This window comes from Echiichthys vipera, assembly GCF_963691815.1.
Source record: "Echiichthys vipera genome assembly, chromosome: 10".
In the NCBI taxonomy this organism is placed as follows: Eukaryota; Metazoa; Chordata; class Actinopteri; order Perciformes; family Trachinidae; genus Echiichthys; species Echiichthys vipera.
Genome location: NC_139835.1, coordinates 5034669 through 5306779, shown reverse-complemented (window position 1 = coordinate 5306779; position 272111 = coordinate 5034669). Strand labels below are relative to the sequence as shown.

The 272111-nt window shown below is 39.9% G+C and overlaps 3 protein-coding genes across 3 annotated transcripts; 1 reads left to right on the top strand and 2 right to left on the bottom strand.

Annotated features, from left to right (window-relative positions):
• Window positions 1-17373: 17373 nt before the first annotated feature.
• cops8 (COP9 signalosome subunit 8) lies at window positions 17374-39104 on the bottom strand. Its single transcript, XM_083921545.1, has 8 exons — window positions 39022-39104; window positions 28071-28223; window positions 27335-27405; window positions 27035-27083; window positions 25036-25168; window positions 19111-19218; window positions 18855-18917; window positions 17374-17991 (listed from the first exon to the last, which is right to left on the bottom strand). Exons 2-8 carry the CDS (start codon window positions 28155-28157, stop codon window positions 17912-17914), a joined length of 591 nt encoding a protein of 196 aa, XP_083777671.1. The 5' UTR covers window positions 28158-28223; window positions 39022-39104; the 3' UTR covers window positions 17374-17911.
• On the bottom strand, window positions 21635-24389 carry trim63b (tripartite motif containing 63b). Its single transcript, XM_083921544.1, has one exon. The coding sequence runs from the start codon at window positions 23311-23313 to the stop codon at window positions 22249-22251; it is 1065 nt and encodes a 354-aa protein (XP_083777670.1). The 5' UTR covers window positions 23314-24389; the 3' UTR covers window positions 21635-22248.
• Window positions 39105-89036: 49932 nt separating the features above from the next.
• Window positions 89037-267217, top strand: LOC310953262 (inactive dipeptidyl peptidase 10-like; the record flags this gene model as incomplete). Its single annotated transcript, XM_083922227.1, has 26 exons — window positions 89037-89093; window positions 207435-207546; window positions 208553-208648; window positions 223427-223521; window positions 223874-223948; window positions 241551-241603; window positions 241774-241855; window positions 244357-244477; window positions 246001-246155; window positions 249675-249772; window positions 249844-249967; window positions 250048-250086; window positions 252679-252786; window positions 253232-253323; window positions 253427-253474; window positions 257621-257742; window positions 258250-258297; window positions 258846-258944; window positions 259742-259811; window positions 260711-260905; window positions 261187-261241; window positions 261338-261437; window positions 263284-263342; window positions 264167-264239; window positions 266013-266086; window positions 267080-267217. The coding sequence occupies 26 exons, from the start codon at window positions 89037-89039 to the stop codon at window positions 267215-267217; spliced, it is 2388 nt and encodes a 795-aa protein (XP_083778353.1).
• Between the last annotated feature and the right edge of the window lie 4894 nt (window positions 267218-272111).

Genomic DNA, 272111 nt, shown 5'->3' with positions numbered 1-272111 from the left:
CCACAATAGCCGCCACTCTCTGAGCAAAGAGGGTCAGTTCCTCCCCTCATGTCCCCCCTGCCCGTTGCGGTGATACTTCGGCGGTGGGCCGAAATCCTCCGCTTCACCTCCACCTTCACGTCGGACCTTTTTTTTTTTTTAAATTCCAGTGGATGTTCGCTGCTCCGACCCCACAGCGTTCACTGCCTCACACACACTTAATTTAATAAAATTTCGAGCTCAGACTCGTTGAAGTTGCGCTTCTTACCTTTACTCATCGTTTAAATCTGATGGTGCAGAGAGGGAATCCCCGGTGCAGGCCCTATTTAAATTGATTTGCATATTTAAATGGGGGCGTGGACAGGGAGGAGATTAGCACTTCTACATGTGAGCTCAATTCCTCGTTGATTGGGATGTACAAAGGAAAAGTGCTTGGATCCATGTGTACGCATACATTGATACATCTGATTTTTTGTGTGCGTATGACAGTTTCTGGATTCTAGCGTACGCCATGTTTCAGTAAGAAATCCACGCAAGTCTTAGTACATGAGGCCCCAGCTCTTTCGTCTTGGAGGTGTTGAGCTGTAGGTGGTTAGTGTAGCACCAGAGAGCAAAGTCCCCCACCAGACTCCGATACTCCTCCTCTCTGTCACCGCTGATACATCCCAAGATGGCTAAGTCATCGGCGTACTTCTGTATGTGACACAGCTCCGAGTTGTAGCAGAAGTCCGAGGTATACATTGTGAAGAGAAGAGGGGCCAGCACTGTGCCCTGAGGGGCTCCAGTGCTGCTGACCACAGTGTCAGACTTGGTGTCCTTCAGCTTGACATACTTTGGCTTTTCAGTGAGGTAGTCTCTGACCCAGTCCACTAGATAGGGGTCCACTCCCACCCTGTTCAGTTTGTCCTGAAGTTTAGGGGGCTGAATGTTGTTAAAGGCACTGGAGAAGTCCAGGAAGAGAATCCTTGCCGTGCCGCTTCACTTATCCAGATGGCAGTAAACTCGGTGCAGCATGTAGAGGATGGCCTCCTCCACACCAACATCTGGCTGGTAAACGGCTCATTCTAAGGTAACACAAACACAATACTTATAATTTAAGGTGATTATACACTAATAAAAACACAATTACTTATAGTATATTCAATTTCTTTGGCTAGATGGCCCTGAACCCTACACACTGAACTTTGAGTATATTTAGACAATAATACTTATGAGTACAGGGTTTTTACTTGGAGTGGAGTAGCTCTACATTGATGTATTGGTACTTTAAGTAAAGGATCTGAGTACTTTCCATCTGGATCATTCTCGCACTTGTTCCTGAAGTAACATGCACAATAAAAAACTCAGTTGACACACAGGCCATCTTGCTTGAATGAGTCCATCATTGTCAGATTTATTTGAAGTGACACTGTAGGTGTAGCCTACTTTAGAGTCATAGGAGTTAAGAGTATAAAAAAACAAAAACCCTGCCAGTCCTTCAAAATTAAAACAAAAAAAGACCGCAGCAATTCTGTGTCAGAATTTCCACAATGAGCAAGTGACTAACGGCAGCTAACTGTGGTACACTGTCGAGGCATTCAGCACATGCCAAGGAAAACCACTCTCTCACTTCAAACGTACAACCACCCAGCATATGAATTAAAACAAATAACCTCAGCACCGTTAAACAGAGCAAATAATATTTTGGTTGCTTTAAGGTAATGAATGGGTCATAAAAAACATGTGAAATAAGGGCAATCATTCTCTCCTACCTTTCAATCCCAACTAATTTATGCTGCCCTTTCAGCGCTTGCTTGCTCTGTTTGACGTTATTATTTCATATAAATAGTACCACTCCTTTCTGTCTACCCCATTTTAGAACCTTTCCTTATCAACATATATGACGTCCTGTGGATAGAGGAATGTACTGCCCGGATACCCTGGACCATTATGAATTTTTTCACACAATAAGCCACCAGGGGTAGTCCAGTGATTTTGTAAGTCCACAGTAGATTTCCCAGTGGGTATTTTGATTCGGATCCTTGATAAATAAACAAAACAATCTCTATCCAAGACTTACAATATACACGTGTCTAATTAATATCCAGACTTAACACTTTTTTTTTATTTAACCATATTTGAAAGTTGCAACTGTGGCTGTAGAACTCCCCCTATAAAGCCTTTCCTTTACTTCTCTCTTACTCACAAACAGGAACAATGTCAGCTTCATGTCCGAATTTGCTACAGTTTTTTATCCTCTCTGTGACAGCGTAAAATTATCCGGAGCCGAATAGCCGAGAGGGGCTGTCATCGCTTCCAGTTAACGGAACAGGTTCCTTTGGACCCACCATTTTGGGACCTTTACCAAACCAGGGGTTGTGTGGGCAATTCCACAGACTGATGATTCATAGGGTCATGTGAGTGCCAGTGTAAACATTTTGGAGGAAAGACTGCGCTTTATGCCACAAACTTAAACTGTTCAAAGACATCATTGAAAATTGTGTGGTTTTTTTTCAGAGCAATTAGGAGAATCCTCATTGATTTCATCTGCATGCAATTTTTTGAAGATAAGTGAAATAATAATTGGGGGTTGAAACTATGTTTAATGTTAGGAAATCCAAGGAAAAGATCATTTAATGGGGCCTTAAAGTTGAAGGAATCCTCCTGGTGAGAGATTATGTAGCCGCGGTTTGGTCGGCTACTTTCCAATTGATGAACTTGGCAAGGATAAACTTTGAGCGTGGGAGCACTGCTTCATCCCTGGTGGCTTAATGCTGTTTGTGGCAAAAGAACATGGGGTGGAAGAAGCAATGAGGAGTTTTTACTGCTGTAGCAGCACACATGCGATCATCCCAACGATGACTCACACCGCTGGCTCTGCCTCTTTCCACAAGAACCATAAAAGTCAGGGGCCTGTAATGACTTTCACATTGAGCAGCAGAGCTGTAAATGCACTCCCACTTTCTGCAGCTCCTGACTAACAGCAGAAACCACCAGCAGACTCATCTCTTCCCTCTCCCCTTGTCTCATTTGGCTCCCTTAGCAGTGGCATACCCTACATGCTGGTCAGCTATTGCCCATTCATGGACAGGCTAAATACTGAGAATATGATCCCTGGACTGAATGTTGCCAAGTTAAACATCTAACATGAAAGAGATCTTAGAGAACACAAGGAGCAAAAGTTACATACTGGATTGTTTTTTTTTCATTTTATAATTCTATTACTATTTTGTGCACAACGGCCTCATCATGGTCCTCATTGTTCTAGTCACAAAATCAAAGAGATGATAAAAGTTTAAGGCCTAATTCACTTTCTCATTTGTACCCCCACCCCTACGAAATGGGACATCCCTTCAAACGCGATACATCATTATGTATGGCTTTACATTAGCAGATGCAACGTGGGCTTGTGGTGAGCTATCTGCATCCTTTTTTGCTTGTCTGCAGCAAAGTGAAGACTTGTCAGAAAAGGAAAACATCTTCAAACCTGGGAGTGGTGATGAACCAGTTTATGGTCTGTAGTACAGACTAAACAACATGCTAACTAACGCATGTGTGTCATTTGTTTCTTTGGATCTATATAATAATGAACAATTTCTCATACGGTGTGGGTCTGAAAAAACTCCATTTTGAGGGCTATCTAGCCCTCTCCCTCAGTCCTACCCCTCAATGCCAGAGGGAATTGAGACACCCTTACCCCTACGTGCAAACCCGCAAAACCAAGGGCTTTGGCTAAGGCCCCTACGCCTTAAGGTGTGAAATGGGATTGGGCCTGAATCTGTCAATTGACCTTTAAAAAATGTTTGAGAAATGAAGAAACGAGAAATAAAGCAAAACATCATACCCATTTGAAGAGATCTCAAATATTATTTCAAATAAAAATACCCTTAAAAAATAAAACAGGAATGTGCAAATGTATAATTTAAGTTGGCCTAACAAATATTCATATATGACACCTCATTTATTTTAGAATTCAAAATGGTTTGTTATCTAAAGTTTATCACACCACTGGAATTACATGGCAAAATGTTACTGCAATGTACCGTACTCTTAGGAGATCATGGTCATATCATGGTGATTACTATTGATGTCCAAATGGAGCTTCATGAACCATTAGTTGTTATTTATTGAGCCCACTAGATGGAGTTCTTGGTTTAAAGAAAAGGGCTCAATGAATGGTGATTCCGTATGTTTTCAACCCTTTGTTGAAGACTTGTAATTCAGTCACAAGCCAATGTTAACAGAACACTATTAAAAATAATTTATAGAGTATATTTTGTATTTTCTTATACATCTGAAATCTGAATATGAAAGTGTTGCAGTGCCTATCTGTTAGAGGTTAGTCAATTATGTTGGGTTATGACGTGCACCATTCCAAACTGTGTTGTGTTTATGCTCCATGAAACATACCTAAATGCATGTCAGACATTAGTTAATGAAATACCATTTTCTTTATGCAACTGAGTTCTACATTCATTTTGATTAGTAAGGTTAAATTATCTGAATGTAGTTTAATTTCCTTTGAGGTTTACAACAATAAACACAGATCTCACTGATTACATGCTGTTTTGTCTGAACTCAGCTCTGTCATTAGTGAATGGTTTTAAGGCAAATGCATACATTGACACCATAAACACACATTTAGACTAAACATATGCTTGTTACTAACAAAAATGGTCAACTGACAGTTGCTGCAAGAAACCCGCTCACAGCTAACCACCAAATCTGAAAACTGCTCAGCACTTAGGGCAAGAGATTCTAGCTTATTCGCAGTGACTGTGACTCCTCAAGGCCCCTGACCTCCAGTTAAGGTAACAGCATCAGATGGATCTCCACAGTGAGAGGACGAGATTAAAAACACATTCTGATAACAGGAGTCTGGCTGCATTCTTTAGATTCTCTCTAGGGCGACAGATGTTTCCACTCTGACTTCCTTATATGTGAGTTTGCTTTGTTTGTTTGCTATTAGAATATGAATTATTGCAACAGAATACTAGCACAGTATGCTGTATATAATAATAATTCGAAGAAATTATGTGGCAAATTCAATTTGAAAAAATCCATCTTCAAAAAAATACATCTATAACAGTCACTCCTGTCATCTCAACATACTTGAGACAACAGGAGTACCTGATTTGTTCAATAATTATATAGATAGATATAACACCTATATTAAACAACTCTTTAGTTTTTATTTTTCCACTTCATGCTGCGGCTGTGTTTAGACATCAGACATCAATAAAACTCAAGTTCAACCCACTCCTTAGTAACAGTCTGACAGGAAAACATTCTTTCCATCCTGAGTCAGCAGTGTGAAGTGTTCTCAGAGGAGAAAATATAAATTTAAAGATTAATCTGAGATTTTTCACATAAAAAAGAGGAAGGAATGTGGAGAAGTCATGTCATTGCTGTCAATATAATACTTCTAGTAGTCGTAGAGCTAAGAGGCCATCTGCTATAGAGTTACAACACAGTATTATGCTTGTGCCACAGCTATTTACTTTACAAATTACACTGCAATGACACGTTGCCTTAGTTAGCTGTTGTATTTTTCACAAATGGAAACCATTATGCAAACAAAGAGGGAGGCTGGCACAGAAAGAACAGAGAATAAACAGCTTTCTTTTGAGCAGCTCCCTTTGTCAGTTGGTTTTTGGCTTGACAATATTAATGCCAGATTGCCAACCAGTGCAGTCACATGGTCACAGACCCTCTGGAAGTGGTTGTGTTGACTTGTTTCCTAATGGGACCAGCCTACACATCAGATTTATGTCTCTTTTCAATTTCCTGAGGCAAATTAAACTGTGTGCTTAGTGTTCATTTACTTCAGGTATGCAAAGCCTTTTTGGCTCCAGAGGGAACTCAAAACACAAAATGTTATAAATGACCTCAAGTGATGACACTTAAGTCAAGACAAACCAAGCAAGGTCATTTAAGGGAAACTGCCATTTTTTAACTGTTTCCATGTCACTGCAGTATGCAGATGTAAAATGCCAGCGCTTCCTGCTCACCCTCCGTCAAAAGTGCACTGGAGGATTTGCATCAGCTGGCTGAAAATAGTTAAATGTTTCCGTATTTTGTGTTTTGTTTAGTGCAATTCCATTGAAATGTAACTTGTGCAGCAGTCAGCCCTATCGCAGCCCTTTTGTGCAAAAAAAAACAAGACTCCAAAAAAACAAGATGCTGAAGACCAAATTCCAGTCTCCTGGCTTCCAAATGGTTGTCCACAAACATTTTTTTTTTTTTACAGTCTATGACACTTAGCAGACCTTAAATACATCCTTTGACTTCTGACCTCAAGATATCTGAATGACATGAGTCTCCCCTTTACAGACGTACCCACTTTATACTAATTTTATGCAGCTTGGGGCAAAAACTTTATTGCAATGAGACCATTTCTTGAAACTTGACTTCACTGTATAAAATGACATGTGCTGTCTAGGATAATCACCGCCTCATGAAACTGCACATGATAATTCACATGAAACCAGAAACTAGAGACCTAGGGTATTCAGATTATGTACGGCTTCCCTAGGTATATTGACAATAAGAGTTTCTTAGCAGTTTCGGGAACAGAAGTGTTTGCATCCAATCGGTGGGGAAAAAAACAACTTGACATACAGTGCTGAGCTGCATCTCAGGTTCACAGATTTCAAATGATGTATACCACTTCTATGAGTAATCTACTGTTGATCTGCTACCTCCCCCAAAGACCCAGTCCCTACCTAAAAAAGACGAAAATGGGTTAATGTGTGCTTCAAGTAGTGATGTCCAAATGAAGCTTCATGAAGCATTAGTTGTATTTGTTGAATCCACTAGATGGAGCTCTTGGTTTAAAGGAAAGGGCTCAATGAAAGGTGATTCAGTGTGTTTTCAACCCCTCTGTTGAACAGAGAGCTCCATCTAGAAGAAAATAATGAAAATGCTTCATGAAGCTTCATTTGGACATCACTAGCTTCAAGTACTGTGATGGAAATTACAATTGACATGTTTTGGGCTTTAAAACAAAGGACAAGCACATTCTGTCTCTCCTGCATGCAGAAGTTCTTCATCTTTCTTTATGAAGCATGCTCAGCTCTGGAAACACAGAGATGTTGTACATCTCTGCATAAGCATGATCCAGAGTATATCTTGTGATATACACATGACACTGCTCTATTGTTATCATATTCTGTAATATAAGTGTGACTAATGTTACTGCCTTACCTTGTACATCACTCAGCTGGATTTTGACTATTTCTTTTGTCCTGTATTTAAAGCAAACTGCCCTTCGCTCTGGGTCCGTTTCTCTACCAGCCTATTTGGTGCATGACCGTGTACAACCTTTTTCTGCAGAAAAATACTTTGAAAGTAAAACCACAGAGAAAATCCAACCTTGTTTGGTGTCTAATCTTTGTTGACGGACATCTTCCATAACATTGCTTTGGATGATGCAGAGTGGCCTGGTAGCTCACTTGGTAAAGTGTGTACCTCATATACAAAGGCTGAGTCCTTACTGCAACTATCTGGGTTTGAATCTTGGCCATGGTTCATTGTGTTTTATGAAAACATATGCATCACTAAAACCAACGGGGGACACAAGCCTGAGTAGTGATGAGCTCTGTCGTGTCGGACCCTATGTAGGTCAGAATATTTGGGTACTAAGAAAACATTCCATCACAGGGCTCTATACCGACATGGACAATTGTGTGAGATTTAACTGTTCTTTGTTTTGGAGAGGAGAGGGATACACACCTGGCGAACAAACAATAAGTAATTTAGACAGAATTAAGATCAGACAACCCCTAAACATTTTATGTACATCTGACTTGCAGTTTCTTTAAAATTAGATTAACCAATACAGCAATGTGGTCCTCAAGTCCCTGTAGTGTAATTATCCTGTGATTTATCTTAAATACAGCACAGACATGTTTACCAATGAAAGTCACATTACACCACACACACACACCACAACTTAATTATAAGGGAAAGATGAAAATTACATAAAAAAATCAGTTTTGCTGTATCTTCTCTCAACTGCAGTGCTGGAGCTTTCACATTTGTACTGTTTTAAATAGAAATTTCTTCTGAAGTGCATGACCTTGTTTGTGGGAACTAACCAGTCATGTGATAGTTCAGTGTCTTCCCAGACAGTTTTGTTCAGTTTCTTTTTCATCCTGTCACATATTATGAAAATATGTTAGAACAGAATTTATGCATGCATGATTAAAACAAACGGTGACAAAAGCACAATCTCTAAGATGCAGAATTTCACAATATCATTACACATGCTCAATTCTTGACATGAACACAATGACATATTTAGTCAAGTTCATAATGCAGATTGTGAGGACAATTTTACAAAATAATAGTTTCTATTATTTAAGCTTATCAATGGAATACTCCAGGGAGTTTTTATTACCATTCCACAAAGTTAGGGGAAAATCAAAGCAGTAGAGGCTGAGATTTCCCATAATGGAACTCTGTAGCATCTCTCATTAAACGTCCCCTATAAAAATACATTTGTAGTCTCGAAACCCAGGCAGAGATGACTTGGTTCTCTCAGACTCAAGAGTCCCAAGCATAGTACTATCTATGATGAAGAAACTGAACCTTGTGTGTTTCATTTTTAACAAAAAAATTTTCTCAACGTGCCCAACAGCCAATAAAAATGATCTGATTCAAGTTGTACTCCCTAAGATTTCCATCTATTTAACTTTTACGTGTATGGATTTAAGAGGGGGACATATTGGGGATGGACTGGAAGTAGAGATGTGAATGTGTTTCAATTAAGTTTTCAAAAGAGCACAGAAAAAAATGCCAACACACACAGTGACCATGAATGTGACAAGATGGAGGCTCTGAAAGAACAGGCTCAGCTGCAGTTACAGTTACATCTTACTGCCACAGAGTACGCAAGAAACAAAGTATCTCAATTATTACGGAGGCTCTGTAAGATTGACAACCTGAACCGACACTGACCTGTGGGGAGAAGACTTTGTTATATTAAAATTAATTTCCTGCGTGACAACGATCCAAAGTGTAAGTTTGGTCGGTGTAATGTGACATTGGGTAACTCTACCTTCAAATATCCAGAGAATTCCGAGAAAGTGAAAAGTAATAATATAGGCAAGCTAGTTCTTGGCTCACTGTATACCACAATGAGATGTTTGGATTGATCATCCGGGAACAGATGCTCACAGTGCTGGATGGTGAGAACAGTGCATACATAAAGTCTGAAGAGCCTTTTTATAACTGCTTCTTCTGATAAGTAGAAAATAGTATTATTTTATATTTTTGATGTTTTTTCTTCTGTACAGCCAAACTGTAGTACTCACACTTACAATGTTAGCACATTGAAAACAACATTTTCTAATTAGCACTAAAAACAAAGTACAGTTGAGTCTGATTGGAATGTCATTAGTTTTGCAGGTTTTGGCCGTAAACCAAAGTATTGAAGAAAATAAGTAGGGGAGGCTGGGGATGGTTGTGACATGGGATAGTTATAGCACCTAACATCTCTCCAATCAGGAACAAGCTATGAATGACTCTCTGCACATGCTTAGTTAAGTACATATTCCTCATGTGAGGAACTAATAAAAGGAACTGTGAAAAACGAAATTTTGAGGTGAGAAAGTTTGTTTTTTACCTCATTTATTTTTAGGGGTAGCATTGCTTGCTTCATAGTTAAATTCATGAAATTCTTCATGGTTATGAGTCTATGTAGATATATTTCATGCAAGTTCTTATTGTTGATGTTGAGTTATCTTATTTGTTGATGTAAGGTAGTTCATGTCTACAAGAGTGCGAGTTAGTTGTAACAACAAAATGTTACAATCTACCTCTAGCAAAATTGTCTTTGTATTTATATGTTTATTTGAATTTCACTATTCCTAGATTTTGAAAGAGAAAGGGACAGGCGTGCCTCTCAACATTTCGAATAAAGCATTAAATGATGTAAGAGCAGGGGAAAGACAGACAAAGTGCAAGACAAACAAGCACAAACACATGAACAGACAGACACACATACACACCAATAAGCCTATATTAAAAAATATTTATATATCAAATAAAATAAATTAAATATCTTATGTTTCTGTCATAAGGCTTATTTCATAAGGATTAAATATAGGATTGTAACATTTCACTCCTTGTGTTTGAAACTAAACCATGCATTTGTTATGGAGATAACAGCTACACCATTTAATAACAGACACACGTAACTACTTTGTGGATCCAGATACAAAGATACAGACAGAAATGCTGAAAGTTTTACAACCATGCTGGGTCTCCCCCTACTTGATGACTTGACAGAAATTTATTAGAATTCATCCTGAACATGAATGTCTGGGACAAATGACATGGCAATACATCCAATAGTTAGGGTATTTCAGTCTGGAACAAACTGACCAACATGGCCATCACAACTAAAAGGCTTTAAAAAAAGAGCTTCATATTTTCATATTCATCCATATCAATGAATCTTGCATAAAGTAGAACCATAAACTGGGAAGGCAGATGGTGAGTAGATATTACATACCAGAGACTCTTAAAATTCTGATTTACTAATATAACAGTTAAGTAAAATGATGATTTACTAATATAACAGTTAAAATGATGATTTACTAATATAACAGTTCAGTAAAATTATGATTTACTAATATAACAGTTAAAATGATGATTTACTAATATAACAGTTCAGTAAAATTATGATTTACTAATATAACAGTTAAAATGATGATTTACTAATATAACAGTTTAGTAAGCAGAGATACGCTGTTGGCTGTTTAGGAAAAATAAACAAGAAAGGAAGGCACAGTAAATGATTCCATATTCAGTACTTTTTGAATGATATGGTGAGCCTCTACGAAGTTGTGATTTAAAGTGGTATGGTAGTTGCATACAGGCAAAAAAAAAAGGATTACTTTTATGTCCCCCCCAATCCTGACATGGGATCTGTACCCCTGGGCTCAGTAATTTCAGTTCTCAGTGCAACAGTGTGACTCACTGATGTGTTTTTAATAGTTCTTGGACAACAGAGGAGCTCTGTGGCCCAGAGGAAAAAGATAACTCAGGCTTTGGATACACGCACAATACTTGTTAGTAGGATATGTGTATAGTTGGATTTAGTATTTTATATAGACAATAAATAGAAACATAGAATATTACCGGACTCATCTTTTAATTGTGAAGTTTTTTTTCATGTGTCACTTAGGGAAGACAGGATTTATGAGAAATAAAATGAAAACTATTAAAGAATAAAAGAAAAATGTCTTTGATTTAATGAATCCTGGCTGAAAGTTTTATTTTGTAAAGTGTATATTCCAGCTGGCTGAGGCTTACATACTGCAAGAGCCATCTATGCTGTGTCCACTTGTGTCAAGCATTATGCAACACCAAAGCAGCCTTAATTTGAAAAATGTTTTTGGCAACAAGAGGAAATTTATATTTAACTTTGTGTCTTTTACAAATAAGAGCGGGCTTGGAAGCTGAATAGAATGAAAACATGCTTTGTGTGTCCCCACTGTACCCTGCCAGTGATCTGTATTCATTTTTAATTTCCTCTGCAATTTCACTTTCAAGCCTAAAAGTGACATCCCCAGGAGCGGGCATGAATGAAAGGTACATGGTGGACTCATGAAAGACCTATTCAGTTTTGGCTGGCAGCAGGCACGTTTGAGCCAAGTCCTGCTGGATATCGTGACTTTTAATAGTGGATTAGGAAATCTCCTGGATGAGACATGTGAGGGCCTGTGGACATTATCTGGGAACTCTTACTGAGGTCACATGGCTTGGAAAACAGCTGCATCGACAGACTGCATCCAATTTGTGAGAATGAGCTTTGACGTTCTGTTGGTTCTCATGAGTTTGCTTAAGGATGCAGAACTTTACTGCATGGATTAAGAGTCTGTATATAAGACATTTGTAAACACTCTTTTCTCTAGAAAACATTATTTTTCTCTTTTCATTAGACTAAATGATTTATGTATTCACAAGGCTGCAGCATCTGGATGTGGCTTGTAATGATGCACCCTTTAGTGCATGTAAAAAAGCTGCCACAAATTCAAAATTCAACGTTCAAAAGATCATTTAAATGTAATGCCGTAAATATCCCATAACCTCAAGAATATAATGCTGCAGAATTTGCTTTTACTCCAGCTATACTCCATTTCTTGCTTTGTGTCATTGCAGCAGTCCACTTGGCACTCATGCAGCAATGCCTTTGAAATGTTTCCTTCCCTTTCCTACTCCTCACTCTTCTTCCTCCCACTACTTCTCTCTTCACTTTGGCTCCTACTGACCTCTCGCAACATCTCTCTCCTCCTCCACTCTTTTTCTCATCACCGTCCTCTGTTCAGTCTCCCACATCCTCTTGGACTCTTCTCTTGGTCTCATGCTCATGACTCATTGTCCCACATGGAAACATTTTCTCAGTGGATGTGAGGGAGCTTTTACTGTCGTTAATGACCCCCCCCCCCCCAAAAAAAAAAAGTTTGAGCAAAAGGAAAATGTGAAGGGGGGGGGGGGGAGTCTGCTTTTTCTTCACAATATTTCTACTTTTGATGAACGTTTTAGATGCGTGTCTATGATGCATTTAAGTATCTGATAATAGCGAGGTGTGTGTCATGTCAGACTGTGCACTGTCTCTAGATCACACCAACTGTAAGAGAAGACTGCCCCCCACTGGTTCATCTCCTCTATTTAACCTCTTCCTTCCTACATCCAAGAACCCCAGAACTGCTGAGCTATCCCAGGAAAAGAGGGAGAGAGAGAGAATATGTATGAGTCTACAATGTTGAAAAACAAACCCTCACAGTTATCCATAATGTTTCAGGATAATACATTGTGGATATACAATGTGTATCCATACTGTAATGTGTCCATTCACTAATTTGCCATGAAACTTTCCCTAAATCTTTAGGAGCATGATGGAGCAAGTATTGCATTAACAGACCTGCTATAGCAACAAAAATTAGACACATTAAAGAACATCATATTTGGAGTCTGCTTTAGCATTGTGTGCCAATAAGAAGTTTGATTTTGTAGTTCATCTGCTGATGGCCCACCTATCAAAAGGTCAACAGCCGGAGCTACAGCAGCTGTGACACACACAGGCTGAGTGACACAGCTCATGGTCGCGATAAAGGTTCATTAACCCTTACTGCACGATTTCCGCAATTTAGATCAAAATGCTCAGAGTAATGACTGCCTCCTCCTATAAATATCTTTTCATTATGTACTGTAGGTTTCCAGATATGACTCACAAGAACTAGACTGATGACGTGATATTAACACTATTTTGATTTCAGTACCGAGAGCTGTGGTGGTGCTGCTGCTGTCTTTGCATAGTGCTTGTGTTAGCCGCAGTGTAGCCCATGGTACTCATGCCGGTATAGTATATATAGTATTTCTTCTGATGGAGCCGACATGATATCTTTTTACACTGCTTACATATTGTTCGTGTCTTATCTGTCACTCTGTTGCCGTTTATGCACTTACATGTTGAAATCACAAGACAACTTTTCACCTCATCGAGTAAATTTGTCACATTTTAATATCGCAAGATCTCATGGGAATATATCTCATCACACCCCTACCTAAAACTAAGAATTGTTGTGATTTGATTAGCTTAGAATTAAATATCATATTTATCTTCATATCTACATGAGGAGCAGGTCCTTCCACGGAGCCCGCTATGTTGCAGCGCCATGTTAACAGTAGTCCAGATCAGACAAACCAAATACTGGCTCTAGAGGGTATTTGTATGTAATTCAGTGTGCTCCGACTAGTGGACTTAATGAATGAAAATGCTTCATGAAGCTTCATTTGGAAACCACTAGCTGAAAGCCACCTCCAGTCTGCCGGCTCAAACATGTAGGCCTATGGCAGATTCTCTCCAAAGTGTTTAGTCATCTTGAGCTGTTCACATGCTTCTTTTTAAACCTCAGGTCTGCTTGCCACCTCCAGGAGATGCTAGAAAGTAGTTAACGAAGAGTCTCAAGCTACAGTGAGTATGCACAGGAGTATGGCAAGAGTAGGGGAGGGTCGGGCGAGGACGGATGCAGAATTCCTCAGTGAGGGACAAACAATGGATATGCTTCCAGCTACATTTTTTTTTACTTTTATAAATCAAAGTTAAACAAAATATAAATCATATTAGAGACATTTAAATACTTTGAACATTTTTCTGGAGTGGGACTTTAACATGTATTACAAATAGGGACTGCTAATAAAATAAAAAAATTGACAGACTCCTTTACTTCCTGCAAACAGAAAGTATAATTTTAGGTTGGTGCGAGGCAGGGCGATACGAGCTCGGGGGGAGGACTCGTGGAACACCGAGGGATTTGGATGGGGGGATGCTTTTTTCAAATCTGTCTCAGAGGCTCAACTAATTTTCAGAATGTAGACCATAGCTTTAAGACAACTGTGTTTGCATACACCCTTGCGTTTCTCTGTAACATCATGTCAGTGGCATGCTATATGATGCAAGACAGAGGTCACATTTGACCCCTGGAGAAGATGACCTCACCAGGCCTCGGCACTTTGTGAGCATCTGTGCAAAAAACTGAGTTAAGATCTCACAAGTTTTCTTTTCTTTACTCAAGCATTATTTTTAAAAGGAGAAGTAAAAAAACATCTACTACACACAACATTTTTACAATAATCTTTCCTTCTGTTTTTCTTAGGGTTTTCATATTATTGCTTCTATAGATCTGCTATCTGTATGGAGGCTCGCTGCAAATTAAAATAGCCTGATTGTAACCAACAAAACAGTGATCTCATCCACTTCAAAGGGCGTAGGTTGAACTGGAAATGTGTGAATGACAGAATGAAATGTGCAGGCCATTTGTATGGAGCTTTGGGAAACTCAGCAAAGGCAAGTCTGATTTTAAGTGATGACAACTGTATATGTTACAACAGCTGTAGTTGATTCCAGAACACTGGTTTTGAACAGCACTCTCTAGTCTCGGTGTCCAGCAGTGACCAGTGTAAATCACAACAAAGTTCATCCTGTAAGCTCAGTGAATGTTAGCTCACAACCTTTACTTTTCATTATAGCAAGTACTGCTGTTTTTAAACTGAAAAACATGTTATGCTTGCATGGAAAAAAACATCTGAAACCTCAGTGGCCTTCATTGAACCCAGCAGTAAAAATGCTATGAGCCTATTCTAGAAAAACAGGATGACCTTGTGTCCTTGCTTCAAAGCCTTCTCCCCGGATTGCCTTGACTTATTTTATGTGTTATATGAACCTGTAAAACTGTGTTCGTTATCCGCATGCATCGAGTTACTCAGTATTAATGGTCTCAAAGGGTTTTAAAGAGCACCAAACCTGCACTGTAAAGACTGATTCGCTACTCGCAGAACACAAAGTCAGGTTTTTCAAATTAGTTCCATTGACTGGTTCATGTCCTGTGTATCACGACTTCTTTAGTCTGTATGAAACATGTCAGTGTAAATACAGTAGTTTGGAGCAAACTTTTCATTCACAGTATTAAAACGGAATTGGAGGTGCTGAGGAATGTTGTTATCCAAAGCGCAATATTTACTGTGCACGCAAACATGCACATGGTAGTAGCTAACAATGGCGGCCAAAAAATGACTTATTCATCAAAAACTGTAAAACTTAATTTCTGTATTTCTACACTTTTTCATGCATTTCTTTACATCCTTGTAAGGTACTGGGTTCAACACACACCCACCCCAACTGAACAAAAGCTGATTCCTGAATGCAGGCTGTTAGCAGATATGCGACCCAAGTCATTTCCAAGTCCCAGGTAGGGCTGGACAATACGGGCAAAATGGCTATCCAGATATAGGTAATTTCATATTTCGATAATTATATATATATATATATATATATATATATATATATATATATATATATATATATATATATATATCACGATATGGCGTGTTTACTAACAAATAATCATATGGTAAAGACGGTTACAGCAAGTCCACTCCCAGGTCAAGTCGCAGTGGGGTTTTCCACAACATTGAATGGCATGTGTTTCACCATTCATCATTGCTACTGCCCAGTCTGCGACATGAGAAACAACAGTGACAGGACGGAGAGCCAGCCAAGGATATGTAAATGATGAACATTTAACATAAAGTTGGCCAGTACGGGGATCAAAGGCGCGACCTTGGCGTTATTAGCACAACGCTCTAACCAACTGAGCTAATCGGCCATGTCCCATACTGTATACAGGATCAATTTGTCTGTTTCATGAAATCAAACGAAAACTGAAATACATTGAGGTTCTCCATATCAACAGTTGCAATAACATACCTCAGGCTGTGCAACTTGAGCTCAGCATTTCATCAGTCCAGCGGATTTGTGTGGGCACATGTGCATCTGTGTACTAACTTGGTACCGTTGTGACAGAAGAGTGATCAGGGTCAGTTACCTTCTCACTCTCACATTTGTGCTGAATGACTCTGGCAGGCTGTGCTGTCATGAGGCCAATGCGGCTTCAACACATGCCACATAAGTTGGAGTCAACACGTGTTTATACAGTAAACACACACAAGGTAACATTTCTACATACAGGCGACAACCTTCTGAACCAAGCTGCTTTCTCTACATTACTTAGTGATAAAGAAAAGCCACGTTCACTGAATATTAAAGAAAGGAAAAAACAATGGGGAGATGTAGCCTTGACCGATACTAAAATAGACTTAAGCATGAACCAAAGAGCCAATTTTAAAACAAAGCAAACCATGTCATGAAATAAATGAGTTCCTCACCACCCCAAACATGTAAGGACTGGCTCTGATGTACACAATTTCTCACCGAATCACATCAAATGTCTGCCACTTCAAGCTAGCTTAACATCAAATAAGTATAAAGTGAATAAGTAGTGTTCGAAACAGGATGCAGTGGAGACTCAAAAAAATAAAAATAATAATCAGCAGACATCTATTCTGTAGCACTGATGAGCAGATGGCGGCCAGATATGCCTTTACAAAATAAATTACTTCTCCATGCTAATTCAAGCCTAATTACAGATCCAGAGAGCATTTAGTTTAAAGACAAAGGCTTGTACCAAATTTTTGACGGTGAATAAACAAGCTGAAAGTGGCAGAGAAATACAACCTAATGGGTTTGTTCATGTAATAGACATTAAAGATTTTGCACTGAAAGGATGGTGTTACTGCAAGTCATACCGCTGAGGTAAACATGTGCAAACCAAAATAGCTTTGATTCGGAGTATATGCACTCATATCAAGTTACCTTGCTTCCACATGTTTCCTCACACGCGTTCACATGTATGTGAAATGCCAGGCCACAGAAAACTGCACACGTAAGATAAATGTAACAGCTGCAGATATATTTAAATATTCAACATCCCTGATTAAGCCCAGCCTGCACTGTCAAGACCAACCCGAAACAGCACTCTTGATTAAAAGAATACTAAACTTAGAAACAGAAAACTATTTATTCGTCAGTCAAAACATAAACTTCAAAATACAAGGTCTCCGGACTGAAATCCATAAGGTGATGCATGCATGCCAAGACTTCTGTTACTTGACAAAATGAGTTTCATGGCAACCTTTAAGAGCTAAAACAGAATGGAGGAACTGCACTAGCTTGTGTCATTCTATTGTTTGTGAAGGGTCTGTTAGGTTAGCAATAAAAATATACTGAATAGATGAGAAACACATTTCTCCATTGAAATCAGTCCCATGTCTATCAGGTGGGTTGCAGAGAGCAAAAGAAAGAAGTGAATACAACAGTGTTTCTGAAGAGATTTTTCAACGTATGAATTAACAGGAAGCTACATTGGTCGAACATAAATAAGCAGGTCTTGGAGAAGCGCTTGAAGGATTTATGCAAGATGATGGGGGTGTTTTTGGTACGTCTCTATGGGGGAGTGGGACTGGAGGAAGAGTCTATCCACACAGAGTCTATCCCTCTGTACCAAGCGAGCGGAAAAGGGGTGGCAGTGGTTATGGTGGGTTATCAGTTCTCGAGGAAAGCCACGTAGTCAGTGAGTCTGGCCAACTGCTGCTCATTTGGAACCAGTGAGACAGGGGGAGGATCTGTTGAGAGAGGAGAAAGAGAAGGAGGAGAGGCTGAGTCAGAGGGGGATTCCTTGTTGTGCCAAGTACCATCGATCTTCCTCCATCGCCCCAGCTTTAACTTAGTGGCTACAGCCCAAGTGTTCTAACTCAGACGGACTCAGCAGGTCAGCAGCCTCAAGTCAACCACAGTCGACATCCAAGCTGCACAGACACTACCTACGGACCCTCCCCATGACCCTGTGAGAAATTCAGCCTGGAGATCATTACTCTTCATATTTATTCTGACCAGAAAAATGTTCTGAGTGAGATCCACTCTACATCCAAAGTTACCAAGTACTATTAAGTCTCAGTGGTGCTGTGGATGGAAAAAAAACAGACATGTGAGGATTAATGGTGAGTGGGTTAGAGTGTTGTGCTGGACATGTGTGCAGCAGATGCTTCAGCAGTTATGTCTGATGATTACAGAGAGCAAGACATACCACAACCTCCTCCTTGACTGTTTGCATAAATCAGCAAGTTTCTCTTAAAAGACAGATCAAACCATGACTCAAGTGATGATGGGATGAAAAATCTTGACAAAATAGGGGCGCACAGGAGGAGAAAAAAGAGAATGGATTATGATGAAACCTTTGGAAATAAGGACATTAGAGAAGAGAGACTTGGCAAATCAAACATCTCAAGAGATTCTATGAAAGGAAAATGTCATCTGTCATCTTTTATTGAGATAAATACCTCTTCAATCCCTGCTCTCAACAGTGTTAAATGGGTCTAATAAAATATAGGAGAAAAGCAGGAGGAAGGTGGGGAAAGGATTAATCATAAAGAGAACCTTTTGGGCAACAACTCTGATTACAGGTAAAAAGAGCAATACTGCCACCTACCTGGCTTTTTGGGCATCACCATCCTGGTAGCAGGGTCTGCCTGCCAGCCTTGGCTCACCACACCTATGGACAAAGACAGAAGTAGAAAGAGAGAAGAAAATACCCTCAGCACTGAATCTATAAATAGTTATGTGATGGAAATCAGCTGTATTACACCCAGTATAGATACTGCAATACTACAGCTTACTAAAACCTCTCTTCTGATCAGTGACGATATAACATTTCCTGTGAGGAGGTTGTGTAAATGTAATCTTACCCTTTACTGCCTCTTCCACAGAGTATCCCACGAAGGCAGCGAAATCTTCTGCTGCGATTGAAGTGTATGCCTGCGCCACTAGACTGTACGCCCTTTGCCGCGTGCTCTCTGTGAAGGTCGCAACACACACACACACACACACACACACACACACACACACACACACACACACACACACACACACACACACACACACACACACACACACACACACACACACACACACACACACACACACACACACACACACACACACACACACACACACACACACACACACACACACACACACACACACACACACACACACACAGTACACAGGTAATGGAAACTAACTGAGAACTTAGACATACATCTATGAACAGATTCTGTATGGTGATGTAGAATCGGTGGGTAACAGGACACGTTTTGGGTAGTGGAAGTGATCTGGCTTCAGTTTGTAGTTCAAGTAGAATCAACCAATCACATTTCAGCATACTTTGGTTGCATTAAGGTAAAAAGTCCATGTAAAGAGCAAACAAAGCGGAAGGCATTGGCCGTCACGCAATCATGAAACCCATTTGCTATTGTCTGATGACAATTTATCTTTTCATTAGCTTTTTGTGATTTTGATCAGATATCGGTTTATGGAAACAGCATCTCTGAACTCCAACTCCATTCTCGTGTCTATAGTTGCTACTCAGATTGTAATAAATGACTGCTGCTCTTAAGAGGAAGTCTTGGCCTGGATATCTGCTGGCTAAACCGGAAAGCCAAAAATATTAGCAGTTGCCCCCAGGGGCTAAATTGTTGTCAGACGGACAGCTGATGAGTTCCGAGATTGTATGATTTTAACATTTAAGAGTCATGCTTCTTGTGAACAAATTAGAAGCCGCAGTGGAGGTTCTGCGCTGAATAACAATCAAGAGTGACCAGGGGCTTTAAAAAAAAGAAAGAGTACTCTGCTATGATCATCAGCAATCAGATTAAATGTATGCTCAAGGTCTGCACTTTTTCCTGTTCTTGCAAATGTTCCGTCTTAAGTTTAGCTTATGGTAATTCTGTGTGTGAGTTTATGAAGTGGCTTCCTCTCACCACTCCATCTCCTGCTCACCCCAAACAAGCACAAAGTCAAAACCAACTTAACATCTGACAGAAGATGGTCTAGGATTGAAAAATCAAATGAAAGTATTCTGAACAAAAAAATATGGGGTGTCTTCCTTTAACCGCTTCAGCAACTGGGTTTGTTTTAAATGATTTAAAACGAACCCATTTGATATAAATTAAATCAAATGGTGCATTTGGTGTTAGGTCACTTTTGATTTGATGATGATGAACCTATTAGCTTAAACAAATAAGACATTAGGATTTGCAATGCCTCAAAATAGATCATGTTAAATAAAGCATGCTTTAGATGAAACACGGAGGTTATATTATGTGCTGCCACTACAAACCACTGAAGTCTTTATCAAGACGCACTGTTGCTTACCAGGCTTCCAAAACGTCAAAGCCGTCACATTTATCTAGCCTGTCTCGACATGGTGCTGCAGTTTGTGGAGATAACTTTCAGAGCGCCTGGGTCACAGCACCAATAGCACAGAACCACATACACGGCCATGTATCTGCTGCTGCTCCTGCATAAATGCCTTGGGGTTGTGGCCTTTCGTGTTTTATAGCCTAGCAACGGTTTATGTGTACCAACAGTCAGCCCCCAGCCTGTTTCTGCAGCTAGCAGCAGTAACAATAACAAGTTGGATGAGAAAAGACAGCTGAGAGGGGAAGGCCAGAGATTTGTGTTTTTCCCATTCTGCTCTTCAACGGGCTTCCTGTTCTCGTTGGACATGTAGTGTTATTCATCAGTTGTGTTTGGAGGTACTTCAGTTTTAATATTTTTATGGTTTTAATCAAAGTTATGGTTACAGAATAATATCTGCAGTCCTTATTTAGACTTTATGTGGCTTAACAGAGACTACTTGATGAATAGAGAGGTTCCAGAGAAATGTGGATGAAATACTATTGTTTTGTCATTGTGGTGTCTCAACATGATGACTACAGAGGAAACTGACTGAGCTGTTTTTAGTCAGTATAAAACTCCTGTCTGTTGAAAGTGAACCACAAATCAACCTTCATAAAACTGCTTCTTGGCTTAAAACAACTTTCTTGCACCTGACTGGCTGCGTATTAGGAGAGAAATGAGGGCTCTTAGCAAATGCTCCCAACACAGCCAAGCAGGTCACCCTCCAGGGGATTTTTGTAACCCAGTCCCCAGGCAGACATGTATTTTTACCATGGCCTCTTGACCGTTAGGAGATGACTCGTGTGGCAACTGGATTGGCCTTTCTTAGTATGCCCTTCTGACGCTCCAGAGCTGTGTTGGAGCTGCTGAGTAAGACGACCATGAGTGGGAGGATGGGAGTTTTATGGAGAAGAAACAGGACCTTGCCTGTCCGTGCCCGTGTCTATTCCAGGGCCACTATCATTTCTCACCCTCTCACCTGTTAAAAATAGACCCCACTTTTCACCAGCAAAGGCAAAGCAGACAGGACATGGCAAGGGCTTTTATTTTTAAATACAGCCAATTGCCAAGTAAGAGCAACAACAGACTGGGACACATTTTGATGGAAGCACTCCAAGGAAAATCCATATGACAAAAATAATACTGCTCCCTCTTATGATTTCCTCCTTTCTATGTTCCCTTCATTTAAACTTCAAGATTTAGTTTAACAATAAAGCAAAGAGGTGCTTAACTTCATGCAGCTTTATTCCACATTCCATGAAAGACAGATTCGGTGATTACAGGCAGGTCAGCTGATCACCAATACAACAAAAACTCAGACACAGTGAGGAAAAACACAAATAACTATTTTCATAAGCTACATATGAGGGAAATGATCTTCAGACCTCCTACGTTTACATTTATCTAGACCAATTTTTTCATTTAACTGGCATAGAAGTACAAAAGTATAAAAACAAGTTAAGAAAAGGTATGAATACGACGTTGAAATTAAATATTGCACATAAAGTAAGGGCAAGCCATTATAGCCCACATCTACCATCATTTTGTATTTCTTTCAACCTCTAATGCAATCCATAGTGCCCTAAAACCTTCAAAAGCACATATTATAGTATTTCCTCAGTCCGTAACCACTTTAGTTCTCATTATTCCTCCTCTTCTTCTTCCTCCTCCTCCTCCTCCTCCTCCTCCTCAGCATCCTCAAATTCATCCTCATCAACCACTCCAAAGTCCATTTTTGCCAGGACCGCTTCAACATGTTCTGTTGACAAAGTGAAGTGGTCCATCTTCTCAAAGCCTGGCTCTGGCCTCTCTTCCCCCAGTGAGCATTTAGCTGCATCTTTGGTCTGCGTGATGAGGCCTTTGGAGGCCAACAGAAACTCAGCAGCGCCTCCCTGCTCCAATGCCCTCACAGCTGTATCGGTAAGCTCTGAACTAGTCTGCAGTCGTTCACCGTAACGTTGAGCCAGTGCCCGCAGAGCTGCCACCTTTTCATCTTGCTCTTTACCAATCTGCTCTAGTAGAATGGTCTTGCGCTCTTCCAGGACAGCATATAGCAGGTCAAAGCGTTCAGCTAGCCCTTGCTTAGCGTGCTGAGAATTGTCCTGCACAGCACGACAGGCATCTTCCATCTGGTTGAGCAGGGCCTGCAGGCGGCTGTTGCTGGCCACCAGGGTATCAATAGCGTTACTCAGTTCACCCTTCTGGGCCTGGTAAATACTTGCTAAAGGTGCCACCTCACAGTCCTTATGCTGGCCAAACACTTTGCACATGGAGCAGGTTGGTACCTGACAGGTCACACAATATATGTTGATTTTCTCCTCCTCGTGTTCTTGGCACATCGGCTCTTTGGATTCTTTAGGCTTCAGGGTGGTTTCTGTGCTTCCAGTTCCGCTGCCTTCCTGCTGCTGCTTATAGAGGTCGATAATATTTTCTACCAACAGGTTACGTTGGAGCCCATGCACACCATGGCGGTCAAGCACAACCTCAAAACGGCAGGTAGGACAGCGAAAGACGCCACCAGAGAAGCGGTATGGGTTGCGTGAGTCGTAGAGGTCACTGGCACAGCTACGGCACAAGTTGTGCTGGCAGGGCAGGATGACCACAGGTTTGGTGAACATGTCCAGGCAGATGGGGCAGCTCAGCTGCTTCTCAAGGCTATCCATGGGGCTCGGGGGCCGAACCATAGATCCTGTCCTCTGCACGTCCATAATTAAAAAGGTCTCTGCCTACTGTTAGACTAGTAAGTTTTCTAATTTTCACTAGAGGAAACTAAACGCTTCACTCTCTCTGTTGGTTTCAAAACTGTACAACAATAAAGGTCGGACTCTGCAAACGTATCCTTAGCGTGTGCTGCAGCTAGTGAAATGTTGTTATCTATTCTGGCTCAGAGCTGTTCGGTCCTTTATACCAGCCCCTCACAGCTGGTGACACCCGATCCTTTCCACCACACATTCCTGCCTGCTTGCTGCCTTGGGATCTTTTCACAGAAATGGCCCCCTCCTACTCGGTGCTGCATGTGTCGCTTGTCCCAGTGGGTACTGTGTCGGCTGGACCAGGCTCGGTGGTCTGATTAGAGACAACTAAAGGCCGCGTGACGGGCTCAGAGGAGCCCCAGCTGAGAGACTGAGCTCAACCTTATTGGTAAACAACTCAATGTCAACATCCTGTGACTCTGGGGTTGTTTTGACACTTTTATTCTCAATTGATTTGTGATCAGTTATCTAGTTTGCCATTTGTATAAACTTTTATATTTTCTAAGGGAAACATGTATATTAAATCATCAATTAATTTAAATTTTAAGTCTATCTGCTAAGACAAAATACCAACTATATAGATGCTTTTGAAACATGAAGATTAACTTGTTTTGTTTCTTTATAAATGTATGTTGGGGTTTAGACTGTCTATCAAATTAAAAAAAATATTTTGAAGAAAAAAAGACATTACTTGACCACAAAATCTTTCTATTTTTAATGCCTAATAATAATAATAATAATAATAATACCGGTAATAGTAATAAGCTGTTGGTGCTCACCGGTTGTTTGTGATACAGTGGTTATTCTGATTGATTGCAAATTTTAATTTTTCACAAACAGTTAATAGAAAGTGAAAATATGGTAAATATTAAGCTACTTGCTAATGAGAACTCTATTATAGAGATAATGTCTTTATAGGAAGATTTGCTGCTTTTTTTAAAAACAGCTTTAACACACTCAAATGTGCATTTAGAGTCAAACACTTAATTTCCCATGGTCACCACATCCACTAAGCATTTCTAATCAATGGTTGCCCAAGTGTCTTATGACATGGTTTACGTCAACATCCATGGAAGATAAACAAGAAGTACTGTACACATGAGGGGCAAGCTATTCTTAAACTCTTGCACAAGGGAACACCACATGATACAGATGCCTTAACAATTGTGAGCATGAGGACAATAATTTCATATAGGGATGCTTCTCAAAAGTAGACATTTGATGTAAGAAGACGATGACACGTGAAGACACAAAATAAATGTTTAGATCCTCTGTTACATTGTGACTGACAGAGTGTAAGTAAGTGAAAATGTTAACTGTTATTCTATTCAAAGTTTTGTGTTGGAACCACCTGACCTTGCCTTCATGTTACAGAAAGGCTAAAAAAGGTGTTATAAACAGTCAAACCCAGTCCCTTAACTCTCCAACATGTCATTTCTCCTAGGTTGCGCAATAGCTGAAAGTGTTTTTCAGCTGGTACCCCCCCGATTGTAATTTTAAATCATGCATAGGAAATATTTGACCCACTTCAATTTCCTTACAGGGAATTTTGCTAAAATTTTCTCAGAGCCAAATGTGTAAAACACATACACATTTTCATTTAGAAGTGCTTTACTAGTCTTAAATGCCAAATGACACATTAAAGAATGAAGGATAAAGAATTGCTTTTGTTTTTACCTCGCAGGGCCTCCATGACCGGAAGGATATTCTCTGACCATTGGTAAGCTGCGATGGTTGTGTAGATCCCTGGATAGTCTCTCTGCCAAATGCGTTGGCCAACAGCCCAAATAGATGTTAATTCAGGGTTTGCCTGCATAGAACAAGTGGAAAAGCATTTCAAAAACTTTTAATATGCTACACTTGACATAGTAGTTGTTGTCATGCTACTGTAAATAGCAGTCACACCCAAATGCTTAGGATATTGAATCACAGTGGTAACATTTTTTAAGTTGTCCTGTTCATTTTAAAACACCATTTAAAACACCAAATATACGGTGTACAAGATGAGGCCTTTTTTATGTAAAGGCAATTTACACCCTGGTACAAATATCAGTGTTTGCTATTTGTACGCAGTTGTCAGTAGTAGGGGTGGGAATCTTTGGGTGTCTAGTGATTCGATGTGATTTCGATTCTTGGGGTCAAGATTTGATTCAGAATCAAAACGATTGGGAAACGATGACAAAATGTAATATATTCATGCTTAACTTGCACAATTTTTAGTATATCTCAATTCTCAGTGACTTCAAAATGTTAGTATGCCTCACTTTCTCAGAGCTGCCCCTTATTACCGCCACTTCACTGAGCGCCGCTGTTACGGTTTAGGGATGTTATGCGCTCCCTCTGCTGGTGTTAATATTGTACTAACATGTCTCTCTGCTCCCCCAGTACCTCAGGCTGCCTTGCTGTTCCTGAAACTTGATTGGCCGATTGACCAATGCTGATTGAAGACTCTTGGCCTGCACTGCATGTTGGCCTGATGAGGCTTCAGCCATAAAGAGAGCTCTCCCCCACTCAGACTGGTGGCAGCAGCAGCCTGTTGTTTTGGTTTGAGGCAGTTTCATTTAATCTTCTTTTGTTTGGAAAGGATTGGCTGGCTTTGGTGCTTCCGTGGCTTTGTTTCTAGTTTAGTTTATGATTTAGGTAGCTTAAGGCGCACTCACACTGTCCGCCCGTACCGTGACCCGGGCTTTAGGGTACTTGTCCCCCCTCCCTCTCCCCCCGCTGGCCAGCCCGTTTGTATTCACACTGCCTGGGCCTCGCGAAAATGCTTCTTGCCTGTCCATACGTCATCACGCCGTAACACGTCACACGTATTGATTGACGTCATCGTGATGCGTCGCTTTGTTAACAAATCTTTCCATAGACCTCAGAGTTTTTGTTCGTCTTGTCCGACTGTTTTTGAATATTTTCATCCGACCAAATCTGCAGTAAACACTCCACCTCCGCATCACACCAATGTGAACCTTCGCTACCATCGTTGTTGTCGTTAAATGTCCGCCCACGGTCCGTCTTTTTTTTTCTTTCTATGTCCGAACAGGCGCACATAAAATGATGTCAGAGCCGCCGTAGGCCTCGTGTTCGTGCTCGTACACCCGTGGCAATAAAACACAGACACACTGTGTAACAACAAGGGCGATCAAATAGTGAATACCTTCTGATGAGAACCTGTATTTCTCATAAAGGAGGGGCTAGGAAGCTGCGCTTAGCTTTAAGTCTTACACGAAAGTCTACGTCACTCTTGACATTAGCTCTAAGTCTGAGCTGATAACCTCCTCCCGACCAGGTGTAGTTGAAAGCATAAGTTACCATGGTGATACAGCGACACTAGAGGAGAGGTAAAAAATGCTGTGCATTACATATGGTGCGATCAACTTGATTAAAAGATTAATGTCAGACAGCCATCTTTGTTTACTTTTGGTTTTTCATTGTTATTTGCTGTTACGTCAGACTCAGAGAAAAAAAAAAGTTAAAATTCAAAATTGCTAAAGAAAAAATCCTAAAAAATAAGGATATAGAATAGAAAATAAGTTGTACCATTGGCTCTTGATGTGAACAGTATTTACAAGCAGAACATTTTTTTGTATGGTAACTATGAACCAGCACCTCACGTATCATACTGAAATATGTTTTGTGCGTAATTCCTTATCATTGACTTTATATGTTTTATCATGCTTACCGATTTTATTGGTTGGGGAATCCTTTTCCAGAGATACCTGCCATTATTCCTGTTGGAACCACATTTACATGTTAGACAATACACCAAATGAAGTTGTAGGTTTCAGGCAGCAATAGAACATGGGTCAGCACTTATCAGTGATATAACTGAACTGAACAGGTAGGCCTACCTGTTGTAGTTTGCTACAAACATATTCTTTCCAAAACCAAACCAGTTTTGATATAAATGATGCTTAGTACATTTACTTGCTTTGGATTTAAGGGCTGCAGAAGTACAAAGAATATGCCATAGTTGACTTACATATCATTATGAAGTAAATACAGCGCCAGCAACTGAGCGTATACTTGAGGTGTTGCAATTCCCCCGGGAGCCTGTTAGAAATGAATGCAGGTGTATATTAATAAAGATGGATGCTAAATATAAGCAGAAAACTCGCTTTTCTTTCCCTTTACAGTCAGTCTTGTAAAGATGATTCCATGATAGACATTAGCTGCAGACTGTACCTCCGAAAACACGCACTTATGTTATTATTGTCATTAGTTTCTGCTAACTGTATATATTTGGTCCATTACCTTACAGTGTTACTATATATTTTAGAAGCAACTCAGTCACAAGGTTAACCTGCAGTGAACAGAGTACTAACTTTTTTTAGTGTTTAATAAAACAGCACTAGCTGAACTTAGCTATGTTTACTAATAAAGAGATCTATCTAAGGTTAGCTCACTAGCTAACGTTACCTACATCAGCTAATAGCTCAAGTTGAAACAGACAGTAACGCTATATTAAGCATTTAAGTAAGGACGGATTTTATTGGCATTGTTAGCACCGCACTGGTTTAAGTTAGTTAAACAGTGCCTGGGAGTCAAATGAGCGTCGGTGTAGTGAAAACAGACTAACTTAGCGCCTTAGCCATAACGTTAGCCACATAAGCTAACTGTCAGAAACAGTACTAACATGAAAAGGCTTTCAAGCAGTCCTGCAGGACAGCATTCATATTTGGCACAAAAAATAATGAATTTTGCGATTTGGTGCTTACCTCGAGTTCTTGAGCTTCACACTGCTCTAATAATTTATCAAAATTTTCTTCCATAATCACAGCAGCAGGCATGTTGATGCCTAGCATCGGGAACTTCTTCTTCTGTGTAATTGCAGTAGATCAGCGGTACGTCAGCGGCGTTGCTGCCCTCAACTGGATGAAACACAAACAACAGTATCGATCACGTTACTGTTTTAAATCAATGCTACTTCTGAAGCTGTAGGCAATACAACACAAATATCATATGGAAATTAAATGAAATAAAACAAGCAGACGTTGATAACCACCAAATCAACCAAAAGAAGGAAAATAAAGAAATAAATCATTGAATAAATTCATGAATTAATTGATAGAAAGAAAGAAGGAAAGAAGGAAGGAATGAAAGCATTAAATAAATGAATGGATGACTTGGAAGAACGAAATTAATAAAGGAAGAAAGAAAGAAAGAAAGAAAGAAAGAAAGAAAGAAAGAAAGAAAGAAAGAAAGAAAGAAATTCATCCAACAGGAATTATTTTCTCTTGAAAAGGTTGACAAATAAAAATCTTTATTCATCACATGTCCACACACATTTACAACCAATGCCTGCCAAGCCTGCACATTGACTGAGAGTTTTGTTATTGCTATTACTGCTATTATTGCTATTATTATTATTATTATTATTATTTCATTAAATTATCTTAGGCTCAAGCCCATAGTTTAACTCTCTCCAAGATAATACATTCCAGGAGAGAAGAAAGAAAAATCCTACACTTCTCTGTGGACATCATTACCTGCCATCTTCATACTAAAAATCAGTGAAAGATTAAACATTTCAGATCTTATCTTAAAGGAGCTAACAGACTCCTGTTAACACTGTTAATGTCTGTTGGTGCTATTCCTCCAATCATTTAGATGGGTGGAAGAAAGCGTGTACTCTCAGACGCTTTGCGAGATGGATCAACGTATCTATTTCAAGCTGTGGTGTAATACTGGGCTGTATCCACGGAACTGTGTACATTAAAATACTTAAGGGAAACTGCTTATTTCCAACTGGCTCTTTGTCACTGCAGTGCATGCAAATGAACGCTGGCAGCAACAGGAGCTCCCTGCTCACCAGGGGTGCAGATCCGATGCCAGAATATGGGGGGACAAAAATTATTTTATTTTTTTTGCCCGTATGCAACTCATACCATACCACCAGAAATCACAACTTCATAGAGGCTCACCATATCATTGAAAAAATACTGCACATGGAATCATTTAATGTGCTTTCCTTTCTTGTTTATTTGTCCTAGACAGCGAACGGCGTATCTCTGCTTACTGAACTGTTATATTAGTAAATCATCATTTTAACTGTTATATTAGTAAATCATCATTTTAACTGTTATATTAGTAAATCATCATTTTACTGAACTGTTATATTAGTAAATCATCATTTTACTGAACTGTTATATTAGTAAATCATCATTTTAACTGTTATATTAGTAAATCATCATTTTACTGAACTGTTATATTAGTAAATCATCATTTTAACTGTTATATTAGTAAATCATCATTTTAACTGTTATATTAGTAAATCATCATTTTACTGAACTGTTATATTAGTAAATCATCATTTTAACTGTTATATTAGTAAATCATCATTTTACTGAACTGTTATATTAGTAAATCATCATTTTACTTAACTGTTATATTAGTAAATCATTTTAACTGTTATATTAGTAAATCACCATTTTAACTGTTATATTAGTAAATCATCATTTTACTGAACTGTTATATTAGTAAATCATCATTTTAACTGTTATATTAGTAAATCATCATTTTAACTGTTATATTAGTAAATCATCATTTTACTGAACTGTTATATTAGTAAATCATCATTTTAATGAATTTTTATATTAGTAAATCATCATTTTAACTGTTATATTAGTAAATCATCATTTTACTTCACTGTTATATTAGTAAATCATCATTTTAATGAATTTTTATATTAGTAAATCATCATTTTAACTGTTATATTAGTAAATCATCATTTTAACTGTTATATTAGTAAATCATCATTTTAACTGTTATATTAGTAAATCATCATTTTAACTGTTATATTAGTAAATCATAATTTTACTTCACTGTTATATTAGTAAATCATCATTTTAATGAATTTTTATATTAGTAAATCATCATTTTAACTGTTATATTAGTAAATCATCATTTTACTTCACTGTTATATTAGTAAATCATCATTTTAATGAATTTTTATATTAGTAAATCATCATTTTAACTGTTATATTAGTAAATCATCATTTTACTTAACTGTTATATTAGTAAATCATTTTAACTGTTATATTAGTAAATCATCATTTTACTGAACTGTTATATTAGTAAATCATCATTTTAACTGTTATAATAGTAAATCATCATTTACTGAACTGTTATATTAGTAAATCATCATTTTAACTGTTATATTAGTAAATCATCATTTTAACTGTTATATTAGTAAATCATCATTTTACTGAACTGTTATATTAGTAAATCATCATTTTAACTGTTATAATAGTAAATCATCATTTACTGAACTGTTATATTAGTAAATCATCATTTTAACTGTTATATTAGTAAATCATCATTTTAACTGTTATATTAGTAAATCATCATTTTAACTGTTATATTAGTAAATCATCATTTTAACTGTTATATTAGTAAATCATCATTTTAACTGTTATATTAGTATATCATCATTTTAACTGTTATATTAGTAAATCATCATTTTACTGAACTGTTATATTAGTAAATCATCATTTTAACTGTTATATTAGTAAATCATCATTTTAACTGTTATATTAGTAAATCATCATTTACTGAACTGTTATATTAGTAAATCATCATTTTAACTGTTATATTAGTAAATCATAATTTTACTTAACTGTTATATTAGTAAATCATCATTTTAACTGTTATATTAGTAAATCATCATTTTAACTGTTATATTAGTAAATCATCATTTTACTGAACTGTTATAATAGTAAATCATCATTTTACTTAACTGTTATATTAGTAAATCATTTTAACTGTTATATTAGTAAATCATCATCTTAACTGTTATATTAGTAAATCATCATTTTAACTGTTATATTAGTAAATCATCATTTACTGAACTGTTATATTAGTAAATCATCATTTTAACTGTTATATTAGTAAATCATAATTTTACTTAACTGTTATATTAGTAAATCATCATTTTAATGAATTTTTATATTAGTAAATCATCATTTTAACTGTTATATTAGTAAATCATCATTTTAACTGTTATATTAGTAAATCATCATTTTAACTGTTATATTAGTAAATCATCATTTTAACTGTTATATTAGTAAATCATCATTTTAACTGTTATATTAGTAAATCATCATTTTAACTGTTATATTAGTAAATCATAATTTTAACTGTTATATTAGTAAATCATCATTTTACTGAACTGTTATATTAGTAAATCATCATTTTAACTGTTATATTAGTAAATCATCATTTACTGAACTGTTATATTAGTAAATCATCATTTTAACTGTTATATTAGTAAATCATAATTTTACTTAACTGTTATATTAGTAAATCATCATTTTAACTGTTATATTAGTAAATCATCATTTTAACTGTTATATTAGTAAATCATCATTTTACTTTACTGTTATATTAGTAAATCATCATTTTAACTGTTATATTAGTAAATCATCATTTTACTTAACTGTTATATTAGTAAATCATCATTTTAACTGTTATATTAGTAAATCATCATTTTACTTAACTGTTATATTAGTAAATCATCATTTTACTTAACTGTTATATTAGTAAATCATCATTTTAACTGTTATATTAGTAAATTATCATTTTACTTAACTGTTATATTAGTAAATCAGAATTTTAAGGGTCTCAGGTATGTAATATCTGCTCACCATCTTCCTTCCCAGTGTATGGGACTACTTAATGCCAGATTCATTGATATGGATGAATATGAAAATATGAAGTTCTTTTTTTTTTAAAGCCCACTGATCATCAGCATCTGTGTAAGAAACTTCCGTTCATTTGTGTTGTAGTGGAGCAGAGCAGAGATGGATGTGGAGTCAGAAATGACTCTTTTTAGATGTGAATCTAAAATGTGAAGAATGTGAAGTCTGAAAATACATTTGTTCAATTTTGAAAATGTAGGGTATTTTTTTTGGGAGGGACAATTCATGTTTTAAGAAAAATAGGGGGGGGGGGGGGGGGGGGTTATCATTGAAACATCAACTCCTCCAGGGCTCCGCCCTCTAGTGCCAAGTGTCCAAATTAAGCTTCAGGTAGCATTTTCATTATGTTCTGAGTCCACTAGATGGAGCTCTCTGTTCAGCAAAGGGTTGAAAACTCACTGAATCACCATTCATTGAGCCCTTTTCTTTAAACCAAGAGCTCCATCTAGTGAACTCAACAAATACAAATAATGCTTCATGAAGCTGCATTTGGACATCACTACGACCCTTGGCTCCAAGAAAACAAGAAGTTTCAAAACCATAGTCCATAAATCAATAGGTTACTGTGGCTACGTCCATTTTTTTACAGATTCTGTTTGTAATGCAAGCTTCTCTGTTGTTTGTTTCGTGGCCAGGCCTTGAAAACAAATTTCTGTGTTTCCATGTACTATTTGGGAATGCTCTGTGAGAGCAGTGGGGAGGTATTATTTTTTTTCCTTCAGTATTTGAGTATAGCCCCTTTAAATAAATATTTGAACAAGGTCCTTGTTAACCTCACTTACTGTATTCAGGCTATTAGTAATCCACCACAACAGTGGGAATCATCATCTGAATGTGGACATGGAACTTTTACATCACAGCTGGATCCTACATTCAACCTCTCCAATTACTACCCATAAAGAGACTGACTGACAGCTTTATAAAGATAGTGGAAATCCTTTAAATTGATATCTATTCTTTAATTGCAATATCCAGAGAATTTCCTTAAGCTAATTGTTTTGACTTTAATAACTTACAATAGCATTTTTGAAGAATTCAGTCTGCAGTGCTGAGAAAGTCTTCCTTTCTCCTTAAATCCACTAATGATCTCTACTGTCTGCCAGTGCTGGGGATTTCCTTATTTCCATCTTTTTTATCTCTCCATTTTCTTTGATGCTGTTGACTGCATACGTATTTCATTCCACTTCAGAAAATGGCTTGATACCACATGCAGAACTATAATGTGCTTCCATTATTTTGCCATTTTTAGTTATGTTGGATACACCTGCATGCATCTGTCCTGCTGTTCTTAGCGTTAGGTTGTAACTGGTATTAGGGGAGGAATTTCTATGCAATTCTTTAATTTTAATGGCAACATTCATTTTATTTTGCATTTCAAAACATTAGTTTACTTCGTCACTTCAAATAATGTTACCACATATGGTTACATCTGCTGTTTGAAAATTTACATCTCTTTGATGAATTGTGCCATACTGCTCCCCAGGTAACAACTTATGTTTTTCTTTATCTTTTGTGGAAAAATTGCATACAGTCAGTCATTTTTAAGATTCACAATTTAATTTCAAGGACAACAGTAAAACTGTATGTTGTAATAATTCTCCAGGGAGAATGCAAGCAAACCAAATAAGAGAAATAATAAATTTCCACATTACTAATGAATGAATACAAATGATAAGATAGGTCCCAATTGCTTTACATTAAATGTATGTAACTTTATCATAGGCTAGTGCATAGTATGTCACTAGTGGAACACCTAATTTGAACAAATGTATGACTATCAAACATTTGTCTTTACAGCCAGTCACTTTAAACATGTTGGCCAAATGACCCCTGTCTCCCCCCAACATCGGATAGTGTTAGGTAATCTTTAATAAGCGACTAAGATTTCAAAAGGTCAGAAATTGTTCACAGCTACAAGAAAATGCAGACATTTTTACAGCATGCTCATGTGTGCTGAGGAGGCAAAGTGTTGCTAAATAAAAAATATCCAAACATAATGTTGAAGTAGGCCTATACCTGCTGATTTTCACGAGAAAAGCCATGTCAATATGACCTTCAATAACTGTATAGAAGAAAGTAAGGACTTAAACAGGGCACCATGAGTGTAAAGGGTGATATGAACCCAATTGCAGAACAAAAGACTCAGAGCAAATGAAGATAGTTCAACAGTTTACTCAAGTTCTGGCAAACAGTTCAAAAACGCTCGGTCAAAAATGCTCGGTCAAGGCGGAAAGGTTCAGTACCAGGGAGACGACAGCACAGGCGGCAGGCAATCCGATGAGGAGCAGGCAGCAGGACCCATATAACCAGGCGAGCAATCAGAAACAGGAACCAGGGGAGCAGAGTCTGAAATCTTGGGGACAGAAGGCTGCGACTATTACCAGGAGGCAGACTAAGCATGAGAATCAGGGGTCGGCCAGGTCAGTAGTATACTGGGCTGATTGCATGTGCAGCTGTGTGCACAGGTGAGTAGAGTACACTGATGAGGTGGGCATGGCAGGCAGGCTGAGTGGGGCAGAGGCGGGATCAATGGAAAAGTACTGGGAGCAGATGGCTGAATTGTGACGATGAGGGTATTTCATGCTCATCAAGCCCTTAACTTCTAGAGCATGTCCGGGTACCGCCACACCTCCCAACAAACATAAGGGCATGCTTAACATATATAACAGGAAGAAGCTCTGCTCAAAGCTCCTGATAATTTAAATGAAGCACATGAGCAGGGGCCAGAGGGTGCCTTATTTGGAATCCAAAGCTCGACTATGGAATTAAAAATGCAAAAAAGAAATGTCTCAGAAGAAATTGGAGAATTTAATAGTGTGTGCAAAACATTAATTTGCTATCAATGCCATTTGAGGTTGGGCAATATTTAGAGGATAAGGCACCAGCCTGCAGCTGTACATATCTGACACATTTTAGTTGACTGAAATCTAAATATACGCTATGATAAAGAGCAAGTGTTATCAACCCATTTCTCAATCAACATGAAAGAAATGAATTCCAGCTACTGTCAGCCATTTTTTTTATGACAAAAGAAACCCTGAAGCTGTGGCACAACTTTAGAACCCTTCTATAAATACTGCAATATTAAGACTTTCAGATTAATTTAAAGAGGCCATATTTAGGTTACTTAGTTTCTTTGCAAGTCAGTGTTCTTGTGATAAACCCTTTTGTGTGACCTTTGAATACTGCATGTGATCAAACAGGATTTCCATGACTTTAAAATGTGCATAAACCCTGGCACCTTTTGCACACACATGTTCTATCATAAATCCTCACAGGAGAAAGGATGGATTATAAATGAGTGCTGTAGTGCATTATTCGACAATGACTAAAGTCACATTTTACATGGCACTGGAGTTCTTAGATCCATCTGTGCATCAGAGAACTGATGGATACCACTTCTGGTTTCTGATCTTCTACTACGTCACCCAGACAATTGTTATTCAAGATACTACCTACTCTTACCACACCCTCAATGATTCAAGCATCCTGGAGACCAGAATCCCTGCTGTGTTATACCTGCTGTGATATAGGCAATTTAAATATCCCGAAACAGAATCCCTCACATGAATGAATTAAACATCACCACAAGAAAAAAAATATTAGATATCTTCTTTCTTTGAAGTGTGGGTTTTAAAACGGAAAACTTGTGACCAGCTTCTCAGACTTGTTTACAACGGAGGGTTAATCGCAATTTTATAAACAGCCTTTTCAGAAAGGCATCCTTGGATGTTCTTCACACGTGTGGTTAAAGCTTTCTTTCAAGGTAGAGATAGGGATGAGAGAATAGAGTGAGTCAGTAGTAGATAATAACAAACATTTCTAATATACAGACTTTATTTACTCATCTTCTCTGCTGTGAATGTATCTCATTGTTTAGCGTTGTGAGTAAAATAGCATTTTTGTCACACTAGTTTATTTTAACAAACAACCAAACACACAATTGACAGATATAATTCCCACCTTTGAAAACTGTTATGCTTTACATGGTATATACAGTGGCTGAGGAAGTGTTGCTTTGATCTGAATTTGAAATAGACTGACAATGAATGCATGAACGGCTGGTGTGGTGAGAGGCATTACTGGGCTGCTTTACCTTTACTTCATTGGAAAATAAAGTAAACATGGACCTTAATAATGGTATGTCAGCCTGCCTGTCTTTTAGATGCTGTACAGGCTCAGTTTTAAAGCAAAGATGTTGGTCGATCCCACAGAGCAGCTAAGTAACCTCTCACCTCACGATATCTGAATTAAAATGGCTTCTGTGGGTACCCAGGAGTCTCCCCTTTACAGTCACGCCTACTTTATATTGATCCCATGTAGTTAAGGGATTAAAACATTTTCTCATGCACAATGTGTTATTTTGAACTACTCTAAAATGGCGTATGAATAATTCTGCATACTCGGGTCCCTAAACACTTGAATTGCATAAATACAGTAGGATCTGACTGTAAAGTAAAGACTTGTGGATTCATTGAGCCCAGTTGTATTCATGAGTGATGTTAGTCGCCATAGTAACCATTTCATTGTAGTGAGAGAATCTTTTTGAAACTTGAGCTCACTGTATAAAATGAGCTGTTGTGACCTCTATGATAATCACAGCCTCATGAAACTTTACAAACAAACTGCAGACCTAGAGCATTCAGAGCATAAATGTATACTGACAATAATTGGATTTTGGAGCAATATATGCAACAGCAGTCCTTGCCTTCCATTAGCTGAAAACATGTCATTCTTACAGAAACCTATCAATAATAAAGGTTTTCGATTCCAAATCACAGCATGGATTTTTTTTTTTATGATGTTCCTCAAGGTCTTAGTGTCTTCATGTGGTATTTTGGAGGGATCTATGCCCATTTATTTTAAGTTCTTAAGTGGTAAAAAATATGGTTAATGTAGGACCAAAGCTGTGTAACAACTAGTAATCAACCCAAAAATTGCTGTAATAGCTTACGAGGCATAATAGAGCATGATAATGAGTATCATGAACCCATATCATAGTGTTCCTAGCCCTTATACACTCTAAACTTTCAACACTGAATAAGTGCCAACCAAACCAGATTTATTACATATTTATGACTAGAAGAACTTGACACAGTGCGAAGTTGCATCTAAAATGAATCTTCCGATTCCAGTTTTCAGATGATGTACATCACATCAATGGCTGAAATATCACTGATCTAATAGGTTGTCGGTGAAGTTCATCAACACACAGCCGGGACAAACACTGCTCAATCAATGATGAGAGCTAATCTGCTGATACAGGACCAGATGGTTATTTCAAACTACTACAGTAATGGTAGGACTGTACCGTAAGAAGTGATCTCTGGTCAGCAAATGTCTTAAAAAATGCATACATAGACACATACATAGGCATCTTCAAACCTGTCGCTGACATCCTCAGGACTCCGGTCATAACAGCAATGAAAAGATAACATGTATCCTTTGAGAGTTATGGTCCTTTATTGTTCAAGTTATATCGACTTCTCTGTCTACTTTTAACTGCTTCTAAGGGCTAAAAAAAAGTTTTCACACATTCATCAAACTACACATTACTAGCTTGTTAGCCTGACCAGAAACCAACCAGCAGTTAACATTAGCCATGTTGTCCTCATGAAGATACTGCCATGGATTTATTTTTCTTAATGAATGAGTGTCTGAAAGCTTTTTTTTGCGTGAAACACCATGATAATGGGGGTCATAACAATAATAATTATTACAAATTCAATATAGCTACAACAGTTGTCTGTTAAACTTGATAAGGTTTGGGTTGTTTCTGTTGATAGTGTAAGAGGGAAATTTTGAAATCTAAAGGTAATGGCACAGGTTTGGACACAGTTTATATGGTATACATTTGATAACAGTGATGTTAACTCTATGAGCTATGTTCTGTTATCACATCACTAGTTGGCGCTGTTCAGGCAGCAGGGGGTTAAATTTGGTCAAGAGAGAGAGAGGAGGAGAGGAAGAATGGGGGAGAGAGACGAGAGGGCTGATGGCTTGACTGACCTGTGTTGTGTGGAGACTCACTAAAGTAATGAGGAACACCCAGAACGTGTTGGACTGACTCATATCTTAGCATGCACCCACCTCGCTCACAATAGGTGTAACTTACTCAAAGGAAAAAACAACACAGACTTTATCCAGGATTTAACACGGTTGATGGACTCTATTGGCAGATCCAGAAGGCAACCTCAGATCACTTAACATAGAGTTAACAACTATGACATGTATTCAAATGTAGCAGTTTAGAAAATACTTTCAAGTTGAGCAGTGTCCTCACACCCTTGTCCATACCCTGCCAAGTTCTATCAGACCAAGTAAGTCTATTTCCTGATGTTGTTCAGGTCTTCATGACCCCAGAGACAGAACGCCTTGCACCTGTCAGTTTGCTATTTTGGCCAGAACTTTCCAATCTTGCCAAAATAAGAGCTTTTCATATCCACACTTGATGAACGCTAACTGGACAGTCTGTTCTCATCTATTTTCAACATTCGAAAAGAAATGCACAGAAATCTGTGCATTTTCCATTTTTGTGTGTGTGTATTTCACACTTAAAAAGCAGGGGATGTAGTATAAGATGGCAAATCTCACCAGCATGAGTGGGGTTTGTTTACCATTACAGTACTTTTCATATTCTGGATGCACTAAACAAGGGGTGTCAGTGATCCAGTAAAGGGCCGCTGTGGCTGCAGGTTTTCATCCCAACCAAGCAACACCACACCTGATCCAACAAATCACTGTGTGAAGATAATTCAGGTGATTGCATGACTCAAGTCAGGTGTGTTTTTGCTCGATTGGAATGAAAACCTGCAGCCACAGCGGCCCCTTTACTGGATCACTGACAACTCTGCACTGAACCAGACATTGGCATTTCTTTCTAATCCTAACCAAGTGGTCATGATGCTTAACCATCACCTTCTGTAGAATAAAACTGGTCAGGGAATGGTAGTTTTTGTGACTAACTTACCAGCAACCGTCATGGTCCACTTCTGGTCTGGACGAGGGGAAAACCAAACGTTGGGATCAGGAGATGAAACACGAACGGATGGTGGAAACCGGGAACTCAGGAAACTATAACAAAAGAAACAATTAACACAAGACAAAGCAACACGAAAAGGTAACACGATCATCAAGTAGGTAGCGACCCAAAGAGCGACACAAAGCACGAAATAGCAATACGGTCTGGCACCGGATGTGGGTCACATCTGGCTCTTTATCCATTTGCCTTAACGAGGAGACGAGGCACAGCTGAACCACGCCTACCACCTCCAACAGACAAACACACAGGGAAGGACACATGCAGGGAGAAACCGACAGAGGGAGACAAACTCATACAAAAGGAAGAGGGAAGAGACTGACAAGACCGGAGTCCTGGCAGTAATTACCAATGGTACTATGTTTTAATGAATAAAGAATTGCAGCTCATACAGGTTATTGTGCCTCCCCTTATTAATCTTGACCCAACAAACTCAAATGAACAGAAAACTGAGTCTAAATTAGGACAGAACCCTACAAACACACTTTTCCAGGTAATCCATATCACTGGAAACAGTCCCCCCTCTGCTCCACTCTTTCTCCCACTCGGTAGACTGTGACCACTTCTGTCCATTCATTGACTATTCGACCAAATACCCCAGGGGGTCAATATATTATTGAATCATCCAATTGCATTGAGACTACTTCTGCTCCCTTTAACTCCTTCGACTGTAACAATGCCTCAGATGTATAAATCATTCACCCTGACTGATGATCCCAGCAGAGAAGAACCCTGCTCCATGTTTTAAACAAATTGACACATTTGTTTGTGTAAATGAGGTCAAACAGTCTGGTGTCACTTTACATCCAACAGTGCGGTCATCTCAATATTGCATTATTGTATTACTGTAGCTGGTGCTCACTGTAGAAGGTTCAAGGCTTCCCCTCCATCTGTCCCTTTTTTTAGTGTTGAAGAAGTTTTCGCACATAATGCAAAGTGAAAGGATAGAAGTGAAACAACAGACAAGGGAGGGAGGGGAAGCAGATAGATACAGCCGAAAAACCTGACTTTCTTTTACATTTTTCTATTAATAGTAAGATGTGAGTAAACCGTTTTGTTCTTTCTTTGTTGCATGAATTTCTAGACCTATTACTTCACAGTCTACCCACATAAATTAACATATTTGCTAAGAATAACGACAACAAAGCTGGACAAATAAAAAAACATAAACAAGACTATTGTGTACATACTTATGTGAAAGCATACTATAATATTTGTAAAGCACCAATGAGAAAGCAACAAGAATGCAATATATATTTTTTTCTTGTAAATTGTAAACCTTAGGTTACAAGGTTACTTTCATTATTCAACAAATATTCTCCTTTGTCCTTTTCTCAGGCCGGTCACTTGACTTATGGTAAGTTCACCCACTGGCTGTCACATGGCAGAAGTGTTGGTTTTATTTGTTTCAGAGTTTTTATTTTTATGGTTTCTCTGGTTATTTTTATACTGGTCGATTTTGTAGTGTTTTAGATGTTTTTAATTGCCTTGCTTAGCTTTATTTGCATGCCTTGTTCACAAATTTATTTTAAAAGCACGTTGACTTCCTGCTGTATATTAGTAAGTCCACTAGATGGAGCTCTCTGTTCAACAAAAGGTTGAAAACACACTGAAGGTCCGTCCACACAGGGAAGCGTTTTCCTGTAACCGCACAACTTTAGTGTCGTTTTGGCTGACCCTCCACACGCAGCCGGCGTTATCGGAGCTTACAGTATCTTTTGTGGTAGTTACAGTGACAAAATCCAGGCCTGGTATGTGTACTACAACGTTTTTAGCCGGTTTCACTGGTTTTGTCCAGTGCTCCAAACATTATTTAACACAAAAATAAATAAATAAGGCTCTGAAATGCTTATTCAAATTAAACCAAATACAAAAAATTAAATCACATAATGCGACCACGCATAATATCATAAGCATGTTGAAGCCACCATCAAGTTGTATTATTAGTTATTTGTACGTTTACTTCCAATAGTTAACTACATTTAATATCAGAAAATTACTTTAAATAGCACAGTAAATAGACGATACTTTAAGACTAATTGTTATACTTCTTTATATTCTAAAAGGTGACTTTAACTTCTACCAAAGTCATTTTATGGTAAGATACTTGTATTTTTATTATTGTATTGCTTTCAAGTACTTTGGTTACATGCTTGTGTATGTATATGGTATATGTTTATGGGATGTACTGTATTAATACATGGTTGTAAACATATGTTCATGTTGCCATCATATATGCACATCCATATAACTAAACTTTTGAATAAGTATATAAGATTTCATGGACAAGCAGGTTGATTGGTCAAATCAATTCCACCTTTAGAATAAACACAGACATCTTGTGAATGGAGTATTTTTCACTAAGAGCTCAGTCTTTAGGTTATGATACATGATGTATGATTTCAAAAACTTACTGTTTATATTTCTTTAAACCAATGGTTGATCTATTCAAGATATTTGTTGAAAATAAGAAAAAATATAGAATATCAGCAGTCATCTCCTAAAGGCTTAATGTGTCAAGGTAACGATGGGCATCCTGTACACAGCAGCAGAGATAAGGATGATGAAACTTAACTCCATCCTAAACAACACCCCTTGCACTCACAGTGGGGAGGGGATGCTTCTGCACTTTCAGTCCCGCAGCTCAGCACCCTGCTGTGCTTACCGTTACAGCAGCACAGCCCTATCATCAGCTAGCAATGATGATGACACTGAAGAAATTTGTCTTGAATTTCACTTTCCTTCTAATTATTACAGAATCAGCAGAACGAGAGCATGGATGCATTCTTTATCAAGGTGACCTCCATTTGCAAATGGCTTCTGATAACATTACACATCATGTGAACAGATAACAATACACATGTTATTCATGTGGACAGATAACAATACACATACTCGTTTGCAGTGCCATCTTGCAAAAATGCCCTCCATATGTTATAATCATCTACATTTTAATTTGCAGCTGAACATTGTTTTAAGAAGAAGAAGCAGAATTACTTTTATTTATCCCTCAAGGGAAATTCAATTTTTTAACAATTGACATTTTAACAATGCATTTGCACATATTGACTTTACTTTGTTTAAATGAATAGAACACTACCACATTTTTTGTGTATATTGGGAGCTAAATGAATGGATTACTGAGTATGTTCCATTTAAATGTCATTATTGTGATACTGGTGTGCATGTAAATACACTCTAATTACTAATGACTAAATTACCAGTATACTAATGAATAGTATTTACACACATCTTTATATAGCTCTACTTTAAATACTAAAAGATGCATTGACATTCGTTCATGTATTAATAAGATACATGGGGAGAGAGAGAGAGAGAGAGAGAGAGAGAGAGAGAGAGAGAGAGAGAGAGAGAGAGAGAGAGAGAGAGAGAGAGAGAGAGGATAAACCCAGAACTCACCTTATCCCTCTCCCTGCTACCCTGACACACAAGCATGCACGCACTCACGCAGCAGGCACACAAACAATTTTGAAGCATTTAAATCTCACAGAATCAAATGTGCTAGTGACCTGAAAATGACCCAGATGAGACATGCACTGACACATGTGTGCATTCATTTATTTAAAAATAGTTTTCCAAAAATATAAGACATAGTGTGAGACTCTTGAATACTGCCTCTGGATCTGCATTAGCAAAACTGTCTAAAAATAAGTTGAGTTGTAACATATTCTTGGCAGAACGGAGATCTTAGGGCTGTAATAAAAATACTATGGCTTCATTAAAATGAATTGCAGCTTCTATCTGTTCACCACTGGATGATGAGAATTATCATGCTTTAAAGCCTCGAATATTGAAACCAATCAAGAGCATATTTCCTAAAAGAAAATATTTCATTTTGATAACCACACTTCAACTGAATCCCATTTGGTACAGTTTTTACACACATATTGTAACCAAATAAAGTATTGAACTCTTTATAAACGGTTGGTTATATACATGTGATTGACACAGACTGATTTCAGTATTTGTTTAGATTTTCAGATTAGGAACCCCCCCCTAAAATTGTATTTAGTGTAGAGTGACAATCAGAAGGTTTGCACTGGGAGTAGGTCTGATAACTAACCCCAAAATGCTAAATTGTCATTTAACAGTTTACTTAGTTTTTCAACCTGCTCTTTCAGAGGAATTTGCTATTTGATATTGGTGAAGTTTTTAGTCTTTATGCTATAACAACTCCAGTACTACCGCTGCTAATATGCAAGCATGCAGCTGCTACAGAAGACAAATCACAGTTCTGACACAGCCCATGTTTCACAAATGAATCATTACATTCTTGTTTCAGCTCCGGTGGGACCCTCTATGCAACACTACACTGCTCTGATCAATGTGATCCAAGAACACTTTGACCTGTCTCACACCGATTTCAGGGTTCAGGGTCCAAGGTTCAGCTGGTTGGCAGACAATTACAGTAATTGACAATATTTGTGATCTTTTAAGCAATTATCAGCCACAAATGTCAAACATTCACTGGTTTCAGAACCTTCAGTTTGTTTTGTTGTGATGATTTTCCCGTTATGTTTGGTTGAGGTTGATTGAGTCACCAGGATTTTGTGCAGTAAACTGTAGCTGTGTTGGGGGGACTCTGACTCATAACCTTAGTAAAATGTTCTAAGCTGTCTGCAAAAGGGACTTCCATGACACTCTCTCTCCTCCTCTCTCTCTCCATCTGCATCATTCATGTCCCATTAATGCATGTTACTAACTCTTATCAACCACAGAGTCCTTGTGCTTTCTTGTCTCGTAGGTCTCCTTGGATCGTGGATCATAAATTCTGTGGTTGCCCCCCACACCGGTCAAGGCAGATGGCCCGCCAACCAGCGTCTGTTCGATGTTCTTGTCCGTTAAAAGGCAGATTTTTGGTGCCACTGTGCCCAAGAATGCTCATGGGGGAATGTTGGGTCTCTGTAAATCATAAATAAATGATAGTGTGGTCTAGACCTCTATATGGAAAGAGTCTTGAAATAACTTTTGTTAAGATTTGGCACTCAATTAAGTTGAATTGTAAGTAAATCAGTAAAGCTGGTATTCTGTCTAAAACATTAATTTCTGATAATGTCAGGTTATGGTGCCGGTCCCGGAAAATTTCAATCTGCTAGGATGCAACATTTTGCACTGATACTGTGTAAAATAAGTTAAAGAGACAGAAAAGAAAGAACATTGTCACTTTTTCAAGGTTAATATGATGCTTCTTTGCCAAGTATGAAAGCATAACGATAAACTGATATGGTAAACAGTAGGCGATGGTAAAGGGCACCCATTACAATAACAACCACTATACTGAATACAAAGCAAGGTGCATATAGATGATGTACTGTAAGCTTAGTGGCTCAGGGAGCTACTACAAAGTGTTAAGATGCTGTTACATACAAACATTTCATGCTGTATTATTTACATTGAAAATATAGATAATATAGCATATTGTTAAATTGTAATGTACTGTACTGTATATGGAATGGGGGCTATTTCAATTATCGGCTTTATGAAATATGATGCAGTAAGGCATTTGTATCTTTTTGAGAACATTATGTCCAGGTTTTGCAGGCAGCCTGACAGGATGGGAAATATTTGTTGTGGGGATCACACTTTTGACCCTTAACTGTAGAAGATGGCAACACAGAGCTTTACCTAGCTATTAAACGGGCACTCCAGTGATTTTTTTTCATTGCACTTACATAAAAAAAGTGAAATCACAAGTGAAAGATCAGAAAAAAAAAAAATCATCAAATCAAATTTTATGCAACAGAGACCAAGATATCCTGACTTTATAGGGAAGGCTCCATATACACTGGACCTTGCATTGCCCATAATGACTAAATAGCATCTTACAGTAACTAGTGCAGTGGGCGTAGCGATCTGGATTGTGTGACTGTTCGGAATGAACCGTTTGGTAGGCTTCCAGAAATGCTGCTCACAGCACTCTTAAGAACCGCTTATCACACTGCACTCCCATAGATCCTCAGCAATACACCTGCCAAGTGTGAAGTCAATTGAATGGAGGGTCCTTGAGATATTCAGACAGTCATACAGATTCCCTCTTCAAAGTTAGAAGATGCTGCTACAGCGCCACCTATTGTCCAAATGGTACCACATTGGTCATGTTCACTGAGACGTATTAGGTGCGTTTTCCTTAGGGTCAAATACCCAGATGGAGCGGGTCCATCTCGCTAAAACGCCCCTAAGTTGCATGTGAGTCACTCGAGCGGCTGTTTAAGCGGCTGTTTGTTGGCCCTGTGGGAGAGCAGGGACTTTTCTCCCCAGAGAGAAGCCTGGTTGCTGATTGGATGTAAATCTCAGCTGGATGTGACGTGTGGTAGTACAGATGCCACAACAACACGGTGAAGTAGAGTCGACACTTTGATCCAGTGGTGTAGTAGAATGCAGCGCAGAAAATGATCTGTGCACGCACATCTTTGCATGGGCTTGTTAAAATGAGTGCTGCAACAACCGGGTTGGATTCTGATCTGCGGCCCTTAACTGCATATTCCCCACGCTCTCTCTTCCATTTTCACACACACACACACACACACACACACACACACACACACACACACACACACACACACACACACACACACACACACACACACACACACACACACACACACACACACACACACACACACACACACACACACACACACACACACACACACACACACACACACACACACTACGGGCCACCTTAAATCAAACTAAGGGCGCACTCACACTTTCCGTCCCTACCGTGCCCCGGGCTTTAGGGTACTTGTCCCCCCTACCTCTCCCCCCGCGGGCCAGGCTCATTTGTACTCACACTGCCTGGGCCTCGCGCGAATGCTTCTTGCTGCCTATGCGTCGTCACGCCGTAACACGTCACACACATTGATTGACGTCATCGCGATGTGTCGCTTCGTTTACAAATCTTTCCATAGACCCTGGAGTTTTTGTGCGTCTTGTCCGACTGTTTTTGAATATTTTCATCGACCAAATCTGCCGCAAACACTCCACCTCCGCATCACACCAACCTTTCACCGCCATTGTTGTTGTTGTTAAATGTCCGCGCATGGTCCGTCTTTTTTTTTTTTCTGTCTGAACAGGCGCACATAAAATGACGTCAGAGCCGCCGTAGGCCTCGTGCATCTGCAAACACGCTTTACAAAAGCCCACCTCTCTCAAACGGTCCGTGGACGGCCAGCTGGCTGCAGCTCACACTGGTCATACGAACTAGGTTTTATCCGTAAAGCCTGTTTGGGCCCGGTACGGCAGAACAGTGTGAGTGCGCCCTTACGGTTAAAAAGTTACAGGCCAAAATGTAAAGTTCATTGTTATAGTGCCATCATGTGGAAAGATTACATCACATTCAACACTGCACTCCCTTGGGTACAGAGCAATACACCACGCCAAGTTTGAAAGATCAGATGACAAGCTCTCGAGATATGTGTAGGACAGACAGACAGAGATTTATTGGTTCATAGTTAGATGACATTATCAAGTTTATCTTATGAACCTTTGGCAAGCTCCCTGTAGAACAAAATAAAACATTTTACATGTGTTTTATCTAGCGTAGTAGTGACAATTAAACTAAACTCCATATTATTGATGTCCAAATGAAGCCTTACAAACCATTTTCATTATCTTCTGCATTCACTAGATGGAGCTCTCCGTTCAACAAAGGGTTGAAAACACACTGAATCACCATTCATTGAGCCCCTTTCTTTAAACCAAGCGCTCCATCTAGTGGACAAATACAACTAATGCTTCATGAAGCTTCATTAGACATCAGTAGTTTCAGTCCCTTAAAACCCCTTGATATGCTGCCTGTTTTTGTGGAGGAAAATCTGTTAAACTCTTTAGCCTCATGTAATGTTGACTTATTTCGGCAGTCTTTCTACTAGCACCTCCTTATAGAATAAGGCCAAGAAGCATGGGATGTGTCTAAAACTGCACAGTGTGATCAATTAAGAGGCTAGTGCCACTGGAGGAAGGCAATGAGAGTGTCATTTCAATCAACATGAAGCCTTCACTTCTATGGCAGTATCATCAACTCCAGCATCAGGAGTCTAAAATAGATTAACAGACTAATCCTCCAACTCCATCTAGCCAACTCCTGGGTTCCACCATCACCACACCCAGGATTCCACTTCAGAGGGAGATTACCTGCAACAAGCCGGGCTGGAAGAAATCCTGCCTTGGAAGATGCTGGAAGAATGAAGAGAGCCCCATCAGGAGACATATCTGCCTCAAAATCAGCCCCTACTTCAGAGGATATCTGGAGCACCATCATTACCAATCTGTAGGGGGCTGGGATTTCAAAATAATCTCACATGATTATATTGGTTGAATTGAATTAAATCCTAATCTGATCAGATGATAAAATATTTCAAACATTTGCATTCTGGATTGGTGATTCAATCATACATTTAATCGAGACAAAATACTGCTATTGGGTATATCAAAATTCAAGGCAGCTGTCTGAATCAACTTGATGTCAAAATGTGGCAACCATTAAGCCCATTAAGCCTACAGCACATTGACTGCTTCTTGTATTTACTTTCTTGCTACCACCCCGGACACTTTTTAAACTTTTTTTTTTTTTTTTAAAGATAATTGTTTTTTGGACAATTCCTTATTTTTCAGTACAGCTGAAGACTGGCAGGAAGTGGGGGAGAAACAAGGAGGGTGACATGCAGCAAAGTGCTACTGCAAAGTGAAGTGTGTTTTCACTTCATCAAAGTTAATTTTAACATTGTGGTTGCTCTTGATCAGCATTCCATTGACCATTGCTAACAAAGCTTTGCTGTTAGCTTACAGTCCTAGCTGGTAACTTAAGGGAAACAGGCAATTTTTAACTGGCTCTGTGTCACTGCAGTGAACAACACCAGGGACCCACTTAGTAGCCAGCAGTCCGCTGGATGACTCGCATCTGTTTGACCAGCTCTGCCTTCTCGTCCATATATGGTCACATCTGGTTTTGTGTCAGATTCAGCCAAAATGCCAATTTCCTGGCTTCACAAATGCTAGTCCACAAACCAATTGGTTCTATCTATTATAACCTGGATCTGAAATGAGACCCAACAAAGGGGGGAATGCTTATGGTTTACAAACTCATCAACTTATTTAGACCAAAGCAAACAAACTATAAGTATGACACACCTTAATGTATTTAGTCTATGCTGTACTGTATTGTATTGAATTTGCAGTCCGATACTGCAGGAGCTAGCTGGCGTAATGACAATGACATGATTGCATTCTCTCAGGCTTTTTCCCGAACTACCTGTCTTCTTTGCTCCACTTCTCAGCACAGTGTTTATCATCAGGGTTATTTTTATACAGTGGTTTTGTATTTTCAGTTTGTTGCATTGCAACCGTTGAGATGCGACTTGACTATATGATACTTGGATCAAGATAACAGACCTATAATGAGGGTCTTGGAGTTACAGGGATGGCCTCTAACCTAAGTTGCAGTTAGTTTGTTTCCTTTGACAACAAAACATTGAACAAATGTAACGTACGTTTTCCCTATAAGCCACACTAACAAATTAACAATGTGAATGTACTTTACCAAAAATGTGCTGATGCTGTGAAATGTCTTTGTGGATTACAGTGTGTCATCGCTGTTTCTGCTCCAGCTATTTTATGTTGGAGACAGCTGCTCATTGGATGCTTGCCAGTGGCCACTGCAGCTCAGCATGTGTCAATTGAAATCAAAGTGTATGCATCAATTCACTACATTACAGTAAATGGGCTCTTCGGCACCGATGCATTGCATCAATAATGCAATGTCTGATCTGCACCCTTCTTGCACTGCCTGTAGATAAATAGAGCGATGTTAGTGCACTACTGGAAATATGCATTCTCCCAAAAGGTAACTGTACAGACAGATTATTGGTAGCGCAGACAGGAGTAAATAATAGTTCATAAAATATTAAAACAGGGCTGCATGTTGTTTTTTGATTAAAATATATACCGTTGGGCAATAGCAGTTTGTATTTCTCCACGTGGATTTCTCTCTACTTTCTACATTAAATTTACTGAATAGTGTTTTAAATTGCTGTGATATTCATGTTTATTTGTTTATCCCAAATCTGTGGACCCCACCACGACTTCAGTTTTTTAACAGACTGCATTGTGGATTTAATGACAGGATCTGTACAACCTCTCAGAACTGTTGGTGCCTTTGATCGATCACAATACTTGTATAACTGTTTCCTGTTTGTTGAGTATGCATACAGACAAATCATGAAAGTTATCTAAAAAAAAGACTATATTGAGTGAAATCCCTTTAGTGGAGCTAAGAATACAGCGTTGTTAATCATAACTGAATATCTCACAATGGCCTACTTGTAAAATTCTGTCTGGAGTTAATTCCCCACTAACATTAAATTGTAACACATGCCTTTCAACCATCGCAAAGGTGGGCTATTTTCATGGTACAGTGGGACACTCTTCACAGTGTCACTGTATGAAAGGCTTCCTCACACTTGAAGGAACAATGAAAGCATCTGGGACAGCTTCCTGTTAGCTCCCTGCATCCAAAAATGGGATAGAAGTATTTAACTTTCCAAATGTTATTGGACTGAATGGATCAAAACCTAATCATAAAAAGATCAATTTCGTTGGATTTGTGATGCTAAGGTATGTATTGAACCATGGGCATTGAACGGTAGTGTTGCATCCCTCGTTTGTGGACATGGATGCATGGGCTATGGGTGGCATCCTGTGATTGAAAACTGCATATTGACTGTACGCCGCCATTTGCAGCCAATAATTTGACCCCCTCTGGTTGTTAGCGATCCCTGGTAGAGGGAAAAATCAGCTCTTGTCCAACTTGCGTCTGACCCACTTTTCGACCTGGGTCATGAAACAGACTTGGTTAAGACTTTCTAACAATGTGAAAGGCTCCGTCACTTGTGTTCTTGCCGTTGGAGTTCCTGAATTCGCTCTCCATATTGTTTGTACAGGGGTGCTGTTCAGGGGAATACAGTGGTGTTGGTTGCAGACTGTCCTTCAAATAAGCATGTAAGCAAATAAGTGCCTTTGCAACAGTTTCCCTTTGCTGAAGGTATGAGCAGTGTCAAATAGAGAAAAATGGTAAGAATTTGACTAAATCAGTTAAACTGGACCTTGAGTGGAATTAACCCGATATGAACTAATCAAACTGATGTACAAATATTCATTGTTATTTCTGGGATCTCATTAAAAAAAAAATCTATTTTGAACCTGAGCTATGTCACATCTTACATCTATTTTTACAGTGCTGAGATTGTCATCAAAGGAAGAGACATACTTTCACTGATTATGAACTTGCCCAAAATAGCAATGCAGTTGAAATTTTTTCACTGAATACATTAACTCATCGCAGGTGCATATTGCTAATTTATTTACACGTCATGCCTGAGGGATGTCGAAGTAAACAGAACATGGGGAAAACAGAAATAACAGTGTCTGCAAGGAAGATTGAGAAGGCTGGGAATCTGAAGCTTTAGAAATCATTTGATCCGTCAGAAAGGTGCAGATATCCTCTGACAGGCTCTGAAAGCTGAGTCTAATTCATATCAAATGTGTTGACAAAGGAAATAGGAAGTGAAGATGTTATTACAACTTAGTTGTAAACAAGTTTGTAAATAATCCAACTAGTTCAGCTTACATGTCACACTACAGTCCAATGTAAAATATTATTATATATATATATATATATATATATGTACTCATGTTATGCAAAGCTTGTTTGTATTGTATCAAGATCATAACTATTTATGCAATGTTTTATGTGTTAATCCTTTTAGGTAATTTCCATTGACCATGCGATTTGTTATACAGACCACATGTGAAACCACTGACCTGGCCTGAAGGAGCTCAGTTGAACTTTCGTGTGTTAGAGTGTTATTTTCTGTGTCTTAACATATTATGGGAGATGTCTGATCACCTATTAATAGCTTTTAAATACACCCTTTTTCAACAGTGTCTTGGTCAGTTTTTGCTCTAATCCATACTCGAGTGTGACTCGAATTTTTTTTTAAATAACCCTTAAATACAGATCTTTGTCTACAGTTTATTTCTTGTAATCAGTTTAATGTCCACCACAATTGTTTTTTTTTCTCCATGAATGTGTCTTTGGTGAATAGAAATGATCCCAAATTCATCTCAGAGGAGTGAACAATATGCATTAACACACCTGTTTTAGTGCTCATCAAAAAATATTGCTTCTCACCCAGAGAGCAATTCAATGAATCCCAACAGGGTGGAGAAACATATGGCCTGTGCGCAAGTTTGACGGCATCAGCCCCAGTGCCAAGGTGGCTCCATGCCCACGTTTAAAACTTTATATTTTTTCTGATTTTTTTTTTAAAATAGAGCCAGGCATCGTATCACCCATGTCAGTTACCTCTAATTCAATGTTTTTTTATGGTCACAAGCTGCACAGTGAACTGCTCCTGCTCAGCTTATTGTACTGTAGAACAACTACGGAGTAATGAAGTACGTCAAACCCTGCAGCAGACAGTTTTATACATGATCCACTTGCAGACAGGGTGCTAAGCAATTAGCAGAAGACGGTCTATGTACCTAGCGTAAAATTGACCTGTTGAGTTATGTTCTCTTCATCCGGCTTAATAGACAATATATTCTAAGGGTATTTGATAAACATAAAATAAGACTCCACTTCCATTAGCGTTGATTTTATTCAAATTGATTACTCTCTCTGCATTCTGCTAACACAGCCATGTTAGGCTCCTATCCTGATTCAACACTTAATATACTGTTAGAAATGCTGCTGCTCACTGTTGCAGCATTTATTTGCACCCACTTTGAATGATATCCCTTCATTGAACGGGCATTATCAGTGGTTGCCAGCCTCATAGATATGGGTTAGAAGGGGTCTGCTATACCTACTGGTAAGTTCAGAATGACGTTTTGATCCATTCACATGGTAATAGTCACCATCAGCGCTAATCTCCACTTGAAGTAGCAGGTCGGGGGCAGTGAATGGTAGTGCTGTCCAAAAGAAGTTTCATGAACCATTATTGTATTTGTTGAGTCCACTAGATGGAGCTCTTGGTTTAAAGAAAAGGGCTCAATGAATGGTGATTCAGTGTGTATTTAACCTTTTGTTGATCAGAGAGCTCCATCTAGTGGACTCAAAATATTGAAAATGCTTCATGAAGCTTAATTTGGATATCACTAGTGAATGGGTCCCAAAACATAGGACTTTCACCCAGGGGACCGGAGTTAGTGCCCCGGCGGTGGTCGTGTTCCAGAAGTACTAAGCGAAACCATAACCTTGTTTCTAATTTTAACCAAATGGTTTTGGTGCCTGAACTTAACCGGTCATGTAACGGTACTTTTGGTGCCTAAACATGACCCCTCTGGTTTCCTAATCATAAAACTGTTCTGGTCTATGTCCGGTCACCATTTCATGGCATTAAATACAATGTCATATTTCATAGAAGATATAATAAAATATTTTGTGCTTAACTTTTCTTAAGATATCATACGAAAATGTTGATACAAGACTTGGTTAGGTTTAGGCAACAAAACTACAGGGTTAGGTTTAGGCAAATATCATGCTTTTGGTTTAAATACTAAAGACTGTTTATTTAAGGAAGTTAATTTCAAAAGTGACTGTTGACTATTGATCTCACATGGTACACAAACTCTCCACTATTCCAGGGGTCTGTTTCACAAAGCTGGTTCAACAAACTCTGAGTCTAACCCTGAACTCTGAGTTGATCTACTCTGAGATAGGAAACTCTCAGTTTTCGGTTCCAGAACAGCTGATTTGCGTTAGTGTTATCAACTCGGAGTAGTTTCACCTGGAGGAAAGCACGTGAATCACAAGTATGAAAAGACAGCATCAATAGAGCCCCGATTTGATGAGTCACCATGGCAATGGGGAAGAGGAGGGCTATGTTTTTCACAGCACTGGAATAGGAAATATTAATGCACTCATACGGTGAGTTTGAGCATGTTTTTTGACGAAAGTGTAACACCGCTGCAGCAGCAAAAGAGAGGGAGATGGCTTCGGGGAATATTGCTGCTCGGGTCATGCGTGAGTGTAAATTTAGTCTTTGCAAATACAATAATATCACAGGGGGAACTTCTTGAGTGGAAGCCTATTGATTTATATAATTTAAGTGCAGTCCCGCAAGGGAGAAGTGCATTTGGCAACAGCTTAAGATGAAACATAAAAACATTTTTCAAACAGGTAAGAACTCGGCACAATCTCATGCTCATTTTGAGCATGTTTCACATTGTAAAGTAAGTATTAAGTGGCTATTTGACTGGACAGTTGTTTTATCCCCAACACAATGCTGTTTTCACACACATAAATGTCTTCTCATCTATACCATGTTCTTTTGATTAACTTTGCCTATTTAAACTAACACAGACTTCTGCTCAGCCAACAGATAGCAAGCAGATTCCCTTACAATGGGTGGTTGCCCAGCACCGCCACCTCTAAAGAAAGCAGAGGAGCTGGCCCTAAGCCAAAATTTAGGAAGGCCAGTGGCTGAGGGAATCCCTGGAGGGAGCTCATCCTCTGAGCTCAAGTTAGGTTTATGTAACCCAGGTCCCATGTAGTTAAAATAAAGCTAGAGTGGTTAATACTATGAGACTGGGCCTGGGCTCGTTGTAGGAAAATACAACTTTTTTTATGTTACTTTTAGAATGTGTACCTTTTAATAATGTTTGCTACTTTACTAATAATGACCACCACAACTGTATTTTAAATGCAAAAATAGTCCTTTCACAGGTATTTATTTACAGAAAATGAAATAAGAGTGAATGATTTGTAGGAAAGATATATAAAATAAAAAAAACACAGAATTATCCACAACAACAACACAAAACCTCAAAAATAGTACCTGTGGGCCCACACACTCATATGACACACACTTTAAATGAGTTAAACCCGTTGCAGGCCTGTTTACTGAAGCTTGTGTGTGGTGGGGCCTAAAAACTGAAATGGCCGCTTCACTCAAAGCTGAGCACAAAAATAAAAGCATGTGCATGTGTATGTTAGTACTCACGACTCCAGAGTTTCAGTTAGTAGGGGTAGAAGGGGAATGGGGGATGAAAGTCTCACGGTGATAATGGCAATGGCGGTGGCAGTGATGATCCAAACACACACTCGCGGGCAATGGCGTAGCGAAGGAAAAACACATAGCAGCAGCAGCAGGACTCGGTACGACACAGCCGAACGCAGAACAGGGCAGAAGAACACACACACAGCACAGCAGGGCCATCGGCTGGAAACCCGTCTCTCTCTCCAACGTCCGTGTCCTTGAAGCATATTATCCGAATTGAGCCACAATATCAAAAGCTATCTCATGGCGAATTAGCATTAGCTTAGCGTCAGAAATATCACGATGCAAAAGCTACAATATGCAGGCACATTAGCCCTGAATGCTACCGCCAGCTAGCATGTCGCTAACATCGTTACACATTCAGTCTCGGTTCACTATAACAGTAAGATATAGCACAAAATACAGGCATACACATTATATTCACCTCTTGCAGGTCACACAGAAGTTTATATCAGGACCACGAGTAGTCGACCTCCACGATAAAACTTAATGCTTCCCACACAACACGATGCCTCCTCTCTTTAGCTCTCTGATCGATAGGTTCTGGTCCTTTTTTAGCGCGTGCTCATACTTCCCACACTAACCTGCGGCACTAGTCCCGCCCCTTACACGGTGACTTTACTCTGATTGTCTCGTGAGTTTTAACCACCAAAGGTAAAACAGGAATGAAATGATTGACAGGTAACAGGTTAGGTTACACATATAAACACGGCTTCTTCCTCTCTCTTTTTATCTCGAATCACAGATATTTTACAGATTTACTGAACTTAAAGACCTTTATATGAATTTATCTTTTAACTGTAAATAGTCTTATTTATTGAACTGTACATATTATATTTATGCTTTTAACCAGAACACATTTTAACAGTTTTTAACTATTATAAACTCTATTTATGAACTTTTTAATAAAGCACAATATTATACTGTTAGTTACTTTTTATGCTCTGTAACTTATATGATTTTTGTACAGGGCTACACCCTCCCTCTTCTGAATGTGTAGATGTCCTCATCACACCTTTTGTCTCTCTTCAACTTGGAAGGGTGATTCCTTTTCTCTTCTTCCATGTACATTTTGGATGTTTTGGACTTTTTCCTTGGTTCTTTGTCTTTGTCTGGAGTGTTTAACTTGAGTTGGATGACCATGCCATGGTGCATGATAGTAACTGGTTCACAAGATGGATGACCAGGTTTCTCATAAGTGAATCTCACGGATGGCTTTGGTTTTCTCAGAGATTTCCGGACTGTAGAAGACCTTTCACTTTCACTTCTCGCGCTTTTAGCAGCTTTGCCATGTCTGGTTCTGTTTGACAGAGGTGAGCTTTCTCCCTCTTCTGAATCTTGTAAATCTTCTTGTAAATTCAGTATTTGTCTCTGCGACATCAGCGTCTGACAGAGTAGGTGCAGCACCTTCAGGCGGTTCCTCATACTGTGTTTCTGTAAGTTGTTGATTCTCTGTAGCTTCACAGATTTCCTCTTCAGATTTTTCATCCTCTTCAGAGCTCTCACTTTCCTCCGAACTCTGACTCTCTTCATTCTCCACAGATCTTTGATTTATCATTTCCACTTGTCTCCTAACTTCATCCACATCAAAATCTGGAGGATTGTGGACAGTTTCAAACTCTGAGTCTGACGATCCCGTGTCACTTTCTTCAGACTTTGTTGGTTGACGTTTCCGGGTAAGTTGAGCTCGTGTTACAGGTCTCCGAACAGAGTTTGTGTCCTCTGATTGGTTTGACATCCTGACCATGTAACCGATGGGCAACAGGTGGAGAGTTTTCACAACACCTGTACCATGCTCTGGTTTGACCTTGTAAACAGGCAGGTTAGGCAACTTTTCCACAACAACATATGGTGTCGATTTCCATCGATCTTTGAGCTTATGCTTGCCTTTGAGACCCACATTCTGAATGAGAATTCTGTCTCCTTTCTCCAAAGGTAAGTCTCTCACACGGTGGTCATAGCGTGCTTTGTTTTTCAGATGATTCTTTGTAGCAGCGTCAGATGCCAACTGGTAAGCTTTTTGCAACTCTTTCCTCATCCTAGTGACATACTGTTGGTAGGAGGTTTCACTGTCACCATTTGGCGAGATTCCAAAACAGATGTCAATGGGTAACCTTGCGTCTCTTCCGAACATGAGTTGATACGGTGAGTATCCCATCGAATCGTTTTTTGTGCAATTACTGTATATGCATGTACCAGGTAGGTGATATGTTGACTCCAAGATTGTTTCTTTACAGTGTCCAGAGTACCAAGCATTGCTAAGAGTGTTCGATTGAACCTTTCTGGTTGTGCGTCCCCTTGAGGGTGGTATGGGGATGTTCTTGACTTCCGGACCCCAAGCATGGACAATAGTTCTTTGATCAGGCGACTTTCAAAATCTCGGCCTTGATCCTCGTGTATCCGTGCAGGTAGGCCGTAGTGTACAAAATACTTCTCCCACAACACTCTTGCAACGGTGATAGCTTTTTGATCTTTTGTAGCAAATGCTTGTGCGTAACGTGTATAATGGTCTGTCACTACTAACACATCAGAAACACCTTTAGAGTCAGGCTCGATCTGCAAAAAGTCAATACACACTAAATCTAAAGGGCCATTACTTGTTATGTGGTTCAAGGGCGAGTCATGCTGAGGGAGTGTCTTCCTGGAGATACATCTACCACAGGTTCGAATGTACTGCTCGACCTCAGCTGTCATCCGTGGCCAATAAAATCTGTCCTTGATCAGTTCGGTGGTGCGTTCCATTCCCATGTGTCCGCACTCATCATGTAGAGATCTCAACACCATTGGGCGGTGTCTTGCTGGTAAGACCAGTTGTTTTATCTGTTTTCCTCACATTTTTTCTTTTACTCTTTAGAGTAATCCATCTGTTAACTCCAACTTGCGGCTTTCACGTAGGAGCAACACAGTCTCAGGTGAGTCATTCTTTTGAATGAGTCAGTCCTTTATTTTTCTCCAGTGCTTTCTTTAATGGTCCAATTGTTGGGTCCATGTCTTGTGATGTCTGGATATCTTTTGGACTTAGCTGGTCCAGCACATTCATGCTGAGGTTCACAGGAAACACGTAGGCTTCTGGTACAGCGGTAGCAGGAGCTCCCAGCTGATCCACCAATCTGTCGGGCTCATCAGCCTCTTCACTGATGCAGGCTCTTTTGCAGAGGGCTTTGATGCCAGCAGGTGGAACACTAGTCCACTCTTTAGCCTCCTCTGGAGTGTATTGTCGAGACAACAAGTCAGCATCGATATTGTGCCTCCCAGGTCGGTATTGGATGGTGAAATCGTAGTTGGCAAGGGCGGCGAGCCATCGATGTCCGACTGCACTGAGTTTGGCAGAGGTCAATACATATGTTAATGGTTTGTTGTCAGTTCTTACAGTAAACTTAGCTCCATACAAGTAATCGTGAAACTTGTCCACGACAGACCATTTTAATGCCAGAAATTCCAACTGATGGACTGGATAGTTGTGTTCTGAGTCTTTAAGCTTCCGACTGGCGAAGGCTACTGGTCTGAGGCCCTCAGGATATTCCTGATTCAAGACCGCGCCTAGGCCATTCATACTGGCGTCCACATGTAAGATGTATGTCTTCGTGGGGTCAGCGAATGCTAACACTGGGGCATTGATCAAACAGTCACGGATATGCTCAAAAGCGTCCTGGCAGACTTGAGTCCACCGCTCTCCGAAGGGCTCTGATGGCTTGAAATAGACTTTGCTTGGGTCGACACTCTTTCTGAACTTGGGGCCTTTCCAAGTGGGGGCATAACCCTTGGTGAGCTCGGAGGGAGGACGGACAATAGCAGAGTAATTTGCAATGAATCTTCTATAATAACTGCAGAATCCGAGGAAGGACCTAAGCGGTTTCAGGTGAGTGGGCTCTTTCCAATGCTTGACTACTTCCACTTTGTCTGGATCATTAGCTATTCCATTAGCGGAAACAATGTGACCCACATTCTTAACCTCGGACTGGCAGAATTGACATTTGTCAATAGAAACCTTCAATCCGACCTCCTCCAGTCGATCCAGTACTTTGAAAAGACGTTGCTCATGCTCTTCAAGTGTCTTGCCGAAAATGATGATATCATCCAAGTACACGAGAGCTTCCAGGAGATGCATATCGCCAACAGCTTTTTCCATTAGGCGCTGAAACGTTGCAGGGGCTCCTGTGATTCCTTGTGGCATGCGCTCAAATTGATAGAAACCGAGAGGGCAAATAAACACTGTCTTTTCTTTGTCCTCCGGAGCCATCTCGATCTGGTAGTAGCCACTGCGCAAATCTAGGACTGAGAACCATTGGCTGCCTGATAGAGAATCCAAGGCGTCGTCGATGCGTGGCATTGTGTACTGGTCTGGTGTGGTTGTTAAGAGTTCTGTAGTCGATACAGATTCTGATACTCCCGTTCTTTTTGCGGACCACGACGATCGGTGAGGCGTAGGGGCTACGGGACTCGGTGATAATGCCAGTGGCCAGTAGTTGTTGTATGTGTCGCCGCACGTCGTCTATGTCTGCAGGGGCTAGTCTCCTTGACCTTTCCCTGAAGTGTCTGTTGTCATGCAGGCGTATGTGGTGTTCAACACCCTGGGCGCGACCAACATCCCACTCATGAAGTGAGAAAACATTCCGCCTCTCAGCCAACTTCTGCTGAAGCCGACTCTTCCACTCTTCGGGGATGGGGGAGTCTCCGAAATTGAAGAGACTTGGGTCTATGGTTTCAGCTGTGAGGTCGGAAGGCTGGAAGACTGTGTCCACAGCATACATCTCAGCAACGACGGTCCCAACTGGGATGGAAGTTGTCTTTTTGGACTCATTCTGAATGAGGACAGTGAAACTGTTGTTGTCTATGTCGGCGTCTGAGAGCACACCAGGCTGTACCAGCAGACCGGCGGGGAGTAACTGGGCAGTGGGTGCATCAATCAGTACAAGCTCTTTGGACGGGGCACTCTGTCTTTCCACTTTGCACGTTGCATAGTACTTTGCACCTGGAGCAATGGAGAGTGAACCAGGTCCTTTCCACTTTATCTGTCCCAAAACTTCATTCTTTGTTAACTGCTCTTGTGCTTTGACTGGGGCGTAAACAGACTGAATTCTCATTGAGTGCACAGTGTTCTTGTCACCTTTTGTCTTCACCAGTTCCCATAGGCGGCGGAACAGAGATGTGTTGGTTCCAACCAGCACGGGGGTTTGTTGTTGGTTTCTTGGCTCAGGACAAATCAAGGCGAGCACTTCTACTCGTCCCGACACACCAGTGATCTCCTCTGCAAACTCCATCTCAACCACAACGTATCCTTTGTAAGGATACTCGGCCTCAGCAAGGCCCCAGAGTCCAAGGCCAGAGAGGGGTTTTATCAGGACATCAGGTAAGTGTCTGTTGTACCAGCTTTCAAAGATGATAGTCACATTAGATCCACTGTCGATGAGAGCATTGCAGACCACATCATTAACTTTGATGGTGTGAATAAAAGATGGACCTACAAGACCTCAGGTAAGTCAGTGTTGTTCTCTGGGACTTCAACCTTATTGGTTCTAGCTACACACTGCTCTTCAGCTGCGGGCTTTGGGCTCTCTTTGTTGAGGGGAGGGGAAACTCGCACCAAGCATATGAGCTTTCTGATGACTTTTTGAAGATTCTCAGGGGCAGTACATCTGGTGGCTATATGGCCATTTTCTCCACACCGATAACAGAAAAACTCATCATTGTCTTGTCGGTGAGAGAAGACTCTGGACTGAGCGGGCTTGTGACCTGTAGCTGCTTTGTATCGGTGGGGCTGGAGTGCTTGTTCTCGTGGGGGGTCTGATGTGTTTATTACTGTCATTACACTCATTTTACTTTCTAGGGCTTTCACTTGTTTCCTTAGTGATTGCAGTTCACTCTGTGACTCATTTCTCTGTTTTTGTTTCTCTTTAGGACCTTTAAAGGGCTCATCAGATGGTGGCTGAGGTTGTAGGTTGCTTCTCTGCTCTAACTGCGCCCTCAATTCTTGAATCTGAGCTTGCAGTTCACTCTTAGAGACTGATTCAGGTTCTTTCTCTTTTTCAGCTTGGACGGTGCGTACACGCTGAGGACGCAGGTGTGACACTTGGCTTTGTCTAGCTGACTGGCGACCTTCCTCTTCCATCACTTCTCTTAACAGGTTCAAGAATGTAGGGGGATTACTACTCCGCTGCCTAATTTTCGACTGAAGCAACATGAGTTCAGAGGTGGACCCTCTAAGTAGCTGCTCTAAACGAGCACTGTTGGCAGCGCTAACAGGTAAACCACCTCCCTGTACTACTTTGACAAGGGATCTCTCTACTCTTTGTAGGAACTAAGACAGACGCTCACCAGGCTGTTGGTGGAGGGCTCTAAATGACAGGTATAGTTCTTCTGGGGACTCTACTGTACCAAAAATGCTCTCTATAGCCTGTATGTACTCACGTGGGCTAGCATCAGGTTGAGTCAGGCGGACAGCTTGAATGATTTCAAAGACGGGCCCTTTGAGACTTTCCAGTATCCAACGTCGTTTCTCTTTGTCTGAACACTCACCTTCCTCTACTAAGAGTGTTGCCTGCTCCGACCAGTTGTCTAGGGTCTCTTCTCCAGCGGGGATGGGACTGATCCCGGAGAATGTCCGCAGACGTCTGTATGGTTGACTGTCAGGTTGCTTGTTTGTTCTGCTTAAAACATCACAGACTGCACGGATGATGTCTTCAGGGTTGCTGTTACTCTCTTTGGTCTCTGTAGAATGGGGACATAGACCTTGGATGTCCTCTAAGGTTCTCCCTTCACTCTGCAAAAAGGTAAGTAGCTTCTCTTCAAAGTTATCAGACTGAGGCTCTGTGTAATAGACAGTTTTCCAACCACTTCCTTCACTTACAGGCATTATCTCAGGTGGGATTTTAGAGGGGTCGATCTCTTCACAACACTCACATAACACCATCAGCGATTGTTGTTGAGGGTGAAACATTTTGTCTCTGTCACTTTTCCCAAGGCTTTGATGGTCCCTGCTGTATCTTCCATGTCTCCTCTCGAAGCACTTTCAGGCACTCCATATAACAGGAGGGCATGCTTTAAGTCTACTGATTCTCCTATGCACCGGTTAATTAGCTCACGTTGTGATGGACTGCTTGTTTGGACTGCCATTATTGTACTTTACGTTAATTACTTTTAGTTACTGTTTAGCACGTTACTTTTATACTAATGCACTAAAGTTATGGGGTCAAGTTACTTTTACTTGTCTAATTTATTTTACCTTAATAAATCTAAATTTGTGTTAAATAATCCCAGCGGTGACTCCATTTTATGTAACCCAGGTCCCATGTAGTTAAAATAAAGCTAGAGTGGTTAATACTATGAAACTGGGCCTGGGCTCGTTGTAGGAAAATACAACTTTTTTTATGTTACTTTTAGAATGTGTACCTTTTAATAATGTTTGCTACTTTACTAATAATGACCACCACAACTGTATTTTATATGCAAAAATAGTCCTTTCACAGGTATTTATTTACAGAAAATGAAATAAGAGTGAATGATTTTTAGGAAAGATATATAAAATAAAAAAACACAGAATTATCCACAACAACAACACAAAACCTCAAAAATAGTACCTGTGGGCCCACACACTCATATGACACACACTTTAAATGAGTTAAACCCGTTGCAGGCCTGTTTGCTGAAGCTTGTGTGTGGTGGGGCCTAAAAACTGAAATGGCCGCTTCACTCAAAGCTGAGCACAAAAATAAAAGCACGTGCATGTGTATGTTACTACTCACGATTTCAGAGTTTCAGTTAGTAGGGGTAGAAGGGGAATGGGGGATGAAAGTCTCACGGTGATAATGGCAATGGCGGTGGCAGTGATGATTCAAACACATACTCGCGGGCAATGGCGTAGCGAAGGAAAAACACACAGCAGCAGCAGCAGGACTCGGTACGACACAGCCGAACGCAGAACAGGGCAGAAGAACACACACACAGCACAGCAGGGCCATCGGCTGGAAACCCGTCTCTCTCTCCAACGTCCGTGTCCTTGAAGCATATTATCCGAATTGAGCCACAATATCAAAAGCTATCTCATGGCGAATTAGCATTAGCTTAGCGTCAGAAATATCACGATGCAAAAGCTACGATATGCAGGCACATTAGCCCTGAATGCTACCGCTAGCTAGCATGTCGCTAACATCGTTACACATTCAGTCTCGGTTCACTATAACAGTAAGATATAGCACAAAATACAGGCATACACATTATATTCACCTCTTGCAGGTCACACAGAAGTTTATATCAGGACCACGAGTAGTCGACCTCCACGATAAAACGTAATGCTTCCCACACAACACGATGCCTCCTCTCTTTGGCTCTCTGATCGATAGGTTCTGGTCCTTTTTTAGCGCGTGCTCATACTTCCCACACTAACCTGCGGCACTAGTCCCGCCCCTTACACGGTGACTTTACTCTGATTGTCTCGTGAGTTTTAACCACCAAAGGTAAAACAGGAATGAAATGATTGACAGGTAACAGGTTAGGTTACACATATAAACACGGCTTCTTCCTCTCTCTTTTTATCTCGAATCACAGATATTTTACAGATTTACTGAACTTAAAGACCTTTATATGAATTTATCTTTTAACTGTAAATAGTCTTATTTATTGAACTGTACATATTATATTTATGCTTTTAACCAGAACACATTTTAACAGTTTTTAACTATTATAAACTCTATTTATGAACTTTTTAATAAAGCACAATATTATACTGTTAGTTACTTTTTATGCTCTGTAACTTATACGATTTTTGTACAGGGCTACATTTATAAAATGTAATATGCCTTTTTTTTTTTTCTTAAGCCGTTCCCTTATGACTTTTTTTTACTTTCGTCTCAACATATTCTATTCAATTTCAATTCAATTCAATTAAATTTTATTTATAGTGCCAAATCATAACAAAAGTTATCTCAGGAAACTACAGAGTAGGCATAGATCCAGCAATTCCCCCATAGAGTACGGTGGCAACGAAAACCTTCCCTTTAACAGCAGGAACGTCGGACAGACCCAGCTCTGTGGAGGACGGCCATCTGTCTTGACCGGTTGGGGAGGAAGAAAAGGAGAGAGAAAGAGAGAAACACAAAGATAGACAAAAGACAGAGAGACTGACACACTTCCAGAGATGCAAGCAGCCAGCAAGTAACAGTAACTATAACAATATCTATAGTAATGTGAACATGACCCACATGTTATGGCAGTCTGCATAGCAGAACAGCAGGAACACGCACATCCAGGGTGACAGAACATGAAAAATGAAAATAATTATGACAAACATGATCAATGATGAGTAGGGGCAATAGCAGCTACGATACAGCAAGACATACCACTGATGGTGTTTTTATGGCTACAAATTTTATAATTTATAATTTATAAAACTAGTGACAGAATAAATGACTAATAGTTATTGAAGTAGCGGGAAGCGTCATGCAGGACCACGGCAGCAGGCACCACCACGATCAGCAGAGACCTTCACACAGGACCAGGGCAGCAGGCACCACCATGATCAGCAGAGACCAACACACAAGTCCACAGCAGCAGGCATCACCACCATCAGCCGAGACGTGCGCGCAGGACCAGGGCAGCAGGCACCACCAGCATCAGCAGAGACCAGCACACAGGACCACGGCAGCAGGCACCACCACCATCAGCAGAGACTAGCACACAGGACCACGGCAGCAGGCACCACCACCATCAGCAGGGACCTGATACACAGCACCAAGGAAGCAGGCATTACCACCATCAGCAGTGATCCTCAGCACCAAGGCAGTAGGCACCACCACGATCAGCAGAGACCTGCGAGATGACAAAGCACAAACAACTCCGGGGAAGAAGTTGAATTAATAACATGCATTGATGAGACATGAATGACATAGAGAGAAGAGAATCTCAGAGTATTAGGAAAGGTAATATTTCCCCTTGCAGACTAGGCTTATAGCAGCATCATTAAGCTGAACAAACGCAGCTTTAAGGTTAAAACAGCAAAATAGCTGAGAGCTCGTAAGCCCTAGCTGTAAGCTTTATCAGCTTAATGCACATTTGAAGTTTATCTAACTGATGGGTTTCATCTGGTTTGATCGATAAATATAGTTGTGTATCATCAGCATAACAATGAAAATTTATGGAGTGCTTCCTTATAATATTTCCTAAGGGAAGCATATATAAGGAGAATAGAATCGGTCCAAGGACAGAGCCCTGTGGGACTCCGTGACTAACTTTAGTTTGCATGGAGGATTTGTCGTTAACATGTACAAACTGAGATCTATCTGATAAATATGACTTAAACCAGCTCAGTGTGGTTCCTTTAATGCCGATCAGATGCTCAAGTCTCTGTAGCAGGATGTGATGGTCAATAGTGTCGAAGGCCGCACTAAGATCTAGTAAGACAAGCACGGAGACAAGTCCTTTGTCTGAAGCTATTAGAAGGTCGTTGGTAATTTTTACCAGTGCTGTCTCACTGCTATGATTTGCTCTAAATCCTGAATGGAAGTCCTCAAGTAACTCATTATTATGTAAAAAGTCGCACAGCTGACTGGCGACTAATTTCTCGAGGATCTTAGAGAGAAAAGGAAGGTTAGATATAGGTCTATAGTTGGCTAGTACCTCAGGATCGAGACTGGGCTTTTTAAGAAGAGGTTTAATTACAGCTACTTTAAAAGACTGTGGTACATAACCTGCTGATAAAGACATGTTAATCATATCTAATACAGGAGTGTCAACTAAAGGTAGCACTTCTTTGAGTAACCTAGTTGGAATAGAGTCTAGGAGACAAGTAGAAGGTTTTGATGCTGAAATAGTAGAGGTTAATTTGTTAAGGTCGACTGTAGAAAAGCAGTTCAAGAAAATATCAAGTCGTACAGTTTCTAAGGTTCCTGGGTTTGATGAAAAATTGGTGCCAAGCCAGTTGATTTTGTCTCGAATAGTTATAATTTTATCATTAAAGAAGGTCATGAAGTCGTTACTACTGAGGGTTATAGGAATACATGGCTCAATAGAGCTGTGGCTCTCTGTCAGCCGGGCTACAGTGCGGAAAAGAAATCTAGGATTGTTCTTATTCTCCTCTATTAAAGATGAGTAATAGGCAGCTCTGGCATTACTGAAGGCCTTCCTATATGTCTTTAGACTTTCATGCCAAGCTAAGCGAGATTCCTCCAATTTAGTAGAGCGCCATTTACTTTCTAATTTTCGCGATATTTGTTTTAGTTCACGGGTTTGTGAGTTATACCACAGAGCTGACTTCCTCTGTTTTATTTTCTTCTTTTTTAACGGAGCAACAGAGTCGAGTGTTGTTCTTAGTGAGTAAGCAACACTGTCAACAAAATGATCAATTTCAGAGAGACAAACGTTAGTGCAGGACTCTTGAATATTAGGATAAGGCATTAAAGTAAATGCAGATGGAATCGCTTCCTTAAATTTAGTTACAGCACTATCAGATAAACATCTAGTGTAGAAACTTTTGCCCAGAGGTGAGTAGTCCTGTAATATGAAATCAAAAGTTATTAAATAATGGTCTGATAAAATAGGATTCTGTGAAAAGACTATTAAGTCATTGATTTCCACACCATAAGCCAGAACAAGGTTGAGGGTGTGATTGAAAGAGTGAGTAGGTTTATGTACACTCTGACTAAAACCAATCAAATCTAATAGAGAGATAAACGCAGTACTAAGGCTATTATTAACAACGTCCACATGAATATTAAAATCTCCTAAAATGATTACTTTATCAGTTTTAAGGACTAAATTTAACAGAAACTCTGAGAATTCAGATAGAAATTCAGAGTAGGGACCGGGAGCCCGGTACACTATAACAAGTATAATCGGCTGCACAGTTTTCCAGGTTGAATGTGAAAGACTAAGAACAAGATTTTCAAATGAATTATAATTTAGTTTAGGTTTAGGGTTTATTAATAGGCCTGAGTCATAAATAGCTGCAACGCCTCCTCCTCGACCACTGCCTCGAGGAATATGAGTATTAATATGACTGGGAGGGGTGGATTAATTTAGGCTAACATATTCTTCGGGATGCAGCCAGGTTTCAGTCAGACAGAGAACATCAATATGGTTATCTGATATCAGATCATTTATTAATACAGCTTTAGATGACAGAGATCTGATGTTTAAAAGTCCACATTTTATTTTCTGATTTTGTTGCATTATCGCAGATTTGGTGTTGATTTGTATCAAGTTTTTCTGTATAACTCCTCTTCTGTTCATTTTTGATTTAATTAATGTAGATGATCGTGGGGCACACAGCGTTTGTATAGGATACTGAGCTGTAAAGTGATCCACAGAGCGCGCAGAGAGTTGTGTAAGACTGCAGCTATGCTTGCTGTGTGCTTGCGGTAAGGGCAGCGCAGAGAGGTGAATTAAACTCTGACTCTGCATCCTGATCCCAACACTGGGTTTTTGTCAGGAGGTGGTGGAGGTGCAGGACTCGATAGTCAGGTCAATGTTTGCAGATAAAAGTCTTGACCTTTCCAGGTTAGGGTGCAGGCCGTCGCGTCTAAAAAGCTTGGGTCTTCTAAAAAAAGTTGTGAAGTTGTCCACGAATGGAATGCTCTTCCCCAGGCAGTATCCTTTAAGCCACAGGTGCACCTGGCGGAGGCGGCTGTACATGACATCACCAAAACGGGGCGGGGGAAGCGGGCCGGAGATGATCACACGCTTCCCTGTGTTTAGCAGGCGGTCCACCATGGACCTGAAGTCCTGCTTGAGGACCTTGGACAGGCGTTTCTTTAAGTCGTTGGTGCCGGCTTGCAGCACCAGCGTGGAGGCCGACCTGTGTTGTGAACACAGCTGGAGGGCGGAGCCCTCAACATCCCTGACGCGGGCTCCAGGGTAGCAGAAAGTCATGCCGCTGACCATCGAGGTTCTGACAACCAGCACGGGAGGGGGAATGCGCTGCCTCGCGGCTGCTCCTAACCGGGGCGGAGCAGGGGGGTGGGTGTGGGGGCGAGCGGACCCGGCTCCTGGGTCAGCGAGAGCCACGACTGACTCTGTGGGCGGATGCCGGAGACGAGCTGGAGCGTGCACCGAGCGGGGGAAACTGCTGCAGGCTTAGGACGTCAAACCTGTTATCCAGTGGTAGATCCGGAGGCGAAGGGGAGAGAGATTGGTGAGCCCCAGTGCCCCTGTTCACCCTCGACCAGGGTTTCCTCGGCTTGACTGGAGTTGAGCTCACCAGACCCGGGGCCGCAGCTCCGTCCTCCCTGGTGGAGCACTGCCACTCCGCAGGGAGAAGACAGGAGGAGGAGGGTGCCGATGACTTGGGCCTGGCACCCTGTTGCTGCCAGTGGGACTCGGTGAGTGTTGGTGCCGAAGTTCCGGTGGTGATGGAGCCAGTCCAAGGCAGGGTGGTGTTGTCGGCAGCCGTCATGGTACGGTCACCAGTGCCGGAAGCCTTAAGATGGGCGAGGAACTTCGCCTGAGTTGAGGCAACGTTGGAAAATTCCCGGAGGATTTTGTTCTTCTCCATGAGGTCAGCCTTCAGGCCAGAGACGTTCTCCCTCCGCTTTGAGAGCGTGGGGAGACAGGACTCGCACACAGCCATCATGTCGCAGCCTGTGCTGTGGATCCGTCACCCCGGGGCACAGTACCGTCACAGGTAGGTGAGTTAAATTAAATTACGTTACGGCCTTGGAGCCGAAAGTTCAGGGAAATCCTTTTTACTCCTGGGCAGGCAGCCCACTTCACCAGTTGTTTTTAGATCCCGCTGAGTTGATGAAATCCTTTTAAATTGGTGCCTCGCTAGTGCGATTCGGCGTCACGACTTCCGTGTTTTACTTCTCCGGTGTGATCAGAGGCAACCACAGGCCCGATCGTTAAATGCTTCGGTCGATCGGTTGAAGAAATTAATACGATAGAAGCTGGGCACTAGTGTTTGCAAATATGAAATCGATAAACTAAGTTAAAAACAATATTTTCCGTAGCCGAGGTGGTGGGAAACCCGGTGAATTCAAACGACGCTGCGCATGCGTATGCGTAGATGACGTAGACAGTACAATGCAATGCAATACAGACAAATACCAGTACAGACCAATACAGACCTCTAGGTGGCGGATCCTCTAGGTGGCGGATCCTCAGGGTCCCTCATCTTCCACTGCACAGATTGACACAGTGAGTTGGATGCTATCTGCCTGGTGGAGCCCCCTCACACCACAACAGACCTTGTAACTGTAAGTAGGAAGTACTCCAAAGATTGTGTCCAATGCTACTTAAAATATACTGAAACATATCACTCATCTAGGATGAAGAGGAAACTGTATCTGCTGCCTTAATAGAGGGGGATCCAGAAAGGCCTACAGAGGTAACATCTTCATATGTTACTGATCTACTCTTTCCATTTAGATTCCATAACATTCTGGTGGAATAAAGAGACGTATATGACATTTAGCCTACACTGAAGTATTAACACATTCTCATCCTTTTTTAACAGGGCATGGCTGGGCAGCAGCAGGAGGGTCCCTCATCTTCCACTGCACAGATTGACACAGTGAGATGGATGTTCAGCAAAAAACAGAGATTCATTTTGTGGAATTTATGTGCAACTGTTTAATGTTCTCCTTGTATGTATTCCCAGTTACCAGTCAAAGACATTTATAAAATTCACCTGCTGAAATGTTCTTTTAAAAAATTGCCAAAGAACCGAGCACTTGGGCGGACAAATTAATAGGCAGACCTAGAAATTGAAATACTGGAGCACAAGTTAGAGGTAGGTGCATGGTCAGAGGTGAATGATGTTAATTATGTTAACTATTGGAGCATTAACTAAACTAGCTCTTGTATTTGCAGGAAATAAAGAAGACCGAATGAAATGTGTATTATGTCTTTATTTGACTGCTGTGGTGGTGACTCGCTCAATAAAGTGGTGGTGGCATATGATGTCAGCTATGCTGCTCTGCCATCCAGCATAGCTGACAGGTGGATGGGGTCATCATCAGGGTCTTCAATTTGTAGGGCAGGGTGTTGCTCTCCTCTAATAGTGGCAATATGAAGAACAACACATGCCACAATAATATCACAGGCCCTCTCAGGGGTCATCCTAAGGTGATGTAGGCACTGGAAACGGGCTCTCAGCAGGCCTATGGTCATCTCAACCCAGGCCTTCATCCTGCAGTGAGCCCGGTTGAAGTTCTGTTTGGGGCCTGGTTCAGGGTCAGGGAAGGGGTCAGCAGCCTAGGTTGGCATGGGTAACCCCTGTCACCCAGCAGATGGCCATCAAACTCTCCTGTGATGTAAAGTGGATACATTAGAGTATATTAAAAGGAGGGAGACAAGTGAATTATACAGTTTAGTGCAAATCTTTAGGCTGCTTTCCACGTTGCAGTCTGTTGCTCAGGTTAGACTCTCGATACATCCTTGAGTCATGAACAGACCCAGGCCACTTGGCCTCCACACTGGAAATGATATATGCAGTATCACATACGATCTTGACAGTGCAGAGAATGACAGATGTTGAACTATGATGCAGTCTTTAACATTTTGAAACAGTAGTCAATCCACATGTACCTGCAAATTTATGCTGTGACTCAGTGACGTGCAGTGAGGGTTGGGGTTGGGGAGGCACTGACTCACAAGTCAGATTTACAAACATACAGTAGGATGCCAGTAGGATAGGATGAGAGAATAGGAGCGAATAGGATGCTGAAAACCATTTTAAAACACAAGTGCCACTGTATATTGCAGTATATCTTACCTTTACTTGTACATGACTTCTTGCTTTGACTGAAAGTCCAGTTTAAAAAAAATGTCTTAGTTTAGCAATCAAATCCTCCATTTTCAGGGCGAGAAATGACAGCTTGTCGCTAAGCTCTACAGCGTCGCACAGCACACTTCTTGTGTTTACTTTTTTCCCACAGGTTAGAGTTCACCGTGACCTGCTTGGCTATTAGGCTGCTCACTATCGCCGCCTTCCTTGAGGCAGAGGTAATGCCTTCCTCAACGCAGGCATTTTCCCTGTGGATTTATGTCATACCAATAAGATGTAAATATTACACACATACGTAAAATACATGACTGAACACCATGGAAAAGAAGACGTATACTTTTTACATAAAAGTGTCCTCAACCATCATATTGGAAACATAAACAGAAATGGGAACAAGCACGCGCCATTTGCACGCACTCAATCCAGTTTGTGAGTGATTGCGCAATCTGGAGGGAGGCACGGCTGTCCGTGCCTCACTTCTTGTCTCCGAAGAGACTCCGATTTTTTCAAAATACATTAAGAATCACACCAAAATCATAGTCCAGAGGACAAATATTAATACCTGTGTTATTTTATTATTTCGTTTCTTTTTCCTCTCACGATGACAGGGGAGGCACAGCCTCACCTGCCTCCCCTGACTGCACGTCACTGCTGTGACTGGACTTCCTATTCACATAAGCTGCTTCATTATGTGGTGGAGCCGTCATGGGGATGTGTGTGCCATCTATGCAGCCAATCACACTGGGAAATCCTGAAAGAAATTAAAATTAATAATCCCAGTCTGAGGTTGCAGCACAATGTCGTTGAACATTGTCAACAGAATTTTATTTAATATTCATTTAATGGATCTCTACATCATTCACCTGCAAACCTGTGGAACTCCTCCTTGATGGGCGAGGCACACTTTTCTGACCACTCTGTGTACAGTTGACTTACTCAAGTGCCCCGCATCTCCAATGTTGTAAAAAAACTCCCATATGCAAAAAAACACAAAATATCTGCTGGGATGTGAGAGCATGACTTCAGTTGGTAATGTTGAGGTTGTGTATGTAAATGGTGGACTGTGACATAAAACGGTACAGCTCAAAAAGATAATTGTCTGGTAATGCAAGAACATCTATTCAAGGTCTGATAATCATCTCCAATATTTAATTCTCTGCGCAGTATTGCTGCATCTTCATCCGCGGGATCATTATCAAAAGGACACGCCATGGTAATGAAAACAGTCACCACCTAATATAACTTCTAATGTAGGCCCACTGACTGATTTTGGCAATGATTTTCTTAGAAAACAGACGGAACTATAGCAGAACTATACTACGCCAAAACTCGCCTGCTGACTGAATGAATGACGAAATCAAATACCGCGTGTGGCTGAAAGAGGGCGGAGACAGCGAGAAACTCAAGGTTTGTTGAGAAAAACCTGGTCCCGACCAGGTTAGGTTCATAGAGGATGTTACCATGGTATTTGGCCGAGAGCTTAAGTTACCTCCCTCTGTGAAACAGGCTACCCCTCTTTCTCTGGATTGAGTTTCCTCCCTTTGTGAAAAGGAAAACTCATTTCAGGGTTAACAGACTCAGAGTTTTCACTAAACCTGCTTTGTGAAACGGACCCCAGGTGAAAGTCCTGTGTGTGTTTGACCCATGTTTTCAGTCTTTTAATGCTCCCTACCTTTGTCTCCCTACATACTACATCACCTTACAGCACAGAGGTCGAGCAGTTGAGAGTGAATGTTGAGGGTGAGAGTGTTGAAATAGATAAAAACCTACTGAGCCAACTAGGAGGTAGAAAAGGGCCATACCACCTCATATCTATGGTAGGGATAAGCACAACCCATCAAGTCGTCTGACAAAGGACGAATCAGCTGTTATTTAATAGTGAACATGATTCTATTTTTTAATCTTCCAGTATTCACTCACTGTGGTTATGTGGATTTAAAATCGGCCCTGGTCAGGAGAGACTGTGTTGTCAGGAGATGAGTCGGCGAGTCGCGCTGTTGGTGCTGAATCTTTCACCAACATGTAAGCCTTTTCAAGATGCTGTCTGCACTGGAAGCAATTGTTACAGTTCATTTCTGTTTTGACATGACTGAATTTGCGCAGACATCAATTAAAACAGATGGCTTCGGTTCCAGGGGGGTGCTGTGCTCCAGGATTTTTGATGAGCACCCCAGGCTGCACACACGAACACACAGAAATACTTCCACTTGAGTCTGACTTAATGTTCAGGACACACAATGCACAAAGATTTAAAACAGGTTCCCTGTAGTGAAACCTTTGGATGCTCTCATTGGCTGATCTGGTGGTGAAAATGCCACCCATCACACTGGAGCCATCAGGAGCACTGGGAGAATTTCCAGTGGTCAGCCATGAAAGTCAAGTGTATAAAATGAAAACTGAATTGAATGGTTTATGCTTTAAGCACAGGTAAAATCCTACAGTAAGAACAGATGTGCAGACAAAGCCAAAAAGCAGAGCTAAAGAGGCTTATTGTGTGGCTCCCCTCGAGAAGTAAACCGATTTCTGGAGCAGAATAACTACAGAGAATCAGCTGTGCTCCATTCTACAACACTGTTAAATATGTAAATGAGTAAACTGGTAGTGTATTTTGTGTGGTGTGTCTATTATAAATGTGGTATGCAACAACGCAAGTTATAGACATTAAGGAATGGTTACCAAAAAACAGACTAATTTCTCTACAGACCCACAGCCTTGTACATAGACGACTGCCACCGTCCACTGGAATAGCATTTTTTTTGATGAAAATGTTTCTTTGATAGGATGTCCTCTTCTCTTTGACTGGCAGTAGTGTCCCTTTCAAACTGCAGACCTGATGGTCTGTAAGGTAGTGATCTCCAAATGAAGCATCATGAACAATTTTCATTATTTTATATTTACATTGCGTGGTGTGCTCTGGCAATAAAAATTAATATACGCATTTGGAGAGGACTGGGTTGTGAGAAAAACACCTATCCTCCCATCTTATAGTAGTGATGTCCAAATGAAGATTCATGAACCATTTTGTTTATTTTCCTGATGAGTCCACTAGATGGGTGCGTGATGCGGAGCTCCACATATTGTTGGAACAATTCAAAAATGTGCTCAGTTTCAATTTTTTCGATGATTTTACTGAATTTTTGTCTAGCATCTCCACTGACTTTGACTGCCTAGTTATAACTGGTGACTTTCATTTTCATATTGACGATTTGAATGACAAGGGTGCAAAGGAACTTTTTACTATTTTAGATACATTTGAACTGATTCAACATGTGAAAGAGGCTACTCATTGTAAATGAAACACCCTGGACCTGATTATCACAAAAGGTCTCAATGTTTCTGATGATCTTGTGACTGATCTTTCATTGTCTGATCACTTCTGTGTTTTCTTTAATATTTCTTTAATTCAGGAGACACAAACCGAATCAAAGAATGTCAAAAGGCGCTACATCAATGAACATGCTAATGTACTCTTTAAAAATGCCATCTCCTCGCTACCACCTCTAAACCCATGCCATGCTGATGATCTTGTAAACAACTTTAATTCCAAAATTGTGAATATCATAGATGTCATTGCACCTCTTACAGTTAAAACGATTTCTGATAAGCAAAAGGCACCCTGGAGAAAAGCTGCTGTTGTAACAGCCCAGAGAAGAGAATGCAGGAAGGCTGAACGAATCTGGCGATATACAAAACTTCATATTCACCATGACATCTATAAAGAGAGGCTCCAGGCCTACAATGTAGTCTTAAAAAGTGCTAGAGAAACATTCTTCTCCAATATCATAAACAGCAACACTAATAAGGCCAAAACCCTATTTGCAACTGTCGACAGACTGACCAACCCCCCAACACAAATACCAGACAAAAAAGTTGGATCACCACCGTTTAGGCCAAAATAACATAGCAATGATGGCAAGCTTTAATGCCAAAGACTGTAAAACTCTAGTGGAAACAGTGACAGATCTAAAGCCAACCACCTGCTGTCTTGATGCTTTACCTACCAACTTCTTTAAGAATGTTTTTGACTGCCTATCAACAGACGTATTGCAATTAGTTAATAACTCTATTCAATCTGGCAATTTCCCAAAGGCCTTCAAAACTGCAGTCATTAAACCTCTTCTAAAAAAGCGGAGCCTAGATGTCTCTATTATCAACAACTACAGACCAATTTCAAATCTACCATTCATAAATTAAATAATTGAGAAAGTTATACTCCGCTTCTACTGGCTGCCACAACAACCTCCAGTCAGGATTTCGACCTTTTCATAGCACCGAGACGGCCCTTATTAAAGTTATAAATGACATCCGTCTTAACACAGACTCTGGCAAAACATCAGTATTAATGCTATTGGACCTCAGTGCTGCATTTGACACTGTCGACCACTAAATACTTTTGGACAGGTTGGAAAACTGGGTGGGGCTCTCAGGAACAGTCTTAAACTGGTTCAAGTCATATCTACAAGATAGGAACTATTTTGTTTCCATTGGTGACTTTGTATAAGAACAAACCAACGTAACGGGTGGAGTCCCCCAAGGTTCAATCTTGGGGCCGACTTTATTTAACATCTATATGCTCCCACTAGGACAAATCATGCAAAATAATAACATTGACCACCATTGCTATGCTGATGACACCCAAATCAATGTAGCGCTATCACCAAATGACTATCGCCCCATAGATCGTCTGTGCCAGTGCATTGAGCGAGTCAAACACGGGATGTGCCAAAATTTCCTTCAACTAAATGAGGATAAAACTGAGATAATTGTTTTTGGTGCTAAGAAAGAAAGGTTTAAAGTCATCCAACACCTTCAATCACTGTCCCTTAAAACCTCAAATAAAGCCAGAAATATTGGGGCTATTATGGATTCTGATTTACATTTCGACAGTCACATCAAATCAGTAACAAAATCGGCCTACTATCACCTTAAAAATGTAACAAGACTTAGAGGGCTCATGTCAGCTCAAGACTTAGAAAAACTTGTCCATGCCTTTATTACCAGTAGGCTAGACTACTGTAATGGTCTCCTTGCAGGTCTTCCCAAAAAAACTGTCAGGCAGCTACAGCTCGTTCAGAACGCTGCTGCTAGAGTTCTAACAAAGACCAAAAAATGTGAGCACATTACACCAATTCTTAAATCATTACACTGGCTTCCTGTACGTCAGAGAATTGATTTCAAAATCCTCCTGCTCACATTTGAATCACTAAATGGTCTAGGGCTGAAGTATATCACTGATATGCTCCCACTACATAAGCCTTCTAGATCACTAAGATCCTCTGAGGCCAATCTGTTAGTGGTTCGCAGAGTACAGTCAAATCAAGGGAAAGTATCTTTCAGTCATTATGCAAAAAACAGCTGGAATAAACTTTGTGAAGATGTGAGACTTTCACCCACTCTGACGACTTTTAAAACTAGACTGAAAACTTTTATGTTCACCTTAGCTTTCTGCTAAATCTTTGCACTTTTAACGTCCGCACTGTTTTTATTATTGTCTATGTTTTTATTCTCTTTGTCTTTCTGTAATGCATTTTCATTCATGACATGTTGTGCTGTGAAGCACTTTGAGTATGCCTTGTGTATGAAAAGTGCTATACAAATAAAGTTGCCTTGCCTTGCCTTTATTTCAATTTGTTTTAGATAACAAAAACTATGCTTCACAACAAACTCTCCCTGCCAGCGAGCCTCTCTCTGAAGTTCCACATAGATGTATTCTGGCAACGAGTCATATCATATTTCAGATGAGACTTCACTGTCTTATACTAACCATGTGAGCCTTTCAGTGGAAAAAACAAACACTTTTGGTGGATTGGTAAATTGATGTTGCCCGGTTCACAGCAGCCAGGCTGCTGTGCTCGCTGTCAATACTGGACACATTTCAAAAAAGTTGTTGCCATTAGTCACTGATACAGAAAAACATGGGGAAATACAATCCCCCCCAAATATACAGAAAATCCCATTTAAGGTGAAAACAATGTATATAGAATGATGTAAAGTGTCTATTACACAGCTCAACTTATTCTAATAAAAAAAAAAAATGAATTCTTGTTTAAAAACTCCTATAGAGCCAACCAGATGAAAGGGCTGGATACATCATTAAAATGGGCCAAGTTAAAAAGAAGCACCTCAACAATTAACGATCAGAAAACCTGCAGAGTGACTGCAAACACACACGCACACACACACACACACACACACACAGACACACACACACACACACACACACACACACACACACACACACGTACACACACACACACACACACACACACACACACACACTATTACAAATCAAAGAACACATAAGATGTGGATGAATGGGAGAAAAATAGCACCAACGTGATATGCTTTTCCTCTTGTTTTGTCATGTTGGATATGGTATCATTCATTATCTAATTACATTACTTTTACACTGAGGCACACAGATTATGACAATGTAGTTAGCGATCTATCGTCCAGAATATGACATACAAAAGAAAACATCATAGAGGATACCTCACATCCGTCAGTTTTAGGAGGGCATCGATATAATTTGCCAAAAGACCAAAAGGGTTTTATCTTTTCTAAAAGGCTAGCATTTAAATATTTAAGTATGCTTTTACAACTTAACAGTTATGAACACCATTTCTTAGTCATAAGAATAGGATCTTTAGAGGATCCATTGTGGTTTAATAAGTATTATCAATATTAAATGAAATCGACTACATGCAATATAATCATGAACTCCCAGTGTGGCTTTCTTTTATTTTCATATTATGCATAGCTGCACTTATAATACAGCACTTTGTCAAAGACTAAGTCAAACATCATTAAAATATTATAACATTTCTCTACAGTACATGTGTCGCCGGCTTAGTTCTCAATTCATCACAGATGTCTTACAGCGAGGGTTATTCCCTTTGTGGATTTACGTTCTCTCCCTCTATTCTCTCCTTAATTACAAAAAGTCTTAAATAGACCCGTACATTAATCATTTTCTGTCAGCCGTGCACCCATACTGTACAGTGAAGTGTGTCACAGCGCCAGTCCCAAATGCAGCAGAGAATCCACAGGAAAGTGGAAATGTGATCCTGTGTTTGCTGTGAGTCTCAGTTCAAGGTTAAATCTGTACCTACTGTCACATACTGTGGCCATAGAATGAGTGATTGTATTTATTATTCAGTGCAGTTCAAATACACTGGTACTTCAAGCTCCGTAAACAAAGCGTAGCTGCATTGATAATTAACTTCCTGAGGAGTTTGTATGGGTTTATCACATAGCTGTGCGCAAATCATCTCCTGTTTGTAAGAAGGAGGACTCTTGGATATGCAGCACTGCAGGACCTCCTCTCTATTTCCTCTTCAAGAATGTGCCCAATCCCCAGTGTATCCGTCTACCCTTGGCCTTATACCATCACTGCTCCTCCAACTCTCTTCAGAGACCTCTGTCTCATTCATAATTAATGGGCAACATATAAAAAGGTGAGGGAAAGCACCCCCAGAGAGTGAGCTTAAAAAGGGGATTGAGGAGTTGCCTGTTGAAACAGAATGGTATAAAAAAGAGAGTTAGAGCATGGTGCTGCATTGGCTAGTTTCTGATTAGATCAGTCCCTACTTCAAGAGAAGCTGTAAAGGTAATCAAAATGGAAGCAGGAAGGTCAAGCCACCTAATTCACTGTGAACTGTGAGAGTGAATGGCCCCACCCATCCACTTATGCCAGTAAATGCTCACAAGTGGAGCAACTATACTGTTAAAGTGCTGGTTCTGTGCAGAGAGGACGGAGGGCTTGTTTGTATAATATTTTTTCTCAGCTCATGCTGTGTCATGGTTACGGAGGTTGAGAGCAGTGATGGTGGTTATTTTTTTTTCAATGCCCAACCTGCTTATATAGAACTAGTGCAACAGTAAATGTTTTTGTTTTTTTTAAAGAAAAACTATTCTGCTTGGATTGCAATTTTAATTCACAAATTAGAAACACTGTTGATTTTGTGTCTGGAAAGTCGAAAAATGTTGATACTTAGGGTTACAGTAAAGTGTTCACTAGCATAATTTGTTTTCCCACAATATTGCTTTTGCAATATAATATCAGTCATTATTTAACACTTTGCACACACACAGCAAGTTATTATGGAAGCCAAACTGTAACAACACACAGGACTAAGGATGAGAACTAGTAATGTCCAAATAAAGCTTCAGGAACCATTTTCATCTGTGTGAATTTCTGCCTTTAAAGTTGGGTTTTGTTGGGTTTAAATCAATCAAAAGTACAGGGGGGAAATGTACATTATTTCAGAAAACAAACAAGGTCAAAGGCACACCAATTCATATTGAGATGATGCATAACATTGGTTAGAAGAAGAAGACCTTTTATTTATCCCTCAAGGGAAATTCAATTATTTCACTCTGTTATTATTATTATTCAGGTTACACACACACAGGCCCGAAATACACACATGCACAAACAGGACCTATTTACATGCAATTAATGGAGAGATGTCAGAGCGAGGGGGCTGCCAATGGCTCTGCGCCCCGAGCAGTTGGGGGTTCGGTGCCTTGCTCAACAGCACCTCGGCAGTGCCAAGGAGATGAACTGGCACCTCTCCAGCCTCCAGTCCATACTCCATTCATGGTCCACAGGGACTCGAACCTGCCACCCTCCGGTTCCCCTGCCACCCCAATTCACATTACAATGTAACTCACTTGACTATAAATATAGTCTTGAGTAGTGATGTCCAAATGAAGCTTCATGAAGCATTTTCTTATTTAGTTAGTTACTCTCTGTTCAACAAAGGACTGAAAACACCCTGAATATTCATCAAGAACTTCATCTAGTGGACTCAACAAATACAGCTAATACTTCATGAAGCCTCATTTGGACATCACTAATGAGAACCCTAGTCTCCAGTGTCCACACACAAGTCCACTCAGCGTAACCACCTATCAATGAACTGCCTCTTTTATGTTGACATCATGGTGTAAACAGCAACTTGCATTAGGGGAAAACTCCCCGGGTGTTACAACCCAGGCACCAGAACAAAATGTTGGTGTTACGTATTTGCAAACCACAGACAGTTGAATCTCCATATTTGTGAACCACTGCAACCTGTTGTCCTTCCCTACTCGCCACATCCCGACAGTTTTTGAGACTGAAATGCAAAAAACAACATGGTTAACTTTAGGAAAATACTGTGGTTTGGCTTTTCACATCTTAATGCTAAAACGCGAGATGTTCAGAATCAAGATAATAACACATACACCTTAATAGCTATGGGTTTTAAAATGAACACTTACAGTAATATCCTGGGTGCCACAGTAAATGGACTTGTACTTATATAGCGCCTTTCTTGTCCTACCACTCAAGGCACTTTTGCACTACATGCCACATTAGCCCATTCATTAACCCATTCATTAACACATTCATTCAAGGGTGGCAGAGGCTGCCATGCAAACTGCCACCTGCTCATCAGGATCTACTTAACCATTCAAACACAATCACACAACGGTGGCACAGCTTTTGGGAGCAAATCTGGGTTCAGTGTTTTGCAGCTGTGTTTGATGATGAGTTAACTAGGGTAGCTGTGATATTATGTTTACATGGTTGAAAAACAGAACATCAATCCATTGTAACATATATATATATATATTATAAACGTATCCCGTTAAACATTGGATGTCGGATAGACATGCAGATCGTGTCTATATTTGGTCTGTCGGTCCATGACCAATTCTGGACATCTATTCGACGTCCAAACAAGGTCCACTATTTGGACGGCTAACCAAGACCCATCTTGGACGTCATATTGACGATAATCATTTTACCTTTGAACTGGGTACATTTTTTCATATGGACGTCTATGACAGGTGCAGGAAATGCATATGATGGCTTTTTTTTGTTATTTTACATTTTTCGTTTTTTCTTTAATTGATTTATTTTGAATAATCAAGTTATTTATTTATGCATATATGTATTTTTGCATGTATCTGTTTTTAACTGTTTTTTATGTGGAAATGCAATTTGTGGAATGTAATTTCATGGTAGCCTGACAAACCAGAAAATGCAGGTCAGGAGCAACAAGCTAATGTTAGCGCCTGCTAGCAGCAAACAACCTCTTGCTATACCCTATACTGCTGAGCTGTTGCTGAGAAGGTAGAGAAGGTTGGCCAATGGGAGTGGGATCTGAGGTCTTGAGGTTTTTTTAAGGACACTTATTGCAGTAATAATTTTTTGATGAATACATCAGAAAATTTCCTTTTATAGAAATTAATAAAAGTTCAACTTCAAGTAGCCAAGCTCCAGGAGCACTGACAGTCCTGACAATCCATCAGAGAAAGAAGATAAACACTTAGTTTGTGTCATCTGTTAGGTTGTATCCGCCTCACACTAATATCCCTCCTCTGTATGGGAGCTAACAAAAAAACATATCTGTTGTTGTGGTCACTGCTAATGGAAGCGTTGGACAGAAATAATGCCGTCTGGCATCATGCGGAGTGGAGGTGGATATTTATTTAATGATGAGCGGCTGTCGGCTGGCAGGCTCAAGTATAACACATCAGACATGTGTGTAAATAATATTTCCTGAGCTGAAAAAGACGATAATAAAAAAAAAGAGAAAAGAAACTGTGAACGTTGCGGAACCTATAACTAAACATACAGTCTCTCTCTGGGAATAGATGACAAGATGAGTGATGATGGAAGAATTGAAGGAGTAGATACATGTCATGTCGCTCTTCAATTTCCTGTATAGTGGTTTGAAGGAAAGTAGAGGAAGACATCACTCTGGGCAGCAGACTGATGGACAGATTGTTACATCAGGAGGTCAGGTTTTGGCTGACACAGCACTGCTCTCTGACCAAGGCCCCTGTGCTCTTCCTCCTCCACCCCCCCCCCCCCCCCCTCCCGCTCAAGCTCCTGGGTGCATCAGCAGAGAATAATCCAGTCATGTGGATCAAAGCTGAATCCATCATCATACCTTAAATACATACACACACTGGGTTTAAATGAGTGGAGTTGTTCTGTACTGTCACTGTAGTGGAACATCATACACATCAACAAGGCAATCATTTAGTCAATATGTTTTTTTTAAAAGATTCAAATTTAGAATTTATTTGGTGTCTAAAAATGATCTAAGTCAGAGAAAACAAGCGCATAAATATAACTTAACCAAAAGCAAAATTAGAGTGACTAAAATAAGATCATGTTTTGAAGGGGGGGGGGGTCATTGTTACATAATGTCAGGCGCTTTATCCTTAGGTCAAGGATTATAAGAGACAGAGGGATTAGTACACTTGGCACCCATGTGGGCAAGGACAGTGTGGTAGGACTGAATGCACAGAATCAGCGTATTGTAGGGTGAGAGAGCTTTTTCTGTAAGTATATCTGCCATAGGAGCTGATCTTTACCATGTAATGGTGTAGTGCGGAAGGCACATTTTCACAGTTTCCTTCAAAGGGAAGAACATTCAAGAAAAACACAACAGTATGTGCACAATGTGGGTGGATACAGGAAAAAACATGATCACTGGGAGTCTGCCTGCTCAAAGCATCACATTACTGAATGACTTCATGAAACGTGTCAACATAAGGTGCACAAACGAGGATCTTCCTTGTAACAGATTCAATTATACAGCAGTGGTATATGTAACAGAGGTTATTATAAGTCTGCAATATGTAGTATTATAATTACATAAAATCTGTGTAAATCGCTTGACATGATAGGCCTCTAGAGTCAATAGGGGTTTTTATATAGAAAATGTGTCACATTTGCTGCCAAAGGCTGCAATCTGATGTTAATCTTAATGTCTGTGTTAAACCAAGGTGTAATATTCCTTCTCTCCTAAAAGACAACTTTCTGGGATAGGCGTAAACATGTGACGTGATGTGAAGCACAAAGTCTGGCGTACAGTGACATACAACATATACGTTTTCTCTGCCACGATGGTCAGCATCTCATGGATTTCATAGGCTTTCCAGTTGCTCATCATGGCGGTAGATGTTTAGCTGTCTCTTGTTTCTATGATCAGCTGTTTAATGCTTTTAAAACTCCCGGCTGTGTGTCGCACAACAGTTCCCGTCATCAACACCTCCGCCCAAGTCCCGCCTGTGCCACCAACTCTATTTACGTGGAAATTACATGTAAGGTCTGAGCCATCACATTAGAGTGCTAAATGTACCTCGGTCTGTCAGGATTTCAAGGACCAGGCCCTAAAATAGGCAGCCAAATTACAGACTTACTGTCCAGTCTAAAAACAACTTATAATTGAGTTTCTGTACCTTCTACCACTCCCCAGCCCAGCCCATGAAAAGCGTGTCTTGTTCTTTCCAAGACTGCAATGCTCCTTCTCAGCATTGCTCGCACATCCTACAACGTGGTACTTTTATTTCCTATCATAAAGTAAACGTGTCACCTGTGTTTAAAACAGTGACTGTACTGGAGCGTCACAGTTTAACGCGCAGGGCTACCCAGTGTATTGACAATTGACGACAGTGTGGATGACAAGGAGTTGGTCTGAACCAAGTGAATTGAGCAAACTCAAGTACACCTAATGCAAATGTAAAAGGTTTGGATCCAAAAGCAAGTGACTGACAGACAAGACAGATAGGGCATATATACAGTTTTACTATGACAGGCAGAAGTCAGCATTTTGTAGGCAATCAGAACAAGCTAGCAGGCGAACGTCGGAAAAGGCGGGCAGGGTCAAAAATAGAGGGCAGACAGGAAACAGCAGACATTTTCACATGTCACAGAAGGAAAGCACAGGTGTTGCTGGCTCACTGTCAGACACACATGACTTAATAGAACAGATGTTAATGTCATTAGTAACTCCTGTGATTTTCCTACTGTAGGTGCATTTCCATCCATCTCTTTTTATGTGCATTTTCACACAGAAAATAACATGAGTAGAATGCTAGAAATGATTTTAAAAGTTTGAAATATCTCAAAACCTTTTTTTGAAAGTGGAAATGTTGATTTATCAATAAAAGAAAAGTGGACGAAGTGCAATGGACACAGATTTAGTGAATAAATGATAATGTACATGGTGTCATATCTTCAGTTGTTCCCTTCAAACAGGTGTTGTACAAGAACAATCGAAATGGGCAAAGGTTATCCCATTATTCAAACCTGACAAGCCATCATTATTTTCCAATTATAGACCAATTTTTGTATTACCCTCTGTCTCATAATTTCGTGGGGAAAAAAATGTACAATAGATTAGCCTGAGAACTTTTTTGTATGTAAACAGGTAGTAAATTGCTTCTTGGTTTACCTGCTATTTGTGCAGTGTTAAATTCTACCAGATCCATAAACTTCAGAGAAGTGTAAGTGTTATGGCTGTTTTTGTCTGCATAATAATTGTATGGTGCTTTTTTAAGTTTTGCCCCGAACTTCCACAGTAACTCAGATAAATAATACAATGGAACAATAAAGAATGTTCAGCACATTGTGAATCAGAATGTCTTATTCTTCCCAAGACTGCAATGATCCTTGCAAACATATTCTCCAATTATAGACCAATTTTCTTATTACCCCGTTTCTTTAAAATACTTGAAAAATTGCATACAACAGACTAGTCAAATACTTAAAAAATAACAAGGGACTGTACGACCATCAATATGGATTTTCTGAAAAAACATTCTGCCTTGGTCCAATGAACAGAATGGTTACAACTTTAGACGAACAAAAATTAACAACTGGAGTATTTATTGATTTGTTAAAATCTTTGTACACTGTAGATAATAATTTATTTTTAAATAGTCTCGAAGCTCATGGTGTTATTGGTACTAAACTTAATAGCTTAAAAGCCACTTGTTTAAAGGGAAACATTCAATTTTGAATGGAACTAAGTCATCATACAATTATATACAGTGCGGTCTTCCACAAGGTTCCATACTATGTCCCATTTACATTTGATATCAAAAGAAGCAGTCTTTATTTTATATGCTGATGATACCAATATTTTTCTTGCAGATAAAAATAAACATATGTTGGTTAATCATATGAAGTTAAGATGATTATCTGGTTGAAATGCAGTAAATTATCCTTTAATGTTAAAAAAGAGTCCTTATAGGATCTTCAAGCCTAAAAAAATACAGCCCCATACTTATAGCTAATAATGTGCTTGAATATGTTTCGTATGTTGGTTCTGGTGTGTAATGATTGATTCTAGATTCATGATTACGGATTAATTTATTGTCATATGTACAGTAAAAAAAAGATGTTAAACCATACATTGGAACTATTACTTTTGGCATTTCCATTGCACAGTCAATAAAATACTTTTTTTTATGTAAACATGCACTGTTGTGCCACAGTTGACATTAAGTGCATTGTGCAATTTGCATGTTGTGCATTGTGCATATTGTATATGCAAAGAATAAATATTTACTAGTATTAGTACTATATATAAAAAAAGACATTGCGATCATCATTGATGATTAGCTTAGCTGTAAAAATAAAACACATCTCTTATGTGTCCAACAAAGATGCAATATATTGGTATCTTCTGGAGGACAAGACATATCCTGTTAAGAAAAAATCTTCTATGATTTATCCTTTCATATATTATGGTCTTATGGTAATAAAGCACAGACAAGCAATTATAAAACCAGTCTTAATTCCATTTATTTTATTACAATACAAATTGTTAATAGTCACTTATTCTCATTGGAATGCTCGTACTGCTCCTTTATTTCATATCCCAGAGTTATTAAACATATTTGACATCAATAAACTTAGGCATTTTTTATTTAAATGTCTTAATTATTCACTAATTATTCAAACAAATGTCTACCTGCCTCGGAGCTTTCAAACAAATATTTGACAAATGTCAATAACCAGAACGGGCCACACAGGCCGCCTGGATGTTTTATTCGCTATTTCACAAATACAGTGTGAGCACTCAGGTCTTGGCTTAATGATCGGACCGTACAGTGTGAGCACATAAATCATGAGCTTTGTCTTTCCATCACAGACAATTTACTGTGGGAAAAAGCAGCGTTTCCAAAATGGTATAGTGTATGCCCGGCAACAGTGACCTGAATCATCATGACATAAGTTTTCCAGGTGGGTGTGGGGATCAGCTGACTGGAGCTGAAACACGCAAAAGACTGCTGATATTGCTGCTGGTTGGAAGGAAAATGGTAGATAAGACTTGGCAGACAAATAGAGCAAGAAAAATATCCAACAACTAAACAACAGTTATGTACATTCCAAGTTACTCTCCAAAACACAATGGGCCTCATTTATCAATCTGGCGTGAAAACGGCGCAGATCTGAGCACAGAATTGGTCGTAGGAAAGGACCCACGTGTGATTTATGAAACATTCGTATCTGACCAATCTCAGCGTATGAATGAGTGGGCCTTGATAAATGCGGCGGCTGAATTCGATCGTCATTAACATGTTACGCCCCTAAATATTCCTGGTTCGGAGGCCTCGCCCACTGAGGTCAAACATGGAGACAAGGAAGACTGGGAAGAAGAGAAACTTTTCCGACAAACAGATCGGCATCCTGACATCCGAGAAGGAGCAAAATAAAGATGTGCTTTTTGTCATTCTTAAGAGTGGAATAAAAGGGGCCCATAAAAACGCTGTATGGAAAAGAATAACGTAGGCAGTCAAACCGAAGTAGCGCTCCACTGTCACCCGTGTGCGTGTGTGCGCACTGCTGAACCTGGGCTCCTGCTCTGTAGTGGGGTTTGCCAGCGGGGTTATTAGATATTCTGTAAGAGGATACCTTTGTCACCTAGAAGAACCATACCAAGATGTTAATCCTCTGATACCTTGTTTGATTTAATGCAATTTATCGGGGGTAGCCACTAACCGAGGAGATGACTTTGGCTCTGCAGTGCGCATTCCTGCAGCCCCGCGCCAACACATTCATTCACTCATTCATATTCAACCGCTTGTCCTTGTCGGGGTCGCGGGGGGCTGGAGCCAAGCTGTTTTGAAATATAAAAGAATCGTGTGTGTTTGATCTGTTCTTAATATGTGACTGCTTATGCTTAATGATAGCTGAGGTTTGTTCATTATTTTCAGCCAGATTTTGCTGTGCTGCACCGCAAATGCACAGGCTCAAATGTGCGTACACGATCTCAGACCAGACCTGAGATTTGATCGTAGCTCCCGCTCACGTCCAAATATATAAATGCCGAAGTTTGCCAGGAAATGGTCGTATGCACGTTTTTCTGCCGTACGTTCGTTTGATAAATGAGGGCCAATGTGTGTGTCCTTGAGCTCCAACAATGTGTTGAATGCATTTCTTCCCCATAAAACATTTGCAAAGCCAGGTTTGCATTGCCTACATCTCTATGTGCATCTTGAATCAATTATAATTGTGTTGCTAAAAGCACAGCATTCATTAGGTTCAGCTCCCAACATCAGCCTCGTTCTGTGTTATAACTGTCTGCTGCTGTACAGACATGAACTTCCTGATGACATTTTGGTGTTCTACTATTGGATAGTCTCACATTTCCGATCACCTTTCATGCATCAAAAGGTTGCATCTCCCCCAGTCTAAAACTGGATATATGCCTTAAAGTGAAGGCGAGCAGTGGCCTTCAAAGTGCTCTTGATAAGCTAACAGAGGAGGAGGCCTTTACTTATTGATGGAGAGATTCATCAGGCAGCCGGGCAACAGAATCAAGTATACAGAAGTATACACCATCTGTCATACATTTACTTTTTCCTTCAAACTGAATGCATGTTTCAGGCTAATTATCTTAATGCTACTGCAGTCACACTTGCAGGTGATTTTAGTTTTTCAATGTCATTTTTTTTTCATATAATAACTGCCTTAAGCAATAAGGTGAATACAGTACTAAGACATTTACTGTAACCACCAAGTGCAGGTACTTCTCATCTGAGCAGGATAACACCCAGGAAATTGCTTGTGACCTGCTGAAGATGCAGCACAGCTCAGAGTTATTCTAAAAGGGGCCATTGATAGTGTTTTTTTTTTCTTAAACTGCACACTACAATTTAGAAAAAGTAAATGGTGCAAATGGATAACTAAATTGCTGGATGTGCACAGGTTATACAATTTCATACAGGTGATGGTTTGCAGGGTATAAATTGCTAACACTGATCTTTATTCACCAGCAGACAGTGAAGGAGCTGTTGATCTCATGGATCATGTGGATGAACTAACGATGTTATTTATATATAATGGCGCACATTGTAATATACAAGTCTATTGAAATGTGTCATGTGATTGAACAAAAGGAAAATCTGTATAAATATAATATATATATATATATATATATATATATAGGAAATATCTGCTTTTATATGACAAGATTAACCTTAAAAATAGAGTGTTGTTATTGACAAACGTACCTGCGTTTTCTGTAGTTCTATAAAACATACTTTTGTACAGCTATCCAATACGTATATTAATGTTAATAATAATTTTTTTAAATGACAAATAAATAAATACATATTTTGTCGTTTTGCATAACTTAACCATAACATATAATATAAAATCATCAGTTATTGAGTATCCTATGAGACAGTTTAAAACTCTTTGTTTGCAATGTTAAATAACAGAAAGGAAATACCTAAATGCACCTAAATGCACTTAAGACATTGTGTAGCCATGTAAATGTTGTAAAAAATAAAATATATATTAGCCACAAAACATTAAGGTATTTACCGCTGTAAACAGTTCAATTAATAAATGTTTTTTCTACATTTTTTCGTTTATTCTTCAACTGATAAATTTCTCCTATTTTCCCCTACACTTATCCTCTCCATCATTTCTGCTTTCCCACACTGTCAATTTAATTCAATTTTTTAAAGTGCCAAATCATAACAAAAGTTATCTCAAGACACTTCACATACAGAATAGTTAAAGACCTTATTTATGATTTACAGAGACCCAATAATTCCCAAGGTCAGAGTTCCTCTCATTCACAAATTCTTACGTCATCATATCTCACCAACATCATATCTATAATCATCTTTGTGCTTGAGTTTCTTGAGCCATTCGGTTGATGGATTCGGCTCAGGCCAACTAGTATTGGCAGCACCACAATGATTTTCAGGATATTGTTGTAAACTTGTTTTATATCAATTGATCTCTGAGTCATGATGGACATAAATATGTGATTAACATCAAGGTTGACAGAAAGTGGATTCTACTTTGGACTGATCAGGTGACTGTGAACTGGGGTAGGTTAATTAAAGCCAGAGTGCACCAAGACATGCATTTCACACTGTCATAATATCTAGAGCTGAGATGTCATTTTTGTCTTTGAGTCTATTCAGAGGACCACACTGCAGTAATTATGTGATCTAGACATAATTATAGGAAACTCATTAAAATCCATGGTGTTTTACTGCAATGTGGGTAAATGTTCAGATTAACCGGAAACAAATGGAGTATTTCTTACAAAAACTCATACATCCCCTATAATCGGTTATTAGTCCAGCTCTATACTGTATGTATGCATGTATTTATTATTAATTAAATATCTGCTAGGATTACTTTATGTACGTTTACGATGGAGAGAGTGGGTAAAGTAAAACAAAATGGCTTTCTGCCGCATAAAATGACTTCATCCAAATATATAATTTATCACAATGAAATCTCATTTTTAATCATGGCAAAAACAAGTTGATCATGTTAAAAAGAGACAGTGGTAGGTTTAACAGTGAACAGTGTAAGAAATGTGTCCCTGATGTAGCTCTTTAAACACGCAGCAGTCTGTTGTCATCAGCTGTATCATGCAGTCTGGAATAATAGGTGTTATTTCACTAACTGCCCCAGGTGTCCAGTAATGACTCATGATTTATAGGGAAAAAACATATTTTTTGGATGGATAATAAACCTTTATATATATAATCAGCAGCCACAGCCTGTCATGTTATATCTGGGATAGAGAGGGCTAACTTGGCTGGAGCATTATTGTCGGATGAATGAACAGCCCGCTTACACTCACATCTGGCGCACCAGCAGAGCAAATCTTTACGCGCGAGGCATCATTGGCTGAGAACCCGTGCGTGTCACGGAGAAGACGGCGAGCCCGTAAACAGCTGATGAACGAGCCAGTAAACTAGTTACAGCGGCTGTTGTCTCGGTCAGTTGGTCTCTGGGATCACTCTGCAGCAGTTTATCGAGCCGCGGGCTGATTGGGTTTTTCTTTCCCGACTGGAGCTGTCCACGGTGCTGAACCATGAACCAAAGCGCAGGAGCAGCGCAGCACACTCGGCGGTACTCAGACGACGGAAAGGTAAGCGTAATCTGGTAATCTGGACTGAATTGTGTCTCATTATACTCCATATTACAAGTATCTTGAGTGGAGTTGTTTGTGTGACACAGGATTCACTCTCAGAAGTGTTTAGGTGATGCTCAACTCTCGGTGGGAGAATAAAGTTGGCAGCTGCTCGGATAAGTTGCGAAGAACCAAACTAAACCAACCGGGGGAAGTTATGAGTCCTTTAAATGACATAACACACTACTGTATGAGTGTGATACTTATGGACAGAGTGTGAATATGTAAACTGTTGTTGTGTTCCTCCAGAGCAGGCAATATGTAACATGATTGATAAATCATTTAGCAGGCAGGCAGAACAAACGGTGCTCCCATTGGAGGACACACACACACTCTCTCTCTCTCTCTCTCTCTCTCTCTCTCTCTCTCTCTCTCTCTCTCTCTCTCTCTCTCTCTCTCTCTCCCCCCCCTCTCTCTCTCCAGTGAATCCATTGATTTAAAGATTTATAGAATTTTGAATTCTAAAGACAAATATAGAACGGCAAATATTAAGATTTAATATCAAACCTTAATACTGAATGCCTTTATTTTGTCTTTCTTTAAGTGAGACGAGTGGAATCTGTTGTTGCTGGAGTAAACATGTGCTTCAATGTTTAAAATAGCTTTAACCTACATAGCAGGGTAGATCACTGTCCATGCAATGGCCTATGCCCAGACTGCACAGACACAGGGGACCATAAAGTCAGGGGCCCTGACTCAAAATGCTGCTGAAAAAACACACAAAATATAACAAAAAGATGCTGAATGACCAAAAGTATACACAAAAAATAACCACAAAGAGACACAAATATACTACAGGGATGAAAAACAGCCACAAAAAGATTCTAAATGACTGAAAATAGATACAAAACGATGACATAGAGGAAAAAAATGACACCAAAGACACACAGAATAATTCAAAATAGATGACGTAGAAATAAAGGTCCAAAAATAGATGCAAAACCAGCACAAAAAGATGCAAAATGACTAAACATAGATGAATCAATTACAAAGACATACAAAATAACTAAAATGAACTTAATATGACCACAACAACAAAGTGACTAAAAGTAGACTCTGAATGTGGTCGTCTTGTCCCTACGTAGATAGAGAGGGGGGCCTCTTACATGTCTGTGCCCAGGGGCCCATTCTCTCAGGATCTGTCCATAGTGACTTGATTTTATGAACAGCAAAGTTTGGTCTGTGGTAGGTGCAAAATTGTTCATTACATCACAAGGGTTTAATGGTGATCTCAGACTCAGCGTAGTTTGTCAAACTAAACTTTCATCTGTCTGTCTGTCTGTCTGTCTGAGCTGCAGCAGCATGAGCTCTACTGAGCTGCTGCCCCTCTTGGTGGCATCATTAATGTGATGGCATACCTACATGTCGATGTTAGTATAAGATGTGATGATAAGATCAATATAATGTATGATAAGATAGGAAGTTTTTTCATCCCAGAGGACATTTTTGTACCCACAATGCTCAATATACATGGTAAAATGTCAAATAGTGTGTATTCATTATAAACACTATATTTTAATGTTTATACATACATTTCAGTGGTGGCTGGACCACAGAAGGTGCTAGGGCGCCGGCCCTCTTGCTCCACATTGAAATTATTATTATTTTTTTTAATTTTTCATTATTTTCATCCTATGAAGACAATTGTTTGGTCAATGAGTAGCTTATAATGTATTTTCTGCAATAAAATCCACTAAAAACATCGGTTCCACATACACACTCATTAAGAGGTTGCGCACGCAGCTTGCTGTGCTCTATGGACGAATACATGGGATCTTGGGGTGTAAAAAAGTCTCGCCCGTTTGTTTTTTTCTGATGGGTGACGCGTGACCCTGAAACTGAAACGATAGTTGTAGAGGGAGCGACCACAACATGGAGCCGACCGGTGTTCTTAACTGTTAAATCTCTCAAACTAAATCTGTTTAAGAAAAGATCACTAACAGACAAACTTGTTAAAACAACTTCGACTCCATCAGCGCAATGTTACAGTTGTCATGACAACCAGTGAGAGAGGAAAATAATATGAACGATACGATCGTTTCAGAAGATGTTTGTAAAAACTTCACATCTAACTGTTGTGATGCTCAGAAACTGTTTGTTTTAGTTATGTTCACTTAAGCAACAACGTGTCAATCATTATCTTAAAACTATGCTTTTGAGGTTATTGATGAAATAGGGGAAATATGAACTGTGTCTGTGTACATTATATTAACATGATCTTCTCACTGTTTCTTGCCAGGACAGTTTATATTTTTCTGCGAGAAAGTCTGCTATATTTATGACAAAGCCCCCCCTGAAAGCCACCACTGATAAAAAAAGATAAAATACAAATACATAAAAAAATAAAGGGGATTATGAATTTGATTATGATTACAAATAATTACTAAACTGTGCCAACACCTTGCTGTACGAGCATCTTTTTTTACTAGATTTCTATATAACCAAGTAAAAACAAAGTACAGAAAGAAGCATCAGCACTTTATTGTATACTTTATTACAAATGTCAAGGCAAGGCAAGTTTATTTGTATAGCGCCTTTCAACAAGGCAACTCAAAGTGCTTTACAGAATACATTACATCAAAAGACATAAGATATAAAAGAAAAGGGCAATATAAATTGGCACATAGAGTTAAGTAAAGTAAAGCTACAGTATAACATGAGATATGACTCCCCAATCTGATTTAATAAAAGTCAGTGGCAAACACAGAATTGAACCCTTCATTTGGAAGAACTGAGCAGTGGAGCACAAGTTTTCTTTCAGATATATGGTGCATTGAATATGAACACTGCTTCACTGTAAAGTTTTGATCCTGGGGACAGTAAGCAGACCTGTCTCAGCAGAACATCTGAAATTCAGTGTGTCCCTAAACCATTTAGTGCTTTGTGATCCAACATCTTCACAATAAGTCTTTGACACACAGGAAGCCAGTCCAGAGATCTGAGAACTCAACTGATGTTTCACTTTCTTCACTAAGCTGCATGTTTCTGATTTACTTTTTAGAGATAAATGTGATTACGAGGGGAGTGTACCTATGTTCCCAGGGTCTTACGTTCCCCGCTTTGTATGTGGTCTGTTATTTTTTCCACTATCTGCGCTGAATTCTCCAGCAAATAGGCCTATGTCGACCCTAACACTCTCCCCTAACCCTGACCCTAACCGTAATATCTAACCCTGACAAAATACTGAGTTAAATCAGCAAAGGCAGAGGCTTATGCCACCGGGGAACATAGGACCCGGGAAACATCAGAATGACCTCATTAAGAGCATACAGAATACATGAAAGTGTGAATGGGAAAATAAAAGCTATATGATCTGTATTAAAAAGTGTGTAGGTGTGCGTGATAAAAAACAATATGAGTTTTCAGAGTATTCAGTTTGAGAGAGATGATAATAGTACATGGCACTAATCTTTGATGCTGTCCAGCAGTTGAGAAATGAACATGTTAACACGTAGCATGTTAGCATGGGTGTTACCAACAACTGGTAGACAACTTCATAAACAAACACAATCTGCTATATGACAGCCAATTTGGATTCAGAAGAAACCACTCAACTGCTGTAGCTTTAACTGAGTCTGTGGAAATCATTACTGATGCTATCGACCAGAAACTACATTCAATAGGAATTTTCATTGACTATGATATTTTCATAGGTAAACTGGAGAGGTATAGTACAGGAATGGGTCGAGAGCTACCTACACAAGAGATATCAATTTGTGAAATTAGGTGATAATACATCAACTTGCTTGAACATAGTTTGTGGGGTCCCACAGGGGTCAGGTCTTGGTCCAAAGCTGTTTATACAATGTATAAATGACATATGCAAAGTATCTAATATTCTGAAATTAATATTATTCGCGGATGATACTAATATTTTCTGTTCTGGGTAGGATTTGAACCAATTAGTGGAAACAGTAAATAATGAAATGGCCAAGCTTCATGTGTTGTTAAATATAAATAACCTATCACTAAATCTAGAGAAAATTAATACATGCTGTATGGGGGAAAAATTAAAGTTAATGGACTGAATATTGAAAGGGTTAGTGAGAACAAAGTGCTGGGAGTGATTATCGATGACATGTAAAGTTGAAAGCCATACATAAGCCATTTAAAAAGTAAGCTGCCCAGGAGTGTGTCCATAATTTGGAAGCCACAAAAACTACTAAGTCAGAAGGCACTTTATCTGCTGTATGTCACACTGGTCTCTACACACCTACAATACTGTGCAGATGTGTGTGGACACACTTATTAAGGAAACAAACACCCCCTGCTCATAATCCAAAAAAAGAGCTTTGAGAATTCTACATTATGTCAATTATAGGGCACATACAAATCAATTATTTATCAAATCAAAAATACTCAAATTATATCATTTAATACGCTTTCGAACAGTACAGATGATGTATAATGCTGCCAACAAAAGCATCCCCCACGACCTGCAAAAACAATTTTTAGACAGAGGGATGAGACACAGTTCTGAGATGACTGTAGAGAGAAATATACAATCTACATTAAAATCCTTTATTATGTCAGTAACGGGGGTCCGACAGTGGAACAAACTAAGCAGCAAGGTAAAAAAAAAAGAAGAGAAAAACTGAATGTCTTCAAAAAAAAGTATGTAAATTTAATTTTGAATCATAACAGAATGACCCAAGATATAGACAAAAAGGCAGGGGTCAGCAGACACTGTGTTGAGACAGGATGGGAGAAAAAACAAAAAAAAACACCCAAATAGCTGACTCTGAAAATCACAGTACAAGGAAAAGGTCAACTACTGCTTAAGCAGGATGTTTTCTTTTTTCTTTTGTTTTGTTTTGGCTTTCCACCGATTTATTTTACTCTTTTATATATATATATATATATATATATATATATATATATATATATATATATATATATAACATGTAACAAGAATGTGCAGATGATAGATACTACGGCAAGCTGGTACACTGTGATTCTGTTAAAACAAGAAAAATAGTATGATGAAGATAATTTCCGTGGGTAATGGGGGCGGGACCAGATAAGCTTTTGCTTCTCCTGCTTTCCCTTTCGGTCATGTGAATTGTAAACCAAGATAATGTGTGATGATGATTTATCCAACTGGCATGCCCGAAATTAACAAATAAATAAACATGTTGACTTGAAGCATGCAACATTTAGCTTCTTAGCATGTTTGGCTAGTGCCACATGTTAACATATAGCATGTCATGTAAAAGTACTACTGAGGCTTTTTGCAGTTTGGTTGACTTTAGAGGTAGGTTATCATGACAATATTTTCTCACTCATCATGCAGGGTAGTCTGATAGACTTCAACACTTGGTCAACATTGTGAAATTTAGACACAACTACTTGGTTAGGTTTAGAAAAAAACAACAACATGGTCACGTAACTTAAAGAGGACCTACTATGCTTTTCCATCTTTTCTGACTATCAATGTAGTTATCATGTTTTATATTCACGTTTATTAATACCTAAGCGTCAAATAATGAAGTACTTGCATTTAGACATGAGCCCTGCCGGTTGTCTATGTTGGCTGTACTCATCTCTGAACACTCGGGTGTCTGTCTCTATCAGAGATTTCTTTGAATTTCTGGACTTTGTCTCCGTAGAATAATCCTGACTTCGCTATTGGTCATGCTGCTACACACAGGCTCAAACTGTGAGCTGTGAGTTCAGTCACTTTTATGCTTTTATTGGTGTTTATTTTGGAAGTTAACCTGTTAAAGCTAACATTAGCATGTTGCGCAGCTAGTGTGGCTAGCTTCCATATAGACAGTGTTTTCAGCTGCTGATGTAACTGATTCCATATATGGTAAGGGGCGTAACATTTCCCAGTACGCAGTATAAATAGTTGACCAATCACAGCAGAGCAGACCAGCCGACCAATCAGAGCACACTGGGTTTTTCGGGGGGGCAGAAGCTCGGACAGAGCCTGCCACACAGAGGTGCTGCATGGGTGCTGCAGCAATGGACAATATGAGAACTATAATGTTTTTCTTAAAGATGAAAGCATGTAAACCTATTGTAGTTGACACGAAAAATACAAAAATATGACCCTGAAAACTAGCATCATAGGGCCTCTTTAAAGGCTTACTCCATCTGCATTCTTTTTCTGTTTTTTTTTTTCAAATAGAAATGCCCCCTTCTTTGGTAACCTACCTAGGCAGGTAGATTCCCAGTCAGAAAGGGCTGTCTGACAACAAGGTAAAGCTGTGAAAGTATTCTAAATACAGTGTACACATGGACTAGTATCGATATATTATTATCGATGTATAATATATACAAGCTGAGAGTGAGAGTGTGTTGGTCATGATATGCTCAATAGGAAAACAAATGGACTTGTTTATGTCTAGATGGAAAGTCAGTAGATCAATGTCATCATGCTTCTCTATATGTTCTAAATATAATGGCAAAAGAGCTAATCCATGCTGAGAAGTCGGATTTGATGGATTGACAGTCTAATGGACGAATAGACCAACCGATTATTCAGTTGCTATTTCTAGAGCCACGCTAATAGTGTGAAATAATAGTTTATCTCTGAGGAACAGACATTCCTTTCAATTAACTTAGCTATATGCTACACTCTTTGTGTGTCTCATTACATCCAGCATTCTGTAGCCATTAAACCCAGCTGCAGAAAATGGAAAATGAGGACAATCATGACATTGCCCCTGTGGGCTTTGAGAGAAAAATAAAGGTGTGAGTATTGCTGGTGGCTATCCAGTTGTTCATTTTCATGCCTCCTCCAGTCTATCCATTAAACTGAGTATGTGAGCGGTACAATTTTTCTTTGGAGACCAACAGTTTTTCTAATGATATTAACATATGGACAATCTGACTAATAGAAACACAGTGTTACATCTGTTTATGAGGTTCTTACTTTTTCTCTGCCATCTGTCTGAAACTGTTATTTTCTTTTAGAATGAACTCTTAAGGTGTATTTTATCAAATTAGGAAATTGTTTGTAATGTAGTAATAACATTTCTCATAAGCTTTTTTCCTTTGTGTGATTGTCAATTAAAAAAAGGAATTATTAATATAGTTTAAAAAATAAATTTTCTAGCATTATTAAAATGTGGGCATTAGATAGCTGAGACACAGATTAAACTGAATCACACCACAGATGTTTTGGTGACCCAGTGGCGATTGCTCTAAGACTGCAAGGGAAGCTCAGCTTTCCCTAAAATGTCACCAAAAAAGAAAAAAAAAATTGGTGAAATATCTACTGCTGTGTGTACATTTCAATTACTAAATATGCACTAGAAAGCCTTCATCTTTTGTTCAGAATCAGCTCCTCATCACAGGTAACCGGCACAACTTCCTTCCCATTCATCCCCACAGCACCACAGCGCTTTACACAGTCGGATGCTCAGCTTCTACTGACTTCAATGGGGAAGCGTAGAGCGGGTTGCAGCCAAGCTAGACGCTCATAGGAAAAATGCTGGGCTTTGTCCCTCCCATCGGACACTCAGCGTCTCTGGAGGTCTATGGAACAGTGGGCTGGCCCGGACGCTCGGCTTCTGCATGATGATTGGATGAGCTGTCTGAGGCGGAATCCTGTTTTGATTGACAGCTAAATGAGCGAATCAACACTCTTGAAAAATAAACATTCAGCATTTAAGCAGCCTAGCTCTGCTGACCATTGAGAGGACACTGGTCAAGTCCCTGGAAAAGAAGCCAAGTTGGTACAACAAGGTCACAGATCATTTTCTTGAAAAGGAAGGAAGGAAGGGTGGAATTTACATATAAATAAACAAACACATTTACGATGTAGGCCGGAAAAATAACCCTCCTTGAAAGACCAGCAGTTGGTAGATATTCTGCATGATATATTCATTATTATTGGGGAATTTGATGTATATTTGCTTTGCTCACATGGTATTTGATATATTTTTATTGTATTATAGTCATGCATTTTGTATTGCCTGCTCATTATATTAGTCAGAAACGTTGTTTGTCATGCTGCTGCCTATCTTGGCCAGGGCACTCTGAAAAAAGAGATTTTAATGTCCGCTAGCTCTTCCTGTTAAATAAAGGTTAAATCAAAACAAATCTCTGTAGAGAAGCTCACATTGAAAGGATTGCTAACCACAGCTGTGGTCACACAGTTTTTATTGAATGGTAGACTGCCATTATCTTACTTGCATTCCTCAGCAGGAATGTTGTTATCAAAAGCAATATATCACCAGGATATAAAAGTGCTCTGGGGCTGGACTGCATCTGCTTGTGGGTAACACTGTAGATAAAAGGCACATGTTGCAACAGTGGGTGTTTGCTTTACTGCACTGTCTAATTTAAAGAGTGAAGAAAAATCAACTGTGAAACACCTTAAGCATTTTACATGTAGTCACTTCATGTGTCATGGGAGGATTGGATAGCTATCAGATACAAAAAGGCAAAAAACATTAAAGACTGAGTGAAATCCAAGTGTTCAAATCATTTCCTGAGGTGGTTATGTACATATTCTTAACGCATCCCAACTGTAGCTATGTAGCCTCCACAAGGTCTGTTCATGTGATGATAGCAGCTGGTTACACTGAAATCACTTCTCTCCCTTTCTGATTAAAGCTACAGTAAAAAAGGGCTGCAGTATTTTTCTGATCCCTGATCAGTCAAATCGCTGAATGTTCTGTGTGGAAGAGGGAGCACTGTGAATGAGAGCCAGTGAAGATCCATTCAAGGGAGTCATCGATGTGTTTGTGTTAGCTTATCAATAGTTGCCTGCTCGCTAAAAGGTTATAGTTAAACTAAACTGAAAACTGCAAGTGTAACTTACCAAACAGCTTCAGGTGCATTGCCACCTTGTTCTGGACAGGAACGGTGCCAACCTTGATTAAACAGAGACGCATATACAGTGCTGTGAAAAAGTACTGACCTCATTACAGATTTCTTCTGCCCTCTATTTTTGGGGAAAATGTTCTGTGGACTGACGACCTTACCTTTTTGTAAGGTGTGCGTTTGGTTACATCTGGTGTAAAACTAACACTGCATTTTAGAAAAAGAACATCACAGCAACATTCAAACATGGTGGGGGTAGTGTGATGGTCTGGGGCTGCTTTGCTACTTCAAGACCTGGACGACTTGCCGTAATTGATGGAACCATGAATTTTGCTCTCTACAGGAAAATCCTGAAGGAGAATATCCGCATATCAGTTTGTGACCTTAAGATCAAGCCCACTTAGGACACACATGCTGCATGCAGCAGGACAAGGATCTGAAGCACACCAGCAAGTCCATCTCTGAATGGCTCAAAGAACCCAAAATTATGGTTTTGGAGTAGCTTAGTCAAAGTCTGGACTTAAATCTGATTGAGATACTGTGACATGACCTTAAACAGGCCACAACATGTGCCAAAATTCCTCCACAGCGATGTGGAGGACTCATTGCCAGTTATCGCAAACGCCGCCAAGGACCAATTATTAGGCTGAGGGGGCAATTACTTCTTCACATAGGGCCAGGTTGGTTTGAAAAGCTTTTTCACCATTATAAATTAAATCATCTATTAAAAACTGCATTCTGTATTTACTGTATTTACAGTATTTATTGGCTGATATTAAAATGGGTTTGATGAAAGCATTTTTGTGACAAAAAAACAAGAACAGAAGATGTCTGGGAGCAAATGTTTTCACAGCCCTGTGTGAAAGAAAGTGGCTTAAAGCTCATCTGGATTTCTTCTGGATATGACACTTGAAATATTGGATGTTGATGATGTATGTGATCTCAGGGCTGTCAGACACCACTACATTAAAAACAGACAGGATTCTGTAGAGGACATCAATGCATTAGCTCATGAATACTTCCAAAAATCATTGTCTGTGAACACAGCTGGTCACTGCATCCACAAATGAGTTGAAACTCTACCATGCAAAGAGGAAACCACATATAAACCAGATCAGAAAAAAAGCTACTGCATTCTCTGGGTCCAAGCTCATTTAAGATGGACTGAGGCCAAGTAGAAAACTGTCCTGTTTTCTGACAAGTCAACATTTGAAATTGTTTGGTAATCATGGATGCCGTGGCCTCTGGGCTATTGGGGAGAGGGACCATCCAGCTTGTTATCAGTTCTAAACCCAGCATCCGTGATGGCATGGGGGTGCATCAGTGCACATGGCATTGGTCACTTGCACATTTGTAAAGGCTGAATAGATACAGGTTTTGGAGCAGCATATGCTGCAAAGTAGACAACGTCTTTTTAGGGAAGGCCTTGCTAATTTCAGCAAGATGAAGATTACTCTTTAGCATGAACATTTACAAGAACATAGAACTGTTTAATTCAATAAATAAGTAAAAGGTAAGGAAATATATCTTGCAAAGGTTGTGTGTTGTAACCATAGTTCTATGAACACAGTTTGCCAGCAAATTGAAGAACAGCAGTTCGACAAAGATATCGGGCTCTGACTGTGCTCATGGTGCATGCTCATGCTGAGGTAACAGCAGCGGTGTTGTCGTTATACACACAAAAGGAGTCACAATTTCCTGACTCTGAAGAGATGTCTCTGAGATCTCTCTGAGATGTCCTCTCCATTACTCAAACAAACAGTAATCTGCTCTCTCTTCACTTTGAGGATGAGAAACTGTAATAGTGACAGGCTGTTAATTTCTTGTAAAGTCATGATAACCAAATAAAGAACAAAATAACTACATTTTCCACTTTAGGCAGTAGGACAAAAAGGGATGAAAGCCTTGACAGCAAGTTCATAAACTATGCTCATGCAGGTCCCACAAAATATGGCAACTCTATAAGATCGGAAAAAATAGAGCTATGGGGCACTGAATTTGATTCATTCACCGTTTATCAGACCCCAAAAGAGACAAGACTTAGCTAGCTAGCATACTTCGCCGTGAGTTTCAGGGACAGTTGTTCAGTTAGCTAAAATTCGGTCAACAGAAAACCCAGTGCCAGGGGTTACAGTGGGCTGGTGGCCAGGTGCAGTGCTAGGCTAACCTGTGCAACCACAGCAATAGAAAGTTTGCTGATCAACAGGGGAGTTGGGCGGTCTGGGATCAGCAAAGTCTCTGTTAAATTCTAATCCTAGCCCAAACCATTTCTCCTGCTGCTGAAAATATCCTAGAGGAATCACTAGCAGATAAACAGGAGCTCTGAGCCTCTCAAAGTGGTGTTTGTTCAAGCTAGCATGCCTTTTCTCCAGCATCGAGATACAGATGAATGTATCCTGGACTTTTTTTTGCTACAAATGACAAGTTCAGTCCTTCCAGTGAGCAAACATTTTGCTTTGGCCAATAAAGCACACATATCAACACACGGTAACAAGGATGTCTTCACGGACAGTCCACTGAGTGATTTCACGGAAATCCCTTCAGCACATTAGAGCTCACCAGAGAGAGACCCAGACGCCACAGGGAGCTCCCACTGTGGAACAGATGGGCTCTTGTTATATGATTCCATGTATTGTTTCAGGAGAATGGGTCTGAACAAGAACCTTTCACTTAAACCAATATATGGGAAGAAATCTGTGGCATCTCCCAAAGTCCTCCATGTGGGTTTAGACACTCAATTAACTGGTAAACCTAATGTCTTGTGACGTTATAAGAATACATGAGGGTTGAATTAAAACCCAAGCAGACTAGGAACATTCTGCTTATGCTTATAACTGACAAGCAAGTAAGACACAAACTGAAGCGCTTTCACTACTGAACCTTGAGAGACAGCAAAAGACTATAATTCCGCAAGTGCTTTATAGTGTTTGACAAGTGGCAGTGTTTTTCATTTTAAATAAGTATGGTTCTAGACAGATGTCAGAAAGTCCACAACAGGATTTGAATTGCTATTGAAAGACTGCAGAGAAGCGACATACTGCTTACAGACAGCAGGATGAATCCAGCTGTCAGCTTTTTGTACGCAGTTGGCTGCCCTCCACATGATGAAGTCATGAGAAAAATCCTTGAAATTGGTTCAACTCTTACTTAACCACTGCCAGTTGTATCATTGGTTTGTTGCATATAAGCTTCTTAAATGTTATTGGGCCATTGTAATTGGAAAACAAATAACACAGACAGGATAAGAGTGCAGTATTTGTCATCAGATAAATCTGAACACAGTACCATTTTCCCATTACAATAATTTTTGCCTTTGCTCTTACCTAATACATTTTCTTATTTTCTACTCTGACGCTCATCAAGCACATTTGAGTGAAGTGTCAAACCAAATTACAGCAGTGTCCGTTTAAATATTGCTAGTTTTTTTTGGCGCCAGTGCCATATGAAAGAGGTGTAATGGATGAACAGCTGGAGAGCCAATCTGAGTCTTGCTCTGAAAGGCGATGATTGTGATTGCAGTTCCACAGCAATTCTCTCCGCTTGGCTCTGCAAGGCGTACAGAGTGCAAAGCTAAGAAGACAGGTGGAGGCAAGCATGCAATGTAAAGGTGTAAAGTGTTCTCATTATTACATGATGATTATATGTTATCCAGATTATTTCACTGCACACTGTTGGCTTCACTGTTGTACAATCAGTAGCACAGGAAGGGGGGTGCTGCCGGGGCTGGTGGCTGCAGGGTGTAACATTACTGTTTAATTTAAGAAATGTTTTTGTGGAGCAACTCCGTTCTACAGACCTGTCGATCAAATCAACTAATTGTTTGGGCGAAAAAATTGTATGTCAACAAACACATTATTTAATCAGAGACAGTCCTGGTTTTATCTTTAAATATGCCTGTGAATATTGTCATTTGTAAAGTCAAAAGCAACTGGACTTGGTTATTTGTCGAGGAAGACGTTTCACCTCTCATCCAAGAGGCTTCATTAGTTCATTAACGCATCTGACCAGGCTGGGACTGTTCCAACTGTCCGGTGTGGAGATCCAGGTCACTAGATGTTAACTACCTGTTTCTCCACACCAGACAGTTAGAGGCATAAGTCCCGTTATATTTTTCACAATGAGGGGAAGATCTGAGGGCCGTCTGTCAGGTTGTCAGATTATAACGCTGAGGACAATCTACTTTAACTACATTATTCAATCCTGTTTGTAGCCAGTACTGATAACATCATCTTCACTTGACATGAACATGAGTGTTGAGAGGTTACACTGAACATGTACTATGCTGACTGTTCGCAGAGCGGCTGCTGCAACACCGGCTCCATCAGGCGTGAGAGCAGTGCCATAGTGGTGCGAATGTGCACTGCAGAGCCGCTGTAAAATGTTGTTCATGGTGCTGCTGCTAGACCGCCTCGTTAGATGCATGCATGCAAGTGTCAGTCTTTTTTTGAAAGGCTGAACGCCAACAAATGTGGATTGAATCAGAATATTGTGTTGACAAAAATGTGTTGTGCATGTTGGAAATGATTCTGTCTTTTGTCAATATTTTTTTTGCTTTTGGATATGTTTGAATCACACGAGTTGGAAACAATCCTACGCAGCCGTAGAAAAAATAAGAAGACGTCACTCAATCATGCATTCATATATTCATTCATTCAATGTTGTTTTTATAAGCTCACTTTAGCAGGGCTCTGTAATGTTGAGGTTGTCTGGGAGCAAATGAGTCTCACTTAGGTATACTTAGGTACATAGGTACCAGTCCCAGATTTACTGCAGGTTATAAAGGACGATGTAAAAAACCCTGTTATAATGCATAAATAGTTGCCGTTTTTAAATGTAAATGTTTGAGGGGAATATCTTCTTTTCAATGAAATTGCTGCTTTGAAAAAAAAAGAAGAGTAAAAGGAAATTACATCAAAATGACCTGTATAAATCACAGTAGTATTATTATTAACTCATCATGTTCCAATTTAATTGAGGCTTGCCAAGAAAGTACCACCAAGGCCCACTACAGACTGAGTTATTTGCCTACACGGTGCTGAAGGTGACCCACCATCCCAAGTATCTCTTGCTAGCTTGGTACTATATTTCCTGATTGAAATTTCAGTTTCACAGTTGTGTTTGTGTGATTTTGATTATTGATAAGTTGTTTCTGTACACAATGCGAGAAATCACAGCGTTTACTAATTTTAGCAGGTAGTAATTTCTCGATTTCTTGTTTGTTTCTTGTTTTGTTTTTTATCAAAGTAGATTTAAATAAATAAATGAAAAAGCCTAAAGCTCCCAATTGTCCACATCCATCAATATGTTCCTCAGCTTTTTTAAAGCATTCAGTGAGGCGTGCAGCCTAATTGAGCGCTTTGCAGCTTCCCCTCTGGAAATCCCAGGAGCCAAAGTCAGCAATCATGCAAGTATAAGCATGAAGCCTAATTTGCCCATCACTAAAATTAAGTAATGCACAGGTCTTTAGGTAGATGTAGAGTTCATACAGTCGGTGTTTACAGGGAAAATACAGGGAGTGTTTTATCAAGTATTATTAAATTCAAGAATACAGCAGAACAACAACCTGCACGTTTTTGTAATGGACAGGACATCAATTAAGACTCAACCTTTACTGTGGCATATCCACTGACATGAGAGATTTTAAAATGTGACTGAATACTGCCCCCCTTGGCTTGCTGCTGAGATGGTGTTCAAATGTGGTGGACTTCCAATGACACAGAACACTTTCATGTCAGTCTGGATTGAGGGCAGGCCCTGAAAAACATCTGCTACTGGAAAGAAATTAGGGATGCAATAAGCCTCCAGTCTTGGGGTATCGAACTGGAATGGAATTCCTTAACCTTTCTCAGTTGCCTTTTGCAGCTTGGAATATATGGTTTCTAATATGTGTCCAAACTGATGCTCAGTTAATTGGTCACGTGGCTGTATATACTGTACTTTGTTGTAACCACATTACCCCCAATCATAGGAAGCTGATCAACAGGTTTTTCATATCATGGATTTGAAGGAATTTAGAGTGTAAAGGTTATCCCATGTTTGGTGTTTTTAGTAGTCTAAAAAGTGTGTTGAGTAAAGGTAAATTGACTTTTATAGAGCCTCTCTAGTCTTCTGACCATTGAAGAGGCTTTTACACTACTTGTAACTACTACTACTACTTGTGTGTGTGTGTGTGTGTGTGTGTGTGTGTGTGTGTGTGTGTGTGTGTGTGTGTGTGTGTGTGTGTGTGTGTGTGTGTGTGTGTGTGTGTGTGTGTGCATGTGTGCGTGTGTGTGGTGCGGACATCGCTTTTCCTGATGTGTTATCAGTGAATATGATTTCCGGGTCCAAGCCAGTCCAAGCCTTGTATTTCTACAACATCACATGGTGTATTCCCCGTTGTTTGAACAGACCTGAGTTTTTAAAAAACAACTTCATTGTCATTTTACTTCTTTCTTATCAATAAAAAAAGATGTCTAACTGAAGAAAGAGGTGATCGTAATTGTTCACATTGTACAGCAACTTTCTATTCCATTTGTATCGTGCACCAAGCACTTCATTCAGCACGGTAATTTCACACCATCAAAACAGACAGTTTATCTCCTATGTAACAGTTAATATCTCCTAATAATGAGCAAAACCTTTTGACCAACAATGCCCCCCCCCAAAAAAGTGTCACGTACGAGTTAATATCTTGTATGTTTTTGCCAACAATGTCCAAAAAAAAAAAAAAATCAACTTGCCTTTCAGGGCTTCCATAGATTTAACAATTTAGGAAGGAAAACTTTTCATGTCAAGCTAGGAGTTTCACTGATATTCCAAGAGTACAAGAAGCATGACAGAGGCTTATTTGCTGTTTAAAGTTAATGAGTTAGTTCCTCAATCAGGAGAAAAGTGTTTGAAGTAACAGTTAGAATATATACCAGATAACTGCTGATTAAGATGTCAGTTGATTTCATTACATAATGTTCTTACATGCATAGGTGCTTTTGAGCATCCACTTAGCCATTATGCACCACACTACAAGTGTATATATGAAATCTTCCCAGTGAACTTGATATGCATGGTAAGTGTTTTCTTGTTTATTAAGTTCTTTTTTGTTTTTGTTTTCCTTTAAGGGATTTTAGGGAAAAAAATATAACTTTTTCCATTTACCTGTTGTGAATTTTAAGCTAAGTTTTGAAATGTCAATGAAGACATGTCATGAGAATATCCAACAAGGTGCAGACAGCGGAAACAGCTCACATCAGTTATGTGAGTTAAATGTTTGCTATGTCAGAAGTAATTTGGCAAAGGTGTTCCCACATCCCATTTATCACATTAACCCTATTTCAAAGGGGCTAAAACCACACTAAACGAGCGTAACAACGTTTATGTGCATTTAAGGAAGTATTATTGCATTTTGCCTTTAACATTCAGAAACACAGCTTAGGTCTTGATTTTGCTGGAATATTTTTCTGAATCTGAATCTGAATTTTATTATCTTGTATTCAAGCCATTTAGGAAATACCTTTGTCTATCTACAGGGTTTGAGGTGAAGTTGAATTAGGGTTTAATACAAACAAGATACCAGAGGTCCGTTTCACGAAGCAGGTTCAACAAACTCTGAGTCTAACCCTGAACTCTGAGTTGATCTACTCTGGGATAGGAAACTCTGAGTTTTCAGTTCCAGAATAGCAGATTTGCGTTAGTTTTATCAACTCGGAGTAGTTTGACCTGGAGTTAAGCGCATGCACCACAAGTAAAAAAAGACAGCATCAATGGAGCCCTGATTCGACGAGTCACCATGGCAACGGGGAAAAGGAGGGCTACGCTACCACTGGAATTGGAAATATTAATGCGCTCATACGGTGAGTTTGAGCATGTTTTTCGCCGAAAGTGTAACATCACTGCAGCAGCTAAAGAGAGGGAGACGGCGTGGGAGAACATTGCTGCTCGGGTCAGTGAGTAATCACAATAATATCACAGGGGAAACTGCTTGAGTGGTAGCCTATTCATTTATTTCATTTAGGTGCATTCCCGTGGGGGAGAAGCACACTTGGCAGCAGCTTAAGATGAAACATAAAAAAAAATGTTTAAACAGGTATAACCTCAGCACAATCTCACGGTGATACCTCATTTTGATCATGTTTTACATTGTAAAGTAAACATTACCGTAAGTGGCTGTTTTATACGTTGTATAAAAAACTCTTTGCAAAAAAACGCAGCGGAACACACAATATCTGCTGGGATGTGAGAGCATGACTTTGGTTGTTAATGTTGGAAATGTAAGGACGGATGAGGTTGTGTATGTAAATGATGGACTGTGACATGAAACTGTACCACTCAAAAAGATAATTGCCTGGAAATGCGACAACATCTATAATCAATAGTTTGATAATCATCTCCTGACGAATATTTAATTCTCTGCGCAGTAATGCTGCACCTTCATCCACGGGATCATTATCAAAAGGACGTGCCATGGTAGCGGCAATAGTCGCCACCTAATATAACTTCTAATGTCTGATTTTTGCAATGATTTTCTCAAAAAAACAGACAGAACTATACTACGCCAAAACTCGCCTGCTGACTGAATGAATGAGGAAATCAAATACTGTGTGTGGCTGAAAGAGGGCGGGGACAGAGAGAAACTCAAGGTTTTCTGAGAAAAACCTGGTCCTGACCAGGTTAGGTTCAGAGAGCATGTTACCATGGTAACTGACCGAGAGTTTAAGTTACCTCTCTCTGTGAAACAGGCTAGAGTTACCCCTCTCTCTCTGGTTTGAGTTACCTCCCTTTGTGAAACGGAAAACTCAGAGTTTCCCTCATTTCAGGGTTAACAGACTCAGAGTTTTCACTAAACCTGCTTTGTGAAACTGACCCCAGGTGCTCAGTGCAGACTATTTTGTCACCCTTGTGCATCTCACTGAGATCTTAACTGTAAACCTATCTACCACAATATTAGACACCCAGAGCAAGTGCTCAAGGAATGGAGCAAGTCTGTGTAGTTTGAGGTGGTGGAGGATTCAAACAAACCGGACTTCACTGTAATTTCTGTCCTGTTTATGTCCAGTGTTGTCACTCTACTTATGCTATACACACTTCTGTTTTATTCCCACACGTGGTCTTTTTCTAAAGGTAACCCTAAGTGGTTTTGTTGCCTAAACCTAACCACATAGTTTTGTTTGAACTCACACCATAGTGGAGCATCGCAATTTGACAGTTGGAGTTTTCAAACAGATGTTTTGATATAGTTTTGCTGTAAACATGGACCCCTATTTCTTCAATGCATCAAGACTTTTCTCTGATTTTTGATTTCCAGTGTGTTGAAAAAGTGATGCCAAAGGGTCTTGGCAAACCACCATATGTGACAGGATGTTCAATATCACAAACCATCATTAGGTGCCCCTCCATCCAACTGATTTCTGCACATTTCCATGTATATATAGTTGATGCTATTGAGAAATCAACTGACAGACCTGTAACACAGTATATTAGTTGCTTTTGTGTGCCAACACTTCAGTCTCCTCCTCATCAGTCAAGGCCTGTCTATTAGGAGATACATTTACCTGTAACCGCACAACTTTAGTATGGTTTTGTACGACCATCCACACACAGCCGGCGTTATCGGAGCCTGAAAGCAGTATCATTTGAAACCAGGTCTCAGAGTAGGAAGATTTAAAAATACCCCCCATGGCGTTGTCGTCTGGACGGCGAAACTGCATACTTTGTTAACGATGATGTCATCTCCCCACCTCGGACCACTAACCCTGGCAGCATCACACAACGACAACAGTGCTGCTGCGTGAGAGGAAGGAGACGAACCCATAGACTGTTTACTGAACTGGACTCTGAGCGACATGCATGGGAATGAATTAGGCCCAGCACATATTTCTCCCTTTCCCCTGATGCTCTGAATAAGGAGCTTAACTGCTCTCTAGTCTCTTTTTATAAATTAAGTTGCAAAGAAGGTGGGGAAAGTCTCTAAATGTAGTGAGAAAGTGGCGCCTGTGAGTGCTTTAGGATGGTGAAGGGGCTCACAGCAGCACCCTCTGCTCGTTGAGAACACTAACTGCAGAGTGATTGGTTCATCAGAGTCCAAAACACCACAAAAGTCTCCAATAACACCAGAAACAGTGACACATTTCTCCCTAGGATGGAGGAGGATTTGGGAAGTCTCCAGATTTGGCAAGAAACTCTCCAATGTTTGTATTCTAAACAACATCTGTTTTTCTCCATTGTTGGTGTATTTCTGTGACAATTACAATGCCACATCCAGGCCTGGCATGTGTACTACAGCGTTTTAAGACATTTTCACAGATTTCGTGTGGACATTCCTTGAACCAAGGCCGTGTGCGGAAAACTTTTTAAGAACGACAGAGAAAAAAAAGGTTGTTTTTGATCGTGTGGACGTACCCTAAATCTAAAACTGCAGAGAAAATTTTCCCAATCTACTCTGCATTTTCAAACAAATTATCATTTTCAAGCAATCATTTTTGTTTTCTTTTGAAGTGAGGTCACTCCCTGGGGCCTCATTGTCAAGCCTCAGAACATGGTTACCTTGCTATTTTCATTGTAGGACCTTGAATTTCATGTAAGGCTTCCAAACAAAAAATAAATTCTGCCTTTTATTTGGAAATGTTCAGGGCCAGTTACATTTTCTTAAAATTAGGTAGAGGCATTCACAGTGCAATAGTCTCTTGCCATTATAGACCTTTACATTTGTAGGAGTGAAAAGGATGACATCTCGTCAGTCTGTGTATGAGCAAGTACATAATCTTTTTCACTTCCCTGTTGAAATTGATTAAAACTGATGCACTCTGTGAAGCACATGTATTAATTGGAAGCCCCTTAGAATGACTTTTTCAGGAGTGGTGCATTGTTCTCAGAAACAACATCCTTGAAAAACCAACCATCTTACAAAACTGGGTCAAACTAACAGTTTTCCAAAACTAATTAATTATTCTCAGCTGTCATTTAATGTTGTGCTCTGCGGATTCAAAACGCAATTATGATAATTTTTTCTCATAACTCTGGTAGTCCCAGGTCTTTATGCAAATTGTGGGGGTCAATACAACAAGATGCTTCCATATCTAAAGAGATGCTGTATAATTCCTGATTAAGTTTATGTGAGTGAGTATATTCTGAATAACATAGTTGCAGGTCTGAGGTTTAAGACCATGCTAAGTACTGTAGACACCTTCTATGGACTGAAAGACAGTGTTTACATATATCAGTGGAATAAAGGCTACATAGAAAAGGTGTGAGGCATGGGTGAAAGGGTGAATTTAATTAAGCGTATCATCTTTTTTTGTTTCTTTGTTTGTCTTCCACCATTCCACAAATAGCTGCTATTAATGAGCTAACAAAGCAGGAGGACACAAATCATCTCTTTTATTTATTTTTTAGTATAGGCTGATGAATAGGAAGAAAAATAGAGACACCCCTATGTTCTATTTTGATGCAGTCTATATATATATATATATATACTGTATATATAAAAGAAAATACTGAAATTTAAAAAAATGTGTTAAAATGATATTGATAATGATATTGAGTCCACAAGAACGAGACGAAATTATAACACTTTTTAAAAATTTCAGTATTTGCTTTTAAGAAACGGTTGATTTTAGCACAGAGCTGTGGTGGTGCAGCAGGTGTCTATGCATAGTACTTGTGTTAGCCTTGTGGTCTACGGTACACAAAGAGGTAAAGCTCGGGAGCTGCCGACAGACGGCAGAGAATGTCCTAGCCTGTCATATTTGGAGGCTTCAGGTCCGTCAGTTGCCGACCCCTGATGTTAAAGAAGCTGCAGGGCTCACGTGTTACGTGTTAGGTGTTTGTGTAATGGTGCTGACGGTACTATCTTCTTACAGTGCTTACATATTGTTCCTGTCTTACCTGTTATCCACTTAGATATTGATATGGCGAGACATCTGGTCTCAGTCTGGAGCCCTGTGTGTGCTTCAAGATTCTGAAGACTAGTAGAAAGAGGTTTAAGTCACCGGTGGCTTTGGGGGTATGACAAATGCGCAGTAAAATCTGGTCTGCACTATCACAGGAAGCGAACAGTTCCACTGTGCATGTGCCATACCCCCAAAGCACCACCATTTTGATTGGTGCCTCTTTCCATGCCTTGGTCCGTTGAATATGAGAATGAGCAGAACTGGAAACTACAGATGAGGCACTAAAGGACATCAGATACATCTTTTAACCCCCAAACTCTCTGACACAGAAACTAATGGCTACTTGTTTGTGTTTCTTTATCAATAACTCAGACACAGGTTGTGTAATGTAATGTCACATCATGCAATACTACGCCATGTCATGTATTTGTGTCATATCAGTTTTGGAATATCCAGGACTTGACTGTAAATGCTGCCCAATGGGCCCCACTGTCTCAGAGTGTAACTAAAACAGGCAATGAGTCATTGTGAACTAATTAGGAGCACCAGATGGTGCCTCAAACGCTGGATTGGCAGCAAATGGTTATTACTTTTCATCTGTGTAATTTTAGCATCAAATTAAAAGAATTGCAGCTTCGAGATCCGTCTTTCCATTGCACCTACCTATTTTAACACATTTTTACAAAGCAGGCCTTGATGAGAAGGGTGTGAAGCTAAATCAATTATAACAACATTGAGCTGATTCACACCAGGTGGCGTGCTAAGCCAAAGACAATTATACCTCAACACCTTGTCCTGTGCAGCAAATCTTTCCGTTCATAACACCAAGAGAATATTAAAGAACTAACTCATAACTTGATTCTGATTAAGAGTTAGTGCAGTGTTAGTGGTTCTCAAACCCGGGTGTGTGACCTTTAGGGCGTGCCTCGAGTTATAAAAGTGGGGTTTGGCGAGGCTCATTATAAATTATGCATGGTTCTGCAATGCTAGGATAGCATGGGTAAGCTTATTAAAGGACTACCAGGTACAAACCTGTTCAACTTGAAGAGGTTTTGATACTTAATACATTGCATTATTACAATTAAATTTGTCTGTTGTGCTTCACAAATAGTCACCAAAGCCGCACACAGCTGCACGGTACCTTTGTCTTCAGATTATATTTTCTCCTTTTACACCTCTTTTCCAGGTGGCTGAGCACTATCTTGCTGCAACAAACAAGAAAGACACAGATATTTGTGCATGTTGCATACATAAACCCACATTCACAAAATCTGTTTTTGGATACCTGTCAATTATGATTACACATAATAAGATGCGGGTGCTTTGTTATCATCCCACTTGTTCAGAGAAGAAGTATTTTGAATAAAGCAGCCATTGGAAAAGAGTTGCCTCCTCTCCACTTGGTAATAGCAATTGTCAGCCCATGAATGGTTTTCCAGAACATGGCTGGTGTGTTCAACCAACGGGGAAAATGTGTGGACAGCTTCCATAGCAACTCGGAATTGGGAGGGGCTGATGGAGCAGATGCCTGTGAAATTTGCTAAAGAAACAAACAAGCCCTGAAAACATGTGAAAAAGAGGGAAAAAGGACTGGAAAAAACAAAATGCTGCCACAACTCTGTATACAGTACACAATCTGAATGTGTAGAGTTCAATGGCCCAACTAGTATCCCAAACCCTTAAAGATTTTGATATAACATTGCCATGATTCACTATGACTGTGTATGTTTTGATGCAAATGATACCAAGATACATTTAAAAAAAACAACCTGTAATCTATGTCCTCTTGGGTGCTATCTACGTTGCATTTGGAGAACATAATCTGCCTTTAAGGTTCCTTTCAAGTGAGATCTATGATTGTATCTCCATCTATACATAGATGGATAGGAGAGGATCTCAAACTTACTTTTGCCGTGTTGTTCACCTTCAGGTGCACTGCAGATATTCAGTGCCCTTTGTTTTGCTTAAGAGTTGCACACTTCCCTTATTCTCCTAGCACACAAACACACACCCCTTCATAAACATTATTGATTATGTTAAGCCTCCGTTAGCAGCGCTGCACTGCTCCACATACCATCCGTCTTCTCAATTTACTATCAACCATTTTGTCCTTCATTGCACCTCCATTTAGACACTCTTAATCCGTGCAGCTTCTATATCTATATCTGATTACACTTGGGTTTACAAGCTTTCTGTGCACGCCCAGTGTCAGAACAAATCCCCACACCTATTGCATGTTATCTTCTGTTGCCACTGCGTGTCCTGCAGAGTGTGATGATGGTGGCGGTCATCCAGTCTGTGGGTAAAAAACAAGATCTGAGGTGTAGGTGAAGAAAGGGCTGGAAAAGCAGCTGTTTAATGTGCCGCAACGCTGCCTCATTATGCTAATCCTCCTGCTAAGAGAGCCTCCATAAGATGCAGACATGCATGAGCTTGAATTGGCTTTGAAGAACAGAACATGCTCAAGGAATAAATCCACAGGGGGCTGTGTTTCCCCTTCTGTGTAAATGTGTGTGCATGGAAGGAAGTGTACTTGATATGAATGCAGTTTGCACCTCTTTCACCCACTCTCTCTCTCTTGTTGAAGAAGAGTGCAGTACTGTGGGCACCATAGAGAAAAACTAAAGAAAGTGGAACATGAAAATACTTGTTGTAGATATACTGTTGGTCTACCCTCCATGCTATGTGTATAAGTGGTGTAGATGTAAGATTGTTTTTAATATTTTGATATTTTTCAGCTGTGAAACCCGGGTCAGTATCATGTTCTGTTGCAGCTGGAATGAACTGACCATGATGGTATTTTTTTAACCTTGTGAGGACTGTTGTTGTTTATGTCATGGAACTTTACAGGCGTGTAGTTTAGAGAAAAATGAAGGTCGAGGTTGAAGATCGGTGTGGTCCGATGGATGAATGGATGGGTGGGTGGATGGATGGATGGATGGGTGGATAGATGGATGGATGGATGGATGGATTGATGGATGTGTGGGTGCGACAGAAACAGAAATGGGAAAGATATACTGATATCCCTCTTAACCAGCATCTCTATAAAGCTTAGGGATATAGGCAGACCACTTGAGTCACATTTGCATTTGCTGCTTCATTCAAGCTTTACAATAATGGCTTACCAGCCAGGGTAAGGATTTCATATGTTTATACTTCCTCCTGCTCTTTTTTGAACAAGTATTACGTATTTCATTTGTGTTTATAAGAAATTGATTGAGTTTATGTGTATGTTTTATTGTTCATTACCTTTTAGTATTTTGTTGTTACAAAAATTTTGTTTTGTGTGTTATTATTCATTCTTTTTTATTATTTTTGTTTTGTTTTTTCTTTAATTTTTACATGTTTTAAATAAAGAAATAAATAAAGCTGTAGTACTTTAGGTTTGTGAGGGAGTTCCCTCAAATACAGTTACATTTCTGCTCACTATTCACTATACATTTCTTGACATGATGTAAGTACCCCTGACTAACAACACAATAATGGACAGTATTCAAAGCATGCCTCTACATGTTGTGTTACTTGAGATCATTGGGCACATTGGATAGAAATTCCATCAGAAATTCCATCTAAATCCACAGAGGGAGGAGCTTCAGTTAGCTGAAACTGTCACTATATCCTGACAGCACAATGAGACAAACGATCCGTCAATATGTCATGTATCTCTACCTCCATCCTCTGTTGCTGTCTTTTTCCAGATCCCTCTCTGTGTGCTCCTAGTTGTGTCTGCTAGTTTCCACTGCATCCAAAGAAAAGCAACCAATCAGTGTCTCTGATACAGGGTCAATAACTATTCTGAACTCAGATCAAACTGTAAAACTAGGCAGCACTGGTGAAATATGAATCAATAGTATGATACTGTATTGCCTATTTCTGCCTATGTGTAATATATTATAACATATTTAAGTGTATTGTTTAGCTGTTAAATGAAAAAGTTTGTAATAAAGTCGAGCCAAAACCAAACCCTGCCAACCAGCTGGATAAACACTCACATACAGTGTTTTCTGAAAACACTATATGTGAGAAATATGCAATAGAGTACCAGAATATTGATTGCTATTTGATCAGCGCTGCCTAGTTTTACAGTTTGATCTGAGTTCATGAGCAATTATTAACTCGGTCAGAGACTCCTTCACTTTGATTGATGTTGGTTTTCAATGTTGGTTTACATTCCTTTTTCACAGATCTGTGTTATTGTGCACAATATATTCATAATTTCGGCAATTTTGAAAAAGAAAAACAAGAAACAAAGTTTTTAAAATTCAGTTTTAACAACAATGTCAGATCAGTGGCATCAGATTAGAGAGAAGAGAAGATCTCCACAGGTACGATTAAATTATCTTGGTTCTCCTTTGTTCTCAGATCTGTGTGTCAATGTATGAGGTCACCTCACATTCCGCCAACATGCACATTTAAATTAGTATTCATTTAAATGAAAGTTTGAATTTAGCTAAGAAGAAAAAGAAAGTTTCAACACCTTTAAACGCCTACTTCTGGATTAGCTTATCTGTTTGTTAGGTATCCAGCAACTACTGCTTCCATGAGTCATAAACACAGTATCAAAAACCTTCTGGGTGGTTTAATTTTTTAACATTTCTTAGATCATTGCCCTGGGGTGCCTCTGAAAAGCAGAAGAAACCCCCACACCCCACATCATCTGCACATTAATATGCTTTCCCTGGTGAATGAACCCCTGAGGCCAAAGTTAAGACAGTTTGCTTCCCTGCAGCATCTCAATTAGCTGACTTAACCAAAACTCTTTCACAAAAATATGAAATTTACTTCATGCTCCTATAGCTTATGTGGGATTCAAAAGCTTTAGACAGCACACTGTAAATGTACGTATATTTATCCTCTATTTGTTGGTTCCTCAGAACTTCCTTAATACATCAGATGGAGGAGAAGTGTGCTGTTGCTTTAAACACATGCATTTCGAGAAAGCCATGAGACTGAGCAGGTTCTTGGACATTTATAAATCACACATGGCTTAATGATGGAGAGGTCACTTTATACCTGAATGATCTATGATGTCATTTCTGGACTGTCACATAAAAGCCGCGGCTTGTGGCGTATATACTTAAGGTGGCTTAATTAACCCAGACCTTGTGATTGGAGCTCTGCTGCAGGACAGATGGAGGATGGGGGAAATAAGCCTTACTGCAATCCAATATTTCCAACTGATTTGTAGCTTTGATGGCAAACTCAGAGTATAAACACACTGGTCTCTTTCATACATACATACATATTAAATGCAAATGCATGTTTTATTAGTACACAAAGAAATACTGTCAATCTGTGTTGTCATATTCAAATTGGCTTTATTGACATGGCCATAATTGTGACAGATATTACCTTTACGATTGTTATAGCCATTGAAGCAGTTCAGATTTAACATTTTAGATGCAATAGTTTAACAATTGAGATGAAAAAAAATTATATTTTAAAGGAGCTTAGTCGTGTATTTTCCCTCGGGCTGTGGCATGCTCTCACATACTGTATTTTGTGGACCCTATGGCAATATCAGGTTTCACACAGAGTAAATGTTGAATTTTGTTTTTGTGTGCGACCTAACCCTAACCCTAACCCATGTGTGAATATCAAGGTTGCATTATTTTTGTAAGAGATTTGAATATTGCAGTGCTGCTCTGGCTCAACCTATTAATGTCCAAACAGATGCAGTCTATTTTCCCTGGGTTGCCAGGTTTGCCTGTGTCAACCAATCTCAATGGTGAGGTTGTATTTAGTGTATTCTTTTGGAGTTTACATTGATTCTTGACCTCATGAACAGCATTTGAGAAAACAATGCCACCTCCTTTTGAACATAACACATGATTTTCATCAGCAGACAGAGTTTGCACAGATGTCATGGAATAGTAAATGATCAAATTAAAAAAAATGTAAATGTTGAGGGTCCTATTCTTTCTATTCTGTTTGCTAATCCACATAGTTATTGCAAGGAAAATGAGTTATCAGATGATCTTACTGCTGCACTCATACACCGATTACTTTAAATGATGCAAGGCTACATTCATTTTAGCATTTCTATATTATGCCAACATTTCTCTAATGTATTGGTTATTAATAAAACAAAGGCAACACCTTACCTTTTATTAACTATTAACCATAGAATGATTAATTACATTACCTTATGATTCATTTCATTCTGTTATTATATGAAGAATTTCTTTTTTTTTTTTTTTTAATCTATTGATTATTATTATTTACTTTTGTGTTTTGAGATATATGGGTGTGTCTAACTATATAATGCATAATGATTCAGCGCCAACCCGACATGATATGGACTCCTAAAATAGATGAACTAGCACTATCATCAAATGCAGCTGTCATATACTTAGACAGGTTACACATTGGATCTCACTACAGCAATAGAGAGATATATTATTCACATCATGATTTACATCTGCAGGAAAAATAGTTGTAATGTATTGTTTCAACCAGTGGGGAGCAATGTCAGACTGAGAAAAAGCTGCTTGGGACAATGGAGAAGTGGATATGAGTGTAATACTGAGGAGAAAAAAAGAACACGTAAAGGGTGTGGTTCCTGTATTCATGTGTGCTCATTCAAGTCTCAGTTATGAAGAAAAAAAATAACCATGTAGGATTTTCGTATTCATATGACCTGTGGTCTGTATCCTTAGGTACACAGAGCTGATGTCTTCCACACAATTTGAACAAGCAGTTTGAGCCTTAAGAAGTCCGATTACATTGTTGCTTGATTATAGTATTAACTGTTGCATCTGCTATGATGTATTTCTTTGTCAATACGTTGATTTAACAAGCATCAGTTTTTTAGCTATTATAACATGTTGGAGAGAAGAAAACGAGATGGACACTATTAGACTAACAGCGATCATCTCACACATGAAGCATGTCACACTTTGAAAAGAATATCAGCAGCTTGTCAGTTGGAAGAATGAGTTTGTGCACTTGGACCTAGATTGCCCCTCACTCTCCCTGCTCTCTCATATCTTTTTCTGGAGAGCTTAAATACATTGGCAAAGATATCAAAAAGCTGCATTCAGGAGATAGCCTATCTATAAATTCCTCCAAGCTAACAACCCCCTCTACCCAACATCTCCCCAGAGAAGCTGAGCTCTCTCCAGCTTGATCACACTGGCTTTGTGCATATCATATTACTAGAAAACCCGATAGAAATACAAAACTAAAAGGATGGCAGCATTTACAGGCAGGGGAAGGCTGACTCAACTATGCTTCTGTTTTTCTTCTCTAGTTGTGGCAAAATGGACTGCGTCTTCAATGAGAATGGACATGTGTCCGCCAATGTCATTTAATGGCTGTGAAAAGACATCAAGGAATTGTAGGAACATCCCTCTATTGTTGTCTCACCCTCCTGTTTTATGTAAAGTCAAATCCTTAATGGGCAGGAACAGGACCCCATTCGAGAATATTGGGTATGGTGCTTATTTATTTATGGTAATAGTCTCAGCCTCGACATTTAGTAAATTCTGAGTAATAGTCATAATGGGGATTATTGATTTGCTATAAGCAACCTTAATAAGGTATTAGGTTCTTAATCTTAAAAGTGTAATGAAAATGAATATGGTCTATTATAAATGTTTGTTTACTGTATATACGAGAGCAATGAACACCTTACTTCTGTACTTTTACCTTTCTTAACCTTATTTATTGATTTTATAGCATCGTTACAGAGGTTGCTCTCAGTTGTGTTGTAATATGACAATACATATATTGTATTGTATTCTATCTATTCAACAAAATTACAAAATAATGTTACAAACAGTACAGTTTGAATGAAATGACTGACTGTGTGACAGGATCAATAGCATCCAACGCCTCAGCTCTATAGCTTTCAGCCACTTTCAGCTCATTGTTTGGTTCACTGGTCTGTATGGTTGTTGAGTCCCAGCAGCTGTCACTGACCTCGCAGCTCACTCACACACTTACACACTCACTCACTCTTACTTTCACTCTCTCACACACAGACAAACACACACACACATACACGCACGCACGCACGCACGCACGCACGCACGAATGCACGCACACACAAACTTAGTTTGTACACTACTGCAAAAAAAAACAGGAATAGATAAAAAATTTTCAGGGAGCCAAAGTAAACAAGGAGCAACAGGGGCAAGAAAACAAAGGAATGTTGGAACTACACTTGTCAGGAGGTGAGAAAAGAGACTGATGGGATTCTCATGTTGTTCTGCCTCTGTTAACCCTAGAACACCATTTCTGGGTGGTTTTCACCCGAGCAAATACATTTCTGTGATTGTCATTATGCTGCATTTATCTGAGTGTCATGTGTGTGGTCTCTGTGTAGCTTCAGTATTGTCTTTGAAATCTTTGATGGCATGGGTGTTTTCCTAATCCAAAACAAACAACCAGTCCAGTTGTTTTTGACTGAAATTGCTTTGAGGATAACGATGACCTGGACGAATGAGAACATTCACAGGCCTAATCCAAAACACACTTTTTCCTACAGGCATATGTTTGGGTGATTTTCACCCAGCAATAGTGATGGAAGGTAGAGTAGGTTTTTGGTGGATTCTACCCAGAGAAAGTATTAGTTGTGTGCAAAGGACACTGAGCCTTCACCAGGAATGGGTGGACCAAAAATAAGTGATGGTGTTTTAAATTACAATATTAAGAGGAGAAGGTTCAAGATGAGCCAATATTTTAATGTGCATTTGGGGCATTTGGGGACAGCAGAAACAAGCTGTAATTATAACACTTTATATGTTGGCCTTGTTAGCACACATTTGCTTAATTACACATCCAGATGACACTGAGCGACGTTAGCACTAATTTAAAGTCACATTTAAGGACTGTGGTTTAAACAAAAACAACAGAATATGTCGTGTCAGCATGTTCCCCATCGCTTTTGGAGTGAACGCCCGGTAATAGGCTAAACCACACACTGCACTAATCTTTAACGGTAAGACCAGGATAGAAATAATAAAAAGTTTCCTCCTTAAAAAGTAAATAAAAAAACAAGAAAGTTGAAACCAAATTGAAACAATAAAATGTATCAACTAAATGAATGCAGTGAATAGGAGCATGAGACTAAAACACAGGGTCCGTGTCTCTGGTGGTGTCCATCTTCCTCACTCTGTTACTCAGGCCAAGCCTGTAAAGAAACTCAGGGCCAGTCAAACGTTCTTTTCTCCGGTACGGATTCACACATACAGACTCGTGTCACAACAAACATCGATCTACAAGGTACTTACTTGGAAGGGAGAAGCGTTAACTTCTCCCACTTTTAGCTGCTAGCGGTAGGTGTTTGTTAGAGCCTACTCACACTGTCCTTTTGGCCGCGGCCAAAACCGGTTTTTCAGCTAAAGCCTAGAACCTTTAAGCAGTGTGAGTGCACCCGCTCCGCGCACAACTGCGGCCAGCGGGCCCTCCACGGCCCGCTTGAAAGAGGTGTGCTTTAGCGGAGCCGTTTGCACATGTACGAGCACGAGCGTGCGCACGTGTACGAGCACGAGCCCTACGGCAGTAGCGTTATGTCCGCCTGTTCGGACATGTAAATAGAAGGACGGACCATGCGCGGACATTTAACAACAACAACAATGGCGGTGAAAGGTTCACGTTGGTGTGATGCGGAGATGGAGTGTTTACTGCAGATTTGGTCGGATGAAAATATTCAAAATCAGGCGACAAGACGCACAAAAACTCCGACGTCTGTGGAAAGATTTGTAAACAAAGCCACACACACGCGATCAATGCGTGTGACGTGTTACGGCGTGATGGCGTATGGACAGCAAGAAGCATTGGCCGGCCCTGGCAGTGTGAGTACAAACGGGGCTGGGGTGTGGGGGGGAGAGGGAGGGGGGGCAAGTACCCTAAAGTCCGGGTCGCGGTCCGGGAGGACAGTGTGAGTACGCTCTTATTGATGGGTAAATGAGGCTTCATGAGGCCTCATAAAACTCATAAAACTGCCTTTATTTTCTGAGCCCACTAGATGGACCTCTTGGTCTAAAGAAAAAGGCTGAATGAATGGCAATTTATTGTGCTTTTAAGCCTTTGTTTAACATAGAAACGGCACCTAGTGGGCTCAGAAAATAAAGAAAATGGTTCATATACCTTATTCAAGCCTCATTTGTCCATCACTAGTGCTTGTTTCACTTGTGTCTCACTCCGCTGTTGGTTCCTGTTCCTGTTTTGTGTCCTCTCCGTCCGACTCTGTTCTTCTCATTGTCCTCTCCTGTGCTGTTGCCCTTCTGCCCCTTTTATCTAAAAGCACACAATGAAAGTTTTTGACCCAAAGGTGACAGTCTTTGGAGCTGATTGCACATCACGATGGCGGAAGTGAAAAATAAACACACACACACACACACACACACACACACACACACACACACACACACACACACACACACACACACACACACACACACATATCGTTCAAAAATAAAAGCATGCAATAAAATAAAGTTATAACACAGCAAATACCTTAAACACAACACATTTAAAAAGCCATGCTCAGGCAGTAAATTAAACTTAAAATCAACTTCAGCCTCATGACAAATACCTCCCCACTGAGACATCTTTTCTGAAAAGTTCAAAACTAGAAAAAAGTTGACTTTTTTCAGAGGAATACCATGGGATGTCTTGCAGCTTAGCTGTCTAGCCTTTCACGGACTGGTGTGTTTTTGAGCACATCTTTGACACTTGGAGGCTTGTCCGTGCTCCATTTATTTATCTATTTACTGCACTCCCCAGACATGTTTGGCCATCCATATCTATAGTACGGGGCCTATCACAACGCTAGGCTGATGACACTGAATGTGTGTGTTATACTCATTTAGCACTGAGGTATTGTGTTTCAAATGAGAAACATAGTTTTTTCTGTTTTTCTGAAAACATTCACTTTTTTTAATTGTCAATCAAGTTTTACTCTTTGATGGTGGCTAAACAGGGTCGCAAATACATCTCCTGCATGTCTAGCAAAGATACCGTGATATTGATGAAAATATAACACATTTTAGAAATACTGAGGCTTTCTCTTCACAGGCACATGACAGCCAATTTTACATCCTGTTCACCGATGCCACTGCTCCTGCCACTGGCACGCTGCTGCTGGAAAACGAGTGATGGGGAGACGCTCCATTTGTGGCATTTCTCTCATGGCCCAGGATATCCAGTTGAGGAATCGATATGATATCCTTGACCTAGAATTCCAATCACTCCCTGTGTCACTAGGTGAGTCCAGAGGATCCTCACTACCACCAGCCGGCACACTGATTACACCTGTGCGTTTCTGGCATTCCCTTTTTTTGCCACTCAATGCTGAACGTCATTCGAGACAGCAATACAGAGAACTAAACTGTGCTCACTTTTCTCCTAAATCCCCTGTCTGCCCTCTGTCACCGGCGCAAGCCTCTCACGGCCCTAAAATACCTCATCCCCCTGCTTTTCTAGTGGTCGGGTCGTCCATATCACGCCACATTTCTTTTCCTCAAGCAAAAACTCTTTGCTTTCCAGGTGCCACAGTACAGGTCATGACTGACACAATTCCAAAATAATAATCCCTTTCCCTTCTCCCCTCCCTTTTTTAGTGAATCAGCTCCTCTCAACTTCAGTTTTATAAGAGATGGCGGAAAACAAAGCTCCAGGCTCACTATGACATCAATGAAGAAATAAGTCAAATCTACAACTTGAAACTGAGAAATGCAAGACAATCCTTCTTCTTAGACATCATTGAAAAACAATAATAATGATTATTTATGCAATCAGCAACCAGTATTTTCACCTCTTCCCGAAAGCTCTCCAACCGAGAGTTCCCAGATGGATATGCAGAGCAAATTATGCAAACTCCAAGGGCCTGCAATGAATTTGCTTTTTGAATTTCCTTCTTCAATGACAAAATTCAGAAAATGAGGCAAAGTCAGTGCCTCCACATCAGGTGTAGGACATGTGTTGCCCATGTGTCGGCTTCAAATCAATGAAAATACCATGACACAATTTTATGTGATTAACTTTAAGACTTTTGATAACATTATAAAACATCTGAAATCCTCCTTCTGCTGCCTCGATATTCTGCCAACAGGCCTTTTCAAAAATATGCCTCAGATCTTCTACAGTTTGTAAACATGTCTCTTCTTTCAGGTGTATTCCCACAGGCCCTGGAAACAGCGGTTGTAAAGCCTCTATAAAGAAAGAAAAATTTAGACCAATTTCAAACCTTCCATTTCTCAGAGAAGTTTGAGAAGTCTAAACCTCCCATTTCTCAGTAAAATAATTGAAAAAGCTGTTTTTATGCCGCTGTTTCGATGTCTTCCAGTAAGGATTTAGACCACACCACAGCACTGAGACAGCTCTTTTTAAGGTCTTCAATAACATCCACTAAAACACAGACAATGGCAAAATTTCAGTCTTAGTAATACTGGATCTCAGTGCTGCATTTTACACAGTTGTTCATACTTTTAGATCGTCTGGAAAACTGGGTGGGCCTTTTGGCATGGGCAATAATTACATGTTGCGTTCCCCAAGGCTCCATTTTGGGGCCTCTTCTGTTTAACATCTACATGCTTCCACTAGCTCAGACCTTGAAAAACAACAAAATATCTAACCATATACACGCAGATGACACACCATCATCTGCACCTGGCCGCTATAGTCCAATACAAGAACTACGTAGATACACTGAGCAAATAAATGATAGGATGGAGCAGATTTTTCTCCAATTAAACAAAGAAAAACCGAAATTATTATTTTTGGAGCCAAGAAATAACGATCAAAAGCTATGACCCGGCTTCAAAAGTTAATTCCTAAAACCACAGACAGAAACTTAGGTGTAGTCATGGACTCAGATCTGAACTTCAACAGCCACATTCAAACAGTCACAAAGTCAGCCTGAAGAAATATAAATATCATTATCTGCGGCATCACACTTGCCATTTCCTCAGTCACAGAGCGTGAATACATTTTTCAATGAATTCACATATCACACTAGCCTTGCGATACCATCCTGATCTTGCGAGCTACAATGTATTGTATTCACAGATCAATCTGGTAACTTGCGGCAGAGAAAATTTGGAGAAGTTTGCCCAAGCGAACAAACCAGTCAGCGTTGGTTTTGAGGCGAATCCAAGTGTGATGCATCGAGAAGCCACTGTTCAGAGTAAATAACATGTGGGCTTTCACGAATGAGTTGAGCGCAGCTATTGAGCAAGCCACTCGCTAGTGCTTTTCTCTATTGGATCCTTGTGTTGGATTATGGACACCTGAAATTGTGCCTTTTATCCGGAAATCCACGCTACACAAATGGCAAATATCCTTTACCTACATGTTTTTTACTTTCTGAGCTTTGCCTCGACGCTGTTAGTACATCATATGCGTTGTTGCTCTGATTGGTTGATTTCAGAATCAGAATCAGAAATACTTTAATAATCTCCGGGGGGGAAATTATTTTTGTTAAACAACTCCAGATCTACAAACAACAAATATTATACAGACTAAACATATATTAGAAAAGACTCAAATATGAATTTACAGAAACTAATATTTACAGTCGTGAAGTATTTACATGATCAAAGATTTTCTGTGGTTGAGTCTGAATTACCAAGAGGAGGTGACAGACTCTCCAAGGAATGCATTGTATAGTTTAATGACCACAGGCAGGGACGATTTCCTGAGGCGCTCTGTGGTGCATCTGGGTGCATCTGGGTGCAAGGAATCTTCTGCTGAAGGTGCTCCACTGCTGGGCCAGTTTGCGAGGGTGGGAGGATAGACCACCATTGTCCAGGATAGACCAGAGCCTGGTCAGAGCCAGCATCCTCCTCTCTGCCAGGGCCGTCAGGGTGTCCAGCTCCTCCCCCACGACATCACCAGTCCTCCTGATCAGTTTTTTCAGTCTGTTGGTTTTGCCCCAGTATGTGACAGCGAAGAAGATCATAGAACCTCAGCCTCCTCAGGAAGAAGAGTCGGCTTTGGCCCTTTTTGTAGACAGCCTCAACGTTTCTAGTCCAGTTCAGAAAATGCTTCTCTATCACCAACATAGGTGGTCATAAACAGAGGATTTATCCGCTCATCAACCAGTATTTCCGGCTCTACCAAAAAGATCTCCCAACGAGGCTTCCCATATGATATGGATATGCAGAGCAAATGCGAATTATGCAAATGAATCCATCTGGCGGAGTCAGGATAACATATCACAGCATTGCTATGCATTTTACTTACATTAGCTGATTGCCAACCCGATAAAAATTGGTCTGCGATCCTGTCTTTGGGAAAGACTGGGCTAAATTGTTGGGTCTATGTTTTTCATAAATAAGTCATAGAGTGTGGTCTTTACCTAGTTTGTAAAGTGTCCTGGGATAACTTTTGTTATGATTTGGCACTATAAATAAAATTGAATTGAATTGAATTAAATCCTTAAACTGTCCCTTGTCTACCTCGACTGTCTGTGTTTGAGACCTCACTTTGCTCCATGAATTTACCCCAATGACAGAACCAACTGTTCAAATATTTGTTCATAACAACAGCAAGGAGGATGGGCCTTTGAAAGCGGTCAATTTTGTCTACTTTAATTTTTTCACAAAATGTATTGCATGTCTTTCAAAAAAAAAAAAGGAACATGTAACACATCATAGCATATGAATGTAGGGCCTTACAATGTCTAAATTGAATGTCAGATGGGAAATATTTTTAGTCTTAAATGAGGCTTTCCATCAGTCAGACGTATGTAGTTTTAACTCTTTTTCTCAAGATAATATTTGATCAAGGGCATTTTTTAAGGTGGTGGACTTGCTTTAGTTAACCAGTCAGACAGATATTTCTTGTTGGGACTTTTTGAAGCCACATTCATAACCTTAGTAGAGCAAGGTTAAGTGTCTATATAAAATGTCCCATTCTTTCCCTTTAATCCTGCCAATGTCATTATGCATATCTACATGTCAAAACAGCCTCATTACATTCAGCACTTCTCTCCATACTTAAACTTTGAGCAAAGGACTCAACCTAACAAATCAAAAGCTTCTTCAGGTGGACAACTGCAGCAGGCTATCATCTTTGATCCTGTGCCTGATTGAAAGCAGTACAGCGCACAGCTCCTCAAAGGAGCACCACAATGGCCACTTGTATTCATCTGTCCTTTGGGTGATTATTTGTCCTTTTATTTCCACCAGTCTATTATTCTAACCAAATCTGCATGATCCTCGACATATTTATTTCCAGCCTGCATATGAGGTTAGTCATCTGCAGCCCATAATTGAATTGTTGGCTGGAAAACACATATTTGCTGGGGCTGCTGCCCCATCTGGTATACTGTCTCTAACCTTATCAAAATCAAATGGGCAAGAAATATTCCATGAAATATCAAAGGCATCACCAGGGCTTTGTCTCATATCTATGGAAATGTATGTTTTCTGCAGTCAAGCTTACAACATTCAGTTGGTCTCATTATTTTTTTCTTCACAGAAATAGTGCTACTCACGTCTATGGCAGTCACAGCAGACATATGTCTATGCTGTCCTCATTCACTGTTTGTACATATACTGTAAATAGGAAAGGTAACGCATTGTAATTCACATGTATGACCTTATATAAATAAAACTAAAACTGAAATTAATTGATGTTCACTTTATTAATTAATTAGTTAATTGTTGTTGTTTTTTTAACCAGGCAATATCCTTTCAGTTTAGTTTTAGTTTGACAATATTTTTTACTGATTATTTGCGTTTTAACTTAAATTTAGTTAACGATAATAACCCTGCTTTGGAGACGTGCTTTAATGAGTTTGTATCATGAGCACAGACATGGGGAATATCATACACGGTTCTGCATATGCATTCACGCTCTTCCACTGGTTGATAATTGATGGTAACAAATGAAGCAATGTGCCAACAAATGTAGTTGCCAAAGAAGCAAATTAGCAAGCAAAATGGATGTGGACAACTTAGGTTCCAAATTTGTCAGAAAATTAGTTTTGCAAATATTTTACAAGGAAGGAAATGCTTTTTAAGATGCTTATTAGGATACACAGAAAGTACTTTAGAGAGAAACATAACACTACAGCATTTGCTGTAGAGTTAATGCCCCATTCACAAGTATATAGACGGACGGCAACCGTATGGACAAGAGTAAGATGATGAGAGGTGAGAGCGGCGGACAATACGATAATGGTAGATGGCATTCCAATCGAATGTTCATTCATTCATTCATCTTCAACCGCTTATCCCGGGGTCGGGGTCGCGGGGGGTGCTGGAGCCGATCCCAGCTGACATCGAGCGTGAGGCGGGGTACACCCTGGATAGGACGCCAGTCTATCGCAGGACACATAGACACGAACAGAGACAGACAACCATTCACACCTACGGGCAATTTTTTAGAGTCATCAATTAACCTAGCACGTGCATGTCTTTGGATTGTGGGAGGAAACCGGAGTACCCAGAGAAAACCCACGCAGACACGGGGTGAACATGCAAACTCCACACAGAAAGGCCCAGGCCGGGATGCGAACCTGGAACCTTCTAGCTGTGAGGCGACAGTGCTTACCTTTTTCTGTCATCAATACACAAATTATTTAGCTCCCTCACACAAGAAGAAAACATGGTCAGTCTGGTCACTGAGAAGATAATAATTTTGTTGTAACAATACCTGGAATAATATGCATAGCGCTTGAAATCCTACGAAGATATTACAAGAAGCTACATGCATTACTAGAATAATATAACTCTCATATAAACTTATGTGAACCGAAATGTTGGATTTGAGATTGTGTAAGGCAAGGCATGTTAATTTGTATAGCAAACTTCAACAACAGAGTAATTTGCAGTGCTTTACATTAAACACTAAACGCACTAGAAAGAAACACATAAAAAGGCTTTGAATTATAAAAAAAGAAATTGATGCTTCTAAAAGGAATTTTAGACACAACATAAAGCAATAACTACAGTATATATTCAATGCAAATTGAGGCTTATGAGTTAAGAATTTAGTCATTGAATCCAACAATTTGTGGCAGGCTTTGGGGTCCTCACCACACAAATTTGGTGCCTAAACAACCCACCAAAAACATCTTAGCCATTCACAGATGTACTTTTGGTCACATACTTAGATGCCAATTATTCAATCGTCATTTGTTCAATTATAAAACATTAAAAGCATTGGACATTCCTGTTAAAAAATTTAAAAATATCTGGAGAGAACTTAATCCTACAATAAAAGACTATACTTTCTACTCGGCTAGACACAAATCATACTCTCGAATAGATTTATTTTTTTTACCTCAGGATCATCTCTCATCTGTAGTCTCATATGATATAGGCCCCATTCTTATATCGGATCACTCACCAGTTTACCTGTGGTTATCCCTTCCCCAGCAGACATATCAAGCTAAACAATGGAGGATCAATGCCTCACTCCTTACAGACTTTGAAGCTTGTAATAATATTAGAAAATGGCTAGAACAGTACAGACAGGATAATGCGTCCTCCCCAGTTACCCCGGCAGTGATGTGGGATGCAGCTAAAGCAGTAATTAGGGGCCAGCTGATCTCTTACACATCTGCAAAGAAAAAATCTATCATTAAACAAACAGAACAACTTAAGAAAGAGTTAATAAATTTGGAACAATGCCATAAACAATCTCCTACCGAGGAAAACTTGAAAAAACTAAATGCAGTCAGAACTAGTCTCAATCTCATCCAAACAGAGCATATAAAAAAACTTCTATTCTTTACTAGACAGCAATATCATGAATATGGTAATAAACCAAGTAGACTTCTAGCCTATCAACTCAAAAAAGAACGTACAGAAAATACAATAAAGTGTACACGTAATGCAGCAGGCCAGTTGAAATATGATACACAATCAATTAAGTCCTCATTTCTTGATTTTTATACACAGCTCTACGCGTCAGAAAATCCCTCCGAAACGGATATTCAGAGATTCTTGGAAAGAGTATCCCTACCCTCTATTTCAGAGGACAAAAAGGAACAATTGAGTGCTCCGTTCACCCCAGAAGAGGTGCTACAAGCAATTAAGTCAATGCCCTCCGGAAAAACCCCAGGTTTAGATGGGTATTCTATAGAATTATATAAGGCTTTTTGGCCACAAATCCAGCCACTTTTTATGCCCATGGTAACAGATTATTTTGAAAATGGTGTTCTTCCTGACACTATGAAGACAGCAATAATATCATTAATACATAAGAAGGACAAAGATGCTGCTGAATGCGCATCATTTCGCCCAATTTCATTACTTTCAGTTGACTTTAAGCTATTGTCAAAATTAATTGCACACAGGCTAGAAGACTTGTTGCCCCAGATTATAAACTCCGACCAGTCCGGCTTTGTGAAAGCACGCTATGCATCTGACAATATCCGGAGATTGTTAAATATAATTGACCACTCGACCCTACACAACACAACAGCCCTACTACTTTCGCTTGACGCAGAAAAAGCGTTTGATAGGGTCGAGTGGTCATATTTGTTTGCCGTTCTGGAGAAATTTAATCTTGGTGAAAAATGTATTGGGTGGGTTAGAACTATGTATAGCGATCCACAAGCCCAAATATGTATAAACGGTACCCTTACTGAAAAATTTAATCTGTTTAGAGGATGTCGCCAGGGGTGCCCTTTATCTCCATTTTTATTTAATTTGGCAATTAATTTGGAACCACTAGCGCAAGCTATACGGGCTGATGAAGAAATTGCTGGTATCAATATTGGGAAAACAAAGAACAAAATTTCACTATACGCTGATGATATAATTCTTTACTTAACCAGTCCAGAACAATCAATCCCAGCGGTCCTAGACCTTATTACTGAATTTGGAACAATATCAGGCTATAAAGTCAATTTGACAAAATCCAATGCTTTATTGATTAATTCATCAGTTTCCAACAGACTCAAGGCCATCTCACCGTTCACCTGGGCTCAGAACAGTTTCAAATATCTTGGTATATATATTATAAATTATGTTCCATTGCTTAAAAAGGTTAAGGAAGAATTAGAACATTGGAAAATGCTCCCTATCTCATTTCTCGGACGAATCAATGTAATTAAAATGAATGTCCTGCCCCGCTTTAGTTATTTATTTCAGTCACTGCCCTGTTACTTGGATAAAACATTCTTTAAATCTATAAACAAAATTTTGACCTCTTTTATCTGGAAAAATTCCTTGCCAAGAATAGCTTTTAAAACTTTAACAAAGTCCAGAGAGAAGGGGGGACTGGTATTACCAGACTTGCAGATGTACTATTGGGCCGCCCAGACAAAGGGCTTGATTAGCTGGGTGCAAAGACGTATTAATGCACACTGGATAGACATAGAAGAAGAACTTTGTACTCCCATTTCTACAACCTTGCTACCATTCATTATAAATATAAATGCACTACACCAAATAACAAAAACATATGTAGTTTACAACACTCTTCGGGCTTGGCAAGATGTAAATAAGTTTTGTGGGAATTTTGGCAAAATCTCCAGGCTCTCTCCCTTATCCTTAAACCCAGATCTACCACCATCAATTGGTGGCTCCTTGTTTACAAAGTGGAGAGACAATGGTATACATCAATTCCAACATTTGTTTGCCGAAGACATGCTCAAGTCCTTTACAGACTTAATGTCAGAATACAACATCCCAAAACAGGACCTTTATAAATACTTACAAATTCGCCATCTAATAAATACTCTAAAAAAGGAAAAACGCCTATCCTTGGGGCTGACAAATCTTGAAGAGATTTTGGTGAAATCCACATCATTAAAAGGAAAAATCTCTGTAATTTATAGTACTTTGTTGAACCATTACAGCTCTTCCTTGACCCCACTTAGGAATATATGGCAGAAGGATATGGGATGTGCATTTGATGAAGATCAATGGGATACCATATGTCAAAATGTTTTTTCCTCACTGTCATGTAACAAAATAATCGAACAAAATTATAAATTCATGCACAGGATGTACCTTACTCCACTCCGCTTAAGTAAAATGTTTTCCAACTCATCCCCCAGATGTCATCGATGTAAAACATGTATAGGTTCAACTATGCATGTCTTTTGGGAATGCAAGAAATTAAAACATTTCTGGAAAGCGGTACATGATCTAACTGTTAAGGTTGTGGAAACCCAGCTAGACCTTACACCAACACGGTACCTCTTTGGTACGGAATTGGACAAGACACTGGACACCACGAGCAAGAAGAGGATTGTCATAATGTCCTATATAGCAAAGAAGTGCATCTTGCTTAACTGGAATCAACAAAGACCCCCATCGTTTAATCTGTTTAAACAAATCTTAAATGAAACTTTAAGACTGGAACAACGCACATACGCTCTAAAAAATAAGGGGGATGCCTTCCAGAGGATATGGGAACCGTTTATGGACCTCTGACACTATTATACCATAATAGGGTTTGACATGCCTACATAACATCCACAAGGATGAAAGGTGAACTGTGACCATGGACTGATTTGATTTGATTTGCTGTATTTTGTTGTTGTTATTGTTTTTCTTGCTGTTTGTTTTTCTTCCCTTATTTTTGTTTTGTTTGATTGTCTGTTATGTCACTTAAATGTAAAAAAATATGTAAAAAATAAATAAAAAGATAATTGAAAAAAAATTAAAAAAAAAATTAAAAATAACCAAAGGCAAGAAAAGCAATTTCTGAAAAGGAACTTTCAGATATCAATTATGAATTTAGTATTATTTTCAAGAGAGGTAATATAAGTTACAGTGCAGTGCAACCAGTTAATACATTGTTTTGTTTACTGAAAGGCAGCAGCAAACAGGACGGTCTTCAGTCTTGATTTACAAAAAAAAAGTTGCAATAGACCTGCAGTCTTCTGGGAGTTGGAATTTGTGGTTTATATACACTGAACGCTGCCGCTCCATGTTTAGTTCTGACTCTGGGGACACAGAGCAGACCTGTCCCAGATGATCTAAGAGGTCTGAATGGTTAAAAGCAAAGCAGAAGTTCAGAAATGTATTTTGCTCCTTAACCATTCAGTGCTTTATAAACCAACATAGTATATTGAAATCAATTACTTGACAGACAGGACGCCAGTGAAAATACCTGAGGACTGGAGCAATATGATCGACTTTTTTGGTCTTAGGGCGCACTCACACTGTCCTTCTGCACCGGGCCAAAACCGTTTTTTCGGCTAAAGTTTCTTGCTGTCCATACGTCATCACGCCGTAACACGTCACACGCATTGATTGACATCATCGCGATGCGTCGCTTCGTTTACAAATCTTTCCATAGACCTCAGAGTTTTTGTGCGTCTTGTCCGACTGTTTTTTAATATTTTCATCCGACCAAAATCTGCAGTAAACACTCCATCTCCGCATCACACCAACATGAACCTTTCGCCGCCATTGTTGTTGTTGTTAAATGTCCGCGCATGGTCTTCTATTTTCTATGTCCGAACAGGCGCACATAAAGGACGTCAGAACCGCCGTAGGCCTCGTTCTCGTGCTCGTACACGTGCACACGCTCGTGCTCGTACATGTGCAAACGGGCTCTACAAAAGCCCACCTCTCTCAGTTATGCGCGGAGCAGGTACACTCACACTGCTCAAACGCACTAGGCTTCAACTGAAAAAACGGTTTTGGCCCGGTGCGGAAGGACAGTGTGAGTGTGCTTGCACGTGTACGAGCATGAGCACGAGCACGAGGCCTACGACGGTTCTGACGTGCGCCTGTTCGGACATAGAAAATAGAAGGACGGACCATGCGCGGACATTTAACAACAACAACAATGGCAGCGAAAGGTTCACGTTGGTGTGATATGGAGGTGGAGTGTTTACTGCAGATTTGGTCGGATGAAAATATTACAGTGTGAGTGCGCCCTGAGCAGCAGCATTCTGAATTAACTTCAGCTGTCTGATTTTTAGAAAGACATGTAAAGACACTGTTACAGTCGAGCCTGCTGAAGATAAATGCATGGACAAGTTTTTCAAAATCCTGCTGAGACACAAGTATAAACCTTGATATTTTCTTTAGTAGTCTGACTTTTCTAATTGGTTCAATGTGGCTGTTAAAGTTCAGGTCTGAGGCCATGACTACACCTAAGTTTCTGGCTTGGTTTATAGGTTTCTTTAGCATTAATGTTTGTAGCTGGATGATTACTTTTGATCGTTTTTCCTTGATTTCAGTTTTTTCTTTGTTGAATTGGAGAAAATTCTGCTCCATCCAACCATTTTTGATGATTTTCTCAGTGCATCTACAGTATGTAGTGCTTGTATTGGACTATAGTGGCATGGCGATATTGTTATGTAGATTTGTATGTCGTCTACATAACTGTGGTAACATAAGTTGTTGTTTTTCATGATATGAGCCAGTGGCAGCATGTAGATATTTAACAGAAGAGGCCCCAGAATGAAGCCCTGGGGAACTCCACATGTAATGTTTCAGATTAAGTAATTACCTCTAGATACAAAGTAGTCCCTGCCCTTCAAGCAGGATTCAAACCATTTCAAAACTGTGCCAAATAGTCCCACTCAGCTAATAATATGTTGTGACAGACTTTGTCAAATGCAGCACTGAGATCCAGTAATACCAACACGGAAATTTTGCCATTATCTATGTTTAAGTGGATATCATTCAAGACCTTAACAAGAGCTGTCTCGGTGCTGTGGTGTGGTCTAAATCCTGACTGGAAGACATCAAAAAAGCTGTTCATTAATATGAAGTGGTTCAGCTGCTTAAAAAGTGCTTTTCTAATGATTTTTTTGAGAAATGGGAGGTTTGATATTGGTCTGTAATTGTGAAGTGTTTTCATTTTTCTTTTTTAAGAAACACTCGATAACAGTAGTTGTCAGGGCCTGTGGGGAGAAACCTGAAAGAAGAGACATGTTCACAATACTGTTGAGATCAACCTGCAGTTGCCTCCCCGGGTCCGTTGATCGGAGGATGGAAGAAGAGATCTTGAGACAATGGCTTGAGATCACACCAATATCTTTATTGGAGCACTTTGCAAAGCGGAGACAAGTTCTGATACAACTCAAACCAGGTCATACATCAGACGAGTCTGTTGTGGTCTAAGAGTAGCGGCTTTAAATACACTGGTGGGCTGATGGTAACACCCCCAAGGTAAAAAAGGTGGCAACAGACGTTAATCTGCCTAGCAACATCTTATAACACTAAATGCTGAATTTAGTGCATGTCCCTATATGGCTATCTAGTGAGACAGATGTGTCTGTGTTTGCAACACACAAACTTGTTAGTTAAGGAATATGTGTGTGTGTGCCTAAAATGAGGAAATGAGCATTTCCTCTGTTTGTTAGAATCTTTACGAGGTGATGGGCATGAGATCTCTTACCTTGCGAATTCTAGGCTCTGTGTTGCAAGTTTATTATCTGCTCAATCAGCAAGGAATAGTCTCATTCCAGGGGTACTGTGTACAAACTTAAGTTTAGCCATTTCAAAAGCCACATGAAGAGAACAGCTCATTTCTCTTACTTCCACAATTCCCCCTTTTGAGCTCTCAAAAGAGCTCAACATCAAGTGTTCGCAATTGCAGACAATCATTGATAGTAAACATGAATATAGCTCGGCTATATGCTATAGTTCGGCCGTACATGGGTTTTAAGAAAAAGCGTTGGAATCACATCTGTAGTGGGTCTAGACATCGACCAGTCTAATATCCCGTACATAGTCACCATCTTCATTCTCCTGTTTTTCCTGTTCTTCAGCTAACAGTAGAGGCATGGTCATCATGACAGGAGCTTTACCTTCAATGGTGGTGGTGATTAGCCTAACCATCAAAGATCTGATACATGGTACACAACAGCATCCACAAGTTACTAGTATAGCCAGGAAAACAGCGATAGACAGAAACAATGACAGAATCAATGTCTTCCATTTTCCAAATACTCTGGTGAACCATTCATCCAAGGGGTTATCCAATCCAGAATGTTCGTGCATAGTTTTAGAGAGGGTTCGCAATCCTTCTAAGGCCTTGGTCACTGAACCGTCCGGCGCTGTATTGTTGGGAATGAACGTGAAACACATGTTCCCAAACATTGCACACACACCCCCTTTTTCGGCTAAAACCATGTCCAAGGCCATCCTATTTTGAACTGCCATAAGTGAAGTCGGGGCTAATTGAGCCGAAAGACCTTCGACTGCGTCCCTGGTTAAATTGGTTAGTCGCAGGACATTGTAATGCACATAATTGATGCGATCGACATTTTTGTTAGGCGTGATCGGGAACACAGCACTGATAAGGGGATGTTTTCGAAACCTGCTGCTACTTGATCCACTAATTTGTATCGGTTGGGGACCCCGCGTGGTACTCCAACTGCATCAATATACGTAGGATTGTTTAATGACGTATCAAATGAACCGGTGTGTCGTTTCTCGAGCACATGGCGTCGTCGACGTTGTGTGAGTGCCTGTCTAGCGGTTTCGGTGGCAGACAGATGTCCCTATCAAAAGGAGAGGTGTTCTCAGTCTTACCATCGCGCATTTCCCAATGCTATGTGGGAGAAGACGGACATAGAGTCGGTTAGTGCCGCAATAGTAATACAATCCTGCCCGAGCCCACGTGCCAATTTCACTTCCGTTTCTGATTTCTTTGCACCAGGAGGAGTCTATGGACCCATAGTCGCGTTTATCAGGCATTTTGCTGTGAGTTAGATTACATCTTGGGGTATAGTCAGACCATTCATAACATATGTATGTACCATTGTTCTTATTGGGCGTAAATGGACCTACTGTGGTTTGGTTAGATATCGGGGGAAACAGATGTCCCAGAGTGGAACAGCTGGTATCAATGCCGTTAGTCAAGCTCATCATGCAATTATAGCCTACTGTGTCGTTTGGAAAGAGTGGCGCTGGGACTGTTACTAAACTGGGGCGAGCAGATGCACATGCTACACATTCCCCTTCACTCTGTTCTCGCGCTACCTGAGCTACCCAGGATACCCACAAGTTTTCTTCAGAGTACCCGGTAGCCATCCATACTACATCTGCCGGTTTCAATAGAGAGTAGTCTATGACCCTAAAGGTAGATCCCAGATCCGGTTTAGTCGCCGGGGCTTGAGTGGACACAGTGGCTAATGCGGTGAGGTTTTGAGGACGAGCCGGGTGTAAGTTTAGTTTTATTAGGCCCATAGGGTCCTTTCCTGTGATATCTAACCCTAATAAGAAATAGAAGGAGTTTTCGGTATAGTTCCAACAATGTCCACTTGGGCGGTTAGGATACGGATTGGCTGTTAATTGTAGGACACTTATTGTTAATGGGTTTGTTTGTGCACTAAAATCCCTCTGTATACGAAAGTACCCTGCCGTTTTTATCTTTCCTTCCGAGGTCGTCGTTTGCGGGTTAAAGTCTCGATTGGTGGCCTGCCAGACATGGTACCAGCTAGGACACCAAACCTGGCTCCCTGGCCACCCCAGCTGGTAGAGATATACGTCATACCCTCTATACGAAGTTGGCTTGCCTCCACAAGGAATTACGCTATATAGGTCAAATTGGAATGCCGAGGTTGAATTTAGGGTGTAATCTAACTCAATTCCCCCATATTTCTGTATACACTTATCCTTTTTTTGCGTTCCTCGTTTCTCACGAGAGAACGGGCTAAGGGGTGTCACTGCCTGATTCTGTTCATGCTGACCCTCGCATACCCAAGAAATCAGGGGTACAATTATACATGTTAGAGCACCACACGATAATAACACTCCTCTATTACCAAATAGTAGCATGATTTAGCACTAAAACCTAGTGGTGCCTGTGAGTATTAGTTTTAGCAAACCTAAAGCAAAGTAAATAGCAAGTATTCCAGATGCAAAATGAAAAAGTTCAGTTGACCCGTTGTCATGGAGATGGTGGGTCTGGCGACGTCGTCTTCTTCGGGTGTTGGTTTTAACGAGCTCAGGTATACTACCTTCCCTCCAGTGCCACCAGGGGATTATTTTGCCCCTTGTTGGTCGGTGGTCTTTTCTTCTGTACCAGCCGGTACAGTGCACGATGCTTTCAGGTCCTGATGCACCTCACTCAAGGAGCGTTGTGGTTCTGCTGCTGCCGCACACTGGTTCCAGTGGTACCAAGTGTCGCCTTTCCCCTTCAGTCGGACGGCGTGGGATGTTCGCTCCACCACCTGGTATGGACCTGTCCAGCGAGGTTCGGACCACTTCCGCTTGATGACCTTCAGCACCACCCAGTCTGTCTCCGGCGTTGACTGGGCCTCCGCGTTGCTGAGTCGATCGGTCACCTGTTTGGCGAATGCTGAAACGAGACTTTGCAATTCACGGAAATACTCTCTGTTGGTTAATGATTGGTCATCATTTTTCATACCAGGCAGCCTAGACTTTGGCCCTGGCAGAGCCCTTCCCGTTTGCAACTCAAAAGGCGTGAAACCTGTGCTCTGATTCACAGAGCTCCTAACAGACATCAAAGCTAATGGTAGGGCGTCAACCCAATTCATTTTGATCTGTGCACAGATTTTGGCCAATTTGTTTTTTATAGTCTGATTCATTCTTTCCACTTTCCCTTGTGACTGGGGATGGTAAACTCCGGGAACCCATGTCTCCTATCCACAATCCCCCGAGCAGTCATTCATAGCTTGACTGTTAGGTAAATCAACATACAGGGATTTACATCATAGATAAATAAAGAGTTACAAAAAAAAGTTAGGACAATCTTGGTTATTTCTCACATTCCCCCCTTTTGACACAAAGTGTCAAATAATTTTCTTGAAATAACACAATATCATCAACGAACTCTTTCTTTGACTACACACTGCAACCATTAGTAGAGGTTAACTTTTAACTCTCCGAATATGACAAGGAAAAAATAAAGACAACGAAAAACATTAAAACAAAAACAATTCTATTCACACCGTATCATCATCTGCTATGGCATTGCCCTGTGAAAACTGAGTTTTTACAGTCAGCGTGAACTCTTTTTAACTGTAAACAGGTAAAAGTGTTAGAGACAAAAGGTTAAAAACAAAAGGTTTTCCTGTAGGAGTGAGAATGCCACAGTTTTTCCCAGAGTCTGCAAGTTATGGACAATATTAAAGCATATTGGGACTCTGACCCTGTATCATCTGTTGCGCCTAGAAAGAAAAGTACAGATTAATACAATAACTCTGTCGCCTTAGCAGACGAGCTATTTTGGCAGTTTAGTTCAAAGGCAAACACAGAAAGAGCAGTTAGATGGATTCCTCGCAGAACCATCTTTAAAGAAAAACAGAATTATCGTTAGACACTATGTATCAAACAATGCTTTCCATGGTTTTGATCCACTGTTAAACATTTCCATCCAAGAATGGTTCTCCATCTTCAGCTGTAGGATCAAAGCTCAAAAGTTAAGACGGTACAGCGCTTCAGGCTGACATAAACATTAGTGTGACAATAAGTATCATGCAGAACATGCACACTTTGAAAATACAATAGGGTCAAATGTTAGTGTTTGTTAATCGACATAAAACTACTGACATACAACTATCATGCAAAAATTAAAAAGAAACAATCAGAGCTCGATCAGTTAGGTCATTTTAAGTCGGTACAGGCTGTTTGCCTCAGCAGTCACAGTCTAAAAAGTCAGTCATTGGCCAAGTTTCTTTATACAGGGTTTGGGAGATCTCCACAAAAACATAATAATAATCCATAAGTGGCAATAGAATTGAATCTATTTATTTATTTTATTTATTTATTTTTTAAAACCCATCCAGTTCCTATGGATGCAGTCAGGACCCACTTATTATCATTATTAATAATATTATCCTTATTATTATTGTTATATCTAATGCTTCAATTTGCAAAAACAAGACATATGTTTCTGAAAACTTCACCATCACTATGGCAGTTTTTTAAGTCAGGTTTTCCCAGAAAACTATACCACTAATTCAAAAAATTAAAATACCATTGAGAGTGAAAGCAAAAAACCCAGAATAATGAGTCAGGATTTACAGTGATGCATCAATATTGCATTCTCTAAAATCAATCCCCAGAAACTTAAACATGTGACATTTGTGATGCCTCTTCAGGTAAAATGGGAGTTATATTTGAGACATTCCACAATGGCATGCTTGTTTTATAAGAAATAATCAGTGTTGCTTTCAATAACTTGATTTTTTTTTATGTGAGCTAAAAAAGATTTTGTCTGAGCATAGTAATCAAAACCTTAACTTTCTGTGTCTAATGATCAACTCTCACTGCAAAACCCTAATTGTCCCTATTGACACCAATACTTATTCTTAATAAGTGTTCCTATATGTACATGCAAGTGTATGTATGTGTGGAACATTAACATCCTGTTCATTCTAAGTTCAACTAACGGTGTCATCTAGTGTGGATGTTTTTATCTTTAATTTCTAATTTGTGATTTTCAAATGCTCTGACCTTCTTCCGCTGTCTGTATGGCCTGTTCATGGGGGAACCATGGAAAAACCCCAAGCAGAAACACACAACCAGGACTTCTCTGGATCTTGTCCCAGTCTCCTTCTTTCTCTCCTTCTGCTGTTCTCTTGATGAGGCAATCTTTGTCCAGGATTCTGTGCCCCATTCTGCTGGTATAGCAAACCAAATGGCCAGTCGAATGTTGCCCATCCGAGTTCACACCTCTCCAGCTCCCACCTCCTTGCAATCTTTTAGTTCCTCTGGCTGCCATGTCCTGAACACAAGCTCTTCAGTGTCCAATTCAACTGAACATCTGGTGCCGTGAACATCCGTTTCAGGCCAGTAGTCAAAAAAGAAGTTGCTGTTTGGAGAGAGAACTTTTCTGGAGAAGCAATGCTAACTTTTTCCTTGTTTCAGTCTGTTTTCCTAATTTTACTGGTTTTGTGACAACTGCCACATCAGATGCAGGTTCAGTCTCCCCTCCCCCTCATTGTCAGAGTCCTTCTGGGAATATGCATATGGGCTTGATGCAGGGGCTGCATGGCCTGGAGACAGCATGAGGAGGCCCTGTCTTTTATCCCTAATCTCTGCTCCTCATCATCATTCACACATACTTATTTCTTTAATTTCTTGTCTTTCTATAACTGAGTTTGCTTTCCTCCTATCTTTCCCTACTCGCTGTCCCTTTCTCTCTCATCACTTTACCCTCTTCACTACATCTGTACCTAAATATGTGCCTAATAAAAGACGAAAAAATAAAAAAATAAAATAAAAACTCTTAGTCTAGTAATGCCAAAATGGAAGCTCTCAACCACATTAACCCATTTATCTGCTATAAATTTAGCAGGATCTGTAAAAATTTTAACTTTCCCAATTTTTTTCCCATTTTTCTATTGACTCACTGGGATGTGCTTTTACTTTCAATGGGCTTATTGTTCACTCAGACAGATTTCACACATGCTGATCTTTCCATATAAATATGGTTAGATCTTATCACACATACACTAACTTTGGATAATCTTTCAGCCAGGTGGTCTGTAGACAACGCACCCTTTTAATATCCAAACTGGATATTTAGACACTGAAATGAGTTAACACAAAGTTTATTTTTCTTACCACATTCATACGCCCATTTTATTGTAGTTGGGAATCCCTACTCTGATGCAAATTATATTTGCATTTTAAAAATTATCATTCATTTTCTCCCTAAATGCTTATGTATTTTCCAAAACACTTCTCTGTTCTCGTCAACGGGGGTCAATGCCAGTAATGCCGTTCTAGTAAAGGAAGCTTCTACACAGACTCACGTCTGTGCGCCTTCACTCTTGGGGTTACTCCAGAACGTGCACCACTTTTCCCATTTCAGATAAAAACAGCTACAGAACTATACCACCCTCTGTTGTCCCACAGAAATGTGTATTCCTCAGAACCTGAGTCTGATGTCAAAGTGGATATACACATGAACCTCCCACACTTCTTTAAACACACTTATGAGTCCCAGACTCGACTTATTGCAAAATTGCGATACAAACACACATATGAGTCCCAGACTCGGCTTATAGCAAAATTGCGATGCCTTTACATATGAGTCCCAGACTCGGCTTATAGAATTCGGGGTAACCTCAGTTCCCCGGGCCTCTAACCCACTTATAGAATTCGGGGTATCCTCAGTTCCCCGGGCCTCTAACCCAGTAACCTCCTAGGTTTTGTCCGTATCCTCGTCAGAATAACGGTGGGGTCAACCACGACCCAGGACCATTCACAGTTTACCATTCTCAGTTTTGCCATTCTCAGTTTTGCTTTTATCTCAATTTAAATAGTTTACTCACTGTGGCGCAGGCAAGACACAATGGTTTAGAATGCCCAATGTGCAGAGTTTCGATTAAACAGGTTCTGCTTACCTTTACTAATGTGCCGGGTTGTGTCCCACGCTGTTCCCCGTGAAGAAACCTTTTTGGGTCGAATTTACCTTCTTCTCCTTCCGATCCCGGACGGGCCCCCAAATTGTTGAGATCAACCTGCAGTTGCCTCCCCGGGTCCGTTGATCGGAGGATGGAAGAAGAGATCTTGAGACAATGGCTTGAGATCACACCAATATCTTTATTGGAGCACTTTGCAAAGCGGAGACAAGTTCTGATACAACTCAAACCAGGTCATACATCAGACGAGTCTGTTGTGGTCTAAGAGTAGCGGCTTTAAATACACTGGTGGGCTGATGGTAACACCTCCAAGGTAAAAAAGGTGGCAACAGACGTTAATCTGCCTAGCAACATCTTATAACACTAAATGCTGAGAGAAGGAATTTAGTGCATGTCCCTATATGGCTATCTAGAGAGACAGATGTGTCTGTGTTTGCAACACACAAACTTGTTAGTTAAGGAATATGTGTGTGTGTGCCTAAAATGAGGAAATGAGCATTTCCTCTGTTTGTTAGAATCTTTACGAGGTGATGGTCATGAGATCTCTTACCTTGCAAATTCTAGGCTCTGTGTTGCAAGTTTATTATCTGCTCAATCAGCAAGGAATAGTCTCATTCCAGGGGTACTGTGTACAAACTTAAGTTTAGCCATTTCAAAAGCCACATGAAGAGAGCAGCTCATTTCTCTTACTTCCACAAAACCCAGAAGATCTGAGGCCAAGCAGTTTGATACATCTTTGAAAAGGCCTGTTGGGAGAATATCGAGGCAGCAGTAGGAGGATTTCAGATGTTGTATAATGTCATCCAAGGTCCTATGGTTATTCACATAAAATTGTGTCATGGTATTTGAATTGAAGTGGACAAACAGACAGCACATGTCCTTCTCCTGATGTGGAGGCACTGAGTTTGCCTCATTTTCTGAATTTTGTCTTGAAGAAGGAAATAAGGTACGTGCCTTATCATTGTTTTTGGCAATAATGTCTAAGAAGGATTGTCTCACATTTTTCAGATTCTCTTTATAGATGTCAGTGAACCTGGGGATTTGTTTTCCGCTACCTGCTTTCCACTTTCCAACATTCTCTTGTTTCTATTCTTAACATCTTACTGTGGCGTTTCTCCATGGAGACCTTTTTTTTTGCCAGGGACCACTTTCACCTTTGTGGGTGCAATGGCTTCAATAATATTTGAAATTTTCACATCAAAATTATCAACAAGCTAATTTTCTGAGACCCAGGGGATGGTGGGTGTGGAGTAGTGAAGTCTAAATGAAGCTTCATGAACCCCTTTCATTCGTCCACTAGATGGAGCTCTCCGTTCAACAAAGGGTTGAAAACACACTGAATCACCATTCATTGAGGCCTTTTCTTTAAACCAAGAGCTCCATTTAGTGGACTCAACAAATACAACTAATGCTTCATGAAGCGTCACTAGTGTGGAGGAGAAAGCCTGAATGAATGATCAGAAGGTGTCTTCTGTGATATACCGTTTTGTGATGACTTTTCTTTCAACATTTGTCTGCACAGATATAGAACTCTCAAAGAAAACTAAAGAATGAGCGGAGAGCGCAACATCAGTCACAATCACCTTTGTTGAGTGGGGGCTCTGTCACATGCTGTCAGTCCAGAGTTATCAATGACACTATATAGGTCTTTAGTCCTTTCAAAGAGTTTATCAACATGAATGTTAAAATCACACAGTCAAAGTCAATATAGATCATAGACAGCAGTTCAGAAAATTCTTGGGAAGAAAAATCCAACTTAAGAGGTACATATTCAGAGGAGGCAAAGTTTCCAAAAGTTATCTGCTTGCATTGGAGGGAATCATTAAACAGAAATGCAACTCCTCCATTCTTATGCACTCTGGCTTCATTTATAAAAATAAAGTTGGGAGGAGCAGAATTTTTTCAGTTTTTGTGTCAGTGATCTAATATTAATAAAGCTAGATTTAATGTGTTCGCATAATTATCTGCCCCATGTTTTGGGAAAGGCTGTGGCTGATTAGGAATGGATGCCCAATTTGCTACATTTTTTTTTTTTTGTTTAGCCTTTTTGGTTACTTATCAACACAGGAACTGAGGTAGCTATTGACTCGGGCCCCTACTTATCTTGGACAAAGCCATGAGTGCAATCCATCCTGTAGTCTGAGACCAGCCCATATAAGTTAGAGCTTGCTGTATTTTTTACACAAGTAACTGAACTTGCTTTACTGTTATCAAGATGTGGAGACAGAATTATTCTGCTGTTAAGATGGGGGTGGCGCATGTTTTGCAGAACTGGACTTGTAGTAACAACCAGGCCCTGACCAGTTCACCTGACTTTAAAGCAAATTTGACATAGAAGGCAAAACAGTGGACCTGCTACTTCTGTCGGTCACATGATGCCATTTGGCCCAAAAATACTTTTTCCATTGGCTGACAGGTGAAAGAGACATCTGTAAATCCGTGGATACGAGCACCATAATACAGCAAAATTACTGGAGCTAATATCAGAATGTAATTCATTCGGTCTGATAACATTTCAAAAGTCTAGGATTTAAATTTTTAACCCCCACTCAAGTTGCCTGGAGCACTAAACCAGAAGTAGCTAGCTCAACCAACATAAGTCTCTAGTGCGCCTGCTCTATGGGCCCAACAGTGCGGCAGTACTGCCGATGATCTGGGTATTTTTAGACGCGGCAGTCAAACTTTTTTGTCTTCATGCATTCACTTAATATGTCCATGTTCCACTGAGTAACTTTCAAAGGAATGAACGGGGCTCAAACGCTGTATCCACCTTAGTAACAACGGCCAAACAAGGAGTGTATACATTAGGGGAGCCTGCCACTAAATGAGTCACTGCCATATAATAGCTTATGCTTCAACCACACACTACCGTCACTGCGAAGTAAACACATTACTATCACCAGATGAGTAACTAGCAAGCTAGCCAGCTATACAGCTGTCCGGGGGTTGACTGCTGGCTTGCTGGAGCCGCAGTTTTCATCCTGCAGAGGGTGACAGAAAATGAGTCGACCCACTGCCACAAGGTCTAACTGTCCGCTGACCGAGTGTCAATGGATCTAACTGTCTGGTGACCCGACATGCATGAGCTGCATCGGTTTGCTCTCCGCAGTGAGCTGCGACACTTTACAGCCTTAATGTCCTTTGTATTCAATTTAATTTCAATGTAAATATATTTTATCTTATTCTTTGAAAACCATGCAGAATGACCAAGTCAACATATTATCATGTGTATTTTGATTTGCCATCCCCTGCCGTCCAAAAGATTTTGTGCGTCTGCTGTCTACCATCTGCCTGAATCCGTGTGAATGCAGCATAAGGCCTGTTGCATGTAATCATGGCTTCAGCAAGGACCTAGTAGCCTGGGCAGAGGCGGCTCCTGACAGATTTCTTGGAGGGTGGGCTTTTGGGTCAAATCATAATAAATAAAAGTCAGATAGCTAACTTGACAGTGTTACATTAAGTTGTTTAATTTGGTTAGCTATATGCAAGATGGCGCCGCGCGTGTGGCAGCCAGTAGCAGTAGCTCCGTTCGTCTTTCTGTGTTTTGTTGTGTTTTTGTCCGTTTTTCGTGTCTTTTTTGCCGCTAGTCTAGGTCGGAGGGGTACTCCTATGGATGTACTTCTTCTAAGACTATGCATTTTTCTTTTTATTGGTTTTGGACTGTTTAACCCGGTTTCAGCGGACCTGTACAACCAGGGCTCCATTACCATCAGCAGGGAGCAGCTGTTAGCATGGCGCTACACGCAGGTACTCCCCGATGAAAGACCGGAGATCCCCGCGGAATTAAAGAGGAGGAGACGGGGCTGCAGAGCCGGACTGACGCGCCGACAGAGGAAGAGATGGTACAAACCATCTGTTCCCTCAATCATCATGGGGAATGTGAGATCTCTCCCCAACAAGATGGAGGAGCTTTCGGCGCTCACCAGGCTGCAGCGGGAGTATCGGGAGTGTAGCATCATGTGCCTAACAGAGACTTGGCTGAACGATCTCACGCCGGACACGCACGTTGCGCTGGACGGATTTCAGCTTGTGAGGGCGGACAGGAAAGCGAAGGAGACTGGTAAGAGGAAAGGAGGGGGCATTGCGATGTTTGTAAACGATAGGTGGTGTAACCCGGGTCACATCAGGGTGAAGGAGCGGTACTGCAGTAGGGACATTGAGCTGCTAGCTGTTAGCATCCGGCCATATTACCTGCCGAGGGAATTCTCACATGTTATCGCAATAACTGTGTACATTCCCCCGTCTGCCGATGCTGCAACAGCCTGTGAGCTCTTGCATACTGTAGTATCGCAGTACCAGACATCGCACCCTCAGTCCCTCTTGCTAATCTCTGGTGACTTCAACCATGCTTCCCTGTCCTCCACTCTTCCCACCTTCACACAGTACGTGAAATGTCACACCAGAGACAATAGAACATTGGACCTATTGTATGCCAACACAAAGGATGCATACAGCTCATCACCTCTCCCCCCGCTGGGTCGTTCCGACCACAACCTGGTCCACTTGTCCCCTTCATACATTCCTATGGTGAACAAACAACGACCCACCATTAGGCGTGTGAAGAACTGGTCTGAGGAGTCTAGTATGGCACTGAGGGACTGTTTTGACACTACGGACTGGGATGTGTTGTGTGAACCTCACGGGGAGGACATTGACAGTCTCACAACCTGCATCACTGACTATATAAATTTTTGCGTGGAGAACACCGTGCCTACTAGGAAGGTACGGTGTTTTCCCAACAACAAACCCTGGGTGACCCCAGATCTGAAGGACCTACTCAACAAGAAGAAGATGGTCTTCAAATCTGGGGACAAGGACGAGCTGAGGAGAGTGCAGAAGGAGCTGAAAAGGGGGATCAGGAGAGGAAAAGACAGCTATAAGAGGAAGCTGGAGGAGCGGCTAAAGGGGAGCAACGCCAGGGAGGTCTGGAGAGGCCTGAAAACCATCTCTGGCCACTCCAAGGACAGTGGGAGGGGCCCTGTATCAGGTGATCAGGTCTGGGCGAATGAGCTGAACCAGTTCTTCACCAGATTCGATGGCGACACGTTTCCCTCCCCCTCATGCTCCCCCTCGCCCCCTTCTCCACAGCAGCTGTCCTGGTCGGCTCCCCCATTCCATCCCACTGCCTCTCCAACAGCAACAACTACACCATCCTCACTCCAAGTCTCCCACCTCCTCCCCCCTTACCCATCCCTCAGCCCCTCCCCTAGCCTCGTCATAACAACAGACCAGGTGAGGAGGGAGCTGAGGAAAACCAAGGCGAGGAAGGCTACTGGCCCTGACGGCATCAACTCCAGACTGCTTAAGGACTGTGCAGATCAGCTCAGCGGTGTGCTCCTGCACATCTTCAACCTGAGCCTCAGTCTGGAGAGAGTTCCACTCCTGTGGAAAACATCGTGCGTGGTTCCGGTTCCAAAGACTGTTCACCCCAGGGAGCCGAACCACTTCAGGCCAGTAGCCCTCACCTCCCACCTGATGAAGACCATGGAGAGGATCGTACTCTCCCACCTGCGTCACCTTGTGGACAGTGAGATGGACCCCCTGCAGTTCGCGTACCGGCCTGGCATCGGTGTGGATGACGCTGTCATCTACCTGCTGCACAGGTCCCTGACACATCTGGAGAGTGCCGGGAGCTCTGTGAGAGTCATGTTCTTCGACTTCTCCAGTGCTTTCAACACAATCCAGCCAGCGCTGCTCAGGGGCAAGCTGGAAGGGGCAGGAGTCGACCGTCACCTGGCTGCATGGACCATCGACTACCTCACCAACAGACCGCAGTACGTGAGGCTTCGAGACTGTGTGTCTGATGTGGTAGTCTGCAGCACAGGGGCCCCGCAGGGTACGGTGCTCGCTCCCTTCCTTTTCACACTGTACACCTCAGACTTCAGCCACAACACCAACAGCTGCCACCTCCAGAAGTTCTCCGACGACACAGCCATCGTTGGATGGGTGTCCGAGGGGGATGACCTGGAGTATCGAGACGTCATCGCCAACTTCGTCGCCTGGTGTGAGGCAAACCATCTGCTCATCAACGCCAGCAAGACGAAGGAGGTGGTGATAGACTTCAGCAGGAAGGCTCCCACAACAGCACCGGTGAACATCCAGGGTTTGGACATTGAGAAGGTGGAGCAGTACAAATACCTGGGTGTTCACCTCAATAATAAACTGGACTGGTCCCACAACACCGACGCCCTGTACAAGAAGGGCCAGAGTCGCCTCCATCTACTGAGGCGACTGAGGTCTTTTGGAGTGTGCAGGGCACTTCTGAGGACCTTCTATGACTCTGTGGTAGCGTCTGCTATCTTTTATGCGGTGGTCTGCTGGGGCTGTGGAAGCTCAGAGAGGGACAGGAAGAGACTAAACAGACTGATCAGAAGAGCTGGCTCAGTCCTAGACTGTTCCCTGGATTCCATTGAGGAGGTGGGTGAGAGGAGGATGTTATCCAAACTAACATCGATCATGGACAACACCTCTCACCCCCTCCATGACACTGTGGGAGCCTTAAGCAGCTCCTTCAGCCACAGACTGCTGCATCCGAGATGCAAAAAAGAACGCTTCCGCAGGTCGTTCATCCCGACCGCAGTCAGACTGCACAATAATAATTTGTAATGATTGTTATGTTTATTTTGTCAATTCACCCATGTGCAATTACACTTCCACATCATCACAAGTCACTTTTGTAATGCATATTTGTAACATCTGTACTTAGTATTTCCATCCACTGTAGTTTTTCCACTTCATATTTATGACACATAGTGTAAATTGTTGTATATTGTATATAGTATATTTTCTATTCTTATTTTTTTATTTTTATCTTCTATTTTATTTTTAATTATCTTTGTTTACCTTATGTAAACTAAGGGTCTGTGTTGTAAGCTACTGCTCACGTGAATTTCCCCGCTGTGGGATCAATAAAGTCTTCTCTATTCTATTCTATTCTATTCTGTTATCCTGTTCAACCAGTAGATGGCAACACCAGGAATTGATTATACATAATGTACTTTATTTTTGTAAAACTATATCAATTTATATATATATGTCTAAACTTCCCACATGGTGAAACACAGCCAATGTCATTTTTTCAACAAGCCTACAGCAATGCAGATTCTTCTTCTTCTTCTTCTTCTTCTTCTTCTTCTTCTTCTCCTCCCCTGTGCTTGCTGTAGATTTGTCCACATCACTGTGTGGATGCGTTTGGCTCATGATGTGAACACAATATTTATTGCAGACTGTGTGCACAAGCTTATGCTACATTCATAATAACAACTGCTGTATATCTATCAGTTTAAAGCGGTTTGTGGTCTCACTCATATTTTAAGAGGTGACACCATTAAAGTGAATTTCCGGCATAAAATCATCCCAGGGTCTTTTTGGCAAATACACTCATCAAAAAAGCCATTGACACAATTTATTGTCACAGTTAAAAGCTGCACGTAAGGCTAGTGAGCTTTGACAACACTGGCAGGAGTCCTTCCTGACTCATGAGGGCTCTACTTGTCAGCACGGTTTAATCAATATTCTTACCATAGAACTGTCTATACCATTTACACAGTCCACACTTATCTCACACATTCATTTCACACAGCCTTTATTGTTTGAAATTAAAAGAAACTACAAGTTGTTATATTAATTCACCCATTAATGTTGGATATAGCCTACCAGGAGAGACTAAAGCCTGTCTGAAAAGCTCTCGGGCAACACCATGATGTTTCTTGTAGTTAGTTTATAGTGAAACGTACTGGGCTTGACATTAACAACCGCTCACCCGCCGAATGCGGGTGAGTTTCACCTGTGGCGGGTAACACAGTTGCCGCTTTGGCTGGTTGACTTTAATTTTAGTCTTCTCAAAGGTCATCTGAATTAATAAACTGTTGACAAAATGATACAATGACACTACAACTCCCATGAGCACTCATGACGGACAACACTTAAAACAGACAAAAAAAAACAGTTAAGTTGAGAAACACAGCTACAACTAGAGTAGAAAAGTAAAGTAGATCCAGACGTGATTATCACCGACAAGTGGAAGGCAGGTAGCGTGGCTAACGTATGATGCCGTTAGGAAAACAAAGTACTGCACATATTGTATTTTCTTACGGCGGGGAAAATGCAAAAGGGGTTTCGTTTGTGATTTGTAAAACAAACTTCAAATTTGAAACTGTAAAACAACACAAAGTTTCAGTAACTCATCTAATGATTGGGGGGGGGGGGGGGGGGGGATGTCATGACCGTCTAATGTTTTGAGATGCACCTGTACATGATTGCTGCTTAGATATCCTGTATATAGAGTCATTACTAAGGCTTTCAATTAAAAATATTTAAATGTTCTATGTTTTATGAATAGCATTAGACTTCAGTGTTTATTGTTGTTAGAGATAAATTATGTTGTTAATAAATCCTGTATTTAAACAGACAGTATTCATCTTGCCAGTTTTTTTTCAGGAGAGTTATCTCTCTAATCTTCTACATCCCTGCACCATTTTCCCCCTGATATTGTGGCTAGTGAGAATGCTGAGTGGCTAGTAACTTTTAAATACCACTAGCCACAGTGGCTGGTGAGCAAAAAAGGTAAGTGTCAAGCCCTGAGGATTGTCATTGATTAGTTCCATCCTCAAAATTCAGACAAAAACAACCACCATTCTTTGTAATGAGTGTTTCCTCTCTTGGTTCTAACTTTCTTCTTGCCAATCTTAAGTGTTTTTTCACTGTCTTTTGCTACGACTCATACATGTATCTGTTATCTTTCCGTTCTTATTACACAGTTGTCTTAGGTTTGAGTGTTGCGGTAGAAAATGATAACTGTTGAATCGTCATTAAGCAATATGATACCAGTGAATCAAATAACATCTTGTAAAGTGAAAGTAGTGTCAGTCCCACAGGGAATCGACACTGGGCTCGGCAGCTCTCTTCAGCTTTAAACTGCTTTAAAGCTCATTGTTTTGGTTTGCTGGGAGGTATGATTAAGTCCCAAAGGCTCTCACTGACTCCATCTTTCCACTCACCCACTCCTCTAAATCTGTGAGCAGCAGCACACAAACTCACATAAGCCAATTGTATTGTATTTTACTTTGCCCAGTATAAAACAGAAAATAGCCAAAGTAAACAAGCGAGTGAGGAAAAGAGTCAAGCATGTAGCAAGCCAAAAAGATTTTGCTCTGGAGTTGGTGGACTAACCGGAACTTGAACATATTGCTTCTAGCCATATAAGTTTAGGCAAATGTTTAATAATGTGATTGCTATAAGACCTTGATAAATTCATGTAGCATTCTTCTCTCGTCAGCTTTATTCATATTGTAAATTTGACACAGTAGAGCCACGGTGCTTGACAGCGCAGAGATAAAGTTGGGCAAATGGAAGGGCAGGACAAATAAGACTGCATACAAAGTAAATCGAGTTAGTCTGATTTTCAGTACCTGCATATAGTACATACATCTAGGGTGGGCATAGGACGATATTAGATCGTGAACAATTAGAGCATGCTGACGATCTGCCAAAGCAGAGAGATCATAGTATCGTCTGTAGGGCACATTCTATCTATTGCTGATCTATGTTCTTCACAGACGCGTCAGGTTTTTTTTTTTCCTCAGCCAAATCACAATATTGGCTAGTCCGCCTCATTCATTGACTTAAATTCACGCAGATAAACCAATCATAGAGAACTACAGGCAGTGACGAGGACTCATGGCTGAATAATTAAAGCTTAACTACCTCATCCTCTGTTCAATGCTGTATGTCCACACTTATTCATAGAATGTGTGGAACAAGCTGTAAAATATGCGCCTAAGGAAACTGTTGAATGTCCCGTGCAGCTGCCGTCTCTTAATGTATTTAACAAGGAGGCACCGTCGTCACTTCACAGAGGCCTCCTTTCTGCCCAAACCTACCACACACAGTCTCGCAAGGTGCGCACATCGGATGATAACACACTGAAGATCCAACCACACCGAAGCCACTGCTCTAAGACTGCAAGGGAAGCTCAGCTTCCCCTAAAATGTCACCAAAAAAAAAAGGGGGTGGTGGAATATGTACTGCTGTGTATATAATTCATTGACATTTCGGATGCTCAGCTTCTACTGAATGGGGAGGTGTAGAGCGGGTTCTTCCACTGCAGCCAAACTAGACGGTCATTGGATAAATACTAGGCTTAGTCCCGTCCATCGGATGCTCAGCGTCTCTGGGGGTCTATGGGGCAGTGGGCTGGCCCCGGCGCTCGCCCTTCTGTGTGATGATTGGATGAGCTGTCTAAGGCGGAATCCTTTTTTGATTGACAGCTAAATGAGCGAATCAGCGAACTTGAAGAATAAACATCCACTGGAGCATTTTCCAAGTTTTTTCAATTCTGTTGTTCTGAATTGATCTGGAGACTTTACCGATCCCCAGAGACTTTGTCTTTGTTAAAAACGACTAGCGTTGTGTTTGGTGACTCTGTTCTGTCACTCTGCGGTTTCTTTCCCCAACGAGCAGCGGCAGCTGCCGGGCTTCTCTCCCCCGTCACTCACACTCACACTCACAGGCGGTCACACTTCATAGTAGCCTGGCGCAGCAGCTCCAGCTGGGCCAAGGCCGTTTAAGCAGCCTAGCTCTGCTGGCATGAGAGGACAATGGTCAAGTCCCTGGAAAAGACGCCTAGTTGGTACGGCAAGGTCACAGATCATTTTCTTGAAAAGGAACAAAGGGTAGAATTTACATATAAATAAACAAACACATTTATGGTGTCAGAAAAATTAGCTTCCCCTTCTTGAAAGACCAGCAGCCACCCCTGATTGGAGGAAGATAAGAATCAGTAGCTCTGCCCCAAAGCATTTATCTTTTATCACCCTATACAATAATGGCATATTTACACAACCACCAGATATGTAGCAACACTAGCATTCATTTAAAGCTGTGTTTCTGGTTCTGGAGTTCAATATTCACTCTTTCTATTTTAGCTCTACTTTGGTCTCCACCCATCTCCTGAGGGAAGGTACATCGGTCAAGTCAGTTTTATTGATATAGTGTCAGATCAGAACAGAAGTGATCTTAAGACACTCTTTCGTATAGAGCAGGTCTGGACTAAGTCTACAGATTGGTGCTGGTCAGGTTGCATACAATGGGTTTAACAGAGCTTTTTCACTGAAAACAGTTGCTTGCTGCATGTCCCTGTGAGTGATGTAACGTACTGTGGATTCAGTCGGCAACACAGACATTTGGACTTGTCAGTACTTCAGACACGTTTGATATCCAACTGCATTTTTTGCACAGATAATTACAAAATCAGACTTATGTAGAAAGAAAATGCCAAATGGTGTAGTGTTAATTATACATGGGAACTGTGTAATTTTAGTCTCTAAACATGTATATGAAAGACATAGAAAGGCTGAATATTGCAGCCAGAAGTCTAATTTTCAACTGCATGCTTCTTATATCTGCGCCTTATGAAATATCCATGCAGACAAGCACGTTGTTTAATGGGATGGACAGTGCTGAGAGAAAATAAACCAGAAGGGGTTGAGAGCCTTGGATGGGCAGGGGCTGAGAGGGAGACATTTGCAGGACTGGCCTACTCAAGCCCTGGGCACTGAACACTGCAGAGTCCCCACTTTGATGTGGGGCTCTATTAGTAAATCCACAGATGTGTGCATTTTCTGTATGAGGGAGAGTGAGAGGCCTGAGTGCTGGCAATGTATTGTTACACATCTTTCCTTTATTGTTCCAGTGAGCAGGACTAGCAAGGCCTCGCAACCCACTTCTATCTCCTTAAGTTCTCTGTCTGCCTACTTTTCTGCTACAGGTACGCAGCCTGGATTTTTAATTTAAATAAGGGTTGGGTTGTATGGCTTATTACAGAGAAAAAAACAAGTAATTTCAGGCATGGGCTACTGCATTAAAATATATAAATGAAAATGACTACAAGAAAAGGTACAATAGCACATGAACCTTTTGTGATTGTAAAAGTTTAAAACCGAGCTTAAGCATCAATGTTAGCGAAAAATAAATCTTTAAAAAATAGTAGATATAAATCCCGAATCTAGAATTTTTTTCCATGCATACTGCCTTGGCTTGCTTAAAATGCAAACCTGGCTTACTGGACCATTGGCCAATAACAAATGAATGGCTTGAGCTTTTAAAATGTAAGAATGTTCCTGCACTTATAGTGTAAGCTCTGCTACAGGAAACGGAATAGAACACAATAAGAAGGTTTGAGTGAAGAATATGGATCTGTGCAAACCATGAAATTGTGAGACTACATCAAAGCAGAATTCCAATACATACTCTAGCCCAGAGCCCAAATAACTTTTAAATAAAAGTCTAATGAATACTGAGTGGAATGCACCCACTGTGGCCAACTGGCATCAGCTGTTATAGCTTGTGGAGGAAATACAGATGTAGAGAGACATATAAAGCTGTGGTACAGTAAATGGACATATTCCAACTCTTGGCAAGCCTTGTGGCGATGAAGGAAATGTGTTTGGGTTAGCTATGGTGCAGTATTAGCTTCTGTCTGACTGCAATTAAAAGAAAATATAATCCAAAAAGTCCCCCTAACAAAATGACAAAACACTAGGGATGCTCGATATTGGCTTTTCTGCCGATATCCGATATTCCGATATTGTCCAACCCTTAATTTCCGATACCGATATCACCCGATACCGATATCACCTGATACCGATATATGCAGCCTTTTTACACCAAAATTCATCACATATCACCTTTTATGGAATTAACACATTGTGCCTAATTTTATTGTGATGCCCCACTGGATGCATACATAGATGCAACACGGCTTTTCAAATGTAAACACAGTCTGTACAAAATAAGTTATGAAAAAAGTGCCATTCATTTAATTGTTTGTGTTTTTAGAGAGAATATTTTGCCTCAAACACACTACAGACAACATCACAACAAGGAAGATGCATCTCTTCAGTCCAGAGTAGTAAACAAACTTAGTTCTCTTTTCCCAGACTGAGTAACGACTGAGCCGGAACTTGGCAAATAATACAATCAATAAATCAGCAGTCAAGCTCAACATGCTAACCTGTATTGGATCTAATGGATACAGCACCAGAAATTACCTTCTCGACGTGACGGTAAACAACGCTGTACAGTTCGGGTAAGCACTGGTCTGAGAAATACTTGCGACTGGGCGTTTAACAGACATAACGTGGCTCGAGGAACTCCACACGTTTGGTGAATCCGGCATCTTGAACGATAGAAAAAGTTTGTTTCTCGGTGTCGGCTGTTGCTTCTTTTCATCACTTTGCTGCACAGATGTAGCGTTTAACTCCGCATTATTCTTCTTCAGGTGGGTAATCAAATGTGATGTATTAAAGGAAGACGCCTTGCTTCCTCCTCTCATAACTAACGCCTTGCAGTCATTGCAAAGCGCACATTCACTGTTTGTAGATGACACTTGGAAATACTTCCAAACCACGGACATCTCATGCACTGGGCGAGCAAGCTTGTTAGCCACGGTTAGCAACCTACGAGTGAGCGTGTTGTTGTTGTTATACGTCATCAAGCACGCGCCTGTAAACGGCCCGTGTTGCATTCAGGTACACTCGGAAATGCTGAAGCCTACGGCCCGTGTTGCATTCAGGTACACTCGGAAATGCTGAAGCCTACAGAACTAACATCGGTTGTAAAAACCCGATACCGATAATTCCCGATATTACATTTTTAACTCAATATCGGCCGATAATATCGGTGGGCCGATATTATCGGACATCCCTACAAAACACACACCAGTGCAGACCTGTAGGAGTGTTCTGATTTGAAAGCTGTGTCGGCAGAATGACAGTATATGTTCCAAACCATTACAAATGGCCAGTGGTGGAAGAAGTAGTCCCAATTGTAAAGGTTCATGAAAGTAGTAATGGCACACTGTAAAAATATGCACTCATTATGCGGAATGGCTCCTTAAAGAGTGCTATTATATTAGCTTTAATAGCTCAGTCCTCTGGGACTTGGCTTGGGAACCAGAGTGTCACAAGTTGAATGGTATGGAGTGTGCACTGGTAGCTTAAGAGGTACCAATTCACTTGAACAAGGCACTGAACCTCTAACATCTCCGGGTGCCTTACCATGGGCAGCTCCTTCCCTCTGACACTTCTCCACTCAGAGTGGAATTTCAGTATTTTTCAGCCTGGATCCTATTTTCCCATGTATTTCTGTCTTAAGTGACTAGCGGGGACAACAATTTTTGAAATTGGTCTAGTATTTAGTGGAAGCGATGTAACCAGCAGCCTTGAAAAAGGATGCAATGTAATCAAAAAGCAACCAACAGTGATAGAAAATAGGATAAGAGTGCATGTTTTTGCCACTGACAGGCTCAGATTGTTATATGAGTCTGACTGCATTATGGAAATATGGTCTTGTTCTGAATACTCAGTGGGTAACTTGTTGCTGCAAGCATGGAACAGGAGTTAGCGTTGGAGGGGAAGAGGGAGTACAGAGTGTGTTGAGTTAGAGTACAGAGTGTAGCTTTGTGTTATGTAAAAGATTTTCAATAAAAACAATGGTTTGAGTTAGTACATTTCCATATTGTGCCAGCCAAATGTCGAGCTAAACTTTATAGACAAGCATCACCTTTTGATGCATACATGCAGAAGTTATGGCTAGTTGTGCCACAAATGGACATTTTCCTGAAGAGGTGGTTATAAGAAACCAATATTGACTGCTGTTAGGAGACAGTCTGCTGTAGGTACTTTGGGTTTAATTGGATCAATAGTGTGACTATCAAATGAAATATTTGATAAGAAAGAAAAATTACTAAAAATTAATAACTTCAATTTATTAAAAACGTCACACGGAGAACCAATCAAATATAGTGCCTTGACTCACGTTCAGATTATGAGATTGAGTATTCTCAATAAACTTATCGTTAATCAAGGAAATATTAGTTATCACCAATAATTATCAAAGATAATAATAAAAATGACTCTAGTCAAACCAGAGTTCCTCGGGGCACCACCGTCATAGACGGAGTGATAACTAATATTAAAGTCTCATAAAATATAATAAACTACTAACTTAGGGTTTAACACCGATAAATATAATAGTTTAACTAGTTGAAGGATTTAAAAGTTCTTTTCTTAGTAGAAGCTGGCTCATTCATCTTTGTGTAATATTAAATAATCAGACATATGGTAAACACAAACATTTATTAACAAATAATAAATGCAACAAACAAAACACAATAAACTAACTAAAGCTAACAGCAAACGTATGTTTGTGTGTATGTGTGTGTGTGTGCGTGTGTGTGTGTGTGTGAGAGAGAGAGAGACAAAGAGAAGAGGTGGGGGCTCGAAGAAGGTGTGAACATTCTCTTTGTTACACAAAGGCCGGAAGCCTGATCTCTCAGTTCTTATGACAAAGTTACAATTGTTTCTAGCCGTTCATACAGTCCTATAACATGTAGTAATGCCCAGTTGGTGATTAGTTACCAGTCCATGAGATGGGAGATGTTGCGCATTGCTTGATGCCAGCAGCTGGGTTGAAGAAAGAAAGCTCCGTGGTAGTTCTTGTCTGATTGTGGCTCTTAGGCAAAAGAGGATTCGGATCGCTCTGTGCTGGGCTCAGTTGAGGATAACCGGTTGGTTAACCTTTGTGGTGATCCCACGCCATAGGCCAGGTCCAGGGCCGAGGGGACAGTTGGAAGCTGGTCTCCTGGAGTTGAGTGATCGCATAGAGATGGAGAAGAGTAGGAGGATGATCCCGTAGAAAAGAGATCCAGTAGAAAGAGACAGTAGAAAGAGAGCGAGAGATTGTGTGCTTCACTTTATATAGGCTCAGGTGATGTCATAGTCCGGGGGTCAATTCAGCCAATGAACAGTTTGGGTGCCTTGGAGGATTCACACCTGGGTGTGACCTGTTGTGGGGGAGACGGCATGGAAGCCAAGGCTTTCGAGGTCTTTGTTCCAGCAGGCTGTGGGTTCTACTTTTAATCAAACGGACAGTTCGAGTTAATCCAGAAAATGAACAATCATCTTTGGGCGCCGGTTGCACCTACATATCCCCCCGATGTCCTTGAGATTGCACCCGATGTGCGGTTTTAAGGGCATCTTTCACAGTCCATAGATGTACAGAGTTCATTTGTCAGTTCATTTAGTGTTTGCAACGTTTTGGGCAGTTATTTCACCAACTGGGAATTGGCTAAACACTACTAATATCTCGACTAGGCAAGAACAAAAGCTACAAAACAAAATCTAAACATGACAATGGCACTATACGAAATACATAATAAACATTGTTTCTCAGCTACTCTTCAGGTTAGTGAGAACAGAAGTGTTAGTTATGTAAATTACTTGGGGTGAGATACAGATGAGATGCAGCTGTCAGTTGCATGAGGACAGTTGTATGATTGGTGTGTCAATCCCAGATGTGTCCTAAACTAGTGTTTACCAGTGAGCTTATTACAAAATACAAGGAGTTGATCCAAAAGTATTTGCAAAGTTTGTACAAGGTGTTAAGTCCAATTACAATTTGGGTCTTATTGAGTTTGCTGTGGCTGCTAACAAATCAAAGTTTACCAATTTAACTGTAAGAAAAGTAAGGCTGCTGAGCTTGCATTAATCTAACTATCAGTGCAGATGGACTGTTACCTACAGAACCGAGAGGAGCGGACTCTGGAGCTCTGTTGTTTGAAGTTCGTCTTTACTCGTGGCTCAGGGCTGTAACGCTGCCTGTAGCCGTGTACAGAAAGACACTCAGAGGCACTGTCACTGTCGGATTCTGAGCTGCGGTCAGAGATGCTGTGGTCATCATCTGAGCAGTGGTTTGGCAGGTCATTATGCTGGGCCAGGATCTCAGAATATGGCCTTCTACAGCTCCTGCTCTGGGCGTGACTATCCCGTGGCAGCTGGTGGACATGGCGTTTACGCTCTGTGTCCTTATGCTGTGTTTTGTCCCCCCCTTTCGATCTGTTCTGAGGATGGGGTTCTGAGACAGAAGGTCTGTTTGACCTCACGGTGTTTGAGCTGCTGGAAGCAGATGTTGTTTCCCTTGCTTTGCAATTGACAACAGTTTCCCAAGCCACCTGTGCTATTTTCCTAACCTCGTTAAGAGAGAGGTTATCTTTTCTTGTCTCAAGAATAACGTGCGTACGTATACAAGGATCAAGATTCTGCAAGTACAGGGACTTAAAGGTTGGGTTCTCTTCTAAGCCTGGTGCATTCTTTCCTTGAAAGTATACGTGTCTCAAACGTCTAAAGTAGTCTCTGGGACTCTCTTGACGGGAATGTTTTATTTGACTAGCTGCAACCAAAGAAGCGATTTCGTCTTCAGTAGAAGAGAATTCTTCTGTCAATGCATGACGGAGCTCATTGTAGTCATTTCTGACTCTGGCAGGTTGAGACTGTATAACTTTGCGGACAGCTTTTGAGCTGGTTTTCCACACAAGTTTAACTTTCTCTCTCTGTGTTGCATTAGGCAGGTCAATTAGATTTTGATCTAATTCCCTAAAATGGTCCTCAATGTTATGACCGCAGTTGTCTGGATCAAACACGTCCATATCTTTAGCTAGAAGCTCAAGCTCTTCAGGGCGGGGACATTGTGAGGTCACCGTTTGTGAAGGAAAGACTATGCTCTCTCATCACTCTCAAAGTGATGCAGTGAGGAGGTAGAGCAGGACTGAACTTCCTTGGTCTGCTCTGGAGAGGGCGTTAATCTCTCATTGAGGGAGGAATTTGAATTTGAAAGGCCAGAATCAGCAAGGCTGAATGACTTTGATTGGGCAAGAGTTTCTGATCTAAGCCCTAACAATTCCTTTTTGTGGGAGAAGAGTTGTGACTCTGCTGAGTGCAAATCTTCCAAATAACGCAGGACTTTGTGATTTGCTAACTGAACTTCACTGATGAGATTAGCATTTTGAGCTTTAAGGCGTTCTATCTCCTTTTCTAATGCTATTTTGCTCTGACAGACAATGTTAATTTGTCGGTGAAAGTTCAGGAGCAAACATCTCAACACTGACCCTTTTGATGTGTCGCTGAGAAGGGAGTCTATTTCTTTACTGCACTCACTTAAGTTCAATGTGTTAATGAACTCAGGGTAGCCAGGTTTAAGGCTCTGTGCAAGGGAAGAAATAAAATTCTCTACAGTTGGGTTCTCCATTGTTTTAAAATGGAAGGTGAGATTAAAACTTGTTGTCTAGTACAACAATGCAATTGTTTTGGCTCTGGTGTTGCTGGGCAGACACCTTGTGATGTAAATTGGGTAGAACACTAGCCTAAAACAACAGTTCCTCTCATCTACAATGTGTCGGTAGCTTGCTTCCTGCACGGGGAGGGGCAACTACAGCACCATGTGATTCTGGGACCAGAATTTACACTAACTGAGATGCAGGGCAGTCAGTCAGGGAATAATATCTATAAAGTACTACTCAAGCTGAGACACGTGGAAGAAACAGCTGGGCATGTAACTTTATTTCACAGGGGCTGGTAGCACACTGTGGCTCTATCTATCTCCACTCAGGTTGAAATGCAAGGCAGTTCCAACAGTTCACGCTCTTGGGTTCATAGGGCCGGGGGCACGCTATGAGTAAAGGGGAAGGAGCACTTAATTTAGCAACAATTTCTGACAAGACTCATTGGATTGCATTGAATATGTGATATTCCAATGCTAAACCAAACTTCAATAGCTAGCAGCAACAGCAAAATCTTAAGGGTAACTATCAGGCTTACAGAGGTTATCAATATTCTCAAATCGCTTTAGCTAAATTTGGAGAATTCATCAAATTACACCACTTTGTACTTGTTTGTAAGTACAGCTGGATGTCTACTCCTGTGGAAGACAAGTGGGGTTAAATGGAACGACTTTTGAAAAGTTTGGATGAAAAATCCAAAAATTGTAAAATGTCCAAAAATATGACGAATATTAATATCACACAATTATGAATTATTGCCAAGCCAACATAACTAACCCTCACACGGGGCACCAATGTAGGTACTTTGGGTTTAATTGGATCAATAGTGTGACTATCAAATGAAATATTTGATAAGGAAAATTAACAAAGAAAAATTACTAAAAATTAATAACTTCAATTTATTAAAAACGTCACACGGAGAACCAATCAAATATAGTGCCTTGACTCACGTTCAGATTATGAGATTGAGTATTCTCAATGAACTTATCGTTAATCAAGGAAATATTAGTTATCACCAATAATTATCAAAGATAATAATAAAAATGACTCTAGTCAAACCAGAGTTCCTCAGGGCACCACCGTCATAGACGGAGTGATAACTAATATTAAAGTCTCATAAAATATATTAAACTTCTAACTTAGGGTTTAACACCGATAAATATAATAGTTTAACTAGTTGAAGGATTTAAAAGTTCTTTTCTTAGTAGAAGCTGGCTCATTCATCTTTGTGTAATATTAAATAATCAGACATATGGTAAACACAAACATTTATTAACAAATAATAAATGCAACAAACAAAACACAATAAACTAACTAAAGCTAACAGCAAACGTATGTTTGTGTATGTGTGTGTGTGTGTGTGTGTGTGTGAGAGAGAGAGAGACAAAGAGAAGAGGTGGGGGCTCGAAGAAGGTGTGAACATTCTCTTTGTTACACAAAGGCCGGAAGCCTGATCTCTTACAGCGTGCTCACACTGTCCTTTTGGCCGCGGCCAAAACCGTTTGCACATGTACGAGCACGAGCGTGCGCACGTGCACGCGCACGAGCCCTACGGCAGTGGCGTTATGTCCGCCTGTTCGGACATGTAAATAGAAGGACCGACCATGCGCGGACATTTAACTACAACAATAATGGTGGTGAAAGGTTCACGTTGGTGTGGTGCGGAGGTGGAGTGTTTACTGCAGATTTGGTCGGATGAAAATATTCAAAAACAGTCGACAAGACGCACAAAAACTTTGAGGTCTATGGAAAGATTTGTAAACAAAGCCACACACGCGATCAATGCGTGTGACGTGTTACGGCTTGATGGCGTGTGGACAGCAAGAAGCATTGGCCGAGGCCCTGGTAGTGTGAGTACAAACGGGGCTGGGGCGCGGGGGGGAGAGGGAGGGGGGACAAGTACCCTAAAGTCCGGGTCTCGGTCCGGGAGGACAGTGTGATCACGCCCTTAGAGCGTGATCACACTGTCCTTTTGGCCGCGGCCAAAACCGTTTTTTCAGCTAAAGTCTAGTACCTTTAAGTAGTGTGAGTGCACCCGCTCCGCGCTCAACTGGGGCCAGCTGGGCCGCCACGGCCCGCTTGAAAGAGGTGGGCTTTAGCGGAGCCGTTTGCACATGTACGAGCACGAGCGTGCGCACGCGTACGAGCACGAGCCCTACGGCAGTAGCGTTATGTCCGCCTGTTCGGACATGTAAATAGAAGGACGGACCATGCGCGGATATTTAACAACAACAACAAAGGTTCACGTTGGTGTGATGTGGAGGTTGAGTGTTTACTGCAGATTTGGTCGGATGAAAATATTCAAAAACAGTCGACAAGACGCACAAAAACTCCGAGGTCTACGGAAAGATTTGTAAACAAAGCCACACACACGCGATCAATGCGTGTGACGTGTTACGGCTTGAAGGCGTATGGACAGCAAGAAGCATTGGCCGAGGCCCAGGTAGTGTGAGTACAAACGGGGCGGGGGGGAGAGGGAGGGGGGACAAGTACCCTAAGGTCCGGGTCGTGGTCCGGGAGGACAGTGTGAGCACGCCCTCAGAGCGTGCTCACACTGTCCTTCTGGCCGGGGCCAAAACCGGTTTTTCAGCTAAAGTCTAGTACCTTTAAGCCATGTGAGTGCACCCGCTCCGCGCTCAACTGCAGCCAGCGGACCGTCCACGGCCCGCTTGAAAGAGGTGGGCTTTAGCGGAGCCGTTTGCACATGTACGAGCACGAGCGTGCGCACGTGTACGAGCACCAGCACGAGCCCTACGGCAGTAGCGTTATGTCCGCCTGTTCTGACATGTAAATAGAAGGACGGACCATGCGCGGACATTTAACAACAACAACAATGGCGGTGAAAGGTTCATGTTGGTGTGATGCGGAGGTGGAGTGTTTACTGCAGATTTGGTCGGATGAAAATATTCAAAAACAGTCGACAAGACGCACAAAAACTCAGAGGTCTGTGGAAAGATTTGTAAACAAAGCCACACACACGCGATCAATGCGTGTGACGTGTTACGGCGTGATGGCGTATGGACAGCAAGAAGCATTGGCTGGCCCTGGCAGTGTGAGTACAAACGGGGCTGGGGCGCGGGGGGGAGAGGGAGGGGGGACAAGTACCCTAAAGTCCGGGTCTCGGTCCGGGAGGACAGTGTGATCACGCTCTCAGTTCTTATGACAAAGTTACAATTGTTTCTAGCCGTTCATACAGTCCTATAACATGTAGTAATGTCCAGTTGGTGATTAGTTACCAGTCCATGAGATGGGAGATGTTGCGCATTGCTTGATGCCAGCAGCTGGGTTGAAGAAAGAAAGCTCCGTGGTAGTTCTTGTCTGATTGTGGCTCTTAGGCAAAAGAGGATTCGGATCGCTCTGTGCTGGGCTCAGTTGAGGATAACCGTTTGGTTAACCTTTGTGGTGATCCCACGCCATAGGCCAGGTCCAGGGCCGAGGGGACAGCTGGAAGCTGGTCTCCTGGAGTTGAGTGATCGCGTAGAGATGGAGAAGAGTAGGAGGATGATCCGGTAGAAAAGAGATCCAGTAGAAAGAGACAGTAGAAAGAGAGCGAGAGATTGTGTGCTTCACTTTATATAGGCTCAGGTGATGTCATAGTCCGGGGGTCAATTCAGCCAATGAACAGTTTGGGTGCCTTGGAGGATTCACACCTGGGTGTGACCTGTTGTGGGGGAGACGGCATGGAAGCGAAGGCTTTCGAGGTCTTTGTTCCAGCAGACTGTGGGTTCTACTTTTAATCAAACTGACAGTTCGAGTTAATCCAGAAAATGAACAATCATCTTTGGGCGCCGGTTGCACCTACACTGCAAACAGTGGCCTCCTGCAACAAACTCACATGCTTTGCTGACCCATTCATCTGCGCCCTGATGTGTTCTGCAATGTTGTAACAGCATCTCGCTTCATCAAGCCATAATCCACCATTCCCATCGATGCCCCTTTTAGATACCTGTGTTTGTCAATGCTCATATAACGCTGGATATAAGAAATAACTCATATATTCATGCATTTGTTTTTGTGTTTTATTTCAGAAACTATACATGCACTGATAAGCCTATCCTCTTTACTGCTTGTATTTACTATTACTCTGGGAGTAATAGACTGAAATCAACTAATGACTCTCTGATTAGGGGCCCTCTGACTGCAGCCCTGTAGGGGCCACAATCACATCTTACTAACCAGTTTCAGGGGCCCAACAGCACCAGATCACAGCAGAAGTCATTTAAAGAGGATTGAGGATAGCTATAAAGGATACCTTTCCTATAGAACAGCTCTACATCTTGTCCTTAAACAAACTATCCTCTCAATTTACATGACGGCATGTCCTTTCTGTCTCTATATGGTCGCATGTTTACAATTCCTCTCTGCTCTCTGTATCGTATCGAGTTCCGCCCCAATGTGGACAAACATATCTCTTTCATTACATTGTCTACTGTTGTAATGTCCTTAAATAACTGGCAGCGAGAGATGCTGCCCGCTGCGGCGCGCTGTTTGGAGCTGCACTTTTATTACTTATTACAATTATCTAAACGAGATGTCCTCATTTCACTACGAAACCTAAATACATCTGAAACAGGTCAGATAAGGAGGAATGAATCTCCCTACAGTGTGTGTGACTGTGTGTGGGGCTGAGATCCCACTATAGCCACTAAAGCGAAAACTTTGTTGTTGTTGTTGCTTTGTTTTGTTTACAAAAAGCAACGATCGAACAGTGCAGATGTATTGTCCATATTATCTCCATGTGTAGACGCCATGTCCATATTTATGACTATGTAACAACATAGCAATGGTTGCTTACATAGAAGCTTTCTACAGCTATGCTACATCAACAGGGAAAGCCAGTTTTACGGATCCCTGTACTTTTCACCAGTGTGCTTAAGTGCCCTCATGGGAGCCAAAACGCATGCTAAAGTGCCATCTAGTAGCCAAAACGCATGCTAAAGGGCCCCCTAGGAGCCATACGCTTGCTTAAGTGCCCTCTTCAGTGGCCAGGACGTGCTAAATTTGCCCTTTTTTTCATTTTTTGCCCCTGCCCTTCAAAAGGTTTGTGCACGCCACTGCTTCTGACATTCTGACAGTGGAGATATATGGTTTGGTCAGATTTTAATATTGCTTGAGATGTTTTCAATGCCAATGGTCCAGAACTGCTTTTTAGGAGTAGAAAAAAGAACACAAAGAAAGAGTAGAGAGTCTCTATCTCTGCCGTAAAGGAAAATAAAATATTAAAAAAAAATGTCCTATCACTCGCTGCCACTGGAAAAAAATAAATACATTATTAAATAACATAAATTCCCTACCTACCCATAACATGAACTGACAACCAACAGGAACCAAATTTTTTTGTTTTTAGGCCCAAGTGCCCACTGCTGAGCTCTCTGCTCTGTAGTTCTCGATTTTGCTACCAGATTTCATCACCCCTTTTTACCTTGCACTGAGAGCTGGCCTTGGTTTCTTAATATTCAGCACACACGTTTGCATATCTCTTCGGAAATGTTCCAGTTCTGAAAGTCCCTCAGCCACATCAGTACATTTTACAGCATCTTGGTGAGGACACTGATGGTTTCTTCTACCACTTAAGACAAGAATGACTTCATACTGTATGCTTAGTCTTGTGTTTTTACAGACTTGTTTTTCTTCTCTTGGTGACTATACTACTCCCCTTATGGCCTGTTGCCCTTCTTCGAACAGCTAAATTACTAATGTGAAGTGAAACATGAAGGTAGCCTATCTGTAATAATGGTTTTACCTTGGAGATTAGAATGATAATAAAATAATACAAAATGTCATCCCAAATCACACAGCTACTTTGCATCCATTCTTTATACAAATGTTCAGTGTGTTTAGAGTCTGTTAAAGCTTACCAGTTTGTTCTTGTGTGAAATACAGTACTAGGAAAAGGACAAGTTTGAGAACGGTCACCATGAAAAAGTCTGCAGCTCTTTGAACACTGCCTATTGTACTTGTATATCAGCTGATATAAGTAATTTGAGTATTAAGAATATCAATAATTGCAGCACACATTTGATTGTCATGCTTGTTCAACAGGTAGGATAAATAAGCCAATAATATTGTAGCACCCTGCCCTATGAACTGAGGAAGAATTACTTGTTTGCAATCTTACTTACTATTCCCTGAATGCAACACACTTTTCAAAATCCTACATAGGCAGATGTCTGCACACAACCCCAATATAGAAAAACACAAAAGGTGCAGGCCTGAATCGTGGCTTGGGAGTGGTGAGGTCTCAAACCGGGTGACCACTTCACTTACACCAGGAAAATAAAAGGCAATGAGTCAATCTGGTGTATTTGTAACTGTTTATACTCACAGTCTGTCCTCAGTCAGTTTGTATGCTGCTTGTCACGAATTACGATGAGCAGTTGAATGTTCTGAAGGAACTACTACTAACTACTAACTACGTATTATAGGACTGTATGAATGGCTAGATACAATTGTAACTTTGTCATAACCTGAATAAGAACTGAGATCTCCAGCCTGCGGGCTTTGTGTGTAACTTAAATGTTCACACCTTCTCTGCAGGGGTCCAAGCCCCACCTCTCCTCTTTGTTTCTCACACACACACACACACACACACACACACACACACACACACACACACACACACACACACACACACACACACTGTTAGCTTTACTTAGTTATTGTGTTTTGTCTGTTGCATTTATTAATTTTCATGTTTGTGTTTACCATATGTCTGTTTATTTAATATTACACAAAGATGAATGAGCCAGCTTCTACTAAGAAAATAACTTTTAAATCCTTCAACTAATTAAACTATTACATTTATCGGTGTTCAACCCTTAATTAGTAGTTTAAAATAATAATAATAATAATATTAGTTGTCACTCCATCTATGACGGTGGTTTGACTAGAGTAATTTTTATTATTATCTTTGATAATTATTGGTGATAACTAATATTTACTTGATTAAGGATAAGTTTATTGAGAATACTCAATCTCATAATCTGAATGTGAGTCAAGGCCCTACATTTAATTGGTTCTCCGTGTGAAGTATTAATAAATTAAAGTTATTCATTTTTAGTAATTTTTCTTTATTAATTTTCTTTATCAAATATTTCATTTGATAGTAACACTATTGATCCAATTAAACCCAAAGTACCTACAACACCATGGCAGACCAATGTGTGTCATGCAAGACAGTAAGGGAAACCAAATAGAAGAAATACCATTAGTTATTTACAAACCAACTTGTGCTCAAACCTCCTGCAAGACAGTGGATGTATGGAAATAGAACACGGTTAACTAAACCACTTCCACTGGATATTTTATTTGTTGAAGTAGAGATAACCAATCAGGAGAAAATTAAATATCCATCAAATGCCTTTGACTGGGATAGTGGTCCTTTCTGAGTACTGAAGCTTACACTGCTCTTTGAATGTGAGTGCATTTGCATGATCTGTCCAGTTGATTATGTTTGTGCAGCAGTAACATAAAATGCTGGCTCTGTGATTAGGCTCTGTAGCCAATCAGCCAATGCAGGCAAAAAGCAATCAGTGGAGCAGATTAAAATGTGCAACAGCAAACAAACCAAGGAAGGTGCAGACTACCAGAGCAGTGGAAGCACCATGTTCTCCTCTGTTTGTGAGCATAGGTCAAGAGATTCTGAGTGACAAGTTAATAGGAGTCTGTCCCTCTTTTGTCCTTTTCTCCTAGATGATGAGTTCCAAGTTAGCCGGAAGACCCACAAGCGGAGATGAATTAAATATTGTATGAATGAAAGTCATATTTACACAAAACATTTAGTAAATATGCATCGTATTTTCACCTTGGAAATGACTGCGCATCACACCGCCACCCCTGTGGTCATGTGCCCAAAAATATCCAGTGATAAATGATGGTGAGGATGATCATTTGATCCATATCCAACCCCATATGTTCAATGGAACTTTGGCCTCCGCTTTCATCACATTGTCTGGGAGAAAAAACGAATCATGAATATTCATGATCTGAGCTGAATCAGAAACTGATGATGCCACGGATACTCCTGTGGATTGTGGATACTAACGATGTAGGTGAGCCCATCTGTTCATGCAGCTCTGTCATAGATCAGTCTGATACCACAGGTGCTTCTCTGACAGTAATGGAAACCATTGAGGTCAGTTGTTATAGAAGTTTTGACTTTTATTCTAAAAGAAGTAATAACAAATGTTAAGTCAGAATTGTTCCATTGTCTAAAATTAGCAAGCAGAAACTTTCTGTTCCTTTAATGACACTGGAGGTTGGCTCCAAAAGCAATTCAATACCCATGGAACTCAATGTTAAATGCACAACTTAATGTTTACAGCATGGTTCTAAAAATGGTTTTGATCTCTAGCTAATTTCTCTTCAGGCATAATTAAGGGTGTGGTTGCTTTGAGTGGCAGATGGGGTTGAGCATAGACTGTAAACTAAATTGGGCCCAGCTCAGCTCCATCCACACTATTTTTTGGATTAGTTGCATGTTAGGTGGCATCAGGCACTGCCAAGATGGCAACAGCCAGAGCCAGCGGGACATGGTTCAGTCTAGATGGTAACCCATGATTTGCATAAAGAGTTTTCGCGAAACTAGGGTGACCGTCTAGACAAGACCCCAGGATATCACGGAGACCACATCCATATTTGATACAGTCTATATGTGTTGTAGACAGGGCGATGTATATGATTATTTGTAATCAATATAATATGGAAACAGCAAGAAATTGCCAAAAAATGTTTCAAAAATCAGTACCACCCCTTGTCTCTTTCTCTACCAGATTATAAACATGGCAGATGACCCAAAATCATGAGACAACAATGCACCGTAGCTTCATAGCTTCACAGACTGACAGGACAAGTTGGTTTACAGCTCTGAATACTGGAGGTCCTGATTCAAAGCTGTTAATGATGGTAATAATGGGAAATTCACCAGCTGTTGGTCATTTGCACTCAGCATCTACAGAGCCACCTGCTAGCTACTAGCATTTGGACTTTAAAACACAGCAAAAAGACAAAACTATCTTTGGTGGGATGCAAATGTATGACATGATGTACAAGAAAGCATATTAACTATAAAAACAAATCAGACCCAGAAATAAAGTGAAATATTTACTTTAATGTTTGCATAACTATTTTACATTTTGTCTTTACTCAATGAATAGCTTTTCATTTGACATACATTCCCCATAACGAAGTAAAGCAGCTGTAGGTAAAAAGTAAAAACAATGCCAGAATTTGAAGCAGAGTGAGACCTCTATTTGCAGCTCTCACTCTCTATACTGAGCCAATAGAATGCTCTGTCTCTCTGAAATGATCTGTGTTTGGCAAAGGCTTCCCGTCACGGGCTAGATTTTCTAAAACCCTGAAAACAGAGCCAAGAGGAAGTCTAATTTTCTCTCAAAACCCTTAAATTACAATATGATGAAAGATTATAATGGATTTTTTTTGTCAAAGATAAACTGCCTACCCCAGGTTTAAAATCAAATACATGTATTGCATTTCAGTGTTGTCCAGCATAGACTTGCCAATACTAAATTCTAAGCACAAGTTAGAAGCTTTTTTTCTTTTTCGAGATGGATGACACAGATGCACAATCCAACACAATCGCATACCACTGTGGTGGTGAGACACTGTTGCTATTATCACGTTATACCCACAAAAATTTCAACAAAACAGTAACGGTGCTACTTGGGATGCGCTGATCCAACCTTTTCAGTCTGGATACCAATACTGATACCTGGGCTTTGCATATCAGTCGATACCTGTTACCAATCCGAAACCATTGATGCTGCTCGCCCACTCAATCTTGACGCAGTTGTGATGTTTAGACAAAGCTGTGGTTTTACCTTTTGCTATTATTTTTCTTCAGCTATACCTTAAGGAATGCATGTCTATAAGTAACCAGCTATATTTGATTTGAATATGTAACATTGCCACTGGTGTAACTGAATTAAAACTGTTGTTGGTTCATGTGCGGAAACATTTAATATTTCTATTCTTGTCACGCTAGCTGTCAATGGCATTTTTAATGCTAACTTGGCATTTATGGAAGGTGTAATCTTCCATAACTTTAATAAAAGAAAATTTAGCACAGGCTATTGTTACAGTGTTGTATTTTGTAGATTTGTACATTTTTATCTTAATTTCTGTATTTCAGTTTCATAAAAAAGAATACTACAGATAAACATATGAACCAGCGGTTTCCTGGATGTCTGTTCTACATGTTTAGCTATCTGCCAAGCTAGTTATCTCATACCTTCTAGTAAGGGCAGACTTAACAAACATTAATTAAACTTATTTATAAATATTTAGTGCATACAGGAATTCAAAATCAAATACAGCAGGTAAAATACCTCCATACAGCTGAGTCTTTGGTTTGCTCCATGTTGTTGCTGGTGTTTGCTGAGTCAACCGGCATGCTGCACACACGCCGCTTGCACATGATGTATCACGTGTCCTAAAGTAATGGTCCATGGATCTGGCTAATAATCGCAAACCCGATCCAGCTCATTTGTCAATATCGGGATAGATATCAAGATCGGTGTCACATTAGTTTTTTCACACACAAAAAAAGTTACTAACACACAGTTACTTATATAGATTAGGTGGATTTGTTTTTTCACTCACCATTGACATGCAGTTACTCCTTGCAGTTGTATGTTTGATGGATTCATCTGCATTTACATTCAGGTTCCTATTATGTGACACATTCTTGTGACATTTCAATACAGCAACATGGTTCAGTATGTCTTGCTTCATTATGGACCACAGATTGGTTTTAAGATGCAGCCGGCCTGGAAATGACCTTTCTGAGCTGCAGGGTGTTACTTAGCTTGCACAGCAGCTGAATTATCATGATAACACAAAATCACACGAGAATCACGTTCACATCACACCAAACTCCATCTTGTCAGATCCAAGTAATGTGTTTGTGTTTCGAGCGAGGTGACATGAGAGACGACCAGTCATTTAAAACAACAATGGCGGCTCCTAAAGAGGTTAGTGTAAATGTAATAGCAGAATTTTTCTTCATTGAGAGAAGAGAATGACACTGAAGGCTTTTCTCGATGGAAAAGATGTTGTCTCTCTTCTCCTGACTGACTTCAGCAAGAGTTTGTTAGACAGATGGTTCATCCAGTCACCTGCCAGGTATGTTTTGATTGGGCCTGCCCTTTTTTAAACAGTTTAAGGTTTCTCAGATGGTTCTGTGTAACAAATCATCCGAAGAGTCAGAAGTCTGAAGATTCTGAAGAGAGAGATTAGGATGTTACAGGGACAGTGGGAGTTTCACCACTTTGTTGATCTCTGGTAGTATGGTTCTCAATGAGGTTATGCTGCGCAGCATATGCTGGGTGGATGTTTGCTATCAAATCAATGCAAACTTGGCCCAGATTGTATGCTGGTATTCGGTGATGCTCTGCCCTCTCCGTGGACTGTATGTGTTTAAAGGCAATAACATCTTTAAGGTAATAAGACATCAAGGCTACACAATTCTCAACTAATTGTGGAGTTCTTTAGCCCCTCCAGTCTACAAAGGGGTTCTAGCTTGAAGCACAATAAACACATTTTCATGTTTTTCGCACTATGCCCTCTTTACAGGTCTATTACTAGCCCTTCTGCATATGTGCCCCCTGACTTTCTTCCTTTTAAGTTTTTTTCTAGATACTCTCCCGATAATTCTGGAATATAATAATGTCTCGAAAGAATAACAAAGAGGTTCAACACCAATCTGTGCTCCAAACACTACCACCCACACACTAAATTGTATCACCCAGCCTGTTTTAGACCTAAGCACTATCCCCAGAGATAAATCAAGGCATGAAATGTAATGCAGTCCTAAGCACCTCGTAAATTGCTCCCATGCTATTTGACCAGAATTACACAGCAAAGTATAAGGCGCTGGGATATAACTAGATTGTTCATGCTATTAAGGCATCAAAATTATTCTGTGTGGCTTTTCTACAACCATGTCCAATATTCACTGGATTGTATAGCCTTGTCACTGAACCTCCAGAGGGTTTTAACCACTTCATGTCTCATCATTGAAAACAGTTTATTTCTCCATGGCATGTGAACGCACTGCTCTACTGTATATAGTCAAATTACGGTTTTCTTCATTCAACCTACCACATTACATTTTCCAACTGACAATATATTGTTTGAACTGCCGTTCCCAAACTTATTCAGTCAGTATAAAACGTTGAAGCGAAACTAATGCGTTTGTTTCCATGAGGCCTTGTAGTGTTGGTCAGCTATTAATTCTAATAGGCTTTTTTTTTACTGGTCAGCCATTTTCTGGAATACGTGAAAGGTACAAGATTGCTACGGCAATTTATGTAATTGCTGTACATTTTCTCCTTTACTGCGGTGGTAAAAATAATAGAAAGCCTTTATAATAGAAAGCCTTCATTGCCATTGCAAAATACAATGACACATTTAAAATGTATATATTAAAATAATTTACAAACACTAAAATCCAAGTTATATACAGTAAGTAAGTGATTAAAAACTATAATATAAATATTATAATTAACTATGAAAGTGCTATAGTGGCTGATATGGAACAGCATGTTTGAGTTGGTATAAAGTGCAGATTGTTTGTTTGTCCGTGTTTTGAGTGACCTCTAGCACCTTCCAGAGGGTAGCAGGTCAAACAGTCCATGTCCAGGTTGAGAAATGTCTTTTGTCATGTTTAAGGCTCTAGAAAAGTAATGCGGTGGTAAAAGGGCATACAGTGATTTTTTTGTTTCGTCTTCATCACCCACTGGAGAGCCTTTTATCTTATCTGCTGCTGAGCTGCATACCACACTGTGATGCAGTATGACAGTATGCTCTCAATAGCAGAGCTGTAGAAGGCCACCAGTAGATTTTCACTGAGACTGTTTTCTTATCAATCTCAGGAAGTGGTGTGATTTTAACAGTGGCTGTGGTGTTAAAATACCAACTGATGTTGTCAGATATGTGAGTTCCTAGGAATTTAATTTTGTAAAACCTTCCCAAACCTTCCCAGTCGCACTGTTGATGTATAGTGGAAGGTGGTCTGCACTGCAGTTCCATGGTCTTGTTTGTGTTCAGTACGCCGACAACTGCTGAACCTGTCCTCTGATGGCTGACTCATCTCCCCCTGAAAAGTTATAGTTTGTGATGTGCTGAATCCCCTGCTACACCTGCCCCTTGTGACTGCTCTTCAAATGGTCTACAATTCTCCTAGGCCTGTTTGATATCACTGATGTCTCCCTACAGGGTCCTGTCTCTTGACCTGAAGGCGGTGTCACTGGTCCTGAGGGGTGTTCGGACTTCATTTGTCACCCAGGGTTTTTGGTTGGGAAAATACAGGATTTGACAGTAACATTATCAACACAGCTTGTGATATATACTGTAAGTACCGCGTGAGTTCCTCCAAGTCCTGTTGTTCAAATAAGTCCCATTCAGTTTGTGCAAAGCAGTCTTGTAGGTATGAGATAGCTCCCTCTGGCCAGGTCTTTATAATCTTTGTACTGGGCTTTGTGTTCCTCCTGATGGGGGTGAATGCTGGGATGAGGAGCATTGAGAGATGGTCTGACTGGCATAAATATGGAAGAGGCACAGTTCTGTAGGCCTGCTTAATGCACGCATAATGTATGTATGTATGTATGTCTAGACTGTTACCCAATGTTGATTAAGTCTTGACGACTGTACACGTACTGTACTTTGCATTGCAAAGCTCACCAGGCAAAAACAAAATACACCCACAAATCATCAAACTTTAACTCTGAAGAACATCTGTTAGTAGAATAGATCTCTGTATTTTAGAGGTTATAGACATAGTTTTGTAGGCAGACCCAGAAGTTAGTTTTGGATTATTGCAGAGAATAAGGTGTGTGAATAAAGGTTTATGATACTTGCATGTTTTGCACACTTTTATAATTTAAGCACCAGAAGTAAAAGGCTAATGTTAGGCTATAAATGAACTACACCACTGACTAGCTTCTGACTGATTTCACCTGTTGATGATGGTTGTAGTCTCTTTTAGCCACTTGTTAGCAACCGCCTATTTAAAGACAAAGACACAGCTTTGAAATTCACAAGTGAGATATTTGCTTGTGATGGGCAACTGAGGCATCATTAAGCATTTTCTTTATTTTCTGAGTCAACTAGATGGAGCTCATGGTTTAAAGTAAAATGCACAATGAATGGTAATTCAGTTCAACCCGTTGTTGAATATAGAACACTACCTTGTGTGCTCAGAAATAAATAAAAAAAATGGTGCATACAGCTTAATGATCCCTCATTTGTCCATCACTAGTATTTTCTGACAAATTTTTGGTCAGAACAAAATGTTGTTATTGACTATATTAAACATTTTTTCAAAATGTGTACATTCATCATAAACCAAAGTACTGGACATCACAATATTGACCTGATGGTGTCGCTTGATCTTCAACGTCAGTAGGAATTATCCTCAGGAGACCTTGATTGTGTAGAGACATTTTAATTGCTAAATTGCCATCCATAGAGAGACACCACTAACATGGCTGAAGACAAACACAGTGAAATGTTTTCATGAGTCATTGCAGTGCACAGTAACCCCTTTTTTTTGCCACACAGTCATCCAAATACGATTAACATTTATCTAAATACAGTTTACAAGCATTTCATCCAGGCATTAGCATCCTTATTATCTTAAGCAGCCTTGAACATGATTATTTTGAGTAAAGATAGGCATATACAGTAAATCGTGTCTTTTACAGTTTAGAGGGTCAGACATTCTGTATATCTCATGTGCTTCGGTTCAGGTAAACATTTTTAATGCAGTGGTTTCACTGAAAGATAAACGTTATTTGCAATGGGTTTCCTCATACATAACCAAGCATGTCACAGGACCCTAGTGGATTTCCGCCTCTTAGGTCAACCTCTTTATGATTTAGTATTTTGAAATACTGTGGGATGAGCTGCACTGTGGAAGCATAATATGCTATGCAGATTTCAGAGCTGTTCTGCAGAGTCATTAATAGCATTTCTAATTTTATTCTGTCACAAGCTGCAGTCCCGAGAGAACATCTCCTTACCTCTGCCACTTTGAGGATACTAATTCTCTACAATTCCACAAACAGCTGAAGGAATAGTGAGATGCAGAACCATTTTATTCAGCAATAGAATATTGAAATATAGAAGCTGTACATGAAGAAAGTATATGGTGAACAAGTGTTGCAGGAAAGTCAGTTTGGGCCTAGTCTCATATAGCCAGATCTGTGTCAGCGCTAGTAAGAACTGGCTACACTGGCTTATCATTCTGGGATAGAGAAAAAAACATTCTGGGCTTAATCACAATCATCTTGGGTGGCTATAAGCACCGGATGCAGCAACAGTGCTTTGGCAAAAAACATAGCAGAGATAGTGGAAGGGACCTGAAGTCAGTCTCTATACTCGCACTGTAGGCTACATCCGTACTAGTTTGGGCAGGGGCGTTTTTGAGTCTTTAATATTTGTTGCAGCAGTAGTAATAGCAACACACAAAATGAGATGAAGAAAAAAAGGGTCAGTGAATGATTAATACATTTTTCATTTTTCAATTCCATTGAATCAGTATGCAACAATAATAATTGTACTACAGTTTCAGAGTTGTGTTTATGTGTTAGTGTGCATGAACTGTGCCTGACAGTCAGTTCTGTAGTTCTGTGCTGAGTGGACAGGATGATATGGGCGCGGTGGATTTTTGCAAAACAAACAACAAGCTTTAGGTGCAGATAGAGGCATGTTTTTTGTTTTGTTCTAAAACCAGCTGATTTACATTGTTTTATCGGCGCATAGTGTCTGTTTCAGTGAATATGATCAAAATATGATGCAGACTGCACGTTTAAGTTATTTTCTGTTATTCCAATGTAGTAGAAGGATTTTCTTGTATCCAAACGTTCAACTGCTGTCACAAATTCAGTACCAGTCAGATTTGGATTTGAGGCTCTAGACTGATTTGAATACACCTGAATAACAAAGGTTACAAGCCAAACACAGCAGTGAGTATTAAAAAATGATCACACTTAATCGTTAACATGTTAATTAAAACAGAAGTCCAAAGTAATCTGTTTTTTTTCCCCCAGTCTGTCTGTGATTCCTTGCTGTTTTATAACATTCTAAAGCTCCATATGGATGGGATTTCTTTCTCTCTGGGAGCTCAAATTAATTTAATATTACATGGTCAGTGATTTTTGCTCGTCCCTCCATAATTTAAGTCCTGTTCGAAGAGAAGCTTAGTATTTCAAAGTGTATGTTTCTTATTCATCAACTTTGCACATAGCTTCAGAATGTATTTTCCCCTGCAAGATACATACTTTGACACAACATCATGGTACATCAATCAACTTTCTTCAGGAATTAAATCGACTTCTCACATATTGCAGCAGGTGCAGCAATTTCTAACCAGCCTATTGTTTTTCTTCTTACCTGAAAACTCATTTTGGTAGGTGGAGGGGTGTTTGCATGCAAACTCAAATGATTGTTGTTGTCTAAACAGAACCATAAAAATGTAAATGCTTTTTTTTATTGCCACACGGGGAGTGGAGGGATATTGAAGAAAACAAATTAAATGTGATAGAAGATAAATTATGGCAGATAGACAATAAAGACAGATAAACAATTGCAATTAAAATCAATGTATTATGTGCCAAATGACATTTCTTTCAAAACACCTCTGTTGTTGCAACTTAGTATATACATTTCATTTTTAGACAAAAGGTTTGCAGCAGATATTGAGCAACATATTTAGAATCGTGCATATGCCTAAATAATGGAGGTAAATCCAATATTCTCCTTTCTAAGTATGTATGTTTTGGTCTCCAATAGTGATGGACAAATGAGGCTTCATTAAGGTATATGTTAGAAAAACGTGTGACACGAGGAGCAGTTCAGAACCAGAATCAAGTTATAATAAAAACAAAATATATTCCTGTACAAGAAGAGAGCATATAGTACACTTAAACACGAGTGTCTCACCATATATATATACTGTAAGTCCTCAGAGCCATGTAATTTAAACATGCAGTTGAACAGTAATGGTTGTCATGGTGATATATTTAGAAAACATAGTAAGTTATCTCAGCTATTCCCATAGCAATCGCTGACTCTCCTGACGACTCTGCAACACGCTGTGAGAAAAGGTCCATGTTGTCACAGTGAAACACAAAATAAATTAATACAGCCAGAGTTCCCACATAAAATGACATATAGACTTTTTTCCATCAGTATATAAAGCATTTTCTTCATTGTCCACTAGATAGTGTTCAATCCTCAGGAAAGGGTTAAATGTGCACTGAATTATCATTCATTAAGCTTTTTTCTTTAAACCGAGAGCACCATCTTGTAGAAAAGAAAATGGTTTATGAGACTTCATGAAGGCTTATTTATCCATCACTAGTCTTCACCAACTCCTGACAAAAGTGTCTGGCTCTTTAATTTCTACATGCATCAATCAGCTGTTAGCTAGTCACTAATAGGGTGGGAGAAGTTGTTAGACAATGAATTATACAGAGTCGGGTGAGAAAATCTCAGCTTTTGCAAAACAGAGTCATAGTAGTATTAATATAATCCAAAGGGAAAAAATGTATTCTGTTAATATACATACATTTATACACATTTGCACTGCAGGAATAAAATAGTCTTTGATGAGGAATTCATCAAGGCAAATCACATTAGAAATGATGGAAATGTTGAAGAAATGAATGAATAGCCCTAGAGCCAACGGCCACAAAATGAATTGCAGCACATGTATGAAATGGTTCTTATAAAAGATGGAAATTTTAATGGCCTTGAAAGAAATGGAGCTGGCTCCAGTGTCGATATGAGCAACTGTGTTAATGTTGATATTTGGACTTATAATTGGGAGGATAATGATGTTGGCTGTGCTGTAAGGCACAAGCACAGCAAAAGAAGCCACAGGAAAGGCACCATGCTTGACTGGCGGACAGTAGAGGTGACTGCTCTCATTAGAGAAGTGAAGCTAGAGAGCGTGTCTACTCGTGCAGCTAAAATGTGGATGAGTTGGTAACAGACCTCACCATACAACCTGTCCTCATCCCAACTCGTCACATACTGCCGTTTTGGCAAGACCCTTTGGCATCACTTGTCAATGCACTGTGCTATGCCGCGTGTAAAACTGTGATGCTTCATTATGGTTGCTTTTTTTAAACATGTGGCAAACATGCTTAATGTTGTGAATTTAAACAAAAACTCGTGGTTGGTTTAGGTTTTACCCATCCACCTCCCCAAACTCCTCCCTACACGAACTTGGTAAATACCACCGCGACCAAGTTCATACAGGCTTTACCGTTATTTGTTCAAATCATGTATCAGTAACTGATAGAAAGTGCTGTTTACTAATGTCTAAAGGTGAAGTGTTTATATATGCGTCCGAATAGCCACAGCAAACAAGCCTGACACTGAACACTTTCTTTTACACAGTCTGTAAGACTGAAACAATTATGAAGAATAAAAAACATATTAAAACCTCTGCCAAACTGGGCCACTGCACCTGGTAGCCTACAAGTTTAGATGGAGACTATTAACTGCAATGTCTAAGGTTTAAGTCATCTCTTTCTCTCTATATATTTCCTGTTTTACCATCAACTAAATAATAAATGGCCCAGGTCGCCTGAAAGCCTGCTCTTCCAGTGTTCTTCACTTTGGAGAGCACTGATGTTCGGTCTGTGTCTCAGTCTGTGTCTTGGACATTGTACGAACCAGTGGTGATTTCTATAAGACTGCAAGGGAAGCTCAGCTTCACCTAAAATGTCACCAAAAAAAAGAAAAAAAGTGGTGAAATATGTACTACTGTGTGTACATTTCATTGACTAAATACGCACTAGAAAGCCTTCATCTTTTGTTTAGAATCAGCTACTTATCATAGGTAACGGGCGCAACTCCCTTTTCATTCATCCCCACAGCTCCACAGCACTGTACACAGTCCGACGCTCAGCTTCTACTGACTTCCATGGGGAAGCATAGAGTGGGTTGTTCCACTGCAGCCAAACTAGACGCTCATTGGATAAATTCTGGGCTTTGTCCCACCCATCTGACGCTCAGCGTCTCTGGGGGTCTATAGGACAGTGGGCTGGCCCGGACACTCGGCTTCTGCAGGATGATTGGATGAGCTGTCTGAGGTGGAATCCTTTTGTTAGAATAATTGTACATAAAGAAATCTCATATTTACTCCAATTGCCTTTACATATAAACTAACCTTACTTTGTGTGTACAGCTAATTTGTGACAATAAGCGTGACTGCTGATGAGTCACCAAAGAGGTATCTGTGCAAAAACAGAAACTGCTCATCTGTTAAAGACAGAACATGTTTCTAGAACAAGCAACATGTGCCCCCTCTCCCTTAGAGCTGTAACTCATGAAGATAATGAATTGAGCAACATGTGAAGTGTTGCAGCTGTGTGCTCCCTCACCCTTAGAACTATAACTCATATTGTAACTAGGGACCACCTTAAGGAAATCAAAAGAAAGGAGTCGGCAGAATGTGTTTCAGAGCGGTAGGAGATTGTAACCGAACGCATCTCTGTCCGTTCTCCTTGCAAGTAATATAACTCTTGTCTTTCTCTCTTTTGTTATGTTTTGGATGTTCAAGGTTGTTTGAACCTGAAACCTTTTTTGATTGGCAGCTAAATAAGCAAATCAGCGATCTTGAAAAATGAACATCCAGTGGAGCATTTTCCAAGTTCTTCATTCCTAGTTCTGGACTAATCCGGAGTCTTTACCGATCCTCAGCGACTTTGTCTTTGTTAAAAACGAGCGTTGTGTTCTGTCACTCTGCGGTTTCTTTTCCCAACGAGCAGCAGCAGCTGCGGAGCTTCTCTCCCCGTCACGATGACTCACACTCACAGGCAGTCACGCTTCACAGTAGCCTGGTGCAGCAGCTCCAGCTGGGCCAGGGCCGTTAAAGCAGCCTAGCTCTGCTGCCATTGAGAGGACACTGGTCAAGTCCCTGGAAAAGACTCCCAGTTGGTACAACAAGGTCCCAGATCATTTTCTTCAAAAGGAACAAAGTGTAGAATTTACATATTAATAAACAAACACATTTATGATGTAGGCCGGAAAAATGAGCTTCCCCTCCTTGAAAGACCAGCAGACGCCACTGGTATGAACGCAGTATTCTCTTCTATTAAGATGATTCTTTTTCAGCCTTTTAAGCCTCCTCGTCATTGTACTTACCCAGTTAAAAGAAATAGTCTTCATGTTAGGTCAAAAGTAGCAACCATAATGTTTCTGTATGAAATATGTTTGGATCTTTGGGTATGTGCCAACTCCTCAACATTTTCCCATTGAACATTTAAATGAAGCATGTTAAACAGCTTTGGAACCGATTTTTTCACTTCATCAATGTGGTTTGTTTTACCTTTACTTGTGGATAGTCTTTTTTTTAAGCATATTAAGGCCTGCTGGGCTTATCTTTGTTTTCGATGGATAACAAAGCTGCATCTTTTCAAAGGCTTAATGACATCACTGGGAAGTTTAAGTATATTTAACTGTGGCTAAAATGAAGGGAAATATAAAATAATGTAAGATGTTGAACATTTTGACATGGGGAGGTCTACAGGAATTGCAGTTCTTAGAATATCTGAATTTAGGAAAATTATCTAGAGATTCAAATCTGGCAGAACAAGTGTTGGGTTCATTGGAAAGGGACATTTTCTATCTGTCACAATATATTTAAATGGGGTTGACATTCATGTCATAGTTTTCATTGTATTCCACATCTTTTTATTGTTCTGAAAACATCTTCTAGATGCAGTTTTGAGTACCCATTGTGCTTCCCTCAATTTTATGTTTAGTTCTTGTTCCGTCTAAGTGCTCCAGAATCTTTGTTTTTGTAAGCCACTTACCTTGTATTTATTAGTTTTTGTATATCCTTAGTTACATATGAATTATTGTTGAGATAAATTATAAACTCCTTATTGGGGACTTGGTGATTACAAAGCATCACTGAGTGTCTAATATTGAAGTGGACTGGTTTACATTGAAGTTAGTGAAAAGCCCAGTCTGCATACAGATGCCAAAGGGTGCCTTGCATCAAATGCTAAGGGGGCAACATGACCATGCTGCTGTATTTGTCGTGTTGGGATTGTGAATGGGCTTTTAAGCAAGCATGTGAACAATTCTATCCATCATACAGCTGGTAATCTACGCTAACAGGTCAAACAGCAAGTGTACCTTAAATGTCTCGTATGACATAGCTGGGCAGGCAATGGTTCTCTCTGATCTGTGGTGCACACACATGAACACATTTGCTTTAAGCTTTAGTTAGTTTATTGTGTTTTGTTTGTTGCATTTATTAAATTGTTAATAGATGTTTGTGTTTACCATATGTCTGTTTATTTAATATTACACAAAGATGAATGAGCCAGCCTCTACTAAGAAATGAACTTCTAAATCATTCAACTGATTAAACTATTACATTTATCGGTGTTCAACCCTTAATTAGTAGTTTAATATATTTAATGAGACTTTAATATTAGTTGTCACTCGAGGAACTCTGGTTTAACTAACTTTTTATTATTATCTTTGATAATTATTGGTGTTAACTAATATTTACTTGATTAACGATAAGTTTATTGAGAATACTCAATCTCATAATCTGAACGTGAGTCAAGGCCCTACATTTAATTGGTTCTCCGTGTGAAGTTTTTAATAAATTAAAGTTATTCATTTTTAGTAATTTTTCTTCATTAATTTCCTTTTTCAAATATTTCATTTGATAGTCACACTATTGATCCAATTAATCCTAAAGTACCTACAAGACCTTGTGCCTATGTGAAGCATAGCTATAATAAACATCATTAACTGAACTGACTCAACAAAGTTATGACAAGACACATCATTAAAACATCAGTAAGCGTAACATGGTTACAGTCCTGTACTTTGCTGTTTCTATAAAGTCATATAACATGTTATTAGTGCCCAGTTGCGGTTTGTTACCGGTCCTTGAGAGGAGGGAGGAAAGCTGCAATGCTGTTACTCTTAGATGCCAGCCTCGGAACGGAGACTGGGTTGAAGAAAAGTTTGTCAGAAAGTCCTTGCTGTGTTGCTCCTAGGGCGCACTCACACTTTCCTTCTGTCCCGGGCCAAAACCGTTTTTTCAGCTAAAGCCTAGTACGTTTAAGCAGTGTGAGTGCACCCGTTCCGCGCATAACTGCGGACAGCGGGCCGTCCACGGCCCGCCTGAGAGAGGTGGGCTTTAGCAGAGCTGTTTGCACATGTACGAGCACGAGCACGCGCACGTGTACGAGCACAAGCACAAGCACAAGCACGAGCACGAGCCCTACGGCGGTAGCAGTATGTGCGCCTGTTCGGACATAGAAAATATAAGGACGGACCATGCGCGGACATTTAACAACAACAACAATGGCGGTGAAAGGTTCACGTTGGTGTGATGCGGAGGTGGAGTGTTTACTGCAGATTTGGTCAATGAAAATATTCAAAAACAGTCGGACAAGACGCACAAAAACTCAGGTCTACGGAAAGATTTGTAAACAAAGCCATACACACGCGATCAATGCGTGTGACGTGTTACGGCGTGATGATGTATGGACAGCAAGAAGCATTGGCCGAGGCCCAGGCAGTGTGAGTACAAACGGGGCTGGGGCGCGGGGGGAGAGGGAGGGGGGACAAGTACCCTAAAGCCCGGGTCGTGGTGCGGAAGGACAGTGTGAGTGCGCCCCTAAACACCGGAGGAAGCCAGGTTGCTCTGAGCTGTCTTCTCAGTGTTAAACTTCTTGTGACTTCTGTTACTTATGGATAACTTGGCTATGGCCCGCCTCTGTGCAGGCCGCACCAAGTCCTCAAGGCAGCTTGTAGCTGGTCTTAGATGCTGAGGGCAGACTAGTTGAAGAGGCAAGAATGGAGACCAAGATCAAGAAGAATGGGGCATCCTCCAGTTTTATAGACCTGGTGATGTCATTGTTGATCAATAACAGTTAAAACGTGGGTGCTCTGTAAAGACATGTCACATAAGGTGATGGCACGGCTGAGTACAGACACCATGGGGGTCGCTCTGTTTAGACAGTGCTTTTTACCTATAGTTCTTATCTTTTAGAAGAAGAAGAAGAATTCCTTTATTTGTCCTGCAACACAGGCCCGAAATACACACACATGACCTATATACATGCAACTAATGGAGAGATGTTAGAGCGAGGGGGCTGCCAGTGATCGGCGCCCCGGGCAGTTGGGGGTTTGATGCCTTGCTCAACAGCACCTTGGCAGTGCCCAGGAGATGAACTGGCACCTCTCCAGCCACCAGTCCATGCTCCATCAATGGTCCACACAGGGACTCGAACCACCGACCCTCAGGTTCTCAGCCAAGTCACCTATGGACTGAGCTACTGCCGCCCAATCAGTTACATAGGTCAAACAGATCAAACTTCTAGTATTATCATAGATGATCACCACACGCTTTTAAAGATCAGAGACCAGTTAAACCTACCTTTTTTTACCGTGTGTCTTGCGACCAAGAGGACGTTCCCAACTCAGAAGCATTCCATTTGACCCACCATTGCCCAGTATTCTGCTCGCCAATGTCCAGTCTTTGGAGAACAAGATGGATATCAGGGCACGGATCCCTTTCCAGCTGGACATCAGAGACTGTAACCTCTTGTGTTTCAATGAATCCTGGCTGTCCCAGACCAGTCTGTCACACCAGCCGAGCACTTTTACATTGCTTGCAAGGATAGAACAGAAGATTCCAGGAAATCCAAAGGCAGTGGAAATTGTCTCATGACAAGCATGAAGTGGTGTGACCCAATGAATACCACCCTCCTCTCGACTGGCTGTTCTCCCCATCAGGAACACCTTACCATCACGTACCGTCCACACTATCTGCCTTGTGAGTTCATAGCAATCATCACCATGGCAGTCTACGTTCCCCCTCATGGTGACAGAGATATCCGAGTAGCAGAAGGTGATAAACAGACAGCAGTCTCACCACCTGTCGGCTGCCTTTATCATCCTCTGGGACTTTAACAAAGCCAAACTTTTACAGGGCCTGACAGAATTCAAGCAACATATTCACTTTCCCACACGCAAAAAAAAACCAAACACATTTGCTCACAAAAGCTGTCTTCACCTGCTTTTGGGAAATTGGACCACGGGTCCATTTTCCTACAACCAAAATATAGACAAAAAGCACGGCATGAGGCGCCAGTGCTGAAAGACGTTAGATGTTGGATGGACCAATCTGCAAGCATTTCGTCAAGACGTGTTAGAAACGTTGATTGTTAGATGTTTCGGGACGTCTCCGATGACGTCGGAGAGTTTGCAGAAGTGGTCAGGAGCTAAATCAAATCATACAGGCTGTCAAAATAAGGTGCTCTCCCAGCTTTAAGTACCTGGGGGTGCACCTTACTCAGGACCTTTCATGATCTCGGCTCACAGAGCACTTGGTCTCCAAATCAGGGCAGGCACTGTACTTCCTCTGGCGGCTGAGGACGTTGAAGATCTCCCCCTCCAACCTGAGGTCTTTCTACTCTGCAGCTGTTGAGAGCATCCTTACAGGCTGTATCTCAGCCTGGTAAGGAAGTTGCACCACACAAGACCGGGCTGCCCTGCAGAGGGTGGTGTGCTCGCCAGACCGGACCATCAAATCATCCCTACCCACACTAAAAGAAACATACAGCAAGTGGGTGAGGGCAAGACTCAGGAAAATCAGGCTAGATGCTTATCACCCAAATTCTGGCCTCTTCACCCTGCTTTAGTCCGGAAGACGCCTACGCTGCCTTAAGGCTCGGACTAAGAGACTGAGGAGGAACTTCTTTCCGCAAGCAGTTAGACTGCTAAACTTTGGGGATATATAACTGGCACTTTTTGCACTTTTGCACTTTTGTACTTTGATATAACACCTGAATAAATTGTCTATGCGCTTTTTATATTATACACATTTTATTGACCGTTTTTTATCCAGGTTCTAGTGTTTTTAAATACTATTATTTATTCTGCTCCAAGTACTTTGCACATTGATTGACAGACAGAGTGATTACCCATTTTTAATGTCCCTGCATCTAAAATGCTCATTTTACAAACATGTGACTAATACAACTTTGAACTTTAAGTTTTCACACGTGGGTGTGAGCTTTAGGAGAATCCTGCTGGATCAAATGGCGGTCGGCCATGTGTTTAACAAAGGGATTTGCTTCCCCTTTGTTTGGTCCTGAGTATGTGGTCAGACAGGGTTTTTGGCCTTGTCTTTTGTCTTGTTTGATCAAGTTCAGGTGGTCTCTTGAACAAACTGAAAGTTCAAACTTATCCAGAAATAAAAAAATATCTGTGGTATGCCAGTGGTACCTACACAATCCTCACTGATATACTATGTTCTGCTCTTTGTAGGGGCATCCTCACCACTGATCTTTTGTGTTTATAGTCGTGGTTGTTATATTTTTTAAATAAAGTGCAACAAATGCAGTGGATAGAGGACTTCTAGCCTAATTTGCAGATCATGTCCCTGGTTAGGCTTTTAAGAATTATAACCCATATAACAACAGTCATGGAGGCATAGAAGTGGACATAGTGACATAATTAGTGGACCTCTGATCTTAGATAACTTTTGTTATATATATTTTAACTTACAAGCTAAATAAAAATGTACATTTAAGAACAAATGAGACATAATAAAAGCCTGTTGGAATGCACGTGGGATCAAAGCTATTAATTTTCACAATATACTTCACATAATAGGTGTAATTCAAAAACTCAGATTTTCTGAGCCCATGATGATGGCTACATTCAAACCATGGTAAAACAGTGTTCCGTTCAATTTATGGCCATTTATGTGGGAGTGAGCATTATGGTTGTGTACAATAACTCAAATGAATGAAATGGAACAATTTGTAATCACATACACAGTGTTTATATACGAGGTAAAGACTGAATATTTCTCTTTGTTGGCTTCACACATTTTTAGTCAAGGCATTCTTTCATGCATCTGGCACTCTAAAGGAAATTGTACTTCAAACATTCCATTCAACAGATCTTTTTGAATGGCTGTCAAACAGTCTGAAACCATCATTGGGATATGTTTTGTGCAGAATAAATCACATTTTATGCATGCATGCATGTCATTACTGGCGGAATAAATCGTTTTTCTCCAGGCTGTTTTGCAATGCAATAAACTGATGAGCTCAAAATGAGTTACAATCGATTTGGTGAATTGATCACCCTCTGGCTACTGCCAGGGTGTAGACAAATTCCTGAATCTTTGACTGGGGGAGCCTGAGCCTGGTTTTATTTAATTTTAAATCAAATGAGTGGGTTCATGCCTACACTTTTTTTGGATTGAAAACTTCTCAAAAGTTATGATTCAGAGGCAGGTTTAAACCTGCTTTACATTTAATGTTGATGCAGTGCATGTCACTGCAGTATGGTTTATTCTTTCATACTTACAGTATGTACTACCCTTGAGACTCAAACCACTAAGCCCTTTGTTGTTGCTCTGCACTTTACCTCCTTTCAGTCGACAGCCACTGTTTCCTCAGCGTGCTATTAAACACCATTGAATCCAACTTTAATGCCACATTGGAGGACATTGTTATCCACCCTCTCTACCGCCCCATTCATTTAGCCTGTCAGGGAGACAAAACCAGTGGCTCAATGAAGATTAATTATGATCCCGTTGTTGACAGGGTGGTCACGGTAATGAGATGGGCTGCATGGTGAGGTGGCAGTGCATCGTTTTTCCGCCCTGTCAGATACAGTATCCTATCTTATTTCTGTGCCACTCTGCAAAAGGTCCACCCACGCATAATGCCTCTCATTACAGCAGATGGTGAGGATAGACAGGATATATGCCAGCAAACACACCAGTGAACAACATGGTTACAACCTCATTATTGTGTTTGTGGACTGCTAGTTTGGTTGTGACAGTTTCAGTGCCATCACACTGTTGAATGGTATTATTAAAGCCATAAAATGAAGCTTGCTAGTTAGATCACTGTTATTTGGTAAGAAGATGAAAGGAAACCGTATTAATGTTTCTCCCGGAAACATCATTTCCAGCTCTTACTTTTCCAAACACAGCAGTTATATTGCTTTCTTGTAATAGTCAGTGACATCACTCTTCAATATAGCAATCTCGTTTTAATATTTGAAAAATTAGTCTACTGCCACCGCTACTACTATAATGAGTGTTACTGCTCATCTTCTCCTTAAAAATACCCCTTTTGTATGAAAGCTCTTGAAAACATTTAATTTAGCAAAGGATGAGATTTTGTTTCCTTAATGCTGTAATCACAGTGACAAGGGAGTCACCTGAAATCTGAGTAGCCAACCCAGGTGCCACTCCAGTAAAATATCTGTGGGAGCAAGGTGACCTTGGTCAAGATTACTGTCTTTCAGAAGCTGTAGCATGTTCAAGCTGGATATTGGTTTCTTATATAACTAGACCGTGGGGGTTAATGATCCAACATTAGTCTAAACTGTGGACAGGGAAAAACTGGCATGGCCATTTTCAAAGGGGTCCTTCTCAAAATTTAAATAGGTGTCTAATTAAAACAGTAACATGGATATTATCTGAGATTAAAGTGGTATATTAACAAGAAAAAAAATCTATTCTTTGAGATAAAAAATTAATTTTTTTAATACATTTGTGGAGGAAAATATCTGATATTCTGTCTTTTTTGTCAATGAAGCACATTGCTTTACTTTGCAAGATTGAATGAACCTCATCACACCACAGATGCCGTTGCTTGTTGTGTATTATGCCTGCAATAATTGCAATAAAGATATACTTTTATTCCAGATTCACCATATTATTATAAACATCAAAGCTTTAAAGAAACCATGTCTTGAATCGGGCATATTCAGAAGAAAAAGCAACATACTCATGATGACTTAGCTTTTGTGCATCAGGACCTAAATTCTCCTAAATGTACCATTTTAATCTCAGAGAATAATTTTTTTTTCACTTAAATGTATTTGTATATTTAAGAAGTCATTTTGACGAATATTTGAGCTGAAACACTTAGTCGACCAATTAAACAGCAGAAAACGAATCTGTTACAATTTTGATGGTTGATTGATCATCATTTTTCTAAGCATAATTGGCACATTTTCTCTGGCTTTAACAAAGAGTTCTAAGGCTTCTGTGATGAAAAATGAAAAATCTTTGGACTTTGAACTGGTCAGATGGGAAACTACAAAAGGTAGTCCTCACTACCTTCTGACATCCTGTGGACCAAATGATTAAGAGACTTATAATTATCAAGAAAAGTGACAGTGAAAACCATCCTTAGCTGCAGCCACGTATCTGTATTCTGGTATGCCACTGAATAATTAGTCCAACATTTCACTCTTCTTCCATTTTATAAATATATTCAACAACCATCAAAGAAGAGGTTTAAAACATATATGAACATGATTTTAAGGACTACATTGTTGTTTGCTTGTTTAATGCTGGTCCATCTGGTCATTGTCCAAGGTTAAGTTGACACTTCTGTTAAATAAATTGGGTGTCTGCCCAAGGTGCCATTTTCAAAGTCAAGACCTGAATGTCTCTGAGGTAATAATGATTCTCTCCAACATCTGGAGCAAGGACATTAACCTGACACATTACTCTAAAGGGAGATTATGTTTTCAGTAAATAAACATCACAGCAAGGTTGTTGGATAGTCACTATTATTCACAGTGTAAGGTTGTCGTGATACTAGAATTTCAAATTCTATATCGATACCCAGAAAAGTACTTGATACCATTTTCAATAAGGGTGGAAAATCAATAACAACATTTTTTTAAAAGTTGTCTGATGTAGTGAACATAAGAAAGAAAACACACAACTGTAGGGTTTATATTATATTTTAAAACTCTCTTGTTTGTTTTATTGTGTTGTATAGCTCAAGGAATTCTGTGAAAATGAAATGCCTCCATAAATTAGGTTAAACCTTGGATTCAGTTGGTGAATCAGTTGTTGTTAGTTAGGTTTCTCCACAGTGTAAACAGAGATCTGGTCCATGCTAATGTATTCAGCTACAGTCCTGTGTATCTTCTGTGTTCCTGCTGATTTGGCACCATGTTATTGGTGCTGATTAAATAGAGTTGGTATATCAGACTGCCACTGTTTCTGTCTTGTTGCTGGTTGACTTTTCAGACGTTATTGTGGCATCCTGTTAAATGGACGTCTCTTAATGTTAGACAAAAGGAACCATGGTGTTAGCTGCTTAGCTCAGCCGTTAACATTACTGTGTGATCTATGGCCGTTAGCCTCGTATGCTAAATACTTCCAAACAGCACTTTTGCTGTGTTCATTTTCTATTAAAACTGGTGGTGAAGGTACCCCCAACAGTAGAGCTAGTTGTGTTCAGTCAGCTCTGTGTTGTTAACGTGATAAACAAGTGTTCATGTGTTTAGGGAGACGAGCTGTAGCTTCTGCCTTGTTTTGTCTGCACCGCTGCTGGGTGACGTTACATGTCAACTTGAGGAGGTGGAGACAGCACTGTTGATTTCAAAAGTATCGATACTTTTGCAAGTTAGTATCTACTACTAATTTTTAGAATTGATTTCTTGTATCGATTTTATTGACCACCCTAGTACAGTATGTGGGCCACATGTAGGTCATGTTTCACAACAATTAAGGCCTAAGACGATGAGCAAAGTTGAATGTGTGTTGTACCACAAGTGTTATTCAATTCAATTCAAAGTTTTATTTACTGATTGGCCAGGGATTATCGTTGCTAGGGACATCTTGAACAAACCCACCATGACTCATGGCAGTGATTTAGCTTCTAGTGGTATGAAAAGCAACAAAGTGCATGTCAATAGAAAGTAGCCATAGCTGAGCGGGGTGAGTACTGTTCCCCTTGGATCAAATACTGCATGAAACTTATTGTGTAATTTCATTGACTTTATATTTTTCATAGTTTGGTTAGTTATAGGCATCATGACTACACAGTTAGGTTTAGAAATCAAGACTATATGGTAAGGTTTAGACATCTAAAACTAAATTGTTAGGATTAGACAACCAAAGACTTAGGCAACAAAAATACTTACTTAGGGTTAGGTAATAAAACTACATGGTTACTATTACTGTTAATAGTAACAAATTTAAAACATTCAATTTCAGATTTCAGACACTTACTTGCTGTCACTAATGAGAAGGGTGGTACTGAGATCTGGATTTCAGTAAGGAGGCCAGGTCTGGTTTGAAGGAACTCGTTGAAATGCGTAAAATGTCACGCAAGTGGGGGTCACTCAGTCTTGACCTGATTCGGTTCTTGTTTAAGATCATGACAGAGAATGTTTGCTCACACAGATATGTGGAGCCAAATAAGCTCAGCATTTTCTTAGCATATGTTCGCATTTCTGGAAACTTGCCTTTATCCAGCTGCCTGTAAAAGTCAACAAGAGAACGCTGTTGGTGTTTACCGCGCTGCTCATCATCACACTGCAGCTCAATGAGCTCCAGCTGCAGCTGTGGAGGAGCATCGTCAGGGTCCACGGAGAAGGGAGAAGAGAGAAGAGAAAAGCAACATGTCCTTTTCAATAGTAGCAAAATCCCGAAAGCGTCTGTTAAATTCCATAGAAAGAGATGTGATAGCTGTTGCATAACTCATCATTTGCGCACCGATGTTGTCCTGTGGGAAACTGTCCATGACCTCTTTCAAAGCTGGGAAGTGCGCAGTGCAGGGCTCTGTTTGGGACAATTGTCTTGGGAAAAGTTGCAGCTTGGCTCTAAAGGCCTTGATGTGAGCGTACAGCTGGCTCACCACTGCATCTTGTCCTTGCAGATTAACATTCAGCGCATTCAGATGCCTCGTTATGTCAACCAAAATAGCCAAATCTGCCAGCCATACAGGATCGGACAGTTCTCCCATCGGTTGCATCTTTTCACATAAAAAACGTCAAATTTCCTCTCTGAGAGAGAAAAATCTCTGCATTGCGGACCCCCAACTTCGCCACCTCACATCGTTTTGATATATTACGTCTCCATATTCAACCTTGGAGGTCAAGCAGCTCCTCTGTTACGTTCATGTTGTCATCAACTCCTATTAAAAAAATCAAGAGCTGTGCAGTGTCAGATACATCGGTGCTTTCATCATAGGCTAATGAGAAATAATCAAAAGCCACTCCCCTGTCCCCCAGTTGTCTCTGACTATCTGATGATATGTCCTCGACTCTCCGTGCCACGGTGTTACGTGCCAGGCAAACATTCATAAATTCTTCCTTCTTTTCGGGGCAAACGTTCTCCACCATTTTCAGAACACAGTGTTTGATAAATGTACCTTCAGTGAAAGGTTTGCCATGTTAAGCTATTAACAGGACCACATCGTAGCTTGCTTTGGTGGTACTTTCCTTTGACTCACTGGCCCGCGTGAAAAATCGCTGTTGTGATGCCAGAGCAGCTTGCAGTTGTTTCACTTTTTCAGCGCGGTCACTCCCTGTTAGCTTGTCGTATGTGTTAGCATTTTTAGTTTGGTAGTGTCTCTTTATGTTAAAGTCTTTAAACAAGGCAACAGTCTCTTGGCAAATAAGACAAACACAATTGCCTCTATTTTAAGTGAAGAAGTACTGTAAATCCCACCTTTCCTGAAAGCGGCGCCCCTCACTATCAACTTTCCTCTTTTTCTTTGAGGTCGCCATGGCAGTAATGACCGGAGGAGGGTTTGCCAAAAGGATGCATAGCCAGGAAGCATTAATTAGTGGTGCTGCCACCATGTGGTGAAAGGAGAAATTAAATTTTAAAGTTTTGTGATTTATTTTTTCTGTTAGATAGTACTAGACAGATAGTATTAGATAGTATTAGACCGAAGTTGCGGGCCGTATGAAATCTTACCGCGGGCCGTGATTGGCCCCCGGGCCGGACTTTGGACATGCCTGGGTTAGGGTTTAGGCAACACAACTCCATGGTTAGGATTAGGTAAAAAAAAAAACTGGGGGCAAATAGTTTTGTTGGCTACTGACACCTGGGTGCAAATAGCATCCATCTTTTCTATCCAGTCAGCCCATATTTTTATTTCAAATGGCAGCCCTAAAACATATGCCATAAGCTAGACCAGGGTTCCTTAATTTAGTTTTTCCCAAGGGCCAAAAAGCCTTTTCATAGTATTACTTAAAGTTGTTTAATGTGCCTTTATGTGAGTAGTAGTGGCAGTATTAGTGAAACACACAAGGGAGGGGTCAAACAAGAGAAAAAACGTTGGATTAAAAAAATGACGAATAAATGACAGAAGTTCACGATGCAGGTCGCACACCCTTTCCAACACACAGCCTTTGCTCAGCCGACGAGCATTATTGTGCAGCAAAAGATCCCTGTGTTCAGCTCACATTTCCTGCTGCAAGACTCTGTAAAGGTGATGCTGCAGTCTAGAGCTCTCCTGAATCCAGTTTACCAGAAGTTTATTAAAAGAGTGTTTTGGAAGACTTATCTACTGGCCCCGGTACCAGCTGTTCCATTCAAGACAATAAGGAAATGCATTCCAAAGGAAAGGAGCCCCATGATGATTTATTCCAGCAAAACACATAAATGTTGTGGCTTGTGGCAGTTTGGTGAAATTTCCCACACAGCTTTCCCTACAGCACAGAAACATTGCACAGATCCCAGAGGTTGGGTTCGGGGGGCGTGTGTTGCCGGAAGACGCAGAGTGAGTGCAGGTACGGGTAAAGACGACTAGCCTGCAACTTAAAGTGTTTGTATCTTTCCCGGCTACAAAACAAAAATGAAAGCTTACAACCCAAAACTTTCCATAGGCTGCCATTGAGGTACGATGACCGTGCTCTGATAAACCAGTGGCTTATTGCTTTGAATCTGGACATTGAGACGCTGATCGAGACGCTTAGGCAGAGGGATTACCGTGTCTGCAGCAAACCACAACATTTACGGGTTTTGCTTGAATAAATCATCAATGGGCTTGAAAAGGAAACCATATTAATCTAAATGCCTGTCAAAATTGGCCTTATTAATGAAATGTCTGGCTGACCTTACTTTTTTAAGGCAAATTGTACTAATTGCAATACTGCAGATAAATCAATTGATTGCTTTCCACTGAAATGACAGCCCTTTCCTGTTTCAGTAAGTATCCAGGATGGGAAGACTACCTTTAACTGACTTTTCTTTCTTTTAATTAAAAAGCTCATTGAAAGGAGATGAATTGGCTGATAACATCACTACCTTTTCTCTGACCTCAATTTGGCTCTGCTCTCCTCTGCAAATGAGACTAGAGAACCTGTCTACGCATGAAAACTCACTTTGTTATAACCCGTCAGATTAATTCATTAAATCTGGCAGAGAGTATTCTTTCCTTAATGTTCTGAATTGTTCACGGTGGAGCCTGCAGTGGTCAGTGTGGGCTATTGGACACAGCCCATGACAGCTCTTATTAGTATTAGCAGATTTCTGCATGGCAAAGGTGGGACAAAATCTTTGTGTGGCATGTCCCAAGCAGTGGTATATATTCATGTTGACTTGAGTATAATTTGCAACATCACACTGTTATCTCTCTATTACAAGTAAAATGAAAATGAAAATGCAATTAAAATGTAATTGAAGTAAAAAAAAAAACATATTAACAAAATATGCTTACAGTATCAACAGTAAAAGTAAATGAAATATTAAATAGATATGTTGCTTGAAAAAAAATGGTAAACAGACAAAGTTCAATGGTTCTCTCTGACTGAAAAGTAGAGTAGAAGTATGATGTGACAAGGAATGTAAAGTAAAGGATAAGTTCAACTTCGGTTCTTGAGTATAGTACTGAGGCAATGTTTTAGTTATAATCTAGTATTAGTCAAAAGTACTGTTTGTGTTTGTGTTGGCTATTAAATCCTTTGTCAAGACCCAAGTCAAGTGGAGCCTAGACTTTTTTTTTCAAGTCCCAAATTTATAATCTGACTTGTCAGATGTTTCGTTTCATAGACCATCTGAGAAGGCCTCATTGGAAACTGATTTAGAATAGGATAGAATAGAAATATTTTATTGATCCTAAGCTGAGAAATTGCAAGTGAAAAGCGCAGCACTAAAAAAGACCTGGCAGGCGATTGGATGAACCATCTGTCTATCAAATCCTTGTCAAAGTCAATCAGGAGAAGAAAGATTACTATATATACATTACTATATTGTTTGCAACAAATTCGCAATATGAGACAAAATGCTGTTGCTTAACCTCTCTAGGATCCAGTTGAGGCACAGTTACCCACAACTTCTGCCTGTCTGCATCCAAACAGCTGCGTGAAATTGAGCTCCACATATTGTTGGAGCAATCTGGAAATATGTTAAAACAGTTGTTTTTTTTTATTGTTTAGATATGGCAAAGATACACTTCTAATGCTCTCCCTTTCTTCCACAAGTTCTACTCTGGTGTCTTCTAGCAACATCATGTGAGATTTCAGGATGAGATTTCGCAACAAAGACTTCACCATCTTCCTATAATATGGCCAGACACTTGATTATAACCTGAGCCTGTAAATCATAAAAATATTTTTAGTGAACATAGAGTCAGAGTCAGTGTGCAGGGGCCCTCTTTGCTTACATTCAAAGTGGCCAGGCTGCAGCGCTCGTGCTAAATACTGGAACAATTTCACAAAAAAGTTGTTTAATTAGTCGTTACACAGAAATACATGAAGAAATAGGGTCCAGATAAAAATACTGAATTTTCTCTTTAAGGCATTTTATCATGTCATAATCTAGTTTTGAATCCTCTGTTGAATCCATTTGGTTTCAGAAACATTTGTCAGAAAAGTTAGAACTAATAACACCTAAAGAAACATTTAATTGAGATTTATTGTTTTTGTTGGCTGAGAAGGAAGAAACTCTACAATTCAGGGTGGAAGCATATTTTTTCACATACTTCATGAGGTAATTCCTGAAAAACGAGATGAGCAGAAAGGTCATAAAATGTTGATTGCCTCTACTAAGGAGGTTATGTTCTCGGCTTGGTTTATTTGTCTTTGTAGAAGGGTTAAGCATGTGCCAATGAAGAACTCATAACACTTTGGATCCGATCTAAATTACAGGGTGGATATAAAAATACTATAAATATAACATTTCCTATTAATCAGAAAAATTAGTTCCAGATTCGAGTTCATGGCTCACTTTATCAGTTTACTTTGCTCTTGGTTATCACACAAATAGTGGAAACAAATATCAATGTCTTGTTTAAACGCTCTAAATAATACAACACAACACATCTTTGCAGCATCCATATTGTTTCCACACTACAACTTCAAGCTCATGAACACGCCAAAGTCAGAGGAATGACTTCCCAACTAGGACCATCCGAGGAGCATGTAAAAGCACCATTAGCCTTGGCAGAGGTCTGCAAGTTCTAGTTGTATACGTATCTGACACTAAAATAACAGCTGAAGCCTCCTGACTGACTTTACAAGCTGCTCTACTAGGCCAACATCACATGAAAGACAGGCTTTTTTTACAAGTAACTTCAAACATTAACATTAATGAGATCCTGTTGGTAGATTTTGTCCAAAACTAAACCAACAAATCATTTGAAAATTTAAAGTCTGCTTATTTGAATGTGCTGGAGTATACTGTCAGACCAACCATCTGCTTGTGCAACATGATTGGCTGCTGACTGTTCAGGAAAATGGACACTGGTCACTGGTCGCTTTTTCTAATATTCACAATGCTTATGGTTTGGATATGCACCACTTAGAGAGAGAGAAGTGAAAGTTTTCATTGGATCTACAGTATTTTGGTACATATTTCAGCACCATGGACAGAGAACTGAGATCTAATTATCATTGTTTAAAATTTTTCAAAACACAGCAAGAAACTACATTATTTTAGTTTCAATTACATGTTTGAATTAATTTGTTACCGAAAACGGATTCCATAACACATTGTCGAAAATCATGCAGGAATAAACAAGTTGACTTACTGACACTCATATTCACTGATGGGCATGTAATGGACCTATCAGAGGTCTATTTTATTCTTATACAAATGGGCCCACATGAGTGCTTATTGTGTTACAATAGATTGTAATAATACTTACAATGGCAGCTTTCATACCTTGCCATAAACAATTGATGCCCATGGTCTTAAGTTCAAGTCATTGTGCTTAAGTCAAGATCGGGTTGCAAGTCTTTTTTGATGATTAATGACTTGAGTCACATCTCTGATGCATTTTAATTATAAGCTTGCATGAATTTAGATTTACTGAAATAAAAAAGCACCCCCGCCCACACACACACACAGCCCTCCACAACCACCCACCACTTTTTGAAATAAGCAAGCTGCGCCTGCTCGATAACACACTCTCGACATCGAGAGCAAGCAGCACTTCAACCGTGCTTGAAGCCTCCAGTGCTAATGGGATGCATTCCTCCTGTATCCTTTTCTGTGGTTCCACTCTGTGTTGAAGTGACTCACATATACTATATCATACTGAAGAACTCCCCACGGACTCAGTAAATAAGTAGTAATATATATATATATAAAATATTATTTGTTTTAACATTTTTCCCTACAACAAAATGTTTAGGCTCATTAAAGAGTGGTGGGAACATTCACGTTTACACCTGAAGTTGAAGCTGCTCTTTCAGTAATATACCGTACCATATATCATGTACAAGAAATAGTGGCTCAGCATCAAAGCTTTGAGAACATTTACAGGCTTAAGCTTTAGCATGATTGTTCATATACCTGCTGTAGATAACTTGTCTTGTGTAATTTCCGATAAATGACTGCTCGTCATCTACTAATATTCAATGCAATTAGTTCTGAGCCAGGCTGTTGAGGATGACAGCGCCTGGTGCTGAAATGATTTCAATTAAACATACTAAGTGATTAATACAGAAAAATAATAGAATCCACTTTACCGAAATAAAGCAAGTATCCTCTGAATCCAAACATGAATATAATTCAATTCTACAGATTTAGTCTATTTAAACAACAACGTTCTGTCTCATGAACAGAAATATGTGTTTTTTATAAACATCTCCATTATCTTAGTACAAAACAGATTATATTTTTGAGTCTTTTTCCCAAAGTGTTCACACAAGCCACAACAGTTCTGTGGGGCAACACTAACTAATGTGAAAAATGACCTCCTCCACCAACCTGTGGATGTTGGATGAGATACTTGATACGTTGTACATCAACTACTTTATCAAAGTTTCTTTTGCTTATGTTTCGTGATGGGCAAATGAAGCTTCATTAGGCTGTAGGAGAATAAGAGAGAACTATACGTATTATAATAAATTAATGAATCACCTTATTAGTATTAAGTATTAATTAGGCTAACTTATATTCCTTGTTAAAAAGTGTGGACTAAGCCCGATGGAAACCTAGTCACCTGCAAGAATTAAAAAGAATACATTTCTATCAGTTACTCTTATCAATTAAATGTATCAATTAATTGTATTAATCAATTTCTATCAATCTCAATCTGAAAATGTTTGTTCTCGTGAAACAGTGACCTCAAAACTTTGCAAAACAGAAAGAAAGCCAACAGAAAATAGCTGAGGTTTTGGGGGTTTTACTACAAAAATATGAATATATTTAAATGCATGATAGATTATAACATGAAACAACACACATGAGAATAACAAAGAAAATGAATGGGCATGGTAAAAGCTATGATATGGAATTGCAATTTCTAATCATACCTTCATGGAAAGTAAATTTTAATATCAAATAGCCAGTGGTCACCAGATCTGCACATTAAAGCACCAACAACGTCATCTCACCAACTCAGCTTTGTAGAAGGGGAATCCAAGAGGAAGGAGGTGTATTTCACAGTTTCAGAGCAGTCTTCCAGACATGCAGAACAATGGCTCCCTCCCGAGGTGCAGGGCTGGCAGAACCAGGTCGTTGGAGGATTTGTCAGAGGCCAAGGAGTGGACGGGCTGTCCAACAGGGCGGCATGCGATAGCCTCTCGATAGGGGACGCTTCACTGTGGCACGGATATTCAGCGGTTGTCACTTTCCTTGTGAACCCTAAGGCTTCGGCTGAACCGACAGCTTTGAGTTAGGTGGATGAGAGAGTCAGTTGGTCGTTGCGAGCTCTTGGTGAAAACATTATTTTGATAGAAACTTACTAAAGGGGAACTTTGCACTGTTGACTAAAGTTTGATTTCTCCAGCCAAGATAAAATAAGCTTGTTCTCAAAAACACGAGCACTTAAAACAACATTTGACTGACTAATAAAATGTTATTAATCAAATAAAACACTGAACTTCATTGAAAAAAAGTCAGGCAGAAAGTTACTTATAAGAATAAAGACAGAAATAAACTAGATATATGTTACAAAATAAAGATAAAGACTGTACAATAGACAAGACTAAGACAAAAACTACGACAAGTCTAGGAGTCTAAAGACTGAGGAGACAAAAAGACGACAAAGACTAAGAGGAATCTTAGGAGACAGCTTGGGTATTTTTATCTTTAAGTCCAGTTCTGAGGTGTGGCCTGGATAATGATATGCATTCATTTTCCCGCTCAAAGTGGGAGAAACTCCCTCTTTCCTTTGTTCCAAAAGAGGAGGATTGGTTTGCATATACATACCAAAAGACCAAATTTGTATTAATTTGAACAGTCAATGAGCACAGTAACACATAATGTTAGCTTTCTCTCAGTTAATAATACCGGTGAAATGTCAGTGACACTATGACGTCAACAAATAACATATATGTAAAAATAATCATTCTGTGATAGTAAATATATTTTGATAATGTGTTAAAATAAAATCCTCAATGATAATATATGGTATGATTGAATGATACATGCATACAGACTGGTAAAAACTTAAAATATAATCCTTGGTGGATCCTTAATGTCAATGCTTACATGATCAGGTTAAATATCACCACATTTCTGTAACTTTGGCGTTATTTGTCCTAGAAAAAACATTTCTGATCAGACTGGCATCTAGGGGCAAAGCTATATAAACCGCTTTTTAATTTATTTTATGGGCCCACTAGAGGCTGTTCTTCGTTCAGCACACTGAATAATCATTCATTGAGGTTTTTTCTTTAAACCAAGAACTCCATCTAGTGGGCTCAGAAAATGATTCATGAAGCCTGTCATGATTCGTGAAGTCAGTCAGTTTATCTTTCCTCTAGTGATGTCCGAATGAAGCTTTATGAATCATTAGTTATATTTGGTGAGCCCACTAGATGGAGAACTTGGTTTAAAGAAAAGGGCTCACTGAATGGTAATTCAGGGCGCACTCACACTGTCCTTCCGCACCGGGCCAAAACAGGTTTTACGGGTAAAGCCTAGCTCGTTTGACCAGTGTGAGTACAACCGCTCCGCGGCTAGCTGCGGACAGCTGGCCGTCCACGGCCCGCCTGAGAGAGGTGGGCTTTTGTAAAGCTTGTTTGCACATGTACAAGCACGAGTGTGCGCACGTGTACGAGCACAAGCACGACGCCTACGGCAGCTCTCATGTCATTTTATGTGAAAAAAAAAAAGTTGGACCATGCGCGGACATTTAACAACAACAACAATGGCGGTGAAAGGTTCACGTTGGTGTGATGCGGAGGTGGCGTGTTACTGCAGATTTGGGCGGATGAAAATATTTAAAAACAGTCCGACAAGACGCACAAAAATTCAAAGGTCTATGGAAAGATTTGTAAACAAAGCGACGCATCGCGATGACGTCAATCAATACGTGTGACGTGTTACGGCGTGATGACGTATGGACAGGCAAGAAGCATTTGCGCAAAGCCTAGGCAGTTTGAGTACAAACGGGCTGGCCAGCGGGGGGAGAGGGAGGGGGGGACAGGTACCCTAAAGCCCGGGGCGCGGTGCGGAAGGACAGTGTGAGTGCGCCCTCAATGTGTTTTCAACCCTTTGTTGAACAGAGAGCTTCATCTAGTGGACCCAGAAAATAATGAAAATGGTTAATGAAGCATAATTTGGACATCATTTGGAGCTCCATCTAGTGGCTTCATTTGGACATCACTAATCTCCACCACTGTTCATTTCCCTTGCAGCTGGAGATAAATAAAATGTGACCAGACGTCTTGGGGCCAGTATGACTATAAGGTGCCTTTGGTGTACTCATTACATATACATTTAGCAAAATAATGAAATTATGAGGTTTACTTAGTAATGACCAACGATTTATACACCAATGTTGATTGCTCTACCGCTGCAAGGGAAACTGAGCTTCCCATAAAATGTCACCCAAAAAAAAAAAAAAACTGGTGAAATATGTGCTGCTGTGTGTACATTTCATTGATTAAAAATGTGGTAGAAAGCCTTCATCTTTTGTTCAGAGTCATCTACTTATTACAGGTAACTAGCACAACTTCCTTCTCATTCATCCCCACAGCTCCACAGTGCTTCGCACAGTCAGACGCTCAGCTTCTACTGACTTCAATGGGGAAGCGTAGAGCGGGTTGTTCCACTGCAGCCAAACTAGACGCTCATTGGATAAATGCTGGGCTTTGTCCCTCCCATCGGAGGCTCAGCGTCTCTGGGGGTCTAAGGGCAGGCTTGGCTTCTGCATGATGATTGGATGAGCTGTCTAGGGCGGAAACCTTTTTTGATTGACAACTAAATGATCGACTCAGCGATCTTGAGGTATAAACATCCACCGGAGCATTTCCCAAGTTTTTCATTCCGTTGTTCTGAACTGATCCGGATTAACCGATCCCCAGCGACTTCGTCTTTGTTAAAAACGACTAGGGTTGTGTTTGCCAACTCAGTTCTGTCACTCTGGGGTTTCTTTCCCCAACGAGCAGCGGCAGCTGTGGAGCTTCTCCCCCCGTCACTAACACTCACACTCACACTCACAGGTGGTCACACTTCACAGTAGCCTGGCACAACTTCCTTCTCATTCATCCCCACAGCTCCACCGTGCTTTACACAGTCGGACGCTCAGCTTCTACTCTACTCTACTGACACTCACAGGTGGTCACACTTCACAGTAGCCTGGCGCTGCAGCTCCAGCTGGGCCACAGCCATTTAAGCAGCCTAGCTCTGCTGCCATTGAGAGGACACTGGTCAAGTCCCTGGAAAAGACGCCTAGTTGGTACGACAAGGTCACAGATCATTTTCTTTTAAGCAACGAAGGATAGAATTTGCATTCAAATTATAACCAAACACAAAGGCCGGAAAAATTAGCTTCCCCTCCTTGAAAGACCAGCTCATAACTAACGAGTGTAATATGTCATTAAATGACACAACATTAAAATAATTTTGATAAGTTGTTATTGTCCTCATAATTGATAGATGAAACAAGTCATCTTGACCGTTAATATTCAATTTTCATAAAATATTACACTTGCATGTATCTCTACAATTGCTGTTTACCATGTCATTGTGGGTTGACTGCCTCTGTAAGAAACCAGCTGACCCAGAGCCAGCTAATCAGTGACATCACCACCATCAGTTTGTCTTTCTATTAAGGAGATTGAAACAACTACAGCAATTACAAAACATTTCAATGCTTACTTCCTAATTTTCATCATATTGTGTTTGTAGTTGGATGTTGTTAAGCTATCCACCACAGGAGTGAAACATTAATTAATATAAAAACTTTTCAGAAATTCACAACATATCTGCTAAACAGCACACAGTAACCTTCAACAATTTATCACTTTGCTAACTGAAGGTACATTACATTCCAACTAAGCCAAACATGTCCACCCTGTTATTGTCCTCTAAAGCCATCATGACAGACAAGACATATTTTGCAGTAATGTCATTATCATCTTTGCATTTACTAAAATATACTGTTGAGAAAGGGACTAAATATCTACCTGAAAATGTAACATAACATATTAATTTGCTCCTGTATTAATGTTGGGGGTAGCTACTTTAATTGTGTGCACTCTGATGGATGAAACACCAGTCATAAACTGAGATATAGCCTATAGTTTTAATTTAGAGGAAAATTTCTTAAAAACACCTGAGCACTGCATCAGATGTAATAGTACATCACTTGCACTATTTGGAATTGTTTTATTCATCATAAAATTATAGCTTTGATTAGACAGAAATATGTGCAACAATATATACAAACAACAATAAGGCTAAGTAGAACTATGAGAATTCTATTATTATAATAAAGCATTTCAGATTTAGAACTTTATCCTGGTCCTCTACCTGTATGCATAAGATGACCCTGTTAATGTCGAGGATGAGTAATGAATCCATTGTTGCTCCATCTGCACCAGGTTGGTTTATTGCCCTCAGTTTAGAAGAAGGCTATACTTTATTAATCCCTGTTGGGGGAATTCAGATTCAGTTGCACACAGACGCACAGACACAGACACAGACACACACACACACAAACACACACACAAACCCGTTATACACAAATGCACACACAGGAACTGTAGATGTGCATTATTGTTTATAGAGAGATAAAACATTAGAGTGATGGGGCTGCCATAGTCGGCTGCTCCTCGCAGTTGGGGGTTTGGTGTCTTGCCCAATGGAACCTGCCCAGGAGGTGAACTGGCACCCTCTGGCCACACTCAGGTCCCCAAACTAGTCCCTCATAACAGAGCTACTGCTGCCATGGAGATTACATTTGCAAAGATTCCAACATTCATGGAAAAGCCTTTTTATTCAACCAAAGAACATCTCCCACTCACAGTTTCTCTTAATATTCAGTGTCCTGAATAACCACTGAAGCACAGCATTCCTCCCTTCTTTTATATGACAGAAATGTCAAGTGGTCCCAGCTCCCACACTCAAAGCAAGGTGATACATTATGTTTCAAATTCAGCATTTGGGATATTTATTAGAACATTTCGCTCTGCCAATTCATCATGTAAATGCTGTTCCTGTCCACCTAAGTGCTCAGTAAAAAATATCAAATGCAGGTACAGGATGCACTTCATTTCTTTAGCTTGTCACTGTCAACAGATGAGCATGCTCAGGTTAGTCTGGTTAAATCGATTTAATATCCATGAAGCCAAAACTACTCTGAAAAGAGCATTCAAGACCACTTAAGACTGAGAATAAAGTTGGTCCCAGGTCTGATTTTGGCAGGATATATGAGGCTCATCTTTCTTTACAACATTAATAAATGAGGAGTTAATAGGGGAGAATGAATAGGGGAGAATAGATAGTATTGTATACAGAGTGACAGTGTATATACCTACAGTATAACACCTGTCAGTGATTTCTGTATTCTGTATTCACCACTCTGCTATTACCACTATGTCAGTATAGTGCTGCTATAATATGCTGCTTGCAATGTCAGAATAGGGATTTTGGGGATGAGTTTTGCAACAACCCCAGACACAAGGAAGAACTCTGAAGTAAGGCCAGCGGTTTTTAGCTCAGTATACATATGTATGTATATGCAGGTAATATGTATATACATATGTCATACAGGTATCTACAGGTCGTCAAAAACACATCAGGACAGATGTTTTTAAACCTTTATGGCAGAGTTGAAGGAGTTTGTGAGACAAAGATACTGAGGAAGGTGAAAGGGCAGGCCCATGTCAGTGTTCTGAAAACAACAGGTAGTTAGTAATGGTAGTGTAGCCCACTGATCTGGCTACTTTATAAACAGGGTCAACATCAGTCTGTGAAGTTTAGGTACTTTAGAACCGTTACTGCCCTTTGTGTCAAAGCTCACCCTGCTTTTTTGAGTCACAATCTGAACACCGAAATGAAGACATATTTTTAGATGCACTGTGACTTACACTTCTCGAGAATATTATTATAGAAATCCCGAGCTGTTATACTGTAACTCGGTTGGGGTGCACTTTTTTCAATTTTGTGGTAGGGGAGTGTTAGACTTTGGAGGCTCCTAGATTGAGATAAGACTGAAAATTGAAAAAGTGTCCTCTGAAGAATAGACCTGCTTTCACAGAACCGAAATCCCTAGTTAGAAGACTGAATGCCGTAATTGGTAGGCTCAGCCATGCCATAGGCAATAGTGAAGTATGTAGTGTCCGCCTAAGGCTGACTTGTTTTGAAGCTCCCAGAAAAGGAGTTACCGGATAATTTTACTTCATGCCCTGGCTTTTAATCCATCAATTTTTCAAGGCACTTGGAATTTAATCTCACTTACATGTTTTGGTTGTGGGAGGAAACCCATGTGACAATGCAATCTCACATAAAGACCCTGTCCTGAGCACAGGTTGAACCCAGAACCTTCTCACTGAGAGGCAACGGTGTTAGCCACTGAGCTGCTGTGCCGCTTCTGGAGATCTAAACTGGTACATATGGCAAGCCTGACCATTTTCTTGACCAAGTAGCAGCACCTTTCAATAACACATTCTGTACTGCAAAAAAAGCGTCTTCTCTGAAAAGCTACAAAGGATTATATTGTTGAAAATGTGCATGTCATTGGAAACATAATTGTACCACTGCTTGAATTAAGAAGACAATGGCAAAAACCGGACACAAGTTTGCTTTGTGAAAATTTCCAGCTGCCCAGCAGTTACTTTTCAATTGTTAACTGCCAAACCAATAAGAATGATGAATCACAAAAGTTTAGGCTTGGCTCAAGGCTTGAATGCTGGCGATTAATAACCTGGGATGAAAGGAATTCTTGCCAAAATCTTCTCTGTTTTCCAGGACAAAATACCGAATAGGTTTTTGTGTCTGTGTGTACCTGAGTCTTAGTATGGAATGGGCATCGTATTGCACAATACAAACAAAACAGTAGTCCACGCTCAAAAACATTGCTTTGTAGCTCTGTAAGTGGTCAAGAACTACCTCAAGTATTGGAACAAAGATGCCTTCTCCAAAACTCATTAACAACACCAAAAGATATTGTCCAGCAGTAGTCCAGCCTTGGCCAGTTTGTATTTCTGTAATATTAATATTTTAGCTGAATGCGCAGAGTGCGAAATTTGTCCATGAAATTGATGTAGACAATTCAACAGAGTACACAGCTACATTCAATAAGTGAACAAGATATCATCCTTAAAATGAAATGCGCCTGGTTCTCAACCCACAGAAACAATACAACAAAATGGCTTCATGCAATGTAATTTTCTTGCCTGTCAGTCCACACAATAAGATGAGATAAAAATAAAAGTTTGCGTAGGGAAACAGTCAGGGTGGTTGATGCGTCAAGACACAGGACTTTCACCCAGGAGACTGCTGTTAACCACGTTTAAAACTGCACCCATTTCAAAACATGCACCTGTCACTGGGACAAGAACATATTTTCCCCTTGAAACATAATCAAGGATGCAGTTTAGTTGTAAGGGAGCATGGTTTTTAGGAGACAGAGCTGATCGAATATATGGTAGATTACTTTTAATAGGAACTGTTGTTTCATTTCTGTCAGTAAAAATATTTTATGATTCATGTATTTCAAGTTGTTTTTTAAAAAAAAATCTTGATGTAGGAAAAGGTGTTTCTTTGTGACGGACTGATTGTCAAACACAATGAACACAATATCTGGTAGAAAAAGGAGCAGAAGCCTTAGAAATCAGCAGCTTTTAACCTCTTGGCCTAAAGGACATACATAAAGTTAGAGTGTGATCAAGACTAGATGCTGTTGTTTCTGATGTACTGTATTTTGCTTCTGTGTCACAGAGTTTATTCTATTTTAGTGTTTCTGTCTCCCAGCTGGAGTGGCTCTACTCAAGTGTTCCTGTGATCTGTATTATCTCGAACATACTACTCTATGCATGTTCCTGCAAAATTGTACTGATCTGCCAACTAATCCAGTGATAAGACAAAGCATTTGACTGTCAGGGTATTGTACACAGTGGGGACAAAGGCTTTATTTCAGACAGAGCTTATGACTGAGATACTAAGCTACTCTATAACACAATTCACTTTGTAGCATGCTTTCGGCGCAGTTCAATTTCTGCAACTGTGTATCTTCAAAACAGCACCTGGCACAATGCTACAGACAGTTGAGTGCATTTCAGTAGAAGTAAAAATCACATTTTGTTGTCACAAAGATAGGGTCAGAGATTGCATGTGCACTTCGTTTTCTTGGAAATGCTTTGCCTCTCTTGACAGGTGAGCAGGTGAGATACAGAATCATTGCATCTGTCTGAGAGTGTTGCTTTGTAACCAAGAAGCCTTCTAGCATGGTCCTGACAAACTGAAAAAACTTTGACTTGGCATCCTTAAAAAACAATCACATTTTTTTCTGACAAGGCAAGAGAAAACTGGCTTACCAGGTGTGTAGATAAGATAATGTTTGTCCAGTCAATGTGACTTTAGAGATTCTACCAAATAATCCTCTCACCTTCTTGCACTGGGAGTACTGAGAGTATTAACATATTGATAATGTTTACCTGTTAAAAATACAAGTGACAATCACCATAGACTTTGCATCCCCATGCCCCACTGGAATAGTAATGCAACATCATAAAAGCTGTTTTGATTTTTGTGAAATCTAACTTTGAATCAGACTGAGACATGAGCGTCCACATGAATAGAATAATGCGTTCTTTAAAATATTCTACAAAATACTGTATTACAGGTCCAGGAATACACCAAAATAAGTTCTTCTTTGGAGATAAACAATAAATTAATTGCTAAAATCAGTGTTTCATTTAAAAGCACGTTCAAGAGTGTATACTTCATTTGTGGCAGGAAGTCTAGTTAATTCTCAATTGGGATGGGCATTTTAAGTTATTTCCAGATTTAAAATCTCACATCTTATAATATTATAAATTGTAAAGATATAATGTTCAAGTTAGCTGCTATAAGAACTCTGACTCATAAAAATTTAAATTATATAACCATTTGATTTTTTTTACAATTTAACAACTTACTCTTTCATCCACACCCATTGTCACAGCTTAGGAAAGCACATTGCTATCCCTAGATGAGTGACAACTTTGTTCGTCAAATGTTCTGAAACCAGTTTAAAGAAAGGGGGAATTAGCAAGCTAGCTAGCTGGCTAGTCAGAGGAGCGTACCTACAGTATGTTCCCCAGGTCCTATGTTCCCTGCTTTGTATTTGACCAAGGAACATAGGACCCTTTTTTTAATTAAAAAAGGTCTGATGTTCTCCAATTTTCACAAGCTCAATGTTTGAAGTAAACTTAAAAGAAATGACTCTTAACAAGCAACATTTTTTTCATTGTTAATGGCTATGGCTAATTTTAAAGCTAAATGTGTAATTTCCCTTGACTTCTGTCTAAGCTGAAAGTAACGTGGGTGGGACAGTTAGTAATTTAAAATGCAGTTTATTGGTTTTGGAACATCAAATTTTGGGCAACAGGGTTGCTCAAATATACAGTATAGTATATTAGTCTATGGGGAAGTGTTGTTGCATGATAAATATTACTAACAGATGAGGAATAGATTAGTTTCTCCAGTTGGGAGATGGATATTTAGAATTGGCTCCTCTATATTAAAGATAGAGATATTTAATGTATTTCTTTAGATGTGATTTAAATGGTTTTTAAAATGGCTATGCAGCATCATTTGAACAACCCTTCATGGCACATTTTCACAGCAGGGTCTGTTAAGACTCACTGAATTCCTGAATATAAAAATGTACGCTATGAGGAACATAACGGCCTGTAAGCTCCGAGTATCACTGGAGGTTGATGAATAATGATCTGACAACAAAATCAAAATGGCAAATAATGTTCCTGACGTATAATGAGCGTTGCTCAAGTTAATGAGGCTAAACCAAACAGAAAAGGCAAAAACAACACAAACAAAATGAGGTTGATTCTAGACCGGAGGAGAAGTCCTCAATGTGGAAAATTACTTTTCTCTAGTGAGCAAATCAGAATTTTAACATAGAGAAGCTGCAAGGCTAAAGTTGCAGAGTAGAACTAAGAGGGTGTCGAGTCTAACCTTTGAATCTCCCTCCTAATGAAAAGTCTTGGAAAGCTAATATATCCATAAATACACAGACAGGCTTTCAGTAGCTCAGGACTCTGTAAGTGAGATAGATTTATTAATAACACTGCTCTGTCATTGCAAATGAAATAAGGCTGCATCTTTGGCTATGTTCACACTGCAGTTTCAATTGACCTGAATCTGATTTTTTCGCTCATATGTGAACCATATCTGATTTGCTTTTGACAGTGTGAACAGCACAAGGCCAATCAGAATTAGTCCACTTTTAAATTTGCTACTGAATCAGATACGTATCAGATTTTTTATTAATGCGACCGCAATCTGAACAGTCAGGTCACATTCAATGCGATTTTGACGTCATTCTGACTCGTGCTGCACTGTTTTGTAAATGAATGACAAATAAAGTTGATTGAAAAAAAAAAAAGTGTGCCACAGACGGGAGAATAAAAACAAACATGGAGGACAGCAGTGACGCAGGCGGCCAGTGAAGGGAGAGTGAAGGTTTAAACTTCATTAGTATTCGGGGTGACACTTTGCTGCAAGCTAGAATTGCCGCCTCACACTGTTTTTAGCATTAAGCCATAAAGTCCTACAATACCTGCTGCCATTGCCATGTTCGTTTCCATAAACACCGTTTCGCACCATTGCGGGATGTTATCAATGATCAACTGCGCTTTCAGGTCACTTTAGGAGCGTGAGCTGTTCACAAAGCAATCCGAAGACAGGTCACATTTAAAGACATAATGTTGACAGCCAAACAAAAAATCTGCATTAAGACCTGCAGTGTGAACATAGCCATTAATGTTAGGAAGATATATAGTTTGAGATATGTTCAACAATAGATCTGGCCTTCAGAGAATTGTTCTGTCCAGTTTAGACTGTGTACTGTAGCTTTCATCAAGTTCTGCACAGTGAGAGCAGGGACAACTTTACAAGCCTCTGGGTTTGTTTGAAGAAGTAGGTTTACTGAATCATGTGGAAAAAAACCCTAAGTAAAAGCATGAACAAGTGAAGGTTGTTTTTTCATGTTCTAGGTTTGAGTAGGCAGGTTTTACTTTCAAGGTCTCACAAGGTCTCACTCAATCGGCTAAGACACATTTGTCTTAGCTGATTGCGATGACCCACCTACAGAGGGACCTAATGTCTGTTACACACACACACAACATGCATGTACTACCAAAAAATAGTGAGATATAATATAGCTCTGTATAATCCTCTAGTTTCACTGTTCAATGAATTCTCAACCATCTACTCAGCTCTGTATTTCCTTTTCAGCTATATCTCCTGGATTGGAGAAATTATTGGAGACCAATGAGCAGTACATTTGTGTACTGATCCCTCAAGCTATCAGTCCAACCAAATTCACAGCATTTATAACAGGATAGACAACCTTGGTGATCCTTTTCAGTTTATTTTACCTAACATTTCCCTGCAGCCCTTTCAATTATACCACACTGAGTGGTTTGATAGAAGATAGAAGAAGAGAAAGGCCTTTTAACCACTGACGTTGAATCATTTATTTTGAAAGGGGTGGATTAAAATAAAAGAACTAAGGTTGAAGTAAAACTAATTCAGGCTTTAATGTGGTGCTACTGCTGTATCATCTCAATGACTGTATATTATTGACATGATGTTTTTTTCTCTTGCTGTGTAGGATGTTGGACCTATTGTACCGGATAAAAACTGGAAGGGCATTGGCATCTCCCTGCTGGTTATTGTGGCGGTGCTTTCTCTCATTGGTTTGTCCATTGTTCTGCTGTCAAAAGGTGAGGCTCTTAATGGATCCATTTGTTTAGATCAGTCACACAATTTGTGAAAAATGAATGCTTTCATTTAAAGTTGTACTCTTTTATAGTACTCTTATTTTCATCTATTTAATTGTCTTTTAAGTTACTATCTATGAAAGAGCAAGTTAAAACAATGGTGATTGATCATGTGACCCACAAATGAAAGCACTTTTTGTTGAGTATTCCAATCTGAGTGTCTGTGGCGACATTCCCTCTCTAAATGTAAATAAACCGCCATGTTAGTGACGCTGCTGACAGCGGTTGGTCTGTCGGCCCAGATTGTCACTTACAGTTATGATGCATTCACTTGTAATTTGAAATCGGGAACCTCAACTTCTGAGTCAGGCTTGTAGTAAGGGCAGAAGTGTAACAGGAACGTCAGTGTGTGTGTGTGTGTGTGTGTGTGTGTGTGTGTGCGTGTGTGTGTGTGTGTGTATGGATTTAAAAGGGGAACATATAGGGGACAGACTGGAGGTAGAGAGGTAAATGTGTTTCAATAAACAACAACAACAAAAGAGAAAAAATAAAAAAATTAAAAGAATAGTCAACACACATACTGACCGTGACAAGATGGAGGCTCTGAAAGAACAAGCTTGCCTGCAGTTACATCTTACCGCTAAAGAGGCAAACAATATGTGTTAGTTCTAATGGAGTACAACTTAAAGCAGTGTTTAGTCCAGTCATTTATAAAAATGCATTTTCCAGATGCAGAGGTAATTATTTTAACATATAACCTTATCCTTTACATGTTCCTACAGTACATCACGTTATACAGTATTTTTCTTCTGTGTGTGTTTGTACATATGAGTGTAGGAGTGTTAACATATCTGTGGTATTGATTTTCCCTGGGGGGTTTCTCAAACCTCTGTAGCTGTAGTTCATTCTGTATCAAATACATAAAAAACCCTTATTATTATGTTTAGTTTGTTTTGACAGTTGATAAATTGTTGATGGTTTATTATATATGTTTTCTTTTCTTCTGTAGATGATGGTGGTAAGCCTTTTGGTTCACAGTTGACACTGGATGACCTCTTTCAAAGAAACTTCCAAATACATGATCCTGGTGCCAAGTGGATCAATGGTAAGTATGTGACAAACCTGAAATTGTAACAGTTGTAAACACTTTAAATATTTGTATTTTGCAAAACCCAGATTCACTTTCACTCACTCATCTTCAGCCGCTTTTCTGGGGTCCGGTCACGGGGGCAGCAGCTCTAACAGGCAACCTCAAACTAATGATGTCCAAATTATGCTTCATTAACCTTTTTCATTATTTTCTGAGTCCACTAGATGGAGCTTTCTGTTCAACAAAGGGTTGAAAACACATTGAATCACCCTGTGAATGTTCTCATTTGTCCAGGTCATCCTTATCCTCAAAGCAATTTCAGTCAAAAGCAACTGGACTTGGTTATTTGTCTAGGAAGATGTTTCACCTCTCATCCAAGAGGCTTCATCAGTTCATGTACACGTCTGACCAGGCTGGGATTAGTCCAACTAACTAACAACTAACCGATGACGTCATTGGAACCCTTTGTGCTCCACGTGCCAACGACCGTCGTTAGAGTGGCAGAAGTTGGTTTCGACTTTGTTAGTGCTCTATTGAGTCTTAACTACAGTCGTTGGAGTCACAGGAGGCCATTTGTGAACAGTTGTTCTTTGAGGTTAGATTGTTGAATCTTCTGGGAAGGGATGAAAGGGCTGCATTGTAAATTGGAGATATGACACAGATGGTGTCTCAGACCTCCTCTTCTGTTTAGCGATGGTTTCTCTACTTTTGCATAGATGGCTTCTTTTACGCCTCTTTTAAACCATCTGTCCTCTCTGTCCAGGACATTGAATCACCATTCACTGAGCCCTTTTCTTTAAACCAAGAGCTCCATCTAGTGGGCTCAACAAATACAACTAATGCTTCATGAAGCTTCATTTGGACATCACTACCCCAAACTTCCCTTTCCTGAGCCATATTAACCAGCTCTAACTGGGGATCCCGTTAGAGCTTCGGCTCAGCTCTCTTTCCGATTCTCTGGCCAAACTCACCCTCCATTTTCCCCTCACTCATGGACAAGTGTACTTGAATTCTTTCACTTGGGGTAAGGACTCATACCCTACCCTGAGTCAGCAATCTACAAGTTTCCTGCTGAGAGCCATGGCCTCAGATATAGAGGTGCTGATCCTCATCCCAGCTGTTTCACATTCTGCAAACCGATCCAGTGAGTGCTGAAGGTCACTGATACCAATGATACCATCAGGAGTACATCATCTGCAAAAAGCAATGATGAGATCACCAGCCCACCGAACTTCACGAGAGTGAAGAGCTGGTCTGTTGTTCCACGTCCAGGACTGAAACCACATTGTTCCTTTTCAGTCCAAGGTTTAACTATAGGACGATCCCCCTTTCCAGCACCTTGAAGAAAACTTTTCCACAGAAGCTGAGATGTGTGATACCTCTGTAATTAGCATACACTCTCTGGTCCCCCTTTTTGAACAGGGGAACCACTACCCTGGTCTGCCACTCCTTTCCCAGACTCCCACGCAATGTTGAAGAGACGTGTCAACCAAGACAGCATTTCTGGACATATCTCATCAATCCCTGGGGCAATACCACTTTGGACTTGTTTAACTACCTCAGTGACTTCGACCAGGGATATTGACGACAATCAGCCTGCAGCTCTGCCTCTACAAAAGTTGTTAATCAGATTCAGGAGTTCTTCAAAGTGCTCCTTCCACTGCCCGATTACTTTTGCAGTTGAGGTCACTAGCATCCCGTCCTTACTGTAAACAGTTTGGATAGAATGGGATAAGTCAGGTAGCTTCCCTGACCACCAGTGTCCACCAGGCTGTTCGAGGGTTACCGAAGGTTAAGAAGGCTGAATACTACAAACTGCTGGTTTGGGCATATGCATATGCACAAATATCCTCATCACCCACCGGGGTGGACTCAGCACTCAGCTGTGGGTTTGTGAGTATCCCCACACCCGCCCGGTGCTAAATCCCAGATTCATTCAACCATATACTTTTGTGCTACAATAGCTGCCCATCTGTTACACTTACAAGAACTATAATGAACCCCCATGAACATCAAAAGCTTTCAAATTATAATATGTCCAATAATATTCAATCTCACATCATTTAGGTAATGTGGAACTTTTGGTTGAGTTTGGAGTATACAACAAGAAAGATTGAGATGAGATTTCACCCACTTGAAAACCAACTCCTCTATCCTACAAACTGATGAATATGACCTACAGATCCATGATAGCTCACCAGGTAGGGCACATACCATTAAGATTAAGACTGACTCCTTACAGCAATAGCCTGGGTCAGGTTCACTATCCTTTGCGACATGTCATCCCCGCCTTTCCTTTCACTATCTTATAAAACAAATTCCTAAACAACAAAAAAAGCACCTTTGTTTCTGTTTTCATGATACAAGCCCTGGCCCCTGTTCTGTCCTAAATATACTACTAAATTGTTTTCCTTAATCAAGTTGCTGTGAATGTAATGACTGCCTCAGTTATGTTCAGAGGGTTTTAGTGTACAGCACCAGCAATTATGTTCCTAAAAATGTAGGTCCCCGTTCAATGAAATTGCCTGGGAAATTGTGCTGAGGTAGATCTGAGTGTATGGAGAGAGACTGGCTGCAGGTTGGAGATTGGGTGGTAGTTGTTGAGAGAGGAGGGATCCAGACCAGGTTTCTTTAAGATTGGGGTGACAGCAGCAATGATGTGTTTGTGGTGGATGGTGGGTTTACAAACCCTTTGACCAGAGACCAGGGTTCACATCCTTAGGTCGGTCTGTGGTTACGCTTATACATCAAAAACACTTGGGTTAAAGTTAGGGAAAGATCACAGTCTGAATTAAAAGTTAATATACACGTTGTCTTGTGCTTCTGCAGACTTTTTCTGTTTTAATTCAAGATCACAATGTTTGCCTAACTAGTGTTGCCAGTACTTTAACATAACATGAAAAAGATGAATAATGCGATTGTCATCTCAAGCAGATACTTTATTGCAAGATCATAATAATCAGGTCATTGATTATTTTACTGATATGTTCAGCATCTATATTTTTGAGAGATGTGTGGCTCGCAGGTCACCCAAGTCTATTTGATATATTTAAATTTGGTAAATGCCCCTGAGTTAAGGATGGGTCATCAAACATTTAAAACGGTTTTACTATAAGAGAAGAGACAGGGATTTAAATGTAACAATATTATAATGACATATATTTGGCATCGAGATAAATGAACAATTAACACAGGGATACCATATTAAAACTGTGAAAATGTCTTTTTTTATTTCAATGGGACCTTAACTGCTATATTAACATCAGAGAGCCATATCATCAGTCAAAAATTGGAAATGACACCTCTCAAGGGATACTTGGAGAGATGTTTGGTTTTACTCTCTATTGTCTTAGTTTCTCATTAGAACCTAATTTAAGAGACACCTTCTCTGCAGACACCGTGAATTACCACTTTTTGTAATGAAATGGTCTTGTTCTGTTCTTCTGTCTTGCTATTAACATTAGCGCTGTCAGGGCTGACAGGACTGCTGGTAGACTTGTCTCAGTCACAATCAATTTTCCACTTCTAAATGCCCAACCTTGCAAACATACCTACTCCGCTCAAATGTAACAGAAGTAATGTTCAGTAATCTTAGAAAAGTTGTCTTTACTTTTTTGTATTAAAATTCTCCCACAAAGGTTGGTGACATCAAAACATACATCTCTTTTGTTGTGAAGTTGAAAATAAGGAATATCAATGAACACTCAATGACTCCTTCAGCACAACAGAAAATACTGTCACTACCTTGTTGGAAGGTTGCTGTGATTATGTCATTGTAAGTGGTGTGCAACAGGTTGTAGATTTCCCGACAGTGAAATGAATTCACTTTGCAGCTAAAGCAACAAATACATTTCCAATCAACCATTCAGGTGGAGCGATTGACTGGATTTATTTTTAATTAGTTGCTTTTTTACCACTTAAGCAGCATAACAACTTGTAAACACACTGAGAAAGTCGGATGTTATGGCTAACATGTTAGCAAACATTTGCACATCCAGTATGCATAGGGCATTATAATACATTACAACACATGTTGATGTCCAACTGATAAATGTGAGTTAGTATTCAACCCTCTTTAGCTGCTAAATGCTCCACTTTTTTCACCAGCTAGTGGCTAATTTATAGGCTGAAAAAAGCTGCCTGCTGTGACTTGAATCACTGTTGATGAGGACAGCAGAGTTTGTGAGTGGGAAAATCAAAAATAATCAGCTAAAAGAAGATGCAATGCTCTGTAGAGCTGCACCAATCTGTGGGCTCTTCCTGCCTACTCTGCTATGGGGTTGGGCGAACGGATGAATATCACTTGAGAGAGCCGCTCCTCCCCTCCACACACCTGGGCCCTCACCACACACACACTCACACACACACACACACACACACACACACACACACACACACACACACACACACACACACACACACACACACACACACACACACACACACACACACACACACACACACTCACACTTGAATGTTCAATAATCCAGGCATTTATAGAAACAAAAAATACAAGTACGTTCAAAAATCTTTAGGTGCGTTTCCACTATGGTCGACTACCCAAAATGAGGTGGATCTATCTTGCCAAAAACAGGTGAGTGAGTTGCTCAGGAGGCCGTTTGAATGAGTAGAAAATGGCCCTGTAGGACAGCAGGTTCAAAAAATGTCCGCTCAAACCCCTGAGAGAAGCCTCGTTTCTGATTGGATGTTGCTCTCAGTGGGATATGATGTGTGGTAGTACAGACGCCACAGAAACACTGTGAAGTAGAGTAGATACTGTTATTCAGTGGTGTAGAAGAACGCAGCGCAGAAAATGATCTGGGCCCGCACATCTTTGCAAGAGCTTACGCCCGTGAGGATTCTGACCTGTGGTCCTTTGCTGCATGCTTCCTCTCTCTCTCTCCCATTTACACACAAACACATACACAACGCATCGCTGTATCACTGATGAGCTGATCACCAGTGAACAAAACCCATTCAGTGGTGCACGTCACCTCTGGACTCTCGTAAATCCCTTTCTGGCACCCACTCTATAGGGCTAGTGGAAACACAACTATTATCTCCACTCGAGCCTAGAATATTCCACTTCAGTAAGGCCTTTTCACACAGTCCACTTAATCCAAAAGAAAAATGTCCAATGAAAACCAAATATGGACTGTTATATCCTTCCCAAAAAAAATAAAATAAAAATACAAACTGAATTGCTGGACACTTTAAATGACACTCCCACGCTGCCACTCAACCCTTTGCTAATCAGGGATTTGCTGTGAATGCAGCAATTGTATCATATTTTCTTGTGTTATTTTATTCTTCCTTATGCTCAACCATTAATCTTTTCTTATCGCACTAAGCACTGTTTCAGTGACGGTCAAATGGAGCATTATTTCTGCTATTTGAAATGACAGGTAGAATACAAATATGAAGGCCAATTACAATGCACCTCTTTAAGAGCTTGATGAATGAATCTGCTCAATCTTTAAGACTACAAATATCTCGAACTGCAGCTTTAGAACAAGTGAGCATTTACCTTGTTTTGTCTCATATGCATATCAACAATAACACTGTAACTTTGTGGAAACAAATGGCACCTCCTCAGGCATATAGACAAGTACTCTGTCATGTTTGGTCAATGGCTCCAAGAAATATCACTTCACTGGCAGATTTATATTCTTTCTTTAAAAGAAAATTATTCTTATTACCAGGATATATTGTAGATTGCATTTGTTCAGATGGATCATTTGACATTTCACTTAGTCAATATCTACGATAACAACATGACAACATAATAGATTTTCTTTTAACATGCAGTCAGTACAGTTTATAAGAAGAAGACCAACAAAACAAATGAAAACATTATGATATAAGATGAAAATTGAATGACAAACAGAAAATGCATGTACTCAGCTATCGTTTTAACTTCATACGTATCAGCAATACAGAGTCTGGCTGCACTTTGAGCCTCTGCAAGTCAAACTTGCATTGCCCCAAAGCAAAAAATAATCATATTTCATCTGCAGGGTGTTGACAGGGCTATTGTATAATATGTAGTTAAGTATAGTATATATATAGTATAGTACTCGGCCAGTTGCTGACATTCTTGGCATCTAAACCTCACAGTAGTCATTTTTCGAAACGTGCCACCAACCAACTGGTATTTTCCACAGCATGGCAGACAGTGATTTGAGTGAATGAGTGATTGCACAATACTCACAGGAACATACAGGATGAGGGAGGTGCATGCACATTAGAATATAACTCATAACAAATACTCCCTGTATTATAGCTGAATACTTTTGTACATTCTAGAAATCATTATTTCTTATTTCACTCAAAGCTACGCAATCAGTTTTGTTTAAGCATACAATCAGTCAAATAGGTCAATTTGTAATGTGACAGGTGTAAGGCATGGTGATGAATCAGAGACTAATTGTCTATTTTGTTTTCTGGCTGCAAATGTCGCCATCACCCGCCTTGTTTTGTTTTTTGTTTTGTTTTGTTGCCTTTATTTCGAATATTTCTCCAAAAAATAATAATATACACATATGTGTACATACATGTGTTTCTAGCCTCAGCAGCGTCTATTTCTAGCAAAAGATCCACTGTACACTACCTGCCCATTACCAAGCAGCAAGTGAGGCTCACCGGATGTACACTGCTGGGATAAATCTCTTACACTATATGTTTTGCAAGAGGACCATCCACTTAGCGCCTCCTAAGACAATTGTGATTGATTTAAAGAAATACACACACATTCTTCTCCCAAGGTTGATAAGATGGTGTCGCTGGAACCTACTCTGGCGATAGAGTATGGTCTGGCAAAATGTGTCACAGTCTACTTATTGATAGTGTCCTTAGGTTATTACGTGCAAAAACATGCTTATTTCAGATGAGAATATGTTCGTCATAGAAAATAAGACTTTGTATCTGTGAGTGCAGGTGTTTTGTTTCTTTTATAATTTCACTGCCCCATCTATCTCATCATTATTTTAAATTAATGTGTTCTTCAATCAGTTTCTGTTTTAGGAAGATATGAGAAATATACAGTATTTGTATCTTTATACAAAAACATAATAAAATAAAAAAGTCAGTTGCACAGTTCCACTGCACAGTGAGCACTGGCGTCCGACGGCAATATAGATTTAATATATACTGTATATACAGTACATATCTCTCTGCCCACCCCTCTGGTTCTCAATGAAAGGTGCTGGTTGATCTGTTGTCTGGAACATAACCAGAAAAGCAGGAGCAGCATTTAACAAGATTAATTCATTGAGTTTCACGTCATTCTGCAACATATTCCATGCAGGGATGCATAAAAGCCCTTTTACCAATGCCTGTATGAGCACCATCCTGGGTTATGGTCCTTCAGAGCCATATAACACATTATAATACTATACTCACAGGCTGAGTTGTGTTTTGGAAAATAAATTGGTCCTTCTTGCGTGCATCATAAGGGTAAAAAGTTATAACCTTAAAGTCTCACTCCAGACACATTTTAAATAATGTAAAAGCACAAAACACACAGGGATGGAGCTGGAAGCACATCTCGCCTTTCTTCCTCATTGAGAAATTCTGCATCTGGCCTCGCCTGCCTACTGCTGCTTGTGTTTGTGATCATGCCCACGCTCGCACCTGTATTCGCTTTTACCAGAGGTTGATGTCTGCCCATGAAGCTAACGTTAGTGATCTGCAACTAAGTTATAGTGTCAGGGTCCTGAACCCGGTGTCAGTCAGACACAGACTCAGAGGAGGAATATGTTGTCACTAAAATCGACGACTATTAGACGTATCAATATGCTGTGTGGTTAGCATCTTTATTAGTTTTTGGTGTTTGTTGTCCACTAAATGGAGCTCAGGGGTCCGTTTCACAAAGCAGGTTCAAAAAACTCTGAGTTTAACCCTGAACTCTGAGTTGATCTACTCTGAGATAGGAAACTCTGAGTTTTCGGTTCCAGAACAGCAGATTTGCGTTAGGTTGATCAACTCAGAGTAGTTTGACCTGGAGTTAAGCGCGTGCACCACAAGTAAAAAAAGACAGCATCAATGGAGCCCTGATTCGACGAGTCACCATGGCAACGGGGAAGCGAAGGGCTACGCTACAACTGGAATTGTAAATATTAATGTGCTCATACGGTGAGTTTGAGCAGGTTTACACCGCTGCAGCAGCAAAAGAGAGGGAGACGCGTGGGAGAACATTGCTGCTCGGGTCAGTGCATAAGTTTAAATGTAGTCCTGTTGCAATCACAGTAATATCACAGGGGGAACTGCTTGAGTGGGAGCCTATTAGTTAATTTCATTTAAGTGCAACCCCAAAGAGAAGCGCACTTGGCAGCAGCTTAAGATGAAACATAAAAACATACAGGTATTCAAACAGGTAAAACATCGGCACAATCTCATGGTCACGCCTCATTTTGTGCATGTTTTACATGGTAAAGTTAATATTAAGGTAAGTGGCTTTTTTTTATTCAACATATAAATGTTGTATAAAAAACTCCCATTTGCAAAAAAACGCAGCGCAACACACAATATCTGCTGTGATATGAAACGGTACCGCTCAAAAAGAGAATTGCCTGGAAATGCAAGCACATCTATAATCAATAGTTTGATAATCATCTCCCGACGAATATTTAATTCTCTGCGCAGTAATGCTGCACCTTCATCCACGGGATCGTTATCAAAAGGACACGCCATGGTAGTGAAATAGTCGCCACCTAATATAACTTCTAATGACTGATGTTTGCAGTGATTTTCTGAAAAAACAGACGGAACTATACTACACCAAAACTCGCCCGCTGACTGAATGAATGAGGAAATCAAACACGGCTGAAAGAGGGCGGAGACAGAGAGAAACTCGAGGTTTTCTGAGAAAAACCTGGTCCCGACCAGGTTAGTTTCAGAGAGCATGTTACCATGGTAACTGACCGAGAGGTTAAGTTACCTCTCTTTGTGAAACAGGCTAGAGTTACCCCTCTGTCTCTGGTTTGAGTTACCTCCCTTTGTGAAACGGAAAACTCAGAGTTTCCCTCATTTCAGGGTTAACAGACTCAGAGTTTTCACTAAACCTGCTTTGTGAAACAGGCCCCTGGTCAGCAAAGGGTTCAAAACACACTGAATCACTATTCATTGAGCCATTTTCTTTAAACGAAGAGCTCCATCTAGTGGGCTCAACAAATACAACTAATGCTTCATGAAGCTTGATCTGGTCATCACTAGTACACATCACATATCAGACAGTTGTTGGTTTATTTACTAGTTACAACTATTTACAACTAAAGTTGCCTGGGATACATTTGATTCTGACATTTCAGAGAAGTGTGCAGACATCTCATCTTTTAGGAGAGGTTTGTAAAATCAGAAGAAAAAAACTTTTCTGAGTGGAGGGAGACTTTAAAATTCCTGATACACCCTGGATTGAAAATGTCAAGTCAACAATGAAAACCAGGTCTAGCGCTTGTACTGATACTATACTGTAAAACTTTCACCAAAATCTAAAGTTCAAGTGCTATATATGTGTCATATATCATTTGGGTAACAGCATCAACAGTGGCATACTGGGGGATTTTCTTTAATTATTGGCCTTACAAAACAAGTGGCAAGTCATTGGATAGCTGGGACACTTTTAATCACAGCTGAGATTGGATGTCGCCTTTATCCTCAGAGGCTTTATAGATGGAACTGGTGTCAACTCAGTAGGACAGTAGCCCCATTTTCCATTTATGCTTGCTGTAAAGTGTTTTATATAACCATTGATTTGATACACACACACTGCATGTAAAATATGCAGAAAGGATTGTGCTTTGTTTTACCGTGGGTACAGTTTCTGAATGACAAGAGCTCTTTTGAGAATTCCCTTGCATGTTGAACACTAGCAATCAATCTGTCTTTCATATTTATTTTCCTGTCATTATACTCAAAAGGGTTTTGAGTGTTTGCTAGTCTATAGCCCTCTTGTCTTGGAGTGATGCCTCAGAGCGTATCCATTGACATTTACATGAAACTGGGATCTTGAAATGATTTAGACCTGTCAAATGCATTAATGGAATTCAGGCCTCCCTGGACTGTAGTGTTGGTTTGGGATTAGACTGGAGTTATAGCAGGCACTCCTGTCATTTCCACTGTTGAAAATCAGAGCGTAATCTCATTAAGAGTTGTCAGATCCTCCTAAATGATTCTTTATTATTGTTGTTGTTTTCTTCTCTTTTGTCAAACTTCTCTCAGGGGCCCCATTGGCGTCATTCTTATCCTTTGCCTGATGTTGTTTCCTTATTGTTGTATTTTTGGACCTTTTGAACCCAAGAATCTTTGATGCAGGCTATCAATGTGATTAACAGAGGAATTCCTTTTGGTCCACTTGAGCCTGTGAAGGGACCAATGAAGCCAAGTATCCCTAATAATTATGTTCATATCTGCACCATGATTGCAACCGGTATCTGCCACGTCTCAAAGTCTGAGTCACAAAAGATACGATGCTAATGATATGACAGTGTAAGGGTCAAGGTGACAACTTTGCAGCAATTTGCCCTTTTTGTGTCTGTGGCTTTTCAACCAGAACACAGTGGGTAGCACAATGGCAGAGAGGAAAATGGGACAAACTACAAGTCCTGACCGACAAGGTAAAGAGGCATTCCTCAAAACTTCAGGCAAGGATAATGAGGCTTAAGGCAAAAATTTAAACGCATTGCTTACTGAACCAAAACACAGTATATAATTTACATTTAACATTTGAACCACTACATCGGGGCCATCAAATGGATTACACTTCATCTTGAGGGATATATGTGTCCAACAAATATTGAGATATTACATGAAACTGAATATCAACCTGCTGGTGGCGCATTCTGCTGCACTACAAGTTAAACAGTTGAAATGATTTGAAATTGAACACTGCTTACCATTTAACTGTCAAAACACAATCATCCTAGAGCGTATTCTTAAATCTTAACATTAGTACATTTGACGTATTGAACTGATACGAAACCACGAAACATCAGCTATTATATTAAAACCAGTGGCCATCAGGATGACAGGGAGATTTCCTGGTCGGCCGGTGACAGGCACATTGCGTTACATCTACATTTCACTCATGGTTGCTAGAGTGTCAGACTCACTCTCATTAATCCAGCCTACTGATTTTTGTTTTTGTTTGTTTAGTTTTACGCACACACACACACACACACACACACACACACACACACACACACACACACACAGAGTGCTGTCATTTAACTTGTGTCTGAATAACAACAGTCTCAGTCAAGACAATTGTGTGATTATGACTTTTGCCATCTCGTGGTCATATTTCCGTTAAGTCCTGGTGGAGGGGATGGGTTGGGCCAGTTGTGGGCCCTTTGTGGGCCGGTGGTGGGCTGGTGAAGTCAGAATTGTCCCGGTGGATTTTTATGTCCCACTCCACCTCTGATTAAAATTCATCATTATTTACAGTTTTTTACGATCGAATAAGCACAATTTTGATTGTTTTGTTTTGTTTAGCAAAACCCAACACACGAATAGCACAACCACATACCCAATTAGCAAAACACTTTAACTCCTTTGCAAAATGAACCACTCTTGTAAAAACTATACACTAACTTATCATAACCATATTTTTTTACCATATGAAACACACACGTTGCATATGACTTAACTCTGTTTGCACCAGTTACACTCTGCTGTTGAAAACCTTAAACACTTTCGGCTAATTTTGCTTCTAAGTGCATAGAGTAGTATGGGTGAAGCACACAGTGAATTTGCAAAACATCGCTCGGATTTGCACAACTGTAAACACAATGTCTGCTCACACTTTTTGCAAAACAATACACACAGTGAACACTTGTATGCATTACTGTAGACACCACACAGGATACAAGACTAATGCTGTTGACAATGTTATTTTTTTTTTTCAATATACTCAAGCCAACATGACGAAAAAAAAAATATTTCCCAGTTTTCATGAACATAACATTTTATCCTGTACAAAAAAAGAACCCCCCCAAAAAAGAAAACACAGCACATAAATTGCTACTGTTGGTCTCTTCTCCTAGCTGGATCTGGCCAGAGAATTTCATCCACATCACAGGCAATATCCTCATTTGCAAGACAGCGGGGAAAGAATCGCCGTGCATGCCGTATCCACCCCTGTATGGCTGTGGCCTCAATCTGGTCACAGGCCTCCTCCATGGCCTGAATGAGGGCTACCCGGGCCAGGGGGTGCAGATCGTAAACCTTCCACCGCCATGCCGAGAAAAATTCTTCAATTGGGTTAAGAAATGGAGAATATGGTGGCAGGAAAAGGACTGTGAAATGTGGGTGCTGCGTAAACCAGTTCTGAACCAGAGCAGAGCGGTGGAATGAAACATTGTCCCAGGTGACAATGTATTGGATCTGCATGTTATTTATGATTGTGAGGTTGTATGCTCTGTCCAAAAATGTAAGGATGTGAGGTGTTTTATACGGACCCATGTTGGCATGGCGGTGGAGGACCCCATTCTGGGTGATTGCCGCGCAAAGGGTGATGTTACCCCCACGTTGCCCCGGGACACTAATAATTGCCCTCTGGCCAATTACATTTCTTCCCCTCCTTCTGACCTTTGAGAGGTTGAACCCTGCCTCGTCTATGTAGATGAACTCATGCTGAATGGCCTCAGCATCCATTTGTAAAACTCTCTAAAATACAGTGAAAGACAAGATTGTGTAGTTCAGCATAGATTTAGTGTACAGTACATTTACATGTAAAAAAAGGTTATGTGTGCAGTATGCAACATCAGAGTGCTAAAGTGAACAATACATACCTCCACATACTCATGCCGCAGCTGTTTGACCCTCTCTGAGTTCCTCTCAAAAGGCACTCGGTACAACTGTTTCATTTGTACCTGATGTGCCTTCAGGATACGAGCTATGGTGGACAGAGAGACCTGATTCACATTATGAAAGATGATTTGGTCTTCAATAATTTTGGCCTGGATTTCACAAAGCCTGATGGCATTATTTGCCAAAACCATATTCACAATCTCCCTCTCCTGCAGGGGTGTGAAAATGGGAGCCCTTCCTCCTTGTTGTACTCGACCCTCAATCCTATGTAGAACAAAATACATGTAACCTACTGTAAAATGTCACAGGAAGGGGTATCAAAAGTGCTGATATGGGGTGCATACAGTAAGAAGCTGTAAACAGGTCATTTTTTTTACCTGTTTTCCAGTCTGAATGCCCTTATGACAGATGCCACGGTGAATCTGCTGAGATTTGGCTGGACTCTCAGTCCAGCCTCCCTCAGCGTCAATCCATGGTTCACAACATGGTCCACAAGAGTTGCGCGAATTTCATTGCTTAAAGTTGGACCTCTTCTCCTTTGAGCTTCACCTACTCTTGCTTAAGGTCTTCCTCTTCCTCTTCCTCTTCCTCTTCCTCGGCCACGGCCTCTGGCACGGCCTCTGACTCCTTCTTCTCCTCCTTCTCCGATTCCCCCTCTCATCCTCACTCTTCCTCTTCCTCTTCCTTCCATTTTGGTTAAGCTTGGTGAACTCACCTGCTGCATTTTTATAGTGCTTAAACCTGATTGGTGTGTCTACAATTAAGCAATCTTGTGTTTGCACACCTAATGGCAGTGTTCAATCAACTGGCTCATAGGTGTGGTAATTTTACAGTCAGTGCTTTAGAATTGCAAGGAAGTGACATCTTGATATACTTCTGTGTCTAATGCATAGACGTGTGTGTTAGTGTTTCAAATCACAGTGTGTATTGTTTTGCAAAAAGTGTGAACGGACTCATTGTGCTTACAGTGGTGCAAATCTGGGGCCAAGTTTTGCTCCTTGAGTGTAAGGTTTGATAATTGGGCAACACTTTAGATTTTAGTGTTTATTCAATCCAAAAAAACTGTAAGTAACCGGTCATGTGTGTTGTGTCTGTATGAAAAGGCCCGGACCAGGATCTTCAGAGGGGATCTGTGTTTATTCTAACAAAGAAGGCAAAAATCCTCCATCAATCATTTACTTTTGAGCTCCTGCACAAATTATATGACACAGGAAATTTAGCATACTACGCATTACGTTTAAGCTAGCAGGTAAACTTATAAACATAGTTTGGCGGAAAACATCATTCATAGGGGGGACCCATTGAAATGGATATCCACGTACACAAACTGAGTTTCATACATTCAACATAGAGATGCCCACCATGTCAGGATATAACTATTCACACAGATGTTGTGTAAATATAATACTAGATATTGATGATGTTTACTTGACTGTATTCTGACTTCTTTCTGAGATGGAGGTCCAGATGCCAGCATTGGCATTTCATCCATCAATTATATGCAATATAAATCAAGTAGCCACATAAGTACTGCAAATTTGGCCACCATGTCAAAGCAGATCCACGTGGCTGAGGTTTACATGCACCTGTGGATATCTTAAAGTTGATGGGCTTGTGTAGATAGAGCCTTACAGCGACCTCTTTTGTGAACAAATCACAGTTTTTCCAGCAAAATTATTTCATACAATATAAATATATTGTTTATAAATGTATGACATTACTAATTTATATTTTGTTGGTGTAGACATTTAGAAAACCTATGAACTGCAATATGCTCTGACATACAAAAACATGGCCTTTTAGTCTTTTATTGTGGAATCTGAAACCAGCTTCACAGGGCTTTCTATCAAAAACTATAATCACATAATAATGGAATCTCACAATGCGAATGCTGTCAAATTAGATGAATGGAAAACTCTTTAGAAATATTAAAAAAATAAAATAAAATTACATGCAGTAATTTGGGCATACCTGTTTCTCTCTTAGATGAGGAAATCATCTTTCGCAGCTGGGACGGAGACATTATGAAAGTCAACACACACAGCAACGAGACAGAACTCCTGCTGAAGAACACAACATTTGTAAGTGCTAGCTGATGTCTTTCTTAAAATGTTGTAAAAATCAATCATTTCACTCATCTTCATCAACGTTCATAAAGCTGTATAAAGTCAGAATCAACATGTCGATATCAACAAAAGGTTTAATAATATATATATTTTAAAGAACATTATTTAAGTTATGTAGCATTTTTTTATAGTTTAAAAAAGTGTTATCCTGCTTTCTACTTTCTGATTGTTACTATGGCAACCCGCTTTGCCCTAGGCAGGTATTCTGACCCTGCTAAACTGCTTAAGTATTCTTAGTTTTAGTAGTAATAATTGGTTCATAGTAAAAAAAAAAAAAAATCTCAACCATTTCCCGTTCTTCCCACAGACAACTTTTAAGGCATCAAAGTTTGCAGTTTCTCCAGATCTCAACTTTGTTCTTCTGGGATATGATGTCAAGCAGGTGAGAACCTCTTCATATTCTGGTTGCATGCATTCTGACATTGGTGTTGGGCTTGGGGCTGTCAATACTTGAGGTTTACAGTTCATGGACTAAAATGGAGATGTGAGCTACATACAGATAACTTATCCATCTATTCAGTGTCAGTGAGTTAAGGCCAGCCAGAAGCCAACATGTCAAAATAGAATCTGTTTCTAACCAGTGCGCTGTGAAAATTAGATGGAGGAATAAGGAAAATCGGTGTGCAAAATGTTCTACTGTATGCACAGTGGTGCCTTTGCGAAATATCCGTGTTGCTGTGTTCCATTTTTGTCCAAAAAAACCGATGAATAAAAAAATAAATGCAAGGCAATCGTGGGTCTACTGAGGCCATTCACATCCGAGACACTCTTGCATGCAGGTAGTGTTCACTGGCAGTATCCACACGCTCTCGTTGCTCAAAATGAATAAAGAGATCTGAAGTAAGGTTCAGTGCAGCTCCACATTATTTAATTATATTATATTATATTATTTAATTATTTATTTCTTGGTTGGTCAATTATTCATTTAATTGTTTGTTTATTTATTATTTTTTTGGTTGCTTCCTTTGTCAAACTTACATTACATTTCAACAGGAAGAATTCCACTGAAATTGAGGTCCATTTAAATTATATACAGTAGGCATATTTCCAAGCCCAGAAACCAGGCAAATATGTCAAGTCCATGTTTCATTGCTGTATCAGGTACGTCTGGCACCTCTCCCATTCATTCAAAATTTTCAGCAACTTAAGATCGGTCCAGTCACAACTGTTTATCTCATGGGGGGTGGATTTAAGACAATGACTGACAGAGGAGTGTCATTGATTGAATGAAGTTACAGGATGTAACTTGCATATGGCTCATGAAAGTCATCAGAATTGTCAAACTTCAGAATCGATCAAATATGACTCAAGATTCTGTTACAGGCTAACACCAGACTGACTCCAGTGAACATTGTGCTAATGCACTAGCATTTACACTGAACTGCATGAAATGCTTCACACACAGAAATTAAGATGATAAACCTCTCTTGGCACAAAAGGCAAATTGTGTGAAATACCTTTTTTAAACCAGTTGTTACACAAACAGTTGTCAACCAATGCATCATGCTCATGCGTAGAGCTGGGTAGCACCTCAGGGCTCATTTTTTGGCCCCCTGCTGTACTCCCTGAACACACACGACTGTGTAGCTATTTTCAACTCTATCACAATCATCAATTTTACAAGTCAGCTGTGGTGATCACAGATAACGTCTTGAGGTGCTGGTATCAGGACAACAACCTACTCATCGACAGGTCCTTTTAGCTTGGTGTCCACATCAGCAAAGCCCTGACCCCAGTGCTGGATGCTGACTCAGTGTTAGAAATTAGTAATGTCATAGTGATGTCCCAATGAAGCTTCATGAAGCATAATCATTATTTTCCACTAGATGGAGCTCTCTGTTCAACAAAGGGTTGAAAACACACCATTCATTGAGCCCTTTTGTACTATTTGTTCAGCCCACTAGATAGAGCTCTTGGTTTAAAGAATAGAGCATTTGGTCATCACTAGTAAAAACATTTACTCCCCGTTGAAGTCAAGATGAAGGTACTAAATCATCTTCTCCTAGCAGAAACTTTCCTGCTCCCTGCTGTGAGACACAGCTTCATTCCCAGACTGCTAGCACTAGACTCTTAAACTAGATGAAGCCAGCCAAGTCTCATGGGTGAGGTTCAGCTGGCTCATGAGAGAAGCTGGCAACAGAAAAAAAAACAACTGCATGACTGCACCTGAGTGTCTGGGATGGGGTTTGCTACCAGTCTTGACTCCCAGCAGGTAAGGCTAAGTGCCCACTAGACAACAGACCCTTAATTTACCATCCCAGATTTACTTTTAGAATCTGTTAGTGGGGTCATCATCAACCCCTTCTGCCCCTTATTATTCCTGACCAAATCTGGGACATATCAGACAGTATTACATTATGTAAAGGTTACACATTTATATATATGTGTGCCAAACACAGTTTACAGTACAGCCGCTAGACCATTTGAGCTTCGAGCACAACAATTATGCCATTTACAATTATATTTGAGCCAATTTAGGGCTATTTAGGATCAATTGGTCTTCAATTTCTCACAGAAGTATAAAAAAAACCTCTTTTTGTTTTGTAGCCATCAAACATTGATTTTGTTGGTTGAAATGATAACTGTCTAGCATATTTTACCAGCTGTAGCAAGCTAGTTAATGAATTAATTAATTAACACTAATAAAAACTTTCCAGGTGACTTTATTAATGTCACCTGCTGAAACAAGTTATAATGCTGAAAAAGCTAAAGCTAAATGTCAGACGAAGCCCTGTTCTTGTATTGAAGCCTTCTTAGCCAAATTATTATAGTATTATAAATGAAATATATGTTTAAATCTATCATAACCTCATTTACATGCTCCCTATAGAAAATATAATTAGACAAAGAATACAGTCTGCATTTTTGCCATTCCAAGAGCCGAGGCTTTGAGAATGAGGACTAAATGATGAGTTATATTGGCATTGTGGAAGAGTGACATCTTGGTTAGTGGATGTGCCTGTCCTGAATGGTCTTTTTGTGACATAATTCCATAAAATAACTTGCTGGCTTTGGCTTTGAAAGTAACAAAAATAATCTCAAGTGTTCCTAGTTTCATGGCACTGTATTCCATAAGGGATGATTGCCACTCAGCTTAACTTCTGGCTAGCTACCGTTTTGCTTCAAATTCTGCTTAGTCTCTTCTTTAAGTTGGTATTCAATATATTATCTTATCTCAATGAAATGTACCGAAACAAATGTATATTTAAAAAAAGTTAATTCTGGACACTACCAACTGCCAATTTCTGGCTACATTTCCAGATTACCGACTTTTAGTATGCTGTACAAGTCATTGTGAGGACTTTGACTTTTCCTTCTCAATTCATAGCAGCCATAGAAAGTTTGATATAATAAGATAATGCATATAATTTATTGTTATTCATTGGTAGCCAATAAATCACAGCTGAGAGTATCCTTTTCGAGCATCTGCATTCTGAGCCCCAAACTGTCCCAACATGTCTTACACTTAAATGGCAATACCACAAAACAAACAATTTTTTTCTTTGTAGCCCAGCCACTCCAAGCTTACTACACCATTTAACATGGGGCCTGTTTCACAAAGCAGGTTTAGTGAAAACTCTGAGTCTGTTAACCCTGAAATGAGGGAAACTCTGAGTTTTCCGTTTCACAAAGGGAGGTAACTCAAACCAGAGACAGAGGGGTAACTCTAGCCTGTTTCACAAAGAGAGGTAACTTAACCTCTCGGTCAGTTACCATGGTAACATGCTCTCTGAACCTAACCTGGTCGGGACCAGGTTTTTCTCAGAAAACCTTGAGTTTCTCTCTGTCTCCGCCCTCTTTCAGCCACACACGGTGTTTGATTTCCTCATTCATTCAGTCAGCAGGCGAGTTTTGGCGTAGTATAGTTCCGTCGTCTGTTTTTTCAGAAAATCATTGCAAAAATCAGACATTATGAGTTATATTAGGTGGTGACTATTTCACTACCATGGCGTGTCCTTTTGATAACGAACCCGTGGATGAAGCTGACGCATTACCGCAAAGAGAATTAAATATTCGCCGGGAGATGATTATCAGACCGCGCATAGACGTCCTTAATATACCGCAGCCATAATTACAAAATGAATGAAATGGATCTTTTGAGCAAGTTGAATGTAATTGACTTAGCGTTTCCTAAATATAATCCCAGCTTTTCTTGCAATTCATAGGTTCAAAATATATACCGCTATATAAACTACTCCTATACAGCCTTCTGATCCAGAATATCACCTATAATGCGAGGGGGCTGAATACGCACAACACCCTTTCATGTCACAGTCCATCTCATCCCTCCTTACATTTCCAACATTAACAACCAGTAATGCTCTTATATCACAGCAGATATTGTGTGTTGCGCTGCGTTTTTTTGCAAATGGGAGTTTTTTTTGCAACATATATATGTTGAATAAAAAACAGCCACTTACGGTAATATTTACTTTACCATGTAAAACATGCTCAAAATGAGGCGTCACCATGAGATTGTGCCGATGTTTTACCTGTTTGAATACCTGTATGTTTTTATGTTTCATCTTAAGCTGCTGCCAAGTGCGCTTCTCCCCCGCGGGGTTGCACTTAAATGAAATAAACTAATAGGCTTCCACTCAAGCAGTTTCCCCTGTGATATTACTGTGATTGCAACAGGACTACATTTAAACTTATGTACTGACCCGAGCAGTAATGTTCTCCTGCACCGTCTCCCTCTCTTTTGCTGCTGCAGCGGTGTAAACCTGCTCAAACTCTCCGTATGAGCGCATTAATATTTCCATTCCCAGTTGTAGCGTAGCCCTTCGCTTCCCCGTTGCCATGGTGACTCGTCGAATCAGGGCTCCATTGATGCTGTCTTTTTTTACTTGTGGTGCACGCGCTTAACTCCAGGTCAAACTACTCTTGAGTTGATCAACCTAACGCAAATCTGCTGTTCTGGAACCGAAAACTCAGAGTTTCCTATCTCAGAGTAGATCAACTCAGAGTTCAGGGTTAGACCCAGAGTTTGTTGAACCTGCTTTGTGAAACAGGCCCCAGATCTCAAACTCTACCTCTAATGACATATCATGTTGATAAATGGTCTTTAGGCTGCATTCAGATCGGATGTGATAGTCACAATGAAATCCTAAGAAAAGCTAGTATCAACACTAAAAAACTCAGATGGCCGGCAGGAAAAGGGAGTGTGTGTACACGCAGCTAAAGTAATTTGTCATATTTATACCACTACTATCTTTATTTTTTTTGCAAGAAAGTGTCAGACACTCAGTTAAAAAGAGAAAAAGAAAACAAATCTCTGAGAGGCAGAGATCCAACGTGAGTCCCAATCTACCAAGCAGCACGCCTGAACGAACCCACGTTTATGGAACTCTGCTGATAATAAGTTAAATAAGAAACTTATTAAACACATCAGCGGAGCGGCGCTGTGACAAGCCTATCACAGATGCAGACATCGTCCGCTAATGAGGAAACAGAAAAATTTAATCCGAGCACAGATATTGACGCATATTACTCCTATCATACTCATACTCGGCAATCGTACTTTATCCGTACCGGATACTCGTTTCAGCCGAGCATCTCTAGGATGCAGTCTTATGTTTCTCATGCAGACATTTTGTGCCTGTGGGCAGCTATGGATATTGTTCAGAGGAAGCTTATACTGTGTTTAGGTTCAAGAATTGGCGTAAAGCACACACTTCTTTCAAAGGCCAAAACATAAGTGCTGCACATAAGTTTTCCATTGAAGCATGGTGTGAGTTTAAGCAGAGAAAGCAGAAAGGAGGATCAACAATCGATAAAATGCTTAATAAGGGACATTTGAAGCTGGGATAAGAACAGTCAGGTGACTAACAGAGGAAAGAGGTGCCATAAGCTCTGTATCTGCACTGCCGTGTGCAACAGTTGCCGCTTTGACTTGAAGTTTCCATGTGGAATGAAAATCACTCAGGTCGAGGCATCAAAGCTCCTTAACATTCTTTACTGATGGGGAAGAATTTTGCTTACAGTAGTCGGGTACACAAGCATGCACTGCAGCACTCTAGTCAACATCTACCATCAGCCACGGAAAGGAAATGAAAGTGAAAATAATTAAAAACATGTGGCATTTGGTGAAGAGGCAGAGTTTCTTAGTCAGTTCTGCAGGGGCTGTATCCCGACAACCGCCCGGCATAAGGGAGAGCCTCAATTTTTATCATGGGACTTTCACACAAGATATAATAGAGCATGAGAATGGGCATCATAAACTAATATCATAATGTTCCAGGCCTTTATACACTCTCTAAACTTTGTGGAATCTACTGTTGACCTACTCTACAACTACTACTACCTCCCCCTGAACATACCCTGTACCCCAGCCTCACCCCTCGGAAAAACGGCGACTGCCAAGGGGTTCTAGTCCATCCTCTGAGGACCACAAATAACTGCATACAAGTTTATCCAATAGTTGTTGAGATATTTCACCAGGACCAAAGTAGTGGATAGACAGGGGCATATTTTCTCCCCTAAATATGTCAATAATGAATAAATATTTGTTCATGTGTAACATAAAGCAACTATTATTTTGTCTGGTATTCTCAAACAGTCCAATCTGTTAGTCCTTGTAAAATTGTTTACATACCAACTCATCACATAGTGCCATTTTGTCAGAACCCTTTGGCGTCACGTCAATGCCTTGGATAGCCGAAACAACAAGTGTTAGACTTGTTGTTTTAAACATGGGGGACACCCACATTGTGAACTCACGTTAAACTGGGTTATTAGGTTTAGGCAACAAAACCACTTGGTTAGAAGTGATAGGAATGAGGTTAGGCATAAACGGAAATTATGTCATGAACGGTGCGGGGAAATAACACTGGGAGACTGGACCCAAATGCAGACGTGGACACAGGATAAAAGTACAAACAAAACGTTTAATATAAACGACAAACAAAACGTGAAACAACTACAGAGTAACAGAAATACTAGGTCTAGACGGTCGAAGGAAAACAGGAACGGGGAAACGACGGATGATCAGGGAGTAGGACGAGGAAACAGGAACATGGGAAACTATGGAGAAGACAAAGAGAACAACGATTAATAGAACAAACAACGAGAAGCGCAAAACCCATGAACGAGTAACGGGAGCCAATCCTACGAAGAGTTTACCAGGGGAAGGACAACAACGGTCCGGCGCTGCATGCCTGTCAGCTCACGGTTCTTATAGTCCTTCAGGTGATTAGCGTAATAGGCTGCAGCTGGGGGGACACGCCTAGCGGACCTAAACAACAAAACACAAGGGAGAGACACATGCAGGGAAAAACAGACAGAGGGACACAAACCCTCACAAAAGGGAAAGAGGAGGGTACTGACAGAACCAACTCTTGACGATTGGGTGGGGGTTACTGTCCACTACCCCAACCTACCTCTTAAATGTATGTGCTCTTAATCCTTGAGCACTTGCTCTGAGCAACTAGTATCGCCATAGACAGATTTACTGTAAAACTTGAATGGACATAGATGTTCTCAACCTTAATGAAAATGAGATAATTATGTGTGAGAATGAAGTTACAGATTATCCTGCTGGTATTCTGGGCCCACTTACTCCCAATACCCGCTCTTATGTACAGAACCTTGGAGTAACATTAGATATTGCTTTTAAATTAGCAAAGATTAAGGTCTATCTCCCTCCCAAAGATTTAGAGAGAGTAATCCATGCTTTTATTACCACGTGGCTGGATTACTGTATCTCTTTGTATGTTGGAGTCGACCAGTCATTGCTTCGTCACCTGCAGCTTGTGCAAAACTCAGCTGCTAGTCTCCTGACTGGTAAAAGAAAACGCGACCAAATTACACCAGTTTTGGCATCACTTCACTGGCTCCCTGTCTATGGAATTAGATTTGCGCCAAATGAAAATAAACAAAAATAGGAATTTGAGGGAACATAAAACTAATTAAAAAAGTAAAACGTATAACTTGTCAAATAACTAATCAAATCATTCGTCAAATAGTGTAAAATATTGACATTATTTTGTTTATGGTTCCCTCTGCTTCTCCCTCTAAGCTCAGACCTTTGTGCTGACTCTTGGCTTTGTGGTGTGTCTGCTGCTCTCTCTCTTGTGAATGTTCTCATTCGTCCAGGTCATCATTATCGATAACGATGACGATGACTGCTCTCTCTCGTTTGCGCTCCCTGATTTTTTGTTTGCAGATTTGGTAGGAACCTCTCGGGTGGAAGTGATTTTTTGAGCAGAGCGTCCCCACTGGCTAATTTACTGACACAGCTCAGCTTCTTCTTCTTCTCTCCTTAAGCGTGCCAGCTACCTACACGTAGCCGGGTCACTGAGCTGTGTCAGTCAAAACTGCTTAGCCAATGTAATCTAATGTAAATGTAGCTTAAATATAAATATATGTCCACAATGCATATTTGGTATTTTAACCACCTTTGCTATGTTCTATTCTTAAATATATTGTTTCTACTTGAGTGATGTACCAACTGTGCAAAGACAAATTTAAACACAAAGAAAACCTTGAAATAAGAGAAACCCAGATAGCTGTCATTCACTTCTTCAACATATGTGGACACAAATCGTACATGTGCATTTCTTCTGCGGGATTCTATAATCTCTTGCTTTTAACTTTTTAATTTTCTCATTATATTTAGATTGCTTACTGCCGCAATTAGCTTTATACCACATCATACAAAATAATTACTGTTCACAGATCCTGCATCTAACCTATCAATAACTCTTTGTGTCCTTTGTGTTAGTCTGTTGAGATATGTGATCCAAACATGCAGGAGAGATAAGGGACTGTGGCCTCCAAGGTTTGGATCTAAAGATAGAAACAGGCAGTGCACACAATTCAGGAAAACTCATTAACATTGCAGCATAGAGGGCATTTGTGAGCTACCATCTGTAAGGCAGAGAGGCTCTTTAAAAGATCACAAAGTTGTTGTGATTACAGAGAAGCAGCTGAAAGACTTCTTCTACCATTCATTTTAGCATTTAAAGTAATCTAAAATGGACCCTTGAGTTGACTGTTAATGCAGCAGTCGGACATTACTTTTCAAATGGTTGTGATAAGATGCCAACCAGTGGGGCTTTGCAACAACACGACTTTGTTATTATCAGTCATTGTGCAGCAAAGTTTTGCCTCAGCTTCTATGGGTGTTTTGAGGCCTAATGGTGCAGAAGTGTGAACAACAGAATCTTCTCTTGGCTCCTCCATCGGATCACTTAAATAAACACCTTCATGATTTCTTCCTGCACAGTGGCTTGTAAGGCCTTACCTAATTCAAATGGAAAAACTGAAAATGTCATTTTTGCAACATTTATGTCTAATGCATCCAGCGAAGACTCAACACATTATCATTCAAATTGCATACATCTTGCTCCCTATGTTACAAAGTACGCCGAAGTTACAGGATTATAGCAGTAAATTCTTAATCAATGAGAAAATACTCAGTATTTTTCCTTTGCTACGTACACAGAAATAAATGAGGTAATATATTTATTGAACTACCTCAGTACACATGAGTGGAGCTGGCTGCAACCCCACACTATACTGACAGAGTATATATTGAAGGTAAAAAGAAACACTGCTCCGAACCTACAATATGTACGCTTTGCATCCATTTCCCATGTATTTAGACTGTTAGATGACATACTGTAGACCTAATCAATCATTGGTTTAATTGAATGTAATAACAGCTCTCCCCTCTGACTGCACTGTCTTCTGTAGAAGATACTGAAAAGTTAGATCTTATTCGATACTTTAATAAATATACATTATACAACAAGTAGATCCAGCCAGGGAATGTTATTGGTCAACTACACATGTAGAACGTGCTCAAATCAGCATGACAGCACACTGTCATGCTGATTCATCACTCAAAATATTACATTGTTCTGTATGAGCATTACACTAATAGGTTACTGTATTAATGTACTCATTTATAAGCTAAAATGTATAGAAAAACTATTGTCATAATCTTTAACCTCTTCTTCCCTGAGACCACGTCGGCGGGGGCAATCAGAAAGTATAACAACATCCCCCTCTGCAGCAACATGTAGCTTGCATACAGACACACATGCTGCATACCCACAGAAAGCTAAGAATCTCTTCTACACGCTCATATAAACCATTTGTATGACCAACAAACACAGTTACAACAGCGAGCAATCAAACAATATGAGGCGAAAAAACAGAAATAAGAGCAACACAGACAAATAAAGCTGGCACAGTGGCTGCTCTGATATCAGCAAGATTTCACTGCATCCACTCCAAAGCAGAGTCTCCACACGTTCCAAAAATACTATTTTTATCCCTCTACGACCAAGTTTCACTGATCCAGCAGCCAAATATGACAGAAAACAACAAGCGCATTTGAAAACCAAAACCAGAAATGCTGTCTTACCTTTGCAGTATCACTGTGAAAAGTTTAATCCACAGAAATAAAAACCGCTGAAATGGAAGGACAACATCTCCCAGCATGCTTTGGAGGTTTTTCCGGCTTCTTTGACCTGCTAAGCCCGCTTTTCAAAGGCTCTGATTGGGTCATAGCGCCTGTCCGTCATGTAGTGTAGCTCGTCCTTATCCCTTTGTGATTCGCTAGTCGTGTGGTTTAAGTGAAAAAAACGCTCACAACTTGATTCTATTGGTTCTTACGATTCCAACGAGGTGTCATGCTTCAAGATTGACCAATGTGGACGGAAGATATAGCCCCGCGTAAGGGCAAAGGGGCTCTGTCGCGCTAACGGCGCTAGCGCGCTAACGACGTTAGCGCTGTGACGCACGGTGACGGACTGAGGCTGGCGTGAATACACGGACTGACACTCGCTGTTCTGCTGCTTTTATGCACTTTATCTTCCTGTGGCTGTGCAAGCCAAGGATCTGTGTCTTGTAAATAGTTGTTTGCAGAATATTTTGGCCAGCACTTTGCTATTGCACTTTGTAGTGGCACATTGTTGTTGTTGCTGTTGCTGATTTCCATCATTATTGTTACTATTTTAATTACTATGTCCCTACTATTATTACAGTTATTACAGTTATTGTTGTATTATAGTGAATACAGTAATCTGACCCTTTTGGAGACAAATGTAGTTCTTTTGTAGGGTTTATGTGTGTGTGTAGGGGGTGTATGTGTGTGTGGGGGGGGGGGTCCTATTTATTATAAAAAAATTTTTTTTCAAAAACTGTTTTCTCTTAGATCCAAAATGACATTTAAATTAAATTAAATTAATTTTACAACGTGGTACCTAAGAAATCTCAAATGGCACTAATGGTGCAAAGTTGTGCCAAATCGTGCCAAATATGCCAAACTTGAGGACGCCTATATATTTCTTCAATAAGACCTCTATAATTGTTCCTCTGCTTTATTTCAGCAGCATCAAACTTCTCACAGGTGATGTCCAGATGTTGTTCCATGGCTTTATTGAGTTTTTTGGCTACTGTGGCATTATTTTCAAAGGGATATTTATATAAAATGACAATTTTTTTTGGGCGAGGGAAGAAATTCTTCCATTTTTGCTTTGTTCCATCTGCATTTACTCTGACACACTTGCATAATTAATAGTGCTGCTTACACTTCTGATGCCATCTCACATGTGTAACCTTTATTGTAATACCAAGATAATGCACATAAAGCTTGTAATTACAGAGATATACCCTATTTATTCTGAGCATGTCATTTTCGAGCAGGAACCTCAAAAATGGACTCAGGGAAGAAGAGGTTAAATATATCATTTGTAGTAAAAAAAATATATATGTTTATGCCTAAGCACAATGGAAGTCGACATTTAATTGAGTAATACATTCTTATTTCTTTTTTTTCCTTTTATTTCAGAGGTAAGTTAGAAGATAACCTCAAAAGCTGATGAGCAAAAATACTATTATGAGTATTTGGAAATATTATGAACCAGCAAATTATTCAGTAATTATTATTCATGAAAATAAATCACGAACCACAGTGTAGGAGCTTGGACTAACGCTCTTTGGTATTAGAAATGTTCGGATCATATCAGCAGACACCTCTGTCCTAGCCGCATCACTGTCTTGCCAAATATCATGGTAAAGCACAGCCTCTCATGTAATATTGCTTATTTAATGCAGTGCAGCAATCATATAGCAGTCATTTATGGTAATGATAATAATATTACACAAAAGGGCTTGCACTCCACAAGCCCTTTTTGTTTGTATACACTGACTTCCCCTTGCTATCTGTTAGAAGAGAGTGGCAGCAGTGGCTTTGTTATATAACTGTGTGATACTTTTATGTTTCACAGAAATAGTTATAACAGGAAATTGAACACGTTTTTATTTATCAAACTAAAACACATTGCTGAGTCTGTGTCTAATAGCAGTGACATTGCTTGTTGCAGACCACTCTGTGTTTCTTCCCAGCTGTTTCATTCCATAATTTCAACATCTCGGTGTCAGGGAATAAGCAGGCTTGATAATGACCTATGTGTGCTTGATGGGATGAGACAGCACAGTTTTAGAGGTGCTATCCCCTACAGAGATTGTCAGAGCAGATGTGTTCATCATCAAAGTGACAGCCTGATTCTATGGAGAGTAATGGCCTGCTGCTGCACCACTGTCTCCAGTTGTCTTATGAATTCATCATAATCATGCTATGACTCTCTGCTGTACTATGCTGCTGCGACAAAGGTTACCATATAGCTTATTCTGCTTTATCAGGGTCAGCAGCCTTCTGTGCAGATTATAAAAAAACTCACAGTATGTTGTTTTATCCTTTAGGAAATACATGTCAATGACATGTAAAATAAGCAATGAGTCCTAATTCACTCAATCACCAGCTGCAAAAGCATTAAGGAGATTTGAGAGTAAACAGAAACTGATGGATGAGCAGCATTCTTCTTTGCCAGACTTCTTACTTTCAAATGAATTGAAAATGCCTCCATATATCTCAGAACTACTGACATTACAATTTAGAAACTATTATGTTTGTGTGCTGGTGTTGATTAGTGACTTTACTAGCAAGAACTGCGCTAAACTGGTGTGATCGTTAAAGGTCTAATGAAATGAGAAGTATATGAATGTTCAGGGAGAATGAATGGATGTAAGTAAGTGGATGGACGTGGGGGGTTGAAGTTGTTCATTTAGGGAACGCCCACACAATCTAAAATTACCTTTTTTTTCTGAGTCGTTCTTAAAAGGTTTTCCATCCACACGGCTTCGGCTCAAGAAATATCTGCGTCCACACAAAACCAGTGAAACCAGCTAAAAACTCTTTAGTACATATGCCAGGCCTGGATATGGCCCTGTAACTGCCACAGAAATACACCAACAATGGAGAAGAAGAGACGGGGAGACGCTGTGGAGAATATAAACACAGGAGAGTTTCTCTCCAAACCTGGTGACTTCCCAAATCCTCCTCCATCCTAGAGATAAATCTGTCCACTGTTTCTGGTGTTAGTGGAGCCTTTTGTGCTGTTTTGGACTCTGATACACCAATCACTCTGCAGTTAGTGTCCTCAACGAGCAGAGGGTGCTGCTGTGAGGCCCTTCCCCATTCCAAAGCACTCACAGGTGGGCACTTTCTCACTAGATTTAGATACTTTTCACACCTTCTTAGCAACTTTATTTATAAAAAGCGACTAGCGACCAGTGAAGGAGTTCAAGTACCTCAGGATCATGTTCACGAGTGAGGGGACGATAAAGAGTGAGCTTGGCCGGAGAATCGGAGCAGCGGGGGCGGGGTTGCAGCCGCTCTACCGCACCGTTGTGACGAAAAGAGAGCTGAGCCGGAAGGCAAAGCTCTCAATCTACCGGTCAATCTTCGTTCCTACCCTCACCTATGGTCATTAAAGCTGGGTCATGACCGAAAGAACGAGGTCGCGGGTTCAAGCGGCCGAGATGGGTTTTCTCAGGAGGGTGGCTGGGGTCTCCCTTAGAGATAGGGTGAGAAGTTCAGCCATCCGTGAGGAACACTGAGTAGAGCCGCTGCTCCTTTGCGTTGAAAGGAGCCAGTTGAAGTGGTTCGGGCATTTAGTAAGGATGCCCCCTGGGCGCCTCCCTAGGGAGGTGTTCAAGGCACGTCCAGCTGGGAGGAGGCCTCGGGGAAGACCCAGGACCAGGTGGAGAGATTATATCTCCACACTGGCCTGGGAACGCCTCGGGATCCCCCAGTTAGAGCTGGTTAATGTGGCCCGGGAAAGGGAAGTTTGGGGTCCCCTGCTAAAGCTGCTGCCCCCGCGACCAGACCCTGGATAAGCGGTTGAAGATGAGATGAGATGAGATGAGACTAGCGACCAATTTAGCAACAAAAATATTGAACCATCAGACAAATTACAGGAAGTTCTGGCAAGCTGAAGTGTTATAAGGGTAGAATAGCTACATAGAGAGTGTGGTTGAACAAGGGTGACAGTGGATGCAGAGGTCAGAGCAGACATCTGTTAGCCATCCGAGCAGAAGAGAGAAGAAATTAGGTGGAAGTCAAAAAGTGGTAAAGTAAGTGGTCAGTAAATGTACAAGGCAGGTTTCCGTTTCACCATGAATAAATACTGCAGCTCCTCAAGACCAGGGCCAGAGCATGGTCCTGTGAGGCCGCTAGACACGTCTTTTGGAGCCAAACATTTCAACTCGCACGGACGCGCTTTCGCATTTCGATGGCTGTTTGGCCTCATATTTATTCTCGACAAGGATGTGTTGTAGTAGGGTTCAAAAAAACATTTGTTGAATCATGTTTTGACATTTCCACGGTAGGCCAGGTTCATTCTGTGACTACATTCAAACATCTGACAGGGAAAATGGGCAGCTAGCTGAATTATAGGGATAGCTAGCTAATTGACTTTTTGTTGAATATTGTATCATATCACAGCATGATGTAGGGCACCAACCAGAGGCTTAGTTGTATAGCGCTGTACTCTCTGAGAGGCTCTCATAAGCATGCATGTATTTTCCAGGTACTATGGTATCCAGGTACTATGCTGGATGTAGGGACCTGGGGGCCTCACACTGTAGGTGCCAAGGGGCCTTAGTGTTCACCTTTGACATATCAAGGGGCATGAGGCCCTCACATTGTAAGAACTGAGGGGTTATAAGGCTTGGAGTTGTAGTTTAAAAAGTTGACTTAATGTGTGTATTAATAGTGTTTTACTACTGCTGTTCAAAAGCTATTACCTGCCCTACAACAGATAGTCTAATACGCTATTCTTTGAAATACATCAAAGACTGGTTTATTTTTTCAGTCCATCACTTGAGAATGTATTTGATAATTTTGAAAGAACACTCTTGAATCCCTGATAATAACAGCAGGGAGCTTCTGTGTATAATCGTCTGTGTAAAAAGGGCTGTTGCTGTTAAATAGTAAATTCAGACAGAAAAGCAGTTTTTTCTTTGCGCTTGTTACAAATGTCACTGCACCCTTCAACGGTCTGTATAAACTGCCATTTAGAACACATGCACTTTTTCACACTTTATTCATGTATAGTTTATGCATGTCCATCCTCTCAACATTCCTCTTTGTTTTAACGGTCAAGAGTATCAGCCAGGCAACATCAACAGCATAAAGATGACTCAGATGTGAGAAAAGCTAGTGTTTTTGTGGTATCTACATCTGAATATGTGGTATTCTAATCTGTGAAAAAGTGTCTGAATTATTTACAAGTGCCTTGTAACCCCAGTGCGCTGAAAACAAATCAAACCCACCACTGCCAACTGTTACTCTCTCCACGTCTCCAAACATTCGCCCCTCGCATGTGTCACCCTTCGCTGACAGCCTTATCAAGGAGTCATCACAGAGCTGTCATCTATGCTGAATGATGCTGACGTCTCTTTTTGAAGGAGGAGAAGAAGAGCAGTCAAGTTACAATACAATTTCATTTTGCATTCCGGGAAAATTCTCTTTCATGCCGTGAAGAGAGAGGTCCAGATTAGGAGTGAAGGCTGGGTGACGAGTAGATCAGCCAAGCACACTCCATTCTGTGCACCATCGATCTCTTCCTGAGGGGGATGGAGTCTCTGGCTGTACAGTATTTATCATATCACTGTCGGGTGAGGTAGCTGTGATATTGTTATGCTAATGCTCCAGTTGATTAGCATGCAAAGACACTCAGGTGTTTAGAATCCTAAAACAAAAGCTTTGTGAGTGGATATTCTCTGGTCATATCATCATACATGCAGGGAAAATAGTGTCTCAAAGCTTAAACGTGGTTGTGTAGCCTAAATATGTGGCACGGCAGAATGACTGCAATTAACAAGGCAGTCTTGAATGCACAAATTTACAGGGAGGCCTAATCGTGAAATAATTATGTCGACAAATAAAAAAAAACTGGATTTCTGGTTCTTTCGGGCGCCACATGATGTACTTTAGTTTTGGCACAGCAATTTAATGGTGGTTAATTATGAATTCATTTTTTAAAGCGGGACGTCGCACTTTGAGCTTTGTTGCTTCAACTATGAATTATTCAATGAATTTCCTTCAGGCACAATTTGGACTCCTGCACAGCATGTCCGTATTGGTATTATTTTTATTATCTTTTGTATAAATAATCGTGGCTGTCTCACGACTGGGTAAGTTGTTCCAGGGTGTTTTTAATCTAGCTTAGCGCAAAGAGTGGAAGCAGTGGGAAATACCTCATGTAAGCCTATGCCAAAGGAAAATGATGTCCCAACACTTCCACAGTTATCATCTTTACGTGATCTGTCTTGTAAGATTCACATGCTATTTGTTTAAAGTTACCAAAGTGTGTGAAGCCAGTAGGCTTACCTTATGTAAGGATGGGACTTCTGAGACAATGCTTAGGCTACTGGGCACAGTTGTTGTTGGTCAGTTAGCGCCAATGTGTGCTCTTTAAAACACAATTTTCTCTTTCTACCCATGTTAACAAACATTGTGTAAATAAAACAGCTTAGGAGTTGTTTAAAGACACTGTCTACTGTTACATTCAGTTTGTAAACCCGATTATATTCGGGTTAAGGACACACAAACACCAAGTAATCACAGTATACTGGGTAGAAGCGGAGTTCTCATACCCCGGTTAACAGACCTAGATAACTCCTTCAGTACCCTAGTATTCGTGCATGTAAACAGCCCTCCCGGGTTCCTATCAGGTTTCGCATCTGCACATGCTCGATGGGTTATAAACCAGGAAGCAACAGCGCCAAAAACAACAACAATAGAGCGTTACCTTTAAACCGAGGGAGGACTTTGCCATGGCAACTACCATCACTACCAAGAAGACCCATTTCTGTCGAAACTCTGGCCAAAAGTCGGCCATTTGCCCCCCGCTTGTGATTTTGACAAATGTCTGCAGCTTAACAGTCAATAGGAAAAAGAAAGTTCTCAAAAAGGAGGGACAAAAATCCGAAGTTTTCATTTTTTGTTTTTCCTTTTGCACCATCACAGGCATATAAATAGTGAACCATGGTTCTTATATCCCTGGAACAATGACATTCTCTATTCTCCATGTGCTAAATGTGCGATGACCTTTGGACATACAGGCAAAATGCCAAGCAATTTCATTTTATTTTTCATGAAAAGGACATAGCTATGTAGTTCCACTCACTACTGCAAATGGCAAATGACACGGAGTAGCCTTGATTATTGGGGTAATCTTAAGCCTATCTGAGACATACCATAAGTATAAGTGTAAAGTATGGCACTCTAACTGTTAGCTTTTATGTCATTAAAACAACTGACACAGTAAAGTCTTGTTCCCACTTCACTCTCACCTTCTCTATAGTGGGAAGCCATACTTTGTTCTTGCTTTACCTGTACAATTAAATACAGAGAACCTCCCAAGTATATGAAGGAAAACTGGGTTATGTGCACAAAACTGGTCGAGGAAAAGCTGGTACAAAATATAATCACAAAATGCTCTCAGAATGTTTGTTGTTTTAAACATTATATTCTCCAAGAATATCCATTTTGATGATAAATCTTTTGATTAATCTACTTTATTAATAATGATTATTTCCCTGTTCCTAATCAGCATTAATTGGGGAAAAAACAAAGATCCGTTCATAATAACACTGAAATTGCTTTTCTTGTAATTGGATTTTAGGTCTACCAACACTCTTTCTTGGCATCTTACCTGATTTACAATCTGTATACAAGGTGAGCAAATAAAGAATTCAATCTTATTCAGACTGTGCATAATTATATTACTCCATTTTCATTTTCGAACTATTGCAAACTGTACATTTGCAGTGATTCTATCTGTTCGGAGAGTTACAAACAGTGATAATACTTCCTGTGTAATACGTTTTTAATTGTCCTTGCATCAGAGAGGTGCGGGAGCTGAATCCTCCAGAGGTGTCTGATTCAGTCCTCCAGTTTGCCTCCTGGGGAGTTCATGGTCAACAGCTGGTGAGTAGTTTATAGGGCCAAATAACACCAACTCAGTGAAGCATTGCGATGAATGTTCCATTACTCACTCAATAACACAGCAGTAGGTAATTTAATTCTGGAGCAAATGATAGTCTATATGAATTACATATTTGTATTGAAACATTTTTCCCTTGATTACCAAAGCAAGTCACTAAACAAAAACATAATAACCTGCATACAACTTAACACCTTCTGAGTTCTATTTTATTTCCACCAAGGAAATCCAGATTGCAAATACGCGTCTGATGCAAGCACAGTTCATTCTGGCCTCTAATTCTCCTCATCTCAAGTATTAGATTTTTCCACAGCACTGGGTTAAGCAAAACGTGTGTAATATTCATATGCGAAATGACTCATTGATGAAACCCCACCTTTGGATATCAGTAAGCATCCATACGTAATACATGTACAGTCTCAATGAGTGAACATGCAGAAAAAACTGCTACTAAAATGTAATGTGAAGTGATATAGATCTGTAAGCTTCATACATATACTGTATATATATAGGATATTTAGCCCCACGATACAATTGAGTGCTAAGTTGATCAAAATGAAATATGATTGTTCAGAAACAATTTAATGCCACATTTTCCCTCCATGGTTAGGCTCAACTCAAGATTTTGTCACGGCGCTCTGTGTTTGCCAAGGCATAGAGATGTCCAAGTGAAGCTTCATGAAGCATTTTCTTTATTTTCTGAGTCAACTAGATGGAGCTCTCTGTTCAACAAAGGGTTGAAAACACACTGAATCACCATTTATTGAGCCCTTTTCTTTAAACCAAGAGCTCCATCTAGTGGACTCAACAAATAAAACTAATGCTTCATGAAGAGTGGACATCACTACCAATGCACAAGGCTTCCTGAAATGCACCAGGCTTCCATGTGGAAATTGTTGATGCTCAGAGTGCTCCAGAAGAAAGACCAACAAAGTCCACATAGGGAGGAGGTCAGGTTGGAAGATGGGTCAAACAAACACTGAACTCTCGCCCAGGAAACCACAGTTCATGTCCTGTGTGTCGTTAACCACATGTTCCCCATGTTTAAAAGAACCACTGTAGAATCATAGCTTGGCACACAGGGTTACCCAGTGTGTTGACAAATGATTTCTGACAATATTTGATGAGATGGAATGAGAACAGCTTGAACTTGGGTTCTGGTAAATTGTAACTTTGATTTTTTTTTTCATTATTTAGTTATCTTATAGACCAGACAATTGATCTAATTATTGAGAACATGATAAACAGATTGAAGAAACCTTGCTGCATACAGAAAGGTGACAATAAATATTTAATTCGATGTCTTAGGTAATACTGTGTGATAAGACTGCACTATATAAGGAAAATATTGAATAGGCAAGTGATTATTTTGACTGATATTGCAAGTCCAAAATAATTCACAATATTGGAGGGAAAGACTATTGTGACATCATTGTTCTCAATTTAATTGTAAAATATTTTAAATGATCATGGTTTGTGAGAATATGTACCAAAACCAAACAAATCATAGAATATTAATATCAAATAGTATTAAAAAAAACCATCATGTAATGATTTCAGGGGTGTCACATTTTCGATTTTAAATTGAAAAGCTATTGAAATGAGCGGTCAGTTTCAATAATGAAAATCAGAAGTAGGATAGGCGATATAAATAAATTATCTATATGTGATATTTTTTTTCTTAAATTTGTAGAACATGACTTATACACCAGGATACCTCTGCAGCACCACAATATTGTGACATATATTTTGCCAAATATTACACCCCTACCCCTCTGCACTATTGATATTGCACTAGTCCATATTGTGTTTTTGATTTTTTTTAAAATGTGATTAATTGTTGCTAACATCCTCTCTGCTCTTTGGTAAAGGCTAATCAAACACTGATTTTGACAAGAAACACAAACTGTCTTTAGACTAAATAATTATTCTGAAGAGAAGCCAGTTACAGTTCTACTAATCAAGCTGGTGCTAGAAGACATCTTGTTGGGCGACCAAAGCTCTTTGTGTGAGTAAACCCTCCACTGTGCAGAGAAAAATGCAAAAAAATGATCAGTCCATTATTTCCTCCAGCCCAGACAAGGAACGTAATCAACCATTTGATAGCATATTTATTTAATTTCCTCAGTGTATGTCCCCTCAGTGGAACTTGTTCGCACAGAACCCCTGCAGCAGCGTGTTACACGCTAATGACAAAGTAACTCTCATTACTCACCAGCTCTCCCTGCATATCTTTCTGCTATCACAAAAGATAAGACACTTACTGAATTCAGTTATAAACACACCCATGTATAATATCAATAAGCATGCTCTCTGTCTGTGTAACATCTTCAAATGCATCCTGGGATAAATTAATCCCTATCTCTATCACTCTAGTATGTTATTGTTTTGTACTGAATGCTGTGTGCAGTTACATATACACAATCATGCAGTAATCACAGTTTATGTTTTCAAATCAAAACCAACATTTCTCTCTATACCACAGATATATATATTTGAAAACAACATTTACTACCAAACGGACATTAAGAGCAGCTCTTGGAGGCTCACGTCTTCTGGACAGGAGGGGATCATTTTCAACGGCATCACAGACTGGCTGTATGAGGGTAAGAGAGAATACTGAGGTGTAACTTGGATGGATTAATTTGAAAGACAAACAGACAAATTAAGAATATGGCATTCTTCTAACTAAAGAAAGTGGTAACAGTGCATAATCTTATGTGTGGAAAACAAAAGGTGATAAATTTGACATTTCGATTGTGAGTCTTGTTTATTTGTGTTACTGTAAAAACTCTGTAATATAAATTAGAGTTTAAACAATTATAAATATGACATATTACCTTTAAGCCTAATTCCGGTGTAAAATCATCCCAGGGTCTTTTTTTTTAGCAAATTCTGTCATCAAATAAGCCATCGAGATAAAATTGTTCGTGTATGAACGATTTATGGAGAAACACCGGCAGCGGCCGGCTATTAGCTAACATTGATTAGCTCGGGGCAGCAGGGAGAAGGCATTAAAATGGCTTTTTTTAGTAAGCCAGTTTTTTTTGTTTTAAAGTTTATTAAAAGACTGTTTTGAATGACTTACCAACTGGCCCCGGTAGCTCCTCTCATAGTAAAGTCCATTCAACTGGATTACCAAAGTCACCCCAAAAGGAAGGAGCCCATTGGTGCTTTGTTTTCTGTGTAAGGACTCTTCTCATAAGTGTTAGCCAGCTAGTCCAGCTGCTAGAGACCCTACCAGATTGCTCTGTTAATCATTCATGCACCAAAAAAAACGTCATGACGGCTTATTTGATGACCAAATTTGCCAAAAAAGACCCTGGGAAGATTTACACTGGAATTACGCTTTAAAATGTCACCTAAGCTCTGTAAGCTCTAATTTAGTATTAAAAAAACCTATTATGTAATGATTTCAGGGGTGTCACATTTTCGATTTTAAATTGAAAAGCTATTGAAATGAGCGGTCAGTTTCAATAATGAAAATCAGAAGTAGGATAGGCGATATAAATAAATTATCTATATGCGATATTTTACTAATTTAAATCCAACTTTCCATGCCGGAAATCCCTGCGGAGCATAGCAGCAGCTGATGTTGGCATACTCTCAGAATTAATTATTATTATTATATGAATTTTCATTTCCTCACTACTCCTACCTGCCCTCAGTGGAACCTGTTTCCGAGGAAGTCCTGCAGCAGCGTGTCACATCACAAATGACAAAGTTTTATTACTCAGCAGCTCTCCCTGCACAAGAGATGAGACACTCAGATAATTCAGTGAAAAACATATTTAATCTAAAAGAAAAATTTAATTGAATCATAACACCCCTACATGGTTGATGATGTGTTCAGTATGAGGTTACGTATGTGTTGTCTTTCCACATATCGAGGTTTTTTAAAATGAGTTATTGCACATTGAGCATGTCACATTTTAAGCAGTACAAATGATTTTAAATTCATCTAATTATTCAACCAGCCATGCACATCTTGTTTGATATGTATTAACCACAAATTGAATAACATGACGTTACAAAGAGGAGCATAAACAGGAAGGAGAATAACTTTTTACAAATAATAAGCAGGAGGTCTGATGCAGGTGGTCTGACTTGTCTTCTCTTGGTTTTCCAGAGGAGGTGTTGAACACACAGGTGGCCCACTGGTGGTCACCTGACAGCTCCAGACTGGCCTACCTCACCATCAACGATTCCCTGGTTCCTAACATGCTCCTCCCCCGCTTCACAGGCTCTCTCTACCCCAGGGGGAAGGAGTACCCTTATCCTAAAGTAAATCCCAGAGTACTATTGAAGTGTAATTCCAGCACAAATCTTCCCATGGTCTTTTTCAGGTCTTACATACATCAAATAATCCAGTAGAGTCGCTAACAGGCGGACGTGGCTAACACTGATTAGCTCAGTTGAAGGCATTAAAACGTATTTTTTAACCACTAATACTGCTCAAAATAATGCCAAACCTCTGCAGCAGCATGAGAAGAGTCCCTACACAGAAAACAAAGCACCAATGGGCTCCTTCCTTTCGAGTGACTTTGCTAATCGACTTGAATGGACTTTACTACAACTTTAACATTCTTTTAATAAACTCTGGGTTCACTAACTACGTTATTGGTGCTTCGTTTTATGTGTAAGAATTCTTCTCATGCTGCTGTAGAGGTTTGGTGTTATTTTGAGCAGTATTAGTGGTTAAAAAAGACGTTTTAATGCGTCACCGTACTGCTCCGAGCTAATCAGTGTTAGCAACGTCCGGCTGTTAGCAACAGTTAGCGACTCTCCCGGATTTCTCTGTTAATAGTTGTTACATGAAAAAATTGTCTCAATGGCTTATTTGATTTATGTAAGTGCAGTTTGATCAGAGTTTTATGAGCCTGGTAAGCTGTCCTGAGTGGAGAACACTGGTTACATTAGTAACTATGACGCTCTTCTGTAAGTCATCATCTTAAACCCGCCCCACGTGAGATAAATGGATGTTTCTGGCTTTACCGGGATCTGGCAGCTAGAAATAAATGTGAGGGGGCCAGACGTACCTGCCAGCAAATGAAACAAATCCGCCTGGTTTCCAAACAGTATCGCTTGTGTGATGTCAGTCATTTCGCAATTGAAGAGCAAAAAGAAATGCATCATTAACCGTTGGCTACTTCTGATTTTTTCCTGTGAATGTCGCCACAGACACCCATTTCATAATACTGCAAATGTAAGGGCTTTCCTCAGTGGACCACAAGCTCAATTATCTGTGTGTTACCTCACTTGGGGATAGAAATTGATTTAACAGACATTTATCTAAATTAAAATCTTTGAGATTAATACTTGAACTCTTAATTAAAGTGGGCTATAACAACTAGCATTACTGCATTGACTTTAGGTCTTGAATTAATGCAGATTGTTCCAGTTAACTGTCCACATTATCATAGTAGCAGCACTAACACATCCCTTAGCTTACTTTATACTGTACAACAACCCTTAATACCTGAGTCTAATATAACCTGCAACTCCACCATATCAAACCAGCACTATGAATAATACAACTGTAGGCTCTGTGCTTTAGCTTATCCATAAAGGTTAGTCAGTCCTTGTTTAATTCATGTAACTGTGGCTTGCTCCCTTTGAAGAAAGATGGCTGGAGAGATCTGTGGCACTGGGAGCGAAAAGGATGTGATATGCTTTAGTTAGGCTCGTTAACACACCTCCCATCCTTTGATGTGGATGTTTAGCTTATCAAATGCCTCTTAGGTGGGAGCTGGATTGTGGAAAACTGGTGGAATGAGGGTCAGAAGGTAAAGGGCAGCCTCGTCTGTCGGTTCAGAGCCATAGATGGAGGAGGGGGTTAGAATAGGAAGGCATCCAATTAACGAGGCACTGCACTTGATCTTAGCCTTGCCCACAGTGTATTAAAATTGCATACATACACAAACTTATTCTGTTGTTTGAGTGGGGTTAGCATTATAATACTGTGGGACTAAATGAAGAAGAGATTTAATTGCCTTATCCTTCCTTTTGTCTATGAAAACACTAAGTCATACTTCTGCTTCAGTCGCTGGGAGATACATTCGTGTGGGTTTCACTGAGTCAATATACAATAAAAGTAATACCCCAGGGAGGATTCTTCATGGGTATCATCTGTAAACTTACAGAAATACTTCACAATTGTAAGAATCACAACAGTTTCCAGATTGACAAACTGGGTCATATTACAACCTAACCCACACTGGATATTTGAGGCCAATAGAGATATTTGAAAACATCAAGATTACAGTATACAGTCATGTTAGCAGTTTTGTGAGGTTTTACTTAGATTTACTATCGCTAAAAGCTAACGCCAACATGGTACTGTGTTCACAATGACAATGCTAACATTCTTAACATGGTTAAAAAGTCCTGTTTACCATGTTCACCATCTTTGCAGACGCCATGATCACGGTCACCATCGGATGTGATTATGAATATTAAGTAGCCATTTGGAACACTAAGCTAAGGTTTTGGCCAACAATGCTTGAAAAAAATAAAAATGTCACCTTTCCTTTCAGGGCTTCTATAATAAAACATAAATTAAGCAAGCATTTCTTAGGGGAAGTCCCTTTAGGCTGTGTGAGTGCATGCAAAAATAATTCTGAGTTTATTTATATTCATTATTTCACTTTTAAATCATATGGAAGGTAACAGTGTAGTTACTATAAATATACCAACAACATTCAAATAGTAAAATTAATTATAAATATGAACTTTTAAAATAGAAAATACCAAAATCTGACAATCAAAAAAATAACATTTATTGCACCACAATTTCTTTTGACATATCTGCTAACACGTATGTCAGCATCGTCTGATATCCACATAAATCACACTATACATACACTGTACTGCTTATAATATGACTCCTTGGAATACTCATTCCTAATTGTCTACCAAAGGCATTCTGATTTGTCTGTATCACATATTATGCAGCAGCAACACGTATAAAATTATTATTTATAATCAGATTAACCCGTGAAACCTGGTACAGATCTAAGTCAAAACACTGGACATAATTCGATAAAATCTTGAATTTATAAGGATAATTTTTTTCATCCTTGTGTTGTGGCTGATGAGAGGTTATGTTTTGGATGTTGTCTGGTGCAGTGCCTTTTATAATTAATTAGGAAAAAAATCAATCAATCAAAAAATCCAAATGATTAATTCCTCGTTGTTGAACATGTATATATGGCATCTACTATAACATGACTACCAATGGTTACATGTACTGTCTGTTAACAGTAGTGGTAATGTACTAGAGAGCAGAAGAAGGATAATTATTGACTTTTCCTTATTTAGCATTAGTGTTAGAAGGTTTCAGATGTGTTGCACTTTTTATATCATATGTGGTAAATGGCACCAGTAGAACAGAATATAACTATTCCAAGAAGAGCAGAAAGTGAAGGATTGGAGAGGATAGGAATACTATCTTATAAAGATATGGGAACAGATACTGTCATCCTTGTGATCAGTTATGCTGTATTTTTGAGATTTCTCATGACATGTAAACTAATGAGCTCTTTTTCTAAGGGAGGTTTTAGCGAAGGAAAACGACTGACTTGCCCCAGGGCCTGCACAGTATACAGCCAAACAGTTTGTTCTCTACTCATTATATTCTCTGTTAAACTAACAGAGCACGGGTCAGTATGGCAGCATATAAAAATAGAAAACAAGTGAAACGTGTTGCTCAGTGTTTATTTAGTCGCTACAGCGCATGCAGTGGATATTACATTCAGTTTTAATAGGCATGTTAATGTAACACTCGTGCTGTTTTTCCTGCAGATGGGACAAATCAATCCCACCGTCAGACTCTATGTTGTCACTCTAGATGGCAGCTCCCTAACAACTGAACTGAGGCCTCCTGACAGTTTTGAAAAGAGGTATTATTAAAACACATTATAAATCATAATCATTATTATATAATTATTTCCGTACTATTTGTTTTCCCCAGAGAGTACTACATCACCATGGTGAAATGGGCGGCACAGGACAGGCTGAGCGTGCGTTGGGTGAATCGAGCTCAAAACATGTCAATACTTTCACTGTGTGATGTCACAACAGGTGACTGCACCAAGGTGAGGAAGTTATTGTTGAGGATTCTTTCTCCAATGAGTTTATTGAAGTGTTGTGTGCTGACTGGATCTCTCTGCCTCAGAAACATCTGATGACATCAGAGAAGTGGCTTGATCGTCAGGTGAGTATGTCAGTCAAGAGCGGCTTCATTGGGCCCCATGCAAGAACCCATCGAGACAGATTTGTTCTGTGAATCGTACGAGTGATAAAGGACTATTTTCGTGCTTTGAATTTTGTCTTAGGTATGAATTTACAAGTAGCCCCCGACATGTCGTCAGGTGCATTTACTCTGCTGTCATCCAAACCTCAGTTTTTCATAGATTGTATATTTCATTACTTTGACGTAGGGGTGACCCCGAATAGTCGACCGATTTGGCTGCCAATCTCATATTCGAATCTTCACAAAATGAGGTTATGAAACAATTGAATTTTCCATTCTGACTCTGGGGGTGCTGAATGTCTGATTTTACATATAGGTGATAAATATCCTATTTGGGTATAAATATAAGGGCGCACTCACACTGTCCTTCCGCACCGAGCCAAAACCGTTTTTTCGGCTAAAGCCTAGTGCGTTTTGACCAGTGTGAGTGCACCATCTTGGATGGGCTTTAAATCTAATTTGAATATGTGCCCATTTGTTGTTTTTCATTATTGACGTTTATAGTCTATAATTTGACGATCAGTCAACTAATAGGCAAGACGTGACGAATCAGAGACATTTTAAGTTTGAAAATCTTTCATAAATTAAACATCGCATTATGTTGACACACTGTTTGACTCCATTTTAATTATAATATAATTCTAAATTTACATTTGTAAAACACTACATTTTCATCTCAAACAGCATAAAATATTTAACCCCTACTGTTACAGTCATCCATCACTGTGCTGTGACGTTTTTTTGTTCATTTTGTTTGTTTTTAAAGCCATTTTTTATATCAAACCACTTCAGTGCTTCAGTGACAGTATGAACCAAAGGTGACACAGCATTACTTTTCCCTCAGCTTTGGCAGGTCCTTTAACTCCACTGCTGACGATGTTAAAAATGATCCAATTTCCTTTATTGATCTCCAAAAGCAGTGCTTGAATAGAACTTATGAGGCAAGACACACAGGCTGATATGGTTATAAATTAGTTATTCATGCAGATTTACAATTCTCATTAACACGCTTATTTACACACAGGCGGCTTTCATCATGTATGCGTCATTTATACAGTTATTTGTAGTTTGGAGCGTTTGCTGAATATACGGACCCACCGTACGAAAACAGTAAGAGACAGTTAAGATAAGATTGCTAAAATGTTCATTTTTTCCTACTGTCATTGAAACAACATTTCATGCAAATATTTAGATTCAAATTCCAACTTGACAGCGAAAAAAGCACATGGCAGAGTAAAAGTGATAGGAAATAATTACCAGGTGTGATGCTCTTTTTCACCCTTTCTGTGTGTGTGTGTGTGTGTGTGTGTGTGTGTGTGTGTGTGTGTGTGTGTGTGTGTGTGTATATCCTATATGAATCTGATTGTCACCATGATAGTGTCTAACCGTGCATGATACAGTCATGAAACCTTACAGATGTGTAGTTGAGATCAAAATGAAGACTGAGGGGGGAAGATCGGGCCCAGAAAGGACCCTACCCGAGCCCTTGTATGTTCGGCCCAAGCCCAGCCCGGCCCGACACATTAACAGTAATTATGAGCCCGGGCCCGACATTTTTTTAAATAAATGGGCTGTTCTATCTGACATTCTCAAATGAAACTGGGAGTTGCTTGAACTACAGAATTGAATTATTCAGAATGGAACTGATCACAAAAGGATCTAAATGAATCATATGTGGTTACTGAACACAACATGTTTGAAATGCTTCCATACCTCAGACTTTCCTCCAGACTCAATAAAAGTTAATTCTCTTGTTGTTATTTGATCTTTTACATATCCAAGCTCCATGTTGCACTTTAGCTTTCTCCTTAGATTAGGCCAATAAGCGCTCAAACAAAAAGTCCGGCCCGACCTGGCTCGAGGATAGTGGTGGGAAATATAGGCCAGGGTTGGGCTCGGGCAGAGAATCTAAACTCTAGTAGGAAGTAGGGCAGGGGTGCCCAAATCTGCTCCTGGAGAGCTACTGCCCTTCATGCTTTAGGTTTCTCCCTGCTCCAACACACCTGACTATAATGATTATCAAACAAGCTTCAGCTACTTGATAAAAAGCACATCATTAGACTCAGGTGTGTTGGAGCACAGAGAAACCTAAAACATGCAGGGGTAGTAGCTCTCCAGGAGCAGGATTGGGCACCTCTGAAGTAGGGTAACGCAGCTGGTGTGATCCCAATGCAAAGTGCTCTCTAGTTACTGAATAAAAACTTTAGACAGTCGAGTGGTAACAGGTGTTGTTTTGATGCTGGCAAAAAAAGACCAAAAATAAGTAAACATGGATGAACTCTGGATGGACGCTGCGACGATAAACAACATCAACAGCAATTTAAAACATGAACCAGATCATAACACAGGGAGGGCTTCTTGTTGAAATATGATGTATTTTACTTGTAAACCGGGATAAATAAGGCTTATCAAATATTCAGTAGGCCTCTTTCAAATAAAGGTATTTTGAGAAAAACTTTGACTGTGTTATTTAACCTACTAATAAAGTTAATGCACATGGTGTTCTACATGGCAACAACTGTTAATGCAAATGTCTGTTTGCTGTTTTCCCAGAATGAGGAGCCATTATTTTCCAAGGATTTCACAGCACTTTTCATCACTATGCCCTTAAAACACGGTGGTCGCGGGACATTCAGCCATATCACCATGATCTCTAACCAAGTAAAACTATATCAAACTTTTAATAGAATGAAGTTAGTTAGGTGCTTTCACTGTTTAAATGAAACTTCTAGCGTGTGTACATTTCTTCTTTTAGTCCTCCTATCTGTCCAAAGTGCCTTCCAATTATTCATACTGCTCATGTGGTTTCATTTTGAAGTTTCATCATATTAAATCATATTCTTACCTCATTTCCCCAAACACCAGAGACTTAAGAATACATTCAGTCGCATAAATTAAGCAGTCTTGTAAAGAGGCACTGAGTTGTTTCAGTTTCTGGAGGGATAATAAGTAAAACAAAAGTTTTAGATTAGAAGTCAGGGCTAGGTAAAAAAAAAAAAAACAACCTCAACACTACTGCGTCCCTGTAAGACCATATAGGGCATGCGAGGTCATGTTAACAAGTTTTGTCTGCTCTTTTGTGTTGTTTCGTTCTCGTGCTTCTCAGTCCGAGGGTCCAGAAGTTAACCCTCGCCACCTGACCTCAGGAAGCTGGGAAGTCTCTCAAATTCTGGCCTATGATGAGAGCACAAATTCAGTGTAAGCATGTGTTATTGACACCATACAATATTAACACTATACAATGTGATATATGATACAATATGAACACCGGAATAACAGCTTCATTATATATGTTTTTCAGTTTTTTCCTGAGTACAGAGGAAGGCTCAACACAGCGGCAGTTGTACAGGTACCATATTGATTTGAGTACAATATAGAAGGAAAGAAATCACCACCATTCATTACAGAATAGTTTGACAGTTTGGGGAATACACTTATTTGAGTTAGATTGACTCCCCACTTGTGTGTGTATGGTAAGTATGAGTGAGAGTGATGAGATGGTTAGCTTAGCGCTGTATAAACACTGAAAACAGCTAGTCTAGCTCTGTCTGACAGGTGTTATCTTGTTTGTTTAATATCTAGAAAATGTCAAAGAAGCCACTGCGGCTGGTCAAGAAAGTAAGGCACCTAATTCCCATATACAGCCATGACTTGCATGTAATTAAACATATGATATATGAGCTGAAGGGCTACTGCCTGTAGCTTAATATACAGTAGAGTGCTGCAGCTATGACCCAGTCAGCCCTGAAGTTAGCATCAACCTAGTTCCCTCGAAACAAAAGTTTATTATACTTACAGGTTTTTTTCAGCAAGATAATTCAGAGTATTTACTGATGTCGTGGATTAAAACTCAAATATCTTAGGCCTTTGTTGACCACAGACCTTAACTTAACTAAAAACCCTTTCAAAAAACCTACTGACAAAAAATGAGGGAACCAATAGCGCAAAAAATGCTGACTCCTTTCTGGGTTTTAGGAATCTTCCTGCAGGACTCTGTTAGTGTATAGATGTAAGAGTGCCATAGATATTCTTCTAAAACAAATAGGTTTCAACAGTAGTAGTAGATAGAAATATATTTTAATTATTAATTAGCATTTTCTTGTGTGCTAGTATTGCATGGCCAATAAATGTTACATATTACATCAAATATTCTGTTCCCTACGGCGGCGTATTAAGTATGAAAAAATAAAGAGATCAGAGTTGCAAATCTACGAGAAAAAACTCACCAATTTGCGAGTTTAAAAGCTAGCAAATCTACTAGAAAAAGTTGAAAATTTATTATATTTAAAGTCAGAAAAATAGTGTTTTATTTTTCTCCTCTAGTGTTTTGTTTTATGGCCCGTGTAGCTTTTGGATCTGTGTATTATGATCACAAAAATTAAATTCACTAAAATAAATAAAATACTTTCTTCATATTCTTCGACCTGAAGTGTCCATTTCCACAGTAAAGCAGTTGTTGCCATAGCTACGTTAAACATTCAGGTAACGTCAGTGACAGAGTACCGTTATTATTATTATTATTATTATTATTATTATTATTAATATTATTATTATTAATATTATTAGTCGTAGTATTATTATTAATATTATTATTATAAGAATAAAATACAGAACGACAACCCATAAAACTTTATTGATATACTAAGAGCTTTAATTAACGTTAGGTATAAGGCCACATAAGCTGTATCATTGCCATAGCTTATATTAGCTTAGCTATAATCTTCCAAACAACAATAAGCCATGAAATCTGGCATTTCTGAACAAAACCTATTACAAATAACAAAAGTCAGGCCTGTTAGAAGAACTGTAACCGATGTGTTGTGATAAGTTATTTTGTCAAAGTCTGATGGCTGTTAATAAGAGGTATGATCCGGCACCGAATGAGGCTTAGGACCAGCTTAATATACAGCGTGGCAGGTGATCAATGCCAATGAGACACACCTGCCAGGAAAACGAGGACAAGCCAGGGAGCAGAAAAGGGGAGCACATACAGGAAAAACACAGACAGAGGGAGACAAAAACAACGACTAAAAAGGAGTGGAAGGCTGTCCTGATCCAATCACGACATGTTCTTCTGTATCTTATTCATATAATAAAAATAATAATAATAATAATAATGGTACTCTGTCACTGACGTTACCTGAATGTTGACTGTAGCTATGGCAACAACAACATGCCAGCATTTCAACAACAATAAGCCATAAATATAGAATTCAGTACTTTTAAACAAAACCAATCACAACTCCCAACAGTCAAACCCCACCTTAACCATGTGTTGTCACAAGTTCAAATATCAAAGAAGAAGCAGAAATCCCTCTCTGACACAGCACCGTCCTCACAGCTGCTCTTACTGTGAAAATGGAAACTTCGGTCAGAGAATATATTTTGTGATCATAAAACACGGACCGTGAAACAAAACACTGGAGGAGAAAAATAAAACGCTATTTTTCTTACTTTGAATTTAATAAATTTGCAAGTTTTTTTTCATAGATTTGCTGGTTTCTTAACTTGTAAATCTGCGACTTTATTTTCTCGTAGATTTGCCACTTTAATCTCATAATTCTGCGTCATTTTTCTCAAAATATTACCAACCTCCTCTTTTTTTTTTATACTTTATACGCCGCCGTAGGAAACCGACCGAATGCTTTATATAATATGTAACATTTATTGGCCATGCAATACTAGCACACAAGAAAATGCTAATTAATAATTAAAATATATTTCTATCTACTACTGTTAAGTGAATATTAAAAGTTGGTTCATTGAGATAAACAGCTGGTTTTACCAATTCTGCCAATGCACCTGCAGAAGAAGAGCACATTCAGGAAACAGGAAACTGTGTAGAAAATGTGATGGATGTATGGCATTTCCATTTGTTACATGTATTCATTTGAGCAATGTTAAAGTCTCCCCACCACTCCACACACATCTGATGCCTTAATTTACAAACATTTGTCATGTTGAGCGGCAGCTTCTTTGGACGTTTAAGTCAAATGTTTTTTTTATTAAAGAATGTTTTTGGCATTTTTGCCTTTTTTGGACAGATGATGACAGGCAAAAAATGGAGGAGATAGGGTTATGACCATAGACTGTATGAAAAATGGATGTAGCATCTCTGTCAAGGCCTGTTCTCTCAACATGATCCAATCGTGCTCACCTCTGGGAATCGCCATCTTGTCAGACTTTGACTACTCCTCATTTCCTCTTACCAAAAAAAGGCATGTATGTGATGTTGGGGGGAGGGAGATGAGAGAGCCGAGAGGGAACAGGAGTCATTTTTCTTATTTTTTAATGGGACCAGGATTTTTTAGAGGGTAGAGACTGACACAGCACTTCATGTCTCTAGTGGAGATTACACAAGCTCGGGGAGTGAAGTGCAGGCAGCATTTACGATCCATAATTTAAACTGATATTCAACACAGTACCATGCTAACAGACTGTAAAACACTGACCCTCTCGGCCCGAATCCTCCCACTGCTTCAAATAAGCATCTAGTGTATGTGTCATAGACAGCAGGCTGTACTGCAAGTCATGGTACAAGTGCAGCTATTTAACTAGCATAACAAAGCTAACGTTAACACGGTGTGTTTCTAAACCATCTGTTTGTACACCACACGAATGACCACAGTCCAGGTCGAGATGACAGTTAGCATGCTAATCCTGACAACTAGCCTCAGAGGAGAAGTGAGGGCCAGAGGCTAACTGTCACTCAAGAGGCCACGCCTCTATTCATAAACTTTAATCTCCAATGAAATAAAAACTAGCCTGGTAAAAAAAAAAATCACCCTCCTCAGTGTTGTCATGGAGATATGACCTAAACATACAGACTAGAATGTTTTTTTGTACCAGGCCCTAAATAGGTTTAATTATGCTGTGAACATTGGCCGGTTTAATATGGGGGTCAATGAGAAACTGCTCTGTTGTGTAAACTACTCCTACTGGACACTCGGAGAACTGCAGTTTTTGGCACTTCCTTATCGGATCAAACAGGAAGTCGCTGTGGTGGGGGCTGGTTTTGACTAGTGATGTCCAAATGAAGCTTCATGAAGCATTAGTTGTATTTGTTGAGTCCACTAGATGGAACTCTTGGTTTAAAGAAAAGGGCTCAATGAATGTTGATTCAGTGTTTTCAACCCTTTACTTAACAGAGAGCTAAATCTAGTGGACTCAGAAAATAATGAAAATGCTTCATGAAGCTCATTTGGACATCACTAGTTTTGATATGCAAGAAAGGTCCCATGCTGGAATCAAATGGGGGGACGTTGCGGTTATGTAGCATATAACTGTAGGCTACAAAGGCATGTTGTTTTTTCAAAACACCAACTTTTAAGTCTCTATTCTTATTTGAGTTTCTCGCCTTTCCACGAAGTTTTCTAAGCATTAAACTACAGTAAACATATTACTTACTTAATTTTATTTTGGCACATTTTGTTCTTGATTTTCTCTTCTTCTCAAATTGTCTTCTTTTGTCCTCTTATACCATTACTTCAAACAGAGTCTCCACTGTGGATCCCTTTCATAAAGCATGCCTCACCTGCTCTCTCTTCAAATCAGAGTGCACCTACTATGACGCCATCCTCAGCCCAAACTATCAACACGTGCTCCTCAACTGCAGAGGTAACACCTCATTATGACCAAAACACACAACTGTTTAGCACTCGGTTCACTGACTGTTTACACGTTCATGTGCCTTTAAAATGGTGTCAGAAAGGTAATTTCATTATTAAATAGACTTTCTATGTTCATTATGTTCAGTTAGAGAGCCATCCCTCTTAGTCTTCCATGTGTGCTAAGCTAAATCAGTGTACCACATGTATTTATTAATACTAGCTGAAACATTAAAACCCATAGCTATTTTAACTGTGTGCGTGTGTGCGTGTGCGTGTGTGTGTGTGTGTGTGTGCATGCGCGTGTGTGTTTGTGTGTGTGTACTTTTTCTGTATGTACAAAGAGCTCGTATGACATACAGAACTCAAGCATTACATGATAACCATTGCTTTATCATCTGATGTTCACTTTGTTTTTGTTTTTGTTTTGCGTTTTAGTCTGTTAAGGTTTAATTTGTTAATATAAAAAAACCTGACAATATGTAAATCAGCATTTCCTGACCAAACCCCTCCCCAGGTCCTGGAATACCCCAAACTACTCTACACAGACTAAGTGATATGAACAGTGAGTACCCTGGCACTGACAAACTAAACCACATAACTATATCAACTCTTACACTAACTTGCATCAGATATATTTATTCGTTATGTTTAGGAAGATGCAGATTTCCTGAGTGGGCCTGATAAGCATATTAATCAATCAACTCATTTTTGAAGATAAAGTCACGAGAATCAGGACTCATTAAGCCAAAAGTCAACAGCAGAGGTTTACTTTTGATTATAAAAAAATGGGATATGAGGATGCAATTATTGTTAAGGCGTTAAGTGCTTGAGGCGTTGAGTGTACATCAGAGGCACTCAGCAGCGTCTGGGGACTCTGCAGTAGATACACAATAATCTTCCTCCACTCCTACAGGCACGCAGACTGAGGGATGTTGATTATTCATCTCTTATCCTGTCACATTTTTAGTTACCATTCGGCTTGCCATGTGTATGATAATGTACATGAACAAAGTTTTGATCATTTGACAACAGTTTATAGCCAAGCAAAACATTAAATAAATGTGTAATTCAGGATTTTGTTATTCTTCTTCTTGACTTGTCATCTAACAGAGCACAAGACTGTGGAAATGAACACAGTATTAAGACATGCACTGATGAACAGGACAATACCCAAGTGGGAAAGAAGAACTGTACAGCTCAACAACTTTGGTACGACATTGTAATCATTTTTTACTGTGACATGTTTACGACCAATTACTTTTTTTTTATCTTCACAACCAACTACCATCCATTCTCTCTTTGCTTAGTTACAGAGTAATAATCAGGAAGTCAAAGAACCAACCTGGGGTAAAATACAGTAGTGCAAACTTTCACATAATGACATAAGGTTTCCATGCACATGCGCACATGGTCCTGATTAGTATGCAGTAAATAAGTGGATTTTTCATTTACTCTCGTCCTTATTTTGGTAATTTATTTTATCCTTATTTAATAAGGCAGTCTTATTGAGATTAACATGTCTTTTTCAAGAGAGGGTTGAGAACACAATCAACTGAACAGAAACCACACAATTATACAACAAAAAGGAGTAAGAAACCACTACAAGAATCATAAAAAAACATCTGATAATAAAGCTATTTTTTACGATGGCGTCATCGGTTAACCAAAGCATGCAGTTTCAACGCCTGAAGACATTGTTGAGTTTGACTTTCTACCATGATACACATATAATTAAAGACAATGTTAAACCTTACAGGCTTGGTTCATGACTGATGAAGCTTCTTTGCCGATGACCTGACCATGTAGTGTGTTCACCTTTGATGTTGTCAAAAGGATACATGAACATGCAGTGCATGATAAAATTCCCATTGTGATTCTTCTTCACCATCAAAACACACCCTGGACTGAATGTTGAGCTGCGAGTTAGGAACATGTGTAGCTGGAAATGCATTATATATGTGAGTACAAATGACATAATATTAAATAATTGAAATTCTGTTTTGCAGCACTTCGTCTGGAGTTAATTGTCCCAATAGCTTTGGATGAAACAAAGGAGCACCCAGTTTTACTGATTCTGTACGTCATTTTAATATGAATTCATTGTTAAACTATTCAAAATAACTTAATTCAATGTTGTATTAAAGGAAGATGCTAAGAAACAAATGCTTGGGCATTGTTATGCAAATTTGTTCCTGAAATCAGAGGTTCCCAACATGATGGTCGAGACCCCTTAAAGATAAATTATGGTTGCGTGATGATGATACACATCATATTTTTTTTAGTCAAATCTCTAATCTTTCCTCTTTTCTACGTCTTAAGATGTCCATGTGAAGCTTCATGAAGCATTAGTTGCATTTGTTGAGTCCACTAGATGGAGCTCTTTAAAGAAAAGGGCTCAATGAATGGTGATTCGGTATGTTTTCAACCCTTTGTTGAACAGAGAGCTCCATCTAGTGGACTCATGAAATGCTTCATGAAGCTTCTTTTGGACATCACTGCTAAAAAGTATACAAAACTCACACAAGGAAAACAATCAATTGTTGAATAGATTCCACAGATTGTATATAAAGTTGGATGATGCATCTCCATTTCCAGGCACTGTATAACAGTGAAGCCAAAATGTCCAGATAAGGGTGACACCATCTTGTAAGTTTGCAACCAGAGTATGTGCAGTAGTGATCAGGCAGTACTGACATTCCACCCATACACCTGTCCAATAGAAAGTCAATGTTAGCTGTCAGTCATGATGTTTTACCCTGTTTTTATAGCAACAAATAACTGATTAAAACATTCATACAATCTTTGGTAGATACATGCAACCAACGACGAGCCAAGGTTGGGAACCACTGCCATAAGTTGTGTTTTCACATGAACCACCATGTATAATTACTCTGTGTTAATTTAATCTTGTGATGAAGAACTTTCAAGGGTCCTTGGGCTTCTTTATGCACTAAAGTCACACTGTCCTTTCACAGTGACAGTGCCCCTGGTGGTCAGGCTGTGAGCGACAGCTTCTCTCTCAGCTGGGACTCTGTGTTGGTCAGCTCAGACAGCGTCATCGTGGCTCGTCTGGACGGCCGGGGCAGCGGCTTCCAGGGTCAGAGGATCCTGCACGAGGTTCACCAGAGACTGGGAACTGTTGATGTTCAGGACCAGGTCACAGCTCTGGAGTAGGTTTTAGTTTGGAAAATTATCCAAATGATTATACCCAACGGGATTAAAGAACTGTACAAAGTATAGCATGAGGTTCTCCAAATTATGCGGACATCAATGCTTATATTTTCCTATTGAAGGCACTGATAGTCCTCTTTATGTGTTGATAGTGTATTTTCAAAAAAATGTTTATGCTTTTGAACTCAGACTGCTAAAGCTAAATGAGCTAAGATTTAGCTGAATTTGTAAGGCCAAGGGTGCTCTTTAACTCTTTTTGCTACCCACTCTAAACTTTCAGGAATCTGGTGAGACTACCCTATATCGATGGCAACAGAGTTGGAGTTTATGGAAAGGTAACACAACCCTTGTATCTAATAAATAACCACATAAAATGCGTATTGTTTCTTACCCAAGTTTCTTATAAAGAAGCCATGTCCTGTTTGTTCCAGGCCTATGGAGGATTTCTTGCCTCTCTGCTGCTCCTCTCCCACAGCTCGATGTTCCAGTGTGGCATCGCTGTCGCTCCAATAACAAACTGGAGACTCTATGGTATCATACAGTGATGAAATACCGTATTGTCCCGAATATAAGACGTCCATGATTATAAGATGACCATTCTTTTTTAAGAACCATTTTCGGAAAAATACTTTATGTCCAATTTCAAACCCAACATTCCAATTACCAAAACAAAGTTAGTCCTTCTCATCAAACCAGAAATAGTCCTCTTCAGTGGGGTATACTACAAAGTGCGTTGAACATACCCAGGGTTTCTTTGGATAAACTGGATCAAAAATTCGAAACTTGCAATTAGAGTTAAATGGTGCCATGGAAGTCTAGGTCTTAGCTCTAAGTCTGAGCTGATAACCTCCTCCTGACCAGGTTCGGTTGGGAGCAAAAGTTACCATGGTGATACAGCGACTCTAACAGAGAGCGACTTTCAAGTCACAGCTAACCCAGGCTTTGATCGCAACATACCTCGCTAACCCACTAATCAAGGTTCACAGTACACCCCAAAGAAACCCATTGAACAAACAAAATGATCTGTGAGTTTTTGGCGCCATCTGTTGTTGTGACTGTATATTGACATTTAACACTCACACTGTGTCTCCATAGCACTGGTAAGTACCTCCATCTACTGGACTCAGAAAATAATGAAAATGGTTCATGAAGCTTCATTTGGACGTCACTACTGGTAAGTCCCCATGGGTCCTCAGCTCCAAAAAATGTACATTGGTGTCCATTAAAATGGAACACTTATTTTCTGGTCTTAGTCATTATCTGTCCTGGATTACACATATGATGTTAGCGGAAAGAAATTATAATTTTTCACGTTAAGAGTTTGACAGTCTATTCTAGTCTATTATAGTAAAATTGTTCAGTGGAAGGCTTTGGAAAAAGCGTAATGAGAATGACTGACTACATTTCATGTCGCCGATGTGACATCACGTCATCATGCTTTCCCTTTCCCCCTTCACTTCTTAACTCTGAGTGCTGCTTCCAATTACGGACAGACAGGAATCGAAAGAAAGAACATCCGTTGTTGCTGGAATGTGGATATTCTGGCACAAAACACGTTGGCATCTTGACCTCAATGTTGGCAGAAGCAGCAGCAGCAGCACTCAAGAAAGGTGAAAGCGTGATGACGTGACGTAACAAAGGAGACATGAAATGTAGTCATTCTCATTACGCTTTATCCAGAGCCTTTCATTGAACAATCTTACAATAGACCGTCAAACTCTTAACATGAAAAATCATCTTTTTACATACAGTATGTGTAATCCAGGACAGATAATGACTCGGACCAGAAAATAAGTGTTCCATTGCAATAGACCGCAATGTAAATCTTTTGGAGCTGAGGTCCCATGGTCCCGTCATTACAGGGAAGGGACTTACCAGCCCTATAGAAGCCCTTACTTGACCCCCAAAAATATGATGACCCCCCTTTTTCAGGCGGAGCTCCAGGAAAAAAAACATTGTCTTATATTCAGGATAATATGGTATCATACATAGTTACAATATAACAATGATCTGAAGTTGTGACTTATTCCATTCATTACATGACAAGGACATTCAAACAACCAGTTAACCCAATTATTCCCTATTTGGTCATCAATGCTGACATGTATTCATTATCTGATTTAAGCTATACGTGTGGGAATAGCCATGGTGATGGAATATGATTCACAAAACAACACTAAACAACTGATTCAGACTTTCAAACAAATCCAAAGAGGCATAATAAAGTGTGGAGCAACATTAATCATCAGTGACATTCCATTTGTCATGTGTCCAATGTTAAGTGAAGAAGTAATACTGAAAGGCATTGGAAGTGTTATCATAAATGAATATTAAAACTGTCCATACTCACAGTATCTCTGTTTCATTTTTATGAAAGGGTCGGCCTACACTGAGAAATACTTTGGCACCCCAGCAAAAGAGGATCACAACTTCCAAGTATGAACATGCTATTATTTATTGTCACAGCAGCATTAATTAGCTAGAATACATGCGCATTCTGCTCTCTGTTTGAATTCAAAGTGTTCAGAACTCACTGAGTGAATGCTCCTGCAAACAAGACTTGTGTAAAACCATTTATTATGGCAATCAACATGAAAATAAGATACAGGAGCCCTATTTATCAAAATCACAATTAAATAATGGTGATCATTATCCTCAGCAAGTCATATTTCTTGTCTCATACCTTAAAACAGCTGTTACAATCATGTCAAAAAAAGCCTGAAATAGAGATGAGACAATAACAGGTTATTATTGTCTGGACTGTGCAGAGTGGCACGATTTGAACAAACCGCACCACACGTAGCAGCTAAAAACAGATGAGTTGATTTTGTGGCATGATGGAAAGTCTAATTATGTCATTCTGCTAGTATCGCTGGGTTTATTATGCTACACAGTGATCTGAATATATAATAAAGGTCACACATAGTGTCTAACAGTTGTATGATATCTCATCTCTTTCCTTAAAACCATTTGATGATTCATCCTGCACAAAAATTAAACCAATCAAAAAATACTTTGGGCAACTAGCAGCCACAACGGTCTTATAAAAACATTACTTTCACCCGTGGGAACTGATCCTGTTCAAATATGGGATTTGCTTTTTTCTAACCTGATATTCTTTGTTTGTTTCTTTAGGAGGCACATATTCTATAGTTTACATTACATATTGTTAATTAGCTGTAAAAAAGAAGTTCTTTATGTTACAACTGTTGTTGTTTCTGTTTGTGGAGGCTCATTTTACTGTCCGCTGTCTCCAACAGATTTCCAGTCTGCTCAGTAACATCACAGCACCAGGTCCTCTGACCTTTCTTATTATACACGGCACAGCAGATGGTAGGTATACATACAGACGTAAAGCAGATGTGTGGATGTATAATAACGTTTATTGGCAGTCTAACTATTAAAACACACTGGAGATCAAAATTAGAGAACAAGCTATGAATACTTGATTTATTTTATATTTATTCTTTTTTTATTGTTCAGAATTTGATGTACCAGCATGTTTTTTTTTAAATAACCAAAGCACTTTTGAAAAAAGCAGTGACCAAAATAAGAGAACACTTTCAGATCCCTCCCAGTTTTTGATGTTAATCTGGCACCTGGTGACATTTTACTTAATTTCTGGACACACCCTATTTATCTAACACAGATTAATTTAGGTTCCTCAAAAAGGCCGGTTGTCCACGTAAAACAAGTGCACGAGAGGACAGGATTATGAGAAGACTCTCAATGGGAAATCAGTTCAACACTGCAGCTGGAGTTGGTCTCCAGTTCAGTGCTGAACAGGGAAAGGATCTCTCTCTGCACACAGTGTCTCGTCATTTATGACTTTTTGGACACTCTGCAGTGACCAAACCTCTCATCAGCAGAAAGAATGAAAAGGCTAGACTTGTCTTTGCTGAGGTGCATGTTGTGTGGACAGAGGAGAACTAGTCCAGAGTGACTTCAGTGATGAGAGGACGTTCAGTTTATTTGGGTCGGATGGGGAAACATTATGTTGGGCGTAGGACTGGGGAAAGACTGAACCCAAAGTGTGTAAAGAAGTCAGTTCCATTTGGAGGAGGAAGTGTCATGGTTTGGGGATGTTTTCTGCAGCAGGAGTTGGGCCTCTTGTACAGCTACATGTGAACCTCCTTCAGCAACATGCAATACTTTCACTGCAACTGTCTCCCAATCAGCTGCAATTTTCATACAAGACAATGCCCCCTGTCTCACTGTAAAACAGGTAAAACCGTTCCTTGAAGCTACAAATATTGAAACAATGAAATGGCCAGCCCAGAGTCCAGATCTAAACCCCATAGAGAATCTCTGGAAAATCCTTTGTGACAAAGTAAAGTCTCAGAAACCCACTACAGTTAGTGAACTGTGGAAGAGACTGAGTCAGAATGGACCAAGATCAAACCAGAGCAGTGTGAGAAACTAGTGATGTCCTGTGGGCGCGGATGTGCAGAAGTCATTCAAAGCTGTGGCCTCTACACTTCCTGTTCATTTTTTAATCCTAGAGAAGAAAACATTGTTGTAATCTTCTTTTCTGACCCAATGGTTACTGTTCTCTAATTCTGATCACTGTTTTTTTTCACAAAATAAAGGTTTTTGTTTAAGTGCCATGGTTATTTTAAATAACATTTTGGTACAGCAGTGGTAAAGCCACAGTGGATATTCTATCAAATTCTGAACAAATAAAAAAATAACAATATTTCAGAATAAATCAAGTATTAATAATTTGTTCTCTAATTTTGATCTCCAGTTGCTCCACTTGCTTTTTGCCATTTGTTTCACTCCTCAGAATGTGTAGTAAGGGATTTTACATGCAGAAACTTGCAGTAATAGTCTTTCTGTGCATTGGTTGGTTGAATGTGACAATCTTATTTTTAACTTGTTCTGGACAATACCTGGTCTCTCTGTGTGGTTTGACTACACCCCTGCTCTATACAAAATGTAACATTACATGTGATGAAGTGACCTGCTGCAAAATATAATGTTCTGGGCACATGTTTGGCATGACAATTAGCTTCCATTATACTCCCAACTGTGGAAGTGTAATGGACGGAGTAGCTGTTGTGTTAGGCAGAGATGCATTTTCATTTATTATCTGTTCTTTTTCAGCAACTGTTCATTTCCAGCATTCTGCTGAGTTGGTCAAACTGCTGTCTGCCTCAAATGTTAACTACACTCTCCAGGTGACTGCTGCCTTTTCTTCTCTGAGTTCATTTCATTTACTCCTATTCTATCTGAAATGTATGCATATGAAAAAAGTAAGGAGAATATCTGGTCTGATTTGTGATCTCATTATTTCACAAGACAGTTTCTGATTTAATTCAGGTTTTGGAAATTTTAGACTAATTTAAAGATCAAGCTCTTAAAGGGGAACCATGCCCATTTTTCAAAAATTATTCATGCTATTCCTATGGTCCAAGACAGTCAAAACATATGAGTAAATATGCAAAACTCTTTTTCAAATCCCAAAACTAGAGTGATAAAACTCAAATGTGTGATGTCATCGAGCTGCGCCATAGCGAATTAATTGGGAAAGATGTTAAGGATGAAACCAAGAGCACCCAGGGGGATGTTCCGACTGTAGACAGAATCAGTGTGATGTTGCTTAACAACAACAAGCACTTCCAGGTAAACAACATGTGGATTTTCAGCCCTAACTGTAACACTTAAAGTTATACACCGTAATATTTCCATCTATTTAATTGTCTTTTAAGTTAATATCTATCACAGAGTGAGTTAAAAATATTACAATCTCTGTGTCTTTGGAGACATGTGTGGGCTAGATGTAAATAAGCCGCCATGTTAGTGACTCTGCTGACAGTGGTTGGAAATTCCAACATGTGTGTCTATGGATTTAAGAGGGGAACATAAAGGGGACGGACTGGAAGTAGAGACATGAATGTGAGAGAGTGAGAGAGTTATGGAGCATGCAGCAAAGGAGCACAGGTGCTGTGTTTATTTAATGTACTGCGCTGTGTTGTTTGCTAGCTTTGATAGACCAAATTAAGTGTTACGAGCAGCGACCTCTCACCACCGGGCAGACTAATTGTAGTGGACTCTAGTGGACTCAACGAATACAACTAATCCTTCATGAAGCTTCATTTGGACATCAATAGTAATTACCTGTTCTATAGTGTTAAAAAATGAAACTTTGTTTTCTATTTCCCACTGCCTAGATTTTCCCAGATGAAGGACACAATATGGCCTCCAGCAAGAGCCAACACTACATGTTGAACTCGGTGCTCACCTTCTTCAGGCGCTGCTTTGAGGACGAGCAGGTTGTTGAGCCGAAGACATCAAAAGATGATGACTAAGCTGTAGAAGCTGCTGCGATGAGAGCGCTTTGTGAATACTGTAGCAAATTGAGCCAACAGAGAGAGGCAGCTGTCCCTGAAAGCACTCTAAAAGTATTAGTGCTACATCTGCTAGTTCTGCATGATGATTTCAGGGTTCTGATTATTATGTTGTAGAATTAAAAGGATGGTTGTATTGTTGCTCTATTCTAATGCTTTCATATATATAATTATTCGTTGTAATGTTTGTATCATATGCCGAGTACAAATGTCAGGGAATCAAAGAAACTTGTATTTTTTCATTTAAGAGTAAAATGTAATTTTTGCCGACTGTTGTAATCTACTGTGAATATTTATATTTATTGCAGACAAACCTACTCAACCTAACTTGGGCGATAATATCACAAGACAATTTTTGCAGCTGCCTTCACCTCATTACTGTCCTAACCATTTTCCAACTTTATAGCCAACGCAGTTTTGATAGACTTGCCATGATGTCTAATTAGATAATGAAGATTAAACATAATCAGCAGTGAGGATTACCAGAGTATCTGCATCTCCACTAGTGGTTGACTGATTCCTGATAGGACAAAAAAACTGTTGCTATATGGAGGTTTTAATCACATCCAGGGAACCATTATGTGAAACCTTAGCCCTATCCGGACTGGATTTAGTCCTCTCAGGTAGGTGTGGTCATTTTAACAATACCTGCAATCGTCAGTGATTTAAATCCTTTCGACGATCAGTAATATTTACAACCACATTTACCTTCAGTTCACTGGTCATTTGAATCCCACATCCCAATTATTCTGCAGGACGAGCTGCTTGAACTTCTACTTCAGAGTGAAATTTGACCTGTGTGAAACTGAAATCAAAAATCTATTTTTCTAATCTGATGGAAGCATGCTAAAACCAACATACAGGCCTATTTGTTAACCACTGTAATGGCAGAAAGAATAAAGGCCATCAGCAGAGTAAGACCCGGTTAAATGTTGATGCTTAACATAACTGGCAGACAATATTTGTTTACATTTTGGCAATTCGGCACCATTAAATGTTGACCAATTTGCTGTTAGCAGTTCATGTTTGCCGTGTCCCCTGTACAAACAGATATCTCTGGATTACTTAAAAAGAGCAAAAGGTCTGAAGCCCCTTTTCCTATTATTTCTAAGCAGATGTATGGACGTTTCCCCAGGGGACACAGTCATGATTCTGTGTAATATTATTTACTTCAGCTCACGCACTATATTTGCATCATCTTTACCTCCTGGGGAGGCTTTGGCTTTGTCCTGCTGTTTGGCAGTGAATGTTACATATATTAAAGAATATTAGACTTTATGGAGATCCGATCAGTAACATCATTGCAGTATTACTGATTTCATGCGCTTCAATCCGCTTTTTTCACAATAAGATGAGATTTGAGATGTTAAGGACCTACTGGATTCTTCACTGTTACATATAGCATTTAACATCCCAAAACGTTAAGTGTTTCAAATGAGCAAGAAAATGCAGAAATATAACGTTCACCAGTGTATTCTGTACAGCGTGCTTTGTCCATAACCAGACATCTGTAACACTGTATGATCACCATACCCTTCTTTGAGTAGGATGTAGCAAACCAGAACATTTTCGGACCATGATCCTGTGCTGCTGACACTTATGAACCGCTCAATTATGTCAAACCGCAACTGATTATGTCACATATACTGATATTTGTATACTGGTAAAATGTATATGCTGAAATAAATTGTTAAACAGGACAGTGTTGCATCTGTGTTCAGAGTGTGTGCATCAGTGTTCAAATGATGCTAAAGGAACAGTAGCAAAAGAAGACAATAAAAAGTGGAAGGAGTCCAAGGGTGGAATGGGAATCATATTAAAGATTTAGGCCTAGTCCATACGAACATGAAACCAAACTTTTATGTTAAAAAAATTATCAGTGCTCCACAATTCAATTCAATTCAATTCAATTTTATTTGCCAAATCCTAACAAAAGTTATCTCAGGACACAGTAACTATAATAATATCTATAGTAATGTGAATATGACTTATATGTTATGGCAGTTAATACAGCAGAATAGTAGAAACAAGCACAGCTAAGGTGATAGATTATAATAGTAGCAGGAAGCATCATGCAGGACCACGGCAGCAGACACCACCACGATCAGCAGAGACCTGAGAGACGACAAAGCACAAACAACTCCGGGGAAGAAGTTGAATTAGTAACATGCATTGATGAGACATGAATGATACAGACAGAGAGGAGAGAAGCTCAGAGTATCTGGAAAAGTATTATCCCCCGGCAAACTAGGCCTATAGCAGCATAATTAAGCAGAACAAAATCAGCTTAAAAATAACAACATTGCTAAGTCCTAGCTGTAAGCTTTATCAAAAAGGAAAGTTTTAAGTTTACTCTAAAATATGGGGACAGTGTCTGTATTCCGAATAACACTTGGGAGTTGGTTCCACAGGAGAGGCGCTTGGTAGCTGAAGGCTCTGCCTCCCATTACACTTTTGGAGACTCTAGGAACGACAAGTCTCCATGGATACAACTTACTGTTTACCTTTGCATAGTGTGATGTCAAACAATGTCTACAAGAAATTGCAGTTTTCCTCCGTTTTCCTGTCCACACATGACTGCTGAAACCGGACTTTTCAACTTTTACCCTGGACCTCGGTTAAAAAAAAATCTGGTTTCAAGAGCCCACATCTGCGGTTACATGTGGATGAAAGGCCGAACGGTGCAAAGAAACACACGGTTTCAAAAACATCACCCAAATATGGCATTTGCATATTTCACCTGCATGTTTGCATTACACTATTCCTATTATTAGAACACACTTCTTTGTCTTTATGATAATAATGTTTATACCCCAAACCATTTAGATTTTGTCAACATTTTGTTCGACTTCTTTTCTTATTTTTTAACATTCGTGTATATACTTTGCTGTGTTTTTCATTTATTTCCATAGCCATAAGTGGAGTACACTGAAAAGCATTTTGGTACAGGTTGTACGTGACTGTATATATTACGAATAAAATGTTTATATAAACCTTTTTAAAGCCTTTTCTTTGAAAGTACAGCTGGAGATTGGTGAGAAATGGAAGAGAGAGAGAGGGGGCAACAAGCAGCAAAGGGCTGGGCGTTGGAGTTGCACCCTGTATGAGGGGGCACATGCCCTAGCTGCTGAGCTTCTGGGCACCCCACAATACCACTGCCTCAGATTTTAAGTTTTGACATTTTTCCCTCAGCAGAGTTCAGGTCAGTAAGTGCACGCACTGATTAAACGCACACATGAAGTGTTGAGGCAGCGATGATCACTCTAAACAAGCATATCTTTTCTTCTAAATCATTGATGTAGGTGTCCTAAGGCCATGCTAGACTCTTTAATGTGGGTCCAAAGGTGGAGAAACAAATGAAACATCAAAGTGAAATCTCAAACAATCAATACCACTAACAAATGTAGCTGATTGTGTTCTCTGTTCTAAGTTTTGCTCGATTTATCGGCATAACTCATTGTTTTCATAGTCTTTTTTATTTTATTTATAATCATCACTTAAGGACAATCACAATAACCCCAGAGGCTTAACCCTGCCCTTTCCATTTTAAAACAGCAAAAAGAACAAGAACAAGCATTACAAAATCCATCCTAAGAAGAAAATCAACAGCTGAAAGGAAAACAAAAAAAAACCGTACAAGACAACCAGGTCAAATCAATCCATCCCCATAGACTAAACTATCTATGAGATCTGACATCTCAAAAATATATTTATGTACACACTCTGCTGAATTGTACTGTACAAAATGTGACAACACTTTCCCTGTAGACATGCAAACACCTTACTGACACTGTAAAATTGTCCATCTCGGCACACCCCTTTTCTTTAATATCCACTGCAGTTAATTCTTCTCTTATTTTTATTATTATTCTTGAAATAAGAGAATATATCCAGGAATAGGGAAAATGTCTCTTGACTTCAGGAAAGCTCTTGAATCAGGTGGAGCCAAAGACAAATCTTCTCACACCTTTTTGGAGATTTTAAGAAAACACGATTTAATGACATATTAAGCTGGAGAAGTTGCAGTGTGTCCTGAAACTGAAATTACTGAATGGCCAATATCCATTGTCTTCATGTAGAATCCATAACTTATTCAGGACCATACAGCTGTTGTTACTGATAAACTGACTGTGATGCTGTGTCTCGAGGACCTGAGTTGACATAGGTTAACATGACACTGCTAATGGATGACTACCACTGCCAGCAAGTAAGATTACAGTATGTTGAACCTCATAAGGCATTGTACATGTCTACACAAGACCCCTGTACAATAAAGTGTGACCTATAAAGACTGTTTTCCTTCAGGGTGGGCGATGGTGGAGGGTTTCAGCAGGAAATAGCACTTCTTCGTGCTCAGCTCTGTTGTGGTGAACTTGCGTGACTAAACATCGTTTACTTGGAGCATTTCCTTGTGCAACAATACAACAACCAAAGGAGAGGTGAGATCAAAAGTGTACATGTGTGTTCTTTTCTTCCCAAGTGCTACCACAAAGGAGACTAACATGGCAAAATGAGTGACGCTGCGAGGGAAAAAAGAACCATGCACTCGTGGATGACTGCAGCCCAGAGAGCCTGTGAAAGATAAAGGCGGTCTTCTGAGCGCTTTGCCAAGAAACACGGCGTCCCAAAAAACTGAAATGACTTTATGCTAGAGGGCAGTTCCCGCCTCAAGTTCCAGCAATGCAAGTGTCACTGTTGTGTCCTTCGGTCATCTTTTTAACACATTTATGCATCCAAACACACACACACACACACACACACACACACACACACACACACACACACACACACACACACACACACACACACACACACACACACACACACACACACACACACACACACACACACACAC

Coding starts and splice junctions, on each gene's coding strand:
- trim63b (XM_083921544.1), bottom strand. CDS start 23,313: ATGGACGTGCAGAGGACAGGATCTATGGTTCGGCCCCCGAGCCCCATG.
- cops8 (XM_083921545.1), bottom strand. CDS start 28,157: ATGCTAGGCATCAACATGCCTGCTGCTGTGATTATGGAAGAAAATTTT. Junction 27,084..27,334: donor TATTTACTTCATAATGATAT/GTAAGTCAACTA, acceptor TGGTTCCAACAG/GAATAATGGCAGGTATCTCT. Junction 17,992..18,854: donor GGTGATGCCCAAAAAGCCAG/GTAGGTGGCAGT, acceptor CTCTCTCAACAG/ATCCTCCCCCTGTCTCACTG.